This window comes from Lutjanus erythropterus, chromosome 3 (genome assembly GCF_056507025.1).
Source record: "Lutjanus erythropterus isolate fLutEry1 chromosome 3, fLutEry1.hap2, whole genome shotgun sequence".
Taxonomy (NCBI): domain Eukaryota; kingdom Metazoa; phylum Chordata; class Actinopteri; order Lutjaniformes; family Lutjanidae; genus Lutjanus; species Lutjanus erythropterus.
The window spans coordinates 26,743,450-27,031,807 of NC_139319.1; the positions used below are offsets into that span (position 1 = coordinate 26,743,450).

The following is a 288,358-nucleotide window of genomic DNA, read 5'->3' on the forward strand; positions in this document are numbered from 1 at the left end:
CGCAGCGCTCTCCCTTCCTTCCTTTACACCTAATGGATGCCTGTAGCTGTCTGTTTTCCTCTTGATCAGTGGTCTCCTCTGTGCCTGGTAAGCTTTCTCCCATATAAGACAATTGTTGTTTATCATGTAAGTGAAGGGGCAGCTGTTATCAGAGTTTTGGAATTTTGCAATTTAAGCAACCGTCAAAAATAAACCTGCACAGTGTCTGAAATACATACTTAAAGATCAAGTGTGTATGATTTACGGGTATTTATTGGCAGAATAAGGCAGAAATGGAATATAATAGTCATAAGTATGTTTTAATTGGTATATAACCACCTTTAAATAAGAATCACAGTGTTTTTGTTATCTTAGATTGAGCTGTTTATGTATTCAGTGGCGCGGGTCCTCTTCCACAGAAGTCACCATGTTTCTATACTAGTCCAGAACAGACAAACAAAACGCTTGCTCTAAAAACACCTTTGCAATCTGCAAGCTCCCCACCAGATGCCACTAGATTCTGTAAAACAGTGGGTTCCAACCTTGAGGTCACAAGATAAATGCATGGCGTTACAAAAAACATTTACCGGACACAAAAAAATTATGATCATGTATTATTATTAGTCATAACCCACAAAATGAGGAGGTGATGAGCCACATGTAGACATTGTTTTGTTATAAGGAGAAAAAAAAATAACGTCAGGAACCATCACTAACATAGACCTTTTGACATGTGTTTCCCAAACTTAGGCCTGGGAGCCAAAATGGGCCATCAACCCATTTTTATTGGGTCGCAAACTACATGGAATAAGAGACAGAATAAGAGAATAGGAGACAGAACAGCTGTCAGTCAACCCTACTCTACCTTGTGCCAACATTTTGAAATAACACTGCACCTCTAAAGTGTTCTTATGCACTACCAGCTGAGTGTTTTCATCTGGGAAAAAACTGGTAGGCACAAGGCCTAAAAATGACAATTAGGCTACCACATAAACCCCCATTTTCTGAACAGAGCAAACACAAACAAAAAATAACTTCAGCATTTTGGAACGTGAAACAGCAAAAATAACGACTCAGTACAGACATCATGGTCACTAAATTTATTCTAGTACAAAGCCACGTTTTTGATCTGCTCCCACGTAGCCCATTAAAGTTATTGTATTAGTCTATGCTGTTAAACGGCAACTATTCATTGGGTTTTTGAGGTTTTTATATAATTCTCTAAGTTTCCAGTTGTGTTTCTCACATGTACAAATTTGAACATTCAATTTTTGGTTGATATACATAGGTTTTTGGTTCAAAATGTTATTTTTCTAAGCCACTTTAAAACTTTTTCCCACATAACATCACATACAACCTATCAAAGTCAGCTCCAAACAAACAGGGGACAGCATATCATCACAGTAACCACTAACCACTGCTCACTACACTCTCTGCTGTAACTGTCTTTGGTTGCAGCTCCTAGCTGCTGTTAGCTCAGTTAGCTGTGTAGCTAAAGGCACTAATATGCCTTAAAGGGCAGGACCTGCAACTTGGAGCACCAAGGGAGTGTTTATGTTTACACCGCTGGAAAATGCACTGGGCTGAGCTGCCTCTGAGTGAACATGACTGAATGGAGACCAAACACAGTCTCTGAGACTGACAGGGACCAGACTGACAACAGGGAATACTGTATCAAGTGGATATACAATGGCTCCAGTCTCCGCGGACAATGAATACAGCAGGCTGGGGCAGGAGGGGGGTGAAGCAGAAAGAAAAAACAGGGAGGTCAGGCATTGTGTCCTTTCTCAGTTTATAAATGTAGATGCTATGGTAATTCATGATGTATTTTTGCGAGTTTGTGTCCCAGTGAGACACCAAATTTCTGTTTTGGATCACAAGCTGAAAAAGTTAGGGAAACCCTTTGACTTACTTAAGTTTTATCAAAGTTACATTAGAAACACTGTGCTGGACTGTGAGGTGTGCCCCCACAATATAAAAACAGTCACTCTGCCACAACAGGCAAAATATTGCAGGGCAGTATTTCTGCACTCACACACCCAAGGTTAAAATCGGTGTAAAATCATTCAGACAAAGAGGAAAATCAGAGACCTAGCAGACTGACAAAATAAAACTGTAATTCCCTGGGAGGTGGAGCAGGATGAGGGCAAGATAGTAAAAAGAACAACATATTAAACATCAGAGCAACTAACAGTTTCCTCACTCAAAGCAAACATTAACATTCCCTTAAAGCCTACATTTCCAGCAATAGTTGAATTTAGGGGACAACTGTCACAAAATAGTTGCACCATGCTGGGTGCCTGGTATATAAGGTGCAGGGAAGGCTATTTTGGATTGATAAGGCTGTGTTATTTGCTGTAGATGTGCTAATCTTTCTTCACCAGAGGTTTCACTACCTCAGAGGGGTCCTCATTAAGATTATCTGTGCAACAACGAGTTCCTGTTGATCAGGATGTTAATCAGACCTACAACCACACCACCAAGCTCCAACCCAATTTACTTGGCCACAATGTGCTGCTGTTACTGTATGTCTGGGAATGTAATGAGGTTTAAATGGGCTTCTGTCAATAACATTTTGCCACAATTTCCTTCCTTTCTTTCTTATTTTTCTTATTTTTTTTTTTCCCTAGTTTTTCAACCAACTTAATATGGGATGGATTAGAGTGTTGCTAGACTAATCAGGAACTTGGCAAGATGGATGTTGGCTATTTTGAATCTCAGGGTTGTTTTTTTCAGGGAGGCGAGACTGAAAAGGAAGCCTTTATTTGTGTGCAGGTCCTGCACTGTATTTTGATTTAGTATCTTTTGACATGTGAAAGAAGTGTGACCTGCTCATAATAAAACAAAACTAGAATTACTGCCTCACAGTCATATACCTCCACTAACCGGTCAAATTGATGTTTACATCCATGTCTGTCCAGACTCATATAATATACAGTATGTATTGAAGACTTTGAGGGAATCAAAGTAAGTCAAACTAAAAGTTATTAAGTGTATTTCTCACAAAACTGTAAGTTATCACATTGACAATTATGATTCTAGTGAATAATTTTCAGTGAGAAAACATGCTGTCTTCTTTGATGTCAAATGTCAAATTTTGTCATAACTAGAGTAGAAATTCTTGAGTTCTTGCCAAAAATGTGATTTGTGAGGTCACCATGACTCTGACCTTTTACATTTGTCCACCACAATCTAATCAGTCCCTCCTTGAGTCCAAGAGGATATTTGTTTAAAGGAATTTCCTCAAGGTGTTCTTGAGACATCATGTTTATGAGAATGGGACTGCCATGTGGTCACAGTGTCCTTGACCTTTGACATCTGACCACCAAAATCTAATTGCTTCATTCTTGAGTCCAAGTGGATAAAAGTTCAAAGAAATCCCACATTTCCACATTTCAACTCACATTTTACTGAGATACTATGTTCAAAAGAATTGGACAGACTTGAGGTTATAGTGATCTTGACCTTTGACCTTTGGAGGCATAAAAACTTGATTTATGAGGTCAGAGTGACCTGGAAAGAAATCTTCAAATCTAATCAGTTCATTCTTGAGTCCAAGTGGACATTTGTACCAAACTGGAAGAGATTCCATCCAGCTGTTTTGTTTACGAAAATGCGACAAACATGAGGTCCCAGTGACCACCGAAATTAAATTAGTTCATTGTTGAGTCAAAGATGTTTGTGCCGCATTTGAAGAAATTCTGTCAATGTGTTAGTTATCATGTTCTTGGGACAGACAGACAACCTGAAAATGTATTACTGTCACCACTGCCAGGACACAGTGGTAGACATAGCCAAGTGGAAAAAATAAATGAACCTGAATGCATGACAGTATTTATTAGGATCTGTACACAGTAAGAAATGTGACCATAAAGTTGCAGGGTGGTGTACACTAACAATAATTGTTACACATTTGAGATTACTCTCCACATTAGAGACCAATAAATGTTACAAACTGCTGATTAAAAATGTTATGGACACTACAGTACATGCATTATTAGTTTAGCTTTATGAGACTTGTGAAAAATTATTATTTGAACATGTTTGGTGGCTGCAGAAAGTGTGAGCATTTATGCGGCTGTGGTCATTACACACAGAGTGACACACCTTTACGGATGGAGGGAGGAAACAAGGAGTTTTACTGCCATCCTTGCTCAGTATTCCTCTCTCCACTTTTCTGCAGCTCCTCTGACTTTGTTCTGCTTCCCCCGGTTGCCCGCAGGAGGCCTCCTGGCAAAAATGAAGGGATTTCTATGCTAGTGGAGTTTTCTGTCATCAATCCTGTTTGCCATGCTTAAGTCCCTGCCTGTCTCTCCCTCCCTCTATCCATCCATCCATCCCTCAGTCGACCCTTTAACTTTCTGCGTTGAGCTCATGGAAGAAGGCAGCCTCTGGGGACAAACACCGAAGCACCGGTCTGGCAGGCTTTCTGTTTTAATGAAAAGCTAAAGCCCCAGCAATCACCTACATACACACTCACAAAGCCCTCATACATGCTGCCGAACATACAAACTGACACACACACACACACACACACACACACACACACACACACATAATGTACACACACTGCAGCTAGCTAGTGGGCATATCTGGGACCATAATTACCTTTGCTGTGTGGAGTCCCACTGGCATTTAACAATTGGACTTACTACCTTGTTTGCCTGCTGAATGTGAGAATTATGTTGGAATGTCAATCCCGCCTTATGGCAGGAGTGAGTGCTTGTGGTGAAAATTACGCCCCTCATCTGTGTAGAAATAAGGAAGTACAATTGTGTAAGCTGGATGGAGGATGTTGCTTTCAGTGTCACGTTGCGATGCCTTAAGATGCTCTAACATGGGCGGGGTCAGATGAAGTGGGGAACTTGAGACGATCCTAATGTCTTACAAGCTACTGTCCAAGAAGGAATCAATATAATGTATTGATTGCTGCTGGGGATGACAGGCTGAGGGTCAAGATAATGTGTGCTGCCTGCACAGTGTAATGTTTGGTGTGTGCACAGCATGTGTATATGTGTGTTCACTGACTAGTGCTGACAGGCTGTATACTTTAAGTACTGTGTTACTATAATAACCACAGACAGCTGGCTTCACTGTAATATCAACAGGTCGTAAAAACCACCACAAACGAACAGTTTCATCCTTAACTATCCTACAGTATCATATAAATATTGACTAAATCCATAAATGTGTCACGCTTTAATGTCTCTGGACTTATTTCTTTAAAATCTTTTGTCAGGCTGTGATATAATTTTTAAAGCTCTAACAAGCAAATGTGTCTGTAGAGGGAGCTCTGCAGTTCTGGACAATAATAGCTGCAGTTCAACTTTGTTATGAAGTACATGCAGAAGTACTGTACAGTATGTGCTCAGTGCAAATTGCTGCTCGGGGCAGTTCAGTAGCTCTGGGCAAAGCTGTCAGATTAAGTAGTTGTTCAAATGCCACACAGAGCGAATTAAAATGGTGTTACAGTATTTGATGTGAATTAAACACACAATATGTAAGTTCTGCTGCTGGGCATGTCTCTTGCATTAAAACAATAACAAAATATGTAGTCTCATGTCATCTGAAGTAGCATGGGATCATGGGAGTTGTTTTGTTGACTGTTAAAGGAGCAATGTGTAGGGTATGGCCAGAATTTAAATTTAAAACATTAAAAAAGAGCATTATTAACAGGATGTGAAGTAACAGCTATGGCATTTTGTTATAGATGTTTAGGTCCTCTGTTGCAGAAATATCCACTTGGTGCCTCAAGAGAGAGAAACTGGGATCTGCTGTGAGCAGCGAGGTTACTACTTTCACAAGCTTGCTGAGCTTTTTTTTAGTCTAACTGATAAACCAAATAAACTCACAAAATATTAAGAAAGAAAATATATTTATACCTATTATATACTGTAATAAACCATGCACCTTCTAAATTCATGAATCAATGAACTAAGACAAAATTGTATGTGAAATACATTTCAAACTTGACAAAAACAAAACAAACTTAACAACCTACCAAAAAGTCTTGGTTTGTCTTTCCACTGTTCAACCTTCACCAGCTCTGGTTTGGTTGAAATAAATCCTTAATCCACCAGGTTAGATGTGAAAATATTCTGGTGCCCTGGCTGCCTTTCTGATGCCCAGCCTCCCTCCTGCTCCCCTCTGTTTCATGCCATCATGAGTCAGAGTCCTGGTTGGAACTGTTGTAAATCACCTCAGTATTGTGTTTTATGTGTGTTCATAAGAGGTTGCTGAGCCTGGTTCCGTTTCCATGAAACAAAAATACTCTGCCATTGATCTGCGCTGCAGATCTGGCCAGACGTGAGTCATAATAGGGCCTCTAGCTGTACAACTAACTGAGCTAACAGCAGTTGCAGGCTAGCTGCAGCCCAAGATAGTTAGAGCAGAGAGTATAATAAGCAGTAGTTAGCAATTATTGTGGTGACAGACTGCCCCCTATTGGTTTGAATTGACCTTCAACAGGTGGTTGTAGTTTACACGATGCTAACCAACCAACACTGCAGATGAAAATCTATCTGATGTAACTCAGACAGAAATTATGCTCATGGATGAGGCAACCCATTAAGTTTCATTCACTTTACCTCGCGGTCGACTTATGTCCTCATCATCTGATGTATTTGATGTATCCCATATTTTCATGGAGATTATAGCAACTAGCAGCTAGTAGGAAACACACCAATACCTTGGGGAATGGGGAAGAAAGGTGATTTAAGTGACTTTGAACATGGCATGGTTGTTGGTGCCAGATGGGCTGGTTTAAGTATTTCAGAAACTGCTGATCTACTGGGATTTTCACACGCAACCATCACTAGGGTTTACAGAGAATGGTCCAACAAAGAGAAAATATCCAGTAAGTGGAAGTTGTCTGGGAGAAAATGTCTTGTTGATGTCAGAGGTATGAAGAGAATGGCCAGACTGGTTCGAGATGATAGAAAGGCGACAGTAACTCAAATAACCACTCATTACAACCAAGGTATGCAGAAGACCATCTCTGAACGCACAACACGTCAAACCTTGAAGCAGATGGGCTACAGCAGCAGAAGACCACACCAAGTCCCACTCCTGTCAGCTAAGAACAGGAAACTGAGGCTACAATTCACACAGGCCCACCAAAACTGGACAGCAGAAGGTTGGAAAAAATGTTGCCTGGTCTGATGAGTCTCGATTTCTGCTGCTGGTTTCTTGAACATGACAATGAATTCACTGTACTCCAGTGGCCTCCACAGCCACCAGATCTTAGTCCAGTAGAGCACCTTTGGGATGTGGTGGAACGGGAGATTTGCATCATGGATGTGCAGCCAACAAATCTGCAGGAACCGCATGATGTTGTCATGTCAATGTGAACCAAAACCTCTGAGGAATGTTTCCAGCCCCTTGTTGAATTTATGCCATGAAGAATTAAGGCAGTTCTGAAGGCTAAATGGGCTCCAACCCTACACCTAATGAAGTGGCCAGCGAGTGTATTATACCCCTGCATTTTGGGACTGTTTCCCTCTTTCATGCAAAGGTTAAAGAAAGATAAAAGATAGAGAATAAGATAAGTATTTCCAAATATTACAAATGATCATTATATTAAATCATTGTCAAGACCAAAAAGTTTCCAGTTCTAAAGTGGATGGACTAAAATTCCACCTGAGAGGTAGACATATTTACTGTACTGTACATTTTGAGCAATGTTTGGTATAATTGACCAGGGCTTTTATCATAGTGAGACATTTCTTACCTCTCACCTCTCATTTTAGAGTTTGTCAGTATTCATACATTTCTCAGTTGACTTTGTTAGTAATGGCATACGAGATTTGACATTTTTCATTTTTAAAGCTCTAACAAGCAAACATATCTTTAGACAGACCTCTGCAGTTTTCATCAACAATAGCTGCTGCTGAATTTTGAAGTATGCACATATGAAGTATGTGCAGAAGTACTGTACATTATGTGCTCAGTGCAAATTGCTGCTCAGGGCAGTGCAGTAGTTCTGGGCAAAGCTGTCATATTAAGTGTAGTTTTTCAGTGTCACACATAGCAAATTAAAATAGCACTGCAGTATTTGATGTAAATTAAATTTTCTGAATATATTTCTCTTTTTAGTCATGCTTGGAGAACATACACTAACATTTAACCAGACTTAGCTGCAATCTAATTTCCCTGCCCAGCAGAGCTGTTTGGATCACTACACACTCACTGCAGATGCAGAACTGCAGATGTTCCCTGCCGAGGGAACTTGCTCAGCTGGAGTGTGTTTGTGTGTGTGTATGCACACTCTGCACTCACCTGTGTGCCTCATTCCTCAGCCTTGATTGGAAGCTAGAGAGACGAGCTGTTTATTTTAGGAGTTGATTTTTCTCTCTTCTCTATTTTTGCATCACTCCCTGGTCTGTCATGCTGCTGCATCTGGCCAATCAATAATGTAATTCTTAACCAGCGGCTGGAGTAATTACCTCCTCCATTATCTGACCACATCTCTCATTATACCGTAAGCAGCCTTCATTAGAGCCATGGGCTGAAAGACATAGGGGGGACACAGAACACACACACAAACACACACAACTATACACCAAAGGCTGATAAGCATGCATAAGCATGCTTTTCATACAGTACGTAGTATTATACTGGAGTGCTCTGCAAGACAAACAGACAGACAGGCTTGTCACCTTCCTGCACTCCTCATCTTCACTTCCTCGCCTCTCTTCCTCTCTTTGCCCAGTCAATCAGATAGCCATTAGCCAGTATTGGTCCCAGGGGCCAGTCTCTCACATACTGCACATCTATGGGGGCATTTCTATTCAGCAAGATGGCTCACCTCCTCGCCTCACTGTGATAGCCGTGCAGCCCGGGGGAAATAAAGACAGTCGCAGCCAAATCAAATCCACAGCGCGGTGGGGGAGACGATGGCGCAGATCAGCATGTTACTGGCCTGTTTAGGCTCCTTCTGTGGTGCTTCTTGAGCCAGGCTGGGGGTAGTTTAATATTGTTAACAGTGCCAAGGCTGCAGGCTTGATTTCCACTGTGGATAACTGCCAGAGATGCTGCTGAAAGATCTTTACAAAGTCATTAGCCAATGCATATTAATACATTGTCTGTATTTGTAATACACCTTTAGCATTCTTACAAAGCTAAATAACTTGGGCTGTGTACTGAAATCGGTGATTTTAAAAGTACCCACCGCATTATGTTTATACTACGGACGGCCAGCTCAGGTTAAATCAGAGAGAGTAACTTAGAGGATAGAAAGGAAGCGAAGGAAAGAGAGTGACTTTGCTGCTGCAGTTTGTTTAAGTCACAGTGACGGCTAAATTTCACCAGATGCAGCTGCATCGCATTATGGCTGCACCACGTCAGCCGGAGATGATCGGAGCCATTCTACACAATGCTTGTGGTTCCACCAGCAGTGCCTCGGCACGTCCTAGTGGCAGCTTTCCATTCCACTTCAAATATGCACTGAGTCTATTTTTGATAGATGCCGTGTCAATTAACACAGAGAAGATCGAATGGGCAGAAAGTCAGACACAGAAAAGACAAGGACAATCCAGTCAATTTTCAGAATAAAAGACCCTGTGCATACTCATGATCATAAAGACAGACAAAAAAGAAACTATTTAACCACGTCGCCTGCTTATACGTGGTAGAAGGACAAAGAGCAAAGAAAAAGGACTTAATCAACAAAATCTGAGCAAGTAAATCAGTTGGGCAAAACGTTCCGCTGCTGAAAAGCTTCTGAAAGCAGCAAAACAGCAGCAAAATGCTCCGCAGCTCACTGACACATTAATTCAATGAATTAGCTCATTGGATAAGTTGCTGTTGTAGATAACAAGATTGTTTTCATTGTCTTGGTTGATGTTAGCTTTGCGTTTCTACTAGTGTTAGCGAACACTCAGCCATCCAAAATTCCTTACCAACATGCAACTCAGCACGCCAAAACAGTATGTGAAACGTATTAGTATGTCCAAAACCTTAGTGTGAAACCCATATTTGTGAATTGCATATTATTGATGGGGAAATATTGCAGTACAGCAGTGGTAACAACAATAACGATATAACAGGAAAGATATCACATGTTCTTCTTCCAAGACCAAAACAACTGCTCTTGGGACAGACTGACAGGTTTGTGGCTGTAGGGATGGGTTTGGGAGGCGAAAGCAAGGCTTTTATTTCTTGTGGTGTGTAAAAATGTTCTGAATAAATAGTTAAAATGTTCTAAATAACTTTGACAACTTGTGTTTACAACTGAAATTTAAGTTTTGTTGTTTAGAGATTAAAGTACTAAAAAAAAAAAAAAAAAGGTACTGTTGGATACCAGTATGGAATTCCAGGTACTGGTATCATGTTGGTTCAAATGTGCACAGAACCTAACCCTATAAACACTGCACACAAACACTATCTCACTCTCATCTCTTTGACACTGTAAAGCCCTTTTTCAGCAATAGTGCACTTGTTAGTCCTTTGAGCAAAGGCAGCAGTCATGGTGCATTAGTATGGGCCACAGAGATAAAGGCCAGTACGTGACAGAAGCTGGCAGGCCACTGTATTCAATGACCTTTGTAGATATGGACCGATAGCTTTTTTTTTTTCTCTTTCTGTAGCAGAGTACTGGACCAGTAAGTGCTGCTGTGCACCAACTGAGTGGTGAATTAGTTATGAGATTATGCTGCACTACAAAATGTTTGTGAGTTAAAATGAAAAGGAGACATCGATATGTAAGCCTGTGAAAATACACCATTAAGCTGTATGTGTGTAAATATGCCCTCGTGTCCGCCCTCTCTCTCTCTCTCGGCTTGTTAAGAGAGACATGGTCTGACCTGTGAGAAAGAAATCAGTGTTGTGTTGTTCATCATCAGCTGTCGCTCCGTCTCTCTTCCTTGGCCCTCAGCCTCTTGTTATACGATTGGCTATCAGGCTGATGGCAGTTTGCTAATGGTGTCAGCGGACTTCAATTAGCTCTCCGCCACGCTCGATCGCGCCGTCCTTTCTGCTGGAGAGGGGTCTTAAATTGTCTGAAATACCAGAACCATTAAGTATGAATGGTTAATGGAGTTTAAACAGAGAGTGAGAGAGAAGCAGGCGAATAGGGCCACAGCAGCATCATGAAAGCGCACCGTTTTCAGTCTTTGTTTTCCACTCTTCCCCTCTAACTGGCTGAAGGTGATGAACACATTGTGTCTGGAGACGTGGATGGTGACTTTTCCTGGCAACACACTGCAAATTACTTTCCTTCTAAAAGTCTTAGGAGTAGAGTTCATCTTTAACAGAGCACATTTTATTTCAGTTCACTTCAGTTCCCTCATCTCACACCGATAGCCCATTGGTCAACAGACAGATAAAAGATGAAGAACAAGGCAGGTATTTCCTTTAAAAATATGACCATTATGGTAAATCATTCTAAAGAGGATGGACTGAACTCCTACAGGAGAGGTACATAAAGAAAAAGATAGGGCTACATGTAATTTTTTTCTGAATTCTGAGATTAAGCTCATAATTGTGACTTAATTCTAAGAATTTCTAAGAAACCAATGTACACAATTTTGATGAACTACATCTTTTGTGCAACATTTGCTAGAATTAATCTGAGCTTCCGTCGTATTAGAGAAGATTTAGCCAATACAGTATCTGTACAGCACATTAAATATACATACAGTTGAAATTATTACCCACCCTATGAAATTAAAAAAAAAATTCAAAATTTTCCCAGGTGCTTTTTTGACAGAGCAAGGAATTTCTAGCATTTCTAAACATACTAGTTTTCTTTTGAAATCATAAATTATTTCTATTTGCACACAATTACAGAATTATTTTAGAAAAAACTAAAATTACCAGGGTCAATATTATTACAGTACAGAACAAGCCTGGTAGAAGTAGGAAGCGACAGATTTCAAAGACTCTAGAAAGAAAACTAGTGAGAGACAACTAACAAGACACTAGTGAATGACTTAGCCAAGTTGGGAATTGTAGTCTTAAAGAAGACAATCACTATAATCCTGCACAGGAATGGACTGTGAGGTTACAGACCAAGAAAATCTACACTTCTGCAGAAGAGACAACTTCAAGCCAGACTGAAGTATACTAAGGACAACCTGGAGAAAGATTATGTATACTGGAAGAGTGTCCTTTGGTCAGATGAGATGAAACTAGAGCTCTTTGGCCATAGAGACATTGCTTATGTCATGGATGGAGAAAGAAGGGAGAGGCATATAACCCAAAGAACACTGTTCCCACAGTGAAACATGGTGGTGGGAGTATTATGCTGTGGAGATGCTTCAGTGTGTCTGGAACTGGGAATCTCGTCAAGGTGGAAGGAATCATGAAGAAAGAAGGATATGTGAAGATTTTTAAAGAAAACCTCAAGCAGTCAACAGCAAAACTGGGTCTGGGTCGTCGCTTTGTCTTCCAACGCGACAACAACCCAAAACATACGTCGCTGAAGAACTACCTAACGTTCTACCAACTAAGCTGCCAGGCCACCCAGAGAAGTTTTCAGTCCTGCCTCCAATGTTGTCATATGCTATATTCAAAAGGCTGTTTTTTTCCCTTTATATTTGATATTTTAGAGAAAAGATGAAGATATAGTTTCAGAATTTGTCAATATTCTTACATTTCTCATTTGACCTTGTCAGTAATGACAGTAAAATTGATCAGCATTATTGACATTGTTTGCAGCTTTGTTGTATTTTTTAGTATTTTGGTCAGAGCAATGTGTCGTTATGAATATCAGTGTTTTTTTTTCTCTTCATCCCAATATAAAAGTGCAAAACCAGACCTAGTCCTCCCCCACGCCACCACAGAAATTTCTACCAGCCAGAGGAAAGAGGATAACTGTTCGCCAAGAGACATGCATAAGCTTTATAAGGCAGCAGGTGGTATTTTCCACACTTTTGAATTTTCACACAAAAAGGCAAAGCCTATTGTTTAAGTGTTGGGATAACTACAGTGTGTGGATATTGGTATTTCTGGACCAGAACTAGGAGCAGGAGGGGAAACCTTGTATGACGACAAGCCCTTAAGGCCCAGACAGAGTGGGCATTTCTCCCCTTAAGCATGCGAGACTTATAAAAGCTGAGAGAAGAGAATTTCTTTTCATCTCACCAAACAACCCAGGGGCACAAAACATCTACCCACGTGTATTCAAGTACAATCTTTCTTGGCCAGGAGAGATATTTAGCCAGTGACAGTGTGCCAGATCAAGTATTGGCATATCTAGGTTGTCTAGACACAGCAGGTGTCTCGAAATAGAATCCATTTATTTCTGTCTCCCAGTGTCTGAAATGTTACTGCTTTACAGCCAACCAACACTGACTGCCAAACAATATTGAATGGTGCTGTCACCTACAACAAAGTCTAGCCTGTAAAAATAGAGGTGTAGACTTGAAAGTTCTCCTGTAGTAGTTACAGTTTGCTTATATAAACTGACATTTTATAAGTTACATGATCAAATAAAACTGCTGTGATTTAAGCCCTTCAATTATAAAAAATGCATCGGATTGTCTATAACAGGAACGTAAACAAGATAATTAAAGTTAATGCAATTAAAATGACTTTCTTCATTGACTGTAGGACACTGTCAGCTGTGGAGATTACAGCTGAGTGTCAGTAAACTCAAACTTCCATTCATCTTAGAAAAAAACAAAACAAAAAGCTGTTTCAACTTGTCAATGTCACCCTTTGATGGGTGGTCCCTCAGTGATCGATCACTGCTGACAGGGGTCCTCCCTCAGGACTGAGCTCGAGAGCTGGTGCTTCAACTGCAAACTAGATGAAGTATCTGAATACATTTTTTTTTAAATGCATGACTTTCATAGGCTACCCATGGTGCATTGATTACAATGTCTAGAGCCTTTTTGCATATTTACATTGCCTCTGGGTAAAAAAAAAAGGATGCCTGCACATTGTGCATGTCATTGTCATCACTTACATTATTCTTGTACACCTGGTTTCAAAAGCAGGGATAAAAGGTTTTAACACATTAAAAATAATACTTTGATGTGGTCTGGCAATGAAAGAACAAAACACAAAATATACAGTGACTAGCAATAGAGTAATAAAGAAAAGGACATAAGGAATTTAAAATACCTTCATTTACAGTTCAAGCTATCAAACTGAATATAAAGTAATTGCTGAAACTAATCAATGACTAAATTACATTGATAAAGTCACATTAGATAACAGTTAGATTGGTCAACTAGACATTTAGAACATGCTCAAATCGGATTTCTTTAATGAATATAATTCATGGTGCTTTTGCTGCTACACCACCCCTTTAATCCAGGTGTAGCAAACCAGAGAGCAAAATAGTTTTGTGACCACAGTCAGCATGTTGTTTTGGAAAGACTAAACATCAACAAATATAGATTGAAGCAGAAAATTTCTTAACATTAAAACATGAATGTGAAGTGAAGATCATATGGAACCTCCTCCATCAGCAGTGCCTTGGTCTGTGACAGGCACTGCTAGCTTAAAAACAGGCTACATGTGAAGTTTGCGGATTTAGCAACTAAATCTGTCTGAAAATCAATTCAGCAGGTATAGTTACAGTGAGATTGAGGTAGCGAAACAGTTTTGTATTTTGTATGTGTAGTATTTATTCAGTTTGGGAAATCACAAGGCATAGAATGTATTAACGTTAGCTCAAGTTGGCTAGCTGACTTTCCTCTAACTTTCCTCCAAAACAAAAACGCAAGAGCAGAAGTGCAATGAACAGAGTGCAGTAGGCATATCTGCTCTAACGAAAGCTGCTAATGTTAGCATGCCCTGCTAACTTTCCAAGACCAAGAGTTATCTGACTACACTATTAGGTTACATTTTATATCAGAGTTTAAGGCAACGTTAATGACTCTGCTCTCTCTGTGTGTATGTATGTGGAGAATTTTTTCAGAGATGACCGTGTCCTCAACTTAAAGTCATTTTCTCAAAAAAAGTAGCAATAGAGTTGTTGCCTGAAAGGCTTCCTAACTTTTAGAGACTTTTTAACCCAAACCATGATCTGTTCCTTATCTTACCTAAGCAGTTTTGTTGTCTATGGTGCCTATATCTACCCAAGTACTTTTGATGCCTAAAACTACTCAAGTGCTGTTTTTTTTTAACATAAATCTATATCCAAGTACTTTTAGTGTCTAAATCTATACCCAGGTACTTTTGGTGCTTCAACCTGTATCAAAGTACTTTTGGCACCTACAACTACCCAAGTGTTTTTGGTGCCTAAACCTACCCAAGTCATACCACTGCCAACTAACTTGCAGATAGTCTACTGTAGCGCGCACATACACACACACACACACACCAGCATGCAGTGGGCTGATCCTTAAGAAACAAACATCACATCAACATTATAATCAACTGATATATTGCACAAGTATTGCATGAGGATTATCATTGTGCATTCCCAGTATTCAGTGCAATAATTTAACTGTACACTACTGATTTAACAGGACAATAATGTGCAATGATTCAACTGTACAATGCATACAGCGTTATTATTTACACTTTTATATATTATAGCATGCTGCAATTTATGCACAGAATTCTTACATTTCTTATGTTATTTTCCATTTCTTCTTCTATTTTTCCTATATATTGTATTTATATGTTTACATACATATTGGTGTAATGTGACTAATTTCTCCCGAGTATCAACATAGAATCAACTCTGATTTTGACTAACTAATAGAGGATCATAGAGACACACTGCTGCTTGTAGGATTCCTATAATTTTCATTTATTTCCATCGTCATACAGTAGTGTCTGTGCTGCTCAAAAGACACTCCAAGCCACCTCTGTAACTACAGATTTTAGGGGAGACACGACTGCAGATATAATTTTTACTATTAGTCTCCTGGAAACCCCCATATGGCTTATATCAGGGGTCTGAAACCTGTGGTCCAGAGCTGCACAAGTCAGTCAATTTGAAGATAAAGAATTTCATTGTAAGATGAGCTTTATCTGATAAATCTTGTTAATGGTTGATTTTTAAAGGGCCCCTAACCTCCTCAGAGGCTCTGCATCACTAAACAGAACCTTAATTACATTCATATTATTGACAGCAGGTCTTTACCCAGCTATTTCAGATCAAATATGGCTGATGTGAAAAAGATTTCCAAAACTCCTGTTACTCTTGATTGATCATCTTATATAAGTATGCTGGCTGAAAAGTCCTCACTGAGGGTAAAGGATCTCACAGATCACATGTCTGAGTTTTGCTTTTATTTGATTGAATTCAACATCAAAGCAGTAAAGTGTGCAAAGTTGAAGCTGAAGGTGCTTCAGTGTGTTCAGTGAACAGCTGTGGTGACTGGTCTGACTGGTTGTGCGATTGTGGCTTTGCTTGAAGTCCACTCTAAGAGGCTCCAGGAAGAGTTCTGGCCTGTGATATCAAAAACAAGTCATGAACATGGATCCTTGTTGTGGTCTGCTGTCAGTATCTCACAGACTTCACTGATAATAATTTACTATAAAGACGTGTTGGTCTGCAGGTCAAGTCTAAATAAATGTACATGAATCAGTTGTGTCACAGGTTAAAACATCTCTAAGCTTCCTCTATTGAAGCAACAAAACATTATCAAAGATGGTAGCTGTAAAAAACAGTTTCACTTTAGCTTGTCACTACTTTACGTCACTATTATATTTTCATAATGTTAAAGGAACAGTTCAACATTTTGTAAAACACACTGATACTTTCTTTTCTGTACAGTAAAAACTGGTTAGCCTAGCTTAAAAGGGTTGTTCGGATTATTTGAAGTGGGTGGTATGAGGTACTTATTGATAGACAGTGTATTAGCTACAGTAGATGGTGATCTGCACACACAGTTAGGAGAAGCAGATAGGGCACCAGCAGTGAAGCTAAACAATGTCCTGCTGGGACAGGGTCAGCAACAAAAGGTATTTTAGTCACTTAAAAAAGGGTCCACTGAAAACTTTAATATCATTTTAAGTGTATGTTATATTTAGAATATTTTCACTGCTTTACTTTGCTGTCAGACAGCCTTTTCTGGCAGGAGATTGACATTATATAAGTCAAACATCACTCCCTTCAAACAAACCAAACTCCATAGGTGAAATCTAACTTTAACTTTCAGAAGAAGGAAGCTGCTGGTCTACTGCCGCCTCAATCAGTTACTTTGTTGGTGTTATTTTGTGACTTCAGTGAATCTGAATAGTACTTTTTAAACATCGAAGTCACACAATAACACAAACAATCTAACAGATTGAGACAGTGGTTGACCAACAAGTCCCATGTTCTTTGAGGTGAAATTACTGATTCTACCTATGATGTTTGGCTGGTTTGGAGAGAGAGCAATATTTGGCTCATCTAATGGTAGTTTCGTGTGGGAAGAGGCTGTCTCACGTAAGCAGTGAAAAGATTCTAAATAAAGTGTACTCTTAATTTGATATAATTTTTTTTTTAGTTCGAACATTTTTAAGTGACTAAAATGCATTATGTGGTTGACCCTGTCCACAGCAGTACATTGCTTAGCTTCTGTGCTGGTACTCCTGCTGCTTCTCCAAACTGGGGGCATATACATACACTGACTACTGATAAGTACCTAAAACAACCCCACATCAAATAATCTGAACTATCCCTTTAACATAATTAGCTGCTGTTTGTCTCTTTTACAATGTTTTTTTTTAGATTAAGCAAACAAGATATAAGGTGTTAATTAGTGAACTTCAGAGATGCTGGATTTTGTTATGTTTGGACAGAGTGACGCTACTTGTTGACCTGTTTCCAGTCTTCATGCTAAGCTAACTGTAGCTACATATTCAGCCTACAGACTTGAGAGTGGTATCAATCGTCTCATCTAACTGTCAGCAGGAAAGTGATTCAGTGTATTTTCCAGGATGTTGAACTTTTCCTTTAATATGCAGCTTGCTTACCTAGAAACTTAGTGCACAGGAAACCACTGCTCTCCATCTCGTAGTCAGTCGTCCTTCTCGTCCTGTCAGGAAGAATAATTTCTTCTTTGTTGTCAAGGAAACACGGGATGTACTCATCCAGTAAACAGCAGCAGCTCTGGTGGTAGAATAAAAAAGATAAATAGTTGTTTTTAAGTTTAAAAAAAATAAAAAATAATATATGTATATATATATATATGTATATATATATATATATATATATATATATATATATATATATATATATACATATATACTGTAAATTGTGATATTTACATAAAAAGAGGAAGCATACAACAAGTAGCTTTTCGACACAATCACAGCTGTTACATTCTTTATTAAACCACTTGTTGGTAACTTTCTGTGTAAGTCAGAATCTCACACTCACCTTCTACATCTTCAGTGAACAGCAGCAGCTCAGGTGGTGGAGGAACAGAGGAGGAGAGAAAGATATAAAGTGGTTAGTAAAACACGTCATCTTTGAAGTACAATCTATGTGATGTTATATGGATTAGCAGGCATATTATATTGTACAGTAGTGTATTCAAAGTCAGTTTCGGTCTAAGAAATGTATAATAATTCACATTAAAGCATGTTCTCTGCCACTTTGCGAGTCAGAATCTTTCACACTCACCTTCTTCACCCTCAGTGAGCAGCAGCAGCTCAGGTGATGGAGGAAGAGAGGAGAGAAATAGAAACAATGGTTAGTAAGACGTACAGTATGTGGCTAAGTGACACAATAACATATGTTACTTTTTCTTGTTTTAATGTCATAGTCTATTCTAAGTCACTTTCTTCACAAGTCAGAAGATCATACTTGTTTCGTCCTCAATGAACAGCAGCAGCTCAGGTGGTGGAGGAATAAAAGAAGAGAGAAAGAAATAACAGTAAGACGAGTCATCTTGGAATTATATCAGTGGAAATTATATGGTGCTGCATCAAGTATGTAGGTAGCTTATAAAATGGCAGATTATTTTTTTATATGACAGTCTATTCTAAGTCAATTATTTTACAAGTCAGAAACTCATACTTAACTTTTTTCATCCTTAGGGAACAGCAGCAGCTCCGGTGATGGAGGGAGAGAAGAGGAGAGAAAGATAAAAAAGTTAGTAAAACATGTCATCTTTCAGTACTTGGTTATATGATATTTTATGGATAAAAAGACACTTGTACTTACTTTTTTCGTCTGTAAAGAGAGAGAAAAGGTTAGTAAAACAAGCCATCTTTCAATTCTTGGTTAAGTGATATTTTATGGATCAAAAGACACTCGTACTCAATTTTTTTTTATCCTCAGGGGACAGCAGCAGCTCCGGTGATGAGGGAGAGAAGAGCAAAGAAGGATAAAAAAGTTAGTAAAACATGTCATCTTTCAATTATTGTCTAAGTGATATTTTATGGATAAAAAGATACTTGTATTTATATTTTTTGTCCTCAGGGAACAGCAGCAGCTCCGGTGATGGAGGGAGAGAAGAGCAGAGAAGGATAAAAAAGTTAGTAAAACATGTCATCTTTCAATACTTGGTTATCTGATATTTTATGGATAAAAAGACAATTGTACTAACTTTTTTCGTCTGTAAAGAGAGAGTGAAAAGGTTAGTAAAACAAGTCATCTTTCAATTCTTGGTTAACTGATATTTTATGGATCAAAAGACAATTGTACTAACTTTTTTCGTCTGTAAAGAGAGAGTGAAAAGGTTAGTAAAACAAGTCATCTTTCAATTCTTGGTTAACTGATATTTTATGGATCAAAAGACACTCATACTTACTTTTTTTTGTCCTCAGGGGACAGCAGCAGCAGCTCCGGTGATGGAGGGAGAGAAGAGCAGAGAAGGATAAAAAAGTTAGTAAAACATGTCATCTTTCAATTATTGTCTAAGTGATATTTTATGGATAAAAAGATACTTGTATTTATATTTTTTTGTCCTCAGGAGACAGCAGCAGCTCCGGTGATGGAGGGAGAGAAGAGCAGAGAAGGATAAAAAAGTTAGTAAAACATGTCATCTTTCAATTATTGTCTAAGTGATATTTTATGGATAAAAAGATACTTGTATTTATTTTTTTTGTCCTCGGGGAACAGCAGCATCTCCGGTGATGAGGAAGAGAAGAGCAGAGAAGGATAAAAAAGTTAGTAAAACATGTCATCTTTCAATTATTGTCTAAGTGATATTTTATGGATAAAAAGATACTTGTATTTATATTTTTTTGTCCTCAGGAGACAGCAGCAGCAGCTCCGGTGATGGAGGGAGAGAAGAGCAGAGAAGGATAAAAAAGTTAGTAAAACATGTCATCTTTCAATTATTGTTTAAGTGATATTTTATGGATAAAAAGATACTTGTATTTATTTTTTTTGTCCTCAGGAGACAGCAGCAGCTCCGGTGATGAGGGAGAGAAGAGCAGAGAAGGATAAAAAAGTTAGTAAAACATGTCATCTTTCAATTATTGTCTAAGTGATATTTTATGGATAAAAAGATACTTGTATTTATATTTTTTTGTCCTCAGGAGACAGCAGCAGCAGCTCCGGTGTTGGAGGGAGAGAAGAGCAGAGAAGGATAAAAAAGTTAGTAAAACATGTCATCTTTCAATTATTGTCTAAGTGATATTTTATGGATAAAAAGATACTTCTATTTATATTTTTTTGTCCTCAGGAGACAGCAGCAGCTCCGGCGATGAGGGAGAGAAGAGCAGAGAAGGATAAAAACAACCAACAACGTCCTCGTTATCAGGGAGGAGTGGAGAATCGTTGATGATCCGGTTGTCTTAAGGACTTTCAGTAACAGGGCGAGCAATGCCGCTGTTTAAAAGCTGGAGGAAGCCACCTGAGGGGGAACAAAGTATAAAAAACTCACATTCTGGACATTTTTAGGCAAAATTAAGCTTAAAGGTTTAATTAATAATATGTTAATATAATATATTTTCTGAAAATTAATCCTCAGTCATCTCTTAAACGTTGACTTTAAAGGACCTATAAGAGTTCCGGATACATCTGAAGCAAAACTTAAACATTCACAACAAGCAAACTCAACTGTGCACACAGAAGAACAGGCCCTCTGTTCTGTTTACACCTGCACGTTCTAATGTCCTGATGTTAGAACTCTCCAACGTTCTAGAACGTTAGAACGTTCTAACATTATGACGTTAACTCCTCAAAGTTCCATTGTTTCCATGGTGCCATCATTCGAAAAGTGGCCCAGTCGCCATCTTTTTTCTCAAATAGTCCACGACAAATTAGTAAAAAACAATGCCCTTAAACCAAAATAAAAGTGTTTTCATATTACTATTCCGTTGTTTACACAGTCTAAACTTTACCCGGGACATTCCGATCGTCAAAACCGAGAAAACGATGAGTTTGTGTCTTTTTCCATTAAATAATGTATTTTTTCCACACATTACCACTAAATATCCATATTTTAAAAACAGTAAACAGTCAGTTTGTACTGAAATAATATTTTAAGCATCTCAGGCAGGTGAATGACTAAATGCGGTGTGATATTAAAAGTTGTCTTACCTGCATAGTAGTTAAACCAGCGCTGACTCTGACCAGCAGGTGCTCCTCCACAGGGGGTCCATTAACAGCCATTTATCCAGCAGCGGAAGTCACTTTTTAAAAACAAAAAAGTTTTCTTCTCGCTTTTACTTTCGTTTTTTTTCTCCACGGATAGTTTTCCAACAGATTTCACTCTCCAGTAGACAAGCTTTGCATCGGGTCAACTCGTGTCAAGTCCAAGTGCAAATGAGAATTTTAAGGCCTTCAGCTCCTTATATAGCATCTGCTGACGTCACCATTCTGTTGCCATGGACGCACGTACACGCGTGTGCGTGAGATGATTTACAGTAATTGATGATTTACAGATTTAGAATAATTAAAAATTAATTATTCTTTATTCAGTAGGCTATATCATGTTGCGTATAAAGAATTAGTTGGTAGAAATTGGTAGAATTTTTTCTGCCTGTACTTTTGAATCCTTGAGCTGCTGCAGCAAGTGACTTTCCTCAGCATGAGATCAATAAACTATCTAACTGTTTTTTTGAAGATACAGTACTAATGTTTAAAATTACCTTGTGCACATCATGTTCACGCACCAAGAGAAGTTTCAGTCTCAACATTATTCCAAGTAATTTCATTAATTGTAATATAAATGCTGAGCTACTGTATATTCTTTCTCCCAGATTGAAAAAATTCTCCTGCCGGATTCGTTGCAATTTTAAACTGTCAGCTGCTTTTAAAGGATTAAAGAGGGTGAGAGGAGCTGATGTCATATGGTGGTGATGATGATGATATTGCTGTTAGTCACTCCATCTCCAACTGCTAGTGGAAACAAACTAAACATGCAACATAGATTCAGAAGAAACTTTTTCTTTAATGATGTAAATACACATCTTTCTTTACATTCATTTTGTGTACAGCAACCACTAGCACACAGAGACAAAACTAACAATCAGGAAAAAAACATGACTGGACTGAGCAAAGATCAAGTGCAAGACTCATTACTGAGAGAAGCTGACCAAGGAAGCAAAAGAGTGCTGTTTTGAGCAAATAAAGGTAATTAATGTGCTCGCCAGTGGTCAGAAAGGTTAAATTATAGTAGTTGATAATACAGTAAGCATTCACCATTTCACTGTGCTGGATAAGACAGTGGTTCTCATGTCACTGTCACTGTCCAAATTGCATCCAAATTACATGCATATAGACAAAAAGACAGCAATATATGGATTCATAGTTAAATACATCTAATAGCTGTCAAGACAGTTAAATAAAAAGAAAATATGTCAACCTGTTGGTGGCACTTGAAGAAAAGCCAAATCACCAGAGTTGTTCAGGTATTTCAGTACAGACCAAAGTGGTGGACTGGCATCCATTATTTGTTATTCATGACATCTGTCATTTTCAAACTTCCTGAAGAAAGAAGAAATTAGAGGATCAAGACTTAAAATGTAAATTTATTGACACATGGGACATACAGTGTATACATACATCGACAACCCTAGTCATTCCTGAAATTTAAAATCAGTGATAGTTATAAATGACACCCAGACAGTAGGTGGTGGCTGGAGTTGTAACACTGTCACAAAGGATTAATTCATGAAATTGGACAGAGATTAATAATAACTATCTCTGCGTGATGTCTGCACACATTTTATCGGTTGCCAGTCTGTCTTCATGTAATCCCTTGTTTCACATTGCACTTATAGATATCTTGCGAGTCCTGTTTTTTCAGCTGTATTTGGAAATTGGCCAGTGAACAACTTCACCCATTTTCTGAGTGCACTGGCCTTCAGATTACAGTCTTTTCTTTGAGAAACAATTATTGATAGATCAACAAATCCAGCTGCACGAGAGAGGTGGAACATGGCATTTACCCAGTCTGCTTTTGCAACCTACCAGGGACAGGGCCACTACCCCCCACACCACTAAGAGGGACTCTGCCCTCCCCGTCAAAAGTAGTCCTTAGGCCATGGGTGAAGTCCTCCAGCTGCTATATGTGACAAATATAGTCACAGCAGGACCATGACGTCTGAGTCCATGTCTTTCACTAATGTTTGATCTGGCAGTCATCTTGTCAAAGCTCACTGATTTTTGTATGGAAGTCTAGAAGCCAGTTATAGCTGTTAAATTAAACAATACGTTAACAGAGTCTGAGAAGTAGTAAAGACAGCAGTCACTGAACTCCAACACCAGAGTGTGTGTTTTCAGAAATTTGGGCTTTTGTTTTTGGGATAACAGATTTTGCTTTACTTTGACAGACAACTGACAGTTGATCAACTGATGTACATACAGTGTATTCAACATTGCCTTTCTATTAACTAAGGACTGAAACAGGCTGTTGTCTGCACATAAGGCTGTCCTGACTAAACATATGAATTATACCAATTTTCCAAAGGACAAATGTGTATAAGATAAGAACTGTCCAGACCATGGCCAAAGAGAAGCCTGTCCAATGACCTATAGTCCCTGTGGGCTGCCTGTCATTAGGCTGAACCAGAAACACTGCTGATAGTGTTCAAAGACATGTTTCACCCCCAAATCAAAAACACATATTTTTCCCCTGGTCTTTAGTGCTATTTAACCATCTAATTTTTTTTTGGTGTGAGTTGCTGAGTTTTGGAGATATCAGGTGAAGAAACGTTACACGATGGGGCTACACGGCACTCGGTTTGTGGTGCTCCAAGAGCCAGAAAAAATACATTGAAAAAATTCAGAATGGGTGTCTCTTTCCAAAAGTCATGACCCAGTGACTCAAGATACTCCACAGACCTTGGAATTAGGAACTACTTTCTTTCTAGTACAAGAGAAAGTACTTCTGGTAAATTCTAAAGTAGTTCCAGTAGATTCTGCTGCAGACAGAAAGTAGTTCCTACATGAAACTGCTCACAACAAGGTCTGTGGAGTATCTTGATTAAACAGGTCATTATTTTTCAGATAAGACATTATGGTTTTTGTGAGTTTCTCTTTTTTTTTTGGCTCTTTAAACACCACAAACTGAGTGCAATTTAGTCCTATTATATTGGAGAGAAGGCAGACATCTCTGCTATTGATATTTCCAAAACTCACACCAAAAACTCTAGATGGATAAATGGTGTAAGATGAGATTCATTTTGTGAGGATATATTCAGCAGATTGTCTTATTTTTCACTGTTCATTATTTTGTGTCCACATAATTTCATTAATGGTAATTACAGATGTATTCTTATGTTAAAGTTTAATCTGGACCTATATAATGTGGCGCACCTTATGTGCAGGTGATGTGAGTTGTGATCGAGATTGGCGGAGTGATATATTAGATGTGAAATGTCACTTTTGTTGTCAGTAATCAGTTGTCCTACGTTCCTTCGGGACATTAAAGTGGATCGAGTAAAAATAGTCGAAGCGCTCCCCTGTGCTCTTCTTCACCCACAGCCCTTCGAGAGTTTAATTAAGTAATAAGTAAGGCAATAGTTAAAACACACAAAGTACCCTGTATTACAATAGCACTACAGGAAAAATATGTATTTTTGAGTTTGGGGTGAACTGTCCCTTTAAGCCCATGTGATGTTCACACAACATTTAATAAGGTATTCACAAAAAATGTTTTTGTGTCAACAAAATCACTAATTCTGCAGAATTGTGAGAGATAATTAGACTGGAAATAGTTTGTTGATTAATCAGTTGGGTGATCAAGAGAGAATTATTGTATTGTCCTCGTACCACTTTCACACTTGAGAGTGTTTTCTTATTTTGAACACGTCACCTTGGGCTCTGGGAAATTTAACTTGGGCAGTAATGGTGAGGAATAAGTACTAATGGATGAGTTTCCATGAGATCAGTTAGTGTATATTTACAAGTTCCTGAATAAAAGCAAGAGCTACTGATTATTTTGGTTAGTGGACACTACGATTCTGGGTGACATGTGATAATACCTAAATGTGATCCCACTGTCTGAGTAATAGTATCTTATTTAATATCATTTCACACATGTACTTTTGTTAGCTTTTATTTGGAATATTCTCTTTCCCTTCATCTTGCTGCATGTTTATACCTTTATGACAATTTAAAAGAAACAGTCTTCTTTGTACTAATGGACAGTCAGAGTACAGAGGAAGCAGAAACACACACACACACACAGACACACACACACACAAACACAGGTGAACACTGTCCAAGGTGACTACATCAACCACAAAGTTATTATGAGGGAAATGAGGGGTGTGAATCTGTCACTTCAAAACTTAACTTATCAGCTTTTGTTTCCTTTTTTCCACCAGTTCTTCTTCCTGTTCCTTTTCCTCTTCCTTTTCCTCTTCCTTTTCCTCTTTATCTCTCTGTTGTGGCCCCTCTCCAGTGTAATTCGCACACACACTTTGCCCTGATGAGAGACAAATGAGTTGAGAATTATTTTCACAGAAAGCTATCCAGCATCTTCATCACAGTCTAATTTGCTACTTAATTGTAAGTGTGATGCTTGTACAAAAATAACAAACCACTTTTAATACTTACTGTATTTCCAAGCCACTTCACAGACTTGGACTTTGAGCATCATAGATAGTAAGATGTGCTGCTAAAACGAAATGGACTTGGCTTCAGTTCACAGCATTCCTACTTTCTGATCCTCTCTCCCTCTGGATTTATTGTCACGAGTAAACTTAAATCCTGCCAGCTGACTGATGCCCACGGCCCTGCAAAGAGAGAACGTGAAATGATACTTGACTGTCGTTTGTATTTCATCATAATGCCTGCTTTAAGTTTAAGTTTCACCCCACTCCCACCAAGTCAGTGAAAAAGTCAAACAATGTAATAATTAAAAACCTGCACTCTGTCTTTTAATAATAAACTCTGCTTTGGCTTTGGTAAGATATGAATCCAAGGCTATATCAACGGATGAATATGACTGTTGATTCATTTTCAGTCTGAAATCACCCGCTGTGCACAGGCCTGTGATCAAGGCATCTTGCAGCTTGTAGTAGGTGCCCATCTCCAAGATCAACCACTGGGCTGGCTTGGCATGAGATCAGATATTATCTGCAGGTGGCCAGGAACATCATTTCATTTGCATTTTCCTTTCATTTAGTCTTATGTCATGTATGTTAGAAAGTCACTCAAGAAAGTGCTGTACTGTAGCACCCTCCCATTCTATACTAATAATGTTGGTGTAGTTTGAGTGCAAAAGCTAAAGCAGGTTGAAAACAGACTTTTAAGTGACATGCGTATGACATAATTTGACTGATTTCAACTAATATATAAATATGGATAATTCGACACAATGATGAATGCTGCCCGCTTTCATGTAGACATCATATATGTGGAAGTAATGATAATAAACTTTACTTGTGTAGCACATTTCATTCAAGAAATACAAACCGAAGTGTTTTACAACAAGGAAATTACAGGCAGAGAAATACATAGAATGACCATAAAAGCCAAACAGAATGCAATAATTAATGTAAAATAATATGGAAAACATAACCCACTGGTAAAAATAAGATAAAATGAGAACAGAATACATAAAATTCTGATAATACTAGTAAAAGTATGATCAAAGTGAGGATGAAAATAGAAAGCATAACATAAGATGAAAAATAAAACCCACTAAATAATAATTATAAGATTAAAGTGAAATATAGAGCACATAGAATGCATAAAGCCAAGGAAAATATGATAGTGCAGCAGAGCATAAATGCAAGGAAATGCAAATAGAGTCCTGGGCCTGTATAGCTGTATAGCTTGTAAAATCATAGCATAGATAATATTTTTAGCTTTGTTTTAAAAGCTTCCCTACCTGTGTGCCATGAGGGGCATAACTGACAAACGCTGCATCCCTGATTTTCTTTTGTCTGTGTTTGGAAACCTCCAATAAAGCAGCAGTAGATGATCATAATGTTCTTGGAGGCAAGTGGGGAACAAGGGAGTTAGCATGATCCTAGGACTTTGCATGTCATGAAATAAATGCTGCAACTTTATATAAATGCAAGTGACAATAGGCTCCGTCTGGAGGAAATTAAAAAGAGCTAATATAATTCTGATGTGGTGTCGTGGCGAAAAATAGCACCATTTTTGTGAAGAATTGAATTTTTGCACTATACTTGGCTCCTACTGGACCATTATCCTTCCTGTCAGTTTCCCAGGTGTCAGATAACAGAAGCTGGACGGCTGTGTTGTTTCTGTTCTGTCAATTAAAGCAGACCTAAGTATCCTGTTGTTGTGGAGAGGATAGTTACTGCGGCAGACTGTGGGTGTCATCATCAATCACAGTTCATGTTGCAAAATATTGGCATTGACGCCTCACTTGAATAGGATAAATGATGCAGGCACCGGCATGAAATGAAGAACAAGGATGGATCGGCTGGGTCTTTGTCAATATGGCCAGCAGTGCTGCCTATGTTTCTAATATCTGATCCTTTTTCTTTTTTTTGTTGCACCTTATGTTTGAAATATAGAGTCTTGTCATTTGCTGTACAGATTGCGCAGTCCCTTGAGGCAAATTTGTGATTTGTGATACTAGGCTAGATAAATAAAGTTGACTTGACCCAATTCAGTTTTGTTTTGGTTAGTTTTTGTTTTTTTTTAACATGACTTAGGTAGTTTTATTGTATTTTACTTAGTTACTAAGCTAGCAGTGCAGCTCCAGGGAATGACAGTTAACTTCAGATGCAGACTGGCCATCAGGAGTACTGCAAGAATTCTGCCAAGCCAGTGTTAAAAATGCTAAATGTAATGGATATATCTGTAAACCATCAGCCCCTGTCTGCTTTCAACCTGATGATAGCAGCCAGTCAAATGCAATTGGTTGCATGCATACACACATCAACACAACTCTCTGTCAAAGCATGTACATATGGACAAACTGTGCAGAAAAAGTGGACAGGACAGGAGAAACCGAATGAGAGAAAGAGAAAAGGTAGAGCTGAGAGGGAGTGCATTAAAAGAAAACTTATCATATGTAATTGGTGAGAGATGTGGTTGGTGTTTAAAGAAAACACATACTAGCAGAGCCACCCTCAGCATGTCATATCACAACTACTTGTCCTGAGCTGATTCTATGTTTTAAGAAAAACGGAACATGTGTATATAATCAAGAAAATAAAATCTTGTTTACTCTTTTCTGTCAGGTGGAAGGATGCATTTACTCAGAGCTACTCTGATAAACAGTTCATTCAGAGCGCTGAAGAAATGCCAGGCACAAAACACACACTCAGAAATGATATACTGTATATGAAGATTTACTCCTGTTGCCTTAATTAGAGAAGTGGAATTGACTAATTCTCAACAACTCTGAAGACAGGACTGCTTTGCTATATGTATTTTAACTAAAAATAAAAGATATGTTACCGGCATAAACAGTAAACAGAAAAAACATATGTAGAGATTGGACTGGACTGACTTGAGATTCTTGGCCTCAATAATTAGTCCACGTCTGGTTAACATATTAGCATTGTCATGGTGAGCATGCTGATGCTAGCATACAGCCTCACAGAGCCACTAGCATGGGTTTAGACTTTTACAGCCCTATTTTATGGTGATCTGAAGTGTATGGATCAAAGCACAAGGTGCAAGGGCTTTAATTTATTCAGGGCATGTCCAAATCCACCTTTGCCATCTTATGCCATTGGCGCACAGAGTGGGATACAACTTATCAACTCTGCACAAGTGCCTTGATTAATTTACAGGTGTGTTTTGGCCATAGCATCTAATTAACCACTCAGAAAGTCAGCTCCCAACGCCTTTAAGAAGAAGCTGCACCTGGAGCACAAGCATTTGCACTATGATGGCTGAATTACCGGAAGGAAAAGAATTTCAAGTGAGGAGACAGATCTCCTTTCGCATGGATTATCCAATGGGTATGTACAACCAGCAGACTCTCACAGAAGTACACATACCCCCTGGTTGATAAGGTGAAAAAAATGACAGCTGTAAGATAGCAATGCCACATGTGTCACCTGACCAATCTGCTGTGTGCCAGGTGTAAGATGGGGCCTGTAGTCCCGTTCCTGTTCCATGTATTGTGCACCAAAAATTCTGTTTTGATTTGAGACAGCGAACTGTAGACATGGTCAGCAAATTTTCATGCTGCATACAGACCGAGAATTGTTTCAGTCAGCTCTTTTTGAAAATGCCAAGTCCGTTGCCAGTCTGATGTGTATTGGTGACACATTATGCATATGAAGCCTCAACATAAAAGTGTATGGGTTGATGCAAACTGGTTGTCTTATTGTGTAGTTTAAATCTTCAAGTCTTACACTCATGTACTGTATTTAAACTGAAAACATGTTTATAATTTTAGTTTTCTTTTACATGCAGAGAAGAATTTAAATTCAGCCTACAGCAATGTTTTTTGTCATATTTTTAGTTTACATTTAGGATAATCAAATAAATGTAATCAAATTGATTCTATCTTGCTGCGTTAAGCGTAAACACTGAAGAGACTCTTTCCACTCCACCGCACACCTGCAGGTAACACCTGAGCTCATTTACTCACAGCTTTACAAAGTGATTGCGGCCCTCCATACACATCTACTATCTAGATTTATGAGGCTTGTTTCAGCTGGCGAAGAATGAGAATGAAATTGAACACATTTATACAGTGCTGTATAAACAAGAAGGTGAAAAACAATGCATCTGCACCGAAATGTCTCTCTCTGACACACACACAGACACACACACACACACACTTCTGTAGTTGTAGTGAAGAATTGCTGTTGCTGCTTATGGGTGCCCCTGAATTGCCAGCTTGCGTGTGAGATGACGCCAGCAACTGAGACCTCCCCACTGGTGATTCATTGCTTTAATCACTCCGGCTCTCCAACCTCTTACCAACCATGGCAGGGTTTGACACATCACTGCCTTCTCAGAGCACTCGCACCATTTGTCCTATTTAGGACACTGTCTCTACTCCTGTAGACAATTAGATAGTGGGGGTTCAGACAGAGTTAGTAAAATACAGCACAGTCAGGGCCACTTGATTTGCTGTGAATTTGGTAGGTGATCATCCCCAACTCACTGATATGAGGGTGGGCTTCTTGTACACTTCCTGTGTCATACACCACATTGACCCCATCATTGGAATATCACAGAAACTGGTATTATGATTCTGATATTCATCCTACATGTTGATGTGATTTGCTCTTATCGAAAACCAAGGCAGTTTGTCTGGCTATTTGGCTTTCAATTCCTTCCCTCTCGCTTTGTCTCCACCTCAACCTGCTGGTCATAACATTATATCCACACCACAACAGCAACCTTTATGAACCTCTATTGATTTTGCCCTGGTCTGTCATTTTATTGCTACATAAGGTGTGGATAGGAGTAGATAAAATCAATCACTCCTCTTTTCTCCATTTGCCACCTAAAGGCATACCTCAGTGGCCCTGTATAAACACCACACTACATTTTTGTTTTAAAACACGTATGCCTCATGTCCACACTACTCCAAAACTGAGATATTTGTGAACACTGCTGGCCCTGGCTCATGGTTTTTGTGGTAAAGGTGAACCACTGACCAACAACTGATCTACAGTTCGGAATAACTGTTGGACTTGCCGAGTCTAATAATAGTTAACATGCTCGTTGTATTACCTGTGTGACGAGGGAAGAATGAAAAACATCTAATGCATCTGTCAGTCATAAATGCGCATGTGTAAATGCTCGACTCGTTTTGATGCACCAATTTGTTGCTATATGTTAGCAGCTAGCTTTGGTTAGCCTGCTGTTAATGTGTTTTGTCAATATCTTCAGACACAAACAGACACAGCAATAAAAGAGACAAAAAAATGTAATGTCATTGCCTGTTTCATTAAAAAATAACATTATTCAGGAGGATCATGTGAACAGCAGTCACATTTCTTTGCCTCATCATTTTTGTCCTGTTATACTGGCGTCTGACTCCATCCTGTTTACACCAGCACGTGCACGCCCAGTGTACATGAATGGTCATGTGATTTACATTTTCAGGTGCAAAATAAGATAAGATAAGATAAAACTTTATTGATCCCACACTGGGGAAATTCACATGTCACAGCAGCTCAAACAAGGAGAGAATGACAATAGGATACTTGATCAAAATGAAGATAAAGTTAAAAAAAAATAGAAATATATATATATCAGAATTAGAAAAACAATATAAATTAAAGCTGCAAGCAGCGTTTTACGGGCCCTCGCACCCCCGCGCCACTCGGGGGGGCCGGCGGCCGCGGCCTCGTGGCAGGATTCGCCCCGGGCGAAGAGGCTCTGTGATTGTCACGGCCTTTTGACGTCCCCTTAAGGAATTCGACGTCGCTTCCTGACGCCGCTAGGTGGCGCTGTGAGTATGTCTCCTGCTTGTCACGTGGATGTGTTCAGACCAGGACTTCTATGACACTTGTGAAGTTTGGTGGGGATCGGACCATGTCCGCCCAAGTTATGGCAATTTCGTGTTTCATGGCGAGACATCAAACTTCGCCGCCACCTGACGGCCACACCCTTCAATGAGGGCGTAAATCTTTAATACCTTTTGATCACAATGTTGTCTAGATGGTACACAGTGATTTTGAACCCGTTCTGATCAATCCTGTAGGAGGAGTTCGTTAAAATACGACACGTGAGAAACGCCAAAAATGGACGCAAAATTCAAAATGGCTGACTTCCTGTTGGGTTTGGGCAATGGGTCCAAGAGGCTTTTTTGTGCGTCTGGGTGTGATACATATGTGTACCAAGTTTCGTGCATGTCGGTGAAACGTGCCGCAGGGGCTGATGTTTAAGGGGCGTGGCCAAACTATTTGGCCACGCCCATTAACGAAACTCATATCACATGTTCAGGCCTGGACCGTTAACGCACATGTCAAGTTTCAGGCAGATTTGACTAAGTATAGTGAAGTTAATGCTAATTTTTCATTTTTGGCGAAACATCAACTTTGCCGCTCCGTCACGGAAAGACAGTGTGACATCATGGCACGATTTTCATAATACACGATTATCAACATGTTAAAGACGGTTTGACCAGGTTTGAGTTGGATATGGTCAACGTGCTTGGAGCAGGACCTCAAAGAGTAAAACATGTCATTTCCTGTCGCCACCAGGGGGCGCTATGACAATCACAGAATATTGTGACATAGATGTGTTCAGGGCGGGACTATTATCCATCACAGCAAGTTTGGTGCAGATCGAACCATTTATGCTAAAGTTATAGCAATTTCGTGGTTTTTGATGTGGGTGTTGCGAGATATCAAAATTCGCCCTTCCGCAGCGACCGCGCCCTTCAACGATACGAAGATCTTTTAATAACTTTTGATCACACAGTTGTGGAGCTCACACAAACCGATTTTGAAGTCATTTCGATGAAATCTGTAGGAGGAGTTCGTTAAAGTATGACGTGTGAAAATGGCCAAAAATGACCTTATTTTGAAAATACAATTCAAAATGGCCGACTTCCTGTTGGGTTTAGGGGGTTGCTCCAAGAGGCTTTTTTGTCTGTCCCGGCATGATACATATGTGTACCAAATTTCGTACGCCTAGGTCAAAGTTAAAGCAGGGGGCTTCAATTTTGAAAACTGTTAGGGGGCGCCATTGAGCCATTTTGCCACGCCCCTTTGTAACGACCATAAAATATCGAATTTTTCGCAAGACCTGATGAGTGTGCAAAAATCTGGGACTTTTTGAGCCTGTTTAGGCCCTCAAAAATGCGATCTTAGGGGAAAAAGATAAATAATAAGAAGAAGAATAATTCCTTCAGTTTCAATAGGGCCTCGCACCGCCTTCGGTGCTCGGGCCCTAAATATAAGTACTAAATTTGACAGGACTGTGTTAGTATGCCTGGAGATAATTCTTGAGACAATTCTGGAAACCATACTAAAAGTAGTGTGGATGTAGCCTACATCATTTCCCAGATATGTTTGCTGTAAGAGAACTGGGGGTGATTTTGTTATCTTTTCTGTGAGTGTTTGTGTTATATGTCAAAACTAGTATGGTGTCTAGCTTCAGTAGCTACTGCGCCACTATTTGGTGAAACCTGTGAGACACTGAAGGGAGAGAAACCTCACAGATGGCAGTGATTCACTCTCAGAGTACACAAGGACACCGACATGTACTGTATGTGGCGAGTAGGATGGTGGTTGGCTGACAAAGTCATCCTGGGACACAACTCTCACACAGAGATAAGACGTTCATCTGAAGTCAGCTCCAGAAGGATGCGACTGCTCATTCACTCCCACTGCTATGGTTTCCAGTTTGCTTTCCTCACTTCATTTATCGCCTGAATGAATTTCCTGCACTGTCTTCCCCCAACAAAATCAGTGCAGCAAATTACACACAGATGTGATGGTGGGTCATGGTGAGCCGGTGCGAAACTGCTGGGATGTCGCCCCAGAGGAGCTGAGAACAGCAGCAAGTAGGGCAAGCAGTGCGGAGGCTGCAGGGTTTACATGCTGTGGGACGTTGATGCTTCGCTCCCAGTGTGTGAGGTGGAGACCAGTGTTCAGCTCCCGTAAAGGGAAGCCAAGAGATTCTGTTAGAGAGACTTCAAAGAGGGAGAAGATTTTGCTTCTCATGTTGTTTCCAACAAACAGGAAATTTTAATTTACTTCTTTTCTTGTCTTGGATAACAATAAGTATAAAAAATGGCATGTCACATTTTTTGTGGAATGTATTTCTGTTTTGTGGGGTACAGATAATCCTCTATGATACCCTAGATAGCCAAAATTGTGTGGATAGCTAAACATACATCCATATGTGATTGTTATGCATCACCCTCCAAATCTGTGGGCATGAATACGCTAGAACAGCTTTCATTTCTCCTTGTGGAAGATTTCCCACAAGATTTTTTGAACTCGGCTGCGGGAATTTGCTCCCTTTCAGCCTTAAAGGCATAGTACTTATCATTTGAATCAGGGTTTTATGAAGTACCTGTCAGTAGTCTGTGTATTACCTACAGTGGATGCAAGCTGACAATGCCTGTTTGGAGGAGCAGAGAGGGGTACCAACATGAAAGCTAAGAAATTAACTGCTGTGGACAGGGTCAGCAGCAAAATTTATTTTAGCCACTTAAAATAGCCCAACCTAAAAAAAATCAATATCAGCGTAAGTGTATGCTGTGTTTATGATATTTTCACTGCTTTTTCTTGCCATCAAACAGCCTTTTTCCACAGGAAAATGCTATTATATAAGCCAAACCACCAACCAGCCAACCACTCTCTCTCACGCAACCAGACTCTATTGGCAAAATCAATCATTTTACCTTTCAGAGCACAGGACTTTTCTTTGAGTTTTAAAAGGTTAGTTCAGCTTCAGTCACACAATAATACAAACTAACTAATCAATCGAGGCAGTGGTAGACCAGCAACTCTTTGAGATGAAATTACTGATTTCGCCAATAAAATCTGGTTAATCAAGAAAGAGCAATATTTGGCTTAATTAATTGGCTTAATGCTGGATTCCTGCTAGAAATATATACACTACTGTATATAAGTACCTCATACAACCCCTCCTCAAATAATTTGAACTATCCCTTTAATATGTTGCTATAACAGCTTTCACTTCTCCTTTTGGGAAACTTTCCACAAGATTTTTGGAACATAGCTTAAAAAATGTGCTTTTGTTCAGCTACAAGATCATTAATGAGTCTGGCCACTGATGTTTGGCTATAAGTAGCGTTCCAATTCATTCCAAATGTGTTGGATGAGGTTAATGTTAGGGCCGTGTTCAGCTACATTACTTTCTTCCACACCAAGATGGGGCCTTCCTCAGACTCTAACCTTGAAATTGGAAACATGCCATTGTCTAAAGTTTAATTGTGTGCTGTAGCATTAAGATTTCCTCTCAATGAAAAACGGACTTAGACCAAACCACAACTAAAAGTAAACAAAAGCACTGAGATAAAAAAAAGTGGCTTAGACCAAACCACCACTAGAAGTGAACAAAAGTATAAGTACTTCAGCATCAAGTGATATGATTGCCTGAATCAGTTCATTCAGAATATTTTTAGTTGCCCTCAGAATGAAGAGCAGAGGGGAGAGACTCTTCTGCCTTGCTTGTGTGTGTGTGTGTGTGTGTGTGTGTGTGCGCGCATGTATAACTTTGGCATCTAATTTTAACTTTTTATGTATCGCCAGTGGTTTCTCCTGCCAGGACACAGTGTGTGTGCCGTCTGTTGTTGTCTGTTGGCTGTTCGCTGTGTTTTGTGTGAGACAGTAAGCGACACAGAGATTCTGTTTGGATCACAATGTGAGGATCTGCTCTGGGAAGATGCTTTCGGGAGCTTGTCGCCTCCGTATCTTGCCCTCCTGTCACAGAATGGGACTGTAGGTCTGTCAGTCACAGTGTCAGTATTAGGGCCCTCAGTGGCCCCTGCAGGCCTTTTCCCCTTTGGCGTTCCTTAGTGATGCCACACTCAGATGACTGCTCCTTTCAGTCTGAGGGCTGCTGGCTGTCAAAACAGTCTGCTTGACAAAAGTGCTAGTCTAAAGAAACGGTGTGTGTGTGTGTGTGCGTGAACCTCAAATCCAGTGACAATAAACTACGAATATTGTTGCCTCTCGCTCAGCCCATCTTTCCAGATATCTGTGCTCACGTCATGCCCCTCCGGGCCGGGCAACACTGTACGCCTCTTCACCTTCATGTTTTCTGTCTTCTGAAATGACATTAATGACAACAATTCAAAGGAAGCGAATATCATTTAACGATTAATGTTTTGTAACATATATTGTACACAAATACCAATGTGCATTGTAGATGACTTTATTTCTTTGTTTGATTTGTTTTAATCTCATTTTAACTCCTCCATTATCAAAAACAAAACAAAAAATGAACTCAAAGCTGTTGAAAGATGCACAGAGCTGTAAATTTAGGCAATGACATTTTCTGTAGGTCCTCAAGAAAAGGGTATCAGCACGTGACCATTGCAAAATAATAATAATAATAAGAAATTCTTTTTTTTTCTTTTGTATCTGCACACTTTCCACTACAGTTTGACACTTGATTTAATATTGAAGCAATACCTTGTTTTCAATATTTGGGTTTGTTTACACCAAATAATTTGGCTCCACTTGGTCTATTCTGAGAGTGAGTCTCCAAATCCCACACAGACTCACGGTGTAGCTGTCAGTCACCCGCTGTAGAGATGCTGAGGGTTGGGCTGTGCAAGGGGACAGGACCATGATTTTTCCATGTTTGTATCACTATGTGTGTCTGCGTGTGAGTGAGTGTGTGTCTCTGTGTGTGAGCGCCAAACCACACAGGAGAAGGAAGTCAATCTCCAATGTAATGAGAATGCAAATTGTCTTTCTCATGTCAACCTGCGCTGTCAATCAGCATCACAATACTCCACCGCCTTTCAACCTCTCATAAAATGGCCCACAATCAACCCGGACGTGACTGGGACAAATCGCTCCACCAAGCTATTTCCCTCATTCATTACAGATAAATCAATCTCCCTTATTGTTATGTTCTCATCTCGTGGCCGTCCTCTATTCTTCCATCGATTTCTGTCATTCCTCAGTTTGTTTGAACTGTTTTGTCTTTATCCCTCCATCCTTTCTTTCAACAGTTTCCTCCCTTCCCATCTCCAGAGGGAGATTTTGTAATTTGTTTAAAAAAAAAGTTGGTGGAATGACAAACGATAAAGCCAACAGGTAGCTAAAGGTGAATAGGATGATTAATGGTCAGTAATTAAGTCCAGACTCTGTTTTCAATTACAGTTCAGAGGTAATGGATTGTTTTTTGTTTCTTTTTTTTCTGATCGACTCCAGACTCCCAATTAGCCCATCTTTGTTTGGGAGACCAGGGAGGGCGGGATGGAAGGAGTGGGGTTCAGACAAAAACTGAGTGGGTCTAAATTAACAAAGGGAGGCTGAGTTCATTGCCTGTTCTAATTTCCTCTTTTTGAAGATCAATCCTGTGGCTGAAATGTAACCTGTGTTGGCACAGAAGTCTGTTCTGATTTGTGGTGTGGACCAGAAGAAAGACTGTAGACTGCAGTTCTTCTTGCAATAAGTAATAGGATTATACACAATTCATACACAGTATTGCATCTGCTCTTCTGTTTCAAGGACAGATGAGAACTCAGTCACTCTTCTTTTACCTTTGTTTTTGGTCTCCACCAACTCCAGAGAGAAAAATCTGCCATTTTAGCTGCTAAGTGTGCCACTATGTTCACCAGCTACTCCCTAACTGTAATTACATTTTCAATAGGCCTACTGCACCTTTGTCTGAAGTTGACAAACATGTTAATGGTAGAAATGGTGCAGATATACAGTGCCTTTAGGTTGTATTGCTTGATTTTTGCAAGTTAAGGAAGTTCTAACAACTACCTTGCCTCCAGCTTACAAAGTTACGTTAACATCCCTCATGTGCTGGATTTCTGGCAACTTGATGAATGTAATTTCAATATTCACTCTTCTTTTAGCTCTGTTTTTGGTCTCCACTAACCCCTGAGGGACCCATGTAAGTCCTCACCTGCTAAGTGTTTAGCTGTGTCTGTCTGCCATTTGATGCTGGACAGGTAGAGTACAGTGAGGCTTTTAGTTTGCTTTCACAGAAAATAGCAGGCTACTGCTAAGTTGTGGGCTGGAAAAAACGAGCTAAAAGACGCTCTGTAGTGCTGATGGAAACTGCAGAGGAGGGTGATCATTATCCAGGTTTATCACTACAAACAACCTCTTTCATCATGAACATGTGATGATTCCTTGTTAAAGTATTTGAAAAATAATTATCGTAGCTGCTTTAAAAAAGCACACAAGGTTTTGCAGTTAAAGGATGTGTTCAAATTTTTAAAGTCTATATTTATACAAGAATTACCTGGCATAAATGTTGAATGAATTTTGGGTCAGTTGTAAATATAATAAGTGAATACCTCTGTATGGGTTGTGTTGCTCCTGTGGCCTCCCAGCTTTCAGTGATGTGGCAGCAGGATTTTGCCTCCACCCGATTAAACAAACACCCATTATGACATAATTTATTTAATTGTAGCCAGAAGTGCATTAAACCTAGAATTTTTTTAGGCCCATATATTTTCATAGATTGTTTGTTAAAGTCATTTCATTCCTTCCCTTAATGTATCTGTCTGTCTGGGTGTTGTCTGATTTTTGCCATATCTTAAGAACTGCAACACTAACATCGTTTTCCTTTTTTTGCCCCCCAGTTTCTCCTCAGTGGCAGAGAAAATTAAATTAGATTGGCTGCCACGGGTGCGTGACACTGATATGCAATTTGTCTACGTGATCAGAGTTTGGAGTTTGATCCTAGTCTTTTGTCCTCATCTCAACTCCTATTGTGACAACAACTTACCTTTATAATGACCTGCATAAATCACTCGATTAAGATCACATTTTGTTTAGCTGACTCTTCTTACACTTTTGTTCCGATGAGATGCATTTAGAAAAGGGGACGTAGCTTTGACTTTTGCTGGCCCCAGAAACAAAAAATCAATTTATGCTGCTGTCCTGATAAAATAGCTTCTCCATCTGCTTTTAAAAAGGATCATCAGCCTCATCCAGACACATAATGTCTGTCATACCACCATTTAGAGATAGCCAGGATTACATACAAGATGCTTTTAAGATAAATACTCAATTAGTGGGATCATTTGGTAATTCATATTTGACTGGCATGAAAAACATCCTGCAGTGTAATTTATCATCATATAGTCTGAAGAAAATGTAATCGTTTTTCTGCAAGAAGCACTTAACTTTATCTGTTTCTTTAAAAACCAAAAGTATATTTGCAAACGAGACCATTCAGACTAATTCAGACTAATTGAGGGCAAATTTATTATACATAAGACTGTTATGATTTGTTTCTCTGCACATTACGATCTGTGATTATCTCATTCTCAGCTCAGTCTATCCAGATTTGTTTAGATAATTTAACATATGAAAATTAAACATGCTTGAGATAATTCTGTGGGCAATGCCCCGACGTTTGCAAGCAAAAGTGGTTCCTTAACCCTCACACAGCACCAGATTAACTGTACCAGTCATCCAATGCATGTCTGTTCAGACTGTTTTAACAGTCAGCTGATTCTTCAGCATTGGAAGTCTAATCAGTCTATTTGTGTGTGTAAGTAAACAAGCAAACTGAAAATAAATTGATATACTAATATAAGTGAACAGAATAGTGCTTTTAAAAAAAACTACTGCATGCAACAAGGCAATTGCTTTAAAGCCAGTCTCACTAAATTGATTTATTTTCATTTTACATAAATATAAAGCATTCCCATAAAAAACTTTGTATGTTGCCTGACTCAGTTTTAGCTTAACTGCACCCAAGACCAGTCACTAACTGACACCATGTGAGAGGCTGGTTATTTTAAAAGTCATTATCCTCTCTTGGTAAGACTTGGGGAGTCTGTTGTGGTAGAAATCTGATAACAACTCGTGGGGCGGATAAAAGAAGTTCTTGTGAAACAGTTGAAACAAATGTCCCTGTATGCTCTCCTCACTTTGTCCCTGTCTGTTAGATAGATGGATGATGCTCTCCTTCTTGTTTAGTCATCCATCCCACAGGGAAATGTGTAAAGAATAGCATATGTAAGAAACGCTGTCTCTTGATCTTTATTTCCCCAGTAGTGCGCCTCTTTGTGACTGTCTTTGTCTCGTTGTGTAAGGGTCATTACCGTTCACTTTGTGTTCTGCAGTGCCGTTGTTTTTGTTGACTGCTTACACTGTATGGTGCTACGCAATGTTTGACATTTGTTGGATATCTGAATTTTCACTTTTTAACTTGAAAAATTAGTTTGGAAAATGAGAAGATGAGAAAATGAAAAAAAAAGCATGGGTTCCTACCATCTCGTGTGATCAAAGAGATCTCTAGTATCTTGTGTTGGATTCCTCCTTAAAGAGTGTATTGGTGGGTCTTTGGCTGCTAAAATGTTTTAGCACATTTCCCAAAATGCCATATTGATTACCTGATAGATCATAAAACATCCATGAACAATTGATTAATGTAGTTACATTTGGCATGGTGTATACGCCTGCAGGAAACAGTGGATACAGTGCCAGTTTTAGTTTAGGGTCAATCCAAAACTGGCACAATACCCACTGTATCATATTATAAAGCTACAATATGCGAAGGTTTTTTTTTTTTTTAGCAAATATAACAATGTATAAGTAAGATAAATTACACATTGTGATTATGCATTAATCTTCTAGCCTGAAACTAGTTTTATAATCATCAGGGCATTTTGGTGTAGTTATGTTTTGCTGTGGCCACTAATGAGCTAGGGGGGGAAAAGTCACATATTAACATCAAAAATAACAAAGCAAAACAAAACAAATAGAAAATACAACAAATAGACATTAAATGCACAGCAATAATAAGCGCTCTGCATGTCAGGACTGCTGTTTGTTTTCATTACAGATTGCCTGCGTCTTCTGTGCCTGTGGTTGCTTTACAGATGCTGGTTAGCTCAGCCTCGGGCTAGATGCTGCTTCAAGGTAGACAGCTCATTAAGAATAGTGACAAGTGCTGTGGAGGGAACCTAACCAGCTGAGGGGAAGGAGGACTGGACCAGCAAAAGCAAAAAAGCTGCATATTATAGCTGTGACAGGGCCTGCGACACTTTCCCCACTCCAGAACTAGGCTTAATACCTCTTCGGTTCTTCCACTGAAATAAAACCATTCACTGCTGCAGTGGGCAGCTCGCTCCACTTTTAAAAATCCATCTTTCCTACATATAGGGCAACATTTTCCAAATGATCTGTTAAAATGGAGCCAGGGATAATGTCTAAATTTATATCTGAAGCAAGGTTAAGCCTTGTGCCTTTGGGTATTCTTCTCTGTGTCTGACAGAACGCTTTTTAAACTTCAGTGATTTCTACCGCAGTGTGTACACGCACACAAGTATTCTTGCATTCTTGCGTGTGTTCACGTGTTCGTGTGGACTGAAAATGCATGCTGCACACACACACAAACACACACACAAACAAAAGGTGTAAAAATCCTATGTTTGCCCAGTGGATTCCCGCTGATAGAGCAGAACTATTCCCACAACCCACAGAGAGGGACAGCCTGTGTGGGCGGTGGGCTGTCAGTCAAATCCACATGTACCAGGCCAAGTGATGCATGAAGGGAGTTTGAGATTTCACTGTCATCTTCAGTCTGGTCCCCTGCAGATCTACCCCTCCTTCTGCCTCCATTCCTGCTCCAACGCTCTGCTGACCACATACATAGACTGTATAATCTGTGCCGTGACTAAAGCTGACTGCAAATCATTTCACTGAACGAAGAAGACGAGAAACTCAAGTCCCACCCCATTTGTTTGAGCTAATTCTATGTACGAGTTGTGCGTTGTATGGGTGTAATTTTCCTAAGTGGACAGATATATTGATACTGGTTTATTACAGCTATATCAGTCTATATCATTATCAGCATATATATTGTCTGTTATGTGCTGATATGAAAACTTGTTGACAGAATATACTCAGCTTGTTTTTATTGTTTTATTGTTTTTTTATTTATTTTTGTTTGTTTATAAAAGCAGCATTTTATGGACATTTGATCCTCTTTCTTAATTCAAGTTGCTTTTTTTCACGAATTAGTGCTATTGATCACCCTTTTAGGATCTGATATCAGAAAAATTTCATTGATCTCTGGGAAGACATTGATCAATGTTATACATTACAAATGCTCCCATTCAAGAATAGAAAAATATATAAGCATAGCGAAATGATGAGAAAATAATGAGTATGGAAGCAGACATACAATATATAACAAAGAGAATGCAGCAATAATATAATAAAATATATACAGTAAGAAGCATGAAAAAATATGTGCCTTGTTCTTCAATATAGAAGAGCAATATATAAATATAAAACAGCATTATATACAAAAAAAAATAGAAGAAAAAATGGATATGTAATAATTATGCACAGATTGTCTACCTGTTGGCTACCAACTTTGATGACAAAGTATTCAATTACTTTAAAAACACTTTCTCCCCCCTTTTTCTTGAAAAGTAACAGTTTTGGACATACAAAATTTCTACCTGACTGTAAAGATATATATATATATATTCAATTAAAGCCTCTATTACATATCTTTGTCACTATTGTTTTTTTTTTAACTCTTTAATATCATTATTGGCATTGGCCCCAGAAATCCAGTATGGGATGGGCTCTAAAACAACAAAGTGTTAATTATATTCAGGTATCAATACTGCATCCTTTCCTGTAAATTTGTTGTTGTTGTTGTTGTTGTTGTTGTTGTTGTTGTTGTTTTTCAGGTTTTATGGTATTCTACTATAACTGTTTCCGCCGCAGTAAGACTGCCTGCCGCTGGGTGCCGCTGCTGCAACTTTATCACATGCACTGTCCGTGGTGCTGAAAATGGTCATCTGCGATGCTCAGCTCAGCTCAGGGCTTCCCATAATTTCCCCATTAGTCACCACCAAAGAAACACACATATAGATCCCAGTGTGCCAAAGCAAGTGCTTAATGTAATGTGGATCACTTAGTCCACTTTCAGAGACCCCCTGAAACAAACCCAAAGAGACCCTGGTCCTCATAGAAGATGGTGATCTACTTCAACTTGGCCACAGTTCAGAGCTCCATAAAGAAATAGTCATTTGACAGGCTGCATGAAGAACAGGCTGTAGTAAACTGGTGAGGGCTTTGCTCGTACTGTGACAGGATCAAAGAAAGCTGAGGTTTTGAGTCGCTACTTGAGTGCGACTTATATCACAACTTAAAAGCCAAACAAAGGTGAATGCAGCTGCTGAGGTTTCAGATCATCCGGATCTGTCCATCACGGTGTCGCTGGACTACCGTCAAGTCAGCCAGAGGAAGCTACGACCGTACAGGAAATAATGGGAAGCTTCATCACAAATAAAAGAACAAAACCTGTACTTTGAGTGCTCTAGCCTATAGCCTGTGGGGTAATTGTACAATTGAAATCGATTAAAAGCCTTTTATTAAAATCAATGACCCTCTTTAGACCTGCTTTGTGGAATGATCTGTTTCTCATTTTTGGCACAAGAACATTAAACACAACAGAACAGAGACACTGTAAGCAAAGGATCCTGGTCCACAGGATCAGCAGGCTGCAGTGAAAAGTAAAGTGACTCGTTTCCACTCTTTTAATGTCGCAGCATACACACCTCGAACTTTTTCTTTTTCATTTTTGTACACTGTCCTTACATTATTGGTGACTATGTAAAGTTTAAAGTATGTGTTCCATGAAATGTTTGATGAAAAAATACACAAAAACAAATAGACAATACTAACTGACTGACTGACTAAACAAATAAATAAATAAATAAAAGTCATGATTTATAAAATTCTTTTAGGATTTTCTCATATTAAAGTTATACTTAAATTCAAATGGGCTTAATTTCTACGGGAAATAGGTATTTAAATTGCCAAAGCACGCGTAAAATAAAAACAAAAGAATAAATCCACTTAAACAGAAGAATTGTGATTTTGTTAGCAATATATGGCTTTATAAATACTGATAAACAATTTAAAATAAAATCGAAAAAAGAAAAATGTGGACCTGCGGTTAACAATATGAAATTCAAATTCAGTTGACACAACAAAATTTATTATTTGTTCAGTCCCCTGGGGCAGAATTAATGATTTTGGACTTTATGAAAGAAAATTACAAGATTTGACATGATCGTGTTTTTTTTTTCTCTCTCTCTCTTTGCCTCTTGCCATCTTCAGAACTCATTAACCGGGCTATTATTTTGAAGGGGTCAAGCGGACGTTGAACACTTCCCTGAAGCTAACTTGCCTGTTGTGAAGTGAACGAGTACGGAAGCAGCGCGGCCGACTTGCTTCACTCGCGCTGGCTCCTTGGCGAAGTTCAATCCGTCCATGAAGCGAGCTCTCCTCCGGGCGAGAAAACGCAGCCTTCAAACTATCCTGCGCACACTTTTACACACATGTTTGACAACAACAACGCCATCTTTGCACCGAACTCCCGTCGGACATGACTCCAACGGGCGACACAACCTGCGGCGGCGACTTCACCTCAGACTCCGAGTGTTTGCCTGACGACGGAATAACGCTTTAAATGACATTTTCACGCACGGAGAAGGAGACTTGCTGAATGAAACTTTGTCCCATTTCTGCCGGAGGGATAAAGCAGCGCCCATGGGTGTCGGGCGCGTGTAAAATAACCCGAGCTGACTGCCGCTGTGGATGGATGGGACGCAGATAAAATGTTTGGCCACCTCAAGTTCCAGTTTGGGAGGGTAGCAACGATGTCAGGGGTCGCTCGTTTTGGAAAATGATTACTGGCAGCACCGACGGTAAAATAATGGTCAGAAGATGTCTAGTGACGTTCAAACCGTTCAGGTAAGAGACAAAGAGCTGTTTCCCTTTAGCCTCCAGCACTGTGCTTGGTTAGCACTGATTGAAATGGGTCTGCTGAGTTGTAAAACCCTGTCAAAATGCACTACTGTGGCATTGTGTACATTGTGTGGAGCCGAGGTGTGTCTCCTAAACGCGCACACCAGATGTTTCTCCGCTAGATTAATTAGTTTTAGATGCACATGGACAACACGCAGCGATAAATCATGAAAGAGCTGTAGTACCAGTCAGTCGAGCGCTAACTTACTTTCTTACTGCACAGATTGCTCCATTATCACTGCGTGGCTGCTGGGTTGTGTTTGTGTAGATATAAAGGGGCTAACATGTTAACCGCTTAAACAGCTGATACTTCACAGTCCACTGAGCCGTGCTGTGCAAACCTGTTTTCTGCCTTCGCAGAATATTGGCAGGCTTTAAATCTTTAAACTAATCCAGCTTTTTTTTTTTTTTTTTTAACTCCGAGACTTAAAAACAGAGGGTCTCCTACCATTCACCATTTTCCCCACCTGCTCGTACTGTTGAATTTTACAAACAATTTCTCCACTTGAGTTCGAGCAGTGATGCAGCAGCTGTGCAGCAAAGCTCTGTTAAGAAGTGGGTCCCTGTAATTCACCCGCTGTCTGTTCAGCAGATCAAGCATGCATTCAAACACGCTCAATTAAGCAGCTTTGTGACAATTAGGGTTGGGTATTGTTGGGATTTTATTGACACAGCATCAGTGCTGATGGTGCATGTCAACAGCCTGCAGATACATGTCAGCGCTCTTCTTGATATTTGCCGTAATTTGGTGCAAACAATGAAGACATGACATGAAAAGATGTGAAAAGTTTTCTGTTATTTTTTACAGAAATAACAAGTTGAATTGTTTCCTGAGTTCTGAAAATATTTTGGCCTTTATGTAAAGTTGCATAAATACGTTTTTCTTACTACGTTTCCCCTTGCACTGCCACATTTTTTTGTGCTGGTCAATAAAGGTACATTTTATCTTATCTGATCATACTAGAAATATCATTTTTCTGTCTATAGGCTATTTTGGTACTGACCAGTCAGACCAGCACCAGTTTAGTACTGTTCTCGATACCTATCTTTACAAAGCTGTCCCTTGGCCCTTCAGTGGAAAAGCACTAGGTACAACAGGTTCCTACTCCCTGGAAAAAAATCCTGCTGTAGAAACATGTCTTTAGACAGCCCCAGTAGATGTATTACCCAGGCAATAAAGATAGGTGCAGAAATGATGTCCTCATTACTGGATAACAGTAATATTCATTGGCACGTCTAACCTATTGATGAGAACTAAAGCAGAAAAGTGTTAATAACAAAAAAAAAACGCTGCTTGGCACAGTGTAGTTAATGTGAAATATCAAAATCAACACCATCTGTGTCTGAACGCCATTAAATCTGAATCATTTCCAGAATTTAGGCTAGTTCAGGCGCCAGGAAAAGTTTCTTGAAAAACACCATAACTAACATCTACACCACGGCTCCTCCACGCCTGGCAGAACTCCTCTCACTTCAAAATCATCTACCTAGAGGCAAAATCTGATAAGTCTATATGTGTGAGGAAGCCAATTAGCTGATAGCAGATCTCTCCTTCTGATCCAATTATAGGGAGCAGAGCATTTACTTTAAGCCTGTTAATTAAAGACTCGTCAGGCAGGACCAGGACCTAATCCTCTCATATCACCCACCTAACGCCACTTTGGAAAACGGCTAAATGATAAGAGAGGAAACGATCGCCCTAGGACAGCATGAGGCCAACTTCTGAATATTTGTGTTCCCCCCTTTTTTGCTTTCCATCAATCTGTGTTGCTTCCAAGCATTGCTACCTTTTCCCCTGTGCTGCACACACACACAAACAAGAAGCGTTATTAATCGTTCCATCACAGAGAGAAGAATAGATAAAGTAAATTAGAAAACATAATGGTTTACTGTTAAAAGCAACCAATTTTGTCTCGTGTCCTCTGTGTAACCCCTTTATCTTTTCAAACCTGTCATTGTGCCTCATTAGTTTTCCTTAGGGGAGACTGGGGGCTATTATACGGGGGGCAATTGTGACACACCTAATTCCTCCAATCAGAAATAAGAGTCAGTAATGACACATAGCACATACATGCTCATTGGGATTCTTCCCCTGTGGAAATTGTGCATATTGGTTCATATTTTAACCACAGCATTGTCACATTATAAAACAATTTGTGCAATATGCACAATGAAGAAGCAGTATGTAAAAATCTGTTTTTTCCTCACTGTCGATCATTCTGTCCTGCAATTTTCAGGGGCAGAACCGTTTGTCTGCCTGCTTAATATGTCTCCCCACATGTTGGAAAAAAAACCTACACCCAGAAACAAGATTGGTTTAACATGATTTATTTTTTCAGTGTTACAATTATCCCTAACCACTCTGACTTTTTGTGTTTAATTTATAACACTTTTGTTCTCATTAGTGAAAATATACCAATTGTCTTATTAATTGTGGCACATGTATGTTTGTGTATGTGAATTATGAAGGAAAATGTAAAAAAGGTTACAATTGCCCCCGATCTCCCCTACTGTAATAATACAATGCACTAAAGATGATGTCTAAGTTCAGCGAACCTGATTTTCACCTTCTACCTACTTGGCTTGCTGACCAGATGGTAGCAAACATAGTAAGTCCATAATCCAAGCAGGTATAAATCTGGATTGTGGCGTAATATTCAGGATGACAAATAATCCCTTGATCATAATGATTGTAAGGGATTGGATTCATATCAGTTAACGTATTGCTGCTCTGCGGTCCTCTGACAATGATGGAGCTATTCTAATTAATTCTGCAATATGCCTTGAACAGATGGGGGTAATATTTTATTATTTCATAATATTACAGTATTATCCAGGGAGATACAGAGAGGTAAATGAGAAACCGCAGTGAATGAGCATGTGTCAGCTGTTTATATGCTGGGGCTTTAATGTAAATACAGCATAATTTCCTCATGTTTTTCACTGTAAATCAATAAATAAATGCGGGAGTGGTCGCTGACATGTTGACTACTGATCACAGTGATCATCACATTAAAGTGTCGACTAATAATATCTTTCCATCACCAGCAAATTAAGTTGATAATCATAATTGGGAAGTCTAATTTCAACATGTTTTCATGGACAAATTACAGTTTGTCTTGTTATAAGTGTAATCAGTACAGTAATTCATCAGAGAGCAGCTCAGATTGTATTCTGATCGCTTTGCCTATAAATGTAAATAAAATTAAGATAAATGAGTTATTGAAATGTAATGACTGCATAGATGCATTACTATTTGAAGTGATCATTGTAAGCATGTTTGATGCAACCCATTAGAAAAGAGCCTTGATGATGATGATGATTATTCAGTATTTTCTTTTGTTGCTCTCTCAAAGAGCCACATCCCACATCTGTCCTTGAAGCCAGCGTATTACGACTCAGGACGAGACACATTGGCTCTGTCTTGGAATATAGTCACCCTGGGAGCTTGCCAAACCACCACGCTCTATACTTAACAGATTATTCAACATCATCTTGATCCCTTTGGGTCAATCAGATCACTTCAGCAAATGTTCTTTTAAGTGGCCATTCTTTCTTGCTGTTGATAGGAACTCATTTCTCATGGCCTCATCAATATTAAAAGGTTTTCTCCAGAACTTTGCGTGACCGGAGCTGCTTACCGCACTGTTTCCAGGAAGCACTGTCAGTTTTCACACTGGGCCGTGCATTCAAGCAAACAGCTCTTTGCCTGGCTTTGAAGAGAAGGCAATAGTTATGAATAATTCATTCATTTGTTATGTTAAGATTCAGTTTTCCAACCTCTTGTGCAAGTTAAAAGTTTAAAGGTTACCTGTGCAAGGTTGGCAATAAATTATGAAGTGAAGTGTGATAATTATATCACAAAAGACCCTTTTCTTCATGCTGTTTTAGGCCATTATTACCTTAGATGCATATATATTTTTGAAAAATTACAATGCATTTACCCAAACAAATGATGAGGACATTTGGGAAAACGGCTTCAGCTGCTAAAATATGTAGTATAAGAACTGGAGTGTTAGTCATTCATCGTTGCATAGACCTGTCTTTGTACTGCACTGCTTCTACAAAATCCTCCAAGACTGTTCTTTTGTTAAGGTTTAGCAGCAGAGCAGCTCGCATTTTAAAAATGAGACTTGACTTATTAGTCATGGAGGCTGACTGGTATTTTGTCCAGCAGATGAAAATCACAGACAGCTTTGCCTCCCTGGTTCCCCAAAGAGCCTTGGCATCATAAGATAACCTTCGATCCATATACACTGAAGAGACTGGCTTAACTAGGGCAGGATTTACACAGATACAAAAGACCTGATTTTCAACTCTTTTAAGTCAAAGATCTGATTCTCTCATGGCTGTCTAACAAGAGAGAACCCACATGGAGTCTCATTTTATTCTCCCCTCTGAGGCACGGTAGCGTTTCAAATATCAGATCTGTTCCACAAAGCAGGGTATAGCAGAAGTTTATGTTTCAAAGCTCAGATCTGCACCACAGATCGAAACCCACATTCTGATGGATTTTACATTTTAACGCTAGTTTGAAGGATAGGTCCACGTTTTTTCAAGCCTGTCTTAAAACAATACTGACATGCCTGTATGTTTATAGAAAGAGTGACTTGGATAACGCAAGGTGCTGAAGCCTAATATTAGCTTTATTATAAATTATGAGTTGACCCTTGTTAAACCCCTCCTCCAAACAGCAGCTGTCCAATCGCAGATAAGCAACTATAGCATGACAGACATGTCCCATCAAGCCTTGAGCTGAAGTGGTGTTCATGGAGCTTTAAGAAGAGGGATACTCCGTGTCTCATGAGTTTGGAGTGTGGTGTCTTTTTTTTTGTAGTCTTTCAGAAATATTTAACATAAGAGCACATGTGTGAAGAATGGATTAAACTTTGTCTTTATCTGCTTTAACGTAAGATGCAAACATGTCCAGCTAACTTGCATACTACCTGCAGTAACGTCACCTCCAGCCAAACTTGTGTAAGATACCACTGCCAAACTTGTAGCTTATTCCTAGAGATTAAATTGGGATTTGTTATTTGGTGGGGTTGAGGAGGAGGGTGTGGGCGGGTGCATAATCAAAGTCAGCTGATGATAACACATCTCTCTCTGGTTTGCACTCTTAGGCTGGGGTCTCAAGCTTATGGTCCGGGGGCCATTTCTGACCACTCCCCCTCCTTCTAGACATTTAGTCTTATTTAATTATTTTTACTAGGTCTTTTGTGCTAATTTAAACTCCTTCATTTTATACAGTTGCAATAAAAACAAAATTTGGTGCTTGACTAAAGCATTGACAAAGCAGGCAATGCTCAGCTGGCCATTTTCATCAGGGATTTAAAGACCAATTCGAAGTGACAAATTGCTGAGTTTGTGTCCAATGCGTGGCTAATTTAAAAAAAGATAGAAACTGTTGTTTACATTGTTAAGTCTAATGAATGTTAATAATGGAAATACAGAAGTAAATTTTCAGAAATATTGAGCTTTCTTGGGCTTGAATGGTGACCATTGCAGTGACCGTACTCTCAGTGGCCCCAAGCCAATTTGAGTTACAGAGCCCTGCTCTTAGGTTTAAGTTGGGTTAGTTTAGCTCTTATCACAGCTCACTTCCTGAGGTGATTGCGGTGTGACTAGTCTGGGTGACCACCTCAAGGTGTGCTGTACTTACTAATCCCTGGATTTCCTTCTCTGACATTAATGAGTGTATTTCTGTTGTCTGTCGTATACATGTGTTGAATTTCACTGTCCAACCAGAGTTAACTGTGATGTAGCCTTGGTGTCATTCTCTTAACATTAATGTTATATCATGTACACAGCCATGGGCTACACTCATGAAATGCTAGCAGGAGTCATTTTAGCTGACAAAATCCATGGTCAACAGCTAGAAATGAGAACCCTGCTCCTGTTTATTTCTGTGTGGACTTGGAGGACCTAGTATTTCAAAAATTACTGTCAGCAGCTTTAGCAACAGTAACTAAAGAGTGCAAAGCTTAGTAAAGGGTCAGCTACATTAAAAAAGGACCTCTTTGGGTTCAGTATGAGACCAATCTAATGTAACAACTGATAGCCTACCCTTTAACACCTTGTCACCCACCGAACATTTTGCACATCAAAACAGTGACCAGAGAACTGGCCTTTCAATGTAAAAGCACTCAATAACTAAGGCTGACACAGCACAGAGTAATTCAGGACTGTATTGCCCATTGTTGACCTAATTTTATGTGGTTCAGACAGAGGTGTGGCTTAGACCAGTTTGTGTGCTGAGAGACTTAAGTTGGTGTTTTAACCATCTTAACGCTGTTACGCTCACCTTTAAAGCCTGAATGTTTTTGGCTGTCTTCTGTCCTCTTCTTGCCTTTTTTTTCCCTTTTCCCTCTGTGTGTCCCTGATATTACATAAATAAACACATCCATTTTGCCTGCACTTAGGGACAAACTGCTCACCCTTACTTTGTCATTTGTCCTAGATGTATGCCAACAGAGAACATCAAAACATGAAAATGTTTCAAGTGCCCTTTGGCTTCAACTTTCTACTTTTCTACGTGTGATCATTTCTCCATTTAGGCTCTGCCTTCTGGAAGTGCCTCCTGCTGTTTCATGACTGTCCCTTCGTCTCTCTCCTCTCCTCCACATTTTCCCTCATCCTCTTTTTCTCACTGTCGATCATTCCACCCTGCAAACCTGTCTTCCATAATTGCCAGCCTATTTGTCTGCCTCTATTCTTCCTTTTTGTTTTTCAAGCCTCTCACACTTCATCCACTCCCTTTTCTGCCTCCAACTCTCTCGCTATCCACTCCTCTCTCCATCCTCATCTTCATATTTTCCAACTGCTCGCACAAAACATCTATTTACCTGCCCTTCCCTATAAATATGTCTATCTATCTCAACTCCCTTTTCATCTATTCCCTCTCTCCTCCCTCTGTGTTGCAGGATATTCGTGGTGGGAATAGGCTTCTTCAGCCTCTGCTTTCTAATGACCTCTCTGGGGGGGCAATTCTCAGCCAAGAGACTGGGGGACTCCCCCTTCACTATCCGCACAGAAGGTACTGACATGTGCCATGTGTCTGTCTGTGTCTGTGTGTGTGTGTGTGTGTGTGTGTGTGTGAGTGCATGTGTGTGTATACAGTTCCTTCACTGAGCTGAAATGCTGTAATGTCACTGCATATTGCTGTGCTATAACTCTCCATGGTCCTGCTGGCGCTTCACTGCCATGTGCCACTTTGTCAAAGCTGCACCCCCTGTCACTGGAAACATAAAAATGCTCTGGAATATTAGGATGAGGCTAAGAAATCATACAGTAAATGTAAATTCCCTTGCAGAACCAATATAACCAGTGAATTACAGGCATATAACCTCAAGCAGAGAAGCTGTTTTTTCTATATTTTTGGTCAAGTGCTGTGAGATAAATCAACATGCCTGTAAAAGAAGATTGATATGGTAGGTGGGACCTGAGGTAGAGAGGCCAGACAGTGGCCTGGAAGTTATTGGTTTGATCCAAGGCGGTGGCAGCACAGTGGGTGGCTAATATTGCATCTGTGGGTTTCACTGCCACCAGTTTGAGGGATTCTGCACTGATGGGCAGCCTTCTTCTCTGCATTTTCCAAGAGTATATTTAGTGATTTCAAAACGGTCAAACAATTACATATGAAAGGGCATGATAGAAATACAGTCCACAGGCCTATCCTGTCTTTCAACATACTTACACAAAACACATTCTCCATACTTACTGAAGAATAAATAGATAAATAAAATGAAATAAATGATTAAATAAATAAACTGAGAAACATGAGTGGATGGTTAAAAAAAAAACAAAGGAGTAGATTTAGTGACTCATTTAGCTTTTTTATTTTATTTTTTTAATGAAAAAGAAAATGACGCCATATGCAATCGAGCAACTTGGTTTAGTAGACAATCTGTGCATGCTCTGCTGAGCTCTCCTCCTCCCTCGCCTGTTCGCTTGGCTTTTGCGGTTTGTATGATAGACACACTCTACTGTGCACAGTAGCACACACACACAGGGAGAGTCTCCTGTTTAATGTATATGTCTATTTATGCAGTTTTGTAAAAGCTTGTATGTGTACCTGGTGGGTGTCAACCAGTCAGTGCCACAGTGGTTCTGATCCTTTTAAAAGACTCCATCATTAACAACAGGTCTCCTCCTCACAGCTCAGCTGCTGCTGTAAAAACAGAATTGTGAGTGAAAAAATCCAAAATGCTACTTGAGTTTTTGGGTGGATTTATAAAACAGCTGCTGATGAAGTTAAGAGGGAGAAACGGAGGGAGGAGGGCAGGGTGAGCTCCAGCGTATGTGTGTGCGCGCAGGACCAACCAGGGGTGTTAGCGTGTGAGTAATGAAAGGAGAAGGGGAAAAAGAGAAATGCAAGGTGAGCATATTACTGTAGTTAGTTACTAAACACAAAAAAGGGGAAAAGTAAAATGATAATGGTAAAATAAGAAGTAGCCTGCTAGAAATAGGTTCATTATAAAATAATGCTAGATTTATTGTATGATTTATAAAAACCCAACGCATCACAGAATGCCAATGAATGAGGTGGAGCGAGAACAGGTTGCAGCAGCAAACAGGCAAGCAAACAGTTTTGTAATCGCAGTGAACTTGTTTTTGAAATGTTAGATGCCAACAAATGTGGATTGAAGCAGAACAGTTATTCAGATAAGATCATGTTGTAAATTTTGGAAGTCTATCTTCTATCTCGGGAGTTATTGGAAATGTTTTCTTTATTTTAAGAGCAAATTGCACTACAATGTAAATACAGTTTCATTACATTGTTTTACATACCTCTTTCATTTTGTTGGTAACCATTGTATAATCACAATATTGTTAAATTAAACACTTGCATCTACAAGGAGATATACGTCAAAACATCAGTCCATGCTAGTCTAAACTTCTGGACCCGTCATCCCCGATATAATCCAGAAAGGGGTCCCAAATATGAAAAAACTTCAATGGCTTGTCCCTGAGCCAGAATCTCAGAATTGCTTCTAAAGGGATAAGTTCCATAGTGCTCCAGATCCAATGTGAAACAGCAGGAACAATGTCTGAAATCCACTGAAGCACAACACATCTCCTTGCACTAAAAAGAATAACCTTAAGCAGCTTCAGTGAAGGGTGGCTAAGGGTCTGTGTTGCTAAATGTATCCCAGAATACAGAAAATAGATTCAAAGGTCAGTCTTTTCTTAAACACAATATTGATTACACACTTTGAAACAGATAAACCTTCAGAAATTGTATACTTATTACAGTATTTGAAACACAAAAGATTAAACTATTTTTCCTTCTTCTCTCTTTGTCTTAAACAGTACATACTGGGGTTTTGTGCATGAGACATATCTATGAAAATACATGTGAATACGCACTCTATGGTCACTTTGTTATGAACACCTGTACAATCCAATGAAATCCGATTTAACTGTTCTGCCATCAAAGACTTCTCAATATCATGTGGTTTAATACTACATTATATCATAACTATGACCACAGTAATAATTTACACATTTCTGAGAATGTCAACAAAAACTGAACATTATAGGCTTCGTAGAGGTAGAATTTAAGGTAAAGCTCTTGTATAATAATGCATTAAATTGTACAGGTGTACCAAGTTAAGTACCCACTGAGCATGTTTGGTGAAATGTTATTTACTCAGCTGACAGTACTTTACAGCTATGCATAATTTACAACAGAATTAATCCACTTAATGTTGATAGACTGACAGCAAAAATCACTCCTGTTGTTTCTTGCACTTTCTTTGATCACTTCAATAAGCAACAATAAGCAATCCAGCCTAAAATGTTTTTTACAGCTCCCTTGAAGCCTCTCAGGATTCTCTGTGAGACTCTCCATTATATGGAAGTCCATTAAAGGAAGCCTGTATAACTTTAGCTGTAACAACAAGTGGAGATTATGGTATGATGATGCACTGAATTTCACTACAGTACAGAAGGCTGGCATTAACCTCTCGCAAGCAGAAAAACAATTTTGAACCAACAAAGACCACAGAAATTATTGGAAGAACAGGTAGGATCATGAAGGGCTGAATGAGAAGTGTATACAGATGGATGAACAGAGGGTTGAATGGAGATTGAAAATAGGTGTGGAGGTGTTGAGGACCCAGGAAATGACACTCTGGGTGAGGGCACTTTGGCACGAGGGGCATGATGAGCTTTGGCTTCATCATCCCCTTGTGGTTCCTGTACTGAGAGAGGGAGAGGAGAAGAAACAGGGTGTGGGCAAGGGGGTTGTGAGAATTTAGACAAATGGGAGATGAAGGCTTTGTGCTGAAATGTGTCAGCATTGGTTTTTTGTGTTGTGAGCTAAATAAATGGGTGAAATTTGAGTATTTTGTCCTTCCTGACTTGAAGACTTGAGATGTGCTACCTTTTCAATTTTTTGGTAGAGTAAAAGGGTCAGACACACTGATATATACTGTTGCAATTGAATTAGGGTGAGGCCTGTTCTTGCTCTTAAACTTAAGGTATATAATAAAGTTACAGTGCAAGGTTTGACATTGACCATGGGCCGTGGCCACAAATTGTGTGAATTTGAATTCAAGTTTCTCCCTTTTACCGAACTAAGACGAGCTTAATTGGCTCGTTAACTTCTTGGAAAACACACTTAATTTAAACTCAACAGAAAAACATGTAAAACTCACTAAAACTTTTTTTAGTTTGTCCACTCTTCCAACAATCACCAACTCTGGTTTGGTCAAAATAAATCCTTAATTTACAGAGTGAAAAGAGTGTAAAGTGTCTGACTCTGCAGGCTGTTTTCCTCTCACTCGTCACTCAGCTCAGCTCACTCATGGTCCGGCTGAGTGGGTGTGTACTGCGCCACTGGATGAGAGCGCGGTGCAGAGCAGAGGCCGTCACTCTGCAGACTATTACATTAACAAAATAAAATGACAAATATCGCCCTAAAAATCAGCCAAAAAAAAAAACAATTAGTGATGGATTCAGCCCAACGTCAATAGACTATGTATTTGTTCAATCACCCAACCTTAGTATGGGTTTGCTAAGCCTAGTCAAACTGTTAACATGATCCTTACAGAAGAACCAGAAACACAAAAGGCAGGTGATGAAAAGGTGAATTGCCAATGAAAATGTAAGACGGAATGGAGCAGGAGTTTAATTGGCCAGAATATGACGCATCTAAAGACATAATGCACTGTGGTGTGTACCTCCAGTGTGCTAAACAAGATAAGTCTTGCTCATTTTTCATTGGAAACAATGCCCTAAGGAAACACCACATCACCATTCATGGGAAAAGTGGACAACACAAGTGTTATAGTTAAGGTTACATTGTGTTTAATTGCCTTTTCTATATTGTTTTTTTTTCTGGAGCTTGGTAGCCCATAGCCCGTGAGCCAGTGCTAAAAATATTAGCATTTATCCCTGTAATGAGTTAATTTATTAACAGTCTGCAAGGTAAAATATGCACAGATCCATAAGAGCAGAGCAAGTTTTGAGAGCAAGTGAGGTTAGAATTTTTAATTTGCATGCAAAGCAAACCTGAGAAAGGAAAATACATCAGAAATACCAGAAGTGAAGGATCAGACTCCGCAGTAATTCTAAGATATTTCTCAGTGTGTTCATTTGTACACAGACAAATTCTGTAAATAATGAACCTAGCAACCACTCATTTCTGTCACTGCACACCATGCTGTACTGGTGTTGCATGCACACTGAAGCCTGCATCCTGCAAAGCCATATCTCACCGGTGAAATGTCATTAACACATTGGCCGACTAGCGATAGCACATGACCTGGAGTGAAGGCTGACCGCCAGAGGCAAGGCAAGGGGGGAAAAAAAATGAGCGCCATTGTAATCTCCCGATGTATAAGGTGCGAAGATTGAAAGTCAGAGGTCATTTTGTGGAGGCCAGCCACTTTTCACTACTGCTGGAGTTAAAATAAGCGCTCCTGTTGCGAGGGCTGCCTCAACATGCGTGTAGCATGTGTGTGGGCTCAACTGTAGCTGAAGCATGCCGTGTGTCAGTTTATGTGGGTGCGAGAGCAACTGAAAGATGGAGGAAGTGCTACTTTAAGTGTGAATCAGACAGCTGTAATCTGTCAGAGAAGAAAGATGAAGCAGGGGAAAATCGAAATAGAAAATGGCGGGCTTAACTGAACGGATAGATGCAGAAGAAGCATATATAAAAGGCATGTGTGAGTGAGAAAGAGAGAGATAATGGGCCAGCAGGGGGGTCATTTGTGATTACTGTGTTTGTGATAAATTGAGATTACTGCATTTGTGTGATAAATTAGGATTAGTGTGTATGTGTCACTGTTCCTTAGTCAGATGTACTTGATTAACCAACTACTCATGCGCTACTGCCTGGGAAGACATCTGGAGCAAGCTCATTAAAAACTGTATAGTGTCCAACTGTGCTTCCCCACAGGAGTCTACTATGCATGTGTGTGTCTCTAAACGTGTGTGTATTTTCCTTTATGTGCGTAAATACTTTTGTGCTTGCCTATGCGTAAAAGATGCCCATATCTCTATCATCTGTAGTGGGTATATTTGTTTGTGTGTATGTCCCACTGTTTCACCCTCTTTTCTCCTTTTATGCGTGTCTTTACCTCACACTGTTTTCGCTGCTTTCTCCCTCTGAGTGTGTACGTGTGTGTTTATGTGTGTTTGTGATGAGCTGGCAGGAAATCGGCTGTTAAATGGGGCGACAGCAGCAATGTGGGACAAGATTGAGACCAGAGAGACTGAGAGACCGATCCATCTGCTCTCGGCAAATCAGCCCCGCAAAACAACTGGCCCTTTCATTAAGTCTCTGCTCACCACCTGCAGAGTAACACACACGCACTCACACATGCACAAACGCAGTTCCACGTCCGTGTCTCATTAAGTACATGTAATTTTTGGCAGGCCTGCCGTGTGAAAATATACGACATTGCCAAATTAAAAATTTTCCTCCAAAATTCAGGGTTCACATTTTTTTTTCTCACACAGACAAGCAAAGCAAAATGATTTTATGCTGTAGTTACTTACCCTGAAGGCATCTCACTTCCAAATAAACTCTCTGTTTATTACGTAATAATCCAACAGTTTATTTTCTACTAAACCGTTTTTAAACATTTTAATCATAACCTTGTTTGTAATCAGCTGACAAGAAATTTGGGATTTCTGGTTAGGGACAAGCTAGGGCTGAACAATTAATTGTTTTTATGTTGAAGTTGTATTTGAAAGAGTGCAAATTTAAAACCCAAGGCCCACAGTTTTAATTATAATTAACTTAATTAAGTAAAGGTTTAAGCTTGTGATTGATGATTTCATTGCCTATAATAACAACTGCAGCTGGTAAATTAATTTAGCTGCAGAAATTTAATGTCAGTTTTGTGAGCAGGGCAAATAAATCCTTGGCTGTTTATACTTTCGCTCTCTGTCTGTGCAATTAACACTTGGCCAAAAATGGTTTGCACAACCAGAAACACTACTGAAATAAAGGAGTGGGCTGTGTGCTTTTTGCTGTTCTTGAAAGACCAACAGTGGCCGGATTTTCTCGAGATAAAAGACCCAGGTGACGGCCTCATGTCAGTTTAAGAGTAGGTGGCTTGGCAGTTGTTTACTATAAATGTAAGACGACTGCTGAACACAGCTGTCTGAATATCCAAGTTAATTTTTTAGCATATCATATCATTGTTTTAAGCTTATCACATTAAAAGCTCTGAATTGCAAACTCTAAGATTCAGGTCCATGAAGCCGTCTGTTCTGCCAGTCTGTGAGGCTAATGTCATTGTTAGCTGAAGCAGCAAGCTGTCAACAGTATTGATCAATTTGATCAATTGATTGATCAAATTGATTTATCTTAAAAGGTAGAATGAGCAGGATTTGTTGTTAGTGTTTGTAAATGCGCCATTTAAAAACATCAACATCAAGTTGGCCTCTCCTCCACGGCTCAATAAACAAGAGAAAGAGAGAGACAACAGCAATGGTTGAGGCAGCTAGAGAGTGAATATAGCGAGGGAGCGGCATTAGCGACAAAAAAGCTGTGAATTGGAGAAATAAATCATTATTTTCGGATTATTTCACAGTGGTTACATTCTGAAGCACAAAATGAACAAGCCCACATCTGTGTGCAACATCGGATTTTGTGTGAATTCAGCGGAAGCGAACCGTCACCCTCTTGCTGTGTCCTCAGTCTGCTCTGCCTGTGTGTGTGTGTATGTGTGTGGCTCTCTCTGCATCTTACACAGAGAGCTAAGGAGAGACCGATGTAACTGTTTCCAATGAAAGAGAAGTTTTTTTTTCAACTCAGGCCATACATTATGTTGTGTGTGCTTATTTCTCTATTGCAAAAGCTTTATTCCAGTTAAAACACAGCCTTTTTACTAAGAGGGTACTTTGTCATGACACAGCAAACTGTCAAAGGCTTTTTTGTCTTGCTCATTGCCTTTAGCTCTTTCTCAAACTTGACCTCTAAATGGAAGTGCTTTACTGCAGTAATGGGAAAGATGCCTTCTTAAAAAGATCAGTGTTGACTTAATAATGATGACTGACTTCAGGGATTTTAAATCTATGACAGGTGACGTGAGCTAAATGAAGACAGCTGATTTGGCAGCATATCCAAAACAGTTTTCTTTTTTTTGAAAATATTACCCACAATAATAGCTCACAGAAATTTTTCATAGTGTTTACTCTTACGTTCTCTCAAAATTCACATGTATTGCCATGTTTAGATGTCATCATCTAACGGAGCTTTGTACATGCTGAGTTGTGGATGACTGTGTGATTCAGCAGCTGTCATCTAAGGCTAATCCATGGTGTGGTGACAACAAGGCCAACAGGAGGACAAGTAAACAAGTTGCTTTTCTGTATATAAATCAAACTTGCAGTCTTTCATCCTGCATTGTGCCATAGTCATCTTTACACAGATATTAGCTTGCTGTTTGCACATAATAACATCCAAATTTGTGTTGAGCTTTGTCACCTTAGTGGGAGTTGCGCTGATAGCAATTGTATGGGTATTAGCTGAATTTCGTCGCCACCTCCCGCTTCCGTGGATTATCAGCTTCCACTGGAGGTTCAGAGTACCGGGCTTTCTCTGAAATCCCCGTCTCTCCTCAGTGACTCACAAACTCATCAAGAGCTGTGAGCCGGAGATGGAGAGGTAGGGGCTCAATGGAGAAAATGAGAAAGTAGAGGAGGAGGAAGGAGGTGGAAGTAGAAAAGAGATTGTATGTTTGTGTGTGCATCTGTGATTAAGCCAGAGAATGAAATTTCTAGAGGTTGCATTCATTGCTCACAAAAGAACTGGATGGAGAAGAGGGATAAAAAGGAACATTTGCAGGATTTTTCTCTCTAGATTAAAATACATCAGACATGAGGGAGATGTTAGCTTGATCAAAGGCCCTCCCTATGGAGCTTGTTCATACTCTGCAGTTTATTACATTAACAAGGACCCATGACAGTCCCTTCACCCTGTTTGTTCTAGCTGAAAGACTCAAGGCTTTCTCTGTCTAGGTGGGTCCCTGCTGGGAGAGAGAATACCATACTATATTTCTGCCTTAGTTTAAAATATTGCAGTTCTATAATCTCTGTATGTTTAATGGATAACTGCTTGTGAATGCTGTCAATCTGAGACTGTAATTTATAAAATGGAAGACTTCTAATCGCCACAAGGAGAGCACTATTAGGAAATGCTGCTGTGCTTGGATCCAAGCAGGGGCCGAGACTAATGGTTGTTTGACTCACTTCTGTGATGTTTGTCTGAAAGTTTTCACGCCATCAGTCAGAAAAAGACTCACGCCAGTGTGTCACATTCCCAAAAGACATTTTTACTCGTGTCCTAAGAGGACCTCAGCTGAGAGTTTATGCTCATGAAAGTAACTGCAGCTCACAAATTTCTGTGATTATTATAAAGTGTGTGATTCAGCACATGTACATTTCAGCCCATCAGTATTCAGTCACTGGTACCGGTTGAGCACATCAGACACCCCGACTCTGTGGTCCCCTTTCATGTTTTTTTCACACTGGATGTTCATCTCTCTCACACGTTCCCTGCAGTTATGTTTCCTTCCCATCGCTTCATGTCGAACAAATCTGGCATGACAATCTTCTGCATGACGCTGGCAAAAGGTGCAGCAGGGGAGTCACTCGGGGAGTACACTTTATCAGTGCACTCATAGCCTGGGGAGTTTGAATGGACTGTGTGTGTGTGTAGATGGGTTTTTTGTGATTCTCTCTGGATAAGACTGTCAACTCAGTGCCAAAAATATAAAATGTTTTAAGAGTGCATGAATGTGTATGTGTCTATTTTTTTTTTTTTTTTTGAAAGTGTGTTTGTGTGTTTCTGTCTTCACAAGTACAGAGAGATAAAAGATCAGGAAAATCTTTCAAATCCAGAATTGGGGCAATTTGCCAATTTTCACACTTACCGGAGTCTTTTAGCTTAGTTGTTATACAGTATAGTATATGTTTGCACTAACATCATTCAGAGTGCTGGAAACTTTTACTCATTTTATATATAGAATATGAAATATTACATATTACAATATTAATATTACAATATTACATAAACTTCTATCTTAGGTCTTAAATATGATTGGAAAAATCTTAGATAAGATTTAGTCCAATTTGATATTGCAGAAGCAAACCTAACTCACTTTAGAAATCCTGACTTGTCTTACTTCATTTTATCTAGGATAGGAAATCCTAAATACTCGGTTGATCCTTTGCTAAGCACTGCCCTCCTTAGTTACTGTTGCTAAGCCTGCCAAATTTTCCATTCTCGCTCTGCATTTATGCAGTTTACAGTGATAACTGGCAGATTTAACATCAATTGGTAATTGTTGAAATATGAGGTCTTTGTTTCCTTAGAGATGTAAACAAAAGCAGCTTCTGATTTCTAGCTGACAACAGTGGATTTTGTCGGCTAAAATAATGACTCAAGCAGATTTTATAGGTGTAGCTGGCTGATGTAAGCTACTACTAACTCCTTGAGTCAGCAGAGAAGTCCGTCTTCAACTGACATTAAATGTTTCCATCTGACATGTTTTAAAACAAGAACCCCTGTGAAAGTGTAGGTTACATCTCAGGAAACATTGGTCGGATGGTAAAATATGGCAGGTATAGCTACATGATATATAACAGGAATACACTCATCAATGTGGGAAAAGAAAGGGACTTGATTAGTGCAGCGGATTTTGACATGGGTCACCCAGCAAAACCAGCTGGACCACAATCGTGAAAGACAGCCAGGATAAGAGCTAAGCTAACTCGGCTTAGACCTAAGGCAGCGAGCCAGAATAAGATGCATCCATCGTCGACTCTTTGATTCTGCATCAGCCCACATCCTCCTCCTCAAATCCCTGCAGAACAAATGAACATACAGAGGTATCTATCAAGTTTGACTGGAGGTGAAGTTACTGCAGCTAGTTGGCTAGTGTTAGTGAGATGGACATGCTAACGTTTGCAGCTTGTGAAATGCAGAGTATCACTCCTCTCAGAGCTTCCTGCACACCTTCAACATGTAGAGAAATGGAAAGCTTGACAGCTCTAGCTACTTTTAAGCTATGATTGGACAGTTGCTGTTTGTCACCTGTGTGCATGGTTCCTCATTGTGCACCTTGTATAAATGAATTCTGTATTCTGGGTTGGTTTAGGGACAGACAACACTTGGTTAAGGAAAGATAATAGTCTGGGTTAAAATGATCACTCTCACATGATTACAGGTCTTGGGTTCCTCTAGGCACGAGTCTTTTCTCATCTTGCTGAGCTAAACAACTTTGTAACTGCTGGTTTACAAAGCCATTGTTTGCTAGTTAGTAAGTTAGGTACTACTCAGGTGGAAGTTAGGACAACTTAAAATTATGATAAAGCTAGGAGAGTTTATTTAAGATTTTGTGAAGTCAGGAAATGTTTGTGGTTCACATTTCTTGTCTTAAGTTAGGTTAGGAACATTGACTTGGGAACACTTCATCTGTGATAGCTTTTTTCCTGAAGTATGTCCTAACCCTAATCACCATGGTTACCAAACAGTTAAGATAGGATCTGAAAATGAGAAAATGTCAGTAGTATGTCCTGTCCTAATTCCTGCTTACTTCATCAGGTCACATACCTCAGATAAAAGATTAAATATAATTTAGAATGAAGCATTAGTATAACAACTGAATAAGGTTTTTGCTGAATTTCACTACTTCCCACCTATACTGTCTGTTATCAGACACTTAGACATACAAATGCAAGGATAGTGATATGTAATACTTAATGTAAGTCTTAGCTAAATTCAGTTTAGTGGCTGTCTATTTTTTATCAAATTTTAAGTTCAATCAAAATCATCACATCATTTCTGCCTATGAAGTGCATCAGAGATTTATTGACTGACTGATTTTAAAAATGTGTAAATTGCAGCCTGAAGGCTACTAAATGCCAGCCTTCTGGGTTTGGAGAAGATTTATTGGTTGATTTCTCTTTAGAGAGGAGCTGCTTTTTGATCCACATCCATAAACTCAGCAAAGCAAAACCAAGCATCATTCACTCAAATTGCACTCAGTGACACAAGAAAGGCATCCACAAGTTTGTGGGTAAGTAGGAAAAAATATTCCACGGGGTCAACATTGGGCCGCGTTTAACGTTAGACTTTGGATACATGAGTGGTATTATAAATATATAGTGGTGTGTGTGCGTTGGTAAAGGAAGCTGGTGAATCATGTTTGGCTGTATCTGTTAGTAATGAGATTCATGGGGAGCATTCTTCATAGAAAAACATACATATTGAACAGAGAGAACTCAGAAAGTGGAGTGCAAAAGAAGTACAAAAGTTCATTGGAGGGGCAGTACACATACTGTAGTACATTATGGTAATCTTTCTGACATTTATTTTTCTACCGCAACAATCTTTCCTTCAAAAGTGCACTTCTAGTATGTACCCAGAAGACCATAATGTGAAATCGCTAAGAACGCCTCTTGCTGCTGCTTTGTTGTTTACTTTCACTCTTGGCCTGGGTAGGGAGCAATTCAGAGAGAGATATTGCACAGGGAACAACCAGCAGGAGACACTATTGTTGTGACATGATGATCCCTCACCAGCTTCCCACCTGTGAACACTGCCAATTGTGTTTAAAGGCCAAACCAAAAACAACTCTGCGAGGAACTGAACACAGTCCTCCAGTGGAGAAGTTATGATCTGAATTCTTCAAGTATAAATCACCTGACTGGTAAACAAACTGGACTGGAAGTTCACTAATATTCACCACCCTCTTCAGTGTTTTTTTGAGAAAGGAATACAAACCTCAACTGCTCTAGCAGAGCTCCACGGTAGGGGGAAATAGAAGATTGTGTTTTGCTCTTAACAGCTTTGAGGGTTTGAAGGTGAAAAATTGCTGTAGTGTGAGCTGGCTGAAAGGGGAGAAAAAGGGGCTCAGTCATGAGATGAAGATCCAGAAAAGGAAAACGTTTGTTGGCCTATACAGTTTCAATGCTGTGTAGATAGACAAAGTTGACCAGTTCAGTTTGAGACACTTGCATCGAGGAGTTTACTGTGTGTAATATATGGAAATACTGTTGGCTATTGCGGAAAAGACTCTTCTCTTTGAAGAGACCTCTTAAGTTATGGGTTCTGCTGGAAGAACTAATCCCCCCATAACAAACATTAAATCTTTAAATAACACTAACAAGAACCTAGCACTGAAGAGGAGGTCAGGGTGGTATCACAGGATCAGCAGGGTAATAGTGATATGATTATAGAGTTGGGCGATATGTTAAAATTTTCCAAATAATCGTCGTCAGTCCATCCATCGGTGATTAATGATATCATCGTCCCTCTCCCATCTCCTTCCATCTTCTCAGGTCTCAGCCAGGAGATGTGCACAAGTGACAAATTCAGTATTTTATGCATGCTGTGTGCGTTCACTACATCCAATAGACAAAATAAACTCACAAAGTGTCTAGAAATGACATGTTCTCACACTTATTTTCCATTTTAAACTGAGAAATACAACTGTACACCTTCTGAATTCAAGTTTCTCTCTTTTGCCGAACTAAGACGACCTTAATTGGCTTGTTAACGCCTCGGAAAACACACTTGATTTCAAACTCCACAGAAAAACATGTAAAACTCGCCAAAACCATCTCTGTTAGTCTGTCCACTCTTCCAACAATCAGCAGCTGGTTTGGTCAAAATAAATCCTTAATTCACCGAAAGAAAAGAGTGTAAAGAGTTTGACTCTGCAGGCTGTTTTCCTCTCACTCGTCACCCAGCTCAGAGCACTCATGATCAGCTGAGTGGGTGTGTACTGCGCCGCTGGATGGTGCAGAGCAGAGGCTGTCACCCTGCAGACTATTACATTAACAAAATAAAATGACAAATATCACCCTAAAAATCGGCCAAAAAAGTGATCGGCGATGGATTCAGCCCATTGTCCATAGACAAAATATTCATCAGATCGCCCAACCCTAGCAGCAACTGCATGAATATAATCGGATGTTAGTAGCATACCTGCCATTTTTAGTGTTAATTGGGTCATTCATGTAAATGGTCTCGTTACACAGCAAACATTTTGACTTGTCATGCCAGAAAATTCACAGGTGCTGCATTCCACTTAGGAGAGGTCCTTCTATTGCACATGCTAGTTCGTGTTCACTGTTACTATAGTGTTTGTTACTACAAAATGTTTACTGTGCAACCAGTAAACAAAAATAATGCATGCGTGCAAGAGTTTGTTGTGAGTCAAGTTTGATTGCCTGCAGACTATAGTTCCTGTAATGGCACAGTAGGCACTGGACGTGACTGCTTTGGAACACTTCTGTCTTCAAGTCTTCTGCACACGCAGTGTAGAAATATCGTGCTGCTTCTGACATCCCTATCCAGTAGCTGCCACCACATTTGTGAGAGCTACAGCAGTTCAGTGTAATAGTATATACGCAGGTTGAGGTAGGCAGTGTGGCCCAGGCGTAAAAGGCAGTGGCTACTGTGCTGTTAGTGCAACTTTCGTTGTAATGTTGGCTCAGCATTAGCATTAGCTATCTTCAACCTCACCAGTAGTTGTGGAAAATAACTAAGTAGGCTACATTTACTGAAGTAGGCCCTTGTGCTTAAGTACAAATTTGATGTAGTACTTTATACTTGTACTCTAATTTATACTTCAACTTGACATTAGTTACTACTTTGCAGATTCATATTAACATACAATACAAAATAGAATAAATAAATCAAATCTGATATTATTATATCAATATGTGTTTTTATTCTTTCCCATGCCTGGGAAATTCATAAACTACTGAGCAGTATGTAAATTAATAGGCATATATTGGTATGCATATCCACTTTGTGTAAAATTTATTTGTTTATCAAAGAATAATGTTGTTTTCTCGTTCTATTCAAATTTCAGAAGGCTCCAAAAGTCCCTATTTCCATATTGGAAACACCCCCCTCCTTGGTTTAATTTTGGATCATGTCACCTTTTTCACTACTCTAGAGTTCACAGGTCTGTTGTAGTCAGCTGCCAAACAGCTGTTGAATGAGCCACTGATGGGAAAGCATGAATGAAACATCTGATGAATCAGCTCACGCAAGTACAAGTTCAGTGTTCTGCCTGAACTAACGTTATGCTCCATTTTCCCTTTGCACCTGGTACTAACACTCACCAGCATCTGCGCTGGAGTCCCGTGGCCTTTTTGTGGCCTTTTATCAAAGCATGTGCGTCGGTCATTGTGCTAATAATCATGTCCTTAATATACATTTTTTCTCAGTTGCTCAACATCTTTCCCCCTCACAGGTACAGTACCTACCTGTACTATCCTACATTTGTAACTCTCCTCTCCAACTTTGTTTCCCCTCTGTGCAAACTTCAGGCCATTCACTGTGTTGTTCCATCCTGAGCCCATTCTTAACACAATACATATTAATGAGAAAGCCTATCCAATTTCCAAGTAGAGAGGGCCATTGTTCTGACCTAAGTGCTATTACCCGGCCGTAAATGAGAAATTTCTCCACAGCACATTATATTATGGTTATGTCTCTGGGAAGGTTACTCTGCTGCAATATGCTGTCTCAATTACCCAGCCTGCATCAAGCTTTGTCTACAGGTCGCTAGCTCATCGTTTCCTCTGCCATAAGCTGGTTATTTTCTCGGGCCCTGATAGTGTCGTACTTGAGGATACTTGTGCTTCCTTTCTGCTGATAGCTGATACACTAATGGTGTTCAGGACGCCACGGCCTCTGTTGCCTGACAGTTTTGGTAAGACTACTGGTTGTATTATATCTGCATTGACAAAAAAGGCAGCTGCATTTGTCTGGTTTCTTTACTGGTGTGGGCTGATAAAGTCATAAAAGCAGACCAAGCATGACTTGAGATTATTTCTTTCCTCGAGCCACCTCTTTTCCCACCTCTCTCCTTCTCTTCCTGCTTCTCATTCTTCCTCATTTCTTTTCCCTCAGAGATGAATATATTAAGTGCCTGGTGTGAGACTGAATAATTGCAGGGTAGCTGTAGCTTTTTCTTTGTTTCCTCAGCTCACTTCTACTTATTCCTTGGCCCCCCTTTTTCCTGCTCGCACATGCATGCCTGCATTGAACACAGTTGGACAGTTCTTTCACAGCCAAAGCCTTTGTCTGAAAAGTGACAGTAATGATCGTGACAATGCAGGGGAATTCATTTATTTGACACAAAATGTAATGGAAGAATGATAAAAAGGAAATAAATGTTTCTGAACAATTTTACTATCTTCAAAGTGACAGATTTGACTCTAAATAATGGAGCTTAGCTTCAGATAGTTAGCAGACAACCATCAGTTGGAGACGATATCAGAAAGACAGTCTCCCAGCCTTTTTGTGTGCAGTGGACTCTGCCTCTTTTGTTGCCATTTTGCCAGTTGAAAAAGATCAAAAATGATCTTCCTTGAGATTGTTTGAAAGATAGATATTTGCATCTGTAAGATACTATGCTGACCACAATATAGCATTTTAACATCGACAAATCATTGCTATTATTGTATTGTCATATCAGAATACTGTGAGCAAATGAGATCATTGCCATGACATTTGAAAGCCTTTTCTACAGTTTATTAGGCCTATTTGTTGGAAAATATACCAAAGAATATTGCTTTGTTGCAAAAAAAAACACACACGGTGCAAGAAGGAAGTGTTGGAAAATGTTTTTCCAAATTCCTGTTTTGCATTGGACAAAAACTCACTAACAGCCATTAACATCTAGCTTTTGTCCTCACTGGGAAAGTGTACAATCGACATTCACTCCCAGGCCAAATGACTCTGTAGTGCCCACAGGTATTTATCAAGTCCAGGTCTGATCTGCAGTCATGACACCTGGCTGAAAACGCTAATTTTGAGGTCCTGTCACCTCCATTAATACCTTCTGTGACACTGCTCTTTTTTCATTCACATGTGCTACTTGCCTCAGTCTTACTCACAGCAGAGTTTGTAATAGTTTGAATTTATATATTTACTGATGAAGCGCTCATCTTTAGTTTTTTATTTTATTTAATTTTTTTCACAAGTCCCCTGTTATTTTGTTATCTGACAACTTTTATTGTGAAACAGCAAAATCAGGAAATGTTGGGTTTTCATCAGCAGAAACTTAACATGAATCCTATCAGCTAAAAGTGAAAATGAAATGGTGAAATAAAGCAGATACCTAAATGTACAAACACTGACACAGGAGAGAAACTAAACTTCAAACCACAGAAATTCAGTGAGAAGCTACAAAAGTAGTGAGAACTGAACACACAGACACTTTAAAAAGACATATTATGACATACAGTGAGAATCTGTCTTTGCATTTAAGCCATCCTAAGTGTTGGAGCTGTGGGCAGCCGCTGCGCAGCCTGGGGACCAACTGCAGTCTAAACCAGTGCCTTTGTCAGCGGCACTGACCTAATATACATGTTTTTGATGGTGGGGAAAACCAGGGCACCCAGAAGGATCCCACACAAGCACAGGAATAACATGGATACTCCACACAGAAAGGCCCTGTCCAGGAAACAAACCCAGAACCTTCTTGCTGCGATGGGACAGTAATATCTGACAACTGATAAATGACAAAATGCAAAATGATGCAACTCTAAACTCAAACAAGAAAATTGAGTGGACTCATTAATGCATAGTTATGTCCCTGTCAAAAGATGACACACATTGAAAAGAGCCTTAAGGGGGATTTATGATGGACTGCTGTAAAATTGGTATATAACATGCCACTCTGTAATTGTATGAAATACAAAAATGAAAGTGCCCCTGGTAGAAATGGGCAGAGAGCAGAACTAGGCTGAGGAATGCATGAATAAGCTGCCATAAATAAATAATGTTACCAACACTGATTTTAGATTACTGTGGCACAGTAAATCCCATACACTGTATGTACATGCACTGTATCTGAAGTGCTTTGTTGGTTATGGTGCTTATGTAGCAGCGCAACGCCTATGAGGGCAGTAGTGCTATTTCAGGAAACGCTACAAGGAGGAAGTGACATGTCTCTGAGGGCAGCAGAGATGCAGTATAGATAGACAGATGAGGAGAAAACAAAGGATGAGAGAGGTTGCTCTAATAAGAGTTAACTCTGCTCTGCTATGCTTGTTTGTTTCACATCACAATTCACTCCTGTTTGATTTGCATTGTTTGCTGCATTGACACTGCAGCTCTCTTTTCATCTTTGTCTTCCTCTTGTTGTTTTGTCTTTTGCTCTGGCTTTCAGTTTGAGGGCAGTACAGTTAATGTTTGTCAGCAGTGCAAGAAGTAGGTTTGGAAGTTTGACATGCTGGGGCGCAATCAGTGCAACAGTTAATCAAGAATACAGTAATTAGTTGTATGTGCCGCCCTATAAGGCAGTGGTTCCCAACATGTTTTCCTTGGAGCTCCCCGCTTCTTGTAGCTAAGGAAAACTGACCCCCCCCTTTCTGAACACATGCACACACACACTAAAAGAATAAGTGTTTCATTCCAACATTTTTTTAACAATCCAGCAGGAAACCTATACACACTCATTCTTACCAAAAGGACAATAATAACTCATTATCACCGAGCTTGAGAGCTCACATTCATTTGACATTGTTTTGTCTGGTGCAGCAGTTCATTGGGTAAAGAAACTTAAAATTAAATTTGAAATAGGGTTAAAACGAAAAAAGAAAAATGAAAATCAGAAAAAAAGAGGAAAAAAAAGGTCTGTTTTATACCTTATTAATTATTAATGAGTAATCAGTTTTAAGCATTTTCAATTATTGGTTAAGAAAAATGCACAAAATCTGCGAGCCTAATAGGAAGCCAAATATACTTACAGACAGGTGATACATTTTGAAACATGAAACCTTGTTGTGTTTTCCTTTAATTTGTCACCTGTTTGTAGAATTCTACCACAAAACATAATTTTGGTTGAAAATAGCACAATAACTTGTGATTTAATGTGATGAAGAGGTGAAAAAAAAATAATTTTGTGTATAAATATATATTTTACCACAGCTGTAAAGTGCTGGGAAAGCTTAAAATGCACCTTGAAAATTCTTGAAAAGTGCATGAATTTGACTTTGGATAAGGTGTGCAAACCCTGAAAATGTGATTTTACTTGACAAGTGCAAATCTGATTTTGAGGACCTCAGAGCAGACAAAGTCTTGGGGACCCCCTGTGATTTCTGGCACCCAGCAAAAGGGGGCTCAGACCCCGGGGGGGAACCAATGCTGTAAGGTAATGATACAAATTATGACATTTCAAGCCAGCAACAAGTTTCTAGCACATTGGCTTGTAAAGATCCATCAGCTAAATCAGTTTTACTGCAGCTGACTAGTTCCGAGAAAACATTTTATATTTTATATATGGTAGTTTAAAAATTATAAAGTATAATCAAATGTTGGACTTCCTTCTGTTGTTTGGGGTGAAATACCATTCATGGTCTGATGAGCACTCTTTCCCAAATATAAGTGTTTGGGATTCATCAATGTGCAGACATAAAAATTAGCAAAATATACTTTCATACATATAGCCTGAGCTTTTACTGCAAGCATTTTTTTTTTTAGTTTTAGAGACACTAATGAAACAAATGACTAATAACAGTGTCTGCCTTGATTATAAAGACAGCCAGCTGCAAGGATAGATGGATCAATCCCTCCTTTCTCTAAGCTATACTCACACACAGTTTCATAAATCTTTTGACTACGACCCTACAGTACCTCACCCCTCCATTCCTGCAAGATGAACACAGAAAACAGCTCCTCCTGACAGGTAATGGCAGAGAATGAGGGAAGCAGTTTGACCACAGGAAAGAAGACCTGAAAGAGAAGAGAAATAATGGGAGCTCTAGTGAGTCTCTCTAAGCGCCAGACAGGTGGACTTAACCTCATCTTGGTGTGTGTTTGTTTATCTGTCTTGGTGTGTGTGAGACAGAGAGGAGGGCCCTGTTTGCAGCACCTGGGGAGACGAGCTGTCTCTGGGTCGGGCTATAAAGCTGAGCTGAAAGCAGGGGAGAGTGATTGCTCAGAGTTTAAGAGAGGAGGAGAGAGCTTAGTTGAGGGCATCCTGAGATGTTTTTATTTTAAAACTGGGGATACACATGGGCACAAAGCTAAATTTAGATGCATGTGGGCTGAAAAGACAAATGCATAAACACTGTCTTTTTGGGCACTCGTCACGCAGTCAATTGAAATTACGGTCAAACTCCTTGAATCTTTCTTTTCTCCCGTTTGCTTCTCTGTCTCCTTCTCTCGATCTGCCACGCAGCTCACATGCAAACACACACACACACACACACACACACACACACACACACACACACACACACACACACACACACACACACACACACACACACACTTACAAACATGCATCAAGCTTTCCTTTGCTTCCAATAATCGTGTGGCAGCAGTAATCACACCGGCAGCGTAGCTGTTATGTTGCACATCTGTCAGCAGTGTGTGATAATGTCACAAAGCTGTTGATGTTTGCCGCCGGTCTTGTCACACACAAACACTCACACAAGCCCTCCCTAATGGCTGCCTTATCAGCATCAGTGTCCAATAACCGATTTCTGTTTTTACCCCTGTGAGCTGGAGTTGCTTGGACAATATGCTTTAAAAATGTGACTTTTTGACGTAAGCTTAATTCTGCCGTTAAATTTTTCTCTTTTTCTGGCAAGGTTTACATTCAGTTCATGAATGTAATCACTTTATTGCATGTTTCAGACATAAGAATTAACTTTATCAAACCACTGGTGTAACACAGAGGGTATAGGCCTATATCTATAGAAATTGGGTATGGAAGGAAAGATCATGCAGTCTTTCACTGAACACCTTTAGTGTACAACATGCTGCGTCTGAAAAATATACTTTAATTACTGTGTATTACCTTCTTAATAATGAGGTACTTAATGTTTGTGATTGTGAGATAGATTACATGTACACAGCATGCATAAAGAAAAACATTTAATCCTTTGCCACTCCTATATATTGAAAGGTAACAGGCACTTAAATTCCTTACATACACACTGGCTGGTGACGGTTTTCTTCCACTCAAGCATCTGTTTAGCAGCTTACTGAGTTGCTCTGGTAGTGTGTGTGTATGTGTGTGTGTGTGTGCTGTACTGCCAAGCCTTGGGCTCTTCCTCTCCCTGGGAAAGTTTAAATGGCATTACCTGTCAGCTCGGATGATAGGGCCCATCCGTTTCTCAGTAAATAAAAGACGTGCTGAAGCGCAACAGAAAAAGCAATTTCTAAAAGGTTTTCCCAAATCTCTCATTCTTTGTTTCTGTCATGTAACATTCAGTAGATTTGTCTGCTGAGAATGCATCCCGTTTGAATGAGAACGGCTTTAACAAGCGCAACCATTTTTCTTGTCAGAAACACTCACCTTGCAATCGATGTGGTGGAGTACAGTTGCTTTCTCGGGATTTACAAATGATAGTGTGAGTTTAAACCTGTTCACTTCAAGCACAAGTTGAGTTGCAGTCACTGAGGCAAAGCCTGAGAAATTTACAGTGTTTTACAGATACCAATTACATCTTTTGGCTCATATTAGCGATCTCAAAATGACTCAATCTTGCACTGTATGGCTTGTATGTAAGTGTTTGTGGGAGTGAGTATGTACGCTGGCATGCATGCCAACATGCTTTATTTTTGCCCTGTGCACATGTGGGTGTATTGGTCCAGATTTAAATTTCTTTATCTGCCTTTGGGAGATCAAGTAAGATTAATCTGTTTTCCTTAATGGACCTGCTAAAGGCGCCGTCGGTCTTTGTGGCTTCCACCAGGTCTGAGAACAAAGAAATGTGTCAGAGTCAGCGTCCTGTCACTGGGGACTCTGGGAATTCATATAAATCTGTAGTTCAAGCTGTAGATTATTTACACACATAAACCAGTCGTCTTAAGATTTCCAAACATATATACATATAGCACATCGCATGTGTGTGTGTACACCAACCCCCGCTCTCACTCTCTCTCACTCTCTCTCTCTCTCTCACACACACACACACACACACACACACACACAAGCAACTAACTATACCCACAAGCTTTCGAAGCAGCTGAGCTCAGACAGTTTAGCAAGTCGATGGAGAAAATTGCCTCAAGCCCCTCAGCACAGCTTTGTGCAAATAAAATCCATGCTACATTCACATCGAGAAAAAAATGTTCACAGCAATTAAATGCATCTTACGTCTACATTTAAATGCACCCAGCTGTAGAGCAGTTAGTGTAACCTCTTTATGATCCCGTGTTCTGCCCGTGTAAATTATAGATCTGGCTATGTGAAACCCACCTCCTGTCGACTGTTTTATTCCTGTAAGTACACACTAGTCCCCCTCCTCTATCTACAGACAAAGAGCTTCTTACAATATAAATGTATATGTCATTCTGTCTCTGCAGCCATCTTCATGCTGGCATGGTGCATTTTTCTGCTCTGTATGTCTTGTAGAAGCCGTGATGTGTCTGGTCATCGCTGCTGCGCTTCACAACCATACCTTCAACCATTAGTGTGTCTCATGTGTTTTCCTTTCTCGGGTCTTGTTTCTTGTATCCCTATGAAGGAGAAAATGTTGGCAGAAAGTGGACCGCTACCTCTACCTTTAAGCTAAATGTCTACAGTTGAACAAATCAATACCTTACCACCATTACCAGACCAATTAGTGTCACTGCTGTCAATGACCAGACCAAATTTGTTAAGATTGAGCTGTGTTGTTTGTGACAATTTATCAGCATCTGCTGGATAAAAGTAGGATGTGGAAGGAATAAGTAGCCTCTATTCAAAGGCAATATACTGATGTTGTTATGTGACACTAAAGCAGTACACAGTGTTCATGTTATATCCAGCATCACAACTTTGGAACCAAAACCACACCACTGAAAGAGAGTCCTGCAATCAGCTGCAATCAGCTACACAGCTACAAATATTGTAGTGTGTATATGTCGACCGAGATGTCAACTATTTTGATAATAGATTTATCATTTTTCAGCATTTTCAAATAATAACTCAAATAATCATTAGTTGCAGCCCTTCTTCTCATTCAATATATGCCAAAAATGTGGCTCTAGGGAACGAAAACTATTCTTATTGTCAGGTGACACTATAAAAACATACTTGAAGCCTATTAAATTTCTGCCATATCATGGCAATAAATTCTTGTAAATCTTACACAAGTCATACATATTTTGGAAGATCTCTTAGGGCCAATGTTACAGAACATAGAAGTACACACAATCTAATTTGATATGCCACACACAAAGAATTGGTTATACAGTTATATATTTATTGGCCTTTACATTCAGACACATAGGAATAATACAAACACTTGAAACTGTCTAGTCGCAATCATCAATATTTCAAAAGAACATCATCCTCAGCACAGGAAAATGAATAAATAATTGATTAGCCTTCCTGTGGGATTCAATAATTGTGTTATTTGCATGCATGGTGTTATGATTTGCGTGTTGTGCTGCTGTGTGAATGTGCGTGTGACGTGCACATGAACTACTCAGCCAACTACAGTCACCACACACTGTCACCCTTAAGTGGCCAGCAATGTTCTCAACTCTGAATCTCCCCCTACAGTTACTAACGTCTCATCTCTGCATTGGTATCAGCAGAATAAAACACAGTAGTGTCTCAGGTAGCTGAAAAATAATGCAATTAGGCAGAGACAGCAGAGCCACAGCTGCAAACAAAGGCTTATCGAAGCTGACATGGCTGTCAGATTGAGCTGGGAGAAAGACAGATCAGAGTCTGAGCTTTAGTATATGTGTTGATTTGTGTGCGAGTGTTTGGGGGACAAAGACAGAGCGGGCAGACACAGCAGCCTGCTGCAGATTACACAACAGAGTGTCAATTGAAAACGGAGGTCGCTCTTGTCTTAGTCCACTTGAACACAAACCTATTAGGGCCTCTGTCATTTGGCCTAGTTTCAGCATCATGATTTTCCTCTATCCCTCAGCCTCTGTTTGCTTTACTCAGCTGATTTAAAATCTAATCAAATCCTTCTTAATATGTTTTAATTGGTCTTTCAGTTAGCTCAGATTTTACACAATGCAATCATAATCATATTGCAATGGGTTTCTTTTTGTTTTGTTTGTTTTTGTTTATTTTAACCATTTTGTGCAGGCCTACTTTTTAAAAGTTCTCAGCAACATTTTTAAAAACAGTCTTCCACTAAAGTTCATATGTAAAATGCAACAGTAAATATGGTTTATGTGTTTGATTATGCAAGGTTTTGTAGGTGACTTTGCATATACACTGATCAGGCATAACATTATGACCACTGACAGGTGAAGTGAATAACATTGATTATCTCTTCATCATGGCTTCTGTTAGTGGGTGGGATATATTAGGCAGCAAGTAACCATTTTGTCCTCAAAGTTGAGGTGTTAGAAGCAGGAAAAATGAGCAAGCGTAAGGGTTTGAGTGAGTTTGACAAGGGCCAAATTGTGATGGCAAGACGACTGGATCAGAGAATCTCCAAAACTGCAGCTCTTGTGGGGTGTTCGTGGTCTGCAGTGGTCAGTATCTATCAAAAGTGGTCCAAGGAAGGAACAGTGGTGAACCAGCGACAGGGTCATGGTCGTCCAAGGCTCACTGATGCACCTGGGAAGTGAAGGCTGACCCGTGTGGTCCGATCCAACAGACGAGCTACTGTTGCTCAAATTGCTGAAGAAATTAATGCTGGTTCTGATAGGAAGGTGTCAGAATACACAGTGCACCACAGTTTGTTGTGTGTGGGGCTGCATAGCCACAGACCAGTCATGGTGCCCATGCTGACCCCTGTGCACCGCCAAAAGCACCAACAATCGGCACGTGAGCATCAGAACTGGACCACGGAGCAATGGAAGAAGGTGGCCTGGTCTGATGAATCACATTTTCTTTTACGTCACGTGGATGGCCGGGTGCGTGTGTGTCACTTACCTGGGGAACACATGGCACCATGATGCACTATGGAAAGAGGACAAGCCAGCAGAGGCAGTGTGATGCTTTGGGCAATGTTCTGCTGGGAAACTTTGGGTCCTGCCATCCATGTGGATGTTACTTTGACACACACCACCTACCTAAGCATTGTTGCAGACCATGTACACCCTTTCATGGAAACTATTAAATAAAAATTGACATTTTAAAATAAAAACACTTAAATAATAATTTCCTGTAGGATTTAAACAAACAATCAAGGATATAACCACAGGGCCAAAAAAATCATTTTTGATTTTTCATTGTGAAAATGGTATTTCGTGACGGCTGTGGCCTCTTTCAGTAGGATAATGCACCGTATCACAAAGCAAAAATGGTTCAGGAATGGTTTGTGGAGCACACACGAGGTGTTGACTTGGCCTCCAAATTCTCCAGATCTCAATCCAATCGAGCTTCTGTGGGATGTGCTGGACAAACAAGTCTGATCCATGGAGGCTCCACCTCGCAACTTACAGAACTTAAAGGATCTGCTGCGAACATCTTGGTGTCAGATACCACAGCACACCTTCAGGGGTCTAGTTAAGTCCATCCCTCGATGGGTCAGGGTTGTTTTGGCAGCAAAAGGGGGACCAACACAATATTAGGCAGGTGGTCATAATGTTGTCCCTGATCGGTGTGTCTGATCTTAGAGTGCTCTATGATTCTGTTTTTTTAATTGCTTCCACATTATCATGGCGAAAACTACAAGGTTTTCGACACTATATAACACATAAACAAACATGTTCGGACTATTCATATCCAATTAAACAGAAAGTTTATAATCTTGATTGGATATACATCCTTATTGTTGTAGAAAATATACAGAGACGAAGGCTGTATCAGTCATCCATAAAATCATAATAAAAGTCATTAATAATTTAGTGCAGCATTGAGATTAGCTAGCTGCTGCTAGCTGTTTCCTGAAAATTTAAACAGTGCCCACTGTTCAGATCAGATTTACATCATCCTGGGGGAAAAAACAACATTTGCTGCTTTAAAATTCCATCAGTGACTGGAAGTTTGGGAGTTTGTACAAAATGCATTGAAGGCTTTTCCAAAGAAGTGCTGTTTTTCATCCTTTTGGGGGGGGCGGGGGGGCTGCTTGCACTCTAACAAGATGTTTGCTAGTGTAGTGGAATTTTGTTTTCCCAGTCTGAATACACTGAACTTAATATGAGCTAGAGCTGCAATCACTAGTCGATTAGTAGATGAAAAGAAAATTAGTTTTCAAATATTCTGATAAACGATTAGACTTTTAAATGGAGGGATTTTCTGCTTTCTTTTCCATTTATGACAGCAGATGAAGTGGGTTTTGGACTGTTGGTTGGATGAAAGAAGCCATTTAATTTCACTCTGGAAAATTATGATGAGAATTTTTTCTCACAATTCTTTTGACTTTTTTTTTTACATGACTAAACAATTAATCTATTAATCATAAACATAAAGCTCAGATTATTTTATAAGGAAAATAATTGTTAATAATCTGAACAAATGAATAAATGAAATATGTGCATTTGGCCAGTGTTTTCCCAAATTAGAGATAACAACTGTGTTGTTGGTCTAAAGCGTGTTCATTTTTTATTTTGGCTCTGTAAAACACATGGCACAGTCGTTGCTATTGGCCAGAAGCCTTCACATAAACACCTTTTGCACAGAACACCTAAACTGCCCCCAGCCCAGCTGTTCATTTCGACTGTAAACATTTGTATATCCCTAGATTGCAACTCAGCCTCCCAGTATCACAAGGCCAGATGTCCATTCTGGCTCCAAGAGTGGTATGTCTTTCCTCCCTCACACACGGTTTCATCAGTCCTTTGCTTCATTACCTGTGAGTCAGAGTAAATAACGGGATGAGTGGAGATGCCAGGGTGCTGACGTGTGCCACTGAGCAAAAAAAAAAAAAAAAAGAGAGAGAGAGCAGCTTCTGCCAAAGCTCTCAGCACAGAGGAAAGCCTTGACAGATGCTAATGTATCTGCTGAGGGCTGAGTTATAGAGACAAACACTTATAGGTCTATAGAGAGAAAGACGAAGAGACTGTTGTTTAAGATTTAAGGGGAACAGGGAGATGTCAGGAGGAAAAGTATGTAGAGAGAATCGGTGACCACATTAAAGGGAGGGGGAGAGCAAAAAAAAAGACAAAGGACATAAAGATTATTTAGAGGTCACAGGACAGATTGATTTCAGGAGGGTGAATGCACTCATAGCTGTTAAGTATCTGTACTCGGCCTTAGGATGAATGTGCAGTGAAAGAGTTGAAGGAGAGGCGAAAAGTGATGGAGAAATCCTTTTTTTTTTCCCACATTACACATAATCACCATAGAAACTGCCCTCTGGCATATTATGACTTTTATACAAAAGATGCCAAAACATGTAGTCTGAAATGTTTACATATACAGCACAAGGTGGGTAGAAAGTTTAGGATGATTCAGCGTTTTTGTAAAAAGCACAACTGAAAACACACATTAGGAAAGTTCCCATTAATGGCAATTTTACAAATCAGATTTTCTGTCTCTTCTCATTGGATGCAAAATTTTTTGTGTGTGTATGACAGTAAATGTGACACTGTCTTCTAGCTGCTATCTTGTCATTTCTCAAGAAGCCAATGGATGACCGCTGAAATCCACTTGTCTTAAACCAGTTCTACTGCTGTCCATCTCTTGCTCTTCGATCTTTTCCTTATTCCTCCCTCAGGGCTGCAATGCAACCATGTTTCATTGTGATGTTGATTGATAGGAAGGCTTCAGGTGATGCAGTGAAAGATAATACAGAGGCAAAGAAGATACAGCACATGCAATTACTGCCTAGGGCTCAGCCACACATGTCAAAAACATCAGTATCTTTCAGTGTTTACATTTTTACAAACTTACTGGACCATCTTATTATGGTACATCTATTTGTCCCTCACTCAGACATTGTTTTCCTCAGGCCAAATAAGCCTCTCAGAACAAGATGATGATTCATTCTTAAATGATATCTAGTGCTTTGCTTATTGACAATCTGAAGTTTACCTATGCAGCTTTTTTGAAATGCACAGCATAGCCATAGCAACACAACTGATGTAGTTTGACTCAGTCATGACCTGGATGACAAATAATCCCCGTAGACAAAGGTAATCAGACTTACAGTTTGGTTCTGGCGATGTTTTGCTCCTGGAGCCTTCATCATCTGTTATGTTGTCATGAAATTCAGAGACTTTTTTGATCTTTGTATCTTGTATCATTGTATCTTGGAAGCTAGCTATCACCCTCACCATCACTGTTGTTAACAAACTTGATTATTACACAGGCTAATGCATAATAGAAATTAGAGTTAGAGGGTTATTTTAGATTGATCTCCTCTGGTAATTTTCTTTTACTTGCACAGACTCTGCAGTTGAAATTCTTCACTCCTGTGCTGGTAACTGAGCTGTGTAGCTAGCTTGATACAGAAAGCATAACTGTTGCAATGGTGGACAGTGAGGGTCGATCAAGGCATTGCAATACTACGTCAGAGTCACTACAGTCACGTGATGTATGCTTCCCCCAGAGGGCACATTTCATACAAAACAAAATATTATCAATCAACCTATGTGTTGTAGTGTTTAGAGTCTGTAGTGAAGTAGGCCTATTTCATAACCCAGTGATGATGGCTGACGCCATTTATTCACCATTGTAGGTTTTTACTCACATTTGGTGAGTGGTGGGCGCTAATTTTGGACCCTGCTGGTATTTAAGACATTTTGCTGTCCATCTGTGAGTCTTCTTCAGTTCTAACTGTTATGGGGAGTAGTGACAGTATTATACTTAAAACTGAAAGTTTTATAATATTGGCCTTGGCACCTAATATGGTAATTCCTGAAAACCAAACAAATGTGGACACCTAACATCAGCCAAAGTTTGTTCAAGGTAATTAAACCTGACTTTAATGGATATGGTGTTAACTCATAACACCAACTCTGTATCATACAATGTAAATCTAGTTGTCATAGACGTGGGATTTTTTCGTAGTTCTTTTCTTTGCTCCACCTCTTCTTTCCAGAAAATACTACTACTCATACATACTACTCATACACACACATACACATACATTCTTCAAAGCACCATAGCCAAATATACACACTCAGACACACAGAACAATGAAAAGGTCACGTCACACATACTTCCCATCTAAATTCTTGTATACCCCTCGTCTAACGTGCACACACACTCACACACACTCTAAACTCCACCTCTCCATCTCTGCCAGTCGGGGTGTAGAACACAACGCCCCGTCACACTAACACACATTGACGTGGTTGCGGTGAAAGGAGCCCCTGCAGCTGTGTGTCTGTCTGAGCTGTGCTGAAGAAGTGAAAGTCAACACAGGAATGTTTTCTGAGAGACAGCGACTTCAGTAGGTGGTGGAAATGGTAATAAGGGTCACGACTTGTGTCTGTCAAGCCTGTCAGGACAGTGCACGAGGATGAGGGTGGCCTGCATGTTATGGTGTATATGGTGTGTGATGGTGTGTGTATGTGTGTGTTTTTGTGTGTGTGTGTGTGTGTGTGTGTGTGTGTGTGTGCTAGAAATTAAAGGGAGGTCATCACTCGTAAATGTCAACATTCAGCTCAGCAGATAAACGCTGAATTGTTCATGCGTAATTCCCTGAAGAATAATGCTATCTGAAGAAATCCGTTGTTTTGTATTCAATTTGAAAATGTGGTTTTGAAACGGCCGTCCTTATCAACCCATTTCATCACAGTTTCATCAAGAAACAAACACACCCACACACGCAGACACACTGCACTTGTAAACAGATTAGCCTTTTACGCTGCATATGTGTATATGCAATTTTGTCCCTATTCAAATATTGTGTTTTATTTGTCTGTCTCAAGTGCTTTGTGTGGGGGTGTGTTGATGCCAGTTTTTCATTCTCTGTCATCATTGTAAGATAAACTAAAATAAATCAAGACGACAGAGAGGGAAACAGAAAACTAAAGACTGACAGAGAATGAAAGATAAGAAGAATTTACAAAGATATTGCTGACGGACGAGGCGTGGAAAATTTCAAAAAGAGAGAAAGTTCTTGTCCACCTTCAAAACAAAGAGGGCAAGTCAAATGAAAAAGCATCTTAGAGAGACTCTGAGTGAAACGGTTTGAGAAAGGAGGGGGGAGAGGATGAGGCTGAACTGTGGAGACACAAAGCGCTAGATTACAGCCATACATGGAGTCTTTCTTCATCCCATCCTCAATCACTTTGAAACAGAGAAGCACTCAAAAGAGAAGTGACAGAAACTGTCAGTATTAATAGGCATTGTGGCTGTCTCTCTTTCTTTGTGTCTTTTAATATCCTCTCATCTATCCCATCTGCCTTCATGAAATCCAATTTGCCGTGACATCGTTGGATGAATGGTGAGAAAATGTCAAAACAAGATGAACAATAAATATTTCAAAAGCTGAATCAAGAGGGGGAATTAACATTGAGCAAAGTATTTTTTTCCACCAACGGTAGCTGGTTCTATTTGATTCTATTGTTTACAAAATAAAATTGATTAATCCGTTATATGTGGTCTTACATCCTATTAAAGGACCAGTGTGCAGGATTTTGTGATACCTAGTGGTGAGCTTGCAGATCGCAAACACCTTGCCTCATCCTCCCCTTCTAAGTGTGTAGGAGAAACTACCATTGCTGCATTACTTACACAAAATGAAAAAGGTTGTTTACTATGGCAGAGCTTGGTTTGTTCATTCTAGGTTAGTGTAGCCAAGAGCCCATGAACGAGCCCTGTAAATGTTTCACAGTAAAAGACTTGTTCAGAAATAAAAGGCGTCTGTCCACTAAAATGCCATATATGTCTGTATTCACAGCATAATGCAGTAATGCAAACAGACCAAAACAAAGCTTTGGGCTTATCTGTCCATCTGCTATAATACTGTCAAACTATAGCTGACAAGCTACCTCAGTAACAGAGCAGACAGTCAGGGTCAGGGTTATATCATAGTTTTATTGAAAAAGAAAAACGATGGTTATTAACTTTCCAGCAAAGTATTTCACAAACAAGATGCTCCACTGTCTGCTCAGTTATGATGCGCACTCAAGTGCTGCAGAGACCACCCACATTTCCCATGAGGCCTTCTTGTGCTAGAACACATTAGCAAACTTCACAAAACTGCTCAGTAGGGGTGGGCGATATGGCCATTAATCAATATGATGATATTTCAGGGTATTCTGCAATAGCAATATTCTTGATGATATGGCAGAATACTGATAAATATTTTGGATGTAGAACTAGGTGTTGAACCCTCCTTGCAAAATTTTTGGCCTCCTTGTACTCAGCCAGATGCATCTGCTTGAGATGGTAAAATTAGTTTGATGTATTGCCCCCTTTTGCTGGTAAAGTCTTCTTGTACTTCTACAAATTAACATGTTTTATTGTATTGTGTTTGTAAACCACTTCCACACTTTCAGCCACACTTGTTGTTGCTGTGTGTCTGAAAGATATTTTTCTTTATCATGTAAAAAATTTAAATGATATATCGTGAATTATATGATATATGCACACTTCTACTACTCAGTCGTTTTGTTAAGTTTGCTCTTACGTGCTCCAAAATGCAAATTATATTTTCTTAGAGTTTGTGATGTGTCTGTTCAGATTTATGTTTGTGTAGGATTATAGCGAACCATGAGGGAGGTGGCTGTTAAATTGCTTGAGGTCAGCAATACTTTGCACACATAATGGATCTTACTTTAAACATTGTGTAGGAGCTAGTAATGTAGAAAGTGCCATCTGTAAACCTTGTAATATACTAGAAAATCACTTACAAATAAAGTCCGGTGTAGCCGTTTAGCATGAGATTAGACTGGTTTAGGTTTGTACACTGGATTGGACTGGTAGAACCAGACACCGTCCCCGTCCTACAAAGGGCTCATTCTAACAAACACTCAATAGTTCTCATTATATTTGATTATACACTAATGAAAACATCCGTATGAATATTACATTCCATTTCTGCCATATTCTGACAATAAATTCCCCTAAATCTTACACACTGGTCCTTTAAATTGTCTTTTAGATCATTGCCATTCATTGTGTTTACTTTATTGCCAGTGTGATATTTCACTTCCTTCATGCTTCATTTACCGCATTTTCATTTGCCAAAACCTACTCCCACCATATACTTCCATTCCCATTGGGAAGCTTAAAAAAACCCCATCCCACTCTTTCTGTCTGCACTCAGTCCTGCCGTTCTTTAGCTAATGAACAGTGGAGCTCCTGCGCCATAATAATTAAACTGCATGTAATTTGTAGTAATTGAATGTGGGTGTGGAAATGAGGAGAGGAGATGTACTGGAGATTGGAGTGGTAGCGGGGCATTAAGCACCATTCTGTCTGTCTGCATGTCTGTATGTCTGCCCACTGAGGGATGAGAGGGGAGTATTACTGGTGATTGTGTTGTTTGCTTTCCTGCAGACTAGAGGGAGGGTGAAGTGGATGGGGAAGATGAAGAATTAGGTGAAGGAGTAAGATTAGGGCATGAGGAGGTTGACGAGAGTAAAACACAGAGGAAGAAAGGTTTAGAGACAAGTAAAGATGATGTGGGGAGGAAGTGAGGAAGAAGATGGAGGAGAGGTGGAGGAACAAGTGCAGGTAAACACATGTCATGTTAATTAATATGCATCAGACTAATATGCATACGGCTACTTCACAAAAATGTTGTGGTCGCAGCCCCTTTTGGAGGATAGAAGACTGAAGATCCTATAGATGATAATGCAATTTGTTGTTGTTGTTAATGCAATTTGAACCTAAGTGTCTGCGATACTTTAATGGAGTGAATCTCAAAGTATGGGGCATGATTCAGGTGGGCCTTGAGAGGTCATGAAAAGTAAATAACTAAAATGTTTTTCATTTTCAATTTTATAAGTCTGAAATTACCATAAAATACGTATGATTATGTAACTAAACAAAGTCATGGGATTTAAATTAAGTGTTATTCATCATATATCTGACCTACTTTAACAGTTGTAACGCAGTATTTGGTGACCTGTCAGATTAACACTGGAACATATCTTATATCTTGTCATTGGTCTGATTAGTCTTGTGTGTTGAAGTTTGGTAATGGCTGCTTTAATGAATTCAGGTCTATTCGTCAGCTGTCATGCTTGATCAGTCTTCTCTGTCCAAGGGGATCAATGATCCAGCAGTGGACAGATATTGCTAATAGTAAATTGCTCGGTATCATTTAGATGTGTGTTGTCTGTAAATAACAAAATGAGATTTAGCTCGTACACAACAGCCTGACAGTGCTGTATTGTGATGTCATGACTGAACTCCAGCTGGCGTCCACTCAAAGTATCCATCAGTAGTAACTCTCACTGACATCATTTAGCTGTTTACAGCACTGAGATTGAATCATGCAGGTGCCTCAAAAGTTAGTGTGAGATTAATCAATTAATCAAGTAGTTGTCAACTATGAAATCCATCACTAACTAATTTTATAACTGATTAGTTTGAGTAATTGTTTAAGAAAATTAAAAAATCTTTGATTCCGTCTTCTTAAACATGTATATTTTGTGGTTTATTTACTCCTCTATGACAGTAAACTGAATATTTTTGGGTTGAAGATAAAGCAATGATTGACCGATTAATTGACAATGTAATCCTCAGTTGCAGCCCTAGTTAATAATAAGGTTGTTTCAAGTTTCTTATTCGACATTAAATGACAGAGGCTAATCTGTATCTGTTGTCATCAAAAAGGAATTAACCCTGTTTGCAAAAGTAAAGAATTACTATTCTCTGGAGGCCCATAGATTCTAACTGCTCTCCTTTTGGGATCCCTTTCCTTTCCAAGAAGCATAGGCAAACGGATATCATGATTTTTTTGTGGTATAACTGTGATCTTTCCCTCAAAAGGGGTGTGGCCTTGGCGACTGGCGCTTGATAATGTGATGCAAGTCTGTATGTGTGCATCAGCTGGAGAATATTGTGTGTATTTCATCGGTGTTGTACAGTCTCAGCTTAACATGAGTCGAGACAGACTGGGATGATGATGTCATCTTGAGACAAATTGTGGAGATGACGGTGAATAATGGCAGGCACGACACCATGACAGCACCCATGGTGATTTTACTAAGGTTTGCGGCAGCCTTTTCTGAGTCACAGCTGGAAGTCGTGCATTCAAATTACACTCACTGGAGTGGAATATCTCAAACAAAACAGTTGTGAGCCCACAGAGTTATTAAGCACTGATGAAACATCTCCATAATATATCATGTGACACCATCAATTTGAGTCTTGAATCTCTGATTTCCAGCCAAGAGAGAGTTTTCTGTTTGAGAATATATTACAACTTTAATTTTGGGGTGGATTTTTTCTGTTTAAGCAGCCTTCAGTCCTGCCATTATATGCGTGTATGTGTGCATCTGTGTGTGTGTGCTCCTGTGACAAAATGACATCGGTCTCCAGTTAATTTAGCTGTGTCAACTCCTATCCAGCAGGCCCTTCTGTCAGCATTCATCAAACCACAAATGGTTTTCTTCTCATGAATATGCAAACACCACCCCCCCCCCCAGCCAATCAAAACACTATTCTGTTCTGGCACACACACAATGCCTCTTACACGCAAATGTGTGCATGCGTGATGTTTGTGTGCACTCACATATGTGTAAGTCACTCATTGCGTGTTGTGTGCAGCAACAACCATGCTTAAAGAGACATTGTATAAACACAATTGTGTGGTGTTGGATGTTCACCACACACACACACACACACACACACACACACATACAAAGAAATGATTGGCGGGCTCTCCGTAGGAAGGATTATAGTTCACAGCTGTCTCACAAACCCACCACATATCAAATGATCGAGAGTTGGCTTCAAGACAGTTTCATTTTCAAAGACAGAGCTCGATCGTGCTTGATATGTGGAGACAGGAAAGCGTTTTCAAAGTGCCATAACTCCGCTGCAGGTGAACACTCATTCCTCACCTTTTTCAGCTGAGTTTTTTCCGCACCGGATTCCATCATTTTCAAAATGCTATTTTTATGGGATCGTGACATTTGTGGTTCTAGACTGTCGATATTAATCGTTTGGTGTGCTTGAGCTTCGCTAATCCAAATCTAAACATGTCTGTAATACACTGAATTACAGCACACCCGCCCATTCTGTGAGGTTTGGGTGGATAATTTGCCTTCATAATTTGTGCAGTGTAATTCAGTGTAATTCAATTAGACAAGCACAAAAGCAGAGCAAAAACCTATCTATTCATCCTGCTGTATAGTGTCCCCTGTGTGACCTCTGTCCTTTTTACCAAGATAAACAAACACACACACTCACACACAGGCTGCCAGAACACCTCAGGGCACAATCACAGTCTTTTAATGGAAGGAACCCCGCTGCTTTCAACCCTTCTTTTTACTCAGCATTCAACCGTAATGGAGGAATGCATTATGTACTCAACCCTGCACACACTAGATGCTTTAGTCATAGAAATACTTCCTGTCTGTGCTATACAAACACACCCCTGCCAGTCCTGTCGCCACTTGTATATGAAAAGTCATTTTTTGATGAGGCAGTTGACACAGGCATATACTTCTCAGCCTGGATGAAATATGATTTTTTAGAGTAAGTGACATGAAAAGGATTTGATGGAAGGAAGTCATAGCTACTTTGTATTGTGTGACCCTTTCTGTCATTTCCATTACCATAAAGTCGACCAGACGGACACGCTGTAGCTATTTCATAGACTCTAACACAGACACATACGGTGATTACATTTAGTATTCTGTATGGATCTGTAGAGAAGCTGCATCTGGCTCACGATTTAATTTCCACTTGCTAATGTTAATTGTTCCCACTGTCAAATTGTGCTGCTCAGATGCTGAAATTGGATGAGGGAAAAGTGCCAACTTTCCTGTCAATGCTACAGTATTGAACACCCATATACACACACACATACGGTGCATATACACAAAAAGTCTCCCTCTCACTTTTCAGTAGTCCGTTTAGAGACACTAACAAGGATTCTGTTCACGCTTCACGCATTTCAGTCCTCAGGAGAAATATGATGTGCCGTGACACTAAATATTCAGTCCAATATGGTGGCTAAAGCAGGGCACTGTGTATGTGTGTATGTGCTGATTTATTCCACCCTGTGCCGGTGGGGGAAGCCAAACATGGCATGAAATAGTATGCCAGTGGCTTGGCCCTGTTAGCTCACCGCTTTTACTCCCGTTGAATCTTAAGTCTGCATTTATCTTACACAAACACAAACAGGTAGTCACTCAGATGGTACAGCAACGCTGTGCTAGATTCATGACTAAAGGCCCAAAAACAACTTTTGTTTGATCTCTTGAGACAAGTTGCTCCTTCATGCATAGTAAATAACTTGCAGCACAAGTCTAATTAAAGTACATATTTTGCTTTTTGGTGCCAGTTTAGAAGGCTTCGCTTTTTTTAAAAAAAACTTCTCAATCTTCCCTTTTATATTTTTCTTGGGATTTAAGGTGCCTTCACAGCATGATTGGAACTACAAGGCAATAACACATCAGTCAAATACTAAATAAACATACGCATTAATCAAGATGAGCAATTTCGATATGAAGTTTGCCACTAACAAATAACTGGGCCACACTGCATTATAACTGTCCCAACTCACAAATATGATTTGCTGACTGCATTTCCATTAGTCTATTTCATGATGCCTTTTGCTAAATCTTTTGCTCAAACATGCTAAATTTGCCATATTAGTCCTTGAGACAACCATCATTATTTTAAGCTCCAACTACAAGATCCAACTCAGACATTAATATAACTTAAGCCTCAGTGTGTCATAGTGCAAGGGACACAACCACCTCGCTCACAAGTAATGGAATATTTATCATGCATGTTTATGATGGCATTTGCAATGGTAATTTTCAAATGTATTTTAAAATGTATATTCATGGAGGCTGGGATTGGATTTTGCTGGGTTGTACAGAGGTGAACGTGGGAATAACACTATCAGCACATAATCAGGAAGGTTTCTTTAACATAGTGCCATGGACATTAACAGTGATGGAAGTAGGGACCACATGCAATTTCTGGGGCTTTGAAGCTTCAGTGAAAATCACCTGCATGTTTGAACCTTTGACGACCTGAAACTTGCAGTCATTATTTACTTGCATACATTATTGTAATTATAAATCTAACAAAAGTCAAGGACGGGAAGGGAGACATCAGCCACTGTCCCCTGCTTCCAAAGTCAGCTGGATGAGTGAGCGAGTGTTGAACAGTTGTGAGACAAACTATAGAAATAGAGAGGATCTAGTTTTAACTCTTCATCAGTCTTTTGCAGTTTTTTTGGTGTAGCTGCCACAACATTTCTCTTCAAAAAGCAAAAAACAAAAAGCAAAAATACTGTTCGAATACTGCTTTGGAAGTCAGCAACCATGGTGGAAGTTTTGAAGCTTTGAAGTAGGGCTGGGCTATATGGACAAAATCAACATCCCAGTATTTTTGACCAAATATCTTAATATTGATTTATTAATATTGCAACCATATTGTAGGGATGACTATTGATGCTTTTACAAAATTATTAACATAATGATATTTTCGATAAATGACCCTCAGCAATGTTGATGTAATGGGGGTGTCCCAAATGTCATATTTTGTGAAGCTTGGTAATAATCAACAGCAAATATTCAAAGTTTTAGATGCAACAGTTTTAGAAACAGGCAGGCTAGTGGGACGAATGTTTATATAAATAGTCAAATACTAATTTTGTCATTTGAATACAACAGCTCCCAAGCATTTGGTGCAGCCCCACATAAATGGGCAAAGACAAATAACAGAATGTCTGGTAGGTTCAGAAAATTACATAATTTCACTGTAATGCAGATTTTAGACCAGGAAAAGACAACACTTGTGCCATATCACAATGTAAAGATATCCAAAATCTAAGACAATATCTACTTTCACATTTCATCATCAATATAATATTGATAGATCGACCAGCCCTACTTCAAAGCATCTCTGACATCTGGCCTTTTCTCCTTCATATTGTAGACTTTGGTGAGGTGTCGGTTGCGGTCTCTTCTTTGAGTGGAGCTATGCATACAAGATCCAAATTCTTGGTTCATAGCATTTTAAGTATCAGTTACTGCTGCAGGTCAGAGACATTCTAATTCCACTTTGGCCCTTTTTATTTTAATCCTTTCTCATTTGTCTCTTTTGTGTTTAGCAAAGTCTTCGTGATTAGCAGTGAAATGACTTTTCCACCCCCTTAAAACTGAGTCTAAGGTTTTTCTGACATCAGAACAATTATTGTACTGAACAGTCAGAACATGTCAGTGCATCGTTTAAACAATGGGCTAACTCTGAGAGACCTCAGGTGTTGATTTCCGTAAAATCAAGTCACAAGATTTGCGTATTCCTGTTATCAGTTTTTTCCAGGTGCCACTAATGCTAATGACACTCCATGGCCCTTGGAGCTTGAGGAAGTCAAACCATTTCTGTCTCTGCAATAATGTTGCAGCTATGTATCTTCTTTCCTCTTCTGTCCATTACATACAGTATGCGTGGTCACAGTGTCCTTCACTCGCAACCATATTACATGACTGAAGTCTGAATGAGGTTTCATATGATGAGGAAAGATAAGGGGCAGTCATTTTCCATCTAATGGTATCATTTAGGCAAGCTACTGGAATATTGCCACTTGTCCTTTAAATTGGTATTTGGTCACCTCAGTCAAACACATTATAAAAAGATTTCCGGTGTGTCTTTCAGCAACGTACGCAATGAAATCACAACGAGGATCAGCTTTGAAAGGCAGAGCTCGTTTATAACAGCTGGTCATTTGCCATCCATGGGAGTGCAGCTTCTCTGACTAAATTTTGACACGCAGATTCGTCAAGAAAAAGGCTTGCAGAGAGCAATTAACCCCCTGACTTGAAATAACATTTGATGCATTAGACCATGGGATCATATGAAAGATCAATTCATTAACGCTTTTCATTTCATACCTTTTTAGTAATTTTCAGTGGTGGCAAAAGTGCACATGTTCTGTACTTGGATAGAAGTCTTGCTACATATTTTACGTCATTTTTGACTTGTTACGTCTTGTTTGTCATCTTACATAATTTTTGTCATGTTACATAATTTTTATCTTGTTTGTTCTTTTACGTTGTTTTCATCTTATGTTTTTTTTTCATGTTTTATCATTTATGTCTTGTTACGTCTACATCTTTACATCATTTTCATCTTGTACATCTTTTTTGTAATGTTTTGTTATTTTTGTTTTGGTACATCTGTCAAGAGTGATATGTACTGAGGGATTCACCAAGGAATCATCTTTTGTGTGTTATTGTCCCATCCATTTAGGTTTAAATCAGTCTTGTTGTTGGAAAGAAGGCGTCCAGTGATGCAAAATGAAAATAATCAATAATTTGCTTCAAATGTATTTAAGTAATGAGTAGGTAAGTGTTTTGAAAATGTAAGGAGTAGAAAGTGCAGATATTTGTGTTCAAATTTAGGGAGTAAAAGTAAAAGTGTTCCAGAAAAATAAATACTTAAATACATATAGATGAATCCAGTGACCGCTTTGTGTGCCATTACTGCGTGGCATGTAGTGTCTGTCATTTTGGCGTCTGCTGGTTGATTCTAGAAGGGAACCCCAAATTTGCATATAGTAGTTACATGTTGGTTGTGACAATAGTCAGAAATGGATGATGGAGAAGAGAAAAAATGGACCACCTCCACCATGTTAAAGTGATGAAGAACTGTGTAATAGATATTAAAAATATATATGTGAATTCACATTTTTCATCAGGCATTCAAGATTTTCAGGAAAAAGTTTCTTTCTGTTACAACAATTTGATCCACTATGACACATCGTGGTCGTCTGTAAACTCAGATTCTTCCCAACTTCTTATATATTGTCGTCAAAAGTAATGTTACATAAAAAGTAGGTGTAAAAGTAGAAAATTGCTCGCTTTTATTCATGCTCATACTGTAGGGACACGCCATAATTTTTTCAGAATGGTCATTCTTTCAGTTTGCTTGATCCTTAACATGGAGGTTATCCATTATCAGCCAATCACAGAGATGTCACCAGAGCGACCCACTGGCCCACTCTGACACAGCAATCCATCACAGGCAAAGGACGCGACACTGTCAGTCTGAGACGAATACATCTGTCGCGGAGGAGATAACTCACTGAACTTAGGATTCCTTCAGCTGTTGGTAGAGATCGAGGCAGACAACGACCTTGCACCGGAGCTGTTAGGCACTGGAGCCCATTGGCTGTAATTGCCTGTCAAGCAGCAGACATGGGGTTTGACAGAGTGGTCGGATGGCGTAATCCAGGTGTTTGCCATGTCAATATGGGCCCTGCCAAGTCCTCTGATAGGAAGCTAGAGGAATACACTCTGACCTTTTTGTCCCTTATCTCCCAAGGTGTATCTTAGGGGGGCTGTTTATGGCATCATATGTAGTTACTGAGGATTTCATCCCTCAGGCCTGCTTTACTCTGCATATAATGTGTGACAGCATTTGGATTTTGCTGATGTATTATATACCTGAGTTATACTTGTACCTGACATTAAAATGCATCTTTCATTATTAAGACATAAGTTACAGAGCTTTCCCTTCCTTCTTTGAAACTGTCAGTTTCAGTATGAACACCTCATTTGGCTTGTTTACCATCTGCCTACATCTGGCAGTACATTTTTTGACAGGTACTGCATTTTACTATTTATCTCTTTAATTGGATTTGCACACAATAGTTTTGCAGATTACAGAGGCCTGCTCATGTTAGTAAATGTCTCTCTGACTGTTGGTTTTAATTTTCTCATCTGATCATCCAGGACATGTACTGTTTCCAGGAATTGAAGCCACTGAAAAGCTTTCCTCAGTCACATCAAATTTCTGCAAATTCTCATCTCAACTTGTCACAAACCAAACTTTTGTCACCAACCCTCGGCTGTATCACATGTTGCCACAAAGCCATTTTTAACACATGGTTGACATTATGAAACTATTGCAGATTTACTAGATTTAGGAAGTAAAAACTTGGGTTGATTCAGGATAAGTTGCTTCCATGTTAGTTAACCAAGTTGTGAACCATGTTTTGGACTACAATAAGTGAGTTACGGAAGTCACATGACATGACTGAAGCGACTTGCTAGATGAAAGTCACATGATGATGCATGTAATGTTATGTACCTTAAAACTTTTAATAATGTTCTGGTTTCTCATGGGACAAAAAACCTGGTCTATGATAGTTCACCCAATAATGACATTTCACTCAATATCTACTCAACCCTGTGCTGATGTGAGGATGGGTGAAGATCTCCAGTTCACAAAACACTCCCAGAGCTTCAGTGGAAAACAGTGTTGCAGCCAAATCCAGTACAATTGAAGTGAACGGTGACCAGTTTTAAAATGTAAAAAAAGAACAAAAAAACACAATGTCTCCGTACTGCTCGCGTGGTGTGATCCAAGTGTCCATAAGCCGCGAGATTAAAATTTGACCCAAAAAGACACCATTTACACCATATTTTTAGCCTAAATGTCAACTGTAGCCTCTCAGACCGGAAGCAGGTACACAATTTCTCGACGAAGCGAGAACTGTACGCGTAACAAGTCACTCTTTCTGAGCAGATCTCTCTGTTGTCTGAATCACTCATATATCTTGCGTTGCGCTGCTTGGTTGTGTACCCGCTTCAGGCGTGCGCACGCAGATCCGGTCTGAGAGGCTACAGTTGATATTTAGGTTAAAAACATGGTGTAAATGGCGTCTTTTTGGGTCACGAGGGAAATCAGGTACGGACACTTGGATTACACCACATGAGCAGTATGGAGACATTTTGTGGGGTTTTTTGTGTTAGTTTTTTTATTTTTATTATTTTAAAACTGGTCACCATTCACTTCAGTTGTACTGGATTTGGCTGCAATGCTGTTTTCTGCTGAAGCTGTTTCAGTGTTTTGTGAACTGGAGATCTTCACCCATCCTCACACCAGCAGAGAGGTGAGTAGATATTGAGTGAATTTTCATTTTTGGGTGAACTATCACTTTAAGTCCTGTGTTTGTTTGAGCCATCCCTCCACCCCACCTCTTTCAGAGGGGGACCTGCCCTGCTCTTTATAGCACGTCGAAAGCCTGGTGTGTTTCATACAGCTGCAGATGCGTTAACATTGAAGTCATAGTAAGCAGTCATTCATAGTAAGCAGGTACTGTGCACCTCTGTGTGAGTCGCACAAAATGTTGATACCTGATGAGCTGGAAACGTGTACAGGCTGTAAATATTCATGACCATGGTCCCAAATTAACACTCACCAAGTGCCAAATGTGGGTAGACTTTCAATTTGTCAGATAAATCTTGCAAGGCTATCCACCACAAAGTGTTTGTACCAAATTAGTCATGTAATGATAAACTGTACTTCACATCTCTACTACGTTGTGGTATCATTTACAGGAATGCTGCTTCTGGCCTCAGCTGTCTGTGTCAGAACAAACATCATAGGCTTCTAGCTAACATAACTTTTCTCTCCCTCTGTGTGTGTGTGCTTCAATTCACCAACTTTACTTGACACAGTGTTTAATGATAGTAATGGATTTGCAGGACAGAATCTCCACTCTATCACCTCTTAATCTTCATTGATGTCTTCTTTTTCTTCCAATTCTTCCTCCTCTTCTAGGCAAAACATGTCCAATACGAACTGTATTGGAGTGTAAGCATTAATGGCAATCTTGTTGTCACCCCTAGTATACACATATATATGTGTGTGTGTGTGTGTGTGTGTGTGTGTGTGTGGGAAAGTTTTCTCTCACACTCAAAGATATTGTTAATTGCACCTTATCTTAATAGTTTTTCATTCCAAAAGTTTAGTTTTTTTGATAACCTGTGTATATTTATTTAGTTGATACCTTTTTTAATTTAAGATAAATGCACTGCAGACAGATTACAGATCTTCTTAAGCAAACAGAGATACTGCAATTTAGGTGTTTGTGTTGCAGAGACAAAAGATCTCAGAGAGAAACCTTACATGAGAAACCTTACATTTGAAATAACCAAAACTCATCGGATTTTGGCTGAAGATAGTGCGTTCATATAGCACCCCATCGGTCAGAGTAAATATAATTTTAGGGTCTTAGATTTTCATTGACGCAGCTATATCCTTGTACAAAACAAAGTGAATTGTAGCAATATGAAAGATGATACTGTAGAAGAAAAAAAATGGCTTTATACTATTATTATATATATTATAGAGCAAGCACTTCCCACTACATCTAGTTGGTATGCTAAAAGTGGAAAAAAGTGCAAAAACTGCACACTCCTCTTCTTAAAGTAGAGGCCTATATCATATAGAACAGCTCTGCAAAGACACTAAATGAGAAAGCTTTCCATCTGTTTCTCTGCCTTTTACTCAGCTTCCTTGTTCTGGGCCATTAGGAGTTGGATTCACAGACACTCTGACCCTTGCAATGTGGGTGTAATTATCCTAATAAGGTCTTATACACCTTTTATGCACTCAGAGTATATTCTACCTCTCTCACTCATTGTCTCTGGAGCTACCATCTATGTGTGCCTGCTTATATGTTAAGACTCACTTTCAACTCTGATGGCCAATGATGTATTCATCTCTCCACACACACAACTACAGCTCCTCCTGTCTGTCCACAGAGAGCCCTCTCTACTACGCTAGGTGAAAGAAATAAATTGGCCATCACACTGACACAGACTGAGAAAGAGGCAAGAAAAAGAGAGCCCCGGCGTAATTAGTTCCTGGCTTTTCATAACTCATAGTCTTGGTGGAAGTCTCATTCTCATATCAAAGGGTATCAAAGGATATAAAAGTAAGCCCATATTCAGACATCAGTCTCCAGAGTGTCTGGGTGTCTGGCCCCAACAAAAGCCAGTTTATGACAAGAGATCAGAATACAGCACTGGGTGCAATGTGCTCTGCTGTTGGCGGAGGAAATGAGAGATCAAGCTGAAGATATACAGGTTAAAGACTGAGATAATCAAACTGTTGGCTTTTAGACCGAAAGATGAGAAGAAAACACACAGGATCAAGTGAAGCGAAGCTGCTCTAATGAGGTTAAAGTGGTATTATGGTAGGGGTGGTCTTTCTCCTACAGAAAATGTTCTGTTTTTAGAAATCAGGGACTGTCTGCGTGTGTCAGCATACTGGATGTTGAATTCAGCTGCAGAAAATGACAGCATGACGTCAACTCAGAGCATACACGAAGAGAAAACAAAGTAAATAAATTAAATTGAATGAAAAAAGTGACTAATGGAGACAACAGTTTTTTTTTTTGAAAATTTGTGTTTTTTGGCAGAAATTGGCTTTTGTTTATAAGCTAATACATCACTTTGTTCAAAGCAACAAGACTCGATTCATAGAAACAATAATTTTACGTCTTTGGCCTACCACTGCCTGGATTGCTTTTCAACCCTTTAACACATCAAAAGTCACACAGTAACACATACAAACGAAAACAACAGTGTAACAAAATAACACTAATAAACCAACCAATCAGGGCAGTGGTTAATAAGAGGTAACATTAACCACTCCCTTCGAACCCCACTTTGAACAGAGCGATATAATGGCTGTTTCTTGTTAAACAAAAAGGATCTTACTCTAGGTCTATCTCTTTAGCGATCCTTTCCATAATGTTGTCGGACATGTAAAAATCTTGCTCTGTCAGTAGCATAATCAGGCACTTTTAGGGGACTTTGTTTGTCTGTGCGCAGTGTCCTGGAGGAATTATACTGCAGCTTCATTTTGCTTCTGCCGGCTGTTGTGTTCTCATGCTGGACCAATTTAAAAACTTGGTCAAAATAGGGTCAAGGTTGAAAAATACTGTCACCTTTTAAAAAGAACTGATCACTCTCGAAAGTCCAACTGAAATGAGTGTTTTTTGTCTGCCACAGTACGTATCCATGTAAATACCTTGACCTGTGTTTGAATATGGTTCCACTGTCTGTCTGCATAAACGGAGACCTTATTTTGATACAGCCTTGCGTAAAGCTGCAATGTCAGCATCAGAGCAGATCACTCAGTCACCCTGAGCCAGACAGCAGCTACACAACATAAGACCCACCTGCTCGAAAAAACAACACACATTAGCTTTCCCTCTTCAGTCTCCTTCTTAGCTAACCTACAAACATGAACACACATCTCGTTCTGAACTTTAATGTTGCTTGTTGATCGAGTGACCGTTCACTGTGGAAAAGTGCACTGCTAGTGTCAGTCTGCAGGCTAGATAGTTAATAAGCTGTTCAGCTACAGCACATTAAACCGCAGGTAAATGTATCTCTAAATGTCACTTTGGTCCAGTCAGATGCTGGTGTGGTCAAACATTTGTGACTCCACTTTTCTTTGGATACTTGTGGCTTTTAAATCCTGCATTTGAAAAATTCATGTCATGCCCCCTCAAATCAGAACAACAACTCAGAGTCAGAAAAAAATCAGAGAAAATTTTGTTAAATGAGTTGATGAAATTCACACAGAATTTTGGTGGACAATTGGAAATGTTTGGCTGATAACCTTTTATTAACTCACATTTATCACCCCTGATAACAAGTCAGGAAGCCCATGAAAGGATTCAGCATATAACATTCCCTGAATTCAGAATAGCTGAGATCATCCAAGGAGCATTTGACTGCACTAAACGATAACGTTTGGATTTCCCTCTTAAATTTTCATTAACCTCTTCCTTTTCTTCCCTTTTTCATTTATAGTTATCAGCTAAAAGTATTATTACATTTAAAAAGCCATTATAATCTCAGTTGAAAGAAGTTGTTGATTTTTTTTTTTTTTTTTTCGTTCTAAAGTAAGGAAGGTAGATTGTGAATGTTTTCCCATAAATCTCACTGTGGATGTTTGGCAGACAGCAGACAGAAATTTCCTTTTGATCAGCATTGCAGTGGAGTGGAAAGAGACAGTTGTCCAAAACAAGAACAAAGCTAAAGTCAACTACAGTATGTTTAGCCAGAAGAGCTGCAGGCTTTGTGATTAATGTGCATGCTGTTCTATAAGTGTGTTATGTGCTCCACCGTCCAGCTTTTCATTCATCTCCTGTCTCTCTTTCCATGTCTCCCTCCATTCAGTGCTGGGGGGCGTCGAGTCTCGTGGTGTGCTGAGGAAGATCAGTGACATGCTGGAGGTGATTCTGAAGAGGATGGACAGCCTGTCCAAACTGGACAACACCTCCACCACCGAAGCACGGCGCCTGGATGAGCTCAGCTCTGCTATCAACAGGTGAGGTTGAGGTTTGATTCTGTCAGTTCTTAATGTATTTGGTAATCATTAAAAATATAGATGTTTAAATACATATTGATTCTGAATATTTGAAACAGTTTCAATACTCATTGTCTGCAGTGTCAATATACAAGTACTAGACGTGCTCTTTCACTCCCTCCTCTTTCTGATGGTGACAGAGGAGATGTTGCAAGGGTGAGTGTTGGAAAGCCAGCTTCTAACCAGTTATATCAAAGCATTTAAAGACTGTAAAATGAGAATGACATACTCATTGTGTGACTGTATGAATACTAAACATCAATTGTTGCAGTAACTACTATTGCTATGATATCACACTGAAAACAATGCTAACTTTGTGTTCACTGTAATCCAGGGAAAGCAAGCTAGGCTAGCCAGTCAGCACCTAGTGAGGCTAATTACCGAAACAAGTCCTTACTAACATACAATGAACGTACTGAACATGGATGAGACAATGCCACATCATGAACAACCGACAAAGAGTGCTACATGAACCTAATGGCTGTAATACAATTTAAATCATCAATGACTTCTACACCAACTAACTTAAACAACTGATCATAACTCACGAGCAGAAAACAAACCCATAATTTCAAAATACAGTTTCAAAGCAAAGGTCTCTGAACATAAATGTCTGAACATGAAGAATTTACAACATAACATAAATTAGGTATTTTGTTTCTAATGATTAGTGAAACACTGAACTTTTGTTTGTATTTTATATTTGTTACATTTACACATGTTGTTGAAAATGGTATTGAATATCAGCATTTTTCAAAGTAAAGAAGTTAGAAAGTCCAGTATTGGGACAACAATAGTTTATAGCAAAAAAAATTGGATGTTGAAGTATTTTTATAGTTTATATATAGTTTGATACTTCTATTTTTTCTACTAAATAGTTCAGAAATGTTTAATCACATTACAATCTTTTTTGTTTTTTGTTTTTTCATTTTTCATTGTTTTTATTTATTTATTTATTTATTGTCAAATTGTAAATATCTAAAATGATAGTTAAGTAATTTTCACGATACTCTATGTTACTGATAAGACTTCATTTTGTCATAGTGTCTGCATGTGCGCAACTCAGCAGAGTTACAGTAATTCAAGATCAATCTTTTTTCACCTTGCAATGAGAAAATGTGTAAAAAGAAACACTTAATCAGCTTCCCTATTGCATCTTGTTAGCTGAAAATAAAGCAACCGTATGTAACATTCTTTTTCAATCCTCCTGTGAAAACACCTAATTAGATTTAATCTCATTTTAAAAATTCACTTAAAATGAAATTGAATTACTTTTTCTGAAGCAAAGCTGTAGTATTTAGTATTACATTAAAAAATCCAATGATTTAATAAATATGGATAAGATTCCTGTCCCCCCATAGATGAAAAAATATATGCAAATTGTGCATTGCTAATATAGAGATAACACATGCTAATCAGCTCTTTTATTATACAGTATATCAAGAGTGATTTGGTTGCTCAGGTGTGTATAAGCATGCAGCTGGTTGAGCTTTGTAAGATTGCTCATCCTTTGTAGCTGACACACATAAAATACTGTAATTACACCATCACATTTAAGATGTATTCCTCATTGTCATTCATACCGTACAGCACCTCTCTATCTTCACTGCAGTCAGGACTTCTATCGTCTCTCCTCTCCACTCCTCGCCTTATTGTATTTGGCTCTCATCTTCACTCTCATTTTTTTTCCCCTCTTACAATCGCTTGTGGAAATTGCCGCCTATTACCTCAAAATCGCTGCTGCAACAGACAAGACTTGTATGACCTTGCTTGCTACTGCTTTTATCAAGCTGCTCCCCTCTTTGCCCCGTTAGTACCAAAACATCCAATTTGTCTTTTCTATCCAACGTCCTCTTCATTCAGACTCCTTTCATTTTCAAACAGCCTGACTAAACTCAGTGCAGGAGGAGTGATGTGATACACACTGACAGAAATCCCCTCACTACCACGAACCTTGTTAAATGATCCCGGATAAGCGCTCAGGTTCAGATCTGCACGGAGGCACTAGAGCGGAAGGATGGAGCGATTAATACGGTCTGGCGTTGGTGTTAACTGCAATCAATGTCTAGTAATGGGCTCTTTAATGTGGGGGAAGTCATTCTACTCTTAGGCCTCGACTGGGGAGAAGTGCCCTGCTAAGGGTGTAACTCTGTCTGTTGTCAGTGGGACGGCACATGCATGTGTTACTGTAGTAGAAATCAATTTCTAGTTATTGCCATGAATTCGAGGGTAGTTTGAGTGGACACAGGGTTATGGTCAGGATGTAATTAGGGTCAAACACAAGAGCTGAAATCAATGTTGTGTGACCATCCTGTTTTGAGTATGCTTAATGAACAGTTTGCCCTCAGCCAACAGACTTGCTGTCAACTTACGACTTGGTTAAATAACAAATAGCAGGGTTTCCCCAGCAGAGTTGTTAGGCCCAGTGGCAAGTATCTTTTGACAGGAATCGGCAACCAAGTGTTGGCATGGGCCAGTGACAGACTGATGGCAGCGTTAACGTAGGCCCGTGTAGTTTCTGTGATGACATAATCACATCTGTAATCGAGGAATTGAAAATACAGATTTTAAGTTTGCTAAAAGCTGACTCAAGATTTGGAAATATTATTGTTTTTATATATGTCATTAATTTAATACACATTTTAAAAACTATAGTAGAGTTTTACAAAGAATCTGACAATCTTGGAATGCTATGTTTTGAACAACAAAAGACCTTTAAGTGCGACTTTCTTGACTTATAAAATTATCTTTTAAATTGACAAACATCACATGTGTATTTCATGGCACAGTTCAAACGGGATAAAAAATTATTTGTCTCTCACCACTGACTACCAAATATACGCTTTCAAAAGTGAGGTCCCATGGGGGACATCGAAAGGGGAAAGGGAGGGACAGTCCCTGAAGCCTGAAACCGTTCTTGCACAATAAACATCACCAACACCAGCATGCCCATCCCTTGTAACATTATCTTACCTGATGTGTTATGTCCAGCAACGCCTGGTCCTTTTATCAGCTGAGAAGAGAAAGAACAAGCAAGACCCATAACTTGTGTGACTACATATCCGGTACAAGAACTCACAGCATTGTAGCTTCAGCAGCTAACGTTAGCTTTGGGAGGGAGAAAGGCATGGGGTGTGTAGTCTTTCTAATTATGTATTTTCACCAGTTTTATACTTAAACAGTTTTACAACAAACAGTGACTTTCTTGACTTGCAATTTTTTTTAAAATGACAAACATCATATGTGTAATTCATGGCACAATTCAAGCCTCTCTCACTGTTAACTGCCAATCATATTTTTTCTTATATGAGGTCCCATGGTCGTCCACTGGAAGGTGCATGACTTTGCCTCTCTATAGTGCATTCACGTTTTAACAATCAGCTGTCATTGGTGAGTTCGCAACTATTATGTCTTTGTTTCCAAAGAAGCCACCCCACTGTAATTGTTGTTAAAATACATCCCTTGAAAATAAATTTCCCAGATTCTGAGGCCTGATGAGGCCACTGTAGTGCAGCATCTCCTTAAATTAGTTGAAAATATATTAACAAATTGCTGTAGTATACCATAAAATCATTATAATGACAGCATAAGAAAGAAACATAATATATGTTATTTTAATTATAGCATAATGAAGGAACATAAGATAAGTTAGTCTTTAACAAACCATAATTGGTGTAATTGATGATTATCATGTTTAAATTATCATCTATGAATACCAGTAGAGCTTGCTGATGCTGGGTTCACTTTGTGTGGGATGGATGATAAAGATGGAAAATGTTCCTGCATTTGGATTATTCAATTGACAGTGTTTGAATTAGCCTATCTAGTTTAATTTTCACCTTTAATGAATTGCTCTGCATGTTTGTTTGTTTTTTTGAGCACAGTTGGTCTTGGGGGTGTCAACTATAGTATGGCTCATCAAAATAGCATAATGTTAAGGTTTAGTTGTGGTGCCTGAGTGGCACAAGGAAAAAAAAAGTCAGCCACTGCTGCAGACACCCAGACTTAATCCCCTGCAGCACTGCCTTCAGCCTGACCAGGAGCCCCATTACAATTACATTCAACCTATTACCCACATTCATGGCAGAGATTGCAATGCTGATTTAGTTTCTTAGAAGTTGAGGTCCATTTGCACAAAATGTTTGTTTATTTGTTTACCCTCTGTATACATTACTAATAATGAAAATAACAGCATCTAGTTAATAATATATGATTTTTATTCATTTACATTACATTTATCTAGAAAATATTTCTGGAAAATATTACATTTACATTTACATCACCCCACCACTGATTTACTTTGTTTACATTTTTATTCACTGGAAGTATTGCTACTTTAAAGCTATTACAAGGAAATTTATGTTATGTTGACTTTGGAGGCCTCTGTGGACAAATTGCTAGTATTTCCACTGCCATAACCACAAAATATGACGTCAAAAATAAAAATATCTCAAAAATCCTCCTGCTTCTTTTTAACTGGATAACATATTACTCATTGTAACTGTGTCTGAGAAAATGTCGACACAGGCTCAGCATGATGTAAGTAACTATAGAAATAACTAATCCTGCTGTTGTCATAGACATCAGCATTAAATTGAGACTGTTTCTTAATCAGTTAAGAAAAACTCCTCTGAATAGCTTTAAAAATCTAAGCTTCAAAAATATGAATTTAAAATGTGCAACTTGTAAACATGACTTGCATCTGAAGACTTGTTTTTAAAAAATTATGTTTATACAAATTGATGCAAAGCATGAAACATTTTGAGTCAACATCAAACTCCCCCACAGAGACCAAAACATCCTTTGGCGAGCCAAAGAAAACTTTCTCCAAGCTCAGAGATTGGGCACATAAACTTCTCCTACAAGATGTTCACCTTTCTTTGTTTGATTCTTAAATGAGTTCTCCTTGAAAGTTGTTCTCTTCGACAGCAGCAGTGCTTTGTGAACAATATGAAATCAAACTTAGAACATAGTGCAAGAAAAAAAAATCCATTTTATTTTCTGAATACAGTGTTGTTTGGTTTGGACTGAATGGATCCTTGAAGCGAAGCCGCTATAAATGGAGTGAAAGTTTTGATTCAGGGAACAGAATGAAAAGGATGTTGACTAAAGAAACTGTGGTGGGCACATACAAACACACATACCGTATACACGCATTCCTTGTCTTGATGAGGTTCCTTGATGGCTCCCTGCTGAGGGAGAATAAAATGTGTTTAATGAGTGTGAGTCTGCGTGTGTGTGTGTGAGTGTATATACACGTCATGCATGTGTGTCTACGTATTAGTTCATTTGAGGTTACACTTGTAAAAACCAGTCTGGGCGTGAGACCAGGGCACAGACCCCTGGCCGTGGACGTAGCCCGCAGGATTAATGGCCACACACACACAGACGGGGACAGGGATGACCTAAGTCACTCTATAGTCCAATGATTTTCATTCCATCACTCGTTTCCGCTCTCTTCCTGCCTCCATCTCTCTATCTCTTACTAATAATTGCTCTCTCTGCCTTTCCCTTCTTGCCCCCTGCCCCTTTTTACTATATTTTACGACTCTGTCTCTTCCACTTGCACTCACATATACACACGGTTTGAGTGAGTGTGTGTTAGAAAGGTAGTCAGTTATGAGTGACGTGGTAAAGTGTGATTTTTGCCAGCGGGGAGAGGAGCAAATGGGAAGAGAGAGCTTTATAAAAACATATCCCAAATCCAGGCCAGTCAGGCAGGCATTCACAGAAAGACACACACACACACACACACACACACACACACACACACACACACACACACACACACACACACACACACACACAGACTGGGCGGGAGTCTCATCTCCGTGTGAGCTTCATTGGTGCTGACACACTCTCGTGTAGCGGCGAATGGGACTTGATGTCTGAGGCCCCAGCCTGCGATTCGCCCACGGGGCAGCCACTCGTTAGAGCAGAAAACGGAGGGAAAATAACAAGGGAGGAAGGGAGCGAGGGAAGGAGAGGCGACAGCAAAGCGCCCGAGAAAATGAGAGAGGGAGATGAAGGAAGGGGAAAGGATGCGCAGTTGATTCACTACGTTTTACTGTGCAGCGGATGAGAGGGGAGATTGGTAAGTCTTCCCTTAGGCATACGCTCTCTGAAGATCACTGCTCTGGCTTGGCTTTACCTATTTCTCCTCCCTTAAGCACCCATCTAAGCTCTGTCAGTAACAACCTTTATCCCAGGAGGCCCTCTTCTCCACAGCACTCGAGTCAATGTTCCAGCTTTGCTGGAAGTAGCCAACAAAGCAGACACTTAAATTCTCCTTTCCTTTCATTTCTCCTGATTTTAGCTCCTCTGTGCATAGATCAGAGGGAAGAATAAACAATGCTGTTCAAACATAATTTTCTATACCAGTGTATATGAAAAAACTATAGACTGTATAAAGTGGACACTTGATGGACCTTTTCGAAAATCTCATGGGACATGAGGTTTCTCTGGGATCCCCACAGGATGGGAGTCAATTTCACTATTTATCATGGGACTGGGACTGAACAGGAAAAAGAGCCAATGGGAGTGGACTGGAGTGGGAATCATAATTTGCTAGGGTGCCATTGTAAATAAGAATTGACTTGGTTAAATAAAGGTAAAATAAAATAAAATAAATAAATAAATAAAGATAGGCCAGTTTTTAAAATAAATATACAGTACTGATATGAATAAATGCTATTTTCTTTATTTGGAACATAATGTTGTTTTGTTGTCTGACCAGTGCATCAACTGTGATTGGATGGAAGTGGAGTCGAAAGGGAGTAAGTCAGGAATTTCTTTTTTTTACTCTTTCATGGGATTGGAAATCCCACCCCCGTCACCCTCTGGTGGACAGAGTGTCCGTGTCTGGAAAGTGAAGCCAGTGCTCAAGTGCCTCAAACCAGAATTCGTACTAATGGCCATCAATCTTATGGCAAAATGACCCCACTTGTCACCTGATTTAAAACCTTGAGAAACCGTTTCCCAACATACAAATTATGCGATAAAGCAGGGTATGCTTTAGGGCGGGGCTTCCACATAATTGACTAGTCATCCTCAGTGAGTCCATCCAGTACAACACACAGGGCTCACAAAACCTGCTTCTACATTGTATATTTCTGACCTAAATGTTTTTAGTACATGTTTTAGTGTACTGTTTAGTTATAATATGAGAAGGATTGCGACCAGGCGGAAGTCATTGTGTTTTGGTTTCCTACAGGGCCTCCCAAAACTCAGTGTTGATCAAATCTAGATTAATATTCTGTTACTACATTGCCTGTTTCTGGACTAAAATGTTTTGAAATTTTTAGTTGTAGTACAAGAAACTTTGTGACCCAGGAGGCTGCCATGATTTCCTGTTGAATGGATGAGTCGAATTCAAGCACTGCACAAGTTGCCATATGTTATACTGTGCACAAACCAGTGGATGCTATCATGGTTAGTTCACACTTGGAAAGAACAGAGTTTGTGTCTCTGTGTGCATTTATACATATGCGTTGGAATTTGTGAAGCAGTGTGGAACAAGCCCTGATAAGTGTGATGTACAGTATTAACACCACAACACAAGTCTGGATCATCAGCTAAACCCACAAACCCACTTCCTCTTGCCCTGGTCAGCCTCGGTTGATGGGATGCTGCCAGAAGTGTCCACTTCCCTTAAGAGGATGAACTCATTAGATAGAGAGGGAGGGAGAGAGAAATAAGGAGAACATGAGAAGATGTTGTATCCTTAGAAACTCTGCCTCTAGTTGTCATTGATTTTCTCTTACCACTTCTGTCTTTCTTTTTTTTTCAGTGTTCTACTTCTGCTTGGCATCTGTCAGTGGATTTCCTCACGTCATTTCTTCTCCCTCTACATTTTCCTCCCGTTTTGTCGTCCCTTTGCTCTTCCTCATTTCTGTTTTGTTTTCCTCATTTGTAAAAGAGCTAACTGTCTACACTCATCAAAAAGGGGGGGGGGGGAGTATTCATTGCAAGTAGTGCACAACACTGGTCTATCAAATATGCATATCCCTGTATTCTTTGATCATAATCATCGTTTAATGTTCCAGTCAAGCTGTTTGGTTGGCTTCCACACAAAGGCGCAGAGGATCTCTTCATTTTATCATTGCTCTTTTTTAACACAAAGGTCCTCATGATACTCTTAATCTGTCTACTGTGGATAGTTGATCTTCTCTTCATTTTCTGCTTGGTTTTATTCCAGTTACCCTCAACTTTTACACTGTATGTTTCTCTGACTGTCAGTCCTTTTTTTTCTTGCCCTCTTTGGATTTTATTGTGCAGTGCTTTCGCCTCCTTCCCATCCTTTTATTCATTTCTTTGCCCTAGTCTCTCCTCCTAGGACTCTTTTCTGCTTCTGTGTGTCCTTCTCTTGGGATGAGTTCACATTGTAGTCGGCATTAGAGGTGAGATTAGAAGGTCAAGTCTTGCACAGTCAGACCCCCCCAAAGACAGATTTAGAGTAACAGGAGTTACCCAGCTTACCAAGCCAAGGTTTTGTCCTTCAGGCCAAATACATTGCAACTTTTATAGGATTGGTGCCATGGCAGCTGTAATACTGTACAGCTGGGAACTTGTGCAATGCTCCATGTAATAATATTAATGTTTTAATATAATTTTATAGTCTAATATAACGCTGGCTCTCATTATAAAACAATATAAGGTAATAACTTTTACTAACGTGTACACTGTATTCGCCTCACTTGCACGTAATGAAGGAGTGAAATTATAATTAGTTCTGTCATAAGCATTTATTTAGACAACTCTTTCAGGCGCTTTCATGCTGAGTGTCTTTGAAAAGGCTTCTTTACTCTATGAAGATTTTCTACTTTTATCGGGTCAGTGGAATGCACTTAGTCACACTTATTAGCCAAACTGACAAAAAAGTTATTTTCCCAAAACATCAGTGGAGCAATGCAAGAACCATGAAGTGATCCCACATCGTCAAAAGGTGCAGCTATGCTCTATATGTTCCTACATTGTTTGAACATTGAAGTATACTTATTCAAAACACTGAATGGTGTGCAGATGAGTGTGAAGCAACAGGGATGAAGGTCTGCATCTCCAAATCTGAGGCCATGCTACTCTGCCACAAAACAGCGGATTGCCTTTTTCAGGGTTTAGAGAGTGTCAGTTTCCCAAGTGGAGGGGTTCAAGTATACTGTGGTCTTGGTGAACTGATGATGCATTACCACTAATGCTGACACTGTTATGGTGAAAAGGGAGCTGCGCCTGGAGGAAAAGCTCTTGATTTACTACATTCCAAAACTCACCTGTGCTCAAAAGATTGGAGTATTGGCCAAAAGAATGAGCTCATGGATGCAAACTACCAAAATACATTTCCCTCACTGGGTGGCTGGGTTCACCCATGGAGACTGGGTGAAGAACTCACATATCCAGAAGAACTGCTGGTCTTTCACTTCAAAGGGGGTCAGTTAAGGTGGTTTGGCAAGTTATTCAGATGCATCTTGGAGACTTCTCCGCGGACGTTTTCTTGGTTTGTTCAAGAAGAGCATGCAGCAGAAGAACATGTTGGAGGGACAATGTACCCCATTTGTGCTGGGGATTCCTTGGGATCTCCAAGGAAGAGCAGGAGGACACTGGTTAGGAAGATGGATGTATGAGCTACCTTGCATAACATAACAAAAATGGATGGGTTGATGGATGGATCTATGGCAAGCATACACAAGACAGGAGCACACTACATTACATTTATTTGCCTTACGTTTTTATCCAACGTGACTTACAATACGTGCATTCAAACACGTGGATACACCCCAAAATTGCAAGAATCATGCAAGAACATTAACAAATAAGCTGAACTGCTTCAGCTGATATAGTTGGGAACAATGGGAGATATAGAAAGAGTTTTTGTTATCCCAGATGTAAAATGGATCTGAGCCATTTGTGTGCACGGTAGGCAAGCATCAGTGACTTGAATTGGATTCGTATAGGCATCAAGAAACATTGTAGCAGTGATGTTGGCAGCGAATGATAGCTGGTGATCCAGTATTACATCCAGGTTCCTTGCAATCTGAGCTAGGGGCACCACAGAGTTTTTCAGTGTTAGTGGAGAGGTCATGGATGGGAGATGACTTCCCTGGAAGAACAGCTTGGTCTTGTCAAGACTGAGCTTCAGGTGATTTGCAGACGTCCACTGAGAGATGTAAGCCAGACACACAGAAATTTGTGCAGCCAGCTGAGTTTTAGACTAGGGAAAAGACAAATTACCCAAAAAACATAATATAAATGCAAAGTAGAAATCGTGAATTACACAAGTTAAAGCAATAAAAAAAAAAATGAATAAAAAAAATTTCAAATGTAGATCCTGATTTTGACAAATAAAATGTCTCCAGGATCCCTGAATGTACAGTAGACAGGCTGACGCACAGAGATCATGTTTATGTAAAAGCTTTTATTTTATGCAACAGGAATACTCATTGCATCATAAATTCATTTCTGCACATCTGTAAAATGTTTTTGTACTAGAGAATAAGTAATTAGTTAGTAAACAGGGCACAAACACACTTAGTGATGCTAAATGACACTTAAAAAGATGTTAATGGTCTGTTGAGAATTCCTGTGACTTTTATGGCTTCTTTTTTTTCTTCTTTTAGTTCTTTCTCATGCAGCTGCTGTTGGCATTTAGTTAGTTAAGCAGCCTTGCATTCCCTCCTGTACACACACACACACACACACACACACACACACACACACAATCAATAGTTTTGATCATCGACTCTGATGTGTTATTACATTGCATTTAAGCCTCTGGATTTTAATGAGGGTTAATACCATCTGCTGATTAGACAATCCAGAGAGACAGAAGGAAGGTACACACACACACACACACACACACACACACACACACACACACACACACAAACACTGCACACTGATATCACATCATTTAAATGGACATAATGAGCACAGTAGTGTGAGCATGTGTGGTTATGCAGGCTTAACTCTGCGTGCTGTGCAATCATGCAGTCAGATGCTTTGGAAATATGCAGAACTACAATAAGGACACAACAAATCAACACACATTCCCCACACATCTTATTATGTGAATGGGAAGTCTCTCACTCTACAGAGGAAGTGGTATTAGAAGCGCAGGTCTTTTTCTATTTCACGCTCCAACCAAGTGTCTAACAATTTGCATCTCCCACTAACACTTCTACATCTGTTGAGATGTAACGGGGAGGGTGGGGAAGCAGAGGAGAAGAGTGAGACTAGGCCATAACTGAAGTGAAGGAGGAGGAATTTGCAGCAGGGAAGAGACTTAATCATGAGAGGAAAATGAGTGATGAGAGATATTTACTTGTTTGAAGAATTTTTAGGTGTTTGATGTGTGGTAGTGTGAGATTAGAGGACCTAACTGATGCAAGGGTGCATGTTTTTGTCCAAATCACTTTGTTTTCAGTTGACTTTGTATTGTGTGACAACAGAGTGAGGGTTATCTTTCCTTTCCACAAGCTTTTATCTCTTTTTCACTCTTCATTTTTGTGTTGTTGTTGTGTGTATGTGCAGGTTTCAACCAGCCGGCCTGGTGGAGCGGATCCAAGCTATAGCCCAGAATGTCTCTAACATGGCCATCAGGGTGGAGCAGATACTGCAAAACAGCATGGTGCAAGGAAGAGGTACAGTACCAGTCATCGTGTGTGAAATGCCTTACTCCCTTGTTTTACTTCACACCAAATATGAGATGTAATATAGAAAGCATTAAAGGGAAAGTTCAGATTATTTGAAGTTGGATTGTACTCAGTCTATTACCAAGTAGATGGTGGTCGACGCCCCCAGTATGGAGAAGGAGACAGAAAGATCAGCATGAAAGCTAACTAATGTACAGTGGACAGGGTCAGCAGGAAAACAAATTTTAGCCACTTAAAAAGGCCCACCTAAAAAAGTCAATATCAGTTTAAGTGTACACTAAATATAGAATATGTTCACCCCTTTTCCTTGACAGTCTTTACTGTCAAGAAAATACAGTTATATAAGCCACATATTGCTCTCTCCAAACCAACCAGACTCCACTGGCAAAAACAATTTGACCTTACAGAAAAAGGCAGCTGCTGGTCCATCCCTGCTTTGATCTGTTGGTTTGTTTGTTTGACTTTGGTGAATCTGATCTAAAACATGAAAGTCACAAAAATGATACAAACTAACTAACCAAGGCAACAGTAGTTCAGCAGTTCCTGGTACAGTTACTGATTTTGCCAATAGAGAGAGTGATATTTGGTGCATATAACAGTGGTTTTCTATCAGAGCAGTGAAAATATTCTAATATAGTATTAGTTATAATTATTATATTTAATTTTTTTAGGTGCGGCTTTTTACATTTTGCTGCAGCCTTGTCCACAGCAATAGCTTAACTTCCTATGCCAGTTTTCCCGCTACTTCTTCAAACTGGTTGCATGCTGACTGCCATCTACTGGTAATACTCTGACTATTGGTAAATACCTTAAATAATCCTACTTCAAACCATCTGAACAATCCCATCAGTGTTGACAAAAGAAATGATTGATGTCATGAGTGTATCACTCTTTGGCTCCATTTCACTGTAAATCAGCCCTTATTCCAAACAGCCATATAAAAGATATACAGCACAATTCAGTTACAAGAACAATAAATAAGTATACAAGCCTTTGCACGCGCACACATCTACACAATGCCAAACAATCTGATCCAATCCACTCATCTCAAACACGTGTACATTCACTACTTACACCAAAGTCCTGTTGCAACCCCTGCAGCCCGTTTATTAAATTACATTGCATTTGTTTGGCAGATGCTTTTGGACAAAGCAACTCAAAGTAAGTAGTTCATTGATTCACATCATTATCCCAGAGGGATAAGTGAGTGTGATATCAGGCTTGTACACAATACTACGCAGCAGCACCAATCTGAGGTACTTATTCAAGTACACAGTAGAAACTAATGCTAAAAAAAGAGTGCAAAATACCCTATATAAATAGAATTATACACAATACTTAGTAGGGGTGTAACAAAATATCTTTAGTATCGTGATATGTTTTGTGATACTATGTTGATTCTCAAAACACTGTATTATGAGATTGTGATACATGCAAAGATATGTGTGTTCTTTATACTATGACGTGTGTTTAGATTAGATAGAAAAGTAGCAATAAGTCCACTTACTTACACTATTTCAGTATATAACAATACACTGAGTCAGGACCAGTCTATCACGATACATATTGTATCGCTAGATTCTTGCCAATACATCCACAATCCCTAATACTAACTATTACTTAAGTATGTATAAGGACAATAGTTATATTTTGGTGTTAAGTACCTTAATTGCCATTTGTATAAATGAATGTTTGTAGTGTTATGCTCTCACTGAGAAGTCCTGAATCGACTACCTTAAAGCCAGAGTTCAGAGTGAAGCACAGGAATCAGATCTGACAATATTTTCTCACTCTGTCTGATAACAGATTGCTCACAAAGTAAATGCAGAGGTGGGCAAATCACTGGGTTGAACTGTTGTACAGTATTATGTGATGCAGACGGTAAAATCAATGTACTGGCTTCTAATCATTATTTTATTAGACAATGGCTGTGGGGAGAAGAGTGACTGTAAACTTAGAAACATCTTTTAAGAAAAGAAAAAAAAAATCAGCAAGTGTAACTCTTCAGTAATGTTCAACTTGAAGCACAGCTGTCGGTTTGTGTTGGAGCAAAACTTTAATTGCTGTTGTTACTGGTACAACACAACAGAACATAAAAGAATACAAAACAGATCTGCAGGCCAACTGTGACCAACATGCCGGGTCTAAATGCTCTTTACTTTTGCTTTTTTTGGATTTTATATGGTCTCTTCCAGCTGCTATTTGCACGGTAACTTTTTTAGAGGTCTTTACTGTAGAGGTTGAATATACTGCAATGGTTGTACCCCCAAAGTTACTGTTGTTCCAGCTCACTATTTACACTACTTTATCCTGAGAGGAAAATAAAGTTGAAGTTTACATATACATACAGAGTAAGAGAGAGACACAAACACACCATCACAGAAAATCTAGCTGATTTTTCCTCTGACACAAGTCACTTCAGACACCTTGCCAAAATAAACAGTTGACTGTTTCTGTTCTCCACAGAAAAACAGTAAACTATATAAAAAAAATTCGATTACAGCTGAAAAGTTAAAAATAGGTTATCAAAAACATCACTCCAAAATCTGAAAACATTAAGATCATAGCTTTGTAGAACATCTACTGCAGCTTCTTTTTTTTAGCTTTGACTTAAGTCAAAACCAGGAAGAATTTATTGTAAGATAGAAGATTGATTTTATTTCTAGGAAAGTAAGAAGATAAATGTGAGTAATCAAGTCATCTGGGAAGCAGTGCTGTGCAGGCAGGACACTGGTCATCTCTGTATATCTCATCATCTCTTTATTGCTTCCATCCAACCATGGTGTTTTCTGTTGTCTGCCTCTTGCACATTTTTAATCAAAACCTAAATAAAAATAATCTTGTGACATTTCTGCACACACACGCGCACACACACGTAATAAAACCACCGTTATGATCATTTTTTTCCCTCCTTATGCTCCTCTCTCACTTTTTCTCTTGAGGGTAATTGCCCAATTCTTTACAAGAGAATAAATGAGCGTTACATCTCCTTTTGTTTTTTCCCTCGCTGCATCTGCAGGGACGACGGCACACGCCAAAATGAAAACACTGCTGCTTTCTCTAATCACAGATGAATTGAAACACTGCCGGCAGACTTTATTATCATACGGCTCAGTGGCGGTTTATTTATCTCGTGGTCAGGCATGTGCGAGAGAAAGAGGACGTGATTAAAATTTTCCCTCCCCTGAAGCACTGACGAGGCTTTTATGTTCTGTCTTGCAGCGACAGGAGTCAAGTTTTTATCTAGTTAGTTGACCACATTTCCAATTGTTGTTACAGTGGATGCTATTGTAATCATATTTGTAAGCGGTGTGTCTCTCAGTGTGTGTGTTTTCGCTTGATGGCAGAGAAGCCCCAGGAAAAACTTATGTGGAGAAATGTCTCTTTTTCATTAGGCAAATGGAAACAGACACAACCTAGAGAGATGGCAAATTTCTGGGTCCAGGGAGAGAAAGAGGGAGAGCAGAAGAAGAGAGGAACAGTTTGAAAGACAGAAAAAAAACAGAGAAATTGAAGCTGCAGTTCTCTGTCATTCTCTTCCCTTCTTTCCTCACATCAGCAGCAGAGAAGGCAGTTAACTAAGTCAGTGGAGCAATTAATGCAGTGAGTGTAGCCTAAGTGAGCAGACGTACTTGCTAGCGTAACCCTAGGATGGTTGGCAGCAGCAGGAGACAGACTGCGCCGCTTTGTCAGAGCCCAGTGAGTAGTGTGCACTGCAGTAGAGCAGATACGGTGTGATGTTGCAAAGGGGAAACCACAGGGATTTATGGGCTCCAGCGGCACACGCACTGCATACGCCGGAGGTGACGATGTTAATGATGATGGAGAAAGGGAGTATTGCTGTAAAATGTCCACAGGCAAGTGGAGAAAAGCTATTAATGTGAGCGGCGCTGTGACCTGGAGGTTGTGAGGGGTGAGCCTGCAGGTCAGATGAGTTCATGTCTGCAGTCATTTTGTGAAAATAATCTGAGTTAGGAATTAAAACCTGAATTTTAAAGAGGTTCTGACATGCACCATATGCTGCTAAATGAGCTGATAGATATTATTACACTGGTTGATTGCTGTTGGAACAGCTATCTTCACTGGAGGATAGATATTCATATGAAAGCCATTTGATTTAAGTGAGCTAAGCAAGCGAGCCTATAGACAAATGAAGCAGTGACTGTGGGTGAAGAAAAGGCATACAACTTATATTTAACTCACAAGATGAATATTTTGATTTAGATTGGTATTTTGAAGTGGGAGTGAATCCTGGAAGGTTCCCAGCCCTCAAAATATATAGTTATACTTTATTACTGAAGGTAAAATTTTATTTACTGTGTCTTTTCAGTGGTGAGAGATGGGACGTCAAGCCAGTGTGAAGTACCACGAGACCCCCGCTTTCCGGAGTGTCCAGGGAAAGTCGATGTGAGTGTCTCAATCTGTTATTCATTTTGAATGTGATGCTGCAGCAGGTGTTCTTAAGTTTTATTTTTCTGACATTTTTTTCTGCTAGAAAACTGACCGAACTCTGCTCCAACTTCCATGTGTCGCATGTTAGGACTTTTATCTGCGCTACTTCCTTTGAAGAAACTCTTAAAAACTCTCTGTTTTTTCAGTTTGTTTTGCTTTTTAAGCGTGTTAGATAGCCAGTTGCAACAGTAATAGCTGGAGTTGAAGTATTGATTTTGGTTCAAAACCCAGTTGGTGGGAGACATCACATGTTGTGATGAGGAAAGACACAGTTGAGACAAACTGTGCCACATTTAGTGTAATTACAGCAAAACGGCCTTATAAAGCATTTAAATTAGATATCTTTCATTTTTTTGCTGAGTTATGAAGTTTCCTTGCAGCGCAGTAGAGGTTTTCAGTCTATTGAAAATAATTCCATAATTCCATTTTCAGTTTTTCCATGTGTTGATATGATTTTGTGGCTACATGAATGTACATAAAATGCACTTAATGAATACATTCTCTGTATACCATACAGTGGATGCGTGCACGTTGGACATCGGACCCTTGCTATGCCTTCTACGGTGTTGACGGTTCAGACTGCTCTTTCCTGATCTACCTGAGCGAGGTGGAGTGGTTCTGCCCCCCACTGGCCTGGAGGAACCACAGCAGCCTGCCCACACAGCATGCACAGCCAGCAAAGGCTCCAAAGAGACAGGTGAGGGGAGTACTCAACAGCACGCACAGCGAAAACAGACACCAGCTTAATAAAACGTTACTATGGACATGTCTAACATACATAAAGACAACCTCAAAAACACACAGCCACAGTGGTGGAAGGCTGCCTGTTTACAATTGATATATGCACAGTACAAAAGTGATTATACTTAAGTAAACATAACTACATAGGTAATGCCTACTACAGTAATTTTATGACCGCTTGAAAGTATTGAGAGCCCTCATTTTATTTGACCCCAAATTAATTCTGTAAACATACAAAGTTTATTAAGTATTTTTGATTAATAAATGATTTAATTTTGAAAGTAATCATCTAAACAGTGTGTATATGTATGAAGGGTACAATAGAGCTAAAGCTCTTCTATCTGTGACGAGAGACAGCAGATACAGTGTGTGGGAGTATCGTCTGCACAACACAGTCTGAGTATACAAACCAAAAGATGCTGAATGTATTTCAACCCTTTTAGCCTGGAATGTAGTATTCAGTAGTCAGCTGCATACAGTACCATGGACAATATAGTGTCCTATAGATGTTATAATAACTTATCTACAATTTTGTCCTTATGACAGAAAAAAATAATTTTCTTTACAGCTCTGAGGAGGCACTTTGAACTTCACAGACTCAATACAGACTGGATTTTGTATGTTGCAGAATTTAGTTGAGGATCTTTACCTACTGCTCTATGAACAGAGTATTAGTCTCTCCATTTGTGGCCATTACTTTCACAGGGACCTCACCTGCACAGTTAATACCCATAACTCACAGGTGAGGGGATAAACATTGAACCTCAGATTTTCTGTTAATTAAGTTCACATAGAAACGCTCCAGCTGCAGATCTGCTCTATTTCCTGTTTCCTACTTAAAATAAATAAATAAATAACCAGGCTACTATCTTATGAAGACTGCTCAGTTCACTGAGGTTGTGTGGAAATGCCACACTGGTACAAATTAATGTGCAATCGGGGCATCAGTTCCCTTGTAAATTCATAAAATGCTGTGAGGGTAGACATGAGGGCCAAAGAATACAGCCTATTATCAGGAGTGGCTTCGGCTGTATTTCACCGCCTTCACATTTGTTTCATTCAGCTGTCACATATTCAAGAATGAATGTAACTACTGTCCCCTTTTGGCCACTGTATGCCTTTGTGGAAGCTGCATAGACTGCAATTTTTTTTCTTTTTTGCGCTAAGGGTAAGAAAATGTATGTTTTTAATGCACAGTGTGAAATAACAGGAAATGTTGATTCTTATCTCATGATATGAATAAAACATGTTAACAACATGTATATACTTGCTTTTCTTATAAGCCCTTCATTCTTTAATCTTTTCTGTTCTTTCGGCGCCTAAATAAACATCAATTCACCAGCCAGAGACCTTAAATGTTACTTGTTTGCTTAAATATTTAATGTTTTTGAGTAAAATGAAAACTCAAATACTCAGTCGGTAATGAATAGAGATTAGAATCGAGGGAGCAGAAGAGAGATTGTCAGAGTAAGGAAAAGAAAAGACTTCAGACGAATAATATTGTTTCTAGTCAGCTGCTGGAATTGACAATAACAAATAGTTGTGTTATAATTGTATTTTTACAGAACAAAAACTAAAATAAAAGAAAAAAATATCATCAAAAGTGTTTTTCTTTTTTATTTCTGTCACATTGTTGCTTTTTATATTTTCAGTTTTATACAGCTGTTAGTAACAACAAAGACAGAAAATTAAAAATGAAGAGAGATTATTGGTCATCAGGTTGTCAGGTTAATGTCCACATTACCAATCAAAAGAGGGAGAATAAAGAGATAACACTCCCTCCACTCAAATGATGCTGTTCAGTAATGGGCGTGTGAGCAGTCTGCCCTTCTAACTACATAATGGTTAACCTTCATCTGACCCTCCTCACTCTCTACTAATTAAAACAGGCCTGACCGCCATCATCATTATCCTCCACCCTGTAGTTTTCTCATTGACTTTGAGGTCATGGAGCAGTGAAAACTTTAATACTTTAATTCCCTACACAGTCAAACAAATAAACAATAACATACTGTGAGCAGTTTGCAGGGTCATACCCATGTTGTGTCAAACTATCTCTCTTGCTTCTTAATGTGAAGGAATTTTCCTCCTTTTAGCCAAGGTAATATGACCAGGTCAGATCTGGGGTCAGATATAAATCATAAAAGCATATTTCAACTGTCTTCCTCTCTGTCTCTGGGTCAGCTTGTGCAGCTTGTCAGAGCTGTTGCATGCCATCGGAGGATTTGTCTGTGCTTTACCTTAGACCAAACAGACGGTAAATAAACACTTAATTTCTTATAAATTCTTAGCAATAAAAGTCCCCTGTTATTTTATTATGTAAAAGCTTTTATTATGAAGCAGCAAAAGCAGGAAATCTTGGGTTTTCATCAGCAGTAACTTAACACGACTCCTATTAGCTGAAAGCGAACATGAAACAGAAGAATGAAGCTGATACCTAAAAGTACAAACAGCCATGCAGGGGAGAGAGTAAACTTCAAAGCACAGAGATTTAGTTAGAAGCTACAAAAGTACTGAGACTCTCCACTCCGCAGGGACACAAGCTGTAGAGTCTCACAACACATGCTTATTTTAGGGGAGATGGGTGGTCATCACAGGTTGGTTGCAGTCAGCAAGACATCACTGCAGTCCGTGTTGAGGTGGGTCCGCCTCACTTTGGCCCCCCCTCCAGAGAAGGTCCATGTTGGGTGTGACTTGGCACAGCTTGGCGCGTTAAAAGTTGTGATAGAAATGCAAATCATTGCAGCATGGTTTGACTCAACACAGCCAAAAGTGCTGATAGAAAAGCCCCAGCAGGGATTCGCTTTGTGTTTCTTCTGTGTTCTCTTTAATTTAGCTTTGATAAATGTTTTTGTCCGAGACATCAAGGTCTCCTCAATCACAAGATAACCAGCGCACAAGATTTCCACCGACACCGACATATGTGACATAGATACAGTCATGAATTGAGTACTAAAAGTATTCCCTAGTTCCTCTAAAAAAAACACTAAAATCCTCAACTCTTAATTTTATAGTTAACGTAAGCTGCTTTTTAAAACTGACTGATGAAAATGTCTTTATTTTAATTTTAACTTCTTTGTTCTTCACATTGGTGCCACAGTAGAGGTGAAGGTGCCCTCTGGGGCAAACCTGTGCAGTGATAAAAAGTGTCTTTGAATTTGGATGTTCACCGTATGAAAAGTCTTCACCACACACTCACACTGACTATAGTGCTTGTTATTGTTCCCAGTTACAATGGCTTGGTCAGCCTTTTACGGGACTTGCTTGGGAGCACAAAGCAATCATGAATGTTTAAAGTAGTTATTACAGTGACGTGTGCACATTATGTCTTTGTGTGTATGCTTTTACCTTTTCACTTTCTACACATTATTTGTGGCAGCACTAAAACTTTCAGTGGGTAAAGCAGAATGTCAGTGTAAATGAAGACTATTATCTCCATCTTACCTTGTGACCCAAATTACTGAACAGTGGATTACAGCCTTTATCTGGTACAAAAACAGGGCTGAGCCAAGGTTGTTCTCAGAGGAGAAAAGTCTTGATAGTTTGAAACATTAGTTAGAAAATGCTTGCCAATGTAAGTTCTTTCCATATGTTTTCTTTGACAGTGGAAACTAAAGCTGGCCTCAAAAAATTTCTCAAAATATTTCTCTAAAACTTAGGTTTGACAAGGCAAATATTGCATCATGTTGCAAAATAGTTTATTCTTTTAAAAATCTACCAGTAAGTGTTTTCCTGCCTTTGCAGAGAATACAGAATTACCATCACACGTGAGAAAAAGATTTAGGCTACATGCACAGGTTACATCAGCTGATGTTCTTAAATCTGCATACGACAAACTCCTCTTTCACTTCTTTTCTTACTTGCTTTCAGTTTCTTTGCAGTCCAATGTGGTTTAACAGCAATGAAGTCAGTAAAAGGAAGGAAGTAAAACCAAGGAATCTACAGCCTTTGAGGCTGCAATGCTCTTTGTAAAGAAAACTAAACAGTTTGATAGATAAGCAAAAGTATTGGATAAATTGAAATGTGGGCTGATGAAGGTACTAGATGAAATTGCCAAAGTTCAAAAGAACCATAAACATGCAAATCTGTCCAGCAATTCTAAACACACTTTATTCTGAATCAGAAACGTCAACCTGCCTGGGACGTGAGAGGAAAAGTCAGGGGATCAACAAAGACAGTAGTATTTATCCCCCTGGGCTCCACTTAGATCTATATCAAACTTCCACTCCATCCTCATTCCAAAGTAGGTGAATGCTGAGGTTTTGTCATGTCCCTTGATTGACTCAAACAGATGCACGAGGTATGCATTAGTGGCTCTATGAGACACACTGGGCTTTGAAGTGACATCAGGCTTTCTATGTTTCTGTGGACGAGGTGGAATGGATGGATGGCTCAAACCTAAAACCCAGGAATTCCACCCATGAGACTGACATTCGTGTTCATGTAAAACAAAATGCTATTAAAACACAACGTTGCATGTGTCACATGACTCGCCTTATGCGGCTTTCGTCTTGGGACTTGTTTCACAGACGTCATGTGAGGTACGGAACATAACTTATTTTAACCCAAAACATGTTCTTTTCCTAGACCTAACCAAATAATTTTTGTGCCTGTTTACTATTTTAACCACCTGTAAAATTGTCTCATACAGCCACTATGAGACACAGAGGGACGTGACAAAGATGCACCTGTAGTCAACAAGCTGAAATAAAAATGTGTTGAAAGTTCATAGGAAATCATCCAGTCACACAGTTGTTGAGATATGTGAGTGGACTCACTGACACTGCCATTAATACCCATATTGCTTGTCAAATGCCAAAATTTTAAATGACTCTTTATGCATAATTTCCACCTTCTCACACTTTATCTTCACTTCTGTCCATCTCTCCTTTTACTTTCTATCTGTCATCTTCCCAGGCTGCCTTTCGCACAGACCTCTCTGTACTGCTGGACCAGGTCGGGACAGGAAAGGAGTCCCTCAGCTTCATGAAACGACGAATCCGCCGCCTTGCACAGCAGTGGGCAACAGCCGCCAACCGTCTGGATGCCAAGTTGGAGCAACGATGGAGGGACCAGAAGAAGGTGAGAGAGAGGATGTGGGATAAAAATGGAGTGGGTGAAGTGTTTATTTGTTCAACTCTGATCGTCTACTGCAATAACAAGCGCAGCTGAGGAAAACTTGGCAAGAATTGAGAGATTAAGAGCTTAAATGGAATAAATTGTGTTACAGTACATTATACGTCTGTTAAAAAAGGTAAACGAGGGGGTAAGAATGACAAAACCATCTTAAGTACGAGTTTGAACAGGAGAAGTTATCTACTAATGATCAAAATGAAGGATTTGAGGTTAGTTTTTCAATTCAAAGAAGCTAAGCATCACTGTTTTCCACTCAAGTAGTTGTGCATTAAAAGCCTTTTTCAGATGCCTCTTGAGGATTCTCAGTTTGAATGATAGTAGCAGAAAAATGATAGAGGAGGTAATGATAGGTTGTCATCCATCTGCTGTCTGCATTCTTCTTCTGTAATTGGTGTGTAACTGTCTTTATGTACCCGCTCTAAAATGCTGTTCAAAGCTGTGTGCTGTAAAATAAGAATTTTCTGCGGCATCACAGTGTTAAATTGTTAAACCTCATTTTGGTTGGCATCGGAGCGGCACAGTATGGACTTACTTTCAGTTTGTAGCCATAACCACCAAGGGCTTAGTATGAAAGAAAGGAAGAAAGAGATGTGAGGATGGATGAGGGAGAAGAAATGAAAGGAAGAAAAGAGAGAAGAATTGATGATGATGAATGATTGGGATTATGATGAAATGCCAGGCATGAATGTGCCAGTGCCAGAGGGAGAAGAATGAGATGAGAAAGGAAGGACAAGAGGGGGATAGATGGTAGTGCGGGAGGTACAGTAGAATATGGATTAGGAAAGGATTGATAGGGGAGGAGAGGAGATTTGTGAGGCACCGCTGAGATGAGCAAGCAACAAAGACTAGATGGCCAAGGTGGGTATTTCATTAAAAGGATAACTTTGGTATTTTTAAACCTGGACCCTCTTTTCCCATGTTTTTGTCTGAGTGATTAATGAGGACAACAATATTTGAAATTGGTCCAGGATTGAGGGAGAGCGCTGCAGCCAGCAGAAACGAAACTGAGCTACAACATAATCCCTCCAATTGCATGCTGTCAAAGTATGTGTGTAAATTCACCAAAAGTGCTTGTTTTTGCCACTGACAGGGTTAGATCATTGTCTGACCAAGTGTCTGACAACATTATGTAAAGTATGGCTTAAGTTAGAGAGACCTTTTTTTAAAGAGTAAAGACCTGTTCGCATGGGACTAGTATTACCTTGGGACCTTAATTTGTAATAATTGCAGAGGTTGTCTGTAATCTTCCTTACGTGCAAATGTGTCATGTCTGTAATTTGTAAAGTAAAACATCTACTGCAAATTACCTACCATATTTCATCAAGTATGACATTTGATCATGGCTCATAACATTCTAAACAGCAGTTCACAGATGTGCTGGGAATCCCAGATCCACCAAAGATCTTGCGAGAAATTATTCTTTTCCAAACCAAGTGTTTTCTGTCCCCAGACCTACTCAGATTTCACCTGCAGCACTGTCACATTATAAACAGTTATAATATGTTTGTACAAGGTGCACACTCAAAAAACAACGTGTACAAATCTCGCAAGTAATTTAGAAATTAAGGGTCCCCTGCTAGACATGACTGAGTGAGAAGGCTGATACTCGATGCTGATTGGTCACATGTATCGAGAGAGAGAGAGAGCGTCACAGAGAGAGAGTGAATGATCTGGGCTTTTCTGGAATGAATTTGGCTGCCAAAGAACAGATGCTCCACTTCTAAAATATTGATAGTACACAGCGCTTATCTGGGGGATAATGTCAGTAAACTCAAAATAAAGACTTTGCTTATCACATGCACATGAAACACTGACATCAGGGGGTAATTTATAAAGCTCATGAGGTCCCCGGGTAATACTTGTCCCATGTGAATAGAGATAAAGATAGATTTTATTTAACCAAAAAAATCTCTAATTGTAATTATTGTTGCTGTAATTTTAAAATTGTTGTCTTCATTCAGCTGCAACAGAAACAAAACAAAATGAAATATAACCACCAAAAACCTCTTGGTTCATCTTTCCACTGTTCCAACAATCACCAACTCAGTTGTAGTTCAAATTAATTTGTTATCCATGGTATTAGATGTGAAAATATCAGGAGAGGAGCGGAGGTTAGATATCAGAAAGGCAGTGTGAAGTCAGATTGTTTTTAAATCTAACTTCATGAATTAAGGGTTTATTATTTCAACCAAACCAGAGCTGGTGATTGTTAGAGCAATGCAAATACGAGGCAAAATGTTTTTGATGGATTATTATTTTTATTATTGTTTGATGGATGGATTATTTTGTTTCTGTTGGGTTTGAATATGATGACAATGTTAAAATTGCAGTTTTGCAAAAGGAGTCCAGTTAGTTTGTTGAAGCTAATAAAATAGCAGTCCTTTCTATAATGTTGTCGGACACCTGTGATGACAATCTTAACCTGTCAGGAGCAAAAACAAGGACTTTCACTAAACGTACTTCATGTTGTAGCTTAGTTTTGCTTCTGCTGACTGCAGCCCTCGCCCTAAATACAGGACCAATTTCAAAAAATGCTGTCCTCATTAGTCATTTAGACATAAATGCATCCTAAAATAGCGTCCATGTTGAAAAATACCAAAGTCACCCTTTAAAAACTGGTTAATGATACAAAACCAGGTTGTAATTTAAAGTCTTACTTTTTCAAATGTCAAGGTACCAATATAATTAAAACTTTGGGAGTCTTAGAAAGTTTTTTTTTGCTGTCTATAACCTTTCAGTACACCGCATTTTAGTTTTGTCTGGCCTCCCTATCTTTTACATTTCTCATCCTGCTCTGAGTGGACTCGTAATCTTTTAGTTAAGAAAATAGTGATAAATGAATGAGTTAATGTGAGAAGGCAGATTGAGCACACTGTCTGCTTCTTCTCCCCAAAATGTTTCTCTCTGCCCCCATCTCTCTTTGAAATAAGTTAACAAGGGTAGAAATGGTCCTCTGTCACCAAGATTGATGTTGTCCTTTCTTGTAGTGCACGGAGGGGATTTGTTATCCTCTATCACGGCTCCGGGGCTGCTTGAACAGCCTATATGCCTTTACAGCGTGCTGCTGCTATCTCAACAGCAGCTGTCCTGGTGTTTGTAAGAGTTTGCCATGGCTGTCAAAAGCTGTATATCATAATAATTAGAAACGGATGTAAAAATGTGTGCATTTGTGGCTATGTGGGTCTGTGTGTGTCTGCATGGCTGCTAATTGGATATCATTGCAATAAATCCAAAACTGAGAGTCGCATACATTTTATTTTGAAATTACATCTCTCCCTATCTCCTTCTGTCAAATTGACCATTTTTGACTGTTACCCTCCTCCCTCACAGCAAGTTTCATTTTCATTTAAACTTTAAAATAAGCGCTCACTTTAAACATTGAGAAGGAGAACACTGTTTGATTTTAATTAACTTTGACTCAGAAAAGAAAAAAACATTGCCTGATGTGAATTGACTTTGGCCTTGCACTCGCCTAACCTTTGTCTTTGACAAAATCCCTCGCTTCCAATAGCAATTTTAGCATTCTGCTTGAGTGTGCAGTCTTTACAATTCCAATGGGGCTCTGTTGATTTAGTTCTGTTTCCTTGTTTGGCTTTCTCTTTGATTGTAAGCAGAGTGGATGTTTACTCAGAAAAAGAATAAATTAGCGGAGCAGAGAGGCGGGTATAAAGGGGGGATGGATAGCGGGTGGAGGAAAATGAGAAAAAAAAGAAGAATGATTCTTTTACTGTCAGCACCAGACACAAGGACAGGAAGCACTGTGTGTGCATAAGTTGAAATGTAATTCTGAAAGGTTATTTTTACGTGAAAGATGGAGCAAAAGAGATTTTCTTCTGTCAAACATATTTGAAAGATAGATGTTTGAGAGATTTTGTATGCAGAGTGCCGTGGTGAGGGATGAAGCAGAAGCCTGCCTTAGATATTCTGCGAAATCTCTTTTTTTGTCACTAATCTGCCAATTTCCTCAACGCTTGTGGAGTTCAGAAATAATACAATCAACCTTTCGCTGCACTTCCCTTTCAAAGTAGACATTTGAGAGAACTCATCTTTTTTTCTTTTTTTTTTTTAGTGCTTTTATCAAACTTAATGAAAAGCCTGGGTCAACCCATTCAGCCATTATAACAGCTGATGGAACATTTTGTGTATAACAAATTGCTGTTCTCTTTTTACTAGACATCAAAGAAGACACATTCAGCAAAGCCGTATTATAATGGAAAGGTTTTAAAAGACCATAGTACAGATCCAAAGAGACTGACCTTATCCTGTTAACCCGCTGCAGTGACTTGACCGTCTGTCTGGTGTTGGTTTAAGTGTCAGCGAGTGACTTTGTGTGCATCTGTGCCTACTCGGTGTGCTTTGAGCATGCACATTTTGTGTGTTTGTCAGCATATGCCTAACTGCTAATTCCCCTTCTCCCTGTGTGTGCCCTCTTGAGAGTTAATTGACCTCTGACTGATGAAGTGCAGGAGACTAATGGGATATGGAGAGTGAAGTGAGGAGGCGGAAGTAAGGAAAAGTAAAAGTTAGGAGGAAAGACGTGAGGAGAAATAAAAAAAGGCAAAGTAGTCTGTGGAAGCGTGCAAGGAGGATGACGGAGAAGGTGAAAGTAAGGGTAGAGTAGTGATGGTTGGCAGTGCCAGCTTGTGTTGCCACCCGTGGCCCTCCATCGGACAGCTGTGACCTTCATAAGGGCCATGGTGCATGAGCGAACAGGGTCACATACACACTCACACTCAAACACACATGCATTCATGCGAGATCTTGTGCTAACAGATGCTGAAAAAACAAGCATTAGCATTCTTCTGTCGTTAGCCTGTTAGCGATGAGTGGGGCCAAGCAGAGCAGTGGAGTGGTACCTCATACTTGTGAGCCACTTCTCCTCTCCTGCTCTCATGTATGTGCACCAAGGACTTTCCAATGATTGTACTTAGACATACACTTATTAGAGATGCACAATATTTTAGGCGTGTTATTGGCATCGGCAGTTAAAGGCTTTAAAATGAAATATACGAATAAGATGACCCTTCAATTATGCACATGGGACACGAGTGTGTCTGTGGTGAGGAGGCTTTTTGAACAAAATGTCCGAACGGATGTCAGAGTTGCTATTTGCAACGATTGCTCAGCATCATGTGAGAAGGAGCCAAATCATGTTCCTTCATCTACAATTTTTAATATGCCATCTTAACATCGCAATCATTATGATGAATTAGTGAAGGTTTGCATATTGAAAAGCACTGTATTTCAATTTGAAAAGCCTTGTATTTTACTGCCAGTGGGTCAATATCGGCATCATCAATTGGCTAAATTGAGTTGGATATATATTAATATATATCGGGTATTGTCTGAAATCCAGTATCATGCATTCCTAACACTTACATCACATAAAACTGAGATTCTTCCAGTCGAGCATTTGTTTTTTTTTCCCCTTTAAAACAGACAAGCTTACAAAAATACACAGGGAGAACATTTTACAAAGGAATTAAAGAGAATCAAATATGTATTTCTTATTAGCTGTTGCGCTTATTAAAAAATCTCCTCAGGACCACATCAGTTGACTGATATTAGAGGATGGAAGGAGTAGCTGGTAACCAAGTTTCAGCTCGTGTTTTTTATTTGTGTCATTGTACAGAGTAATGTAACAGCATGACAGGCTGCAAACTTTACAAAATGAGTCTCTAAATCCCCACAAACCACAAAACTAACTGTGATGGAAGTGAAGAAGAGTGATAGAAATGCAGAACAGCACGACACACTGACATCTCATCAAGACACACCTGCGGAGAACATAGAAGATACAGAGCAGGTGATGCTTGCTTATTTGCTTGTTGTTTGTGCTCGTTTTTGCCACTGACAGACTCTTATCGTATTGTTAGCATCTGACAACACTATGGAAAGGATCACAACAGTGAGATCATTTATTTTAAAGAGTAAGATATAGTTTGTTTAACCAGAAACCGCTGTTTGCTTTCACCAAACTCACTAGAATCCTTTTGCATCATTCTCAGCTTCATTCGAACTTTAAAGAAACAAATACAATTCACCAAAAATGTCTTGATTCGTCTGTTCACTGTTCCAGCGATCACCAGCTCTGGTTTGGTCTGAAGAAGTCCTTAATTCATGGCATGAGTGCACGGCGTGGGTGATGCTGGACAGTGGCTGCAGCCTCGGGCAAGACGTTCCACAGGTCCGCTGATTTATTGACTGAACTGCAGGAGAATGCACACTTTTAAGGGATGATGTGAAAAGAAGTTGATTTGAGGGATGGGGCATGAACACATGTAGCAGCAGAAGGGGCGTTGTAAAGGTGAGGGGTAGATTTGAGCGTGAGTGCGTCGTTATTGTACCCCTCTATCCTTCTCAGCGGGTTTGACGGGGCTTTGTGTTCGATCCCCATGGGATGTTAACAGTAGAGAGCAGCTTCAGATCCTTTCGAGAATCCCCTGAGCTCACATCCACGCTGAACGCACACAAACATCCACACACACTGAGTTCATTGATGTATGTCAGTGTGAAACAAATGCTCGCAAACAAACAAAATTCTAAATCCATCAACACACACATACTCAGACACACGCACACACTCAGACAGATGCACACACTCAGATACACACCATCTGGGAGTACCATAAGTCCACTGTATAAAGAGCTCCGCTCTCTGGTGTGTGATTAGATTCCTGAGGGAGGCAGCTGGCCGTGATGCAGGAGTTTATGAGGAAGCTTTAGCTTCAGAGTTACTCCCTCATGGCGTTGTTGACTTCCCATTGCGTGGCTTTTCCACCTGTTCAGCTTTATTTTCAAGTGAGTGCGTGAGCAAATATGCGAGAGCGTTGGTGGTGATCTGCACAGTGAAACACGGTGACAACCACAGACCCTAGTTCCTCTCCCCTCTCTTCTCCGTTCTAGCTATTGATTCCTCTTGTGTGATATAAAGGTTGTTTCTCCAGCGTTGTCTTGATATGTGTCATTGAGCTCCACTCTAATTCTGTTATTGTCTGTAGGAGAGAGAGTGAAATCTCTACTCAGCAGTCTGAATCAGGGGCCCAAGTTGCCAGGTTTTGTAAAGCACCCTTACCTCTCTCCCTATTAACTCATGTCTGTCTGGATGCCAGGTTTATAGAATCCAATCCACAGTTATTCAGCTCTGCCGCCGCTGTGTGATATTTCTCGTATTTATTTAGCAGCGCTACTGTGCTGCTGCCAGTTTGTGAAAGTCGTCTCCTTCTGTCTCCATTTCTGCGTGGTTGCCAGTGTTTGTGTGATACACCCTTACCAGCACCACAACCACCGCTGAGCCAAGAGAGTGAATAGTATTGGCGCCATGAATTCTCACTCTTGCCATCTGCCACCCAAACTGTAATTAAATTTCACTTATCTTTTTTTATGAAGCAGAAGTTAATAGAGCAGGCTTATTAAATCAGGGGATTTTTCACGCCAGCTGGACTGTCACTGGAGCTTGACTCTGCTGCACACATACCATTGTCCAATGTTTTACACACATTTTGGACATCAGTGCAATGACTTAAGCAGTTGTACTGCGTGTATACAGCTATAATACAAAAGAAACTCCCATCACTATATAGAATTTTATACAACAGTTAGTTATGACCAAGTAATTTGATTGGCCAAGAGACATTCCATGTTCTAATAACTGTAAAATTGACATTATCATGACTTACAGGTAGAGACGAGACGAAAAGGAGGCATCTTGTTCAGTAATGATTTGGGACTTATTTCTGTGCTATTGCTTTCACTTTTTAACCTGTCAAAGTTCACAAAGTAGGATACAAAAACAACAGTTTTACCAGATTTTAACCTATTGAGCGCATAAAATACCAGCCGTTGCTAGCATATGTTACCATGGTTATGAAATTATTTGCATAAATACATACATGGCTTATACAGATCAATTATAAAATCCCTTCCTGAACAGATGGATGTGTTATTATTTATCATGTGAAAATCATACATCTGCTATCATTAAATCCTGTGGTTGGTTCATTTCAAAATGTTTACATGCTGGTCGGCAACAGTTCAGTCTCAGGCCAGTGATGGAAGTAAATGTGTTGGTGGAGCCAGAAATCATAATCTGTTGTCATGTATTATTGTTAAAGCTACTACAAGGAGCTTTTCATATTTTGTTGATTTTGGAGACCCTGTTGGACAAAAGCAGGACTGCTTCCACCATAATAACCACAAAATATACCATCAAAATGAAAAAGATTTAAATAAAAAAAAAAACATCCTCCCTCTTCTTTTTAATTGGCTAATATACTACTCACTGTAACTTCTGCCTCGAAAATGTACACACAGGTTTTTTTTTTCAACTGACCTAGTGGTTGGCATTAAGAATAACTTTCTCACTGATGGTCTCATTTGCTAATGTACGCCATATGGAGGCATTAGATCAATTTATTACCATCTCAATGAAGACATATCAACAAAACAAAACAAATACACATGAAAATATCCAAAAAATGACACCCTAAATTTCCCACCCAAAATTAACTAATAAATGGTGCTTATAGAACTATATATAAAAATAATAAATAATATAAATATAAATAAGTGATATCTAGGCTTGTGCAGTATGTATACATAAGTGCAGAGTTTCTCAACCGTTTGTAACTTAAGCCCCACTTCTGATTGTTAAAAAATGAGCAAAATTTCCAATAATATGATAAAAAAAGGAGAAAAATAACTTGGCTGTGTGATTTCAAAAGATTTAACATACTATGCTTCTGGCTTCTGTCTGCCATTATGAATCCAAATGTTCAGGGTCATATTTCCTCAACACACACTTATGAGTTTTTACTGGTGCACAGTTGCCTACCACATCCTTTTTTCCCCAACAGTGGAAAACATATGGTATTCAAACATAACTGATCATTGAAATTATGCATTTTAATTTCCCATTTTTTATTTATGTTCATTATTGAGCAAATTTATATATATATATAGCTTTGTAAATTACCAACAAAAGAAAATTAGATTTTAATCTGTTTGTCAGTACCACTGCTTCCGGGGCTTACGAGAGGGCACTGATGATGATGGTGATGATGATGATGAAGAGGGGAAGAGAGTGCACGCTTGCAGCACACTTCTAAAAACCTTTTTGAAGCTTTTAATCATCACCTCTGCAGTTCAGAGCTGTGAACGTACAGACGTGGGACACACACACATACGAGCAGAGATAGACCTAGCTGAGCAATCACAGTCAAAACTTTCTGCTAAACTTCGCACAGCTGGCTTTAAGCTCATTATTTATGTTGCATGGAGGTGTTCATGCTGCGTTAGTTAATCAGGATTACTCAGCAGAGCAACATTCGGACATGGCTGTGTCTAATCCACTGTGAAAGGCAACGTGTTGCTCATTTCTCGGTGGGTTGCGCTGATTATGCAGTGGCTAGGTAGACATGCACGACAGGACTTTATTCTATAAGTGCAAAGTTGTATAATAGTGTGGCATATAAACTGTGATAATTCCTTCACGTGTTATATGATGCTTTAAAACAAAGGGGAATTTTCCCACCGGGGGCCTATAAATGAGGTGCAGCAGTTATCTGTATAGGCATATGGTGCATGTGGAATGAGTTTGATAGTAAAGTCCATAATGATGGATTTCTACATGTGCATGCTTTTCCATTGGAGCATAAGGGGATAATTCGTTGGGGATTTCAAAGAATTACTTTTTCAGTTTCCATAATTTTCTTTTGGAGGAGTCTGAAATTCTAATGATTCTAATCCTCAAACTCATTAAAACAGTTTGCACTGCAGAAGCTTAACTTTCAAGGAGCTTAACTTTACACAGTATGCACCCATATATAAATAATATAATGCAAATCAGATTAAATTAAATGAGCTTTATAATACACACATCATACATTATGTGTATATGAATTACTGCATCACCAGCAAGACATGCTGTCTCTAAAGGATGCTGTTTTAATCATTTTACATTATGGTGCATGATCAAGAATAACTGGCTGTTTTCAGGCTTATTATCCAACAGGAAAAATACACTTTTTAAATAGATTTGCTGAGTTCGGAGCTGCCACTTGGCAAAATGTGAAATTGTGAAACAGAGTTAACAAATAAAGTTAGGCCTTCTTAACAGCAGCACATCATTACTAATTGGTAAAGTGTATTGGGAGAAGATTTGTTAATGGTAGTAAATGATTCCTCTAATTAAGAGGAAGTTGGTTTATTACAACTTGAGACACTGAGACTTTGCTCAGAAGAAGTTAGACCAATCAAAAGACCTAAGCAGCGAGACAGTTGTACAAGTTTAAGCAAACAAGGTTAGCCAAACTCATTTGGAATAAGAAATGAAGGTAAAATTGTTACTAAACTATCAATTATACATATTCATCACAGGTCAGATTATAGACCAACTTCTTATCTCAATATTTACTTACTGTACATGCTTTAATTGGATGGACATGCAGTTGTTCTGTGTAATGAGGGATTATTAGTGACATTTTAGGTCGTTAGTGTTATCACAGCCAGCAGTAAAATTATTCTAAATATAACACAGACTGATTTATTTATTTATTTATTTATTTTTAGTTGCTAAAATACAGTTTTCTGCTGACCCTGTCTACAATAGTAAACCGGTTAGCTACCATGCCATTTTAAAACAACCAAACTGGCCTTCCAGTTGCATTGCCAACTACAATGTCTTAATATCCAATAAAATGATGGCCAACACCCTAAACTTGAGACTGAAGTTTTAATAAAGAGTTATAGTCACGTCAGTTAGAAGCTGATGTAAAGATAAGTAGTCATTAACAGAATTTAAAGTATCTACAAGCTCCTGCATTATTTTGATCTACAGTATTTGTTGCAGTTGATACTCTTTTCAAGTGGAGCTTTGTTGTGAAACTTTTCTGCAGACTTTCATTTTAACTCTCTGGCACAATATGTCCCTTTCCTCCCTCAGATCCTGGTCCACGTGGGCTTCCTGACAGAGGAGTCTGGGGATGTTTTTAGCCCCAAAGTGCTGAAGGGAGGTCCTCTGGGAGAAATGGTCCAGTGGGCCGACATCCTTACTGCCCTCCATGTTTTGGGACATAACCTCAAGATCTCCATGTCTGTCAAGGAGCTGCAGGGGTGAGTTCCTTTATGCTAATGTTACCGAATGCTGGAGTGTTTGACTTGTTACTGGGACTGGGTTATTAACAGGCTATGGTGCACCTGATGATGCTGACTACATTTCTCACTCATAAAATATACTCTCTGGTCATCATTCTTATGATATCTCCCCTTCACGACCCAGTGTTTGCTTCTCTGCAGAAAACTATGAATGTACTTAGTTTGACTGTAAAAGCAGCAGATCCCAGCAGTCAAAGCAGCTGGAATTATTATAATTGCTGAAGATCAAGGAGTTAGTGCCACAGTTGTAAATCAGAATGAGCCTCCATCTGAACTGGTCTTAATAGCAGCCAGTAGGTGACATTTCACCACTCTCTTAGAAACAAGGGTTCTAAAAGGGTTCCTGTTGAAGAGGTTCTACCTCAAGGGGTTTTATCAAGAGTTCTTTGTAAGACTGTGGGTTCCATTAAGAACCATTTTCATCCAAAGAACCCTTTTTGAAAGCGAGAGCTCTTCAATAATTGTTGAAATCTTTGAACAGCTGTTTTGTCAAGGGCTTGTCAAGGGTTCTCGGTAGAACCAACTGGATGGGTTCTAGATAAAATCCTTGGTCAATACAAGGGTTCTTGGCAGAACCCCTCGGGCAGGTTCCAGATGAAATGCTTGAAATATGAAAGGGTTCTCAATAGACATCGTTGGGTCAGTTCTAGGTAAAACCCTTGAGATATAGATTGGCAGTTGATGGTTCCCTCCCAGGTGGATTCTAGGTAAAATACTTGGAATTTAAAAAGGTTGTTGGTAGAACCCCCCTGGGAGGGGTCTTGTTAACACCCTTAGACAGTGGAAAGGTTCTAGTTAGAACCTTCAGGAAGGGTTCTAGGTTGGACCATTACAACAAAACTTTGTGTCAAAACTTTGCACAGATGGTTCTAAGTCTAACACTATATGTTGGGTTCTAGGCAGAACTCTCTGACAGGGTTCCAAGTGAAACTTTTAGAAGTTGTTCAACCGGTAACCAAAAAGGCTTCTCCTATAGGGACAAGCCAAAGAACCCTTTATGTTTCTAGTTAGCGCCTTTATGTGTCAGAGTGCAGTTGACCTGCTGCTGTACGTTAATATCAGGAGTATCCAGACAAGGAAACATGTTTGCTTTGAAAAGAGAAAGGTTATTGATCGGCAGGGTTGCTATAGGTAAACAGTTGCTTGAACCAGAGTCTGGTCCTTTCTGGCATGTTTTGTCTTGTGTATAGCTTATTTTCACTCATGTCATCCTGTCACAGTTGTATTTAATTTGTTTGTTCGGAAGGACACAAAATGACCTCCCAATGAAGCTGTAATAACAAACCAGTGACCTTTTATGATCCTACTGTTATGCTGAATGTCCTCCTTTGCTCCCACATATTGTATTCACAGTGTGTGCACAAGAGGATTGTGCTCTAATTACACCCCATCCCCACTTAACCTAAAGATTAGGTATGAGGGCCCTAAGGTCCTGTTGATTTATTTGTTGCTGTATTGATCCATTATCGACACACTCCACAGCTTCCTGTCAGTGTGACTGCATTGGTGTGTGTCTTTTTATCCCCTGCGTCAGCACGCTTACATGTTTCTGCTGACGGATACAGCTGTAGAGCCAACACACACACACACACACACACACACACGGGTGGATGGATGTAAATCTACCCTGTTGGGAGAGGTCCCTCAGGCTTGTTCTGTCCAGTCTGTGCAATATCTACTTCATGACCGAGACTGAATAAATCACACAGGTTGTCAAGCTCCCTGAAGATGGATCGCTAATGCTGAACAGTGGAATTATGAATAGGAATGAGTCTGAGGAGACAACCGCGTTGTGCTGCAGATGGGAGACGTCTTTGTTCAGCCTTGATTGGGCCAATAGTCTTTGTCTTTCTGCCATCGTTGATCACTGTGATGACACATGTATGGAGTATAGATCAATAAAATGATGTCTACAGAGACCCTGCTGTACTCTTTTACACTGTGCACTGCCTGCGACAACTCCCACAAATCATAGAAGAAGTATTGTATTGACCCCCAGCCTTTGGCAGTCATTTTGTAGACATATAACACCTCTGCAGGGAGCAGCAGAGAGTGGGAAAATCTAGAGGCATTTTAAACTTAAAAAATGAGTTTAGAGATGGCAGGGACATCCACAAGGCTGAGTTTAGTTGTCAGACTTGTAATGGATGGCAGGATCATTTTTACTGCATTCGTGTCACTGTAATGTCTTGGGACCCCCATTTAAAAATTGGTCTTTCTCAGAACCCGGGATTGGATTTTTTTTTTTTTTTTTTTTTTTTAGGCAACTGTGCAGTATGATCTAACATACCAGCATGAAGAATTATTTTGTTCACCTTGCTCACATGAAATGTCTTTGGAGGGAAAAATAGCTTTTAGCTTTGGATTACTCTGGGAAATCTAATCTTTCTTCAAACTGCATCTGAATCCTGACTCAGTTCCTTTAAAAACACTGGTGTGAGAAATAGCACATTAACTTTGCCTTTGATGTCAGTCCTTCCACATGGTTTGCTGAGGGAAAGTAGAACAGAGAATTGTTATGCTGTGTGTCCAATTGTTTTTTTTGTTGATGTGTCACTTTTTGTTCTCACACCTTTCATTTCTCTTGGTCCCTGCCCTCTGTACGACAAAAAAAAGAAAGTTATGGTTGAATTAAGGTGATAAGTTTGGTTTGGTTTGGTTTGGTTGTCATGGAGTTCTATAATAAAAATAAAAATTCTGTTACCCATTTCCAGTGTCTCGACACTAGGGATGTGTGTGATTAGTCGACTAAACGATTAAACGTTGCACCTTAGCTCGTCAGCACCAGAGATTTTTTTTAATGCACAAGATGTAATGCAGCACCAACCACTAAATGGGGCTGCGGCTCCAGCAGACAGCAGCCCCGTCTTCTCGTGCTAACGCCCAGATTGACCGGATGTTGTAATTAGCAAAGGGGGACAGATGACATCTTGTAAAACCAACAGGGATCAAACAGTAGTTTGATCTAGGAAATCAAAATAAGGTTTTATGTAGGCTGTGTCAGAATAACCTGGCCACTGAACTGGAACAATGTGTAACCACATTCATTACAGGAATGTGGAAATTAACCTGCAAGGAGAGCAGTGTCTGCTAATGTCAGCTACTCTTTGTTGCAGAAATCATTTACCCACACACGCTGTGACCCTGCCCAGTCTTATACATATAGCATATTTAATTGTCATGTTTTGTATAATATGCAACATTCATAATGCATGGTGTGCTACACATTTCAGGAGCTTTTAAAATAAGATTTTGTAATTGTAGAATATGTTTAATGACTTCAGGTGACTCTCAATAATGCGTTGCAATATTTTTTGAACAATGTTTAACCATATTGATTAATAAATTATGCTCAGCTAGACTGTTTCCTGAGTATTTTCTTACTTTTAGACTAGTTAACATTTCTGTTTAATCAACAGGAAATCCATACTCAACACACATGGGCACTTGGTTACTGTCGGTTTTAAAATGGAGGAACAAACGCAGACAGATAATATATAGTTGACAGATTTCTTGCATTTCTACACAGCCGAACCTCTTGGATTAAGTCAAGCTGCACTACTCTAGATTAGTGTGATTGAGGGTGCTATGAGAACCATGAATGCATCAAGAACAGGATATAATTTGGTGGATCAGGACAGGAAATAATTATGAGATGGATTACTGTTTCAGCTAAACTGTCTAGTATTAAGCAATGGTTAATTCATAAAAAGCTAAGTGAAGCCTGTGTAGCATTTTAAAAAAGTTGGGTAAACTGCTGCTGTAAACTTAGCCTCCACTACATAATAAAATCAACAGGGCTAATGCAAAATATTAAATGCCAGGTTTACAACAGCCAACTCTTGTATTCATCTTCTTTGCAAACGTCCCACCTCCACAGTCAAATCCTGTCTGATCAGCAAGCTGACATTAGGTGGGCAGGCTGTCAAACTTAACTGACATTGACTCACAAATCAGTTCGGCATTTCAACAGCAATACATTCCTACTTTTGAATGTGCAATATAGAATTTCTGCCACTATGGCCTCTTTCACTTTAAAACAATAACAAAAGATGTAGTTTGATGATTTTGTGTTGGATTGTGGAGTTGTTGTTTTCACTTTTAAACCATCACTATAACTGGTGAAAATCTATCTCGTCTCAAAATCATGTTGACAGACAAGATAATGTATTAAAGTTTAATTAATCTGATGTTTAGTCACATTTGCTGACCTCCTTTCTTACCTTCCATCCTTCCTCTCTGTCATACCCAACATATTCTGTGCTTTCCTGGAGGCAACAGCTTGCAGGAAACACACTGTCACCTTGCATATATTATGGATTTCTCTGCATTTGACCATTGTTGGAAACATTTGGGATAATGTAATGTGTTATATTATAGCTTTAACTAATTAAAAGTTTGGCTGGAGTCAGTTGGACAAGCAGGTTACACAATATATGCTAGTCTGTCTTTCCCTATGTTCTAATTTCAGTCCATACTCCTTAAATATAATATACTGATTGCAGGGACTGAATGATGAGAACTTTATTTTTAAAAAGACAAAGTGGAGTAGCACAATCAAACTTTGCTTCTCCTAATTGAATAATGGGGATGCATTTGCCCCACTTACTCTAATTATCAGGTGCTTATTTCTACACACCTGTCAATGTCTTTAATGATCTTTGGCGCACCATCATGTGTAGATTATGATGTGCTCCTTTGTGCTGCTGTGCTTTGTAGTTCAGTGCATATCTATCCACAACATTTCCTGCCAGAGTACTGATTTTCTTGTTTGTTGGAGCTGTAAGATACATCAAAACATCAGTCTATTATCTCTTAACACAAACAATCTGCTTTTCTTGCTGTTTCTCTGTATTCTCATATATTGGCTTTGTGTATATTCACATCGTGTCATGCAAATGCAATCATCTCGTTTTGTCAGTTAACAGACAAGAAAAGGAGGAAGCCATAGTGATAACACCTCAAGTAGCTTACAATCAACATTTCAAGCAAAATATCAAGCAGATGAAAATCAACAAACCAATTTGTGAAATTTCAAGGAACTCATTATTCCCACACAGATGTTTTTGTGTTGATCTCATTGTTGCTGCTGATGTTGATGCGGTTGTGTTGTGGTACTGAGCCAGAGTAAAGACGTATGCTGACATAAATAATATTCTGTTACAATCAATCAGTCCTACAAAACTCCTGAAATTTCGTATTTGTGTCTCTTACAACAATTGTGCCAACTGTGGTTCCAGCATAGTTTCTCTTCCTCCCCACTTTCTCTCACAAACTTTTCCATTTTTGTAGTCATGCAGCATTTTACCCAAACAAATGGGCAGACAGACAAAGGTGTAACTGGACACAAAGATAAAATAACAGATAAATGCTCTGACAATCTGGACAGGCAAGGCTGACCAAGATGAATGGAGAGTCAGGCAGAAAGACAACAATTGTCCCAAAGAGGCTCAGCTCAGTCCACACGTAGTCCTGGAAAGTTTTCTTTGTTTTCTTTGGGCAATACTGACCAGCATTAGTACATAACTGAACAAAAAGTGCCCAGGGTCCATCCACCTCCACAGCTTCACAATGATGTGTGCATATGTGTGTGTGTGTGTGTGTGTTCATACTCTGTGATACACTGCTCTCATGGCCACATCCGAGAGTAGTAATTGGCTGAGAAGGAAGCAGAAGGTAGCTGTAATTGGCCACTGAGGGGATGATTTGGTCTTACTGTATACTGTATAACAAACACCCCAATTTGTAGTTTCCATTCAGCACTATGATCAGGTGGCTGGACTATTGACTAGTGATGTATGGTCAGACCACACAGGGACACATTAACATACCAAGGCAAGGCAGGAATTATACCTCGGGCAAACAGCCAGTGCTGTAGATGTCCCAGAGTGATAATAACGCCCCTTCTACCCACACACCCAGTTTGGCATGCCCTGTTTTGAACTGACATCTGTATCCTTATCTGTATAGAGGAAATTCAGACTTTTTCTTCTAAACACATTAAACATGTTAGAAAATGTATAAAAAGACAAAGAACTATTTATTGTGTTATACTGTTATTCATGATTTCTGTGCTCAAGATTTTTTGGGCGGACCTGAAACATGGCTCGGTGACGTTTCCGAGCCAGTGTCTCCTAACAATATAAAAGCCCCATGACCCGACTCATGAGTTATTGGTTGATAAATTTGGATTAGTGGTTTACAGTCTAATATGTGTTTGTATTGATTACTGATGGTGGCTGTTTAAGCGAATTGTACAATACTGTTTTGTCCTCATGTAATGTTATTATCACTTACTGTTATTGAATCATTGGTTTTGGCTTCGGTGCCCTTCATTTTGGCCTCTATGCCAGGCCTTGTCCTAAAAATTATTAATTCCAGGCTGTGGCCCACAGATGATGGCTGAGAGTGAAAATGAGCAAAATAACCCAAGATGTAGTATACTTGTATAGATAAAAACTGAGCTAAACTGAATTACAAAACTGATGTCTGTTTTGTGCTCTGTGTATATGTGATTGTGTTGTCTTGTGGCCTGCAGGTCCTAATGATACAGGGAATCATTCACTTTTAATCTCTAATGTTGTCTGTGACAGAGTAGAGACATATCTTGTTCTCAAGGCTGTCACTGTGCGGGTGGAAGGACTGATGAGAAAATGTGTTGGAGAAGCCTGTAGGGAAGTAGAAGAAAGAAATGGGAGTACGGCAAAGTGCTGAGTTGACATCTGTGGAGTCAGGGCGGGGACTCTTGTTATTCAAATATGCAAATAATGGTTCTTTGCATTGGATTTATTTATTTTTTTGAAAGCTCACTGATAAATGCCACCCCTTTGTTTTCAGATGTCTGACTGTCCTTCATTTCTGCGCAAAGTAGAAATTTTACTCACACTGCTTTCTTGCCCACACACAGCAGCACACAAACCTGACTTAATTCAATACAGTTTTTTTTTTTGCATCTCCCCATTTCTGCTGAGTGGGCACTCCTCACAATGTGGACTAACTGAGTAGCCTGATGGAAATGAAGCTGAATTTGGTGCCAATTAGATTGGCAAGGCACCTGAGATGTATTAGTGCAAGAGGGAGAAAAGACAGAGCTCTGCCTGATCTACATTACAGACTCACGGGTCCAGATCAGTGAGTGCTGCTGCTGTCAGTGTGAAGGTGGGTGGTCAGCACCTTTTGTGCCTGATCCTGTCGCTACTATAGAGAGTATAGAAAGCTCAGTAAGACTGAAAGATAAAAGATCCAGGGAATGTGTATGTTGGACTTTACGTTCTGTAATGACTATCAGAGTAACCCAAAGGCAGTAAGACGGTGAAGGCGTCATTATTAGACAGCTGACAAAGCAAGATGCAAAGGACAAATTAGAAACTGGACTGAATGACGATGCCTATATGCTACATCAAGACTGCTTTGAATAACTTCAGATCGGATTAGGTGTAGCTGTGTCGGACAATATTGGTAACTTTCAGAACCCACTGGTCCTACATTCAGAAAGAGCCAGGGTTTTAACTTCCTCATGGGAACAACCAAATGCAACACTATGAATGGCTTCCAGGTGAGACTGTATAAAAATGTACCCCAGTCTTGATGTGAGCGAGCCAACTTTAGATTGCTTTAGTTTTGCCCAGTGAGGAAGTCCTAACCTGCTCCATGCATCAGCAAACAGGGTTGGCAGTGTTTCACTTGTTTGAAGAAATGCGGTTCCTATCGACCATCTTTCTCCAGAATCACTTAACCCACCTTTAAATGTTCTTCCCATGCTGTGTGTGACTTACTCTTGACATCTTGTGTGCTCTCTCTGAAGTGTCAAGTTTCACAATCTCATCCCAACTGCAGGTAATGTCTCAGTTGCTATGGAGATCAGACTTAATGCTTTTTGGGGGTTGGAGGTGGAGAGACACTCGGTATCAGTCAATCAACACCTCCAATACAGTACAGGAGAGATTTAATGTAGTGAAATCAGAAGCTGGGATGTGGTAACTGGATCAACGGACTGGACAGGTGCAAGGCCTGCAGCAGGGATGCACGTTTGCTCTAACCTCCCCCTCCAAATGTGTGAGGGGGTGAGGGGGTTGGATCTTCATATCCTTCAGTCTAATACTCTTTCTCAAGAATCAAATGATTTTTTTAAGGTAAAGCTGAAGCCCTGTTTCATTTAGTGTATCTCCTGTGTACACCTATCATGCACAAACATATAGTTTTTTATGTATTTGTAAAAAATTAAAACAATGGAAACGAAAGAATAGTTACATAACTGTAGTTTGTATTTTTGTCCTGGTTTCACATCTCTCGAAATTATGGATTATTACATAAAAAACACATGAATGACAGTATGTAAGTAATGACTACGAGGATCAGTTCACTTTGCATAATAGTCATAGTAAAAATACAGAGCCATACGTTACACTGCTCATGCATATGCCCAGTCGGACTTGCCTTTTCTTTTCCATTAACTCTGTGAGCTCATTTACACCTGAAATTACCATTCTGCTGGTCATTAGAAAGAAAAACTGCATAAAATCTAGGACATAGGGAGAGAGCTAAAGTGCCCTTTGAAAAGGGATATATCTACCTTTATTAGACAATACCATGTTTCTTTTTTTTTACCCTGATGTCACATTACAACAGCACTTGAGAGCCCAAGTGCTAATCTATTAAGTCCAAAGTGCCCTTCTCTGGGCCCTTGAAGCACACTTGCAGCCCTCATGTGCCCCCTTGGTTAGCCCAAGTGCCCCTCTGGTCCACAAAATTTCAGTTTTGATCAATTTGGACATTGTGGAAACATGAAACCTACCTAAACATAAACCTAGCCCTGTATTCAGTGATGGTGTTCATTTCTAATTTTACCCCTCCACCTCAAAGTCTTTGAACCCAAATCTACAATAGCCTTCTAACGATGTAATTTAGGGTCCTTTGTATATAATACAAAGCATCTAAAAAATATTAGAAATGAGTTTTAATTCAGAGTCACAACATTTTCATTGAAGTGTTTGTATATTTCCTGACATTGTTTTTGAATTGGGTGTGATTATGCTTGGACATTTATTGCGAAATTATCCAATTGATTATGCAATCATATAAAAATCTGTTTCATTGTCTCACTCAAATGATTGCAAGAAAACCTCTCTGCTCACACTTTGAGCCAAATCAGTAATGGGGAAATGAAGCTGTTAAGTCACTCCAGACTCCTTGGACAATGACAGTAATTTTGACTTGCAGAACATGGGAGTTGCTGGTCTACTGCCACCTCCACAGCAATCTGCCTTTAAATTTAGATCCAAATTAACACATTTAAACACCATCACACAATAATACAAAAGTTTAAGTGATATTTTAAATACAGCATACACTTATACTGATATTGATTTTTTTATGTGGGCCTTTTTTTTAGGTGGCTGAAATCCATTTTGCTGCTGAGACCGTCTACAGCAGGACATTGCTTAACTTCTGTGCTGGTACTCCTGAGAGACAGATGTCAATCAAAACGTCTACTGTGCCTACACAGTTCAAACCACACAGGCATAGGCAAAATGTGCTCTTAATTTAATACTTACAGATTTTTGTTGATGCTAAATGAGACACTCAACTTTGATATCATGCAGTATATCATCAGTGTCCAGTGAAGACCATTTATCTATAAAATTTCAACTTTTCAGGGACTAAGGAAAACAGCCATGATTCCAGCTTTGTAAATTGTTTGTTTGGCTTAAGAAATGGGAGCACTGTCTCAACCCAATGAAGGAGAACTCTGCTCTCATGGGACAGGGATGTAAGCCACATTTCCAGAGGCTTTAATGTGACTTAATACTGCTTTAGTAATGCCGCTGTTAATGCAGCTATTAGTTGTAGTGATAATGTTGTTATGACTGATTAATGCTCTTGTTATAAGTTAATGCTCAAGGTCACTTATTGTCACTGTTGTGGGTTAATGTGTCTGTTTTCTAATTATTTGGTTTATCACAGAAGTTGATGCGTTAGACATTTTTGGGTCACCAGGAGACAAGATAATGGTTCTCTGTAGTGGCTAAGATCAGTTTTTACACCTCCCTCACTGCAGTTTCTATAATGGCCATCTGTTCACAAATCTTTTGCACTTTTAAGTTTGATCAGTGCCATAAAACCTTTATGTTAAGTTTTTTATGTGCTTCTGTACACTGCCAGCTAGTTCTACCTTCATAGTGCTATTTCATCCCTGTCCTCCCTGTCTTGCCAGTCAAACTACTGAAGCCAAGCTCATATAACAGGACAAATCTTAATCAGTGTCTGACTTTCCCAGAGTTAAATCCCCTGATTGCTCTAAGCTCTCCCTCATTTTAAGGTTCAGCAGGTGAATAGACATCTGTTTTATCTAGCACAATGATGAATGTTTACCCTTCACACTGGCATATTTTGGGTTTTATGTTCTGGTTTTCTTTTAACTTTGTTCATGCTCACACCACCACAGATATACCAGACATGTCAGCTCTTTGTATGAAGGTCAAATCTGCTGGTCAGGACAGCTTTATATCTTATATGTTTTGGACAGGTCATCAATACTAAAAGCCTAAAGAGCCTCTGATGTTTAGTTGTAAAGCAGGGCAACAGTGAGTGTTACCTTTGCGCTTTAAGTCAGTTCAGCAGAGCTGTTGTGTGTATGTGTGTGAGCTTAATCTACCGGTTACTGGTCAGCGTGTAACTCTGAGAGACTCCATATGTGCCTGTGAATATGTGTGTGTGCATGTACTACTACAGCATGCTGTAAAAGAACTAAAGCTAGTTTGCATCATAAGCTCATTGCTATAAATCTAGCGCTTTGGCCTAGAAATGGCTTGCATAACCCAAGAGATTAATGCAAAAAGAGCGATCCACTGCTGAGGTTACGTAATGCCTTATAAAATTGGATTGGTCTTCAGATTCTCTTAGTTGCACACTTGTTTTTCTCTCTCTCTTATGCGTGCTCTAGTTTGACCACTACTGCTTTTCAGCTTTCTTTGGGGAAACTTTATTTCTTCCTTCTCCTTCTAAAATTTTCTGTCTCGCTTTTCTGTTTACTCAGCATCAGAGGACTAAATGTTTCCTGATTTTGTTAAATGACCTGCGTGCCAACCCCTGAGAGGTCAAAGACATCGTACTTAGAGGTGTTGGTTGCTCTCTGCACACTTTCACCAAGGAAAACATGTATTTCGTCTCAGAAATTTTAGTACACAGGAAAGTGAATGTTCGGGTGTTTGTGGGAGTTGCTGTTTACTACTTCTTCCTCTTTTTGTTCTGAGGTGTTTCTGTTTTTCTGTCTCGCTCTGTTTGACTCTTTGCCTCATAAACCCCCCCTGCTCCCTGTTCCTTTCTCATGTCCCTTCTCCCTCCATCACCCCCCATCGACTTGACTCCCTCCCTCACCTTCCGCCATCATTAAAGTGAGGCCTGTAGTGAGACTCGAGTCTGTGACCTCAGGTCACCTCTTGCTCTCTCACAGTCTGGCTATGAGCTGCCTTATTATACCTGCCCTAAAGCACATAAGAACACACATACACGCACAATACACACATGCACACGTCTCCACTTTAAAACCCTGATCTTGCTTTCCTTTCTTCTCCCTGGCAATTAGGCTCTTCTCTTTTTACTTACATCGCTGCTTTCTCTTATTTTATTTTTTCATAACTTAAATACTCTGTTTTGTCTGACTTTGTTGTTAACAAGAGAAAAAACTTGTAAAGCAGCTGACTCGAAATATTATTATAAACTTGGCAATAAGTATGGGGCAAGAAGCATCTCCGATTAAAAATAACATAACTTTGAGTTATGAAGTAAGCATGTATTCAGTCTCTTTATTTGAGAGAACCTGCTGAGGTGTGTGAAACTCCTAAAGAGACTTGTGAGGTAGCTCGCTTTTTAAGAGAAACGGTAGCACATTAACATTAATCAGTTGTGGGGGCTGTTTTGTCTGTGTGTTGGGTTTGTGAGATAAAGCGTCAGCTTGTCTCTTTGTTAAAAACTGGAGAGTGCAAATGAGTAGTACGCTCAGTCTGCATCATTTTGTCTGCTTAAAGTGTCTGTGTTAGCAGAAACAAACCACAAGCCAACTCCTCCCCTCTCCTCCAGCGGTGAATGGAACTAAGTACATTTACTTAGTTACATTTACTTAGTATATTTACTAGTACAAATTTGAGGAAAATACTGCACTTTTTACATCACAACAATTATTTAACAGCTTTAGTTATGATTACTTTATAAATTAAAGGGATAGTTAACCCCAAAATCAAAAATACAGATTTACCCTGGGCTGTAGTGTTATTTATCCTTCTAGTTTTGATATGAGATATAGGAACTACTTGAGGAAGAGAAGTACATCTTACATGAAACTGCTCACAACAAGGTTTGTGTATTAATCTTGAGAAACCTGGTCATGATTTCAAGAAAGAGACATTTCTTTTATGTTTTTCAAATGTAATTATTGGCACTTTGAGCATCACAAGGTGAGAGCCATCTATTTCCATTTTTCTTCAAGAGAAGACAGACATCTGACACACATGGCCATTTTGATATTTTGTTATTTATATTTAATAATTTTGAGGTTTGTACAATTGGCTGAATAAGGTCAGGGGCCAATTAATAAACAAATAATAATAATAATAATAATAATAATAATAATAATAATAATAATAATAATAATAATAATAACATTATTTATCAGATAAAATGAATACATTTACACATAATATTAAAAGGCTCTTATAAGATAAATTAATAAGGAATGATAGACAAATCTGTTTTTTTCAGTGCGTTTGATGACTGCAGCTGTATTATAATTGTAAATGCTTTAGTTACATTTCAAAAAGTTTATATAGGCATTAACATTAAGCATACCAGGAACTTCTTCCATCGTGTAAACATGAACCATAAATATGCACTGCTCCTGCCAGGCACAGAATGAAGAGAATATTTAAGCTTCTCCTTATTTTTGTGATCAACCGATAATGAAAGTAAATAAACTATTAGTTGCAGTCCCACAGTATACAAAATAGTTTCCTTTCTGTCTCTATCAGTCTGGCTGCCTCTGTCTTTTAGTTCTCTGTTTCTTTTCTATTTCTTCCCCCAGTTGTTCCCCTCTACGCTCAAATCAATGTGCTTGTTAGCAACTTCCCAGATTTTTCCACATTTCATCACCCTGTACCCTCACTTCTAACCCCTCACAGACACACACACACCACAGACCACAGTAGCATACACTTGGTAATGACTTGCCTTATCCCTTGTTTCAGATTTAAAAAAAACTGAAGGGAAAAATACAGTTGTGGCCTATGGGTGACTTTGTCTTTCATTACTGGTGTTGCTTTGACTCACTTCTCCGCATGACATTACCTCTAATTGGTCTGCATAACACAAATAGGACTCAGAAAAATACAAATAGGACAACAAGCTAGCATTTTTAGCTAATTTAGCACAGTACCTAAATGAACGTGTCTGTGGAATACATTTAGTCTTATAAAGTTGGGTTTTTAGATCTTTAACACGGGGCCAGTTTTATAACCTGAATAAATCCTTGATCATAATGATATGGCACAAAGTATCATCTGTAATGGGAAATGGCAGTCGGACCATATGTGGGCTTAGTTACAGGAGGGATTAGGTCAAATCCCTAAATTTTGATGGACTGCCAAATAAGTAAGTGTGGCTCAGCAAATAGAGTGCTGGGCTACACAGAGTTGTGGACAGATGGATTGTTCAGCTTCACACACACAATCCTCACCATGTTGTTAGATCTAGAAAGGGATAAATGAGACGTCAACCACATTCTTTGGAACTGTTTGCAAAGTTCTGGTCAGCTGAAATCTAAAAACCCACCTCCTAATATGATATTGCCCTGCTAGCTACACACTAGCTTAAAGTCAAGTCTGTCTTTTTATGAAGGAATGAGGAGGAAATGGCAGCTTGTCACCCCAAATCACATTTGACTGGATAAATTTAAGTAAACGAGTCATCAAAAATATGTTTACATTTTACAAGATGAAGAAAGAGAAAGAGAGGTTTTTTTGTATAAAAATTCTTTAAAGTGATTGGATTTTTTGGGCATATATATTTGATAGAAGATATAACTGAACAATTAATACTGGAATAGACAATAAAGTAGGCATTTTTCATGTTACTGCATCTTTACAGGGAATTTGCAGGATTTTCCGACAATGTATAGACCAATATAAAAGTAATCTGTCTAAACCATCATTTATGACCCACTAGAAGTGAGCGGAGGTGTCCTGCCCTCTGCCTGTACTTTGGTTTTTTTTTTCCTCATATTTTGTTACATTCAGGATGTTTCTGGGGCTTCAGCCTCTTTTGCGGTGTGTAGCCTTTAGCCAGTACAGAGCCAGGTTGTGAGGTTGATTAAAGCATAGCGACTGGGTTACATTGCATTTTTCGTCTCTTTCCTCTGCTCTCTGTATGTGAGAGCTGCAGAGAGAGAAATACACACATACACATATGCAGGCAGAGCAGAGGATCTCTTGCTGTATTCACAAAAAATCACGTTGTGCAGAGGTGTGGCTGTGTTTATTTGTACTGTGTTGTAAATGTGTTAATCTGACTCTTTAGCTAGTTGTTAGCCAGCTAGCTGTTACTGCTGACTATATATGTTTGACTAAATTTCTTAAGTGCATACTGAGTGAGTTATTCTTCTATTGTTTTTATCATTTACCTTGCATTACCACCACCCTGAAGTATTATGCCGATCTTGATTTACAAGCAGCCCAGTAAAACCAAGATGGATGCATTCAGATCTGTGATCTGGCTAATGAACACACATATATGTAGCTAGGTGTAAATGAAAGTGCACAAAGTCACATCTGGATTTTTTTTTCTGTCAAAAAAGCACATAATCATAAAAAGAATGTAGTTGTTATCAGCAGTATTAGTTAGTTTTGACTGCTATTGAAAAAGGTATATTGTCCCCGTGAAGAAACGTAGCAATTGACCAGGAGATACCAAGAGAGAGGGGTAGAGTGGAAAGCTAAGGCAGTAAAGGCAGACTTAGTTGTCTGAATACATGACGGAAGGCTAAAGGAGGTCAGCCTGTAATGGCTGCAGGGCCAAAACAGTCAGCTCTGGCTGAATAAAGTGAAGGGGGAAAAAGCTGGACAGACAGGTACAGCAAAGGCATGGGTGAGAGACAGGTGTGTGTGTTGCATGGGTGTGTGTTGGTGTGTGTGTTTCATCATCCCAGACCCAAATGCTGAGGGCTTTTCAATCTCCTCTAACTCGGGAAACGGAAGCAGGGGAAGGGAATATAGTGCTGAATAGACTCCAAGGCCCGGGGACACATTGAGCTGAGTTCCAGTAAAACCAACGCTATCAGCCATTCATCAACCTTCATTCCCTCACTAAGCTTTATTTCATACGAGAAGTTGCCTAAGGCAGACAGAAAAGGAAATAAGGAAAATGACAGAAAAGAGAGGGTGGAGGAAGTGTAATCTCATGTAGTGACATATCTAGCTTTTCCTAAAATGCCGTCTGACTGACCCGTTATGGCCCTCAACCCCTTGGTAAACTAAGGTTTTGCTGTTATCTTGGCAAACGCAATCTAAAGTGTGCTGACCCCTTAAAATGCAACTGCCTGACAGTAATGTTAGCTTATCACTTAAGAGTGTTAGTGGAAGCTACCCACAGTTCCTACTACAACTATTTGAAATCAGACAAAAGCATAGCCTACTAATTGCTAAAAATGGTAAACCCTCTGTAAAACTGTCTTTATAGAGGTTATGCACTGATGTCACTTTCAGTAGTCCACGGACATGTGGACAGGAATCGGGTTTCCAGACGTTTAAATGCCCCTGATTTTGGGGAAATACACAAAGGAAAGAAGGCATACAAAAGCAGTTGTTTGGTTGTAATGTCATTTCAAGGCAGGATTTATTGGTGAAATGTTTTATGTGGATGGTCTGTATCGATATTTTTATTCAGTAACATTATTGGTAAGTCATGTTCACATGCAGCAGCATTGAGAATGCGTGATGTGCTGCTCAATTGTTGCACGGAATATAAATGAATGATGCTAAATATTTCATTCAAAAGTAACATCAGTCAGTGATATATAACATAAGGTATGATTTTACTCAAAAAATCAACATATGGTCTCTGCGAATCCACATTTCAGTGCCTAGATTCCAGTTGTTTCTGTGAATATAAGTGCTACTCTTTTCTTTAGCTTTTGGCAGTCAGTAAAAACAGCTCTTTCCCATTTTAGATTTTTTTTTTTCCTGGGCATTCCAGCTGTGAAAGCTATTGCTGCCACTTTTGCTGCTCAGTGGGAGTAGCCACAGTGACTCTGCCTACTGTGACATCATATGCTTACCTTCTATCCAGTGTTTGTCTGATGTAGCCAAAGACTTAGTGTATTAGCTTTAAATTTATTCAGCACAGTTAACAGGTTTCTTTTTGTGTGTGTGTCTGTGTGTAGTTCCCAGTTTTCCCAGGTCAAAAAAGACAAACCTCAAGGTGTAGCACCAAATTAAAATTTTTGTGCACTTTTAATTTCAAGAATGCTGTGGGTCTGTTTCTGCAAATTAACCCATCAAATATAAAATATGAATATAAACCAATTAGATGTGTCACTATAACTGCATTACTTTGGATAGTGTCCCATCAAATGTATCAAACAAGTTTGTCACAGCTTATACAGGCATGGTTCTTGTGCAACTGAGTTAGGTGGCATAAAAGGTGAATTGACTTAGTGAAACATCTGGCAAAACATGATGGATTCTTTAGGGAGAGGGACTAAATTCCTTCCTGGGTTAAGAGAAATAATGAGCCCTTGCATGGAAGATAGTGAACCTCATAATGGTCGTTAATTGGCTCTCAGTGCAATGGTGCATGACCACCACTGACAAATTAGTGTGCAGCACCTGCAGAGCAAGCACATCGTCATCAATTTTGATGTAGAGGGAAAGTATGTAGTCATGCATTAAAGGAAAATATCAATAGTAACATCATCAATTATGAGCATCATAAAACTGAACGGTCAGAAGGAGATCAATACACCACCTTTTTTTTTGACCCTCTGGTTTCTTATCCTTGTTTTCCAACAAATTTTCTTATTCTTACCACTTTTATTAGCGATTTGTTAAGAGCGCTTTATCTATGTCCTAGGTCAGTGTCACCACTGTATTCCTTCAGAATATTTATTTCATCTTTAAAACCTAAATTTAAATGACATTCAGACCAGACACCAATTTATCATGTCCATGCGAAACATGTCTAAAAATGGGGTTAGACACCTCTTATTATCCATATTTTCCTTTAGCAAAGCCGGTGCTTGCCAGTTCTATCAGAGCCCTTGTTATCTCCAATTTCACTGAAAAGAGTGCAGCTGATGTGAGCGAAGTCAAACATAATTGGGTTCGGTACCTACATACTCTACCTCACAAGGCGTCCTCAGAGTTGTTAAGAGTTAACACAAGAACCCAAAACATTTCGCTCAGTGAAGCTGTCAGTGGCTCCTCTTCCTAATGGCTTAAAAAGCAACAGGCTGTCAGCGCTGGGCTCAGACTGATGTCAGTACACCTGATATTTCTGTGCCCTCTCTGAGGAGAAAATTGGGCCATTTTAGGGCAGCCAGCCTTGAAATTAGGCTGAGCGAGGAAAGGTGTTGATTTCACTAAATCTAAATAGATTGCTGTCTTTTCTCTCACCTTTACTTTTTTGTTTGATTTCCCACTTTGTCTCACTTTAGCCTTTTCCTCTCACTCTATCTCTGGCTTGTGCAGCAAATTCTGGGTAATAACTGAACTCAAGCAGGGAAAGGGAGTTATAAAACACATTGGCAGTTCTCTTTGTGGATACCTACAGTATCAGTGTGGACAGATGCAGCTTCTTTACAGCTCCATCACCAGCAAACCGACATTGTGTTTCTGCTCCATTTGTCTGATGGAGAGATGTGAGCAGTCCATAACATCTATGTCCTACAGAAACCATATTCCACCACTTCTGTTTTTATTTCTCTGTATCTTTTGTTGAGTTAAAATCAATAACATGGTGGATTTTAACCCTGGCTGAGACCCGAGCTAAGTTCTCATGGTGAGTGTGAACAGACAGAGCAGCTCTCCCATTTCATGGCCTTTTTTTTCACATTTACCACAGATGTGTTACTGAAATATAATGCATCTTGGGTCTCTTCTGTTGTGTATACATTTTAACATGAAAAGAGTTTATTTGGAAAATTTACAACAAGTACTCTCATGGTTTAGTTAGGTGTAGGTATAAAAATAACGTGGTTATGGTAGGGTCTACAGCCATGCTAGCTGCTCTGTGAGGCAGGCACATAATTGCTTTGAACTAAATGCTGAACTAAATTAACTAAACACTGAGACAGTGCAAACAAGTTACGCACATATAAGTTTACTATGTTCACTATTTTAGTTTAGCGTGCTCGGTATCATTTGCTAATTTGCACACAAAGTACAGCTGAGGGTGATGGCAATGTAATTAGTTTTGCAAGTATTCAGAATCAGGTTTTCACATATGAGGAATTTGCCTTGGTTTTTTGGTGCATACTAGTAAACACAGTGAGTTGAAAAATATAAAGAACAATTAAAAGCAAGTATTGTAAGTCAAAATACATAAAGAGGAAATAGAAATTGACCATACAGTATGGAAAAAGTAGAATAATATATACAAAATGTTATGTAAATGAAAGAGTTGTACTGATTTTGTGCAGGAATGTGCAAAGTATTCACCGGGGGTGTGCAAAAGTTCACAATTTGAAGTAATAAATATTTGAATATTTAATTAAATATTTAAAATGTGCAATATAGTAATACAACCCATATTTGATCATAAACCAAAGGTGTTAAAAATTCATGGTGGTGCTAAAGGAAAGTCTGTGGATACATGGGACCATGAATGTCTTTACAAAATAATATAAAAATCAATCCAACAGAAGATATTTCAGTCAGGACCAAAGTAGTTGTAGCAACCAACCAACAGATGGACAAACACTGCCAAGACTAGAGCCACGCCACAAGGAGGGCTAAAATAAACTTGGTTATGGTCAGGACTCAACTGTGATCATGTTTAAAGTAACCAGTGCTGACTGTCCATACAAAACAGGAAGCAAACAGTAGTCTCCCATGTCAAAGATTTCTTTTTTGATGACCAATCCATCCAACTGAACATCCTCCTTCTGCACACTATTTCCCGCCTTGTCACATGAATTTAAACAAATGTTGTTTGGGTGCATTTGCTGTCAGTCTGACAGTCTCAAAAATTCTCAGCAGTGTCATTTAAACTGTGCCGCTGTTTCTTTCCACCCCATCAGATTTAAGACTATTGATCCTTTTGCTTGACTGTCCCACAGTAATGTCAGCTCATGTGCAGACAAACAACTTGCTAATTAACACTTATCAAATCAGAGTGATGTTTACTGAAGGAAACAAACACTGCAAACTTTTCTGGCATGTTATTGAGGCGTGGATGAGAGGTGGGTTTATTCTCTGTCATCTGACTGCCGCTAAAGAACTCTTTTATCTAGTGCCAGTGTGGGTTTGAAAGTCTAATTTCAGGTGTGAGCTCGAATTCAATTCAGGCAGCTAAGTGCAACTTCAGAGGGTCAATGGTCTACAACACATCAATAAAAATTAGTTCAGTTGGTGCTCTGCCCTGTCAGCTGGGTAATACTAATGAGTTCACTTCAATACACGATGTGTGTGTGTGTGTGTGTGTGTGTGTGTGTGTGTGTGTGTGTGTGTATGGTGGGATGGCACTTGGCTTCCACACGTCCACTTGACTTGAGATGATTCCTGAGTGTTTGTTCCTACACATTCATCCATATGCGGCTGCGCTCCACACTTGAGTGAAAGGCATCTGCCTGCTGTATCATAGAGCAGCACTCTGCTTCTGTTTCATTCCATCCTGAGTGCTGGTGGCAGGTTGCAAATTGGATTTATTTGATCTGCACCATGTGTGAGGGCATAATGATATGTATATCTGCCAAAGTATCTATTTACACACACAAATCCCACCATATGTATTTTCAAATGTGCCTGTGTGTGTGTGCTGTATGGTCTCACTTGGGTATCTGAGGCTGTGTGTGTGTGTTTTCAATTCCCTCGACTTGCTCCGTCACAACCAATGCAGCCTCTTATTCTTCTTGATTTAGTGGGATTAGATCAAAAGTTGCTGACGAAGGGAAAAGAGCAGAGCGCCTGACGTCTTGGGAGACAAAGAAGGAGCTGGCTTTATTAGCAAAGGGTGCATATGCAGTGTGTGTGTGTGTGTGTGTGTGTGTGTGTGTATGCTTTTCTGTAATTTCACATTTTTTTCCGATGCCAAAGTCACACCTTAGAGGTTATACACTCCTAAAAAATAAAAGTGCTAACTAGTATCATATAGGGTTCTTTGGTTAGTTCTCATAGAAGATCCCCTTTTGGCTTGTAGTAGGTAGAACCTCACTTGCCCTTTTCCACCGAAATGGTTTTGGTTCTTGAACCGGCTCTGTTCAAGATTCTTGGAATCTTGGTGCAAACTAGTGAACTGGCACTTGTTTCCACCAGTTTTGAGAGGAACCCTTGAAATCAAGGCTCATCATCAACAGAGGATGTTGCACAACAGCCTGTAGAATATGATACGCCCACTTTGGTTCCCAAGGAAAAGCCGCTGTTTGGGTCTTGGGTTCAGAACCAATGAATTTTTGGTGGAAATATTCAAATTCGATCAAAATCTAGGTTCTACATAGAACCCTTCTGTGGTGTAATGGCTCCACCCAGAAAAACACTCTCTGGGGAGGAGGGAACTTTTCCACCTTCTGAGGAAAACTTCTGAACTAGAACCCACTCAGGAGTTTCTACCAAGAACCCCGTTATTTTGCCAGGGGTTTCATCTAGAACCCACATAGGGTGTTCTATAGGAACTATTTTAAATTCCAAGGGGTTTCATGTTGAACCCACCCAGGTTGAACAATAATATATTTTATAAGGGTTTCACCTGCAACTTATATATATCTTGTCTTCTGAGGGTTCTATGAAGAACCAAATAGCATTCCACAGATGACACAAAAATGATTGAATTGACTGTGTTCATCCATCATTTTAACGATCATGTAACATTTTAAATGATTGCCAGTTTTTAAATTTAGAAAATATCTTGTAATGCCCATGTTTTCAACATTTAATGGAACCCCTAGTCTTGCAAATAACACTTTTCATAAGAAAATGGTTCTTCAGAAGCAAATTGTTCTGTGTAGTCCTACAGAAAGAACCCTTTTGGAACCTTTATTTCTTAGTGTAGAGGTGTACTTTCCATACTTACCATACTGTCACTTCATTCCCTCTCTCTCTCTCTCTCTCTCTCTCTCTCTCTCTCTCTCTCTCTCTCTCTCTCTCTCTCCCCCTCTCTCTCTCTCTCTCTCTCACACGCACACACACACACACACACACACACACACACACACACACACACACACACTTCCTCTCTGATAAATTGATAGCCTCCCTTTCTGAATACTACTACGACTTTAAACCTCTTAATCTTTCGATCTAACATTACCTGATTTCTCTTCCTCCCCTCTCCTTCTTCCTCTTCCTATTTGCTCCTTGTCGTCTCTCCTCTTATTCGGTCTCACTTGGTTTTTTCTCTCCCTCTCGCTCACCCCCTGTGACAACCCGCCCCCTTGCGTCTAACTTGTCATTTCTCCTTTCACCTTGCTCCCCCATCTTTCTCTCTATCTTTCTCCCCCTGCGTCTCTAATTCTCCCCTCTCTGCACCGGAGCTCTTCATCTGAGAATTTTATTATCTCTGACAGGAGTGTTGAATTTTTTCCTCTTCCTCCTTTCATCTCTGATTCATCCCTCCCTCTGCTGCTCTCGCTCTGTGTATTGGTGTTTATGATGCCTTGCAGCTCCCTTATCTAGTGCACCCTGCCTTGGCTGATAACTGGAGCCTGTCAGCTGCTCTGAGCACTGCCGTATATGTTCGTGTGTTTTGTTGCATGTGAGTGCTTGTGTGTAAAAGATTGTGTTGAATGGTATGTACGTATCTGTTTGTGTATGTGTGTGTGTGGTTGTGCATGTGTGTGTTTCAAGTAAGAAACTTTGCCAACACGCACGCAGATTGCCATCCCCTGGGTGTAATCAGAGGCGGATGTGGAAATAGATGATTACATGGATGTTTGAGTGTTTGATTATGCTCTCCCTGTGTGTGTGTGTGTGTGTGTGTGTGTGTGTGTGTGTGTGTGTGTGTGCGCGCCCAACTATCATTTCCCTGAGCTGAGAATTAAGAACATGTTGATTTACAAGAGTATTTACTTTTTCAGGCAGCAGTTTTTAATATTCTAGCTATCTACACCACCACACACATACACACACACACACACACACACACACACACACACACACACACACACACACACACACACACACACACATTCTTAAAAATACAGATGCTAGCCAGAACCATATAGCGTTCTTTAGCTTTTCCCTGTAGGAGAACCCTATTGGGTGTGTGGTGGAACTTTTTTATAGAGGTTCCACTTGGAACCTTATCAAACAGTTCTACCCAGAACCCAATATTAATGGTTATACCTAGAACCGTCTGTCGAAATTTAGCCCAGAACACCCTTTTCTAAGGTGTAATGGTTCCACCCAGAACCTTCTGTAACCTTCTTATTAGCAAAGAACCCACACAGGAGGTTCCAAGTTTTTTTATCTACAATACACTCAAGGGGTTTTTGTAGAACCTTTTTATATTTTCCATGGGTTCTATACAGAACCCACTGAGGGGATTCTTCTGAGAACCTTTTTTGTATTCCAAAGTTTTTATCTAGAACTCATCTGAGGTTTCTACCTAGAAGCATTTTATAGTATTATTGTACAAAGAATACTTGATGAAATGATACTTCGGGAAGTGAAAAAATCTCAAAGAACTATTTCTTTTAAAAAAAAACTTCTTTGGATGAAAAGGATTCTTCATGGAACCCCTAGCCATACAAAGAACCCTTGACAAACCTTTTCTTCAAAAAAGGGTTCTTGAAAAGCAAATGTTCTGGGTAGAACCTCAGCCCTTCAGGATCCGTATTTCTAAGAGTGCACACACACATACACACACACACACACACACCACTTCCTGACATGTAAAGTAGACTTGTCTTCCTAAAACGGGAGTATTATAAAGCCTCCAGCTGCCTCCAGGGTCCACACATAAGAGGATCAAGCTGGTGTTGCACAATTTTGTCATCATGTCACGGTGATAAACTTTTTAACCAAATTCAACTCTGCGAGTTATAAGGCTGAAACTTTTTTGATGTTACCTTATGCAACACCAAGGCAACATTTTCATGACATTTAGGACTGAGATTTTGTGGTTTCACTTTTTGATGTCTACATGGCCCCTCTGTGAATAGCCAGTAAGGCTTGTAAACATGTAAACACTTTGCATTCCAAGTGAACATTTCCCTCAAAGTAAAATCTGCAAAACAATCCTGATGAAAGTTTTAGCAGTTCTGCTTCACACCGTCTTTGCCCTCTGAATGCGCTCCTTTGGCTTGATCACTCTCTCATATGGAAATAGATGAAATTACCATATTGTTTTCTGTGTTTGTGTTCTTTCCTGGCTTTCTTTCGTTTCTTTTGCATGCATAATACTTGTCTCGATTTTGGTCAATGGTAAGACGTTAAGACAATTGAAGTTGAAAATGCTAATCCTGAAAACCTGTAAAATCCAGGAAATTGTTTTGATTTGCTTTGACTTGCATGAATAATAGAAGAAAAATGTTAAAACAAAAATGTGATTAAAATAAAGCGCTTAGCTTTGAATGCCAAAACATTTTCATCACATTGATGTGCAATGAAGAGATCATTCTGCGAGTGCCATTATTTTTTCTTTGATAATCGAGGAAAATGTGCACAGAAACAACATAGTTCATGTAATACAAAGCACTGTGTACCAGAATATACTGAATATCTTCTAAGGGTTTCTTCTGTGGATGAAGCCTGACTTAGTCACAAATGTGAGTAAATGTGAATTAGCCTGGGAACTCTCAATTAATTTTTTTTATTTCCAAGGGGCATAGGCCATTTCGTCTTGTTACTGTACGTGTTTTACGATGTTTTTGTCTCGTTGCATCTGTTGTGTGTGATAAACACTAATGGATACACCAAGGAATCATCTTTCGTAAGTGTTATTGTCTCATCTATTTAAGCTGAAATCAGTCGTGATTTTGGGAAAGTGGCAAGCAATGATGCAAAATAAAAATAATCAATAAATACCCTCTAATGCATTAAAACTAAAGTAGCAAGCCTGTTTTGAAAATGTAAGGAGTAGAAAGTACAGAGGTTTATATTAAACTGTAAGGATTAAAAACAAAAAAATACATATTCAAGTAAAGTACAGATAATTTAAAAAGTCTACTTAAATACAGTAACAAAGTATTCATACCTTGCTACTTCCCTCTTGCCAGGTAAAAACAGGATCATAGGACACATACTAACACACACACAAACACACACTCACAGACTGTGCTTGTCACAGTCTCATCTGCATCCACCCTCTGCCTATGCCTTCTGTCAGACAGGACAGTGGGACTGACATTAGCTGACAGCTCTGATTGAAAATGCCCTTCAACTTTTTTTGTCATGCAGACAAACGCACACACTTATACACACAAAAATCACGGAGTAGCCAGTATGGATCATCTGTTCTCTGAATGTTGCCAGCTGAGAGGAATCTCTTCACTTCACAGTGACACAAAGCCAGCTGTTTGGTTGTTGACACACACACAGACACACACACAGACACACAGACACACACACACACACATAGGACAGGACAGAGAGGCATAACAGGACCTATGCATCAGCTCATACAACAGATCAAGGAGCAGGAACAAGTAAGAATAAAATATCTCTATTTCCACACCGCTTGACCAACACACACACACACGCGTGCACACACACACAGTGTATATGGGCAAAATGACAGATATTAGCTCTCCACAAGCACTGTGTATTGTTGCTCAGTTTGTGCTTTTGTGCGTTTAATAACACCCTGCTAAATTGCTCCTTAGGAGATCAATACAGTCATTTGGTATCGAACAGAGTAGCTACAGTATACAGCACCATGCTCAGGAAAACACCACTAGTAACATACAACACACAGACACACACACACTTACAACTGCAAACACATACATGCAACATTTCACTGAGATTCCATTGACTGCTCATATACTGAATGACCAAAGATTTCAAGGTTTTTTAGAGCTGAGACAGTTGATAACATGAGAGCGAGATGAAAGGAATGTCAAGGCTGAAATATAAAGTGTGTGAACACAGGATTTAATATATTGTGTCCTGAACATAAAGGCTGTGTCATATGGTTGAACTCATGAAACAAACCAGAATATTTTATTAATCTACTGTCTATCATAAGATGGCAAATATGTAAAAATCACAAATACAGTAATCAAATTGGTGTTCAGCACCTCACTTCAGATTATGTGTTGTTGAATTACAACACAATTTTCTAAAAGAGAACACAGTATCAACGATAATATTTAAATATCATCGGACTCTAATGAACACATGACATCTGGAGGTCTGAGGAATCACTTCTCAGCTGTAAAGGTGCACCTCCCATCAGAGTCGTCTTCCTCTGTAACAGTCAAAAGGCTTCAGTTTGATTAATGACTGCAGTGGAATAACTGCTTCTGCTGTGTCCTACAGATGTCCTTGTATTTCCAATTTTGCCAGTTTTTGTCCTGTCAACAGTGAGCATTGCCCCGTTTTATGAGTGCTGAGCCATGCCCTGTCACTCTTAGATTGTGGTGAACCGTCAACAAATGCATTAACAACACTGCTGGTTTGCTATATGAACAGTGGTTTATTTAAAGGAACAATTCACCCCAAAATCAACATATTTTTTTCCTTTGGCCTGTGATGCTATTGCTGTCCTTTTAGTTTTGTTGTGAGTTGCCAAGTTTTGGAGATATCAGCTGTAGAGATGTCTGCCTTCTTTTGAATATAATGGGACTAGATGGTGCTTGGCTTGTGGTGGTCAAAGCACCAAAAAATTACATTTTAAAGAGAAACATCTGTAGTTCATACATGAAACTGTTTACAACAAGTGATGTGGATTATTTTTAGTAACTAGTTCATGATTTGTAGAAAGAGACACTGTTTTTTTTTTTAAGTTTTATTTATTTATGTTTTTTATTTGTTGATGTTGGTGGTTTTGGCACTTTGAGCATCAAGCAGTAAGCTGAGTGCCATCTAGTTCAATTATATTTGAGAGACAGCAGAAATCTCTACAGCCTATAGCTCAAAAGCCTGCCAACTAACACCAAAGCAGTCTAGGCAGATGAATAGCAGTACTGGCCAGAGAAAAAAAATGTGTATTTGTGATTTTGAGAGAAACTGTCCCTTTAAGCACACTACAGAGATTTTGAATATTCTTTATAATAAATAGATATTAGTGAGGAAACATAAATTGGTATGCTGTTCTCCTACCCTCCCTTAGTCATGTATTCTCATGCTATTTAATTTCCTGTGTGTGTGCCTGTATGTGTGTGTGTTCATTCTGAGGGCTCATTGACTGCATGCCAGCCAGGAGACAAGAGAACCTTGGGTAATTGGACTCCTGTGTGGCCCTGCATGGCACTAGAATTGTGTTCTGGGATGGTTGCCATCCTAAATGTGTGTGTGTGTGTGTGTGTGTGTGTGTGTGTGTGTGTGTGTGTGTGTGTGTGTGTGTGTGTGTGTGTGTGTGTGTGTGTGTGTGTGTGTGTTCGTGTGTTTTTGTTTCACTGATGTCTGTGTTGAATCTTTGAACAGGGTCTTTTCTGCTTGTCAGCACTCATGGATTTACGGTACTGTGCTGAGATGTATAACTGTCTGACTTCAATCTAAATGTTTCAAAGTTTGAGCCACAACAACAATGGTTTGATTTTATATTAGGTGTTATGCTGGGAATTATATCTGATTCGTTAACTGATCTTGTATTTGTTTTTTCCCCTGTTATACAATCTTAATAAGGTTATCAACTAAGTATTTCGAAAGTGAACAATTTCAGACTATAGTTCGTTTTTCAAAACCAAATTTCAAATAATCCTTCAAATTCCCTTTAAAGTTGTGCTAGTATCAGGGTATGTGGGAAACATTTGCATTGTACTGTCACTGCAATGAGCAGTGACAGTGCAAATGTACTTGCATCAAACCTCACCAAACTGCAACTGTAATTTTTATTTCATGCTTTAATGTTAACAGTCTGAAAGTTTGTTGAGGCTCTGAATATAAAACCACAGCTTTGGAAATATTTTTCATTTAATTTCAAAATTCAAACTTAACTCAGCACCACCTTCAGGTTCACTTAAACAAACACAGATTTAGGACATTCAGTGTAATTTAACTTTACTGAATTAATGGTGACGGTGCAGATCTGACTATAGCTTAGGGGAAGGTTTGGTAGGTATTTATGTAAATAATTAATGTTAAAATTTCCTCTGCTCCTGGCGTTCTTTCAAGTAGACCGACTGTTAAACCAAGCTCCATTCTATAAGCAGCTATTTTATTTTTTTATTTTTTTAAGTTGAAAGTTTAGTTACACCATCACTAAGACTCTTTTCTGATTCACTTCAGTCTACAGGAACAACAACAACAACAACAACAAATACAGTGATGTAAACAAAACCTTCAAAAAGGGTCGTGTTTATGTGTGAATTATGGAGAGGAAGACTTCCAAGTTTTTCGGGGGGGACTCGTTCATTACATCCCTCTTGGGATCTGCACCAAAGCGTAGTGGTGCAAATGTCATCACTAAACTTAGACCCACAAAAGGTTGTTTTTAACGAGACTGACATTGTCTCTGTTGTCTTTTTCTAGCACAGGGACAGCGTGTCTAATTAGCAGCACATCCAAATTTAGTTGAATGCCACTGAGTTGTCCTGTACAAGGTCTGGACAGGGTGTAAATACCGTACCAACCTCTATCAAAGGGTACATTTAATGGACAGCTGGTTCAGTTGACTTTGAAAGAATACACCATTCAGAGGACAGCCATTCAAGGTTGTTTCATCACCAAAATTATTCTTCAGTGTTCTTTAACAAAAGAGAGAAAAAAAGAATAAACAAATCATTTTCACTCTTGGCCGATACGCTTAGGTTGAATAGCCGCCAAAAGAGAGGGATTAGAGAAACGAATGAGAGAAATGGGCTGCTGACGAAAAATGAAGAACCGGAGAGCTGCATGTATTCTCCTGTGCTGTAGTTTTCTCAGCTTTTGGTTTTCTTTCTTTTTTATATGTCTTCTTTTCTCTTTCTTTTATTAACTTGAATCCCAATTAGCACTAATGCCAAACCCTTTCTCGGTGCCCTCATTTCCCCCTGCCTCTCTGTTATGACGGACACACACACTCACAGACTGATAGACATCTGCAGGCAGGCAAACAAAAGGACCGACGGAGCTCCAACGCTGCGTAATGAAAATGGATTGTACATATTGTGTTATTGCTTCCTCCATGAATACCCAGAGATGGCATAGCAATCACTGTGAATTACAGCTTTTTCTGCTTTTGATGGAATGCTGGGTGTGTGTGTGTGTGTGTGCTCAATGGAGTGTGTGATACAAAGTGTTGAGGGCTTATATGAATTTAATTTACTAAATGTATTATGTTTCAGTTCTGAGGCTTTAACAAATTGACAGTATATGTTACATTGTCAGTGGTTCCCAAATGTCAATATATTCACATTTAAAATTAATTAAGACTCAGAATATATTGTGTATGTTCAGTACAACTGAGCAACGGCTTTGGGAGTTGAAATAGACTGTGAGCTAAAACAGTTGTTTCTTTTATTCCCTTTGATCCAACATCTCTGTTTAAGTAAAATCTATAAAACAAAACACAGTTCTAGACTACAGTAAACACATTTCTGTTAAACTAGAAATACTCAACCTCCTACTTTCATAAGATACACAGCAAAATATACATACTGAAATTAACATAATAATTTAATAAACAGAATTCCTCCCTGGATTATGTTCATGCAATTTCTTTGAAACAGGACATTGAATTCTCAAAGAAATAGTTTGGGTGGGTGGTGGACATACAAAGTGCAGGACTTTAATATCACTGTCCAGGGTGGGCATCCAGTGATTTTAGGTAGGATAAGGTGGGTAAGATAAGGGCACTTTGGATAAGGTTATTGAAAGATCGTAATTTTGGTTAAATATATACAAAACAATTGGATGTTAAAAACACCGCTGACTTTTGGATAATGCTGTAGCCACTACGCTTGGATTGTGTCTTCCAAGATTGCCTGTTTTGGCAGATAGATTAAATATGCTAATACTTTTTGTGACTTGCCAGGCATGTGAACATTTCCTCATTATGTCGACGTAAATGTATTGTGGTTGGCATTACATTTCCCTCAAAAACATATTTGCTGTTGCAAATTAGTTGTATATACACATTACAGGGCTTAACACGTTTGAAGGGTCAATATGGATCTACACCACAAAGAGGTAATTTAACTCTTTTTGGAGAGTTGGTATCTTAACACTAATATAATGTAATTATTGACTCTTTTTGGAGTTACTATTTTAAAACTTCTTAACATTTAACAGTCTTCTTTTACACTCTTTTTAAAACATAGACACTCTCTTCAAAACCTTTGACAGTATGGAAAAAAACAGCCTTTTCATTAGATACCTTGTTATAATAAAAGGCAAGGCATGTCCAGAGTTAGATTATTCTTATTTTGTACTGACAGTAGGAACTACAGCATATGACTCAGGCTGCTCTGAGTCTTTTCTCATTGTCACACTCCACAGCCCTCCAGTCCGAAGTCAGGAGGTTTTCACAGGCAGTGAGGAGGAAGCAGGCTTGTGAGAAAATGAGGGAATGTGCAAATGTGACTGAAGGTGTTCTATTATTGAAGAAAAATGTGAGGATATGTGGGAGGACAATAGGAGTTGGAAAGAAAATCTGGAAACTTGAGGCTATACTGGGAGGGTTAGCAAGTGTAGAGTATGTTCAACAAACAGTACCCAAACACTACACGGCTCATACTCTAGTGTTTCCACGACAAAGAGAGCTCACCTTTGACCTTCTGCTTTCATTTTGACACATAAATGTTTTAGTAACAATGATTGTGACAAGACATTTGTGTATGCAGATTTGACAAAACCACTAAGTACACTTACTTAGCAAGCAAGCTCTCTTGCTTGCATCTGTTTAAGTGTTTTGTTCAAAGCTTTATAAGAAAAGAGATTATTAACAATCCGAAAGCAATAAGTGGCAGCTGGTGTCAGTGTAGTTTCCCACATTCTTCAGTCGAGAAGTCTGGGTTTAGGACCTATAAATAATGCTGTAGAAAGCTTGCTTTTCCCCTGTCATCTCTGAAATGTGATTGGTTCTCACCGAGTGAGCTCTTTGAATAGGCCTCTTTAACTATGAGAGTCCTCCATTATCTATAAGGATGGAGGCAGACATTGTATCACTAATGGAAACAAGACTAATGAGGGGAACCACACTCCAGGCAGAGTACACACTTGAAATCCCATCATCCTATTCCATAATGTGTTACAGGGCTTCAAGCCGCAGATGGTGGCCAGCTTCTAAAAAGCTCGGATACAGGCAACATTACAGTTGCGATTTTAAAACCTGAAGGATTACATCGCCCACTATGGGTGGAAATGTGAGAAATGTGGACTTTTGAAACTTTTGTGAATATACATAAAGTATAGCTTTACAATTTTCATGTCTGCCTTTATACAACACTCACATACATGTGCACTGTAAATGTCCCTGTCCATACTGGCTGTAATGAGGTCCCCTCCTAAAGCAATTCCAGAGTAAGAGATGGGGGACAGAATCCATTATTTGAATGAAAATGTATTGTAAAGTTTATCAGACAGTGTTTCCTGGCTGAGCTGTAGTGTAGAAAGCCCACACCAGCAGCAGCCAGTCGAGTTGCCGCCCTGTGGAACTTCACACCACTGTCCTATTTCCAGAGAAAATGTTTTTTATTTGCTTGTTTGACTATTTCACTTGTTCTCCAAGTCCACTCTCTTCCTGCCTGCAGCCGGACTCAACCTGCAGCTCTTGTCCCCCTCTGCTCACATGGCAGCTGGACTTCCTCTCCTTGTCTCTGTCTCTCACATGCATAAAACAGTGGGGAGACTATAGCCCCTGGTGTGTCTTTCAAATAATCTGTGCTTGTCTTTAGTCATGTGACTGTAAAAGAGCAAGAAGAGGAAGAACAATGTTTCATTTCCTCTAAAATTTTCACAATAAAAGTCCCCCATCATGTTGTGTTATTTACAGGCTTTTATTATGAAGCAGCAAAATCAGTAACTTAACATGACTCCTAAAGCAAACATGTTACAGTAAAATAAAGGTGATATCTGAAAAAGTATGAACAGTGATGCAGGAGAGAAACTAAACTTTAAACCACAGATATTCAGTTAGAAGCTACAAAAGAACTGAGAGCTGAGAGCACTGGCACCTTAAAATATGCTGTGTTTTTCCCTGTCTCTCTGCTGTCCTCTTCAACTATGAGTTGAGTCTCACTACAACTTATATAAGGGGGGGAAGGGAAGTTGAGAAATATCCTGAGTTATGTACAGTATGCTGTACATACGCACTGTGATGCTGCAACACCTGTGCATTTTAGCCTTAACACAGAGAGGAAAGAAAGACTACAACTTTGGAGGATATCAGCCTGATTTTTCTCTGACAGTTGAAGCCTCATATTAGCTTCAGCTGAACTTTAGAAAGTGTTTTTTGAATGAGAACAAGGACTGTGGATTTTATGGCCAGTCTCTCACATTGTTTTCACTCTGGGACAACAGGAGCAATAGCAGTGACCAAAAACAGTATCAATGTACATATGGAGTGTTATTTAGATATAGGGGTTGGAATCTTTGGAAATTTTCCAATTCAATTTCAATCCAATTTTTTGGCATCTGATTGTTGAATTCTTGATTGAAACAGGGCACAGTTTCACATTTCACTGTTGCTACAGTATACAGTGTGCCAAATCATTTCCTTATTCGACTGACACATAATTTGACCATAGCCGTTTTAAAGCTACGTTAACTGCATTAATGAGAGCATCTTATAGTCTCCTGCCTGTATGAGAATAACAAAATGACAGGGAAGCACTGTGTTGTTATAAATGTTATGTCTCCAGCAGTGGAGAGCAGCCTCTCAGCTGCACCACAAGCTCTGGGGACAGCCTTCACTGTCCAAGATGCAAAGCAAGCACTACATTTTTTTTAGAGGTAAAAAGACTGAGCAGAGTGTTATATTCTTCACCACAGAGTTGTCTATCCTTTAGAAAATCTTGTTCCACTGAAAATAGTATTGATGTTGCTATAGACCTTTGATAAAAGTACATTGTTTCATTTAAATATTGTCAGTTTTACTCAACAAAATGTCACTACAACATGCTTTTATTTCAGTTATGCATTTTAGATTTTTTTTTTTTGGGGGGGGGGGGGGTTGTACCCTTTAATAAAATCTTTAGAGGCACCTGGAAATTTTAACAATAGTTGAAACCTCTTGGTGTTTAATAATACAGAACTACACAGGAAAGTAGAGTTGATTTTTCAGTTTCTTTTGGTTTTATACCGTACATACAGAGAAATGTGCATGCATTACTAATATATTCATTAGCCTACTGCTTGTTGCAACTTAAACTTGAAAGTTCATTCTTGACCATAGGAATATAACATCAGTTTGACAAAATAATGTTGACTAAGGATCCACTTCCGTACTGGTGTTCAACAGCATCTCACAGTCTTCAGCAGTAAAGTCTAAGAGATGCAGTTCAAAATTGGAGAAAAGATCATTTTAACGTACTGCTACTACTGTGGTTACAGCAGTCATTCATATTAGTGCACCAGATGAAAACACCCCCTACCCACATCTGTGTGTTTTGTCGGGTGGCAGTTGGCAGCTGACGGCAGAGCTCCTGTAAGTGCTGCCTCACAACACTATCAAATGACTCTGTGGATAAGCAGCGCAGCCAAAAAGACTCCAATGTAAAACTAGCATAGCGAGATGAAATTCACTTGGGGTACGAATTGCATTACAGTCTCCATTAGCCTTTGGCATCATCTGTCACAGAAATAAGAGCTAAGTAAGAGCTTGCAGACCACTCACAGGTCAGATATCCAATAGCAGGGCTGTCGGCACGGTAACAGAGAGGCCCTCAGTCGATCAATGAGATGAAACTGAGTCAAACGAGGATGTGGAACTGGACGCAGTGCACCACATACTTAGGAATAATATCCCCTCCCTCCTTTGGGTTGTACTGGTGTGTGTGTTGAAGGTCTTCTTGTAATAAGAGTAGACTTTTGGGAAGTGTGAGGACTGTGTGTATCAATAGACAGGCAGGCAGACGTTTGAATCTAACCATACAGCAAGCATAAATCACACACACACACAAGCACTTACAGTCAAGCACCTGACGCACACACACAACCTCAATACATCAGTTCATCTCTTTCTATTTTCTCTCCCTCCATCCATTGACCATCTGTTGTTGTTGTTGATGTTGCTGCTGTGAGGTACAGCAGACAGGTCATTACACATTCAGCTCTTTTCATCCTGTTTGTTTGAATTATGTTTTGCCAAAGGCCTCCCTGGCGCCCCTTGGCTTGACTTTGATTGAATTCAGCATTACCCATATGATACTATCTGATCAACAAACACACTTTTAATTCAACTTTCAGTCAAAACACAATTTTAGTTTACTCCAGGGAATTAGATTTTTAACTTTGATATGAGAAAGTCTTTCCCCAAGCAAGGGCAGATGGAAACAGTGATGAGCATGTATTATTTCACATCAACTTCACTTTGTCACCCAAATTCTTTGAAGGGCATTTTAGCGGTCTGTATCGTTTTGGCACACAATGCAAGGGGTTCCCTCAGCTGTGACTACTGCAGTTTTTATTCAAACTGTGCTGCAGCTCTGGCCTCATACTGCCATCTATACAGTCTATTTCACTCACTTGTGTTGCTGAGTAGCTCAGTAGGCAGGTTGAGTGTTACAGCTCCAGGGTTAGGGGCTTTGATTTCTTCAAGGGGCATGCATTAAAAAAAAAAAAAAAACTTCTCGTGTTTTAGAGTGGCATGAATTAAAAAAAAAAGTTTTTTTTTTACTGCAATTTCACTGCTGTGGCATCTGCACTCAGAGATCACCTGTCAGTCAAACAGGATTTTCTGCTGATGGAGTTCAGTCTCTGAAGCTGACGCTCTTTGTCTATTCAGCTATAACTGCTCATGCTAACCACTCAGTTTTTCTGCGGATGGGAATGTGTAATTCAGCACTCCTTGTTTTCCGCATGATTCCAGCTGATATCAAGTAACATTTTGTTAACAATTAAACCCTTCCATTTTAAATAGTTACCTCTCACTTCTTACTAGCAAAATTGCTTCTTCCACCCCATTATATAACAGAGTCTACAGCCGCACTGGCAGCTCTGTGAGGTAGAACTGGGCTAAATAGCTGACACATCTATCATGATAAAATGTTAATCGTCAGTCGATATTGGTAATTATTGGGCATTTTTAATGATCAGTTGTGGTAAAGACCAAAAGAGAAAAAAGGTTGAATTTAACAGCTTGTTTTTAAATCTAACTGCCTTACTTTCAATCGAACTACTTTATCAATGAGCACAGGTAAAAACTGCCATACTGGTGAGCTCACCTGTCCTTTTTTTATTAACAATTTCCTCGCTGCGCTCATATTCTCAGTCCACAGTTTCTGTTGCTGTGTCACTGTTGATGGTGCAACTGAGCATCACAACTGTTAAATGAGTGGCTGTTAGCATGTCACTCACAGCACGCTCATTATCAAGGCATATGATATGCTGTTTATGAGCCAGGGTGTGTTTATTATGTGCTTTCATGGCAGTTTCCAATTAATGTAATCAAAGTTGAATCTATTAAACATTTTATTGAACAATCTACTTATTGCTACTGATTCAGCTTTTGTCGCTTATACATATCATCAATGTTTTATGACCCAAGCATAGTGTGAGCTGTAGGCACAGCAGTACCTTGAGCTAAAAGCTAATGTCTGCATGCTAACATGCTCACAATGACACCTGCTGATATTTAGCAAGTATGATGTTGACTATGTTCACCATCTTAGTTTAACATGTTAACATGTTAGCAGACTAACATTTGCTAATTAGCACTAAACACAACATGTAGCTGAAGCTATACTTTAAACAACAGATGTCAGCAAATGGTGAAAAAATGTTAATCAGTGTTTCCCAAAGCCATCCTCAACCTCCTTTTGTCCATAACCCAAAGATATTTAGAATACCGTCAAAAGTGGACTAAAGTCACCAGAAAATATTAACCTTTTAAAAGGTGAAATGAAAAAGAGAAATTTGACTATTTTTAATCCGTTATCAAAATAGTTGCCAATTAGTTTAATAGATGACAACTTAATAGATTAATCATTGCAGCTCTAAATCCATCAGTTTATATTATTTCTATTTGAACTAAAGTAGTGGACTGATGAACAGACTGCCATTGCATCAAACTTTTAGCAAGCCAAGCCAATTTATGTCATATGCAGATGCCACAAGTCACTAGTCACTAGTAGAAGTTGTAAACAATGTTAATGTGTTAACATAGGGGCATTTAAATGACTGTAATACAACTATAATTACAATCCTGCGAACCTCTCAGAATGTTTAACACAACAGTGCCGCAGTTAGCAACGGCACCTATTTTTCAAAGCCGTTTTCAAATGGTAATAATTGCAAGAGCAACAGAAAGAGAGAACAGACTCATTATCAGGTTATTATACTCCATAAAAATGCAGCGCAATGAGAATATATCCTTGTGTGCATACTTCAGAGAAACTGGCCTGGACATGTACCTGATTACTGCACAGCAGCAGTAATTACTGACAATGTGGACTGCAGGCTCCACTCTGGTTAATTAGCTGCTGGATGTGGCTGAACTGAACTCGGTTCTCTATTATTAGACTTCTGGCTGACAGATGACCAGAGATGGAGCATAGGCAGGTAGCAGTTGACTCATGTCCTCTTTGGTTATTTTGATTTAACGACACTTGAAAACTCTGGAACACCTGTAACATTATGTGATTATCGACTATTACACATTTTCATGATCAATGAATGAATAAAATCAAAGTAAAAGTAATATCCTTCACTGGTGGGTATGTAGTTCATGTAAAAGCCCCAGAGAAGCATTTCAAACCTTTAATTTAATTAAAAAGGAAAAGGTGACACACCCTCAGCAGCCCATTTCATATGTCGATGAATGAATGTGACTCCCAGCCAACACTACTGTATGTGCACCTTCTCTTTGTAGATCCTTTTAGTAACAAAACCAGAATGTTTTTGTCTAAGTTAATAATACATGGTCCGATGCTCTTGTGGCTGGGAAGGCTGAATTGCAGCCTATGTACTCGCAGAGAAGATTCACTACAAAAATACTGTCTGTCATGTTCCTCTGCCTGCCTAAACTCTGTGTTTTTGCTTGTGTGTGTGTGTGTGTGTGTGTGTGTGTGTGTGTGTGTGTGTGTGTGTGTGTGTGTGTGTGTGTGTGTGTGTGTGTGTGTGTATTGCAGGTTCCTCGGTGTGCCTCCAGGCAGAGGCAGCTGCCCACTGACTGGCCCGCTGCCCTTCGACCTCATCTACACCGACTACCATGGCCTGCAGCAGATGAAGCAACACATGGGGCTCTCACTCAAGAAACACAAGTTAGTGGCTGAGCATTGTGTTTGTGTATGTGGCTTCATTTTCTCACTGTGTGTCTCTGCTACTCTACCTGTGTATATTTTTATGTGTGTGTTTCCGTAGGTGTGTGTGTGCGCATCAGCAATGTTCCAGCTAGGCAGGCACGTCGGTTTATTGGCTGTGTTTAAGGATTAATTATTCTGTTATGTCTCTGTCCAGATGTCTCACTAACTCATTCAGTTTGTTAAATTCGCACACCCTATCTGTCAGACACTTGTGTACATACACACGCACACACACACACACGCACACACACACACACACACACACACACAGTACATACACTGTCTCCCTCTAACCATTCATTTCCATCCAGTTTGAGGCCCACTCCAGTGTATTTTGGCATTTTTATCATATTTCATGTTTTTCTGAGTCATTTCCTGGCTATGGCCTGGCTGATTAGATAGATACCCAGATAGCACACGCACGTCTTGCTGACATTGGCCTGATGAATAAAGTTGCAACGCCGAGACGTCATATGGAGAGCATTTGCTCATTGGGAAGATGTCGCAGAGACATCAACATTTGGTCAAAAATGCTCTCCAGGTAATGTTTGGCCAATGTATCAAAGCTGTACAGTGCGGTCTCTCTACAGCTTCTATGACCTTTATTTATTCAGGTCGGATCATTCTATCAGCAAATATCTCACTATCTATGGTCCAAATTAGCATGTATTATATTATATTAGCACGTAGGAATATGGCAATATGACAATAAAAAAACAATATGCTTGACCATCAAAATAGCTTCCTAATTTTGTGTGTGAATAAAACAAAGAGACACGAACGATTCAAGTTAATAACCTTACATTTATTTCAGACTGCATAGTCAAAAAACACTCCAGCACAGAAAAGATAAACAAGATAGAACAGATAAAAACATACAGGTGGCCGGTCAGGAGACGCACACAGACAGCACGGTCTGGAATGCTGGCAGACTTATGAGCCTGCAAGGGAGAGAAAAAACAGAAAACACATGAGCCCAGGCTGTTCAGTTAACTTATACTATACAATACTATACCCATACTTCACAAATAAACATGTACTGGAGGGACACAACAGAAACAACTGGTGTCTCTTGTGTTTTCCAGAGACGCTGCACTAAACTCAGACACACCTACGTGAAGTGGATATTAACTTCACTTACAGTGCAAACACACCAACAATAGCCCATAACCAGTACCGAACTATGAGAAATTGTTACATCGAGCCATGTTTACAAATGGAGCAGAGCCATAGCTTCCCTTCGTTAGCTGCCAGTTACTGCTAAAGTTAGCTCCGCAGCTGTAAAAACACCAAAGCCCACCAGCTACTAGCAGCTGACGCTAACTAACGTTACCTGACCCTGTCCCAAATTCAACACTGATTTGTTGTCCAGATGGAGATTGTTCATGTGCTGGAAAGAAATATGGCTACCTAGCAATGGCTAAATTAAGTTAGCATACCCAGTCAGGGCTTAACAACTTATGTTGCTAACCCTGCATGTCATATTTATAAAATATCTATTTTTATGTATATTTGTTTAAAGTGAGCTTACCTGAAGACCAGTCGTGGCTGACATGAAGTAGCCTCTCTGTCTCCAACGCCTGCTCTCAGTTCCGTTGGCACCAATTGGATAACGTGCAATGTATCGATCTATAGCTCCATAGCACATAAACCCGCCCTCTGGCAAACCATGTCCCTGCTATGGGCCGATGCTTCTCAGATGTATTTACAGACTTTAGGAGTAGAATGCCGACGCATGATCTGAGGCCGAGGTCGGCCGGACGTATGCGTGCTGTCTGGGCAGATAATTCATAGAGGAAATTTGCCATCACAGCTTGTACACTCACAGGAAGACTTATGGAACGACAATAATGCAAAGCAGCCACAGGGAACACAATACACAATAAAATCACAAAAACAGAGAGAACAGAGAGAGAGGCAGACTCTCACAATCCATTATTGTTAGTGCTACAGTTTGTTGAGGGCAGAGATGGCAGAGGGCATGAAACTCTTACTTTAGCATGCTTTTTTTACAGATCAGACATCTATATCTTAACTACACTGTTCAGCAAATATTTTTTGACAAATAACTTAATTTTGTGCCTAATTAAAAAAATGCAGCTTAGCTGAAACAGAACCATGAGATATGATCATAGTAGAAGCCTGACATGGTGTATCCTCTAAGCTTGCACAGGTGCACTGTCATGTCTTTGTCACCCTTGACTCTTTACCTGCTCCCACTCTGGTGACATGACAGAAACTTCAGAGTAAATTACCCTTGGGCAAATTGTTTTGTGATTTTGGACTAACATTACATAAATAAAATTTGACTTGACTCGTGTGTGCACCGTGTGTCGGTGGTAGCATTTCCCACCACTGTGGGCCGGGACGGGGTTATCACCAAACGTTTGCTTGTTAGCTAAAGATTTGGAGTGGGCGATACCACAAAATTTGTTTTTGATCCAGTAGCAATACCAGAACCAGGGTCACCAACATCAATAATGATAACGATACGGTATATTTACATCAACTCACATAAAATGTCATAAATGACTACTTTTGATCTACATATTTCTGAATAAATTATCACCAAATAATTTGGCCAATGTCAGACATATCTTTTCATTATTCTCTGTAAATTACTTAATTTGTTTAAACACATGACATTTTAAGGGTAAATAAAGAAATATTCGCCCATGCACACAACAGTAGCAGACATGAGGATCTTGTAGCACTAAGAATATGTGCCCAGGATGTTATCGAACATACAATGAATATTTTATTTTTTTTATATCGAGCCTATTGATGCTAGTGTTGCTACTCAAATCAAGAATAGGTATCATGGTATCAATCATTTTGCAATCTATCTGCTCACCCCTACTGGGAACGTAGCTTTTGAACGGCAAGGATCAAGCTCAGCAGCTAACAGCTAATCAGCAGTTTTTTATGTCCTGCTGAAGTCAACGCTGCACTCCCTCACTTTGCTTCATCAATAGGGCACGCTGTGAGCAAAGCAGAGGGAGGGCAGCTTTGACTTAAATAGTGTGATATAAACAGCCGGTTAGCTGCATGACACGTGGTGGACGAGGCTTGGGACATGCACTTCATCATATTTTATCTACCACTGGAGCATCCAAGGGGGCGCTTTTGCAGCATTTGGGGGCAACAGGGGGCAACCATCCCCACATGCTCAAACTGCTACTGCACAACCTGTCATACACCATTACTCTACACAGCAAGAACAAGATAAATATCACGTGTGGTGCACGATAGGCTTATGAAATACAGACAGCTCAAGATGCATGCACACTGGCACACACATCCTAATCACTCTCCCAAACTCACATAAACATGAGTTCATGTGTTGCACCATTTTCCAATCAGACCCTGTCTCTGCCGCCTATTTTTGCTGTTGTTTTATTGCTCTCAGATGCTCACTGTCATCAGGAGTATGGTGATTAAACACAGAAAGAAGGGGAGCAAGGAAGACAGGGGAGAAAAAAGAAACAGACATCTGCCTCATGAGAAAGAGGAAACATTAGTGAGACGTTAAAAAGAAACAGGCAGAGAGATTTTTTGTGCTGTTACAAAAGTGTGCTTAATGGCTTTTGGCATTGCTACAAAGATGGAACAACTTGGAAAGTAGGCCATGACAGCCATGAGACCGAGGCAACAAAACAGTAAAGTAACACACAAAACAAGAATTTAAAGTGCCACGGTGCATTTGAGAAAAAAATCAGCTGCACAACCCTGCAGAGCACAGCAGTATCAGCTGATATTATCTTCAGAGGTCTTCCATGTTGTTGTTCCCACAGAAATACATAAAGTTGAACATCCGGTATGAGTCTTGTCCTCTCCAGCCCCTTAAAAACAGCTTGCAGCCACCCCCCTCTGTCCCACTCCCATATTTCCTGGTCCAATAAATTGGCATCCTTGTCTGCCCCCCCCGTATGTGACGACAGCAATTGACATTTTGCTTTCCTTGTTCACATTTCCAGTGAACAGAGGCATCAATGAACGATAAAAGAGGACAGGGCAAATGTGACAAGGACGTGAAACAGAGAGATAAAACAGTGCAGGTGTGTTGAGAGATGGCAACAAAAAGACAAGAGAGAACAGAGAAAGAGACCACAAAAACAGAAGAGTGGAACGTGTCGGAAGTCAACCTGACACCACATATAAAGGGCCGCTCCATGTATTTTTAAAATCCAATTATGAGAGGGAGAGAAATGCATTACGGGTAGGCAGGGGAGCGTTTTTCCCAGCACACAACCTGGTTTGCTGTCTCTTTTCTTTCTCACGATTTGTCTGTCTTTCTCACATACACACACACACACACACACACACACACACACGACAAGATGCCACTCAGCCAACAGTCTGCACCTAATTGCTTGCTGAGGTCAGCGGTTCTGGTTCATCATTACCGTGTGGGAGTCCTGATTTCTGCTTTCCCTAACAGATTGTGACTTGTAGTGTTTGTTTGAGATGGTCTTTTGTTCGCCTCCCCGGGAGCTCGCCATGAAGGAATTATCTGAATGTTTCAGCAATACAGATAGAACGGCGAATTTCTATCATCACTTTTCCAGAGAGGGACGTGCCTCACTGATATAGTGTATAGTATATATATAAATTAATATATGAAGAAAACTGTCCAGGATATTTAATTCTTTGCGAAATTGAGAGCCAGAGCTGCAATTAGTAATTGATTAGTTGTTCGAAAGAAAGTTACTTTCCACCTGTTTTGATAATTGATTAATTGTTTCTATCATTTTTCAAGCTAAAATGTCAAACAGTTCCAGCTACTTAAATGTAAGGATTTGCATCTTTTCTTTATCATTTATAATAGTAAATGAAGAGGTTTTGGGTTTTCGACTGTTGGTAGGACAAAAGAAGACATCACAGAATTTGAAGATGTCGCTCTGGGCTCTGGAAAATTGTTATGAGCAGTTTTTTGTGTTTTTTTTTTTTTTTTTTTTTTTTTACATTTTACAGACTGACAGATAGAAGGAGAAATCTGTAATATATATTTACTGGAATAAATGACAATAATATACCATCAGAGATTAAATATGCTAAGTTGAAATACTCGGTTCTCTGACAACATCGCTACAGCATCAATGTCCTTTGAAATTTCTATTTCAGCCTGTAATTTGTGTTATTTGTTTAATGCAAAATGTTTGCCATGTAAGTGTCTGTTTATGAGCTATAAGAAGGGGTAAAACATCTTACTTCAACCATAGACTACATGTTAAATAGGATTTCATTTAAAATACATGGTTCCAACCCGCTATATGGACGGCAGTGCTCATTTTTGGACGTGCAGTTGTTACATATTGTTGCGTTAATTGATTAATTGTGAAAATAATCAGCAGATTAATCAAAAATGAAAATAATCATTAGTTGCAGCCAGGGTGGGAAATTAACTTTTTAAAGTCTGAACATCTGCTGCACCAGCCACCGACAAATAAATGTACAAATTCACTAGCCGCTCAGTAGTAAATCATTATTTTATGTATGAAATCTACCAGCACTTGGCCGGTGGCTGGTACTGATTTCCAATCCTGGTTGCAGCCTGGTTGAGAGCTGAGGTGCCTATTTGTCAACACACTACAAGCTTTAGAAAATTCACTCATATTTACAATCAGGTGTGTGATATGTAACATACACCGATCATTAATATTGATCTACTGTAAAGCTACATTTCTATTTCTATTACCCCTCCCCGGTATTTCCCCCTCAGGCAACCTCTTCCTGCATTTATCTTGACCCAACAATTCCACTCTGCCACAGAGGTTTAGGGCAGGTCAATGACATACCTATCCACCTCTCTCTCCCTCATCTCTCCCTGCCTCCTTCGCTCTCACCTCATCAGGCATTTGGTCAGTCTAGTTGAGCCCTGTGTGCTGAAAGGCATCATTAATCAAGTGCTCTGAGCTTTGGGGCCCTTCAGCTCCCTTTAATTACTTTTATTTTATGTTCCCACCGACGTCCACATTCATTCATTATGCCTGGACAACACAGTGCTGTCCTGTCCTGGGTGTGTTGTAGTGTTTGTGTGTTTGCATGTCTGTGTGTGTTCACATGCACTACTGTTAGAGATGCTGAATGCCGATAGGAGATAGTCTTAAATCACACCCACTCATCTGATAATAGGACTGGCACATTGATTTCCTCTGCATGCTGAGTTTAGTGCTCTGATAGAGGCGGATGAGGGAAGATATCCAGAGAAAGGCCTGCGAAAAAAACAAACAAAAAAACTCCTTTACTAAGACGCAAGAGAAGCTACATGACTGTACATCCCTGGAGCCTGCTGACTCTTCAGGGACACATCACTAACACTTCAGGTTCATCTTAGCTTGTAAAAGAAGAAGTTTCATGGAGGTATCAGTCAGGTACAGCTGTCATTTTGCTTAGACTTGCTTTAATTCTTTATGAATCCTTCTTCAAGGTGAGATAATGATTCTCCACAACACAGCTACTGATGTCTTGGGAGTCCTGTTTGCTGTCCCATAAAATGTAAATGACTGATGCTTCATCTTCAAGGAGAATTATTTAAAAAATCCAAATATTTCTTCCAGTATCAAAGAATGGTGTTGCAACTACCTTGAGTCTTAAACTTTTGTTTGTCCCTTAAGAAAACTATTTCTCTGAGCTGAGGGATTCATTTAGGTTTAATGTGAACTTACCATTGAAATGCTTCACTCACATCATTCTATAAATGCACAGTGTGTGATTTCTGTCACTATAGCGATCTCATCACATTTAAACAGTAACAAAAGACATAGTTTGATGATGTTGGAAGTAGCATGGGACCATGAAAATTGTTATTTTTACTTTTAAGCAACCACTATAACTGATGAAAATCAATCTGACATGACTCAAGCAGAAATCATGTTCATGAATGAGACAACATTAAGGTTTTATTCACGTCATGTTTAGTCATATTCACCGTGCTTCCTCACTCTCATACATATCCAAAGGATCCCAGAAGTTATAGCAACTAGCAGCTAGAAATGAACCTTCACCTTGAATAAATTACACTTTTCTCTGGGTTTTTTACTGGAAACATTTGGGATAGTGTAAGGACATAACTCAACAAAATATATAATGTATCTCTGGCATTTTTTAGACATTTTAATGCAGAAATGTTATTTAAATATTGTAGCTTTAATGTTACTTGACAGCATTATTGTTATTGTTACCTAGCTTTTCCAAAATGGACAACAAAGTGAGATCAACAGGAAAAAGAAAGCTAAATGGGACAGAAGATGATAATGTTGTTGTGTAAAGCACAAGCACATTATTCAAAGTAAATTTAACCAAGCAATAACAAATTTGTACAAGCAGATGTAGCAAGAAGTAACTGACAAAATCAAGGCAAGAAGTCTTGCTGTGAGCAAATGGTAGATGAAGCAGTGAAGAAATATGAAAATATTACTGTGACAGCAAGAAAGGAGATAGAGAGCCAAACATCGACATGAACAAAAACTGGTAATGATGTAGCTGAGGTTAATATGTGAGTCAGAGTTATGTTACAGTTTGATATCTAAAAGGGTGATATTGCCAACCTCAGATCTCCCGCTGAACAAGTTGTGCGTCATAGTGTCCAGTCCTGAAAAATGACATGGTATCTCCTCCTCCACTTCAGTCACTATAAATGTAGCGATTGTCAGATTATTTCACTTTAAGTTGACTTGTATACGTCCCTTAAAATTTTCTCAGGACTAAGAAACTTCTCACTACAAATAAGGGAATACTTAAGTAGCTAAGTGCAAACACTTAGAGATCAAGGGCTTTTCCCTTACAACATCATCCTAAGGAAATTCTTATGGTTATTTAATGCAACAAATTTTTTACCAAGGCATCCTTAGATGAAACTGTAAGGGCAACCTTAGCTAAGTGATTTTATGCAACCTGGCACTAGCTTTTAGTTAAGTTTTGGATTACAAATTGTCCTGTCAGAAGCACAGCCTTTAGGCTCCTTGGCAACACTTAAACAGCTCCACTGACATAATTAATATCTATAATCCCCGGCATGTTGTTCGGCTTCTTTCCAGCTCTGTATCCTTGTATCGTTCAAGGTTTTCCTCAACTAATGGTGACCCTGCTTTCAATTGAAATGAAGACATTTAAAAAAAAATTACCGTGGCTCGAGTTTCACAGGATAACAATATGCTCAAGTAGTTCTACTTTCCAAAGTCTGAGGCAGACTAATGGATGCAGCGCAGTGAGTAAGCCACAGCATCTGCTAAAGTAATGGAGGATAAATGATAGATGGAAGCAGGAGTATTATACACATCACTGCGCTTTGAAAGAAAGGAGTCACTAAGATCAAGGTACAAAGTTTAACATAACATGAAAAATTAAAAATTGCCTGTAGCACAAGTTGTTCCTTTATTTCTTTATTTCTACTTCACATAGCAATTTAATGTGCCTGTGAACAGCATTAAGAGCACATGGCTTTTATTTTAATAAAGTCATTTAACAAGTAATTCTTGCTGTTAAACACCGAGATAACCACATGTCCTGAGGTACAACAACTATGTTAAAGCTAATTATCCACACAGATGTCACTAAAATGCTGCAACAAATGTGCGGTCAACAATAAAATGCTGTATGGAGAGTGTCATCAGTTTCTTTTGGTGCCAGAATATCCAACACGTTGTCATCTCAGCTTGTTACATGCTGACTACTTGTCACTGCCTCCACAGCACCTGATACTGAAGCAAAAGGTACGCTTGAGCGGCTGTAGCTGATGTGGTCAGAAGGCCATTTTTAACATGTGATTATCTCTGAGAAACAGCCTTTTATAACTTGTGATTTACACTGTGAAAGGGTTGCAGTTTGGTTTGTTTGGCACTGAAACTACTTGGTGAGGTAAGATTTGTTTGGGATTACCATAGAATTCACTTATGTTAGGTGTGTCACGTGACATTCCCAAAGTGACGAGCAAATTTGAATTCAAAACTCTGAATGGTTTGTAAAATGATGCTCTGTGATGCAAGTCTATGTATGAGGATACTAGTGTATCGATGTAATACTAATTTGTTATTGCTCACGGTTAAAGAATGAAGATTGATAAATATCTTTTTAAAGTTTTTTTTTAATACAATTCACTTTATTACTATTAAACAGAAACATTTGAAACTTAATTCATTCATCCGTGTCATTAGGATAAGAAAACAAAAGATATAACAGTGAAATAATGTATATAACAAGTGTGTATGACGGTCTGAGCTTTATCACGCTGTTTCTCTGAGGGACAGAGATGGAAACAAACAGAGAGAAGGGACAGAGGCTTCTGAGATGATGGCAATAAACTAATTAAACTGGCACAAACAGCAGATTACTCTGCAGTGCAATAATTGTGCTCAGGCAGTAAAGGAATATATTGCATCTATCACGTAACTACTGCACTGGGCGTGTTACAAATACTCCACTGACAGCCAAACAGGCAACACATCTGTATACCTCTGTATTTGAACGACCTCTGGACCTGAAGCACAGGCTGTGACAGCCAAAAAAATGCTTTAAAATTTTGACTCTGCCACTTTATTCGGGCAATGAGCCAACTGAAAATTATCAACGAGATCTTTATTTAGGTCTGCGTTTTCTCTGTGAGGTCTTCAGTGAAATTCAGTCAACCTCCAGGTATTTAAACCTATTCACCCACTTCATTACTCTGCTGACTCATGCTCATGTCAACACTCATTCCCGCTGCTCCTCCAACCGCCCCAACCTCCCCACTGACGTGCTGTGTTCTTGTTATTGTTAATTAAACTAAGATTTAATCTTCATATATGTTTATGAAAGGGGGATTAGCTCTTTGCTGCTCGTATTTTTTGAGCGCTCCCTCAAAGAGCAGAGACTTTTCCACAAAACTCTACATTCCTTAAACTGTCTCTGTCACTAAAATAGTAGTATTATTAGTAAGTAAGATGGATCAGTGATGCAGTCTCATCTTCTTATTAAAGAGTGTTCTAACATGTTGAGGAAGCTGATTATATTGGTGGCACACTGACAGATCATCTTAAAGGGAAAATTCTACATTTTTCATGCAGATGCTCAGTCAGTGTGGATGGTAATTTTAGTCATTTCTGTGTATATATTGACCAAGAATGCTGAGTTCTCCCGCTATACAGTATCTGTTGCTTTCCCTGCATCCACTGACGTCTCAGTGATGTCACTGGTTACAGGAAGAACAACCAGGTATTTCAGCTTGGATTTTTTTGTCTCTTCACCTGGGTAGCCAGGGGGCACGCTAGGTGAATATTTTTGTTACCTAGCACTGTGTTGTTGCCAGCAAATTAATAGCTATAGGCTTGCGTGGTGATCAATGTCCACATGGGTGTGTGGGAGTTAGAAGCTCAATACACACTGCATCCTGGTACATGTAGGCACTGCTTCATGAGCAGAAAAACTCTGTTTCTCTGTCAGTATAGCAGCATTTAGGAATTTATTGCTTCAACTGACTTCATTTACCATCAACATTGATTGAATATTGACAGAGAGACTTAATAGCAAGCAGATTATTTTAGAAAGTATGTTTTTTTTAATCCACTTTCTCCTATCATATCACAAGCCAAATATTCAGCAGATCCACTGAGCTGATTTAATACAAATAATCATTGCATCCATATTTGATGTGTTCAGCGTGTAGATGATAGGGATGTGTGCAATTAGTCAACTACACGATTAAGTGTCGCCACCTTTGCTAGTCAGCACCAGAAACACTAGTCAGTTAAACTATTTATCAATATTTTATTCATGTACAATGTCAGTTAATTGCCTCTAAGGTGTTATGCAGCTGCCTGCCACTAGTCAGGGCTGCAGACGGGTCAGATGGTAGCTACCCTCGCCGTACACAGTAAGCACGTATGCCCTGATGGCCCACTCAACCCCGGATGTTTTTATCAGCAAAGTTGGGCAGATGACAGCTCATAAAACCAGCGTGGTTTTTCAGTGTTTTAATGTAGAAAATGGAAATAATGTTGACTGTACACACATTGTGAAGCAGGTTGGCAGCTAATGTCAGCTCCGGGTCATTTAGCCGCCAACACTGTGATCCTCTTTGGTCTGCAAAGGTGAAGCATTTAGTGAGTTGTCATATTTTGTAGGTTAATGTGTAATGTTTGTAATGCACAGCACAAAATGCCATGCATTTCAGCGGTACAATTTGGTGATTTCAGTCTGTGATTAACTGCTTCAAATGGCTCTTAATTCACACAGTATTTTTTGGACAGTCTTTAACATTATCAATTAATATATTGTGCTCAATTATAACTGCTTTCTGAGATTTTTTTTGCATTTAATCAACAGGGGACATCCGTAGTAGTTGATAGATGGCTGTATGTATTTCTTAACTGCTGAGGGGCAACATATAGCATAATAACAAAAGCATCTTAAAATTAGAGTGTCTGTGGTTGTCCAGGCTCTTCTTTCTCCCCAAAGCTAAAGCTGAAACTGTAGGTGACAACACACCACCCTGTTATACTTTCCTCACCCCCAAGGACTGTTGAGCCTTGCTGAGCAGCCGTTTAACCCAGATTAGCCCCATACTCTGATCTCCCGATAGATATTCAGCTCAGCTACTCTTCCGCTTATCCCCTCTTTCTCCACTTGTACTTTTTTCCTCTCCCTTCGGGACCTCTTATCTGTGGGCAGAAACATTTTCACCGTTTCAGAGCTGGCGATATGTGATAGCGCAGGTTGGAGAGAGCGAGGAAGGGAGACAGGGCAGAGACAAGTGAAACTAACATTTGTTATTAATAATTCATTGTCTGCTTCCTGTGACCCTTACAAATAGACACACACCGTTTTCTGCAGAATCTCATCCATAGTGCCTCAAAACAAGGCTGGACAGATAAGTGCAGGTTTTCTGACTCTCTCTTGCAGATAAGCCTGTTTTTATAAGCTCTTTTGCAAGATTTATCACTGCTGTCAATAACAGAAATATATGAGAAGTGTCAAACAAGATTGGGGTGTTGCTCAGTGGATTTTTTTCCTGCATTATAGCTCCTGAAAGTCTGTGAACAATCACCCAAGGTCCCTGTCTTAAGTGCAGAGGATATCTGAATGCAAAGATAAATGGAAATCATACTGAGAACACTGAAAGTTAGAGAGCCTGCAATTTCAATCATCCTGTTTATAAGTGGATGATGGAAACACCTGAAGATGGCAGTACAGAAAAACAGGTAAAACACTTATGCACTGTTAAAGTGCCTCAAGTATAGAAAACATGAGACCTCATTTCATTGCAGCTGTAACCAAGAATTCAAGAGTACAGCTTATAAGGATCAAAGTGAAACTCACTGTTTCCACCAATGTCTCGCAAGTATACAGTAAGAAATCCATCACTTAACAGGCAGGGAAACCAGTTTATCCACTGTGAGCATCTTCAATAGACCATAAGTCACCAAGCCCCAAATTTGGCATCATTGGGTTCACCATTTTATTTTTTTGCACCCAGAGCATGTGGAGTACCAACAAGAGCATGGAGCTGGTGAGTGATGTACTGCGACTTGGACAGTCCTTGGTTTTGGCTCATCCCTTTATCAGGAAATAATGTCTTCCTGCCTGGACACGATCTTTCTAATTTTACAATTAAACAGTCATTAAAACATATGTCTGAAAACATTTTAAGTGAGAATGTAGTAACAGAATATTGATCCATGTTTGATCAACAGTGCCTCTGTTGGAACCCAGAAACACAATGGCAGCCGCCTGGTTGCAAACTTTCAGTGGATGTATTAAGAATCTTTCTCATATTACAATTAAACAATGTTTCCGAGAACCTATTTAGTGATAAATGAGAAATGTAGTGACATAATCTTGATCCCTGTTTTATTAATAATGTCTAGTTTGACTGTTTGAGTTTCGTGAGCCTTTTGTGTTGCACTGGACCCACTGAGAATGACTTGTCAGTCACCGGGTAGCCCTGCCTTAAAGCATACCCTGCTTTATCAACTATTTTACTCTAAATGGGACCTTCATTTACAAAATAAACATCATGCTATATTTAAGAGGACTCAAGACCATAAACTCATTAGGAAACTGTATACTGAGGTAATAAATTAAGTGATAACTAGGGTCATTTTCTCATAAAACTCCATACAAGCGGCCTTCTTTTTGCAACCAGCAGAGCCATCCTCTTCTGTCCATTAAGATGAATGCAGGCTTTGAGGCACTTCTGTATTGGCTTCACTTTTCAGACCTTTCACTGGTTGGGACACTATGATGTAAAACACAAAGGTCATGTGTCACGCAAATAGTGGCATTTGTAGGCAACGTTTTGGAGCCTGGCTGGCTATGATTTTTTTTACTGTTAAGTTAGAGTTGTAAAATTGTAATCTGTAGAGAGCCAAACAAGACAGATATCATAAAAAGTTTAAAATATTGCATTATTTATCTATTGTTATCTAATAATAATACCACAGTCCAAACACAATATTTTTTGGTAATTTTATAAGAAGAATAATTTCATAATAAAATGTAACCATTTTATCATACCAGTGTACTAATGTAATAAAAGCCTTTCACAGGTAGAGTCACTATCGCTGTGTCTGTCTCTAATTATGTTTATCAGTCAAATCGATAATCACTTTAATTTTACATATTTACATGAAAGCAACCACTTTATGGTCCGTTATTGCAGTTCTTAAACAATAATTCCAGAACATATTGGAAATGACTAACTAAATGAACTCACAAGTCAATCTCTAAATGCTGAGTAGAGATGGAGGATGATTTTTCAGCTTTCATTGTTAAAATATTTGGTTCTAAAAATATTTGGTTCTAAAAAAACGTCCACTGTAGAAACAATCCAAAGTCTTTTGGGCAGCCCTTCATATTGGGGCGGTGACATGCAGAGGTTGTGTGCCCACCACTGAGGAGACTCGGAGGAGAGAAACATTTCCAGTAGGCATGTCCTTGGGAAAAAAATTTAAGCATTCTAGATTTGTTAGTGGCTGCACTCAGCACTATTCAAGGAACTACCTTACGTTCAGAACCCCCAGATGGCCGGCAGGCGGCAAGATCTCTGATAGTTAGGTATCACAAGACTACAAACTCTAAAACAACAAAACATTGCAAGCTCAAGGGAAATTTACTACAGTGAGAAGCTAATGCATCGAATGTCACTGACATACCTGTGTACTGCTACAAGGCCACCTTTAGCTTTTGTTAATCTCACTGAGGTTACAGACTGGCCAGACTGAACACACACACTGCTTCAGACAAGGACTGTGTGTATGTTTGCGTGTGTGCATGTGTGCATGCATGTGTGTGTTAAAGAGCACATGCATATGATTGTGTTATGTGTGCTGATGCACAGCCTCAGTGTTTCAGTGCTGTACCACTAAGCATTCACTTGGAACCCCTATCAGTGCCCAATCACAAATCCAACAAAACCTCAAAGTGATTTTTTTTTTGTTCCTGTCAAACCTCCCACGCTGCACTTGGCAACTTGCAGGCAACACTGCTGGCTCCTGGTCTTATTTTTTTGGCTTCTACTCTGTTGTTTTTGTCTTTTTTTTCACTTTTGACAATCCTATAGATATGCACTATTATTATTGTAGTATTGTATTAAGTTTTGTTTTCTGTCATTAAGCCTCTTCTTAAAGGAGAAATCATAATGTTTTACGTCACACAGAGCCAAATTTACCAAATAGAAGGGCAAGACAGATTTGTGGTTTGTGCTCACAATCTGCATAAGCCGGGCACATAGTTTAGTCTGCACCTGAGATGACCCTCCATGTGTATCTTGCAAGTGAGGCAGAGCTCAGATTTTTAAGATCAGTGTCAACCTCTGAAAAGAAATGATATGTTGTGATGCAGATTCAAGAAAAAAACAAATCTCATTTCCTCAGCTGCACCTGAAAAAATGTTCCAATTATTCCTAAAATTATAATTAATGCAATTGAAGACGTTAATAAACTTCATGGAAAATGAGAAAAGTGTAGAGTGAAACACATGATGCACAAAAGAACGCTAATATTATTTAATGATGGTTTAAATAAGTATATATTCACAATGAAAATGCTCTATTTTTAATTATGTGGTATGTTTATATTTTTATTTTTATAATTTAGCACGTTATATAAACAGTAACTAATGTTTTATACATTTTATAATGAACATGCAATCAAATAAAAGGGTATTTTAAGTGCTTATAAGTGTTTTGTCAACAAGTGTGACCTCATATTGAAGCATCCATAATGATAATGAGGGTATAAACTGTTATTGAATGCTGGATACAGCAGATTGTTTATAAATGTGTTCAAAAGTCATAATGACAGGTCATGACAAATGATTAAAACTATAGCTGCTTAAAACTGCATTATTGACTGTACACTGAAGACAATAAAAACCTTTTATTTAAAACTGGCTCTTCTGTGTCTTTACAGGTGTCACATTCGTGTGATTGATACGTTTGGGACGGAGCCAGCTTACAATCATGAAGAGTACGCAACGCTGCATGGCTACCGGACCAACTGGGGCTACTGGAACCTCAACGCTCGGCAATACATGACCATGTTCCGTAAGAACCAAGACCACTTCTCTTTCTGTAACATACTATACCTGATAATAGTGTACCGATGGTCGTTTTACAGAATTCATAGCATTGGTTTACACACCACATTATAAATAGAATGTGTAAACTTTTTTTTTTTGTTTTAATATCCTCTTATCTTTTGACTAGTAAAACACTCTATGAGCTTCAAAACATAAAAGTTAAAACTCTTACCTGCCACACATACACACAGACCTGTCATCAGTTTTGACAGCCATTCTAAAAATGATGAAATGACTCCATTTCGATGTTCTCACTTTCTTTGACAGGTTTGGCTGCCTGTTCACATTAATTTGGAGTAATGTGTCTAATGCAGCTATTTTCAGCACCACCACAGCTTCTAGCATCCCTTCAAGCTGTTCTGTTCTTTATTTCTTTGGGTTTTTTTCTTCTTTTTCATGCTACACAATATGTCTGATCTGCTGTTTTCCAAGCCCTCGTTGTTGTCTGTCTCCTGAGCGAAACAGTGACTGCTTCTCTTCTACTTGCATATTCAGTCGGTGACAGTGTCATTGACCTTTTAGCTATAGTTGGCACTCAACAGCAGGATCATCATAACATCAATACAGTATATGGCCTGCTGTAGACACTCACGTTTCCCACTGTCATAAGCTCTTGTGACTGACTCAACCTTTATCAGCTGCTTAATACTTGTCAGATAAAGCAGCATGGGCCGTAATTTATTACTTTTATTCAATATATGAGAATGAGTACGGCAAAAAAAAAAGAAAAAGAAAATTTAACTTTGAGGATAAATAGGTGGTTTGGAAAAGCAATTTCACAAGAGTAAATAGCTATAAAATCATGAATATAGTTGGTTTTGATTATATTAAGTACTTGGAAAACCATTTCAGCACACCTTAGGACTGCCAAAACCATCTCACATAGCCAACAGCAGCTGGCTCTATGGCAATCACTATTTATCACACTTAGTGAGCCAATAATCACTCCGACTTTGCCATTGAACTGAAGCAAACAAGAATTTATTGCTCTTTTTCCGTCTTCTCTCTTTGTCTTCCTCTCACTAACAATAAAACTTTCTTTCTCTCTTTGTGTATTGTTCTGTGCCTCACTTGCTACCATCCTGCCTTTACTTATTTCTCATACACACACACACACACACACACACACACACACACACATGCTCACATTCAGCTCACACACCAGACAACTCATTCATGGGCTTCGTTTCGGAGGAGCTGAATGAAACGGAAAAGAGGAGCATCCAGCAGAACAAAGTGAACAACATGGCTGTTGTGTACGGGAAGGAGGCCAGCATGTGGAAGGTATCGTATAGCATATACATTATGTTCATGCACACGTTCTTATATGTGTACTGTAGGTGTAGCCTTGAGTCACATGACTCAGACTGGAGTCACAAATTTGATGACGTTAGACCTGACTTGACTGTTAGAACAACTTCCCAACAATGGTCAAAAGCAGAGAAATCCCTAATTTATTCGAGGTAACAGTGCATGTCCTAAAGCCACCGGTTGTTATAGCCACTGGGAAAGCACAGGATGCAACAACACGCCAGAGAGTGAGTGAGAAGTCGACAAACATAACCTAACATGATTAAAACTTAATACTTGTCCATGAACATGATTTCTGTCTGAGCATGTCTTCAGCAGTGGTGGTGGTTTGACAATAAAGACAACCACTCCAATGATCCCATGATACTTCAGATGATCAGATGACCTCTTTTGTTATTGTTTTGATGTGAAAATGATCTCTAGTGGGAGAATTTATATATTGTTACAAATTAACACCAGTGACTCATGACTAGAGCCTTTTGATTTGAAAATACTTGATACCCTCCCACAAGCCCAAAGATTAAAAGGTATGGTATTTAAAAGGTGTGTCATGGTGGCTGTCGGAATTTCCCAGTTGAAATCTCCGTCTTCAGACCTCAAAGCATTTCAGGTACACAATGCCAAAAACAATCAAAATACATGGGTGACCCTGGCAAAATGATGTTTCTTGGCAACTGATGGCAAGTGTACACACCGTCAGCCTTGAATTTATAAACTCCACAGAGGAGGAAAAAATGAGATGCCCTTATACATTTTGTTTTACAGCACTTAATAACATTGGTGACATATTTTGACATCAATTTAAACATATTTACGATATGATAGTACATGTTATTTTAGGCTTCCATTGTGCTGTCATTGTTGTGTGACGTCTGCTTTGTCATGAAGGCAGGGTAGATGGATTTGTCCTGAGTTCACAAGTAGGAACTCAGACTTGGAGTTCATTCTATTGTACTTTTTCTAGTGTTAGAGTGGAAGTTTTAGACTCTGAGTTATGTGGAACACAGCATAATTCCTTTGATCAAAGGCCAAGCCAGCAGCATTCAATCAAGTTACTGGAGAGAAGTGGAATGAAAAACTAACATTACCAAGCTCGAGCTAAAGATACCAAAGATAATTTTGTTCATGGACAAAAACTATGCAAGGCTCAAGGAAGCACAAATTGCACTATACAAAATGTGTTGGACAAAAATTACTGATGGCGACACAACAACGTCTAATTTTGTTCGACATTTGAAGTTGCAAAAGGAACAGTAATTAAAAGCTGTGTGGTTGAAATGGCTTTACCTTTGGTGAAACGTGCATTCTGATGTGTTTATGACTCAAAAACTCAAAGTTTAGGACTTAGGACTTGACTTGGGACTTCAGTCTTGACTTGGTCCTTATTTGTGACTTGCAAAATGATTACCTGCTCCCACCTCTGATGCGTTCAGGTTACAGCAGTATACTGTACATATAATGCATAATGCATGCATATACATTGAAAGCATCTCACAAACACGTGGAAAGGTTTCTCTGCACGTTGCTCTGTTAGATTCAAAAAGGAGATGAGTTCAGGTCAGAACAGGAAATCTTCACACAGTGATCTCTTCTAACATTGACACATGCAGACACACACACACACACACACACACACACACACATACACAGTACCCCCCAACAATACACTGCAGTGTTACAGAAAAATCCAATGATAGCATTTTGCACACCCTGCTGTTTGCACCATTACAGCTCAGCTTCATGTGGCTCTATATACACAATTGTACAGCTTTAATTTACAGGCAATTTTCCTCTCAAAGCTGTCTGCTTGTTCCTCTGCACACTGCAGAGGGGCACAGTTGTGCATCCATTGTTAAAATGATTATAAAGATGTTGTTTACTGCCATTACTCTCCACCGCCTGGCTGTACAATTGCCTGGATTTCTTTACAGTTGTGGTTTGTGAAAGAAACAAGCACAAAACAGAGATGAGGGGTTATGAAAGTACAATACTGTAAATCTACAGAAGCCTGGTAAAAAAGCAGACAATTCTTTCTGCTCTCTTCTTTGTTTTTCCCATTATTGTGTTGTTTTCTATCTACATTTTTATCTGATTTTATTTTCCTATCTCTCTTTTCTCTGTCTCTCTGTGGTGTATCCGGCTGGATGCTCATTAGCTTCAGGTAAGAGCCTGTTATTTCCACCACACATTCCTGTTATGTCCATCTCACAGCTTACATGCTTATGTTACTCTGAGCTTTTAACATGTCAAGGAATCCACACAAACATTTCTACAAACACAGCAGCTGTTGTCAGAGTTGGATCCAGAAAAGTGATTTATGAGAAGCTACTTGTCACAATTTCACAAGTATACTCAAATGCATCGCAGCATTCACAGAGGCAGGGTCCACTCCTTGTTTTATCTACAGCAGTGATTATGGTTTTATCTCTTAATTGTTCGAAGGCACAAAGGGCTGGTCAGACAGCCAGTCATTTGAAGGATTTTTATGGTGGAACATTACAATTCAGTTTATTATAAATGAAACATTTGAGAACATAGTCTATACTAATTTGGCTAATCAGAGGTATCAGAAGTAAAAATGCAGATACTTCTGTTGAAAAAAAAAGGCTCTGAAATGTACTCAAAGTGTGAATGTAAAAAGTCACCCTCTGGAGGACTTTTCTACCGGCTAGTTATGCAAAGTTAACTGAACCTCACTGTTTCTCAGGGGTCAAGTCTCTGCGATGGATACACCAATGAATTGTCTTTTCTGTGTTATTGCTCCATCCATTTAGGTTGAAATTGGTCTTGATGTTGGAAAGGTGGCTTGCAATAATGCAAAATAAAAATAATCAGTAATGACTTAAAACTAAAGTAACGAGCCTGTTTTGAAAATGTAAGGAGTATAAAGTACAGTTGTGTTAAATGTAGGGAGTTAAAAGTAAAATTTGTCAGGAAAATAAATACTTAAATGGACAGATACCTGAAAACTCATCTTAAGTACTGTAATAAAGTGTACTTTACCTCCCAAGTCTGTGTCTAATGCAGCACTAATGACAATGTTGTTCCTCACAAGTGGCTCTCAACTTATTTATAGCTATCATCTTTCTACTATCAGTTCGTTGCTTCACTGGCTACAAGTGAGAAGCCTGCTTCCGTCTGTCTCTGTGTAAAATCAAGGGCCAGTTGTTTCTAAAATTAACAAGAATTTTGTGTCATTCCGCCACTGTTTTCTTTGGAAAGCACATATGTGGCATGCAAAAACAGAGAGCTTGACAAGCGTAACAACAGTAAAAAGGGTGAAGCAAATATGCTTTTGTTTTGTCATTGAACCCGTCCAACATGCTGTGCAAACTGAATGCAACATTTTAATGTCCAGCAAACAGTTTTCTTGAATTTAAATGACAAGAAATGAGGTGGGGGATAAAAAACCACCATAGCAGAACATACCTATTACTGGTCCTAATCCAAAGCATGTTGACAGAGTTAACTTGAACACACACACACACACACACACACACACACACACACACACACAGAGCTGCAAGTGCAGGTTATGGAATTTGCACTCTTCTACGCCTGTGTTTCTCCTTCTGCTAATTCATGTTGTCTGCTGCACTTAGCGGTTGAGCTAATCTCCTAATTGGCTGGGAAAATCCTGCAGAGGAAGCTATCGATTGCTACAGCTTCCAATTACGGCTGTGGGGGGCAACACCATAGTTCAGGGATACAGTAAGCTGCTTAACACCAGACGGCCGGTCAATAGTCTGGCCCAGGGTTACGCTCCGTTCACATGATTCAGTTTTGGTTGTTAACTGGTGCTGGTTGGGGTGTTGCTTCCAGTCATCATGCTCAATCTTGACTTTGAAAGTGTTCCCCTCTGGTGAGTTTAATGCTTATAACCCTTAAAAATATAAGCAGAAATGAATACACAGCTATTAGTAAGTCAAAGTAATGTTTTATCACACCTCTCACACCCACACAAGCCTCCATTCATTTTATAAGGGAGATACATATCTGCTGAAAGAGTTCAATGACATTTTATATTTGTATTTAAAAAAAAAAATATTTTTCCCCTTTTTCAGTAAATAACCTGTTTTTATTTTGTGAATAAATTATATTCTTTTGCTTTTAATACCAAGGCTTTTAAAGCATGTTTTGCATCTCCGGATCAACCTGATTTCATTAGCAAGGACACCTCTCACCAGGTAATAGAGAAAGCAGGGTACAGCTGTCCTATGTGCATCCAGTACGTGTCTTGCAAATCAAAACACAGTGAGAGAACAGAGCAGTAGTAGAGAGTGGTTCAGGGATTATATTTATATTTTCATTCATGTGCATGTTTATCATTGACAGCCAACAGATGTGTCGCTTTCTCCTCTTTATCTCTCAGGTCTAGTCAGCTCTGACATCTATTTCACTAGACTTGTTTTTCAGGCATAAAAATAATTTGATCATCCTCTCTAATTAGAAATTATAAAACATAAATGACTAAATTATAGCTTTGCCTATATTAAAGGTCTGAGTGTCTACAATTTAGGGGGATCTGTTGGTATATGGCAGAAACTGAATATAACATTCATGAATATGTTTTCATTTGTGTATAATCACCTTAAAGTAAGAATTGTTGTGTTGTGTCACCGTGTTGCATCACCATATTTCTACAGTAGGCAGAAGTAAACAAACTAAACACTCACTCTAGATTTGGTCTGCTCCCTGATAGACAATATGCACTGATGAGAGAGGGTGAAACAAGTGGTTGATAAACAAGTTTCTGCTCTTATTTTTAGCTGTCTTATTGCCCACAGAGCAATGCAACAGTATGTCAGGCTTTAAATTTTACCAGTTGAGTTTCAAAATCCCTACAAACCACAAAACTAACTGTGATGGAAGCCAGAAGCACGCTGCGGGGCACGCAAGGCAGGTAATCCTTGCTCATTTGCTTGTGCTTGCAGTTTTTGCTACTGACAGGCTGTGATTGTTATTCTAAGTGTCTGACAACATAATGGAAAGGACTGCAACAGTGAGAGACCTTTTTTTAAAGAGTAAGTTTGTTTGACCAGAGACAGTTGTTTAATTACTTTCACCCAATTCATCAGAGATGAAATTTTTATTTTAACATCAACATTTTCACGTAACGGATGACAAAGAAAGGTATTAAAACATGAGTCTCAGTGGTAAAACATACTCATTTAAGCTGTCAAATATTTGTATTACGCAGACAAATCTGATCCAGCTGAAAAATGTCTTAGCCTAGGACGACCCTACTCTAGATATGGATTTTCACATTTTGCAGCCACCATAAGTTCTCCTACATGCTTGGAAGGGGAGGGTGCAACATGTTGGTTTCTATCTGAAACCTCACCGCTGGACGTCATTAAATCCTAAACAAGAGCAAGAGGTGAGAAAACAGAGGTTTAACCCGCTGAAACTGAGTAATCTGTTTGTATCTGGCCTATAACTTAATAAATGATGACTTGATTGTAGATTTTTTATGTGTTTTGAACTGAAGGGGTGAAGGAAGAGAAAAAGGGTCTGTTTTTCTCTTTCATGTTGTATTTTTGTTGGACAGAAATCTATGAACTTCATAAGGATTTTTTAAGACATATCTACCACAGATGTGGGCTTAGATTTTGAAGGAACTTACAGACAGTACAATGTTCTGTACAAACATACTGACACCAAAAGGCTGACAGCTATGCACACAGACAGCAGACAGCTCACACAAAGATCAGAGAAAACAAACACAACACGCTGTACTTGGACACATATTCTTTAATCATATTCTCCTCTATGCAGTTCTTTTCTGACACACCGTCCTCCCTCCTCTCTGCACCCTTCTGCCCTCGATTTCACCAACCCATGTTTTTCCCCTCCTCTCCCAGCAGGGTAAGGAAGGTTTCCTGCAGATTCTCCACAGATACATGGAGGTCCACGGCACAGTGTATTATGAGACCCAGAGACCTCCGGAGGTCCCGGCCTTTGTGAAGAACCACGGCCTGCTGCCCCAGCATGAGCTGCAGCAACTACTGCGCAAGGCCAAGGCAAGACACAGGAGAAAATATCACCCACACACATCCTATATCTGCTGAATTCTTACTGCTGGTGTTAGTATGAGTGCAGAGTCTCCATCTGCTGCTTCAGTTCTGTCTTCCTCTTCATACACAACCTGTTTCTCCTGGAACACATACAAACACATCATAATTACTGATCTAAAGACAAGTTAATTACCATAATTACAAAATAACATTCTGATTGTTTTTCCAGCTCTTCATTGGCTTTGGTTTCCCCTATGAAGGCCCAGCCCCTCTTGAAGCAATAGCCAATGGCTGCATCTTCCTGCAGCCCAAGTTCCACCCACCTCACAGCTCACTCAATCACGAGTTTTTCAGAGGCAAGCCCACTTCAAGAGAGGTAACCTCATTATTGTTCATTATCGCTCATATTTCCCAGCATAAGTCACTGATGAGGATGTTTTGGCCGGTGCAGTTTTACCACCAGCCAAGTAACTATATTCATCAGCAGATCCTTTAAAAGAACTGGCACAAACTGTAGGTGCAGACAGCACATGTTAGTGCTTGATAAGAGGCTGGGACAAGAACAACAAGATCTGTGTTGAAGAAAGTCTTATATGATCTACTTCTAGCACAGTGTGTTCTGTACAGCCTTGAGAAGAACATATTTTAATTGCTATGAATAGTTGATCTGCTGATCTGCTCTAAATGTTTCACATTAGAGAAAGTTTCCAAGTTTTGTCATAAAATATTTGCATCTTTCAACATATAAAATGATCATTTAATATATACATTTAATACAAGGAAATACCCATTGTTTTAAGAAAAAGTTCAGAATAAACAAACCAGTCTACCTACCTACCATAACCTTTTAGATGTGTTTTAAAGGTGCTTTTTGAACCTACCTTGTTTGGTCTGGGCGAAAATTACAGGTTTGAAACCTCTGCCAGGCCACTGTCAGGACCAAACAGGTGAACTTTGGACAGACCGAAAGAGGTGGTCTGGGTTCAGATCAAACTGAACCATGGTTTGCTTTGTTTCTAATATGAAAACAATTTCCTGGACAATTCAGACTTTTGGACTAATCGCAGGAAGTTCTGGCAGGCTACTGTCAAACCTGGCAAGAGGAAATAAACGCAACAAAACAAAATAAGCCATGGTAGCACATGGGGAGAGAAGGAAAATTCTGACACTTTCTAGTTATTTTCCAAGAGGATAAAAGGGAGAGGAGTTTGAATGTACTGACAACACACCAATGTGCACACCCGTCTAAAAAACAATCAATTGCAAATTTAGGGAAATGCAGCTCATGTAGGTGATGATGATATGACATGATATCTACAGTTTTTTAGTGTAACAAAACCATAAACCATGGTTCAGACCTTGGTTTGGACTTTCAGATGTGAAAGCACATATAGAGCTCTTACTATATGCCCTGCATGTATTTTCTGTATGTTTCCTACACACTTACTCAGTGCCACAAAAGTGCTGAGATTGTTTTGATCCCACCATCTTCATCATGTTGGAATAGTACATTTAGGTCATTCTGACCTGACAAAGAGCCCGATGTGATTGAAATTTTGTCATTATTAAGCGTTTGTCACATAATGTGCAGGCTTTTTTTTTGCCTTAGCCTTGCACCTCATATGCCTTTACATTCTCTGTCTACTTCCGAAGGTGTCCTCCCAGCACCCGTATGCAGAGCAGTACATCGGCAGGCCTCACGTCATGACAGTGGACTACAACAACTCCTTGGAGTTTGACTCTGCCATCAGGGAAATCATGAGGACCAAGGTACTCACAATGTGCACTCTAACTCAGAGGGACAGACAACGACAATTGTACATTGCGTAACAGTACTTATGATTCCCCAGCTAAGCGATCAGGCCATGACATTAAATGAAAAAAGAAAAGTTCACTAGCTTCACTATTCATTCAGCTTCTCTACAGTCAAAGCAGTCATCAGCATTATACAGAAGAGATTTTTCATATGGCAACATTAATACAACCCCAGTCTCTGATGCAAATCATTGCTGTTTGGCATGAAATAAGAAGATAAACAATAATAAAAAAAAGATTAAAATGTAGCGTGCAGAGTTGTGATAATAAATCACTGTATTCTTTAACTCAGTGAGGTTAGATTTATGAGACAAGATGTCCTTGTTTCTGTTTTCTAGTGTTTGCTTTTTGCCTTTGCCAACAGGGAGTTGTGATGAAGTCACAATAAAGTTCTAGGCCTCTTGCTGTCGCTGTAAGCCGAGATAAAGCATTTAAAAAATTTGATACAACTTATCCAAAATGGAGTTTTGCCAGCTTGTAGGTAGCTGTCTGATACTGCAGAATGTTGAACTTTTCCAAGCGGGAAATGTGGGCTGATAGAGAATATGAGGATGCCAGGAACTGCCAGGAGTGGGAGAGAGGTTAATTAAGGAGTCAACCGTGGAGATTAAATCTTTCTGGAAAGCACGACAAACGGGGAGAAAATGGGGAAAGAATAGAGAATGATGAACATACAGATGGAGAAACAGAGAGATTGAGAGGGAATCTGAGGCCCGGATCGACTAAACGTCTGCGTGGTTACAAAAGCTTTCAGTTCTCATTAAATAGGAAGACTGATGTGCCAGCCGGGCGGAAATTAGACTCTAAAATGAGTGCAACGTTACCCTTTTATATGTCAAACTATATATTGTTTACAAACGTTAAGATTGCAGGTGCACCAAGTGTGTGAAATCGACACTTTGAATGAGATATTTAGCGGTGGATCACTATTCTGTGCTCGGCTGTAATTGTCTGGAGGAAGCGTTATCTCTGGCAGTGCACCCACGCATGAACAGTGCAGGAAGAAATGTGCCTTTTGTCATTACAAGCACAAAGCTAACAGGAGAGCTCTAAACAGCACCGTGGCTATCCAGTAACTATTCATTAAGTTATATTTAGATCTGACAAAGTGATTATTGTTTGCAGCTGAAGGAATTATACTTACTGCATATGATACTTTAGCCACCTGTCATTAGATGCCATGGCTTTCAGTGTCAGGCTCACTGGAGAGATCTCTGCACTGTTCTCACTAGGTCACATAGAGCACTAACATCACTAAATACAGGCAGGTTCTGCTGTCCGTTGCCAACAAACTGTAGCATTAGAGCAACTTTTGCAAACCACATACATCCAAAGAGTATAACATGCATCATGTGTTGGATACGGATCATATATGTAGCTAATTAGTGAGTAAGCAAGCAAACTAACAAGCAAGTCAAGTCAGATTTTACTTACATAGACCTATGAACCAAAATCACAAACTGCAATTTGCCTAAGGGGACTTTACAATCAGCACAGTGACACCCTCTCTCTGTCATTAATATTGGACCCTCATTAGCGTGCAGACTAGCACACTACCATAACAAAAAGTACTTCAAGCTACTACGAGGAGTTGTTATGGTTATGAAACAGTCTCAAATTATTACTGATGCCTCTATATGACCTACATAACCACACAAGACCATCACTGAGGAGATCGGCTGTTTTCATGTGTAGTTGTTTGTCATGCCTGCCACCAGGTCGGGTTCTATAACATCAGATGAAATAAGCTTGTGTTTATATTTTCACAGACGATGTTCTTTATATTGTCCATAAGAAAAAACTTAACGGAGTCTTGGTTGTGCGTCTCTTCTCATGTGGTGTGTAGGAGGTGTACTACACGTGCACAAATTGTTGCAGTTAATGGTAAAAGCATGTCTCATATGAATTTTGGAGCAAATAAAACACAAGATAAATGAAGTAATACCTTTAAGTAGTCTATTTAAGATGCAGTAACTGTATTCACGATACCACGAATTTAAACAGTAACAGAATAAAGTTAGTCATATTTTGTTTTTTAAATATGTTAAACTGTTTGGGTGGTTGTTTAGCTCAGTTGGTAGAGCGTCCGCCCCATGTGTGGAGGCTGTCAGTCCTCTGCAGCGGCCGCTGGTTTGACTCTGGCCTGTGGTCCTTTGCTGCGTGTCATCCCCTCTCTCTTCACCCCCCTTTCCTGTCTACTTTTCAGCTGTCCTGTCAAATAAAAGCAAGACAAGCCCAAAAAACATGATTTAAAAAAAACTCTCCAACTCTAATGGCTTTGGCATTATTTCTCTCCATTTTAGCCATCTAGCTAATTGCATATTGCATTTCATCAAGGGCCAGAGCCACAGTAACACTCCAACAAAGCACCAGTCTCACAGAGGGATCATGTGCAGCAGGAGGACAGCTGTCTGCATGAGCCTTTAAAGGTTCTGTAATAGTTTGCGCCTTTAGCAGATTAGACAGTAGTGTGGAGATTATAGGAAATATGATGTGTGTCTGTGTGTGTGTGTGTGTGTGTGTGTGTGTGTGTGTGTGTGTGTGTGTGTGTGTGTGTGTGTGTGCACATGTGTGTGTGTGTGTGTACCTGTGTCTGTTCTCTGCATCTTGTTTGTGTTGTCAGACAAGCTACAGTTCAGCAGCACTGGCTGACTGCTCCGTCTCCGTCTGCACTGTCAGACTGCTGTGAGTGAGCTGATGGACCCCTTCACCCTTCACTAGAGGCACAATGCCCCAGCAAACACACACACACACACACACACATACACACACACACACACACACACACACACACACACACACTCACATACACACAGATAATATTTTTCTCTTGAATCTTACCAAATATTAACACATATCTAAGAGATCAGATATTTCAGCACACAGAGCCTTACCTGCACATTACAGCCATTAATCTCAAGACACACACTCAAACATACACACTGTGTATGTGTGGGCGTGTCAGCCGTGTGTGTGCGTGTGGCAGAGGCTCATGTTCAGTCATGCAGGACAAAGCAATCTCTGGCTGGCTGACAAGTCCTCATGTTCCAATAAATCCTTTCTTCATCTCTTTCTTTCTTTCTTTCTTTCTTTCTTTCTTTCTTTCTTTCTGTCTTTCTTTCTTTCTTTCTGTCTTTCCTTCTCATCCTTGGTTTTTTTTTTATCTCCTTTCCTTCCTCTGTTCCCCCTGTCTGTATTTTTCACTTTCAGTCCTTTAATCTTTCTCCCTCAGTCCCTCAGATATGTTGTCTGTCCAAATTATTAATCTGTATGTTCCCACACTGTGGTTAGGGTTAGGGTTAGGGTTGTTCATAGAAAGTCTGGTTAATTGTTCAAACCACGGAGGAAAAAGTTTGATAACTAAAAGGTTTACGGACTGTAAACTGCCATTATATAAACCAGTATCATACTGTCTTTGTAGTAGGCAGGGTCTGCAGCAAAAAGTATTTTAGACCCCTAAAAAAATTTTATCACTACTATGGGTTGGTGTAGGACGGCCTTTTCCTGTGGCAAACCATCTAAATAGAAGCCAAATATCACTCTCTCCAAACCAACCAGACTCCAAATACAGTAATTTTAAATAGCAAAACATGGGAGTTTCTGTTAGTATCTGCACTATTCTTTTTAACACCAAAGCCACTCAAAACCACAAACTAACAGACTGATGCAGTGATCGACCAGAAACTCCTGTGATCTATAATGTAAAATTACTGTTTTTGCCTAAGGAGTCTGGTTGAACGAGAGATATTTGGCTTTTTGTCAAGGTAAAGTGTTAAAAATATTTTTACATATCATACACTTGAACTTTGCTTAGCTTTCTACACTGGGACACCTGCTGCTTCCCCAGATTGGGAGCATGGAGACTGGCATCTACTGTTGGTAATACACTGACTATCCATCACTCCCTCATACAACCCGCTTGAAATAATCTGAACCATCCCTTCAAATTTAAAAACCAATAGAAGTCTCCGAGGTCACTGCTGTAAATAAAAACACGCTCTAAGTCACCTTGCCTTGTCAAGTAAAGCCAAGCGAGAGAAGTGACAGAGAAAGGAGGGAAAAACTTTGTTACATACAGTAGATTGTAATTGCAGGAAGCTTGTGTGTGTCCACGTGTTTACTTTCTGCTCCAGCTTACAAAGTAGATTAACATAAGGCTTTGATCAGATTTGCAGTGTGCGTAACTTTTTAAATTGCATCATCCCTGCACACTTGCTTCTCGGTGGTTTTCACTTGAAATGGGCCAAGTCTGATTTCACACATGGTTGAGCATTAGACTGCTTTGATTTCAGATTGGAAATGCAATTTAGTGAGTCGGCTATCATTTACAAAGGCAGGTCTTTTGCATTAGGGTGTAGAGACAAGCTACTTCCGTCTCTGTGAAGTCTTGTGTGTTCAACAAGGAGAAAAGTCTTTTGATTTGTTCCACTTTTGTAAAAACCTCTTTTCAGTCAATCATGAAGCTTTATTTGACATTTTAAGAGTGTGGCAGATTTTCAGTTAGGATATCGACAATATCAAGCAGTTTTTAAAATCAGCTAATTTAATTTGTATTCACCCTGGCATTGCAGTCACATATTCATCCAGTTTTGTGACCGTCAGTTTGTTAGTGTGTATTGAACATGTTGGTATTAGCGAGAAACACAAAAGAATATATATATAGTGTCTCCAGCTCATCTCTAATTGGGCCAATCAGAAGTGTGCTTTAGTTATAAAACTGGCACATCACAGCAGCGTATGATCTATTGGTATGCAAATAAAGCCTAATGAGTTTCCAAGCAGTGACACACTGTGATTAGACCTCGCATAAATGTGACAATAGAAACATTCATCTGTTGAAATTAACAAGGAGAAGAGACAATTTATTGCAATTAGTGTGAACAATGAAGTGACAGCAAAAAAGTTACGCTTTAATATGTGCTAAATAATACAGAAATAATAACGGGGTGAGACTGTGTGTTTTTGTGTGTCTGTTTTTCAGGTTGAACCGTATCTGCCTTATGAGTACACCTGTGAGGGGATGCTGGAGAGAGTCCATTCCTACATACAGCATCAGGTGAGGTCGTGTCCGTGTGAAGACAAGTGTACGCAGAGCGACGGACAAAATGTACATAAAGAAATTTTCTGTCTTTTCGTCCTTTGTCTCTCTCACATGCCTACTCTCTTTTCAGCAGTCCTCAAACCCCCCGCTCTGCTCAATATTTCATCATTTGTGTGCATTCAACACCCAGAATATCGTGTGTGTGTGTGTGTGTGTGTGTGTGTGTGTGTGTGTGTGTGTGTCAGTGTCTCTGTACTCCATGTATGTAGACTTATGATTAATCTACATGCTAACTCTCATTACGAACCACATATCTGCCCTCCGGCTCATAAGCAGAAGGTCTGCTGACACTAATGAGGAGGGATGAGTAAAGAGGCAGAGCAGAAGTGTGGGCATGATGATGATGATGGAGGGCTGGGAGAAAGGAGCATTTTTTTTTTTTTTTTTTTAATAATCCCGCGCTAGATGTCAGACAAACTGTAGAGGGGTTTCTTAACAGCTTTTGTCTCCTCTTGACGGGTCAAAAGACAAACAGGAGGAACTTCAACTAGATTCCTGTCTACAAGGAGATTTACTGAGTGACATAGAGACCAGAGCTTACAGTTGGTCAACCTTTGTGCTCTCTTTAGTGTTTTTGGTTTCTGGTTCGGGATCTTGATTGGTACTGATGTTTGGCTGAGATTACCTGCTGATGTGAGGGGTTTATAGATACAGTCTTAAATCTCCTGAACTGCTAGCAGACTCAGAAATTTCAAACACGTTTGATATTTAGGAGTTAAAATCTGGATGATTATGTCAGTACTTTCTGAGCAGAACGGCAATAGCAAATGAGAGCTGACAGTGTTGCCAAGCATAAGTAAACTACTTAGTACTAAGTACTTACACTAAGTAAGTACTACTACTGTTTTCAGATAAAAAAAATAATTAGTATGACATTACACTTCTGAGTAGACAACTGTCAGGTAATCTGAACTGGTAAACTTTTTTATTTTTGTTTTGCCAACTATAACTTTTAAACATACGTAGTTAAAGACGTTAGTCCAACCTATCTGATGTGGCTGCTGTGTTTATGCACTGTGTTTCTCTGCTAACATTTTTATAAATAAACTAACAGTGATATCCCGCTGCTGGTCAGACAAACTACTCCTTTTGTGTGAACTTTTTGTCCCAACCTAACATTTGTGTTGTTATTAATGTGAGATGAAAGCATAAAATGTGCATTTTAGATGAATGAGATGTCTATACTTTGAAATAACATCATGAAAATAGAAAATATTCAACATATTGGTGCCATTACATTGTATGTTCATACACAGGGGTTGTTTGCGATTGGTTCTGTTAAGACTCCAGCATTACCTCACCAAGTAGTTGCACCACGTCAATCTGCGTTTTGTTTACATCTGATTCCCCATGAGATCACATGAAGATGTGCATTGCTCCCTCTGGCATGATAATCTTAATAGCATCCTGTAGTGTGTGATGCTCCAGATATTCTTTCAACTCTCGGAGTCTGAGCCAAGAATTAGTCTACTGTACTAAAAAAAGCTGATTTGTCAGCACATATGCATTAGTCATAATGATACACTGGCCATTGACAAGCACCTTCTTTTAATTTGTCACATATTTTCTTGGATGTTTTGTATGTTTTGATGTATTTATTTACTCCTTTGTAAAGCATACCCAGTGAAATACTGTGCCGCTTGTTGAAGAGTGCTATACAAATCAGCTTGTTTTACCAGGTTATCAAATGTCTTAGACAGCTAAATTACACCCCAACTCCAACGACAAACAGACATTAATCACTAAAAATTGTCTGTCTGTAATCATCCAGGCCAGTGATACTTTATGATATCAGTAATTTCCTCAAAGTGAAGCTACCGCCTGCTCTATTTTGATGCAGTGAGACTGGAGTACAGTAGGTGGGCAGCAGCAACCTGGAGCATATGATACAGGCTGTTTGTAGAATTGGATATAACCAACTGTGGAGGTGGAAACACACCAGTAACCACTTGTTATTTTTAAGAACCTCCACTGGTAAAGGATAGGTTCACATTTTCTCATAGGTGTCTTAAGCTTTAGTCAGATATGTACATTAAAACAGTGTCTACCTGCTATGATTGATCCTCTTCATTCTTGCCACAAAGTGATTCCTTCCTTAAGAAATTTCAATATAAGTGAAATCCTCAGACTGTGCAAAGATACATTCCAAAGTGTGACCAAAGCTGGTATGATGTTTAAGTCAGTCATATCAAGTGAGTGATCTTTCAAAGTTTTTCTATACGATTCCCTCTGAGTGTTATCATTCAGCGCAGGGGGCAGTGAGCTGCAGCTCCAGAGCCTCATGCGACTCTTTTGCCCCTCTTCAGCAGCTCGCAAGGATTTTGAAAACAAACAAACAAAAAAAAAAGAAGACAAGGAAATGAAACAAAAACAGGGAAAGGAAAAACACGTGCATTGGATTAACATTAGGAAAAGACCTCTTGGAATGATGATGAAAGTAGAGTGATTACAGAAAACTGTTTCGTTGTGCATGTGGCCATGAGAGTATTGTTTTCAAACACTTTAATATGCTTTTTACCTAGCTGCATAATTATTCTGCCTATAAACATAATAAAACACACTTTCTCTCAACAGTCTACCTCAATAATATAATTGGACAAACTAATGCCACTATATCTTTCCCCTCCAGGACTTCTGCGTCCCAGAGCCTCCCTTCATCCCAGCCAACCTTTCCAGACAGGGGTCTGCGGGGGGCAGCAGGATTACAGGACCTCTGTTTGTGCCGCTGCCCAATTCCACAGCCCTTGGCTGGGCGTCCAACATGACAGCTCCCCCTGCCTGGCCTCCTCTCAGCTCCCTCAAGCTGCTCGTCTCTCAAGAGGGCCAGTCCTGTGTGGAGGCGTGCCATTCAGCTGGTTTCATCTGTGAGCCCGCTCACTTCCGCTTCATCAACAACAAGGAGGCCCTGCATGGGTGAGTCAGCCAGAAGCAATGTCTGTCAGGGTAACACTGGGCCAACCTGGCTGAGAGCTGCACACAGACAAACCTCTCTGTTTCTAAACCAAACTTTAATTAAAAGTTTAGTCGCAGTAATCAGGTACACACTCGGTCAGTTTTCCTAGAGGGATATTCTTGAGGTAAGAAGCGATTGAACACTTTGGGTGTAAATCACATGAAATTTCAACACAATTATATTGATTCTTTGGACAGCAATATTTGTTGATATCACAAAGTCGGCAATGATATAATTTCAATTCACTTTAATTGAGGGGCTTGCGATCAATATGAGACAATATCACATACCCATTTAATTTAATCAAGTACAGAAGAAGCTGCAACCCTCTTCTTTTGTTCTTTTGGTCCATAAAAAACAAACAAAAAACAACCTGAAAATAATTGTGAGTGGTTACGTGCAGTAAAGTTTACTTTAAATTTACTCCACTAACACACATAAACAATGGCTAGACAAGAGCATTTGACAAAAGTATAAACTTCGGCTCAGTAACTGTTCATGTACAAAACAATTGTTTTTTTTTTTTGCTAATCACATAATTATCTTAAGCCGATGGCATTTTACACTGCAGAAAAACAGCTAGTGGAAATTACATGTTATTTATATTTTTCCTTACTCTCCACTGGTTTAAATCACTGAATCTCCTGATAGAAAACCTCTGTTGAATTTCAGTCTGAATGCACATTTTTTCAGCCCAATACCAATTAACCAGTGCAGCTAATATTACTGTAGCAAGAGCAAGTTAGTGTACTGTATTCACAGCCAGGTTTGCTTTGTTTCTTGAGTATTTTATCTCGTACTGGCAATGTTTGCATATATTTCTACACTGCTGATTTATTCCCGCAGAGAAAATATCCTCATTGTCTTTTTCTTGGCTGCTGTCCATTATCTGCTTGGCATTTGTGCTGTTTGAATGTTTAGAAAGGAGGTGCATTTGGACAGAAACAGTAACACAAACAGCTGTGGGAATTTCAAAATAAAAGTGTATGTTAAAGATGATGGTGTGGGTTGATGTTTTTACTTTGAATTGATGATATTGGATTGTTAATCACTGAATTGATACATCTAACTAGATCAATGGATTATTACACCCCTATTAAATACTTTTTGATACTTTTTGAATCCTTCAGACACAGTCTTTTGACTTTTTTGATTTTGACGTCTCATTACAAATCTTTTCTCCTCTCAGCTGGACCACCTGTGGTCAAAACACTGTCAAGAATAGAAAGACAAAGCAGAAACAAAGCTTTTGGATATTTTTTTGTCTTAAAGCACAAAAATCAAGATCCCCTCGAAGAAAAACAACAGCTCTGTAGCTGAAAAGTTCCTGGTTTGTTACCAGTACATCTAGCATCTAAACCTACTGTGTATTTTTGCGCTGCCTCAATGTATAACTTCTCTAACACTAGTTGACACTGAGAACAGGTGAACAGGCTGCACCTCACCAGGTATTTATTTAGTCTACTGTCCCAGCTCCAGGCAGTTGAACCACAAACTTAAGTTTCAGACGCAGCCTTTTCTGGAGCTCTGGGACTAGAACGCCTGCTGGTGTTTGAGTCTCTCCTCCAAACATCCCTCCTCCTGGCTGCTTTCAGCTTTTATTCTCTGTTTTTCTTTCATCCTCCAAGTATCTTTTGTGTTTTCTTCTTTTTTTTCCGTCTGTCTGGGTTTACAGTGCTGCTCTCCTTTGTTTCTGCTCTGTTACTCGTCCCCATAGCCCAGGTTTCCTCAAGTTATCTTTTTCACTCATACCTGTCTTGCAGTTTTTACAAATTCTTTGTTACTTTTCCACAAAATTTTGTCGTTCTCTTTTTTAAATTGGCATCTGTAGTGTGATGAAAGTGATCAAATGTCTCTACTTTCCATTTATTTTTAGGTTATACCAATTCCACTTTCCACTTGTCCCAAATAAAAAATAACTTTTATTACTTTTATTTAAGTTTCTTATCACTTTCAAGAACATTTTCCCTGTGATTGAACCTGGTGAACTGCTATTTTCAGGTGTTTACAGACCTCTGCTCCTCTGTTTCACCCCTCAGGTTGGAGGTGCAGTGTGAAGTCGTAGACTCTGAGATCAACCACATCCTCCCAGCCTTCTCGGTGGTTCGGCGTGAATGCGGCCTACAGCGGGAACCCCTCCTCTTCAGCTGTGCAGGACACTCCCCCAAATACAGACGCCTTTGCCCTTGCAGGGACTTCCGACGTGGCCAGGTGGCGCTGTGCAGAGACTGTCTATAATAACGGTACATGTGAAGGTCAGACGCAGAAGATTTAGACGCAGATTGGTGGGGGATAAAAGGCACCCACAGGCCAAAATGGGTGTAGAGCTGTGACAAATGGTGCAGAGAGGCAGCTTCCCTCCCAAAACAGTAAATGTAGGATGACATGGAGCATGCGTGGATGGCCTGAATAGTCTGCTTGACTGTAGTTGTTATACGTAACTTGCTGGAAATAAAAAGCAGTTCGACATCGTACATCAGGGCTCCAATGACACCAGGTGTCATTACAAGCAGGGGAAAAGGCTTTTATTACCAACAAACTTTCACATTAACCCTCCGACTACAGGATAATAGTTTCTACAAGATGCTGACCGGTGATATGATCCACAACATGTCATTTTTGGAACTGTGTCTCACTAAAACTAAGGGGCTCAAGTTTGAAAATGATACACTTGAAGAAGCGTGTGACTGCAGAGAAATTCAGTATTGGGACTTTAGTGTCATTCCATGACAGAGACTTCAAATATCTCGGCTTGGAGAAGGCAACTTCGGGTCAATATCCAATCTCCTCTCTGCACTTGGACAAAGGATGATGGACAACCAGGTTATCTCCTTCGCTTTCTCTCTCCCCTCCTCCAATGATGGGCAGAGTCATTTATCAGACCAGACCCCAAGTCTGAGGCAACATCGGTCAATGCAATCATCTCTGGTCGCAAAAAAAAAAAAACGAAAGGAGGAGGAGGAAAGAGGACAAAGATAAAGGGTACAAGATTATTTTTCAATAAATAAGCCTTCAGAGCTCTATGCTGAATTTTTAAAGAGTCTTCTGGGCTTTATGATGGAAAAAACAAATCACGAAATAAAAAAATCAGAACAATCAAAGTGTTGAGGTAGTTTTTATGTTGAGTGTCGTCTTCTCTTAGTTCCTTTATTCTTTTAGGTTGGAGTGTTTCGTCTCTTCTTGCTCTTACAGCCATCTGTTACGAACCTCCCACCATTCACATTCATCTGGATTTCGATCAATCCATCCGACTGCAGGCAGACACGTTTGATCTTTTTCACACAGAGTCAGCTCTGTGTGAAAAAGGTCGAAGCTGTCGATGAGAAGTGACAGAGCAAGTGACAGACAGACAGAGGAAGGAGGGGTCAACAATGTGCTTCCTCCTTTGAACTTGATAAAGATGAAACACAATATCTGCAGTTGTCTTGACTCTGGTCTAGAGGATGACACAGGAGTGGATTTTCACTGTTCTGTTCCAATTCTAGGACAGAATTTAAAAAAAGAAAACTGTCTTGTCCCAATACTACCTCACTGTGCACACACATCATGCACAGGTCAGACTAGATAGATAGAAAATAGAAAATAGATAAAAATTTCCTATTATTATTGTGCTTCGCGCTTCTGCCTGTTTCAGTTAACATAGGAAATCACTGGCAAATCAAAAAAGGCAGGTTTAGAGAAACTGTCATGACCACACTACAACAATACATTACAAAATAAATGCTGGAATAAACTAAACATCAGAAACTGGTGACGTCAGTTTGGTAACAGTTTAAACTGATTTAGAGCAAACTGCTAAATCAGAAGAGGTGTAACAGCCTGGATCATGGCTCAGTGAAAACACACTTGAAGAGTGCAAAAGAATAATACAACAGCCTTTTTAGCTACTGGTAAAAGTTATTTTTTTTTTATTCAGATTTAGAATATAATGTGGTCTTATTTTGTAGGTCTATAAATTATATTTTTATATGATAATGATAATGTAAAAACAGAAACTGTCACCTCAGTCTGCAACTCCCCTCAGCTCTGTGGAGCTTAACAGTGGGTTTCAGCTCATTGTTAAACTGTCCGGTCCAAAACGTTGCTGTTTAGGTTCACTCTCACTGTTCTCATAGTGTTGTTTTCAGCCTCAGCAGGCAGCTGTTTTCAGGGAAGAAGACTTTGAAAACCCACTGTACACCACCTGCTCAGCACCAAACGGCAGAGAGAATCAGTTAGCAACTAAGTGGTGAACATAGTGGAGTATTAAGCAGTTAAAGTGCTGGATATTCTCCACTGCAGGACAATGTAAAAAAAAAGAGCTGGTTACCTTGCTGAGGAGATTCAAGTGTGCAACCTGTCGATTGCAGCTCTTCTCGTTTAAAAAGAATTCTAGTTTTCTAAACATATTTTGATGAACTGTCATGATTAGTCTTGTCCTCAATATTCTACCAGAGATTGCTCCTTTTATGAGAGTGATGACAAACACATGGTAGCATCTCAGTCAGGTTAGCCGCGGTCCTTCCGCATCATATTTTCACACTGTGGCCTCCTATCTAGAGACATTCAGTGGGTCTGTGGTGACCAATCGTCCTGGTTAGTTCAGGTCAGTCCCGATTTATGGCTTCATGTCTAGGTGTCCCAGATCTTTGACGTCTCTGTCCTCCTTTACACCACATGCTCTAAAAATCTCCATGCTGTATTCTTCCCATGTGTATAGAGATACAGCTTTTATTACTATGAAAACAGTGATTGATTTGTGGCTATTTTTTTTATTTATGGGCACTTCTCATTCACTCCTTAATTCGTTATATTTTAACATCAGATCCATGCAAAATACTCCTAAAGAGTAACTTTAATTTAAAAACCTTCAAAAAGTCAGTTAAGTATTTGATGCAAACATTTTTGGACAGATTTAGGGTTTTTTGTCTTTTTCAAGTCAAATGAGATTAACCACAACTGTGGTGAAGGCCATCAGTATAATTAACACATGGGTCTTTGATGAACTATTAAATGATGACCTGTGTGTCATACATATCATATGTGTGTTTGACTGTATGTGTGTTGGACAAACACAGCCGTTCTCGGTCTGAATGGCAGTGACTAAAGCGAATTCAATGAATAATAAATCACAAGTGTGAATGCCAAAGTAGATTCATCAAATCCTCATTGACCTGCACTACCACAGGGGAAAAAATGTCACCCTATTCACCAGCTCACTGTGATTTCAATTTAACACCAGGGGCAATTCAAATTGCAATGAATACTTTTCATCTCCGTGATCCATCCATCTTCTTGAGTGAAATATTTACGATGATCATAAAAAAACACTTAGGCCTTGTGCAGAAAATCAGTTCAGTTCCCTGCGTGAACGCAGCACTTGAGAGCAGGCAACAGCCAAGAGAACCGTACCAGTGTCAAATCTATGATCATAATGTGAAGTACTGTCACATCTAAATCCATCTCAATCATTCATATGAATTAAAAGCTGAGTACATATTAGATACAGCCTTTCTTTCCTCTGCAACTTTTGTACCCACCATAGGTCCTCCTACACTCTTGGAAGAGTTGTTTGAAATCTGCAAGTTTAAGGCAGTATGATTTTCTGATTGAAGGAGCAAGTCACATTTTAGGTAGATGGAAATAATTGTTGCCACTCTCTTATCAATCTGTTCATTATGAGGATGTAGCATGTGAGTTAGTTTAGTTTGTCATAAAAACTGGTAACAGAGAGAAGCAGCTGATTTAGTCCAATGTTAACAAAATCTGCCTAACTGCACCTCTAAAGCTCACTTTAAAACTTTGGTTCTTGTGTAGATTAAAGTGTGTCGGACTATTTCTATTTCTTGCCTAGGTGCAATTGGGAGACTCCAGGGACTCTAGTCCCGGCAAGAATGTAAATAAGCGTATTTCACAAAATGTCAAAGTATTTCTTTAAGGTTAAGAAAAGATTGTGGCCATGGTTAAATGGTAAAATGTCACTATTACAGTGAGACAAGACTTTAAATGCATTGTATGAACCTCACAGTGCTTCCTATTTGGCAATAGACAGAAACGATTCAAATTAGATAAATATGATTGTAAAACGTGGGAGACAGAGGTTTATGGTCTTGGTTGTGTCTGTGTGAACGGCCAGATACTTTAGGCGCAGGCACATGAAACTAAACCAGGCTGAGCATAGTTTTATTACTACCGTCAGATATTAATCTGAGCCTATAAACTCAGAGCTTCCATCACTCTCTGAAAGTCTTTATCTGCTCTCAGAGTGACTTTCAAACTTTACACATTAGTGCCTGAGATCCAGATGGGGAATTTTCCCAACAGCTGCATTCCCTCTTTCTGTAGATGCCCCATCAAAAAACCTCTTGACTTGCTTCTGAATGACACGGGCTGTGTGTGTGTGTGTGTGTGTGTGTGTGTGTGTGTGTGTGTGTGTGTGTGTGTGTGTGTGTGAGTGAGTGAGTGAGTGAGTGAGTGAGTGAGTGAGTGAGTGAGTGAGTGAGTGAGTGATAGAGAGAGAGAGAGAGAGAGAGAGAGAGAGAGAGAGAGAGAGAGAGAGAGAGAGAGAGAGAGAGAAGATACGCTGCACAGCAAGAGCCTAAATAGTCATCAAAATGCCTTCAGGCTACTATTTCAGCAGAATGTTTTTTAGCTGTGAGTTTCTACAGTTTGTTTTGACTGAAGGCTCCATCCAGACCGAAAGACCTAAAGCAAACACTTCGTAAATCAAAAGAAACAAATAGTGCGTAAACATGTCATGACTGAATCTAAATGTCAGTGTCAGACATCTGTTGGTTCATATTTATTCTTCTTTACACCTTCACCAAGGAGAACTATTATTGTGCCATCAAAAACCAAAAGCATATCCAGCAGCAGCCAGGATCAGTTATCAAATTTATCACAGTAATATTCACCACTCAGTATAAAGATGGGGGCAAGTTATTTTTGTGTGCCAGTGAATTCACAGTGGGGAACATTTACACAGAAAATGGCTGATCGCTGAGGGCGATGCCTAATCAAGCCTCCTTCAGTGAAAACAGCTCTTCTGCCTTCTGTTTAAAGGAGGTTCATGCGTGACTAAGACTCTCACTAAACAATTACTCTGACGCTGCTTTTTGTTCTCCAGCAGAGAGAAGTGCACATGCATAATTTTTAATTGTTTGTATCAGGTTCCACAGTGATGATTGTGTTTCACATGCATGGCAGCAAACCGTGTATTTGTCGTGTGGCTCATAACAAGGAAATCTGACAGAGATGATCCTTCATCCGTGCAGCTGATCTTAATTAAATTTTAGTTTGAATTTGACTTTAGTGAAGAGGTGCTGGCAGGCTGCTGCTGAGGGAGCCTGACTCACCTGTAGATTTGTAGAACAAGATATTAACACTGTCAGTGAGACTCTCAGCAGCCAGACTGTGTGCATATGTGTATGAATGTATTAGTCACTTGACAGACAATTAATTGGCAACGATTATGATTACGATCAAATCTTTTGAGACTTTTTTTTCAAGCAAAACTACCAAACAGCTTTTTTTTAAGTGAGACAGATCTTATGGCTCTGTTCCTCTGAGAGACATCTCATTGTCCCTTTTTCTTTTTATTTAAGGGATATTTAAGGGTTTACTATGTTTTACTAGGATGATGAAAGGATAAGAACTTGATCAGATTTACACCTGTATTCATTTTGTCAGAAAATTTTGATTTAGTTTTAGTCTCTCTCTCTCTCTCTCTCTCTCTCTCTCACACACACACACACACACACCCATCTGCCTCCACCTACACCTCTGCTTCTTATATAAAAACACACCAGCTCGGGTTTTGCAAGAGTTTGATTTACTAATTAACTCTACTTCATCATATGGTTTGTTGAGTTTATCTGTTGAAGGTTAGCTTGTAATAGATGGCGACAGACAGATGGTACATCCAATCACTTGCTAAGTATTTTTTGAAAGTGCTCGCCTGACAAGCTCTCAGATGGTTCTGTGTATCTAAACCGTCTCGGGTGTCAGGTTAGTGAAATATGGGCAAAATGTTTAAAAAGTACGCCTCTCTTACCAAATACGACTTTGTTTGTTTGCACCAAAGAGTCCTTGAAAAGAATTGGATTCGTTGCACATGTAATGTCACTATCAAACATTTGCTGGTGCATTCTCAGGTGTGAGGACTGGGATACTGGTTTTCTGTTCCATATGCTACAAAACCACATGATTAATCAATTTAGAAATGATTTTCAACTTAAGCAGCCCTAATTTAGATCATCTCATATGTGCATTTTTTTTAATGCACACTCATAATTTACAAAATACTAAGTTTAGTTTTCAGATGTAGTGAAAATGAAGTCAAAAATACAATATTTACACCTCATGTGAGCTGGAATCTGAGTATAAAGTGGCAAGAAAGGTAAATACTTAATGATAAAATAGAGACACTTCAGTGCAATACCAAAGTAAATGTGCTTGTCTATCCTGTCTATAGTCCACGTGCATGTCTCCGTCTTATTTTTGTTTGTGTCTGTGTTTCCAGGCAGTGTGTGGGCGACTGTATCTACAAAGCAGCATTAATGAGCTTATTATCAGTCCTATTTGGTCTGTCAGCTGTTAAGGAATTTGAATTAGAACCACATCCAAGCATATTATTTATGCTGTTTAAACAATAATTAATCAGTACAGGAACAGATTGATGTACACAGCTGAATAATTACTGAGCCGATGAAGATAATAAATATACAACTGGGTGGGAAGCATGTTTGTCGGAACCTGCCATTCCTCGGTTTAAGATTGACAAATGCGTGGGCATTGTGTGGTCATGGTAGCCTGCACACACGGACACACACATACAGTGTATACACAGACGCGCACTCATTAAATGTCTCTGGGGAACACAGTCTGTCCTTTAAAAATTCACTAAATACTCACACACGCTGTAAACACACATTTTTAAAACATTTTTCCTCCCTCCGTCCTCTGTCTTTTGTTTGTGTTTTGTGTGTCATTTTTCTGAGAGTTCTCAGAGGTCCAATTTGCCCACCAAACCTTTGGTGCAACAGTCTTGCTGACACACACTTTGTTTGTTTGTACGCGGTAGCTGGTACAGTTTGTGTGACTCTAATTACCTTTCCCCCTGGTTTGTACCTCCGCACACTGCTCTGTGTGTTTATGTGTATGTTTGTGTGTTTTCATTTATACATACATACATGCCTAATAACATATGCCCCAAAGTGTTGATGTCTGGAAATTAATGGATGCCTTTCTGTGAATGTATGCGTGCGTGTAAGAGATGTGAAGACAAACACTCATCTCTTTGTAGTACTTTCTCATGTTTCCTGGCACAGCTCTTTAATGAACCCGACATCCTTTGAAGTGGAGGAGGAGGAGGAGGAGGAGGAGGAGGAGGAGGATGGTTGGATCCAGCGCCTTTAGTCATGTGGTCAGATCCCCACTGGGCTTTTCACATCAAGGTGGAGTGGGTCTGTTTCCTGTTTGCCTCAGATGTGCTGCTATCTCAGTGTCTCTCTCTGTAAAGAAATCTTCACTAATGTGCCAACACTGAGGATTACGCAGGGTTCAAACTTGGGAGACAACAGTGGTGAAACGCTGCAGTGTTTTTTATGCATGTATCTATGTATGTAAGTATGCTGAGGGGTGACAGCACTCGAGAACTACAGGAAGATATAAATATGAGATGTGTATGTTTGTGTTTATCTCCAACAGAGTGAGCGTAAGGATTCACCCTTGTTTTGTAGTGAAATACACAATGGTGAAAGTATTCAGATCCCTCAAAAGTCCAGTGCTTAAGATTTTTTTGCAAGTATATTTTTAGTTGTGTTTAATAATCTGAAAATAAGAATCGTTGTGATTTTGTAATGTTAGAAAGAGCCATTAACTTTCCACAGTAGTCCAGACCAGACAAACTAAAGACTGGCTCTCAATTTGGCCTTTCATGTTTATCTCAAATTTCATGGCCACTGTACATTTTCCTACATGCATGGAATCCACACGCTCGCCACCATGTCACTAAATCTTACACACTGCTCCTGTAAAGGCATAATATGCAACATTTTTCTAAAAACAACAATGAATAGTCAACACTTATGACACTAGAAGTGTATGTCGGTGACAAATCCTACTGATTCTACATTAAGTAAAAGTACCACTACCACACTGTGAAAGTACTTGTGTGTAATACAAGTAAAAGTCCAAGTCACTCACAGTAAATGCACAGTATGTAAGTTCTGCTTCTGGGGGTCTCTCTCACATTAAAACAATAATAAAAATCATATTCTGATCACCTCTAAAGTAGCGTTGGATCACAGGAGTTGTTTCCTTCACTGTTGACATCGTCAGGCAGAAATCATGTTCACAGATGAGGTGATGTATTAAAGTTTTGTTCATTTTATGTTTAGTCATGTTTGCAGATGTCATTCCTCACTCTCTGGTGTACCTGATGTTTTCCATAACTTAGCTGTCTGGGACTGAGCACTGTTGGGAACATCTGGGATAATGTAAGTACACACTTCAACTAAATAATAATCCAGAAGTATGTAAGTATGAAAGTATGCAAGTATTCTCTGGAAAATGTACTTAAATTATCATATGCAAAGTAAGTAAGTATAAAGCAAAAGTACTTACTGAGGTAAATGTATATAGCAAAATGTTCTTAAAGTATTGAAAGTAAACCTCATTCTGCAGTAAAATGTTCTCTGTGAGCATTTTATTATTATAGATGATGCTTTTTGGATTATTAGTACTGCTGCATTTTACATTTTACTGATGTATATGTTTAACGTGGAGCTAATTTTAACTACTTAATATACTGTCGGGGCGTTTAACCTTAAGCAATATATTATATTCTATAAGATCTTCATATGTCTGCAACGTTGTTGTCCTGTGAGAACCACGTATCTCTACATATTCAACTTTTAATGAGCTCAGAAAAAAATTTGGTAAATTTGGTATGAAAAACTACATTTGTAAAGGTAACAAGTAACTAAAGGTGTCAGACAAATGTAGTGGAGTAAAATGTACAATATTTTGAGATGTAGGAGTATAAAGTGGTATAAAATGGAAATACTCAAGCAAAGTACAAGTATCTTGACTTTGCACTTGGTTGTACTTAAGTGCAACCTTGAGTAAATGTATTTATTTACATTTCCACCACTGAAAACACCTCCAGACATAACAAAAAAGAAAAGGAGGAGGCAGAGATGAAGGAAGAAGGGAAATTAAAGGAAGAGGAGGTGATGAGGTTGGAGGATATTAGAAGAGGATAGAAGGGCGGGAAGAAGAAAGGAAGAAAGGGAGGAGAAAAGAAGAGGTGGGATGAGATGTAATGCAGGAAAGGTAGAGAAAAGGAGGAGGAGAGGTGGAGATGGGAGCCACGAGAGGTCGACAGCGTTCTCGTCAATAATGCATAGGTAATTGGCTGACTCCTCCTGAGTGCCAACGTGAGCCTGAATAAATAAAGTTGTGTGTAAATAAAAGAGCTGCTCAAAAAGAGCAGCAAATCAATGAGAGATGCTCCAGGTGAGCAGGGGAGAAAGGGAGAGAAAATCCCCTCCCCCCTCTTCCTCCACCCCACCTCCCTTTCTTTCTTTATTTCCTTTAGTATCGAACAACAAGGCAGGCTGTGTGTGGCTCAAAGCGGTGCAGATAACACCTTAGGAGAAGTGAGTGTGTGCACTTATTTGCATCTTTGTTCTCTCTCTCTCCCCCCACAGCAACTCTCCACTCTTATCTTTTCCCTAAACCAGGTTTCTTCTTCAACTCTGCCTCTCTTTTCTTCACTTCTCTCTCCAACTCTTCTTGCATCATCCCCTCGATCTATACGTGTGTCCTCCCTCCCTCCAGCATCTTTTGGCGCTGGCGTAGGTGAGGCCAGCTAAAACGGATAAGGACCCCCTAAGGGAGCTGCAGTAATGAGGTAGAGAGCGAGTGAAAAAAATGGAAAGGTCTGATGCAAAAAGAGTTTTTCTTTTTTCAGTAGTGGTAGCAGTGGCAAAATAAGGTACATGGAATGATAAAATGGTAAATTAATGCTGGATAAACCTTCAGGTGGTGTTCTTCAAAAGACACCATTAAAAACAGTTTGTGCATTTGACTTTTTGTGATTTGTGAATTTTCTTTTAAAGCCACAATGTGCAGAATTTGAACATTTCAAACTTTTTCACTTTGAATACTGTTGCAACCACCAGTGGATGCAGAATTTGGAAAAACTGAGATGAACGGGCTGAAAGCAACATAGTCTGCACCTGTTTTTACTCAAATTGTCTCATTTCTCAACAAACAACTTAACAAAACTATCAGAATAATTTGAAAAATGTAAAAGGTTTAGGAGTTACGCAACCAGCGTGTAGCATTTAGTGACATCAGCACTGGGCTAGCACATCGCAAATACACCACGTCTCACCCTCCCCTTCCAAGCTTGTCGGAGAAACTGCAGTGGCTACAAATATCACTCAGAAGTTGAAATCCATACCTTTTCTTGAGGTCGGTCTAAAACAGCACACTTAATAAAAGTGTTTTTCCTGTTTTTTCAAAACTTATTAATCACTGCAACCACGAGAGGTCCTTGAACGAGATTAGCTGTGAACACAGACAGTAGATCCAGTCTTGCTGGTCACTCACTCAAACACACACACACACACACTTGTGCATGACAGCTACACTGATGAACTCATTAAGCTCCTGCCACGCTGCTACTGACAACCCTATCTTTCTGCATTTTAGTTTGCAGACAGTCATGAAGAAAAGAAAAAAAAAGTTGTAATCAGGAAGCAGTGTAGTGGTGAAAGGTGTCATGTTGCTGGTATAATGAACAGATCATTTGTCTATTTTTGATCAAAACTGCTATGTTGAAACAAGAAAAAATTTAATATTGAAAAGTATTTTTTTTAATTGTCTAAGTTACATCTAACTACATTTCAATATGAAATATAGTCACCTAAATATCTTAACTTCTAAATAACATAACTAATCAAAATTAATTAATTAACAGTTCTGCCAGATTTAGTTTGGTTTCAACAAACATCCCAGACAGCGTCTTAGCTGAAAGTCAACAAAAAACACCAAATACTAAGAAAGCACTTTGTTTCAAGATATTTACTGGAGTAAACATAACAGTAAAGGAAGAGGAGCATTAAAGTTTGTGTCATCATTGTGTCCCTTGATGCTTGATTGAGTGGTGCTCTTCCATACAAATGCACAAACACTGCAATAAAGTCCAAAAGTATAAACGGTATACATAGTTTTTCCTAATACAAACTGTCTCCACAGCCAATGGCACAAATGCATCATTTTGCATTACATAATCTGAGGAAAGAGATGCCTAAAATGTGCCTTTGAGGTTGACAAGCATCAAAACACATTTCAAGATAAAACACAAGGTCAAATCAGTCACCAGCGAGGATTAAAGAAGAATCGTTTGCTAATTGTCTCTTTCCTCTTATGTTGATTAAAGCCTATTATACAGTCTATGTTTAAAGCAGAAAATGTTTGCTTTAAGAGAAAAATAAACATAAAAAGAGAAAGAAAGGGTGATGAAAGACGACGGAGGAGCTAAGAGCTGGTAGAGAGACTGGCCTTGAGCTTCCTCTTGCCCAGCGAGGGTGCTCAGCGGGGGGGCTGGGGAGAGGAAGAGGCCCTTTTTGAAAAGGATGAGAGTGTCTTTCAACATCCATCCAACGCCTCCCGTCTGATGTCTCAACCTTGAACACCCATCACTTCTCGCACTGACCAGATCACATAACAAGAAAGCAAACAAGCCAGGCAGCGAGTAAGCAATGAACAAAGACAGAAAGCAGCAATTACCTGCAGGGAGCGATCATGTTGAAAACAGCGAGCTGAAGTGTTCACAGACCCCAAAATTCCCTGGTAAACAAACACCGTATGTTGAGATGTAGTGATCAAACTTAAGCCAGCAGGGCTGGACATGAACCTGTGTTTTATGTCAACATTTTATTCATCATGTTCAATATATCCTCCAAAGATTCATCTTAGATTTGTGGTGTAAATGTCACTGTAAGTAAATTTTTTAAAATGTCGGAACATTTCATTGACAGACATATTTTTTAGTAGAAATTACCCTGATCATTAACTTTAAACTATGGGAATACTTTGTTACTGTACTTGATTAGTATATTTGATTAGAGACTAGTAGATTTTTTAGGTATCTGTACTGTACTTGAGTATTTCCTGCTCTGACAACTTTTTACTTTTACTCCCTACATTTTAACACAAATATTTGTACTTTCTATTCCTAATATTTTCAAAACAGACTTGTTACCTTAGTTTTAATGCAAGACAAAAACAATGCAAAAAGACAGCAAGACAAAAACAACGTAAAAGATGTGACAGACAAAAACAAATAAAATCCACAACAGGCATAACAAGACCAAAACGACGTAAAAAACGTAACAAGACGTAAATGATGAAACAGAGAGGGAGACTTGACCACGGACAAAAGGTGAGGTTCAGTTAATGTTACACAGAAACAGCCCGTAGAAATGTCTTTCAGAACTTTTTACTTTTGTACTTTGAGTACAATTCGGAGACTGTACTTTTTCACTTTTACTTGAGTAAAGAGTTTGAATCAGTACTTCTACTTTTACCAGTCTTTTTTACAGAAGTATCCATACTTCTACTTGAGTAAAGACTGTGTACACTTGTGCCACCTCTGCTGATCCCTCAGTCTTCCTCTCTATCTGCCTCTCCCACGGTCTACAGGCAATGATATACAACAATAATGAGGTCAACAAAGCCCAAACAGGAACTTTGGTTTAGCTGGAAACATTTGCATTTCTCTCTATCAATAGTCTCATTTTGCATTCTGTTAATGGCAGCTCTGCTCACTTTCGCTGCCTGGTGTATTAGCACTCTAAACGCCATAATAAACAGAAAAAAACATTTTAAGGCAATGCACACTGGCAATTGAGTCAGTTAATTCAGACATAGCTTTTCTGTCAGTTATTATGGTGCAGAAGAGTCTGTCTGGATTGGAGGCCATGTTAAATCCAGATCCACAGATGATTTTAATTCTTTCGGTTCATTAGACCTCCTATGAGTTTCATAGGCCTTTTCCCAACATTTTAACTCGTCATCGCAGAAAAAAACACAGCTATTACTAATAACATTAAGTGTGGCTCTGTTCCATTCAAGTGTCCCAAAAAGCCATGACACAGTGTGACAGTGAGCAGGTCTGAAGAAGACACTGAAGCAGCTGTGTGGTCCACACACACACACACACACAGGTGTTTCCACTTAATCTGCCTGATCACCAGCAGTAATTCTTTCTTATCATCTTCTTCCTTCAGCGAAGCTTTTCTACTGCTACTGCTGAGGGAACTGCTTATAAGAGGGACATCCAGGCTAAGAGCACCAAGAGCAGATCGTCAGTGACTTTGCAGCGCACAAGACTCAAAGAAAGGCATTTAGACAGGTGAGTACAACCACTGCGTCGTGCTACACAGCATGTTAACCAGCTCTGATTGCTTTAATATGTGTTTGTAGCTGCAGCTGCTTTGGAGTTTATATTGTTTATACACCTCTGTGTCCTCTGCTTTGGTGATTTGTTATTCTGCTGGCAGTTATTTCATTTCTGTAGCCTGATATTTTTTGTTGCACCCGCCGTGGTCCACAGCTCTTTTTATGTTTTATGTTTGTTTTTTCTTCGTGTTTAATTTCCTGAGTTTTGCCTTATGTTCTTGTAAATTGTGGCTACAAAAGGGGAAAGCTGCGGTATATTTGATAATGAGATGAAAAACACAAATTGAATTTATTGTTGGTTTAGACATCAGGGTGTGGTGGCCTGATGTTGTTCCACTGTTTTTGCAGTGACATTTAATGTAAACGCACCCACACACACAATCATTTTCAAAATGTAATGCAGTAACATTCACACAAAGTTTTATAGCAAAATTAAGTTTTAGTTCCTTCTTTGCTACTCACAAAAACAGTGCTATCATATATTCTGTTATATTTTATTATATATGTTACAAAAAATGATACAGTAGATTGGGTGAGGTGATAACAGTGAAGCAAACTTTTGTACGTGGTGCAGTGCTGACAGCCCGAGGGAAGAAGCTGCTCTTCAGTCTAGTTGTAAGCAGCGGTTACTTCTGTATCGCTCGGCAGATGGCAGCAGGATGAACAGGCTGTGGCTGGGGTGAGTCTGGTCTGGTCTAGATTTCTGAGACACGTGTGTCAGTGTGTCAGTGTCCAGCGCCATATAGAAACTTCTCTTCTACTGTATAGTTTTAGTGAAGAAAAAGAAAGTGACAGAAGTCTAACGGTTGTAAGACAGATCTGAACACTACATATCTGCTTACCTACATCCTAAAGGAACCATATATGCCTATATAAGAAATAATTCACCCAGATTAGCTAAAACACAGATTTGGGGGAGACTGACAAGGTAAGAGGGTTTACAAGAGGAATTCTTAAGCATAAAGCCTCAAGTGATTTTTCATCTTTCTCCAACACAGACAACACTCTCAAGACTTTTCTTTTTTAAAACTTATTTTCAAGAAGTTTTATATACAAGCTAAAAGCACGTTCGTGACCTATTTTGAGTAGTGACCTCTAGTTTATGAAATGTTGTAGTAAGACATGTTTTAATGTGTGTGCTGCTCAGGAAATAGTCATGGGTTTTAATTATAGCCGGGATTATTATGAATCAGGGTGTACGGCTGTGTGACTGTGTGTGTGTGTGCGTGTGTGTGTGTGTGTGTGTGTGTGTAGTATTATTCATGCATGGACCTTGGGGACTCTTCTACAGCAGAAAGTAGCTTTGATCAGCCCAAGGCAACATGGAAAGAGAAATTGTGGATTATGTTGGAGAGGGTAGACACAGTCGGAGACACTTATAGTAGCCCTGGTTTGCTGTGGTATATTATCCCAAAAAGGACAGTTGTATCTCTCTGATTCCCTCTCTCTGTCTCATAATGTACATATTCCACACAGATTGTAAATTCAATTTAAAAATAAAAAGCGTGGTCATGTAATCCCCAGGAGACGCGTGATGGACGTTTAAGATTGTGTTGACAGGATGGGACATAAATAGGCCAGCTATACATCTTCACATGACAGATGCATACAGGATTGCTTGGAGGCAACAAACTCCCACTGGGGAAACAGTAAGGCAATAAAAGTGATAGCCAAATGTATTTACTTACTGTACACCATTATAGTCTTTAGGGCATTTAAGTATATAGTGGAGAATCATAACATTATTTCCTGAGTTTCAGAGTATTTGTGTGTAAGTCTCAGAAGGGATCATTTGGGATTCTGTGCTTTGCAGAAAACCTATTGTAGTTTCTGAGTTTCATTTTTTTCCTTTTAAAACTCGCAGTTAAGTCCTTTATTACTAATAGTTTTCCCAACAGACAGAAAACATTCAATACTGCTTTGGAGTAAGATCTTGTTAGGCTTTTCTGTTCTCAGGCTGTTTCTACAAAAACAGCAGATGGTTTAAAAACTTCATCATATCAATTGGATCATGCACAGTCTCATCATCTGTGAACTTACAAAAGGAGATAACAACAACTTTTTAATATATACTCATTATTGCATGTGGGAGTGTAATTTCAACTGAACAAACAAATGATAATATGCAGAATTGTTTGTGTCAACATTTGTAGTTCCCCAGTGATTTGTTTGGAGTCACTTTGTAGTTAAGTTGCTTATTATGTTTGAGTTCTGCTCTGTTTAGTTTGTTAAGTGGTCATTTAAAATGAAATGCAGTACATCTATGTTCAATCGCAAAGGAAAGGGTATAATATTGAATTGATTTAAGTGCCACAAAAAAGTAGTAAGAAGGTGGTTATGGTGGACAGCTGGACCACCTAGAGTTCAGTCAATCAAACTTTATTTATTTAGCACTTTTCATGCAAACAGAGTGCAACACACAAGTGCTTCACATAATACAAACAATAAAACATACACACACACACACACATAAAGTAAAGACTTTGTAATGGTAAGGACTAAGAACCACATGGGAACTGAGGAAATGTTATCATAAATGAGGACACACCAGAGGCAGGATAAAAACTCAAAATAGAAAAGAATTTTAAATCTATCAATAAATAAGATCAAATAAGATCAAATAAATAAGTAACAAAATAGAACAATATACCAGCTAGAACACAGATTAATAAAAGTAAATTAATAGATAAATACACAATAATAGTAATAAACACAAAATAAATTAAGAGATAAAGTTCAATTAAAAGCCAGGCTTAGACGGTAGGTCTTGAGTTTGCTTTTAAAAACATCGACACTCTGCAGCCCTCAGGTCTTCAGGCAGGTCGTTCCACAGACGTGGACCGTAGTGATAAAATGATGCCTCATGATTAGTTTTTGTTCTGACTTTGGGGATGATCAAAAGGCCACTACCTGAAGACCTGAGGGTTCTAGAGGGTTCATACAATAAAAGCAAATCTGATAAATAAGTAGGACTAAGAGCTTTATAAACCAATAGCAGGATCTTAAAATCAATTCTGAAGCACACAGGAAGCCAATGCAGAGCTTTAAAATTGGTGCAATGTGTGCTCTCTTTCTGGTCCTGGCTGGTCAATAGAGGGCGCTAGGGCGCCACCCCACCTCTCCCCACATCGTAAAACGTCAGCGAAGAAGACTCAATTACTTTAAAATGTATACTGTATATTAATCAACTAACATAGCACCACTAGCCAATCATAGACTTGGAACTAGCAGCATCATTTTCAGAGGCCTCTGTGGAGTTCATATGTTTAGTAGAGCGTGGAGCTCTATGTGGACCTGCGCTCTGTGGAGCAGACCGTCTGCACTGCAGTAACCATAAACTGCACTTAAGATTACAAACTAATTCTCTTCTCTTGAGTCCATGGCTGGTGCTTCTATTTAAACAGAAAATCTTTGCAACCCACTGGTGCTGGTATCAAGGTCATAATTTTATTGATTCAAGCTCTTTTTGAGGCTTAAATAGCCCTAGGCCATTCACAACAGTTAATTTTCATTTATTCAAAGTTGACATTTTACATTCTTTTGAGGTGACCCTGCCCCATGAGTGCTTCAGGCAGAGAATCATTGTAATTGATACAAACATTAATGAAACTCATTGTAGGTGATATTAACACAAGTGTTTAATTAACGAGTTTATGTATTAAAGCCTCAGGCTGTTTATTTGTACAGTATATTCCCTGTAGTCCCTCAGACTTGGTACAAAGCAGGACAGCTGGCTGCACTGAATTTGCATTTTCTTCATTAAAAATGCCTGTAATAAATGTCAACACTGAACGTAAGACTGTACAATGTGACCAGGAGCAAATACTGCAGATGGTGGAAAATAACGTCACATCACATAAACTCAAATCATTCCTCATCATCTTCTCCTTTTATGAGTTTCACTTCATGTATCTGTACCTACAGAAAATTGAACCTGCAAACTGTAGGTGTATTACAGATAGAAATGTGTTTACATTTCTGTAAATTTCATTAATCATGATTTGCATAAGTGTGCAAATATGTGCATCTACAAGTGTTTGTGGAAGTTCATATACTGGTGACACATCCATAATATGAATTATTGTAATTGTTCTCTGTGCCAGCTGTGCACTCGTATTTACATTTATTTACAATGAGGATAATAGTATCAGTCTGTTTACATTTTCTCTGTTTTTTTTGTTATACATTTTTATTGATATGTAAACAAAATTTCATGACAAAGTGCGAAACAAAAGCTGTTTTCACACCTTTAGTTTACTTCATTTAGTCTGGACAATTGTTGAATTGTAGTACTGGTCCGGTTCGAGTTCACACTGACTTTTTCCAAACAAACCAAAAGGAGTAACCATGATGTTTTTCAGACTGACAGGTAACTCGTTTGGAGCAACACTTTAATGCTTCTGGTGTGTATATTTTTATGTTCTTTGGTGTCACAAAGAAATATTCAATGATATATTACTGTAATATTATTACTTTACCCAGTAATGAGTAGTGTAAGGGACACAATTTTCAGAATATATCATCATAATCCAAGTAACTCTGAGTTACTAAATTACCTTTTGACCTGTGCAGACTATCGTATGACGTGTATGTGCAGCAGGTCAGGTCAGGTCACATCACCTGCGAGCCAAAAAGATAAACGAATGCTTCATGATTAGGCAGGGGCATACTTTCCACAGGTGGAAAGTTGTTTGTTTACATCTAGACGTAAACAGTAAATTAATACTACTTTTTAAAGGATTAATATATAAAAAGCAATTTGTTACACTTCCTAAATAATTTGCCCAACACTGTCCACCACTGGAGTCTGCCCCCTAGTGGTGTCTGCTGTGCATTACAATACAGTGTCTCTATATCAGTTTAATAAAAGGAGGAGTGTCTGTATTTTAACAGCACTGAAAACCACATGGTTGGGATTTCTTAATACCCTGGTAGACCATAAGAGCTTTATGGTCTACTGGCAAACACACCAAGCTTCATTTTAATGAACCAAACAGGTTAGGTGTGAAATATTAATATGGACATAATAACTAATAAATAGTGGTCTCTCTCTCTCTCTCTCTCTCTCTCTCTCTCTCTCTCTCTCTCTCTCTCTCTCTCTCTCTCTCTCTCTCTCTCTCTCTCTCTCCCCACCCCCACCCCCCCGCCCCCCCTTCTAAGATTGGAAATTTAGGACCCTTTCTAAACAATTATCTGGATAATAATTAAATGGATATTATAAGTCCTGCAACAACAATGACTGAGACAAAGTGTGCCCACTTTTATTTATGGATTTATTGTGCGAATTATTATGATTTAATCCACCTGTATGGCACATGAAAACTTAACCACTGTGTACCAGTTGTATGCTGAATGTTTCTAATTGTTCAATAAAAAAAAACATTAAAAAAGAAACAAATGAGAACATCAACTCTCCTTTTCATAAACCTTACCCTATCCTTCCCTAAACCATAAAACAATAGCTTAGTCTCAGTGTGAAGTATTTTTGGTTTCTGCATGGTGCATGGTTTCTGCGCAGTGTTACATGCTGGTCCTATGTATGAAATCAAGATGCTATCTTTGTATGTTGACATAATGGAAATTGTTTTTCTGCTGCTGTGCGTAAACTCCAGGTGATAGTCCGGAACCTTACAGCGCAACAAATGATTTTTTTACAGTTCCACTAATGCTGTATTTACAGATTATGGGGCTCCCACAACACTTTTATGTGGTCTCTCCATCATATTGCTTTGTTTTTATAGACTGTGGCTGGCATCATTTGGATGATTGTGTTCAGAACTTGAACCTAAAAGCTTTATGTCCTCTGCATATCTGATCACAGACTCTGTATATGCAATGACTTTCTCACTTTATCCTCAATAGAGACACCGGTGCTGACAGCCTCTCTGGTTACTTAGATGAAAGTTTTAATAAGACTCAGAATGAAACATCGAAAAAAAAACCTTCTGTCACCTGAAGCAACTGTCACAGTGAGCATGAGAAACAGTCAGAGAAGTATACTCAGATCTCTGATATTTTCCCTGCAGGCATTAAAAGTATCTCAGAGATTGTGGAGACATCAGAGGGGAATTTCGTAACAGTAGTGTGACCTGCAGGTGCAGATCCTCTGCGTCAACATCATCCGTTCCTCTGCTCCAACCTTTGTCAGCACACATCCGATTTCACCCTCTGTACAGTGTTTTTTCCACATCTCAAAGGAGTCAGAAGGGTTTTTTGGGTGTGAAAGTCTTGCTTGAAGGTGACGAGAGCAGCATCTGTGAGGGCAGGAAAACTCCCTTCTGAAGCTATTTCTGATATCTCGCTTGTATCTGTGTCTCTGTACTGCTGCAGATAATCCTTCACTCCTTTAAAGTCTTTTCTCAAGGTTTCAGTTGACAACCTCTGGGCTCAGCAGGCTTTGGTCACTGTGTTGATTTGGGATAAAGGATATCAAACGGCGACATGGAGAAAGGCTGTGTTTCCATTTGCAGGCATATAGCTCCTTGTTAACCCTCTGCTCTGTGGCATCCTCTATCGGAGCAGAGAAAGCCTCCGTCTTAATGAATGGTTTTGATACCATCAACATTGCACAAACGTGCTTGTGAAAAGACCTTTCATTGTCAGATTCCTCACACACTTGTGATGAATGGCCTTGGATAGTGTGTACAGGGTCTGGACAAGTCACTAAAAGCTGACAGATGCTCACAGGGAGACACCATCATCACCAACAACACAGTTAAGGACACATACTGCGTTGTTATTCAACTCCAGTACTCAGTTTGGACTCCTGCTGGGTGTGCTCAATTTTTCCTTTACTGCTCTGTCCTCAAAGTGTTTTCTTATTATTGTCCGCAAGTGAGCTTCGTATCAGGCCATGAATTCAGCTTTGACATGACAGCCCACCCTAGGCAGTCAGCAGCATGTAGGCTAACTAGCAGTTAGCGGCTAAAGTAGTTAACCACCAATAACAAGTAAAACTTTGGCCATCCGGAAACTCCATACATCACTGAAAGTTAAGACAGATCATAGGACATCAGATGGAAAATGAGAAAATATTTTATCCATAAAATTTGATCTAGTTTTTATCAATCAGGAGCTAAAACTGCTTGTTCCAGACAGAAGGCAAATGCTGAGGCTGCAGAAAGTGCCAGTATAACATAAATGAGAATGTTTTTTTTAACTTCTGGAAACTCATAATGAAAATCTTAAGCTGGAAATGAGCGTAACAGGCCCTCTTTAAGATGGCTGTGGTTGACAAATGCATGCTGCAGCTTGCAGCAATTTGACACAAGCTTGCAGTGCTGTAGATGATGCACTCCCTTGACGACCCTGTGACACAGCCTTGATCTTGAAAGGCATATTATTAGAGTAACAGAAATATTCAATCCCATCGTTGGCGGTTTTTACACTTTAAAGTACTCTTTATAAGTAATTTGGTTCAGGTACTTAACTTATACACTTCCAGCCAGAGTAGGTTGGTCCTATATGCACACTACGCAAGTTGCATAGGGCCCAGTGAGGTACGCAAGGGCCCCGCCTCCCCCTTGTGTCAAAGTAGGTGTAAGTGTTTACAACTCTGATGAGAGGATGAAGCAGAACTAAAGAGAAAATACCATCCCGAGAGTGAACGGGGTTAACAGTAATCAAGTAAACTTGTGTTTCCTCCTCTCCAAGTTTGTCATTCACTCACAGTAACGCTAACTTGATTTGATAGTTTGCAGTGCATGATGCATTTTCCTGTCTGTCTGATGTGAGATGTGCTGGGCAGTGCGTCTGTGTCATGCTTACAGACACATCCAGGGCTGTTGTGTGTCTTTGTGTCAGTGAGAATGAAGAGGAATACAACTAATTTTTCATGTTCGATGAGCGCCAACGTGCAGTGTCGTTTATAATCTGTAGCTCAGAAAAGAGAACTGTGTTGCATGTGAGCATGAGTTTATATGCGTGTGCACACTAGCCTCTGTGGAAACCCGTCTGTCTGTCCAGACAAGACATAATGTTACTCCTCATAGGTTGCCAGGAGTGTAAAAGATATTCAGATCCTTTACTCGAGCAAAAGTACTAATATCACACTGTAAAAATACTTCACTACAAGTAAAAGTCCTGCATTCAGAAAACCTCCCTGAAGTAAATGTTTTTGGATTAGTATTATTGCTTTAATGTTACCGCTGTAAACTGCTGTAGATGTTTAAGGTTGAGCTCATTTAACTACTTTATATATATATATATATATAGGCCACTGTTGGCTAGTTTAATCTATAGCAATGCATCATGGTCTAGAAGATCATCAAATATCTGTAGCATCACTGTCCTGTGAGAACCATGTATCTCTAAAAAGTCAGAAAACAGCCTTTGTTGAGCTTTGTGTCTTAAAAAGTAGAGTATTTTTCTCTGGGATGTGGTGTTGAAGCATAAAGTTGGATAAAATGGAACTCCAGTAAAGTACAAATGAAGTACAGGACTCAATGTAAATGTACTTAGTTATAGTCCACCACTTATTACAACTCTGGACTAGTACAAGATGGAAATGAACTGTTTTAAAGGAGGGGAGACTGTTGTGGTAGCACTGGGGTGTGACTCTGTGTTCACATGGCTCTCCAGTCAGTCAGGAGGGCTCCTCCTAACCCTTTTCTTTAAGGAGGTCAGGACCAGTGACCAAGGTGTTCCAGCTAAATTTATTACTTACATTTAATTTGACATTTAAACTCCTTTCAGCACCTGTATTTTGACTGATACTTCAACCTCAGTCCTGTGTTTGTTTGACCCATTCACCCACCCCACTTCTTCCATACACAGACTCTCTTGCTCTTTATACTCCTCATAACTGCTATCACCACAGGAAGTCACCTCCTAACAATAAATAAAACTGCTTGCACAGACAACCTATACAGTCATTTTCTTGTTCAGTTCAGGCCGCTTAAAAGGTATTGGTATCAGCTTTGCTATTATGAGGACTTTTGTCAAATCAAAAAGAGAATCTGTGGTATTGCCTCTTCCTTTAATGTGGCGCAGTTTCCTTATCATTTGCTGTTAATCACTGCAGAAAATGGCCCATCTATGATCATCACCCTTATAGGCAGCTGCCTGGAAGGACTTGTTGAAATAAAGTTATTTGCATACAAAATGATACCGAGGCTCAAATTTGCATCAAGCAAATTTACATAAAGTAAAATTGGCTGATTATTTTAGCAAAAAAAGAGTAGAGCTTGAGTACCCAGAAAAGGGCTCAACACACCATGATGACATTTACTGCACCCAAGATTTAGAGGAAAATTGTCTTCTGTTTGCAGAATTTGGGTTTAGACTGGTGTTGTGGAAAAACAATATTGGGATGCCGTCACTCCCTAAGAGACAAAGCCAACCACCCGAGACAATTCATTTTCTATCACATTATCCTTCACATTCACTACGCTTCGCTCTCAGCCCTTTGCTGTCCCTTGAGGTTTCTGACACAGAGGCGGGAAATAATCAGAAGTCTGCAAGGCTGATGCCACACAAGAAACATCGAACACTAGACTCCCTTTGTATGCACCTAGCTGATCTTTTCACAGTGGTGGCTGTAAATCCCAATGTGTATTTTCTCTCTCTGCTGAAGTTTTGTGACTGACTACACAGTCTTTGACATTCTTGGCACTGTCTCCTCATAACTCATTTGCCTGAGGACTGTTATTCCCCCTGGACATATACACAGACAAAATCTCACTGCTTTAGCTTCTTTTTTTCTTTTGATGCTGTACAGGGTGTGTATTTTCCTTGCCAGTTCTTTGTTAAATTTAGGCTATACCAGCAGTTCCTTACCTTGGTTGACATACTAACTTCTCCTGCAGAATATTTCACCTGAATACAATTTACAAAAACAAAACAAGCTCCTTTATTTTGTTAATTTCTAACTCATTTTGTATGTCAATCAAAACTTGGCTGCTGTAGCTTATATAATTACCTATATTTGTAAGGTCAAACATGGCTTACACAATAAGAGAATATCATTATCTTCAATCACAAATAGAAAAAAGATGCTCCCTACAACTTCAGATACTTGATACTGACAACCTAGTCTATCATAGTCACCCCAGTCTCCACAGCACTCAACACTGGAGAAAGGTTTTGCTTTACACTTGCAGGTTTTGCTTTACACTTGCACATTTTGCTGTTTCCATTTCTCTAAAATCACGGACGTCTTGCGCGGAGTTAAGCCCAAGATTACAGTGACAGTGCTGCTGCAAAATAGGGCTGAGAGGGGACTTGTTTTGGGGGAACATTTGCTTCACTGAAATCAAACCTTGGCATTAAAATTACTAAATGACTGCAATAGAAAAGGTAACAGCTGTTTATGTTTGTACCATTAGTGTTGCAGGTGCTAATTTGTTATTTTCAGCTTGTAGCTTGCAGCTCGGTGGCTGCTGTTCTTTCCCAGAGACTTTGTAAATGTAAAGACACATGCCGCGATGCCGACTGAAACCAAGCAACCAGTGGCAGGCATATATGTGCAGCAGGCATCCAGTGAGTCAGACTACCATAAGCCACACTGAGGTGACCAGCAGGGAAAATGTATGAATAGCCAAATACTAATTTTGCTGTTTGAATACCATGGCAATGAACGTAGCTTTGAAGCATTCGGCACAGCCCTGATTGTTACAGAGAAATATGATCATACCGTTGGTAAGCTCAGGCTAGGGCCAGTATTTTACTTTTTCCTATAAAATAAAGAAGCTTTTATATGTTACGTCCATAAAAGGTTTAATTATATTTATAATAATTCCTAATAATATTTCAGTTCAACTTGTTCGCAGATTCGAATCAACACACCTATCAACAAAATTCCCTTCTGAAACATTGTTGACTTAAACTGCAACATCATGAAGAATTCCTCTCCAGACCTCACTAGCACAGCATGTGGCAGTGTTCGGCAGACTTGCTGAGAAAGCTAAACTGCTGCTTCCAAACATTGGTTGCCCTTTCCACCCTCGAGGTTATTTGAACCTCTCCTCTTAGTGTATTTGAGAAAATAAGGCTGGGGTGGTTAACCACAATCCTCCTCTATTTGGCCATTGCTGAAGCTGTGATCTCCAATTCTGAATTGGCCCTGGCAGAGAACATGTGATGGCGGCTGTAAATAACATCGGGCAATAATGGTGAAATTCTCTGGCAGCTATAGAGACAATTTTCACAGAAATCGGAGTGCCATCTATCACAAATGTTGGCTGCAGGATACCAACCTCCTGTCTCTCCTCTGCTGCTCCAACGAAGGTGATATTGTTGGCCAGCAGCTACAGCAAAGCTTTTACTGCTCTAACAGCTGCGAAAACAGAATAGTCACTGAGATCCAGGGAACCACCTGGCACTTCAAGGAAGCTCCCTGTGGCACTGCGGCACAGAACAGCTAACAGCTACATTACAGGCCTCCAGGCGTACTTGCACCTTGCTGCCCTCACAAGATGACATTCATCCAAGGAAAGTGACTGAAAGATTTTGGCAGAAGGAATGTTGTTGTTGAATAAGATGGCTTAATCTCCTCAGATTTCAAGGTCATTGAGATCTGTGAAGCCATCAGACTTCATGTGAATTTCCAGAACCCATTATTCTTTGTAAGGCAGGTATTGTGGAAAATGTTTGTCACTTATATGAGGACTTCTTCAGTATTTCAACTGTTAATGTAAAAGTGAATCAATGGCAATTATGAGGACACTAATGCCATGCTTCCCAAATTGGGGGTGGAGAGTGGATGACCAGGGGAGAAATAAAGTGAAACGTGAAAAGTTAAATTAAAATGATTCACGTTAGGTACATAAACAGTTTGCTGATACAATTATACTGACCTTAATTTCACTAAAATTCAACTTAAACTCCTTTTTATCAGTTGTTTTCCCAATTATTGTCAATGACTGATAATTGTGGGGTGATTTTTTTGTCACTTTTGAAAGGTTGTGTGCCAGAAAAAGTTTGGGAACCACTACACAAGTAAATATTTTTATATCAGCAAAGGACTGCATGTAATATGAAAGGGGGGAGGTTAAAGTGATCAGAAGTGGGAATTAATAAAGCACAAATAGTTTGTTAATGTGCTTAAATAGTTTTCAGGTTTCTGTACTTTACTTCAGAATTTTTATTTTTCTGACAGCTATTTATTTTACTCCTTACATTTAACGCAAATATTTGTAGTTTCTACTTCTTACGTTTTTAAAACAGGGTTACTTTTACTGCATTTGAAGGGAATTCTTTATTTTTATTTTCCATCATTGCACAGCCTTCCTAACATCAAAGCCGACTTCAACCTAAACAGATGGGACAATAACACATGGAAAAGACGCTTCCTTGGTGTATCCATCAGTGCAAGACAGACATAACAAGACAAAAATGACATATAAGACGTAACTAAACAAAACAGATGAGAGGGATACTCAACTTCAGAGAAAAGGTGAGGCTCTGTTAGCTTACTGAACCTGTTAAAAAACAGCCGGAGGAAATGTCCTTCAGATGACTCCTTTTTACTTTTATACTTTGAGTACATTTCAGAGTCTGTTATGTATAAAAATATTTATATACATGTGCACAACAGGACAGCTCACCAAAAGTGAAGCCGAAACATCTTGATCACCCCCCAGTGGCTGGCTGCAGTACATGTAGCTTATAAATCACCCATCGTTCATTTTTCTGATTAGCTTGGTTTTAATTAGTTATTTGATGCTATAAAAAGGGGATTACATATCATGATTGACAGCTTTCAGCCTCTGACTAACGGTGTGTTTACTGTATGTACACTGTATGGCAGGTATGTAAAGGGATGGCATGTAGGAGTGAGGACCAGACTGAATAGCTGTCATATTTTGAAAGTCCATTGATGGTTTATTTTTAGCTTACAAAGAAAACCGTTAACTTCAGCTGAAATATGATCCTTAAAAAGCAAAAAGCATGACAGGGAAACAACAAAGGATTCATGAGGGGCCTAAATAATGTAGGCCATAGCTGTCATACTGTACGCCTCCCCTCTCTTCTCTCTTACAATACTACATGCTATACAATTGAGTTTGTACTCACTCTGGAGGGAGAAAACCTGGTGACAATGAGGGTTTTCTTTCTCACTGTTCTATTAAGGACAGATTTGTCCCCCTAAGAGCCCTCAGCTGTGGGTGATGGTGCTCTTGTGTCTCCCTCAAGGCTGCCACAGCTTCTGTGATTCCCCTCAATTGTCAGATTGTCCTTCATTCAGACAGAAGCTCTTCAGGGCAGCCCAGCATTTTCTTTCTTTTTCTCTGTCCCTCCTTCGTCTACGGATTTGTGACCATGGTGATCAAGGCTAGAATAGCAATGTAACAGTGGGGCAGACACTGAGGATGACAGTAAATAGAAGCATGATTCAGGAAAGTACTGCAATGAGGTTTTAAGGAGCATGGTGGAAGTCTATTTTAACATGGTTTTTCATTGTTGTATTATTTGTGTTTGTTCATTGATTTTGTCAGACCTTCATTTGAATTTGTTCATCAAAAAAGACTGGTTTGCAGTGATGACAAAAAACAGTTATAATTACAAATAAGTCAAATCAGCAACCACAAATCACAGGTATAATGTTAAATAATTGTTTACCTGTCAACATGGATTGCTTGCAGTGAAACCAGTGGCGAACCATGGCTATTAGAGGTGATTCTTCAGTTCAGTCAAAACTTACCCAGACACACCAAAAATGCAGCAAACTGCAAAAAGATTTTTGCTGGAATAAGCAGCAGGCAGCCAGGTAGCTTGTGACGTGTTTAAAGTGTGTAGTTGTCATATACAAAAATCCCAGCAGAGGGCAGCAAACACTGCAAAATGATAGCAGAGTAAGTAATGTTTTTTTGTTTTGTTTTTTTGAGTGTTTTCTTTGAAAGTTGTACTAAACAGTAGATAATAGCCATTTACTCTGACACGATTGTTTGGATAAGTTATAATTAAGTTTGTCTTATTTTTTATCATTCGTTTCAGTACCACACACACCATTACATGTAGCATACTGTGTACCTATGTCTGCTGTGCTGCACTGTTGTACAATAGAATATTTAAGTGTCTGAAAATTGACTCTGGGACACGTGTATTTCTAGTCTCCTAAATAACACAGTCCTATGCAGGTCCACCGCTGCGAAAGTCTAACTTGAAAAAGGCAGCGCTATCAAGCTAACGACCAACAGCGTCAGTGTCAACTGCTTCGTCTGGAACATGATATCACTGGGGATTATTTTTTGGTCCAACCCACTGTAAATCAAAGTATGATTGGTTAATTCATTGGTCACTTTCTAAACAAACACACAGACTCTGGCCTTCTGTCCCAGTGATGAAGTCCCTAAACCAGTGAGTGAACCAGCTCTAACCTTTCTCTGCCGAGAGACAACAACAAAAATAAATCTGATCAGATAACTCTCTATTTTTTCAAGTTAGTAACCCTTTCATTTCTGAAGGAAGATTGATAGATTATGAGGTTTAAATTGGAATTAGAAGAGAGTATCTTAATAATTAAATGAAATAAATCAGTTAGAATATTTTTAAATATAACATTTGATATACTGATATGTTAGACCTTCTCTAAAGGCCTAGAAGGTCCTTAGGGTTCCCCACTGACTGAAACCACTATAGGATGCTGGTAGCTGTAGCTATAGCAACAAAAAACTACAAAAAAATAAGTGCTGGTAGCAGATTAACCATCTTGGATTTAAGTGTAGGATTAGCACTCACAGCATGCATATAACTGTAACTGCTGTTCTAAGTAGGACAAACTGCAGATTGTGGATGTCTCTGTATTACATTTAGAGATTTCCTTTTGACACCCAGGCAACTAAAAGAGAGAGGTCACTGTCTTTTTATCCTGTGCTGGTGCCCTGCAGGAAGGAGGTAAAACTCCTCATAAAGTGGGAAACTTTAGACAGCCAAGACTTACAGCAGTTGTTATCGAACTCTCCCCATCAGCTTTGCCACTTAAAAATCATCTCTGTTGGAGCAGTAAAACTGCACCAAGACTAAAACTAAACACCCATTACATCATTCTTAACACAGATTTAATTCCCAGTGACCTACAGTTGATACAAGACAAAAAAAAGTCTTATTGTCACACTGATACTGACAGTGTCAATGATAAGAAAAAGCCCAGATAATAAGATCAGCAGAGCAGAGACTTAACTGATAAAGACATAATACAGAAAAAAAAAACTTGCTTTTATGATATCAGAAGCTTTTCTCTCTTTAACCTTCACAGATAACCCTGTTCTCCATTAGCGATCGGATGAAAATTCAAGTGGGTGGAATCAAGAGTTTCTTGATTTTCTAGATATTTCATCACCTGTATTAGTAACAGTAAAGGTAGGGGTCTAAGCCAGTGACCTTCATCAGCCCCCTACAGAAGATTAGAACATTTTCTGCTGTGTATAACAGTAAAAACTGCACTAAAAGCCCCTGTGAACACTGCTTCAATCATGTCATCTCTCAGTCACACAGCATGTGGCACCCTGCAGCTTCATCTGACCATGAGCTGTGGCCTCCAGAGTGATTAGAGCCTCCTCTTCTGCAGAGACCTTTCAGTGGCAGGCAGACAGAGGCTGATCCGTCTGCTTTCAAACACAGATGTTACCAAGGCTGAATGTCCACTTAGAGCAAGGGTGTCTAACTTTTTCCCTTAAAGTTTTTTTTTTTTTTCCTGAAACTTAATGTTGGGCCAGGGGCTGAAGGTAAACACCTACTGTATTGTTAAGTTGCAAAATGGTACTAGTTGTCTTAACTGAGTGACTTCCTGCATAACATGTCACTCTGCCTGCCATGCTTGGATTATGAAAAATAATGAATATTTAAGGATCCTTCACTCAAAATTCTAGACCTTTATTGTCAGAATGCAAACACAACAAAACCACAAATGGTGCATTTGTATTTAAGAACCACACATATTCACAAGGAATAAATAAGAAAGGAATGAGATGGAAATATAAAACACCAGTGATAAAATGCACAGAATCTAAGCTATATAAATACAAAATATAAGCAATATAAAGCATTAAATACAATTTTTTTTTTTTTTTTTCAATAGAAACATCTGCTGGGCCACATTGAACTTTATGGCGGCCAGCTTTGACCAACTAATCACAGAGCCAGCCAGACTGACAGAGGTGAAACCTAACTGATCGATTGAAGGGGAGTGAGAGACAGAAGAGTGAGACTGTTTGTGTGTTGGGGTTCAGGATTGTGTAACACTGCATTTGTGTTCTGTTGTTTACAGACAGTTGGATACACACTGATCTTTACAGCTCAGAGATGTGAAAATAGTAGATATTTTTTCTCTATGACAGTTACACACACACACACACACACACACACACTGCATTTCATGTTCATCTCGAGCTGAGAAAAGCTTTTTAACTTCACTGAGGCCTGATGAAAGGATGGACAAAAGCCACTCAATGTGTGAAAAATGACTCAAAGAATTGTCCTCCTCCTGTCCTTGATGCTCTTCACCCACTCTGCTCCTTCTCGTCTGTTTGAGGTCTCCTGGATTTAACTATACTGTTGATGCATATTTTCTATGCCCTCTAGTGCATAAAGAAACTACTGTAAACTAAAGACATCCGCTGGAACTGGGTCACTACTCTACCTGCGCATTATCTTTGTCTTCCAGAAAATGCAGTGGATGTGGTGTTTTTATCTCTTTCATGAGTTTGTCCTCTGATACTTACTCTGTACTTAATTCAGAAGCCAGGTAACCTTCTTTTCAGAGTGGAACTTTGTGTCAGCTTAGATTTCTGAGTTTGTGTGTCATACATACGCACTGTGTGCTTGTCTGTCATAAATGAGAGTATGCACACAACAGTATGCGTATGCCCTTAGTTGTGTGCATCATAAGATCAGTGTATTTCATATGATGTTCTGAAGCACCACAGTTCTTAGACATACTTAAACTGCTTAACAGTACTTAAACATAGCTAACAGAACAAATGCTGACTCAGTGCTGGAAGGGCACTTTGCAGAGTGTCTTAGCAGGATGCTTTGATGTTGAATCGAGGTGGCCCGGTGTCAACACAAGGAGTTTAAATGACAGAAAGCCCTTTATGTTTCCTTTACTCTGTAAACACAATGCTGTATCTGCACATGGCAGTTAGCAAACTGTAAAATCCTACACAAAATGAGGTACTGTACATTATCACAGAGAAAATGTAGAAGATGATGCTACTTTGAAAAATATACATCAAACAGGCTAATGTAGACTATAAAAGCTTGCATCAAGTTAGCTATGTAAAAAGATATAGCACATAGTGCATTTAGCTTGGCTCAACAATGCAGTATGAAATATTAACACCATTTAAGTACAACCTCACTGTGCATCTCATCTTACTGCCCAGCAGGCAACTTCATAGTCTGAGCAAGCTAACTGCTGGGTGCTAGTCATAGATATACAATAATGAAAATTAATTCCTGCAGTTTCTTTTCACATGTCGTTACCTCCAGGGCATGTGTCTATCAAGTAAATGTAATGCTACATACAGCAGCAAAACAAACAATTACACACACGAGTGACAAGGATCACAAAGAGGAACCAGCTGGTTTCCATAGGTTATAACAATAATGCAAATACAGCCTGTACTGCAGTATAAACGTTCACAAAACACACCATGGAAAAAAAAAATAGGTATTTAAATGCTTTCAAATGAGGCTTAGCTTTTAGTTTCTCTTCACTGTCCCATAATATTACAACATTAAACCAATATCATACCAGTCTGGGAGTAGCCACGTTATCCACACAGCATGCTAACACCAAGTTAGTTATCCTGCGAAATTAACAGCATGAAGAACATGAAACATGGCAAAGTCAGGTCACACACAGGTCACACACAGGTCACAGTCGTCAATTCCATTTCAGCTTTCCAAATCAGGGTTCAAGTATTTTGGTGTCTTCATTATTCGTTCTATTCGTTCTTTATGGAAACAGACTTACAAAAATAGTCTGTTGCCTCTCTCTCTGGCAGGGAGTGTGCAAACAGTCAAGATGAACATATTTCCCAGGTATTTGTATGCTTTCCGATGTATTCCTGTCTTCTTGCCCAGATCATTTTTCATATTTATTGACTCTGTCATCAGGCGAACTTGGTTTACCCAGCCTCCAATGCTACTATTGGGCCACAAACATGCACAAGTTGCTGCTGTGGTTCACCTCCCCACAGAGTATTTGGTGCCAACTTGAGGCTGCTTCGTGTATTTCTTCTTCACTCCAGACTGTGGGACGTGGCACCCTACCCATCTGTCTCTCACAATATATTACTAACCCCATCACAAACAGGACAGCATTTCAAGTGGTCCACCCTCACATGGTCAACTCCCTTATGCAATAATCACCTTTTTTTCCAACTATAACTGATCCAAGGTTTGTGTCCTTAGCTAAAAAAGGACTGGGCTGCGTGGAGAATTTGTATGTGGATGGGTCTTTTGCTACTTTTGATCAATTTTTGATTCACATTTTTTTTAAGTATTTTCAGCCATGGGACTTTGCAAGGACCCATTCTTCAGTATTCCCCCAAATCCCGTCTGCTAGTGGCGCAGACCATGTACTTGTTGCCAGTGGTGGACAGTAGTGAAGTACATTTACTTGAGTACTGTACTTAAGTAAATTTTTGAGTATCTGTACTCTACTTGAGTATTTGTTTTTTTGGAAACTTCTGACTACTGAGTACTGACTACTACTTTTGACTCCACTACATTTCTAGGAAGGTTGTTGTTACTTTTTGACTGAGCACATCGTTGAAGTCAGCTGTTGCTGTTTTTTCTTTTCTAAAATGCAGTTGGTCACATGCTGTGTTCCTCACAGAAGGAAACCAATCACAGTAGCTCCTCTCAAATGGGACTGATGTAAAAGCAGAAATACATCCAGGCGCACTAACAAGCACAAACAAGTTCTCCCTCTTTCATTCAAACAAAAAGCGGTAATGGTGATGGCAGGAGAAAGACAAAATAAAATCTCAAGATGTTTTTATAATTATTCATTATTCCAGGTAGCTTTTAAAGTTGAATTGTTTTTATCAGGGTGAAAAATACAGAATAATTCATGTATATATACTGCCTCTTAAGACAGAAAGAAATCTCAGTTATTTAACAGACTTGGAGAACTCCTCACACTTGGCTTCAATCTAATGTTATGATGTGATTTTAATACAGTTACATCAGAAAATGACGATAACAGTCCGTTTGGGTTTTGATTGTATTTCTATGCTAAATTTTTTATAGGTGTTTCTATAGGTTTTGTGTAGCAGAGTGGTTCTACAAGCAGGTCAGTGCATCATTAGATGGTTACAGAGAGTTACAAGCTTCTGTAAATGCATCATTAAAACAATACAGCATGTATTAGAAAATGTACTTTGTAATTTGTACTTTTGAATACTTCAGTATTTTTAAAAACATGTACTTTTGAATACTTAAGTATTTTTAAAACCAAGTACTCTAATACTTTAACTCAAGTAAAATTTTGACTGAGCAACTTTCACTTGTAGTTGAGTAATATTTGACCAGGAGTATCTATACTTTGACTCAAGTACTGGGGTTGAGTACTTTGTCCACCACTGCTTGTTGCTGACAAGCTTTAACTAAAGGCTATGTCTCCTATTTGAACAACCTTGTTTTCTTGACAAGTGAATCATTTGCTGTGAGAGTAAGAGCAAGCTGGGAAAGTGAACTACAGATTAGCCTTTCTGACCAGTTCTGGCGGAAGCTTTAGAAGCCATGAATTCATCCTCCTCTTGTGCTCGGCTTACCCCTAATTTCCACCAGGCTCCCTTTCCCCATCTTTTAAATCTTGGATACATGATGTTGTGTCTTTCTTTAAAATTGTAAATAATCAAATTTTCTTTCCTTGTTGAATTGAAAATACTTCAAAAATAAGCTTTGCAAATGTTCTATGAGGAAGGATTCATTCATTCAACATGTTTCTTTGACCTCCGATACCCCAACCCATTCTCATCACGTTGTCAAATACAGACATCTTAGTCTTGCCCCTCGACACCTCATACTGATGCAGAAGCCACCCTTTAGTGTCTGTATGACACACTGCCAGATATGTGCCTAATATTGTGAGGTTTAGGAACCAAATTACTAGGTTAGGTTTGGAAAAGATCATGATTTGGGGTAAACATATCACATGAGTCAAAAGTTATGTTATGTAACTTGAAACTTCACTTAACATTAATGTTTGCTTTCCTCATCCGTGAGGAACTCAGAGTAGAGCCACTGCTCCTTTGTGCAGAAAGGAGCCAGCTGAGGTGGTTCGGGCATCTGGATGCCACCTGGTCGCCTCCCTAGAAAGGTGTTCCAGGCACATCCAGCTGGGAGGCCATAGGACAGACTGAGGACTAAGTAGAGGGATGATATCTCTGCCCTGGCCAGGGAACACCTTGGGATCCCCCAGTCAGAGTTGTCTAATGTAGCTGGGAAAAGGGATGTCTGGGGCCCCCGACCAGAACTGTTACCTCCACGACCCGATTTTGGATAAGCGGTTGAAGATGGCTGGATGGATTGATGAATGGATGGAACATTTGCTTTCATGTGGGAAATGAGCCCTGGTTTCCTGGGTGAAAGTCCTGTGTTTGTTTGACCAAACCATGCAACCATGAGGTCTGTGTATGGAAAGGAGGGATTCCATACACAGACTTCCTTGCTCTTCATACTTTTTGAAAGCCTGGTGTGTCTTATAAAGGTACCTTGTGCATCTCTATCAGACGCATCTGTATCAGATGCAGAGCAGAGGGGAGTGTGGCCTGGATACACATATTGGTTTTTGGTTACAAAGACAGAATGGAAATGTAATTTTTACTTGTACAGGAAACTCCACGGGACATTTTTAAGGATATAAAGCGACTGAAAATGCACGCTGCTCACAAAAGTAATTTAGTCACAAAAAGGCAGCAGTTATCTTGTTCTGTTCTTCATCTCAATTTTGTACACAGTTGTTCTCTCTCTTTCTTTTATCCCTCTGTTTTCAGTGAGCTGTTGTCAACTGGTACCACAGAGTCTTTTTGCCCTATATTATAATTGTATTATCTTCCCTCCACAAAATAAATCACTTCAGGATGCAGACAGGTGCACAGCTGGGGTCCTTGGAGGGACATTTCACTTCTCTGGCTCACTTCTCCTCTCCTCTCCCTTTTTTCTTTCCTCCTCACCAGATTAATCTCTCCGTGCAGCTCTAGTGAAAAGCGTCCCAGTTTGGGTGACGCACAGCCGGAGTGCTATAAATGACTATGATCCCACTGCATAGACTGTGGAGCAGCCATACCATGAACAATAGGGGTCTTAGAAGGATTCATTTAGAAAAGGGTTGGTGGAAAGACAGGCAGCCACACAGATGGGCAGAAAGAGACAATGGACAGATAGACAGCAGAATTAGCCTGTTCAGTAAAGCAAGACTGTCATGAAGCCCTCTGTTGCTTAATGCTGTATAACAAGCAGCCGAGTACAATATGTTGGCTTGTTATCAGGCCATCACATCTAAAACAGACTAAACGGTCTGTTGAAACATCAAGTAACTGTCATTTTGCACCGGTGCACACATCTTATATGATATTATTGGAACAGCACTGGCACTGTGTTTGTGTCTGCAACTAAGTGTCCCAACACAATGTCCTAATGTAACAGAACTGACATTATATATTCCCCTGTTTCACATCAGAGCTCTCCGTGCCGCTTTGACTCATCCATCACTTGCCTTCATCGGAACAACTATGACTGCATTATTTTGTTTATAGAATAGACACTCAAAAACCAAAAACCAGAAAAAGCTGAAAACCATCCAGTTTACTACAGTTTGTAGTCAAGCTGACATGAGAACTGATTTAGAAATGCAACTTTGCTGTTGACCAGCTATGTGGTGTTTTAATAGACATCATCCAATCATAAACATATTTTCCTCTGTTATGGTACGTCTCTTACAGCTGCACTCTATGCGCATTACAGTTATTAGTCCTGTCAAGAAATTAGATGGAGTCTTGGGTGACTAATGCTGAGAAATACATATTATTGTATGAGAGAAGCAAAAACTTCAAGCTGTAACAGCCAAATATGGCAAAGAAAACATTTGAATTAAATGAGTACTTCACCTATTTAAAACTGATATTCTGTTGCATTTGTTGGGCTCATGATTGACAGTTTAAAAAATAATCAAAATTGAAAAAATGAGGAGCCAGAGATACTGTCTTTTGTATTCCATACATTTTTGTTCCCTGTCAAAACGTGTCACCTACTGCTAAGCTCCTTTTAAAACCACAGAAGGCTATTCAACACACACAGACCTAGATGTCTACATCGATGAATTTAAAGGTTGTAATGCATATTTAAGTGTGTTTCACAGGACTTCATCATCTGCACTAAGATGCTTTTTATTGTTGTATTTTCAGCCAGCACATTCATAGAAAAGGATAATATTTTAGTCACTGCAGATATAACGTGCTCTGCTTAAAACAGTTTTACAGTGGAGTCTAATGGGAAGGGTAAGCACTGAAAGATGATACCCCAATAAAAAAATTAAGACCCCCTCCAGTGAAAATCACATTTAATCTTATTAACATGTCCATGTGGTGTTTTTCATGTGTTACAAGACATATCAGGAGCGAAATAACCAGTAAATGTCATGTCTGAGCATGATTTGCTTTGAAAGGAGATGAGCAAGGGCAGTCTAAATAAACACAGATTCAGTCAGGCTGCGTATATGATGCCATAAACCTATGGAACCAATCCTGTTAATCAAGGGGGTGGTAGTATAGATGTCATTAGTGGTGATGCCCCAACCCACAGGAGAAGCCAGATGTAGCTACTCAGGGGTAGGGGTGGGGATTGGAGGGTGTGGAGGATGTGGAGAGGGTGGGGGGTATTTGCATATTCATGAAACCTTGAATACTGAATAAAGGCAAGGTGCAGAGCATTTTAAAATGGTATTTGGACTTATTTTGCAAAAAATGACACAATTTATTATTTTATTATTATTACTTTATTATTGCTATTAGAGAAGTAAAAGATATTGCAATTAAAACAGGAAACAAAAGTACTACAGTACATGGTATTTAGATACACAATGTACAGTAGCCATCAGAAACAAATACAAAAATGTAACTGATACAAGGATGTGGTAATGATACACCCATTGATCAGTCAATCATTCTTGCAGTCTTCCACCAATGTGTCCTACAGACACATTCAACATGTTTTGTAATGTTATGTAATCCAACATGTTTTATTGTATCATTCCTGAGGTAGGAACAGGCAGAAAAGCCTGAAATTGGCCATGTAGCTTCACACATTGTGTCAGAGTAAGGATTTGTCAGTCAGACACATTACAGATATAAAATGGACTGAACTCTGTTAGGAAAACACATTTCCTCCATCCCACTCCTTGCAGTAGATGGAAACAGTGAGTATAATTAAATAGTAAATAGTAAATATATTCAACAATCATATGCACTGGGACTTAGTAAGGATGGGATGCTTGACATTGGTGCAGTTCCACTTAATAATTAAGACTGATCAGCCACGTACTCTTACCCAAGAAACTTTGGGATAGGATCAAATATGCTTGACTAACCTTTGTGTGACATACTGTAAAGGGATGTGTCAATGAGTAACACAGATGAGCAGCAAGGAGGAAAAAGGAAAAACAGGCAAGCACAATTTATGCTTTTATATGTATTTAAATTTCATTTAAATGCTGACCAATCAAATTGTTGCTGTAAGTTCTGTGCATGAAAAGAGGCGGCAGTACTGTATAACTGCTTTTTGGGGGAACACTTCTACAGGTGAAAGGGCCTTCAAAGGGTTTTTAAAAGTGGCTGACAGGCAGGTGTTCCAGTGAACATTGTGTTGGTAGAACCCGCCTAACAAAAAAAAAAAAAAGTTGTACAGCTCTGAGTATTCACACACCAGCAGTATCAACTCCTCCATGTTTCTTTGAGCTTCTTCATCCCTCAGTTTGATTGGCCAAAACCAGGCAGTTATCATTATGTGCAGTCACATAGTCAGAAACCACTCCTTCCCCTACTGCCATGATCAAAACCACCTCCACTCTGCCAGTTTCTTCACATTGAAATGAATGGAGACAGCGATTTTCTGTGCAGCAGTCTGAAAAGGCCTTGAGCCGCGTTGAGGGTTGTGTGTCTCTTCCTTCACGGGAGTAGAATATTTGATCACAGTTTGAGCTTGATGTTCTTTAGATTGCTAGGTTCAGCGAAGCACATTCATACAAATGTATTATTAACAGCTTGCTTGTTTAAGAGAAAGAAAAAAACGATATTGGATTGGTATTGGCGGATACACAAGACTGCGTTATTGGACATGAAAAAGCAGTATCAAGCCATCCTCACACTACATTAATTCACTATATAGGGCTGTTCAGGTTCCAAACTGTGGCACTTTAATGACCAAGTTTTCCATTTTCTTGTTCAGTGAGGATATCTATCTTCATCTCTCTTACAGTAGGCTAATTGTGATCAACAAGTACTTGTGCTCCTGCTATAGCTGGTTGATTTCTCTACTGACAGTTTACAGAGGCTCTATCATGAAAACCATTGTTCTTAGCTCCCATGCAGCTGTTACCGATGTGTTAGATCTTGTTTTAATAGAGAAGCATGCTAAAGACATGCTTGAAATACGCATTTACACATGTGCGTGTCCGCACAAACAACTAAAACGACCCACACGGACATTTGTATAAACATCACACACATGCAGACATTATGCAAACTTATAAACACCTTATTGAGACCAAACAATACCCCCCTCCATCTCAGTCACAGGAATTTTATTAATAAGCTGAGGTGTTTGTGTTTCTGTGGGGGACGGCGGCGCAATTTTGCATGGCATACTGATGGTGCTACAACACCGTCTGAGTTCTATTGTCACTCAGGTGGTGTTATGACCTCAGTCGCCGTGCCCCGATGGAAATTTGCCTTTAATTAGAACAGCAACACATTGGCACAGCAGGCAGGGTCGCGGGGGAGGGAAAAGGTGCGTGTTGAGTGTGTGTCTGAGTGTGTGTGCGGTTAATAAAGTTCCTCTGGCAGTTGGAGACAAAGAAAACAAATGAGTTGAATGACAGAGGAGCGTTTGCCAGCATTGTATTTAGTCGAGAGAACAACAACAAATGTGAAGGGCATGTGTGGTCTCTACCTACAGAAACATTCATATTGATGAGTCAGTATAGTTATAAATTAAAGAGCACAATGATCCATATCATCTGAAGGTCAGTGTTTAGTGTCCTGACAATTATATTTGTCTTTATTTTTGTGTTTAGTGGAGATGCAGAGATTGTTTTCCCCTCTACTGGCTCAGATCATCCTTCAGTACTTTCATGCAACTCTGTAATAGATGTGGAAGTTATGACCCCTACTCCGCTCTCTGCGAGCAGGCTCTTTGTTCCCTGTCCTCTATGCAAACTTCTCTGCTGCATCATTTACTCTGGTAATCCTTTAAATTCTTTGTTTGTCCGCAGTTATCTTGGTACTGAGTTCTAGCTTCTGCCGTGCTTTTGTACTTCCCAGAGGTCACTTGTCAATCAAACAGGCACTTTGTTTTGTTTTTGTTTTTCTGTTGAGTCGTGGTGCTATTGATGTTTATACTAACTAACAGGTTTCCCTGTAGTCATTCCAAGCAAACACAAATGTAAACACACCACACCCTGATTGCCAGAGACTCTTCTGTTTCCTGCAGTCAGAGATATGGAGCTGCAGATGGACATTTATATGAAAATGGTGGCACTACCTTAACCTTTAAATACCTACCTCGGTTCTTTAGTGACCTGGGGCTACATTACGCCCTGTCTGATTCATTTGTTTCGTGCAGTTATACATCTTACATGCTATTCCTCAAATCACTTGTCTAACAATGTGAAAAATGTTAAAAAGCATCAATATCTTTGGGGGTTTTTTGTCCCATTTTTTGTGTTTGTCAGCAGGATTACAGAAAACCTACTGGCCTGTTTTATTCATGTGACTTAGTGGAAGGGTGTAACATGGGCCAAGGAAGGACTCAGATCATGGGGTGGATACATGAATTATTTTTCACTTTCGGCATTTGGCCTTGGTGGAGGTCTGTGCTCTCCAGGTGTCCTTCTAGTTTTTCTAATGCTTTTCATGAAAAGGTTTACATGGTCACTGGAGACCCAGAGTACGCAGTGTTAGACATTTTATTTGCTTGATGAAGTAAAAGTGAGTAAAATGTTGTGTTCTCTTGTTTGGCTTCATGATGGTACTGTTGCATCTCTGTTACTGTGAATAAATACAGACAAAATACTGACTGCATTTGTTCATTTTTTATTTTGTTGATATTAGATCACAGTAACATTATGGTGTAGCACCTGGGTATTCAGGTTTGGTGCAGAACAGCATTTTGATTTGTACTGGAGAGTTTTGATGACAACAGTTTTGGAGATAGAGATGTACCTGAGACCACTGATGATGAGAAGTTTTGTTTTTGTGCCATTTATGAATCAGATCATGTAAAAGGTCAAGATACTGTCCAAGTAGTTGGACTGAGACTGATGAGGGAACCACATATAGTTACCTAAACTACCTCTACTTTACTGCTATAAACACACAAGTAGTTTTACTAGCAAATTTTTAAATTTGGGAAGCCAGGTGATTAAAAATCACAGCCCTCTAATATTGTGGCCGTGACTTTAGAAAAGGAAAGAGGTGCAATGACTCCCAAAAGCTAATGGATGCTTTAAAAGTCTGTAGATTTTCCAGAAAAAGGGGAACTTCCACAAAATTTTGGAGATGCCATCTGCACTTGACCACAACACTGCCTGTGTTTAAAGGAAAGTCCAAAACAGAGCAAGCTGTAACTGTGAGTTAGCAGACATGTGTATTGCATCTCATATACATGAATAAAAGGAATACAGTATACAGTATAGAGGTCTTTGTATCCCAGTAGGTAACTTTATGCTCACTTTTGGTTTTCCACAGGATCTGTGTTTGTCTGACCCATCTATCCACTCCACCTCTTCTATACACAGACTTTCTCACTCTTTATCCTATATCACATGACATGAGTGGGTTTACACCGAAGTTACTTGAAAGTCTGGTGGGTCTCATACAGATGCTGTGTCTTTGTGAACCTCTGCCCTTAAACAAACTCATTAGCCTAATCAACTCACTCCATGCTAAAGGAACACAACATTAAACAACAACAGCTTTAATGACCAACACTGTAAAGATGTAAGTGTGTGGACTGCGTGTGTCTAAGTTGGCTTAACATACCATATATTCAGCATATTAAATTCTCCATCTCTACCTTTCTCACTCTCTTGGGATTCATTGAGCGTGAGAGTGATGCGCCTTCAGGGAGATGAAAGTTGAGGAAGTGCTTTGTAAATGAATAACCTCTACACCCCTCACTGCAGCCGTTATTCATTAGGATGTGCGAGTGTGCATGTAAGATAAGTAAAGGGGAAAGTTGCTGTGTGTTTTTGTATAAAAGTAACAGAAAAGTACAAGAAAACAAAAAGTGTGGGAAGGAAAACAAAGGAACTGAGACATAGAAAGTGAATGCTTCACTGCAGTTTGGTGTGTAGACATGAGGGCTGATGCTTCCCAAGAGTCTGCTACACATTAGACCCAGGCAATCACACACCATCAGGCTTCTGCCCATTAACTGCCTGAATCCTAATTAGATCCATGCCTATGCACACACTCACACACACAGACACACACAGTGACTAAAAGTGCCCCCTCATGATCAAATCCAACGCCCAGCAATGTGAATCAGCTCATATAGTTTACTGTTGGAACATACAATACAACCAGAGCGAACGATGCTCCAGTCATGTTTGAGATTTCTGCGGTTCCTCTGTGCTTCAGTTTGGTTGTTTCAATCTGGCGTCATGCTGTGCGATTGTATGGTGATCAGACTGGCAAATGCTGTGTTTTCTTTTGAGATGGCAGAAGAGGCATCACTGTTGCACTGTGATCCAAACAAAACATGACATATTTGCAGATTTCATAAGACAGCTCTGTTCATTCTCCCAGTCCGTCCTCAGACTCGGCTAATAAAGTCAAAATGAATGGATTTTACAAACACAGTGGGCTCTATCTTCTGCCAAAAGCAAAAAGCGGTGCACAGCACAACTTTGCTATTTTCTGACCGACAAGTTGTCATTTTCTTGCTCAGTGCTCGTGTTATATAGGCAGCAAAGGTGTGCGCACCCATCTGTGCTCTCATGGGTATGTTGGTCCTAACATGAGTTGTGCTTAGCCGTATTGCTGGCACTTACCTGCCTTAAGGCGGCAGAAAGCAATTGTGCCACTGACCAACAAAAACCTGGTCTAAAGTCAATTGTTCTTTATTTTCCTGCTATTTAAAGGACACATTATTCAGACAGTAAGATGCACTTAAATGAGCAGACTCTCAGCATGTGCACACTCTGCTTCTAGGGCACCACAGTTAATCCACGGGTCATAAAAATGAACATTCTGGTACATAACGGGTGAGTTGTTCTGATAATTAATGTTTTGTATTCCTCTACACATCCAAAAAGCTTCACACACAGTCGAAGTGTACACAGTAATTTTGTTTGGAGTAAGGTAACAGTATAAATTCTTACTTTTATCGGTACCTTCTTAAAAATTCTTTGAATAAAGAGTTCTCTGTCCTGTCAAACTTAAAACTACAGTTTGTAGTTTTGCTGCTTAAATATTAACAATATTTGCTTCAGTGACATAACTGTGTGCATGGAAACACTTAAATGACTGAAATCTGCTTTTCTAATCATGAAATCATCGTTTAAATTATGTTAAGCTTTCCAGGTGATTTTTTATTGTGTGTTTTATTGACGTATGAGTATTTTCTTCAGTGATTTACTTTAATGATTAGAGAGTCTGCTTTCAGGCATTAACATGGTAATGTTTCCATGCACGCAGTAATGTTACAGCACTCGTGCATGTGCACAGTGAGGCACAGGCTTTATCCAATTTCATCCACCTGTACGACATACGCTATTAATCAGATTGTTAATTTTTATGACCTGTTGTTTTTTTATATCCAACCTGCAGATTACACAGTGCCTGCAAATGGGTCATTTCAGCATCTCTGTTCACTTCTCCAGTCTGCCAAATCCATCATTTAAATAGCAATGCGCCAGAGGCAGGCGCACCTGGCACTTAAACAGAACGGGAGATGACACTCTGATTGGTTTCATTCATGTTATGCCCAAAACACACATATGATTGATTAAGAGACTAAATACAACCTGTTTGCACATTACACCTTGCTTTGTGCTCAGATTGTGCGCTGTCAAAACAACAAAGTGGAGTTGGACACGCCCTAAATGCAGTTGCGCCATGCACTTTAAACCATGTGCTATAAACCAGTAACTTCTACATTTTAAGTTGTAGATGCATACATATACATTTTATCCAGTGCCCACATTCCTGACACAACTCATCATCCTTCAACCAGCTCCCTGTGATCTTTTTTTAGCCCATTGTATTGCTTATAAAGCTTCCATCTTGGCTCTCTGTGGGTTGCACCACATGGGTTGAATGGACAACAGTCATTAAAAGATGGATGGTTCTACATCAGCTAATGCACAGGTCCAGCTGAGTCACCAAAATATGAAAATGATGTATCTGCCTCTCTATTTCTGAGTTTAAACACAATTCATTGCTGTTTTGTAAGGCAACTATTCCTCATTCCCTTGCATACTTTCCTTTATATACACTACACATTGATAAAAATCTACTCCTGCAAATGACTTTGTAGAGCTTTCAGAGCTCTGAACCAAGATACTAAAGGGGTTTATACCTTTTTTGAAAAACAACAATTGTATTCAGTCATAATATACAGTATTTCATGGTAGAGTACTTGATGTTTATGGATAGGATAGCCAGCCAGGTATTCCAGTTTTTGGCTGATCTAGTGAATTAATACCTGACAAATTTAGATACTCTTTTACTTGTAACATTGCCCATGATTATATTAAAGTATGTGATATTAAAGACATAATATGTAACATCTGTGCATTAAACAGTCTAAAAATGACTAGACCTGTGTTATGTATATTGTTGTGTTATGTATGCTTAGTTACATGACCCCAAATGGTTCCAACATTGTTCAAACCCAGAAAGATTTGTAATTTTATTCAACTTAATTGTGTATTTCATTTGGTCATCTGTTATATCCGCTTTACCCCATCTAGTTGCTATAACGTTTGGAAAAACACAGGAAACAACAGATTATACTTGAAAGGGTGAAGAGGGAAGTCGAGCAACTAGCTGGCTACCCACTGTATTGTTTACTATTGGTATTGTTCACTTATGATGGAGCACGATTATTTGTTGATGTTGTGTGTTTGCTGTTTGCTCTGTTACTGAGGCTGTCCCTGTAAAGAATACAAGTGAACCAAATGACCTAAGAAAATTATGGAACAAGAAGAAGACAGGTAAAACAAGGGTAAATAGGACTACATAGTTCAGACTACAGACAGAGGCTGATCTCACATGTTGTGCTAGACAGGTACATTGAAACAAATGTGGAGTAGCATTTAGTTAAAAAAAAGCTTGGTAACAATTTCCACACATATATTCTTAATAATATTTACTTGAGAAATCCTCAAGTAAAGTTTACTTACACCATAGTTAAATCTAAAATACTCAAGTAGATTTTACTAGCAATTTTCTTTCTTTGACATAAAATGTACTCATCCCTTGCTAGTAAATTTTACTCAGACTACCTTTGTATATAATTACAAAAAACCTATAAATAATGCTTGGTATTTCAGGGTTATTTTATGAGCTTTACTTTATTTTTTTAAGTAACATTTACATAATATTTTATCATCCACCACTAATTTACAGCCCTATTCTAATATGAATTTCTTGCATTTTTAATATGGTATACTTTTTTAATTAATAAAACTGTCTTCATATAAGGCTTCTACAAAACATGAAATAACAGATCAGAACAGATTTAACAGCAGCACATTTATTATGTTTTCCGCCAACATTGATGCAAGAAATAATGGCTTACAGCAGAGCTGTTCAATTACAAATTCAATCAGTCCAGATTTTAAAACTAAGAAATTTAGCTGAGCCAGACATTTTCAGTGACTGGTAAGCAGCAGGTAATGACAAATTTTAAACCAACGCAATTTTATGTAATGAAAAACAAACAATGTTTATTCATTGTTCCCTTTTAAATTTGGTCATATCTGACACAAGCACATCTCTTTTGCAGCCCTCTCCTGTGATCCATCGGGAAAATTTGTCTGGAAAGTCTGGTGTTTCTCAATGTGTTGCCTCTGAAGATTGTAATCTTTAAACACTGCAATGCACTTGAAAATTAAAGACATTGGTTGGGCGCTTGTATTTGGCAGCAAAGTAAAATATATATATATATATATATATATATATAGAGATATAGAGATATAGAGATATAGAGATATATAGATATATAGATATATAGATATATAGATATATATAAGTATTTGGCAGGGTTAAACCAATAGTTTTCATTGTCAATTTTGCGTTTCAGGGTTGAGAAAGAATTGTTTTTAGAGGTTGTATTATAGGACTACTACTTCTAACGTTACCACTAGCACACACATATTTTCACAACAACGTTGAGTGCTGCAAGGCTACACAGAGTGTTGCATTCACGATCTGAACTACTGTAGGAATTTCTGTAGATATGTTCTCAAAGATAATCCATTGTTTGAAAAACCCTGAAGGTTGTTAAAAACACTGTTTTGTTTTTAGCCTTTTCAGAATCCTTCGAACACCTGAGATGAGCTTTGGGATTTGGATTCAACTTCAAAATAAATTCAGAAACTGAATAAAAAATGATTTGCAAATACATTAAGACATCATTTACTAAATAAAACAGGGTAAAATGCTTTAAACATTCAAGATACTGTACATGTAAAAAATTGTCCCAACAACTTATGGTATCATAAATGCCAGTTTTAGTTAATGCCTTAAAATTTGTTGGACTGAATTAAAACGTTAACCAAGATTATTAGGTTGGAAAAAGACAAGTTTTTCATAGTCCAAATAGTCATTGGAAAAACACACATTTTCAAAATTGACCTGGTTGTTTTTCCCCTCAGACTCTCCATCAAGCAGTGGGTGACGACATCTGCTCTGCCTTCAACATGTTGCTGTTTGACAGAAACACATTTATTTCAGAGAATAATATATACCTCCATATCAGAAACAGATGCTGATGTAAACCTGCAACAAAAAAAAAAAAAAAGAAAGAGAGAAATTTGTGCGCTCCTTGGCCTAAGCAGCTAAATAAGCTGCCAATGAGGCACGAAATGCATTTTAGCTAGAAGAAAGTCATCATGAATGTGACTTTTCAGTAGTTTTAACCACGACATGGTAAGTAATGTTTCACACAACTCACCATAGTGACATTGTATGAACAGGGACTTTTTATTTCCCTTCTGTGACTGTGAACACAATATGTGGCCTTTCACCAACTATAATGCTTATCTAGCCATGTTACAGCTGACTAAGTTAACTTAAGTCTCTACATCTAACTACCATGTAGTTTCCATTTTAACGAAGAATCTGCTGCAAATAACTATTGTCAGGGAATAAAATCAATGATGTGTTGATTTTTACAAAGCCAGTACTGAAAAAAACAAATGTTTCATTGTGATTTCAAATTGAATTGTGGCCTTAAAATCTGTAGTCAAGTCGAATCGTGGATTTTGAGAATTGTGAAACACGTAGTAGATGGCATATTATAAATAGTTTATTTTGCCATCACATTTGATCGTATCACTGAGCATGTTGAAGCATTATTCAGTGGCATATTGTCTCACTGCCACTGCTAGGACGCAGGAGTTAAAGTTGTGATTCTAAACAAAAGTGACCCTGATGCAACCTGCCATTTGTCTTCATCAGAGAGTTTTTGTTCTAGTACGTCTGTGTATGAAGTGTGTTCGTGCATGTGTGTGTTTGTGTTTGCTATGCACGGATGCAGAGAGGGATGGTGAAATGATCCACTCTGTCTCAATGAGTCCAAGCCGGCCACATGGTGGCTGAGCCCGGCAATGGCCATCTGGACTGGCTGGCAGTGCCCGACTAATGGAGCACAGACTGGAGTTTTGGCTGGCGGGGTGAGTCTTCAGTTTGGATAATGACTATGGTGATTAAATGGGGTGTAGATTTTGAACTTGGCTGTGAGAACATCACGCTGTAAGTAGTTTCCATTGCCGGCTGTGTAATATCTTGGACTCTAGAGCAGAAATAACCCTGTGAGCGGACATGGGGCTGGACAATAATGTTGATGGACCTCATAATTAAAGTAAATCGGCTCCTCAAATCAAGTTTTGTTGTCTGTAGGTTTATGAGCTCTGAAAGTAAGCTTTTAAGTTTATGTGTGGAAACTGGCAAAAACTGTCCAGTTACTCCAGTGAGATCTTTGCTCATAGCATAACTACTTAAATGAAAAAAATCCACCAATGCTAATCAGGGTCATTAATGTGATTATTGATCCAAACAACAGTCTCCTGATAGGTTATTAGAATTGTTTGCTTATCTTTTACTCTGGTTCAATCCTTGAAATTCTGAAATTCGCCATTGGGGAGTGTCAGTGTTTGTGCAGACTTTCAAGGGCTTACAAGATAGCATAGGAAATGAAATGTTAAAATAGAGTGTCTTCTAAAAAAGGGAATGTTCTGTGTGGTTTTAATGTGAGACATATTTTCCTGTAGCCTGGACTTGCTTGCTGCTGTGTGAGTTGGTATGAGAAGAGTTCAGCAGGTCTCATTTTGAGGAAGTAAGGAGAAAAGGCCAGCTCAACAAAAACAGGGTACCATTTCCCCTCCAGCATCACAGAGGTCTCTGTGGGCAGCCTCTTTCACTCTTATCATCTTTCTCTCTGTATCTCCCTCCTTCAGCTTCTTTATTTTACTGGCGGGTCCGTGATTATTTATGGCCTCCAGATTTCTTTGTCTGTTTGCTTTCAGAACACACATGCTCACATTCATGGAAGCATTCAAACACAGACACACATCAAAATGAGATTTTTCCAGTCCCTTATGTTCAGTTTTGACCACTGATATAAAACTACTGCCCTCACATACCACAACATAGAAAGTTGTTTAAAAAGTGTATTATCGCCCACTGGGAATCATGCAATAGGTCATGTGCATGGATGTATGAGAGACTAATGTGGCTGGAGCTGCTGTCCATGTCCACTGCTAATCTTTCATACTACTGGACCTATCAGACTAATATCTCCTGGACACATTAATGACTGTATGCAGTTGTTGATCATTCACAGCCCCATAATTCTGAATCACAGAGGTCCTTCAGCAAACAGACATGAATATGCACCAAAAAAATCAGGATGATTAGTCATGCACATACAAAAGCACATATATAAGCAATGGCATGATCTCCTGGTGGGAATAATAATGATACAATATAAGGGATCCTTCAAAAATGCGTCCTTGTGTTGTATGTTTATGTTAAAAAAACCAAATATTGGCTAAGGTATCATCAGATTCTTAAACCCTCAAATATCAAAATCAAATTCTAATAAAAGCATACACTGAATTATTTTACTCAAGTAGCCTCAAAACAAAGCTGCAACATTTTTATCAACATCATATCAAGATAATAACTTATAGCCACAACTGTGGTTGAAAATGTTATTATTATTATTTTCAGGAATTTGCTAATTAATTACATCACAGTGCTGGCACAGAGACAGCGAGTTTGAGGAACAAAAACTTGAGGCATCTGAAGCTTCCCTGGCACGTTCTCTATGACTCATCTGAGGCTCACCTCCCTGTGTACCCCTCTGCTATGCAAATAGCTGTTGAGCAGATGACCTTTTTAACTGGAAGTAACAGGCATGAATATGGAAATGTGTGTATCTGGTGACTTCGGCCAGCAAGCAGGGGTGCATAATTGTACTATCATCCGCCCAGAAAGCCTGAAATTTTGGGAGTGTGACCTCCACTGTGATCGTTCTGCCTAAAGAGAGAGACAGAGACTCTTGCAGACTGTGTGTATGTGTGTGGTGGTCATAGACGGTGGAGGATACTGATCACAGCTCAAGGTGCAGGGGGAGACTTAAGAGGATTGTTACGCTATGCCCTTGTGTGTCTTTGTGCCTGTTTATGTACACCGTGTGTGCATGTATTTGTGCTGGCACATTGGGATGCACTTTTGGGAGTTTCCATCTGTATGTATCTGATCCGTGTGCATCTGTGTGTGTCAGTTTACCTTTATGCACCTCTGCCTCCATATGTTACTGCATATGTCCATGCTGCAACACTGTGCATATGATTTTGAATTTCTTAATTTTGGTATGAGACCCAGCCATAAGAGCAAGCACAGTGTAGATGGAATTTGCTTTACTTTAAATACATTCAATTATGCAAAAAAGAAAACTTTTAAGTATAAATTTAGAGGAGGTTATATTAAAAACTTGCAGACATACATCATGAATCTAGGCTGCAATATAAAAACTATTAGTATGTAGGACCTGTTCAAAGCAACTTTGTCACATCCATATCAACTGGAGCCAGGACTGTTTACCCCCATAATGCAGTTTGTTGGGGTTGGTGTGAACACTGGACTCAAACAACTGCTCTCTGGACCATCTTAAAGGGGTGGTCTTGGACCATTGTCAAATGTGGACACCATTCACACCAATCACAGAAGCATACCATTTATTATTCCATTGGTCACTCTCTCCTCCTCTGTGTGCTTCACAAATGATCAGCGCAGAGCAGCAACCTTACTCAAGTTGACAACAACTCGTTATATGTTAATTTAGAAGCAATAAAAGCCTACCAACAAGACTAATACATTAACCATCTAAAACCAAAGACAGGCAGATGCCAACCCCAGACCACTTAAGTCAAAGCTTGCTAACTCCCCACAGACAAATGTGTTATGAGACTTTTGTCTGTGCAGGAGAGCAGAGAGAGAGAGTGAGAGAGTTTTTTAGAAGTTTCTGTGTTCCACTCTCAATCCTTTTGTAGCTTCTAACTGAAATTCTGTGGTTTGAAATTTAGTTTATCTCCTGCATTGTGCTTTTTGTATACTTTCAGGTATCTGCTTTATTTTACTGTTTCAGTTTTGCTTTCAGCTCTTTAGAAGTAATGTTACGTCACCATGTTATGTCTGTATGCACCTAATCACAGACACCCCGCCATTTTAGTCATGTCTGCACTCGTCCTTTTATCCTCGCAGGCAAAGCCAAGACTGAAAGCTGAGAGCCAGAGGTCTTTTGGCAAGTGTTGTGAGTAAATGGGACTGATTAACAATGAAACACACAGAGAAGATAGACAGACAGATGGGAGTCAGATACAGAGAGAGAGAGAGTGTGTCAAGCCAGAGACAGAGCAAAGCATAACCACACAGTCCTCCTGTCCAAGACTGGATTGAAGTGACTTTGAATTCTCAACAGGGTGGCCACTGCTCTATGTGTGTGTATGTGTGTGTGTGTGTTAGTTTGACAGTATGGAAAAAAATTCTGCATATACCCTGGTGTTTGCATAGAGGAAAACAGACCAATGAATATTTTAAAACAGCACAAACACTGACTGACAGCCATGCAGACAAAGAAATGCATGCTATATTCATAAATGAACACACATTTACTGTACACTGAATCCTCACACTGACTCTCATGTGTCTCGTATTTCATCAGCCACTGCAAACTTCCTCCGTGTCAGCTGTCATTTGTCTCTGCCGTGTTTTAAAAACCAGGTCAAACTGAATGATGTTTCTCAACTGACAGTTCACCATGCCCTGCCCCCCTTAGTTACTGTTGCTATGCTTGCACACACAGTTTACAAAAATAATGCCAAATTTTAGAAAATAGCTGGCCTCGTATTTCTTCAAGGTCTCAAGAAGTGATTTGAAGCCAATTTGACATTGTGGCCAAACTATGTAATGACAATATCACATGATGCTCAGCAGCCCAAAAATTTCCACCCACAAACTTACGAAAGAAGGCCAAACATGTTTTCATAACCCCCACTGCTTCACTATTAGAATTCAGTTCATCTGACCCAATGACATTTGGAAAGTGTCACAGAACCATATGATTAAATCATTTTGTCCTATTCAAGTTAGCAGAGGCTAAATCAGAAGTTTGCAGCTCAGCCAAAGGAAGTCTGTCTCACTTGGTACGCAATGCAGAAGCTCTGACACTGAAGTTGGATCAGCGCTGTAACCTACATCACTGCTTTTTGTAACGGCTGTGTGGACGCTTCAATTTGAAAAACACAGAAAAGAACAATGATGGACTCGCCCTTTAACTCTTGTAGCTTTCGTCATGTCATAGCCTTTGTGGGCTCCACAAATGGTGCACCACTCAGCAGCCTCTACTCTTTTGTACTCAGTACGGTGATGTCAGCAACATAAGTACCTCCTTATATGATAGCTGTCGTTAGCACATTTTATTAGGTATAGCTAGCTGCTGAAGCTGAAGTTAGATCCATGGGCAGGTTAAAAATGCTGTCTCTATCTGCTTTTTTAATGTTTCCTGGTGATTTGTTTTAAAACAAAAATCTTGATCCAGGCAAAAATCTATTATGATCCACGTTGCACGTAAATAAAGAATGTAAATGTTAACCCTTATGCTATCTGAGATAGTATCCAGGATCAGCTAACAAAGTGGATGAAGAAGTCATGAGTGGGGCCTTCTTTTCATAGGCCTAACTGTAATGCCACATTCTTATCTTAATGATTTGTTAGCTCTTGGCTTTGGGAATAATGCTTGATGACGACTATAGGTAGTAGAGTTAGCCAAACATGCTAATGATTTCTTTAGAGCAGATAAACCTAGTATTTAATATTTTCCTTACACTTTACTCTGTGTTTTTGGTGTTGGAAATGCTAAAAATGACTCTTTGGATACTGGTATCTCTACTACAATCTCCTGTACATTGCTTCAAAATCCAAAGCTTACACAGAACAGCTTGATAGAAGTACTGTAGTTACTAAGCTGTCAAACTTTAAATTCTCCTCCCTTTTATCACCAAAATGTGGCTCCTTATATTAGCCAGTAGTTGGTCTTACTGTAAATTCTAGTACTTTATAAGTGTAGTTAAACAGCTGTGTGCATTTACAAAGATTCTGTATGCACACAAGCATACACCAGTTAAAAAAAAAAAAACAAATACAGAAACACACACATACACATTCCCATACCAAGAATGCTATTAGCCCTCTATTACCTGTCGCTCTGGAAATGTCAAGACACCATTATGTGGAGCTGCATTGTGGTCTTTGCTCAGCTCACCTTTGGTATTTCTTTATTTTTTTTTCTTTTGCACACGAGATGCCAACGGGTCCAGTGTTATGGTAATGTTCATTTTGATAAGCCGGCACGGCGGCTTGATAGACAGGGCCTGGAACAATAGGAGCTCTGGCCCCATCACTCTTGGCAGTAGGGCAAGGACACAAAGGAGACATAATGAGCAGAGATAGCATTGTGATGGGAGGCTGCAGATGAGAGAGACTGAAGGTATTGTGTGTGTGTGTGTGTGTGTGTGTGTGTGTGTGTGTGTGTGTGTGTGTGTGTGCGTGTGTGTGTGTGTGTGTGTGTGTGTGTGTGTGTGTGCGTGCGTGTGCGTGGGTGGGTGGGTGCATCTGAGAGAGAAAGGCGAATGTTGGAGTGGGAGGAATCTTGTACACCAGTTAGATTGTGTGTTTGTGTGTGGGCATCTGTGTGTCATCAGAGTGATAGAGAGAGAGACAAAATGTCTGCCAATCAATCACTGTATTGACAGACAGCCTATTGCCAGCATTGTGTGTTTGTGTGTGTGCATAGGTGTGTGTGTGTGTGTGTATAGTGTGTTTTACAGAACTACACAAAGCTTCATAACAGACTGATCAATAGCCTATTCAAGGGTAATGAAACACCAGTCAATATCACCACCCACATTCTGGCTCATAAACTGATGACAGCCCCTCTCCCTCTGTCTGTGTGCGTGTCTGTCTGTCTCTGTGTGCATGTCTTTCTCTCTGTCTTTCTCAAAATCAAATAACACTGATCCCCCAGTCTCTGTATCCGTCTCTACCTTCTGTCTGTCTGTCTCCCTTTCAACCCCAACTTGTTCCTCCCTAGAAGGCAGACATGACTGTCAACCGAGCCAAAAATAATCTTGACTGCACTGAAGAAATTAAACAAGAATTTGACAGTGTGTTCTCATGCATCTTTGTATTATGTGTGTACTGAGTCGATGCATTATATTCCAGCGATGTAGTAAAGTATACGGTTAAAAGCATACTGAGGCGGTAAGGGTAACTTCAGCTGACTGTAGGTCTGTGCTTAAAAACTGTTTGTCAGATGTTCAAATAACTTCAGAAACCAACAACCTGTGGTGGCTGAACACACACATATGTGCAAATGTATTAGTAATTTGTAGTTGATGGGCTGACGGTGGCTGGTTGGAAGAAATTATCATATTGCCCAACCCTAGTTAACGCACACATCATGCCATGATTGACAAAAATAGCTGCATAAAGAGTAAAGATGAAGAGAGTTGGAAGATAAGTTCAAATCCAGCTTATTTTCTGGCCACTTTACAACCAAGTGCAACATTGCGACTTCCCCCTAAGAGAGACGGTCTAAAAATGTACACTTTTGTCTGCATTTTTAAATGGCAACGTGTCTCCCACCTTTTCAGGATGACCGGCTTTTCACTCTTTCTTTTAGTCTTTTCGGAAAACAACCCTTGGACTTCTTGCTTAAGATTCATCAACAACATATTGGAAGTTGAAGAAACAGTTTGACAGTTTTCAGGGCTACATTTATTGACTTTCTTGCAGAGAGAATCTACCAGCACATGTTGTTAGTATTATAATAGTGTTTCTCCTTTGTTTAATCAGTACACAAAAATGAATGTGCAATTTGTGTTTTTGAGGGTGATTTTAGAGATGCTGAAACCATTTCTTGAGTAACAATTTATTCATCTGCCCAGGGTATGTTTGTTTATTTTGTTTACTTATTCATTAATTTGGGCTACTTTTGTCAGCTTCAACCAATAAAAAGTTATTGGTTAAGTTAGTTAGTTAAGGCTGTTTTTAAAGAAATCACTTCCTCCTCTTGTTAGAGTAGTATGTCAACTATGAGAGATTTACATCTGTTCATATGAGTCAATTGGTGAATGTAACATTATCTAACTCGAAGGGATCAACCAATAAGACAACTGGAGACTGTCAATGACTAAAATCTTAGATATGGAAGCACAGTTCAATCAGATGTGTCACCAAACAAAATTCACTCCTGAACTCAGCAACTTGCCCCGTGCAGCGGAGAACCACCCAGGGTGCTCACCCCCAGCTGATAAGTACCAGTGTTGCAGTAACCTGAATCGGGTTACACTGCAGGGCTTCAGCTATATTCATGGAGCTTAAAGCCTTTTGTTACCACAGTGTTGTGGCTCTCAGTACCGTTTCAGTGCGACTCAATCAGGAAGCACTTCACTCATAAATAACCACATACTTTCAAATTTGATCGCAATTTGGAGCACTACAGATAAACATGGTTCTTTTTTAAGCAGAAGGTACTTAGAAGTGCAATCTTGTGACAAATTCAATGTTAGCATGGAGTCTGAGCCCGAAGGAAGGAATACGTGAAATTCTGCTCTTTCCTTTCCCTTCTGAGACAGACACCATTCATAGTTGTGTCTTTATAGGACCAGTATAAATTTCTCTCTCAAAATCTGATTAAACAATGGCGCAGTGGTTGTCTTGGCAACTACAGGGAGCAGGTCGTCGTGGCAAAAATAGATTTTTCCTGTTTGTGTCGAGGTGGCTAGCCTCCCTTTGTCATTTAATCGGCACCTCTGTGTTGTGATATCATTAGCCAGACAATGGAGTAGAGGGTAAAGACCATGTTGTGAGGTGTTAACAGAAATCACAAGTGTGCATTTAGCACCTGGCAAGGTGAGGCATTTACAGGAATGATTTTGAGTATTACATGCTGATTACATCGTCACCCTGCTTATACGCTGAGTGAGGGGAGAAATAACAGAAGAGACACCTATATGATGTAATGCAGGGCAACACAGCTGCACAGCAATAAATCCTACCTTATTTAAAATGTTCAGTTTTGTTCGTAGCTTTATGTCTGTTGTGTTGTGTGTTGACTCAGTGCTGTGTTAACACAGTTCAAGTTGTGCTTTATATCGAGGTACTGCATTATTAACTGCATTTCAGTGGGTGTTTGTGATAAGTTTGTTTTGTTTACAGATTTGAGGAACCAAAATGGTGTAATGCAGTTCAATGCAACAACAGTATAAAAGCCTTTTCCCATACAGCGGAATAAACTTTTAAACATTTTGCGTGTACGTGTGTGTATATATGTATATAAAACCACACTAACAGTGGCAATTAAAGTTTTGGTCACATGCAGTTCCTTTTACAAAATGATGTGTTGTGTTTTTTTTGGTTGTTTGTACTAAGAGCTGACATGAGAATATTTTCCAACCAAGCTATGATGGTTTTTATAACCACAAGGCACTCAAGTGTAATGTTTTTCTCACCATCCTTGTGCTCAGTTGGTCAAACTCCTGCTCCTGTCTTCAACCTTTCAACTTACTTTGAAATAGAGGATGAGGTAACTGAGGGTTAGAAGGCAGTCAGTGCATCCTGCCCACACATAAAAAAAGAGAATCAAAAACAAACTCCAGGCAGGCCAAGTTCAGTCGGGCCGAGGAACTGCTGAGGGACAGAAAAAAGAAACCAGTGACCAATGGGTTCATAAATGGACGTAGTTACACAAGATTCTGTCTCCTTCTTGATAGACAAATGCATGACAGTCAGGAAGTCAGACAACGCCAGCTGCTCAAAAATGGGATGTATGAGACATAAGTTGCTTAGACCATAGATGGGAATCCACTAATCTGAACAACTTTCCATATACAGTGCCCTGTTTTAATTTCCTGCATTGTTTTTTCGTATAATTAATGGAAACCTGAATCCATGTTTGATTAATAGAGCCAGCTCGCCAATATCACATAGATGACACAATAAGACTAATGTAAACACAATGATGGCTCACTTTTTTCCTTTGTGATCATTTATTATTTTTTCTCGCCTCTCCTTTTTATTTTTGTGCTCACTGTCTGTCTCCCTTTGGCTCAGTTTATTTTTTGCACCTTTGTAAAAATTATTCATGAAAACCAACACAAAAATGGATACTGTATCTTCAGCTTCTTTGATGCGTTCAGGCGCATGGATCCCCGCTGTCAGAAGGATCGTACTTGTCACAACACTTCCACACTTATATTTCCACCAGAAACACTAAGAACCACTCCTGTTCTTGGGAGCTAACTACTGTTTGGACTGCCTCTTTGGACTTGACCTTTGCCTGCCTCATTATGCTGTAATCCTTTGTTCATGTTGTGAATAAATTCATTGAACTGCTTCAGCTATGCCTTCAGTGTCTGCATTCGGAGCCTACCTCTTGTGTCCCTGTAGCCTGCTTGGTACAGGGTGACAGTGTGAGGGTGCAGAGCTTTGAAAGCATTGATACATGGTGTATACAACTGGTGTACAGCAACATTTATACCAAATAGTCACAGTCCACATGGTCTGCTTTCTAATTATGGCCTTGAGGCTTTTACTAACAGGGTCACAGTGTCAAACAGTATATTTTATTTATGCGTGATAAATTTGGTGTCTACAAAGTTGTATTTTTTTTTAGCTTTAAGACCTCTCTGTTACAGACATTTTAGGTGATGAAGAATTTTGCTTATTTTATAGCCACTCATCAAGCAAACAGTTGCCTCCTATTTTTATGTTAGGATTTGAATTATGACTTAAACATTCATAACGAGTTAATGTGCCAACTCTTTACCCGACAGATGCCAGAAAAAAGCATAACTTGAGTACTTATGACCGCTCTGATAGATACAGTGTGACAATTCGTTATTTCATCTTGGTTTTGCTGATTAAACTGTACGTGTTCAAGAGCGACTTCATCCCCCAAACTCCATTTCCTGTAATCACTTGGATCATGACAGCAGGTCCCCCTGAGAGCCAAGTGGCACTCTGCCCATGCAGGAGAAACTAATCAAGTAAATAGGGGTTGACTTGTAATTTGTCCAGTCAAAACCCTGTTGACCTGCAATTAAGGTGCTGTGCTGAGGTCAGAGCCAGAGTTTGATGTTTAACAGGGGTATTTACTGGGGTCGCTCACTTAGAGAAATGGGTTGCGGTGTGCCACGGGGCTTCAGTTACAAAAAACATGCAATTACTTTGTTTTACATGTTTTTGTTTTGATTTGGTATTTTTATATTATGAGAACTAGCTTTTTAAAGAGTATGTCATAAAAAATATGTTTAGAATTAATATGAGTGGTATTATATTTAGTGGTTGCAGGTATTAATTATACATAATTCAAATCAGTGGGTTTGAGCGTGCATGAATAGACCCTACTAAAAAATGAGCTGAGAAATGCCATGGAGTTAACTAATGGTTGCTAGTTTAGCTAACGTCACATATCACGAATGTGGCTTTAAACAGTCTGCACATGATATACACTGTGTTGTTCTGTAAGGCAGTGGCTATTTCATTTGCTCAGGCTGCATGTAATAAAACTTGACTCACAGAAAACCTTTGCATGCCATGGACAGTCAGTCTTGCGTAATTGTCTTTCACATGAGCAAATAAAGTGCCACACTGTCTCCAAACATGGTTATAGTAACAATTATTATTACATGATATTGATCACTCCAAAAAAGCCTACCACATTTTCAAAAGCTATCCGGATCTAGACAGTTTTTGAGAATTAGGCTACTTGGATGACACTAAAACGTCAAAGATGATGCAAAGCAAGCCACAACAAAAAATTTTTAATGGATTCAGGTTTGTTCAGACTGCAGGCAAATTTTTTTTTCAGTCTGATAGTCAGTCTTAAGACAGACTGTCCACACTGTTATTTTGAGAGCTTGGATCAGATTTGTGTCCAGACATCATTTTGTGGTAATGATGTAGGCATCAGTAACTCAACCTACATACGCTGGAGACTGATTCTGATTTTCAAAAATTGCATTTCATGTTGGGTTTTTTGTAATGTCCAGACATATTAATATATATTCTATATTTATTCCCAAATTTCTACTTGTACATAAGCCACTACAATTGCAGTACGTGTATGAAGCCACTACAGTTTACTAAATGTTCAGTAAATGTGCAATATCCAAAACTGCAAGATCAGCTATCAGTTGTTTTTTTTTATTGCGCTCTCAGTGCTGTTATAGTTTTTATAATACACCTCTTTTATATTGTACAGTCAATCCGACCATCAATAAACTGTCTCTACAGTTTTTATAGGTTACACTGTATTATTTGTCATATTTATATATGTTCATATTTTGTTATTTCTTATTCTCCATTTTTAACTGTCATTATGTGGTAATGCACCATCAGGATTGCTACTTCATTTTCTTGTACTCTGCAACAAAAAAGAAATTCTATTCTATTCTATTCCATTCTATTCTATTCTATTCTATTCTAAAATCAGTCTGGATAGAATCTCAATATGCCAAAAAAAATCTTCCTGTGGCTCAGTAAAGTCTTATCAACTACAGCTCAGCTGTTCAATTAATGTTATTATATGCTAACATTTATAGTATTCTCTCATGGCAGTACTCTGAGGTTTCATCCTTGAGCCTGAGGTTAAGAAGGTGTAAAGTGTGTTTTGCTTTTCCCCTCATGCTCTTACAGACCTTGAATGCAGTAAGTTGAAGGTGACATGTTTGTGTGATTAAGCAGGTTAGTGCATTGAAGAGAATGTAGGGGTTAAATTACCTGGAGCTATAGTCTGATCCATAGTATATTTACAGTTTCTACACACCTGCAGACACTCACCTGCAAACACATTCATCTAAGGCTGGACCGAGCAAACGTATTTCTAAGGCAGTGAAATGTGTTTCTTGTCTTTATTAGTGGCTTTGGCAGCCAATCTGGGCACCTTGTGACAGTGATGGAGCAGTCCATCTCAGCTAGATTGTATAGAGGGAGTGCAAGGGTCTGTGTGCGTGTGTGTGTGTGTGTGTGTGCGTGTGCACGCGTGCACGCGTGCACAGGGGGAACTGAGGTGGACTGACCCATATCCTGACGAGAAAGATTCATTTCATTACAGAACTCCAGAGAAAGAAAGAGAGAGAATGAGAATCGGAGAAGGTGGGGAGAGGAGGGCGGAGGTTCATTTTATTACAGAACCCCAGAGCAGAAACCTGTCCCCATGGTGACAGATCACCACAGCAACTGCCTCTGATGTTCACTGTGAAGCAGCAAGGCTCTCTGCAGGACGCAACCCTCTGATTAAGTCAGAAACATATCCAGATACGCTGTTCAGCCTTCAAACTCCGATCACACACGCGCACACACAGACACTAAAGCACACACACTCCCCTCCACTGTAGTCAGCAGGGGACACACAAAGCAGAATCACACTCAGCAAAAGAGTGTTGTTTGTACATAATAATGGTGCTCTCTGCCTGTGTCTCATCTTTGGACACAGACATACAAATGTATATATGAACACCCAACACAATCTTACTCTAAGTCTTTGAATACAGCAGCTTGGTTAGTGGCCCTGTGTGCTTCAAACTATGATGCTGTAGGTACCCAACTAAGGCTGCACGTGCATGACTACATGGTCGAGTTAGCAATAATAAATATACAACATACAGATCAAAAGCACAAAAAACTACTTGGTTGGTTTTGGGAAAAGATCATTGTTTGGGTTGAAATAAACATGTTAGTTACATAATTGACATATGTAATATAGAAGTGAACTTTAGCTATTGGTTCCACACAAGAGATAAACCCAGGTATCCTGGGTGAATGTATTTGTTTGACTCATCCCTCCAAACCACCACTTCCTCAATACATGGATGTTCTCACTTTTTATAGGCCTGTACGTCACCTGACTTTGGCCACATTCAGACAGAACTGTGTAGAAGGTAGAATCTGAATGAGGTGAGGGACTGCTGGTAGCATGAAAACCAGTGAATTAATAAAACATTATTTACTGATTTTCAGTTTCACAGCAGATATTTCAGTTTTTTTAAGTGCATTTTTTCCGTACCTGTATTTGTTAGAAACAGCTGAAGTGAAGACAGGAAAGGGGGACAGAGAAGGGATGACATGCAACAAAGGGATGCAGACTGGTATCAAACCCATGGCCACTTTGAAGGAATCAATGCATGGGGCATATGTTCTATAAATGCTCCATGTAGAGCTACAGGGACATCCTACAGTAGTTATGTTCTAAATACAAATATATACCACCGTACACACCTCACACAACTGCACAACCCTGCGGTTAATCACCAGTGGTGGACTGTAATGAAGTACATTTACTTGAGTACTGTACTTAACATTTTTTGAGTATCTGTACTTTACTTGAGTATTTCTTTTTTTGGAAACTTCTGACTTTGACTCCACTACATTTCTAGGAAGGTTGTTGTTACTTTTCGACTGAGCACAGCTTTGAAGTCAGCTGTTGCTGTTTTTTCTTTTCTAAAATGCAATTGGTCACATGCTGTGTTCCTCACAAAAGGAAACCAATCACAGTAGCTCCTCTCTAATGGGACTGAAGTAAAAGCAGAAATACGTCCAGGCGCACTAACAAGCACAAACAAGCTCTCCCTCTTTCATTCAAACAAAAAGCGGCAATGGTGACGGCAGGAGAAAGACAAAATTAAATCTCAAGATGTTATTATAATTATTCATTATTCCAGGTAGCTTTTAAAGTTGGATTGTTTTTATCAGGGTGAAAAATACCACATAATTCATGTATATACTGCCTCTTAAGACAGAAAGAAATCTCAGTTATTTAACAGACTTCTTCTTCTTCTCTAATTTTATGCAGTGATTTTAATTCAGTTACATGGCTGTCCTTTTTGTTTTTGATTGCATTTCTTTGTGTAGCAGAGTGGTTCTACAAGCAGGTCAGTGCATCATTAGATAGTTTCAGAGAGTTACAAGCTTCTGTAAATGCATCATGAAAACAATACAGCATGTATTGATATTAGAAAATGTGCTTTGTAATTTGTACTTTTGAATACTTAAGTATTTTTAAAAGCAAGAACTCTAGTACTTTAACTCAAGTAAAATTTTGACTGAGCAACTTTCACTTGTAGTTGAGTAATATTTGACCAGGAGTATCTAGATTTTGACTCAGGTACAATGAACACTGTCTGAATGTGGCCTTTGGTGACACAGCAAAACGTAACACTGGAGGTTTACCTACTGCCTCATAGTTTGAAGGGCACAGACCAGGCTGCAGTGGGAGTGAGAACAGGCTGGGACACCATACAGTATTGATATGGCCCAACCATTTAGTGCTTGTTCCACATTCATTCTGTGAAAGTTGCAATCCTGAGTGCTTCACACACCCTCATATATTTAATAGTCCTGTGTATTCTTTACATGCAAGTCAAATTCATTGTATGCTGATTTGATTCTGATTATCCGTCAAAGTACAGGTAACAAATAAAGCAATAAACACATAAGTAATGTCTTTTGAAGAACAAATATATACAGAAAGACTCACCTACCAACACTCTCAGAGTTTTGGCAGAATAATCACTCCATACTTCTCGTTTTTCTCTCCTTCTAAAACAGATATCCCAATGAACATTATTGGACTTCTTTCCCACAGGCACCACAGTAATGAGATTTTATACAGTTTAGTAGAGTTTTTGTTAAGTCCAGTGGGGGAGCTGATCAGTGTCTAGATTCATTCTCTCTTCCATTACTCCGATCTGTCCCACTAACTCAACAGGAGGCGATGGCGTAGAGAGCTGCAGATGGGTGGAAATGGCAGGAGTAGGCGTGGATAACATACATCACTGTCCTGAGAAAAAAAAACTAACCTCGTGGATACACGTGGTCATAGCCAGCGAGCAGGTGACACTTTGAGGTGGCCAAGCACAAAGTCTAAATGAACACAAAATCTCTGCTTCTGCAACATAACTGTGTGGTGAACATATTTAGTGAGCAAAATAATACAAAGTGCACCTACTATATGATCAATTTTGGACAGAGTCTCAGCTTTCGCACATATTTATTAGCTAAGCTATTCAAATAAATATCAGACCAACTTGACAGATGGGCAGATCCCTACGTAGGTCACAATTTATGCCGGCCTTACACCGGACGATTTTTCAAGAGATTTCACTGCTACAGACAATTTTCCAATCATGGAATAAATTGACAGTTTTTCTAGTTCTCTATCTTGCTTGTTTGATATAAGGGGGTGATTAGGCAAACCTGTCAGTCAGATTTTCAGAATACTGCTGTGCTTAAAGGCAAAATATGCCCAAAAAACAATGCATAGACTCATATATAAATGATCCCTCTCAATCATCACTCATGACCCACCAGAAGAGTGTGGAGGTGCCTGTATCTGCAGAGACCTCATCCTCTGCCAGCACCTTCTTATGTTTTTCATTATTCTGCTGTGCTCAGAGCATTTTACCAACGTGAAACTTCGGTATTTAACATTCTGGGAATCAGACTCAACAATCAACTATATTTTTGGTGTGTTTACAAGCAGCAACTGACAAATCCTACTAATTCTACCTTTAAGTGCATGTAGTGTGAAATGTCAGAGTAACGTACAACAGAAAATTGCAGAAAACATAATTTGCAGAAAATGCTCAAAACACAATATATGTCCCCTGTAATAATAACATGAAACACTATGTTGTACCCTGAGAGTTTAAACTAATAAATAGCATAGTTTTTTTTTTTTATTTATTCCATTGTCTGGGTGAATACTTGATTCTGGCTGGCTGCAGTGTGTCCATTCATGTTCTACCTGTCCCAGTCACCTGAACCCCACATTTACCTGCAGCCTGCAAAATTTGTGTGGTGTCTGCTTGTCTGCCTGAGTCGTCCTCCTCCAGTCGCTGAAATTCACTGGTTGTGACACAAACTCCCAAACTGAGAGGGCTGGGTTTAAAGGACTCCCTCCCTCTTCTATTATTTAAAACTAGTGAGGAAATGATTTGTGAAATAACTGGGGTAAATGATTATTTCTTAATTCTTATGAGTCTTTCCATCAGAGAAAAACATTTAGTTCATCTCTTTTTTTCCCCAAATATTAACAAATTTTTACCACTGAATGTATACATTAATAAAGAGCATCATGACAGCCTGTGTCAGAAGCATGCAGAGGTACAAGAGATGTAGAGATCTCCCTGAAGAGCTCTGTCAGTGGAATATTTCCCTCATGGTGCACTGGGGTGATGAGCTCAGGCAGACGGAGCCAGATGTTGGATAAAACTGCAGCAATGTACTCCACAGCCTCCAAGATGTCTTTAAGCTCATCACAGTATTGCTACTGTATGCGGGGAGCCCTTTGACCAGCTCATGCAGCAAGAGGCCCATCTGTTCCCAAGTAATGATGCTCAAGTGTCACGTCCACACCATTCTGCACAAACACAGAGAGCAACAAGGCACTGACTTTTTACAACTGCTGCAGTGGAGATGACTGACTGAAGTTGTGATACTTCTGTTCTTCCTGGGAGGAAAAGATTGATTCTTCTACTAAAACTATGTAAGAAATTGACCTTAAAGGTGATTCTAAGCATTGGCCAACTTCAGTCAACATCAGTTTAACATTATTAACTGCAGGCAGACTGTTAACTAGTGAATGTCATCTAACATTATTTACTTAAAGGGTAAACATGTCTTCTAACTTTACCCTTAAACAGATGTAGGAGTCCTTAAGTGTGCTCAGTTCAGGTACTGATGTTAAAATGACTGTGAGGCATCCCCTGCAGATGAATTAATTCATGACATTTAACTAAATTGTTGACACTCTTGCTGTAATACATCATCCAGGCACATCTTTTGACCATCTTTAAATGTCTTTTGTAGTTTGTAGTATACGTAACTATGTACACACTAGGCTGCCAAAGCTTTAGAGCAAAAATACGACAGCAGTTGTTGTTTGTGCTTTGATTGCTACGCTGAAGGAGAGGTGTTTTCTTTCTTTTTCTTCTTTGGCACAAGTAAAGCCACCATCACACTGACCACCTGCTCCTCTAGTGTGAACGTCTTTTTCCACTTGGGATGCAGTGATGCACCAAACGTTGATGGAAGGTTGTAGACCTCAAGGGAGACTGACCTGTCTAGGAACACATGGGGATCCAGGACATCAATCTTCCTTGATTATAACCACTTCCTGCACTTTTTCTTTAGCACAACCAGGCCAGCGGGAGGATTCACTGGGGCATAAATTGCATTTTGTATTGTAGTTTTTACTCCACTGGGTTACGTTGACAGCTGTAGTTACTAGGTACCTTTTGAGTGAATATTTTCCATTAAAAATATGATTATTTTAGAAAATATAGTTATTTGAAGATTAAAATAGTGTCTGGTCTGGTCTGGCCCCAGTGTAAGGTCTCAGATGTCTATAAGTTGTTGATGGGATTTTCCCAACTTTTCACATTATTTAATTCAGGCCTGACCCCAAAGTTGGTAACCACAGGACTGAATTACAGAAATAATATAAAATAATATATTATAATATAAAATAGGTCCATAACAATATAGAATTTGCAGAACAAGGACTTTTATTTAAGATAAAATCTGAGTACTTCTTTCACCACTGGTAAAATGTTAAAGGCCCATTCACACATGTACAAATTCACATCCTTTCTTTGTTTCGAGTTCAACTTTGGTAAAGTTTGAAAGGGTGGAGTCACAGCCTCAACCAATCAACAAAGTGTGTGTGTGTGTGTGTGTGTGTGTGTGTGTGTGTGTGTGTGTGTGTGTGTGTGTGTGTTTTGTTTACTTCAGCAGGCGATGGCCACTTCCCTGAATTCGCATTTGTGTGATTCAAGCCTGATATGAAGTAATGGTAAAATAAATAAATGATTAAAACTGCACTAATCGATATCGACATTATTAACAATGGATCAACTTCCTATCTGTGAAAGAAGTTGCTCATAGTGACAAATTCACAGAGAAGTACCATACTCCCTCAGCTCTTAGGAGCATTTTAGGCTGCTTCAGCTGCCTGTTTTGATTTTCTGTCCTGCAGCTGCACCGTTTCTCTGTCTCTGAGTGCCATCATCAGCCTTATTACAATCAACAGTAAGCTCAGATTAACTTACCATACACTGCCTGCCAGGCACAGAACAACAGACAGAAAAAGTTAGTGGCTCACTGGTGAACATAGTGGAGCATTTAGTAACTAATGAGCCAGATATTTCCTTCAGGAGTTGGTGGAGACCAAAAACAAATCTGCAAGGAGAGTGGAATCATGTTTCTGTCCCCCTAAGGAATGTAAGTCTAATATTCAGTGTGCACAAAAACATTTACCATAACAATTTTATTAGGTGGTAATACCTGTGTTGTCTTTACAGGTTGTTCCACTGCCCCCAAGTGGCAAAAAATCTAACTTATTCTGCTTAAAAGTGAAAGACTAGGTGGCGTAGAAAAAAATGTTGGTGTACCCACTCAGGCATTCATGGACGTGTGTCTCACACTTCACTGTCAACTTTATTTTGACACTATCCATGACTAATCCACAGGTTCATGTCACATCAAATTAAAGAAATCTTCAATTTCATTTTGGCTTTATTTTTTGTATTGCATTGCGGCCCTCAACCCCATTTTCCCTCTTTACATGCAGTCACTGTCAGCTCTACTGTGAATTATGCTGATATTGTTTGACTTTAAATAGAGAGTGCAGCCAGCATGATTTTAAGTTGAACTAACAGTGTGTTTTGCAAGCTGGGTGACACTTTGTCCCCTCACTGCCAGCCATTTGAGGTAGAGATGTGTTGTGATGTAATTCATGGACAACAGGGGTCAGATGGGCCAACGGCAACATGTCATCTGAAGTTACGCTGAGGAAAGGCACAATGGGGAATGACGTGAAAATACAAATTTACCATGGACGCTTTACTTAGAGGTTTACTGTGCTGTTCTTGGATTATCTTATTATTGTCTTCTGAAATCTGAAGGATAAACTGTGAGTGTTTTAGGATAAAATGTCCTCTGTGTCTGTCAGTAAAAAAAAGATAAACACACCATATTCTGTCAATAAATCCTTACACACTGGACCTTTAAGGTTAGGCCATGTTAATTTGAAAGTCGTATGTGCTACATGTCCTTAGAGTACTTTACCTCACAACATAAAAGGCGGACTACTTTCCACAATGGCTGAACAGAATAGAACAGAAATGCCTCTCTACTCTTTCCTCTTAATGACTGAACAGTGGCACTGGAAGTAAATTGTAATAGACAGGACTGCCCAATATGGACTATGAATTCCAAGAGACCCAGGAATAAATGTTTACTTTCCATAAAATCTTCTTTTGGCTGCTCCCCAATTAGGTGGATCATCTGTCCACAGCGAATCATCTATGTCTCACTGGCAAACCGGGTTCCGCCCAATGCGGGTCTTATTTTATGGTCCACATATTTTATTTGGCAGAAGTTTTTTACACCATATGCCCTCCTAGCGCAACCCTCCCCATTTATTTGGGCTTGGGACCTGCAATAAACGCACTGGCTTGTGCAATCTGGGGTTCAGTGTCTTGTTCAAGAACCACTCCACATGTGGACAGGAGGAGATGGGGATCAAACTGCCAACCTTGTGATCAGTAGACAACCTGCCCTCTTAGCCACAGCCGCTGTTTACTTTCAATCAAATAATAGTGCTAATCAATTTAAGTGAGCTGACAAAATTAGTGCATTGAGCAGTTTTCATGACAAGTGGCACCCAGGGTCATGAGTCCTGTTTTACAACATATACTTTGTGGTTTGAATATACAGTATATGTGTGCACATCGCCACAAAAAGTATTGTGTTAGGTCTGCACTCACAAACACACAGCGTATAAACACATCTGCTCTCTGGCGGTCGTCCCTCAGAGGACAAAGTCATTACACTTTATTCCGGTATGAAACATGTCCCAGTCCCCCCAGTGAAGGCTCTGTGTGACCTGCCCTGGCCACAATAAATACTCCAGCTACCTTCTCTACTGCAGTTCCCTTTAATAACCTTTTCCCAATCTAGGCTGTGACTCAAGCTTACAGTATAACTCTAGATGTATATACAGATATACTCCCTGTAGAAACTAAAACACACTGGATACCAAACCTTTTCAAATGTTTCTGTCCAAACATGAACACAGAGGTAAGAAAAAGAAGTGAAACTTTAAAGTGATGGACATATATTGGTTTAGGGGGAGACGGAGGCTATCAAGGGAAATTTATTTAGGCTCGGGGCTGAGGCTGCTGCTGGTATCGAGTCTTTATTGGTGTTTGGTGAGAGTTGGATGTTAAGCACCCCGCATACTGAGGAACTCTCTTAGGTAGAAGATTGAGCAACAGGAAGGAGATGTCTTTGTTTGGGAGATAAAACTAGGCAGTTATATTGTATAACATTAATATTTTGATTAAATGTTTGTTGTTTTCCCATTTTGGGTAAAAGTGACATTTTAGAAAGAAAAGAAAAAGCAGCACATCTCCTTTGGCAACAACATTTAAAAAGGAGACCGTGATTCATTCTGGCATGAACTAATTGTACAAGCACTGAAACAAAATTTAAAGTAGTATTTTACAAGCCTGGAGCTGAAAATACATGCACATTATTCTACAATTTGCTAGTTATATTGCTGAATTTATGTTTTTGATGTGTTTTTATAGGTAGAATCTGGAGGCAAAAGAAGTTTATTTCTTCACATTAGGCCTGAGACCGCCATAAATATGATTACAGACATGGTGCAGGCGATGTCAAAGGCCTGAGTCTTGTACCCCATTAAAACAACTCAAACAAACAACACAATAAATATAACCTATAAAACTCAAATAAAGAAGCAGGAGGATGTGTGCATGCATGCATGTGCTGAATGTAAAATGCAGCTGCAATAAAGCTCTTTGTGCTTACAAGGCCAAGATGGAAGAAGGATGCACTACAGAAGTGAAATTCTTTCACATAGTAAACACCTGCAGAGCTTAGGGATAACTGTGGTATTTTTCAACCTGAACCATATTTTCCCATATTTCTAAGTGACTAATGGGGACAACAATACTTTAGACTGGTCCAGTGTTGAGCAAGATGGCTTCAGCCGACAGCATTGAATCAGACCAAAATGTAATCCTCATGGGCAACTGCACACCGTCAAAGTACCTCCACAAGAAGTCCTTGTTTTTGCCACTGACAGACTCAGGATGTTATACTAAGTGTCTGACAAGAAAGTTTATCTCCGTAGGGATCCTGTCCATAATGTTGTCAAGGACTAAGACTTGCTTTATTTAACCAGACAGATGACTTATTGCTCTCATCCAGGGGCATCTGACTGGGAGAAAATCAGGACTGAGTATACAGACATACTAGAATGAATAGCTGTGGATGTGCGGAGGGGCCCATGCCTATGCACAGGCCTACTCGGCTCCTGATCTCACCAAAATCATTTTCATTTTATTATCGTCATTGTCATCTTCATTGAAACTCGCCAAAAACATGTTGGCTCATCTTTCCACCATTTCATCAATCAACAACCAGGATTGGTTGAAATGAACCCTTTGTTTATGGTGTTAGATGTGAAAATATTGTGAGAGGAGCAAGAGGGAGGTTGGACATCAGAGAAGCACCGAGTTGACACAGGAAGTGGTGGACAGTAACAAAGTACATTTACTTGAGTACTGTACTGTACTGTACTACGTGTCTTTATTGGTCTAACCTGATAGTAGCTCATTTTTTTCTACTGATGGCTGCAGTATTTTTGCTCAACACTGGACTAATTTCAAAAATTGCTGTCCGCTATAGTCACTTAGACCGGTGGTTCCCAATAGAGGAGAAATATAGAGTGAAAGAAATAAATATGATTTATGTTGGGGTTATTAACAGATTTGCTGATGCTATGAAGTTGATCTTTATTTCACTAAAATTCAACTTGAATCCCTTTTGTAATCCCTTTTGTGTTTTGATTGTAATTGTAGGGAGGGGGGACTTCTTTCAGCTTCTGAAGGGGGGAGGGTGAAAAATAATAAAGTTGCCCTTTAAGTATTATATATCTCACAATGCCAAAACCTTCAGGGCCTGAATATCAAGATAATGCAGTAAGGCTGTGCCAGCAGCAGATATAAAGTTTGTGCAGCGTCTCAGCTCTGTCCTCCTGTTATAATTCTTCTTCCTTGTTGTCACTGGGTAAAAAGCCAAACCCTCAGCAGCAAGCGAAGAAAGATTGGTTTGTTTATGAAAAGTTAGCGCAGCATGGAGTAATTTGAATATCTAATGGACTCTTTCACCATCTATTGTCTGTCTTCTTTCTCAGACACACACTGCAAACACACCGCAAGGCTTTATACCTCTTTGTCATTATTGTCATCTCATTGTATTTTGTTTTTCATCATCTAACACTGTTTCAATTTCTCCAACTTCCTCTTCATTTATCTTCTCATTTTTCCTGTCTGAGCTTTTTTATTAGACTCTTGTATCTCATCTCATGATCGTTTCTCCTTTATTTTCCATTTTCTCTCTGCCTTTAAACACACACAGACTGGGATGGAAATGTTTTATCTCTTTTTTTTCCACAAACACACACACCATCATCTGTCCCTTTCTCACTTTCTTGCACTCTTCATACTTCTTTGTGTGTCCACACACAGTAAGTATACAGACACTCATCCCCCCCCCCCCTTCTGGTTGGTCTCCAGTGGGTTGACCTCCAGCCAAGGTCGCCACGGTGACATGATGGAAAGCCCGACTGAAAACATTTAACCAGCTTCATTACTCCCCTTCCTGGGCCCTTGTGTGAGTTTCTGTGTGTGCGTGCGTGTGCGTGTGTGCGTGCGTGTGTGTGTGAGTGAGTCTGCACTATAAAGTGATTAACAGAAACAGGGCTATCAGAGCAGGACACAATAGAGGGTAGGGGAGCACAGAAGGCAGGGAAGGAGGGAGGAGCAGAGTGGAGAAAAGACAGACTTGGTTGTCTATATGTGTGCATGGATGGTTGGTACATAAAAAAAATACCAACAAAAATAGAGCCAAGAAAATCAAGACACCTCATTAACAGTGTTTAAATTTCCAAAGGTTTAGTCTTCTATGGTGGTGCAGCAGTATGTGAGTCCAAAAACACATCGGTCTGTCTGTCATCACCCTGTGGCTTAGTGTAGAGGTTGTAAAGCTGTGCTGTGTCTGCATGAGAGGGACAGGTGCATGCCAGTGTCCTAAAAACAAGGCAAGGTTAGTTATTGTAATTTGGCTGTTGATTTGGCCAACTTATTCATTCTGTCAGCAGTTGGAGCAGCAGCAGCGGCTGTGACACACATTCTCAGAATAAGAATCAACTTTTTTTGGCCAGGTATGTGCACACATACGGTTTTCTATTGCTCCCGATGTATTTAAAGGTGAAAGGTCAACTTTATTTTGACATACACAGTTATATAGTCAGATTAAGTCTCTGCCCACGTCCACAGGCCCATTACAAATGTGATCCCTGATGAACAGAAAAGTTGTAAGCGGTCTTGAATAATTATAGTGCGTCATTCCTCTTCAGTGACTATTTGCTTTATGAGTCAGAACAGCAGTACATGCGTACCAGGCACTGCGCTGTGCCATGGCACACATGACTGTTCACTGTGTTTATGCTCATTAAAACACCTCAAAACAACACCATTCAGTTGCAGTATAACTTACAGAGTCCACACACAGCAGGCAGGTCAGTTTTAACTTGATATTCTGCTTTTTCATGAAGGAGCCTGGTTACCAGGGCTTACTTTAGCCTCTTGAGATTTCTTTTTACCAAAAATAGCTAATTTTTGTCCTTGAAACAATGCAAGTAAATGATCTGACCATGTGCGAGGTGAGATACATTAGATTTACTGCTAAAACAGCGTCGGCCCGATGACACATCTCCAATGGTGTCAGTGTGCCGACTACAAGTCATCAGCTGGAAGCCATCAGTCACTTTTTCCTCATAATGCACAGGTGCATTTAATGTCCACAGCACCTCCCCTCCATGACCACAGTCACTCCATTACAGTAACTTTAAACCCAAACACCCCACAGAGGAACAAGGCAGTTAACCATGGGTACCAGTTCAGGTTTTTATTTCAATAAAACATCTGTCGACACAGAAACAAAAGAATCTTGTCTTCCAGACTGATCACTTTAATAAACTCTGGGGGGTCGGGGACTTTTAACAACTGGCATCATGAAATTACATCGGAATTTAATCTGATCCAAAACCAACAATTCAACAATAAAGCCTACTTCATGCAGCATTTGGTTAGCTGTCTGGTAGTAAGAAAGTAGTTTTTGATGATTTTCAAAACATCCTTTGTCACTTTTCCTGTGTATTATCGTGTACAGAGGAGCCACCTCTATATTGTGGTAGAATTTCACTTCTCCCTTTGGAAATACTTTGTTATACTGTTTTGTTTCAAGCATATCCTAGCCTTAAGTGGGGGAGTTAATCAGCTGGAGGTTGAGGTTAGTCTGACTTGTTATACTCAAGCTCAGAGGAGACGGTGATGGGTGTCACTGATCATACTTTTTAGAGGCCAGCCTCTTGTGCCCTGGAGGAAATCATGCATGTCTGATTGGTTGCAAATCTTTGGCGGACTCTTTTTGCATTTTATGACTTTGATGTGCCCATGTTTTTCACTTTGAATGTCCTCATAAGGCTTCACAGATCCAGAGGAGTCAGTACTCCCATAAGGACAATGTTCTGATTGTGTTTTTATTATAAAAGTCAACATTTTCCTTTGGAGAATCAAGCTTACTGTGAAAATAAGTTCAAACTTTGAGGGAAAAATTGTAATCCACATGTCCACATGATCTTGTGCAAAGTGAGGTCATTTATGGCAATACAGTAAATTTGAATAAAACAAAAGTTTGGATGCACTTTCTTATTTAAATGAATGGTAAGTTATGCCCAAACTTTTGACAGGTATTCCATATGTTTTCTAGTTTGATCAATTATTTCATTATAGTGTATTGTTTTAGAACATACTAGACAGTTTATGATATTTATTTACATTTACATTATTAGGGAAAAGACCATGAGATAGTGATAGCCAAGCACTGCGTGGATCAGTGTTTTCACCAGATAGATCAGATCCCAAAGGAGAAAGAAAGAAAAAGAAATGAATTATAATAAATTAATACATTAATAAAAAAATATGATAGTAGTGATAATAGTAGCAGTAGCAAAAATAAAAGTGATAGTGATAATAATAATGGGAATGGCAATAATGATGTATTTGATAAACTCGTAAAACATACTCATGTAGCTTAATATAAGAATTTAGTGTGGCACACTGGACTGAATAATAAGACTAATAATATACTAACAAACATAATATGATAACATGATAATAATAACAGGAATGACTCTTTAGATTTAATTTGTCCTTTAGGTGAACATTCAGCATATAAACTAATAAGCTTCAACCAGATTTCTCACAAACATTAAGGAACTTATTTCCACAAAGTATTTCCTTTCCACAAACAATTTTATAGCATATTCAAGTCCCAGGATAGGCCTCTTATTGTTCTTTCTTTTATGTTTTAAAAGGCCTATTTTATATTTTATATTACATTTTATAGGCCTGTATTACTTACATTTTTTTCATTAAGCTTTATATATTCATTATATATTTTTCATTATTCATCTGCTCTATTTTAATTGTCCTTGTTTGTGAATTGCTTTGGTCGATCTGAAAGGTGCTAAATATCAAATAATAAATATATATTGCCATTATTAAAGTAATTACAATCAGATTTTTAATTTTTTTAAAGTTATGTTTTTGGGCTTTTCTTGCCTTTAATTGGTAGGATAGCTGAAGTGTAGACAGGAAGGATATGGTGCATATGTTTTTAATGCATGTTTAATATGCAACTAATATTAAAAAAAGGCTAGGTCAAAACCAGGGGTCCCTGGTATATTTTCTATCTTGTAAGGGGTCCTTGGCTGAGAAACAAATTGAATACCTCTGTCGTATAACTCAGATCATGACACATCTGGATGGGCTATCTGTCTCTGACAAGGATCCACAACACAGTGGAGGAGCAGGTGGTGGAGAAGCAACAAAGCTTTCCTAAGGGAAAACTGCAGTCATCCTTCAAATTCAGCAGGGATTTCCTGAGCAGCGAGAGACGCAGTGTTGTGTGTGTGGGTGTTTGTGTGCCAATGAATGTGTATATATGTGTTTGCATGTGGAGGTGCATGGTGGGCGTTATCTATAGATTATGTTCGTATGTGGAGCGTCTCCTGTTCTATTTCTACTGTCTTCTCAGTGTCTCCACTGAACTAGTAGTGCCACAGCCTCCCAAAGGATGTTTCTTTCTGTTCACACAAAAGCTTCAAAATATCAGGACGATGTTTTACTTTAGTTTGGTGCAAATGCAGCTTGAATTTTCTTCTGATGCTGCTACGCAGCGTGGAAGAGCTGAAGCACAGGATGATTACTGGAAGATAAAAAGAGAAAAATGACAGTGTGTGACAATAAAAAAAAAAAGCTTTTTACATCACACATATTCTCATGTACTTAATCTCTTCATGTCACTTGAGTTCAAAGATATTTTTTCCAGTTTTCCTGTCTCAAGACATTTCTGTGTGACGGCGGTGTTCTCCCAGCTACATTTCTCCTCTGATTTCTTCACATCATAAAACCTTCTGTAACATATTATACATATGATAGTTATTCCCACTGGTTGAAGAACTGTATATATTACCCTTAATGCCTTTAGTATATAGCGAACACCCTGTGACCTTGCAAATTAATATTTTCAAAGGTAATTACCCACAATCCCTCAAAGTATGATTAATCATTACAAATGAGCCAGGGGGAAGTGATATAAGACCTGCATTAGTCACATATATAATGTATGCATATGCATTTGAATCCTCAGCTGCGCTTGCATGTACATTAATCAAGTCATCATCAATAATTTCTCTGTGACTGAACACATTACCTCCAGAGTGAGGGCAGAAAGGATGTGAGCCTGCTGCCTTTAACATGGTCTGTGTCATTGAGAAGTCACGCCTTACTTAAGTTAATCACCTGTTTCATGTGAATGAGAGCAGGGCGCAACATGCCATGTTAATGAAGTCATTTGCATGTGAGCCATGATGAAGCAGGCAGGGCCGTGGGCTCGTGTCTTACAGACGCTGTGGCAAGGTTGTTGCCTTCTGTGAGCTCATACATGGTAGAACTGGACTGCACATACACTGCTGTTTCTTTAGTCCATCCGATGTATGTAATAGCTCTTTATGTATAATACAATAGTGCAATAAGTACATTTTTACCACAACTGGGTAAAAATAAATAATGCACAGAAGAGGCCAAAAGAAAGTCTGCTTCCTCATACATACACCCTGTATTTTCTCAGTTCAAGTGGATCAAAAATCTACTTGTCTGACATTAATTTTTACTGTCCCCTCTGACTAAAGTTGATTGCCATGTTTAATCTAGGGCTGCAACGTATATAAAATGTCACCAAAAGAATTCCACTTTTTCAAAGTCCAAGGTGATGTCTTTAAATGTCTGGTGTTATTAGCTGAAAAACCCAAAGATAATCAGTTTAATATGATTAACAAAATTTATGAAAATACTTATTTATTTATTTATTTACATGTTTATTTATTTATTTCATAGGCACAGTGTATATTAATAAACTTTACTGTAAATATGCCAGAATTAGACAAAAGGCTAGTTTAGTCCCTGGCCAGATATAAAGTTGGCAACCTTAAATCAATATGAATTATGAAACAATTCTAAAGGCATGCTAATTACAGTAAAAGCAGAACACAAACAGCATTAAGCAGAGAACAGAGCAGCAACAGTAATAAAAGCAGAGCCAATTACAGTTCAAAAAGACCAGAGGGGTACTCCATCAACGTGGAAGGAAAGGAAAGGAAAATCTTGGCTTATCTTGGTGAGTCTGGCTAAATTAAGTGAGAGATCTGTTCCATGACTGTGGCTTATAGGAATCCCTGCTCAGTAACCATGGTAACTGATACCACTGAATTAGCCTGCTCCATGGCAGATTAACTTTCAAGTTTTATTTAGCTGTGTGTCTGAGAAGTCCAGCTGGGCAGAAACAGAATCTAAAATTGACAGTTCCATCAAGTTTTTTTTTTTTTTTTTTTAACCTCATCACTTTTGTCCATGTAGAAACATAAGCTCAGGCCTTTTTCTTTGTGACCAAGCATGAATTTTGTTTAATTTGGTTCCAAAGAACATAGTAACTTAAAAAAAAAGTTAAGAAAATCGTGTCTCACAACTTTTACTGTCTTCACAGTAAAAGTTTGTAAAGACATTATTTATTTATTCACTCATTTGGTCAAGCTGTGAACACAAAACCATTAAACCATGACATACTGCTTATTTAAAGTTATACTTTTCCAATTGCTTTACTTCCTTCTTCAACTTAGAATTTTTAGATTTTTCTGCTTCATGTCCAGTTTCTGACTTACAGTGCCAATGAGCAGATGATGCCTGTAGATCAAATGGACATCCTATGAATAGGAAAATGTTTTAAAGAGAAGTTGATTCTGTAGCTGGCAATATCAATATGAACAATTACTGACTCATGTCCTGCAGCAGGTTAGACATTTATTAACGACTCCTAACAATGGTAATAGGTGCAATGATAGATAAAAATTTTGACAGTTGTCATTAAAACAATACAGCCATTTGTGTATTAATAAGATCATTAAAGCAGACATAAAGTAATGCAAAAAGTTACTTTCCCTAGTAACTAAATACTTTTATATGCAGTAATTGGTAAAGTAATTCAATCACTTTTGAGAGTAATAACTAGTAACTATAACTACTTACTAAATTTCAGTAACTTGCCAAACACTGTTGGCTCATGATTAAAATGTAAAACAAGAAGAGGATCATTCATTGTGCTTATAAACAATGTCAGAGCTGACGTGCACTTCCTCAAAAATGTAACTACACTGCTGGGCTATGGTGGCTATGAAGATACACATGGAGACCACAAGAACTGAGTCTGACCAGCACGAGAATGGAGTCCTCTTCTTTTCAGTAACACACACTTATCAAAACCACCTGCTCTAAAAACCTACTGGTCATTGTAATCACAGTTTGGTACAATGGATGACAGAAAGTGAAGCAAATGCACATGTGACATGTAGTTGTGGAGTGCTTTGAGTGGCCAGTAGACTAGAAAATTACTATATTTAATACAGTTCATTTAACAGTCCACCAGAGTCTCCAGTTGAGACAAGGTGGAATAGAAGTTATGTGGATGTAACTCCAGTTTGTACATGTATAGCCCACAGTCACACTGTACCATAAAGTGCATGAGGAAATGTAAACACATTTATTGTGGGGAATATAATATTATTAGATACTTGTCTCATCCTTGAGATATTAAGTGTGAGATGAGATAGTAAGTCATGCATTCTTCCCTTTATGTCATTTTAGTGCTTAGCTACTATGTGCAGTAAGATTTCACATGTTGTCTTGAGACATGTTATCTTAAGTAGTTTTATTTTACGACACTGTATCACTCAGTCATGGCAAATCCCTGGTGAGGTGGCAGACAGAGGGCCCTTTTTGAATTTGACAGTTTTTCAATATTTGCTATTCCATTCTTTAGTAGACATCATCCTTTTAAAGCCTCTTTGTCTTACTCTGTAGCTTCAGACGGAGGCTAATCACTTGCTTTGATTGGGCCTAATGATGCTCATCAGGGCTGCTTACAGAGGTTTGGCCCCGTGCTTCTTTGTGTATGTGGCTGCTGTTAATGAGGTGAAGCTTATCTGACCTCAAGGGAGCCTTTTTGGGTAGAAAAGTCACTTGACCTTCCACTGGACCTGCAATTACACACATCCTGAGCCTGTTGAAAGTAACCGTGTCACCTTGGGTCGATGCCTAATTACATAAGCCTCCCAGAGAGAGGAACACCCAAAGATGTCCTTTGTTGTGTTAAATATGTTCTTAGTAACATAGGCAGGAATTTTTACAAGATATTACACCATTATTTACTGCATAATCACAAGCAAATCAAACCAAATCAAATCGTGTGCCTCCTCCAGTCTATGCTGTTGTCTAATCATCCATACTCCAGAAATAATTAATAATAAATTAATTATTAAAATAATTCATATTAGAGACCTTTATGATGAATGCTCAATGCATGTATTTAATCTTACTAAAAGAAGTTCTGTATACTTTGCATACAACTGTATCAGGTTTTATTGGTTGCATCTGCTAATTTCTGTAAACACCACTAAAATAAACATAAACCAGTAGAAGTCCAAGTGGTATGCCAGTACAATACCCACAGTTTTCATGTTTCCGTTCCTTTCATTATAAATTAATGGCTAATTTTATGGATCAGTAATGTAGGGGACATAATGGATAAAAAAGGACAGAAGAGTTTTCAGGATTGCAAATAAATTATTCTGGCTCACTCTTTCTTTAGCTCCAGTCCTCCTGTGTAAACTGCTTCACATAATATGATATTCAGTGTTGATATATATACACACGGGGAGAATGTAAAGGTTCATGACATGTGCACATGTCCCTAATCTAGTTTGACATCGTGAGTGAGTGAGGAAAATGAGTTCAGTGAGTCTGAAAAATATTTATTTAGCTTACCATTTCTGTCTGTAGGATTAGCAATAAGCTTTAAGAGGAAAGCTTCCAGAGTCTGAATCCCTGTGGGCTTGTCTGTCCTTCACACAATGTTTTTGCCTCTGAAGGTTATTTAGTAGCAGTCAGATGACCAGTGTAGAGAGTGTGTGGTGTATGTTCGTGTGTGTGTGTGTGTGTGTGTGTGTGTGTGTGTGTGTGTGTGTGTGTGTGTGTGTGTGTGTGTGTGTGTGTGTGTGTGTGTGTGTGTGTGTGTGTGTGTGTGTCACAGAATTCTGTAAACTTTTGATGTGATACATCACATTCTAGAACCTTATGACAACCTCACAGGCGTGAGGCGTGAGCCGGAGAGCTTGAGATGTGAAATACAGCTGGACTGGAAAGGCCTTGGTTGTCAGCAGAGGAGTGTATGCTCAAAGTCAAAATGTTTAGTAGCACTCATTTTGAGGAATGTTTTTTCAGGTGACACATTTTTTAAATTGGCATGAGGTGTACTTGCACAGGCGCTTAAACCCAAGGGCTTGAACATTTTTCGAATGGTCTGACTTACTTTTGTTGATAATGTTTGTGGTTTCTTCCATTGTGATTGGATTGTGGTGATTATCACACGATTGTTAAAGATTGCAAAATTTCAGAATTAATATTTTCTCAGAAATAAAACTGTGGATTTTGTCCACTGTTTGTCCTTTCATTTACATTGGCACTGCTTTTTGAATGGAGTAATGAAAGAAGGAACAACTACAATGACCATAATGTTTTAAATCTGAATATGTAAAAGTAAATGTTGTTTTAAGATGTACTACAAAGTTGTTTGCATTTGGCTAAGATTTAGATGGAAAGACTCAAATTTGTTTGAGGTTGGGGTTCAACATGTCAGCTTTAGTGTATTATGTTTTTTAAGAATTTCAATTTTATCTTCTTAGTTCATCTTGATTTGGAAGTACATTACAATAGAAGGCCTTTAAATGGGTTTTGCAAGCTAACATATGAGTGTGCTTTTGGGGGCATATTTATGACTTTATTACAGACAGTAGAAAGATGACAGGAAATCAGGGAGAGAGAGAAAGAGGAAACAAAGGTCCTGGTAAGACTCAAAAAAGCAATATCAGCCCTTCAGAAGAAAGAGGGAAGCTCACAAGGGCTAATAGCCCCAACAAAACTGTGAGGGCATCTCCACAGTGATGGGTGTGATGGGGAGGAACTAGGAAGGCGCTGTTGCTGATACCAAAAACAAAGGCCAAGATGATATTTTAAGGACTGAAGCAAGCAAATGGCCTTGACAAAAGCAACTGCCCCGGTCCATTTTGGTACGCCTGAGAGCACCATAGGCACCTCAAACTTGTGCACACTTCATTTGGCTATGCTCAAAGAAGCTGCAGTGATTTCCATAAAATGCAGAGACCTTTCTGTGGAAAGTGGTCAGGCACAGACGATACTCTTGTTTCAGTGGTATGTCATGTCCCAGTATGCAGGAGCTCTCATCACGAGGCTAGTTTGACGCCAACTTGGCCTTTTTAAACTCAGTGGATCACAGACACATGTACACATAGCTAGCACTCTGCATTGCTGTGTACAGTAACAGGTGGAGGAGCTATAATGCCGTTTCCCACTGCCGGTTTCTCCACTGCCTCTTCTGTGCAAGCAGGTTCAGGCAGCTGGAGTAAGTGATGAAATGCTTTGATGAGCACAGTGCTGCCCTGTTCATTCACAGCTGTACCACACTGCTGTGTGTGTATCTATCTATCTATCTATCTATCTTATCTATCTTATCTATCTTATCTATCTTATCTTATCTATCTATCATTGACTTTGCAAAGGCTTTTTGATGACACATTTTGGAAGTGTTTGAGAGGAAGCGAATTGATGAGCTGATGCAGATACTCATCAAGGACTCCTACAAGGGCTGTTATACGTGTGTGTCTGTGTGTGTGTGTGTGTGTGTGTGTTTACTGTATTACCGTGGTGAGGTTAAACAGTATCAGAAAGGTCCAGAGTGTGGAGCCTGTTATCTCTCTTCTGAATAATGCAGTTGGCCTTGGAGCCAAAGAGTGCTCGGACCCCCTCACTCTTTAGACACACACACACACACACACACACACACACACACACACACACACTCATAAATAAACATACTGAACATACAAACTCACTTGCCTCGCAGTTGATTATCTTTTCTGTGCCACAGTGGGGAGGAGGTGGAGAGAACACAGAAACGGGAGGTAAAAAAGTGATTATTTAGCACACAGTCAGTTCGTTTTACTTTGCCTACTTTTCTTAAACTGACCTTTTCACTTTAAACGAAATGCAACTCCTATCCAAGCCGAAGACAGAAATCTGTCCAGCAAAAAATATCATTTCATCCAGAAAACCCAATTACCATCATTAAATCATTTTTATAGCGCTCAGCACAGAGAGCGGAGCAGCGGAAGAAATGTGCTTATGAGTCAGCTCAGGGCGCCTAATTTACACGACATGCTTTCATCCTATTTGACCTCTGGGACTTAATTTTCATGAATCAATGGCACATGGAGCAAAACATGGTCAATCGCAACAATTTGGTTATGGCCTCCTGTAATGGGCTTAGTCAGACTAAAAGATGCTATGTTAGCATCTTCCACTCCTCCCATATGAGAATGTATGGAACTTATTCACTCAATTTATCTATGTCACAGTAACACTTTAATAGAAAGCCATACTGTAATATTCTGGCATGTTTCAACACACCACTGACAACATTTTAATATCCTTGATATCATTTGTGTTTGTTCTCTTCAGAGACGCTTCCCACATCTGTCAGATCACAATTATTCATCTTACATTCTCTCAATTATTGATAATTGCTTTTCAGTGTGTGGCATGTCTTCACCCACCTCCCGCCCCCAACCCCCCTATTGCTTTTGAGATTCCTCAACTTGAGCCATTATTCATAATTGTCTCCCACTAAGCAGGAAAACATCAATTTCTTGTCCAAGGCCCCAGCTCGCTGGAACAGAACATGGGCCTCTCAAGTGCCCATAGTACCCATGTGATTTAGTTGTCATATTAATAGGCCGAGACTGGGAGGCCTTAAGCTGTGGTCTCTTTATACTATGCTGTATATTTATGGCAGTGGTGTTGGTGGACACTTAAAACTAATGGGTTAAACTTGGAGACAGTGAAAAGGCAGTATAAGGAGATTCAGTGCAGTATAAACCTATGGTAATTATGTTGTGATGATAACTTTATGACCAGCATTTAACCAGTTCCTCATGAATGGAGAGGAATGATGACACCGCAATTACTGTAAATGAATCAACACAGAGGCCAAAGAAAACAAGCTGTATTGTAAATTTAGAGAGAGAAAATCATAGGAACATGTTTGTTATACAGTGGAAACCGCTTACATAGATCAAAAAGCTGAGGACAGAATAATTCAGATACAAATGCTGTTAAACCAATTCACTTATAAAATCATGTAATCCCCTAACAGAGTTCATTTGGGGGCATGATACTATACAGAAAAACATTTTAAAAGTACAGTATACTAAATCTGTTTTTTAAACTTTACTCTCATGCCTCACAGTAACCAGTGTGCTTCTGCCTCCGTTTGCTGCGTGCACACTGAAATCATGACTAGGCATGATGGAAATCACGACCACCGAATAATAAACAAAATGCAGCACTGAACCTTGTTCCCATTGGCTACTTTGTGTAGTTTACTCAAACGAATAAGCACAGAGAAATCACCTGTGGTTGAAGCCACCCTCATCACATGGATTTATAATGCAAGGAAGAAGAACTGGCAGTGAGCCTGGGAAAGGACACTTTCAAAGTTTCCATGGGCTGGTTTTAGCTATTTAAAAGAGAGAAAACATTGCGCCTCATTCACTTACCCTTCTTAAAAAGAAATTTCTTCATAAAATCTAGTTAAGCAGTTTTCACAAAAAATCTGGCATTCACTAATGTCTTTATTCTGGGATTTGTTCTCAGTTAAGAACAAAATCTGCGAACACTCAAGAGCACGCTTACACACACTTCAGTGTTGACATGTTTGTGGAAAATAATTGGTTATTGTGTTTTGGTCAATTCCATAGTTGTACAGCATTACAGGATTTAAATCACAAAATTATTTTTTATCATTTCTAATATTTTCAGCAATTATTTTCAGTATTTTACAAAACATTATGGTGATTAATTTCCGGGAGTGTCTAGGATGGCATCTGAGCTCAGACGTGGGGCAGTTGAAATGGGACTTGGGTGTATCTCTTCAAGGCTGACTGCCCCAGTAGATGTTGATCTGTAAATAAATTATAAAACTGAAACCATTGTATTTACCGTTTTGTGGGGTTAAATTATGCCGTGTTTGGTTTATACTGCAAAAGCAAATGTTTCAACTTTAAAGTCAAACTAAGGACTCATGTAAGTCACACTTTTTAAACACAAACATGTTGAAGAAGAGAACATTTATTCACTAAAATAATCACCTGATTTTAGCTTTTTATTTATTTTGTGTTTGTGTCAGCATGTTTCATTTTACAGGCACAGCTTTTAGATAAAAATGAACCGCTAAACTGTTTTAATTCTGAAAAATCACAAGATGAAACCACTGACACTGCTCCACCATCTATAAATTTTTGTTTAGGATTTCCTGACTTCTTTCCCTCCTTCTCTGTTTGTGCTTTCTGTGTGCACACGGCACTGCAGTCTCATGCCCTTATACGTAACATTTACCTATGCTAATTAGGAACAACTGGCGCTCACAAGGCCAATAGCATTCATCATTCTAAGAACACAATTACAAACAGTTCTGCGGTTTAAGAATTCCTCCATTAATCTGAGTTAGACTTTTCTTTGGACCTTTCTTAAGAGCAAATTAAAGGACAAAAAGGGAGATATTGATGAATGAAGATCACTGTGCTTAAGGAACTTCTTGGAGAGGCTGGTGAAACTGGCAGTTCAAATTGTCCATAAAATTCAGTAAATGGCATAGTTGTCTATTGCATTACTTTAAATGAATGTAATAAAAATTTAAATGTCAATGAGATGGTAATCTGCATGAAAAATAAAGAGAAAGAAAAAATATTATAATCATTCGCTATAGTAAATCAATTTGACCTGGACAGATGTGTTCACTATTGCTGTTTCTGCTGTACTGGCAAAAATTAAAGGAGCCCTGTCAACTTATCTTGTCAACAAACATCTGTAATGTTCTCTTTATGCTGAATTTTTTCTCACTTCACTTTTTTTCTCTCAATTTATTGTGTATATAATGTCTACCAAATGTGTGAAATGCAACTCCATCTTCCTAACCTGCAACTCCCTCTTAAAGGCAGTTTCATGAATGTTTTAAAGGTTCAGTGTGTAAGATTTATTAAGATTCACTAGCAGAATATGGTTGAAATGGAATAAAGTATCCAATATTCAAGTGTTTTTATTAGTTGTTTTTGTTACCTTAGATTGAGCCCCTTATATGTACAGAGGAGGTGGTTCCTCTTAAATGGGGGCTACCATGTTGCATCACCATGTTTCTATAGTGGCCCAGAATGGACATACACTGGCTCTAGAGAGGACTGTTTGTGTTGTTCAAGACTTGTGAACACCGTAAGTTCTTTTACTTACGGTGTCCCTTGTCAGCTCGTCTGCTCCATCTGTCTAGTCACCTGATTCTCGATCCTCCACCTGGCCTGCTCCCTCGTGGTACCATTACCTGCAACAGAACTGAACTGTTTGGGTTCATGGGCACATGTCAATGTGATGAGTCAATGATTCCACTTTCGGCTTCAGTTTGGTTCACCTTTCGAACCGAAACCACAGAGATTTTGTATGAACTCTTTGCCTGAGTGACAAACATTATTCTGTGCTGCATTATCTGCTCAAGCTCCTGTTTTGCATATATATACTTATAAAGGAAACAGTTCAAGATCTTTCCATTTACAAACGATCTGTCCTTCAACTGGAGCAGCCAATGACATAGCCAGTTGCAGCAGAATTAGTGTTGATCAAATTACCCCTGGGCACAATTGCTCGCATAGTCAAATAGTGTGTGTGTGTGTGTGTGTGTGTGTGTGTGTGTGTGTGTGTGTGTGTGTGTGTGTGTGTGTGTGTGTGTGTGTGTGTGTGTGTGTGTGTGTGTGTGTATGCTCCTCTTCAGTTTTGCAGGTTATACAGAGGCAACAGCAATAAATTGAGACTGTTTCATAACCACTTCAAAACTCCTTGTATTAGCTTTAATAATAAATATGTTACAAAAGCAAAAATAAGTACAATTAAATAAAAAAATATTTGTATTATTGGTGGCCTATATTTTACAGGAATATTATAATCAAATGATAATCTTGCTTTTGTTCTGCCTCCTTATAAGTTTCAGGGTGGGTTGTTTTTAAATGTTTGAAGACATCACTCGTGTTGCTGCTGCATGGCACTTTCTTGCAGGGTTGGGAGGGTTACTTCAAAAATGTATTCTGGTACAGTTACTGATTACCTGTTACAGTCAAAATATGTTGAAAAATGTTGATCGAAGCTCAAGATGACGTCCTCAAATGTCTTGTTTTGTCCACAACTCAAAGATGTTCAGTTTACTGTCAGAGAGGAGTAAGATGAAATCAGAGAATTCAATGATTATCAGAATAGATACAGATTAATTTAGTAGCCCGTTAATAACTGATTAATCATTGCAGCAGTATTTTATGTTTGTTGTTTGGTGTATCATTTGTACTGCTGTTCTTTCCATTGTTGTGTGCAATTTATTTATCGACTTATTGATTTAAAGACAATAAATTGTGAAATTTCCACTAAATTTTCACTAGAGGTTATGATAATGAATTGGTGCACTGTGCATGGTAGTATAATGGATTTTATTTTAAAATTGTAATCCTACTAATAATCCCAGTTTGTACAATTAATGTATCCATGGTCTGATTGCATGTTTTTTTCTGTAAGTGTAAGGGAATACATCGACCCTTTTTAATTTCCAGATTACATACATGCAATCCATTACATCCATTTTGATCTAACCTGTTTCATTCATGTTACCTTAACCTCATGCTGAAATTTCATTAAAATCAAAACAGTAATAGTCTTCATATGAAAGCTAATGCTAAAATTGGTACTACAGTAAACAAATAGCTGCAGTGAAAACTGCATTTGTTTTTATGAACTCCCTCCAGTGTCAACAAACGTGAGGCAACATGCAACACCTGGTTCCACCACCTAGCTATTCTGTTGAATGTCGTTCATGTGTTTGTATAATTCATTTGTTTTTCTCTTTGGGAGTTAAGCCTACCATGAAAATGCTTTGCTTGTTAAAACAAACCAAAGCACATGCAAAGTCAGATCCTGAACAACCCTGAGACTTAAGTGACATGTTTATACAGAAGAAACAGTCAAAGCCAAAGACATCTCTGCTTGAGCTGCAGAGGAGCAGCCATGGAGAGGATCATCTTCTTCATTTTTCTTTGCGCAGCTGTTGAGGGTTTTGAAGGAAAAAACATTTTTGTTGAGGAGAGTTTGCCATGGAGTGAAGCTCGGGCATACTGTAAACGCCATTACACTGACATGTCCTCTGTTATTAGCAAGGAAGATACAGCCAAACTCCTTGCAGCTGCAGGTAAAGCAATAGACGAGGCATGGATCGGTCTCTATCGAGATCCCAACAATGTGACTGTCTGGCAGTGGTCAGGAGGGACATACGCCGTATACAAACATTGGAGTGCTAACCAGCCAGATAATTATCAGAACAGTGAGTACAATGCAGTAATACGTGGAGATGGACGCTGGGATGATAAAAGTGGAAATTTCGCCAACCCTTTTTTCTGCTTCAATATTACCAAGGTGGGAGAAAAGATGACCTGGGAGAGGGCAATGAGGGACTGCAGAAGTCGTCAGACTGACCTCATCAGCCTGCTTTCCAGGGAGAGCAACCTTCGAGCCCAGAAAGTGATCCAGAGTGCCGACGTCACTGAGCGGGTGTGGATCGGCCTGCGTTATCTGGCTGACCGCTGGCTGTGGGTGAATGGTGACCCTCTGGGGTACAAAGCCTGGCACATAGGAGGAGATCAAGACCACCAGTGTCCGATACGGAAACGGTGCGGAGCTATATCCAGAGAGCGACTAGAGTGGGAGAACCGGGACTGTCAGGATGAGCTCAGCTTTATCTGCTACTGATTCAGAATATTATATCTGGTAGACTGCAATGTATAGATTATGGAGTACTCGTGAACACCTAAACGTAGCTGATAAAATGAGAGATACATTCAAAATGTCTGGGGAAGAAGTAATGTTTCACACCGCAGAATACTGTAAACTGAAATCTGAACTCTCACTATGAATGTTTATGATACAAGTAGTGCTATTAATACTGGCACTAGTGATATTAACACTCAATGGTTAAAGTGCTGTTAATGATAATGAAATAACATATGGAACATCATATGTAACTGTAATCTGCACAGCTAAATAAGGAACACAAAATAATACAGTAACTTAACACAAATAACCCAAAAATTTCATGTGAACAGGAAAACCTGATGAACATAAAACACGTTTTAAAGTCACTGTACAAACTGTAATGGGATTATCGGTACTCAGTTTCAGCAAGAACCCAAATGTCACTGCTTCTTCTCGTATCATTGCATACCTAATATGCACGCTGTATATATATGAATGTCGCAATATGGCAGTGGTGACGCGTGTAGATGCTGCAGCCAGTAGCTCATTCAAATGTAGCTGCATTTTTCTTTTAATCAGTTTTTTTTTTTTTTTTTTTTTTGGCTTTATTGCTAAAACACATATCACCTATGACCAAAATTCACTGGTAGGCACTGAAAAAATGAAGTCTGAATTTGTATGAAAATGCAGCAGATGGTCAGCAATGCACACAATACATCTTTCGACAACCACCAGTCAGATCAGACAAACATACCAGCATAGAACCACCACAGGAGGAGTGGAGGACAGTGGGGAAAGAGCCATATAATGCTGCTTCTGGCTAATGTCTGGTCAGGAAAATTAAATGGACAAAATGGGACCAGCCAAGTAACGGGAAATCAGAGACTGCTGTGTCCACGCAGAGAAACCTGCTCCACTACGACATCACAGATCAAGTCGTTGCACTTGATGGGCAGACTGAACTCCGAGCTGACATGATGCAACATGCAAGACTCCCGAAGGACGAGGGGAGGAGGACTCTGTGTTTACACTGATGATGTTTCGTGCACAAAGACATATTATCATCACCATCTTGTTGCTGTCCAACATTCAACCTGACGCAAATTTTAAAAATGCACTAAATTATTTAATAACTCTATATGTTTTACTTTTCTTTGTTTTATATTTTATCTGTATTGTATGTGTGTGTAGCATGAGGGGACAACAACTCTCATTTCGTTTTGCAAAACTGTGTTGTATCATGATAAATTACCAACATAATCAAATTATTATTAAATCAAATCAAGTTATTAGCAAAATGTCAATGTGATT

At 39.3% G+C, this 288,358-nt stretch overlaps 1 protein-coding gene across 1 annotated transcript; it reads left to right on the plus strand.

Moving 5' to 3' along the window:
- The first annotated feature begins 44,036 nt into the window (after positions 1 to 44,036).
- On the plus strand, positions 44,037 to 203,400 carry LOC146330148 (alpha-1,6-mannosylglycoprotein 6-beta-N-acetylglucosaminyltransferase B-like). The gene is made up of 18 exons (XM_084715636.1): positions 44,037 to 44,592; positions 51,570 to 51,682; positions 97,079 to 97,229; positions 108,792 to 108,901; positions 113,244 to 113,320; positions 113,883 to 114,062; positions 119,024 to 119,188; positions 130,185 to 130,354; positions 166,968 to 167,099; positions 182,528 to 182,661; positions 183,850 to 183,980; positions 186,163 to 186,168; positions 189,872 to 190,030; positions 190,254 to 190,400; positions 191,678 to 191,794; positions 196,821 to 196,895; positions 199,570 to 199,853; positions 201,933 to 203,400. The coding sequence occupies exons 1-18, from the start codon at positions 44,525 to 44,527 to the stop codon at positions 202,129 to 202,131; spliced, it is 2,418 nt and encodes an 805-aa protein (XP_084571762.1). The 5' UTR covers positions 44,037 to 44,524; the 3' UTR covers positions 202,132 to 203,400.
- Positions 203,401 to 288,358: the final 84,958 nt, after the last annotated feature.

Bases quoted from the DNA above. Each gene is read 5' to 3' on its own strand.
- LOC146330148 (XM_084715636.1), top strand. From the start codon at position 44,525: ATGATTACTGGCAGCACCGACGGTAAAATAATGGTCAGAAGATGTCTA. The intron at 108,902-113,243 runs GTACAGTACCAG...GTGTCTTTTCAG, and splicing joins CAGCATGGTGCAAGGAAGAG to TGGTGAGAGATGGGACGTCA. The intron at 190,401-191,677 runs GTAACCTCATTA...CTACTTCCGAAG, and splicing joins GCAAGCCCACTTCAAGAGAG to GTGTCCTCCCAGCACCCGTA.